This window comes from Vidua chalybeata, chromosome 29 (assembly GCF_026979565.1).
Source record: "Vidua chalybeata isolate OUT-0048 chromosome 29, bVidCha1 merged haplotype, whole genome shotgun sequence".
Classification (NCBI taxonomy): domain Eukaryota; kingdom Metazoa; phylum Chordata; class Aves; order Passeriformes; family Viduidae; genus Vidua; species Vidua chalybeata.
Genome location: NC_071558.1, coordinates 2,251,189 through 2,462,783, shown reverse-complemented (window position 1 = coordinate 2,462,783; position 211,595 = coordinate 2,251,189). Strand labels below are relative to the sequence as shown.

Sequence of the window (211,595 nt, the reverse complement as noted above, 5' to 3'; positions counted from 1 at the left end):
TTTTCAGGATCTTGGTCATCAGCGTGGAGACTCTACATGGCTGTCTTGCCTTGTTTTCCCATTGTTGTTCTTTTCACCTTCTCATCACCCTCCAGCTTTAGGAAGATAAGAATGGAAGTGCCCAAAGAAGTGGGTCTAATTCATGCAGGGAATCTAGGAACACAAAAGGATTTGTCACTTTCTTCTTTGTACAGATCCTGCAACTGAAAAGTGACGTCCTGACACCTGGGAGCATCACAGACCTGGAATGACTGGGGAGAAGCTGCTTTGGTTGGCCATCCCTGATCTTGCGTGTCCTTTAAAAGGTGTGTGTGCTGCTGGAGCGGTGCTCATCTGCTTCTGAAAGCATGGGAGCTTTGCTTTTCCACAGAGCAGTCTGGGCTGTGGTGAGAGCTGCTGCTGGAGCTCAGAAAACAGCCACAGTGACATCAGAAGGTGTCACCATCAGGCACATGGTAGGGCCCTGCCTCTGGAGGTTGCAGTCCCTCTGCTTGGCCAGCACGATGCTGAGCAAGGGCTTGCTGTGTGCTCGAGGAGAGTCAGCCAAGGTTGAGGTGATGTGGGCGGTTGTAGCGAGTGGGGCTTTGTCCTCTACCCAAGGGGGTCTCTCATTTCAGGTGCCAGCACTTGCAGTCTGGTTGGTCAAGGCTGGAAGGCTGGGCCTGGATCTGCTCTGCACCTTTGAGGGAGATCTGGACCTCTCCTGCCTGACCCCAGGGAGCCATGGAGGACAAACGGAACATCCCCATCATTGAGTGGGAGCACCTGGACAAAAGGAAATTCTACGTGTTTGGGATTTGCATGACTATGATGATCCGGGTGAGCGTTTACCCCTTCACGCTGATCCGGACGCGGCTGCAGGTCCAGAAGGGCAAGAGCCTGTACAACGGGACTTTCGACGCCTTTGTGAAAATCCTGCGGACAGAAGGGACGGCTGGGCTCTACCGTGGCTTCTTGGTCAACACCTTCACCCTGATCTCAGGACAGTGCTACGTGACGACATACGAGCTCACCCGGAAGTACGTGTCACGGTACAACAACAACAACGCTGTGAAGTCCCTGGTGGCCGGTGGCTCGGCCTCCCTGGTGGCCCAGAGCATCACGGTACCCATCGATGTCATCTCCCAGCACCTCATGATGCAGAGGAAGGGGGAAAGCATGGGCAGGTTCAAGGTGCAGACCCAAGATGGCAAGCGTCTGCTGGTCTTTGGCCAAACCAAGGACATCATTGTACAGATTTTCAAGGCTGACGGTTTTAGAGGCTTCTACAGGGGTTATGTGGCCTCGCTGCTCACTTATATTCCCAACAGTGCGGTCTGGTGGCCCTTCTACCACTTCTATGCTGGTAAGTGAAAGGAGGCTTGAAATTTATCTTATCCCAGGAGAGCCAGAAGCCCCTCGGATGGACCCTTGACACTGTGGATTCAGCGTGATTTGCTTTCTCTCTGGGGGTGGGAGCAGAATCTGTCCTGAACTAAGGAGCTACATCTGGATGTGTGGGAATTCTGCAGATACTGGGTGGAAGTTTAACAGAGCAGCAGTGTTTCAGTGCAGAACAAGAGGTCTGAGTGCTATAGGACTTCAAACTGGATGGCTCCAGGCAAGTGGGGCTTCAAGCACCTGCTTTAACTTTCTCTTCCACTAATCCCAAATAGTGCCTTCTCCACGGGAGTGAGGAAGGCAGAGTTTTGGAGCCACCATGTAAGTATAGTTCATCTTTCAGTTCATGTGAACTCAGGCATCTCATATATGGCAAAGGGACTTTTAGAGCCAGAAATCTCATGGCAAAACCAAACAGCAGGCAGAGACAAGGGCCAAATCTTCCCTGGATTTCTGTCAGGTGTTGCTTTTGGCAACTTTAAAATTGGCACTGAGTCTTGTGATGGAAAACTGCACTCAGTAGAAAGTTCTTTCTCCCTAGCTCAGTTCTCATACTCCTTAGGGTGTTTCCAAAGGCTAAAAGTGTTGGCCAGCTAAGGTTTACTTCCACCTCTGATGATCCTTTAGATTTCTGCCGTGCAGCTTTGCACATGGTTCTTAGGCATCTATTTACCTAATGTCTGCCAAAAGGTGGTGGTAATGAGCAGTTTGGGGTTTGCTGTACTGGGCCTAAAGTACATCTTGGAGGTCAAGATGCAACCTGTTCTTCAAAACCCAGATGTCTCAAAGGTCCTGTGTACTTTACAGAGTTCTGGTAGCTAGAGGAAGCATTGGTGCTGCATTTAAATGGCAGTGGCAGCTTGGCACGTTGGGCTGTACTTTGTGGGACTGCTCCCATCAAGTCTCCATGTCAACAGTTTGTAAGACCAAGACCCAGTGTACAAACTGTAAGATTTTCATGCCAAAAGGGCTCAAAGGAGGGCATGTAAGAAAAGGCAGTTGATATGGATCTCTCAGCTTCCAGGTGTTTGCTCTTTCCCTGTCTTCTCAGTGGACATCGAGATGATGGGAAACATAAGCCCCAGCTGTCAATGAAATCTGCTTTGGCTGCATTTCCCAGTCCTCTGTTCCTGGAGCAGCAGCAGGGGTCACTGAACCCTCATCAGGTGCAAAGGACACTGCTGGCCCTGATTCCAGTGTTCAAGGTCTCAAACAGAGCTGCTTCCTTCCCTCCTGCCAGACAGGCTTCCTCATCGTACAAAACACGGGGATTTGAGCACTCTTCTGTCCAACTTTAACCAATAAAAGTGTGGGAGATTCAAATCTTATTGGCCAGGCAGCAGGAGCAGAGGGAGGAAATCTGGGATGAGCACTACATGGTGCTTTTCTCCTTAGGGATCCACAGTGGGGTGCCAGGGTATCTCCTGGACTGTGCCCAGTAGTGACAGCTTTCTGTACAAATCTCTGCAGACACCTTCCAATGGAGCCTTGTCTTAAGGCTTCCTCCACCTTCTAAAGAGGGTGGTTATTTTCATGCCCTGTTTTGGGGACGTGGAAGCTTATTCTGTCCAGTTTGCCCCACAGGCCTGGGGAGCCAGAGAGGCAGCTGATGAGAGGCTGTGGGACAAAGCATGGGGAGTGTCCTGGAGCCACCAGTGTGATGAGTCCTGCTCCCTGTGCTGTGCCAGCTTTCTGGGGTGCTGTAGGAAGCACCACTTCGAGATTCTGTGGGAGGAGCTGGCAGGCTGTACACCAAGGATTCTGCCCACTACAAATCAGCTGGAGTTAGAGGGTGGAGTTGAGGAGATGATAAGCACCCACTGAAAGTCTGAAAGTTTCCTCTCTCTCCTGTTCCCAGAACAGCTTTCGAGTTTGACTCCTAAGGACTGTCCCCACCTCCTTCTGCAAGCGATATCAGGGCCACTTGCAGCTGCCACAGCTTCCACCCTCACCAACCCCATGGATGTGGTGAGGGCTCGGGTCCAGGTAAGAGCTCAGCGTGCTTGGCACAGTGCAGGGTGGGGTTCAGCCTGGGCTCTCATCTCTGTGGTTTCAGGTGAGCTGCTTCCCTGTTCTCCCTGGGCCTTTCATCCTGGGTAGTGGGTGTTTAATTGGCCCTCAGCATTAGCAAGAGGAGCCCAGGCTGGCAGTGCCAGCCTGGCCTGCTCAGACAGGCTTTCTCTTCAGAAAGGGAGAGGTGCTGCTTCCTGCTGCCTCCTTAGGACTTTGTGCTTTTTGTGCTCCCCTCCTCAGGGAGTTCTGGAGAGCAGATCAAGGCTGTTGGACTGGCTGATCTGTTGTCTCCAGAGCGTTCGGTTGCAGCAGAGCCCCAGAGCAGCTCACTGTGGAGTCTGGCAGCTCTGTCAATGTTTGTTCTGGCATTGCAGGTGGAAGGCAAGAGCTCCATCATTCTCACCTTCAAGCAGCTCATTGCAGAGGAAGGTCCCTGGGGGCTGACTAAAGGCCTCTCTGCCCGCATCATTTCGGCCACTCCTTCCACCATCGTCATCGTGGTGGGGTATGAAACGCTGAAGAAGCTGAGCCTGCGCCCAGAGCTGGTGGACTCAAGGCACTGGTAGAGGCAGCTGGTGGAGGAGAACCTTCCTGTGAACTCTCTGAGTCTGGTCTGTGGCAGGGGAGAGCCTGGGATGCGACGCAGCTGCTGTGCCTTTGTCTCTGGCTGGTTTCACAGCACAAGGCAGATGCAAAAGCAACTGCACTTCACCTCTTTAGATTTGAGTGTCATGCAATGGTCTGCTGCTGGTTTTGCTTAAACTGTGACCTTTGGCAGTGCTCTTTGCCTGGAACAGTCCATTCTAGGTGTGTGAATGCATCCTGGCGAGTTATTAATTCCTTTTTTTTTAATTAAAGACTTACTGGCTTAAGCAAAAAGCCAGTTTATTCTCTTTAAATTATTTTCATCTTTGCCAAACTTCCAAGGAGTCTCACAGCCTGCAGCAGGACCCTCTGCTGGGATGTCTCTAGTGGCAGTTGTACTGTGGGAAGCTGGAAGCAGAAAATAGACAAGTGACATTCTCCAATCACCTGCTTTTATTTCTAGAAGATGTGAGACAAGAGTAACCTGGAACTACTTCAGACCTGATTTCCTGCGTTTTGAATAGATCTACATACTTGTTTTGTATATTCTTGGAAAATGTTCCCTGTCTCTCATCCTCCAAACAGCAAGCTGGCTGATAGCAAGTTGGGAGCTGAGCTGGCTGTTTGGAATTAGCTGATGGCAGTTTTGACACCTAACCTGTGTTTTTAATCTGTTGTAATTTAATTTTTTTTTTATTTTAGGGAAGCTTATTCTGATTTCTGGAGAAGTGAATGGTTGTCCCGTGGCCTCGTTCAGTGTGTCAATCCTGCATGTTCAGAGTGGCTGTGGCCACTTCCCACCTTAGCTAGTTTAAGGCCAGAAATGCAGTTTGGAAGTGTTTGATCATGGTGCTGCCAGCAGCTGGATGAGAACTGAATGGGCTTTGGGCTATAATTAGATGGGACGTGGGGAAGGAAAAACCTTGTGCTGGCTTTTGATCCGGTTCAAACCTGACAGGCATGTTTATATTGAATAAGAAGTGTTGGTTCACTTCATGAGTTTAAATTCTGCCCATCCAGTTTGGGAAGGGCAGGGATAATGTTTTGCACAATTGCTGGATCAGAAGCCTGAGCTATGGTCTGTGTATTTTACCAGGTGAAAACTTCAGGGGGACGAAACCAGAGGCTGCTTTTTGGGGAGGGGAGGGGAGGGAGGGGATTGCTTGACTGCACTCTGCTGCTCTTGGTGGTTGAGATTTGCCTTTCATGCTGCCAGCCCACACGTGGTGCTCATCTGGGTCAGCCACGTCCAGGGGGGTTCGGGGTGCACCTCCACACAACAGAGTGCACCACCTCCATTCCCCTTCTGCCATAACCAGGAATTTTGGTTGAGGTGTTGATCCTGCTGACCTGTGGCTGCTGCTGGGCTCCACTTGGCTGTCTCTTCCTGAGGGGACTCACCAAGCGTGGCTCTGCCCTTCGTCCCAGTTGTCCCTGCCCAGCAGGCACTGGACATGCCACCGTGCCTGCTGGAGATGGAGAGTGCTGAAGCTGCTGCTGAGATGGGAGAGGCTTCTCTGCTAAGGGCAGAGCTTGATTCTAAGGTGCAGTGCTCTGGTGGGGCTGTGGGTGAGTCGTCAGAGCCCTCTTCATCCCATTTTTGTTTCTTGCAGTGCTCAGAAAGGCACTGGATGCTGGAGCCGCTGGTGTTGTTGGAGCAGCACCTTCTGCACCTGCTCTGGTCACGTGTTTGTCGTTTAAAAGTTGACACCAGTCGGCTCTTGCTCTAATAATAGATTGTGCTCTGAAAAGCAGAACAACAGCACCCCAAATCACAAGGCAGCAGGATGTTAACCCTAATATTAACAGGAACAATAACGATCAACCTCTGCCAGGTGCAGCAGGGCCAGTCCCAGTGTGCAGAACAGAGGGGCGGCAGCACCAGTGTGGGGAGACACTGTCAAACTTAATGTTCCTCTCGTAACCAGCAACGTCCTTGACAACTAATAAACGTGAGAGACCTTCAGTTTGGTGCCTGCGTTTAAAAGCACATGACTCTCCACACCAGGGGAGGCTGCTGCTTTTTGTCTTGTCACAGAAAGGGCTTCACCCTTTGGACTAGGGCTGGGAGAGAGAGGGACGTGAGCTGCCTGAGAACTCAGTGGCTGCTCAGTGGCTGCTCAGTGGCTGAGCGAGGCAGGGAGAGCCGGCTGGAGCACGTGGAATGCCTGCAAGCAGCTGTGACCCAGAGCCGCCCCCAGGGCGCGGGCTGGCTCCTGGTTGGCGGTTACATGGGAAATGTCGCTTTTTTTTTTTTTTATTCTCTAACCGAGCTGAACTTCGCTGCTTCTTTTCTCCTTGAATTCTCCAGGCTCGATGGTTTTATTTCTCTAAAAGTCGCTGGGGGGGGGGGGGGCAGGGCGGGCATTTCCAGGAGCACTGGGGAGAGAAGGACGCTTTGTCGCGCTGCTTCCCTTCGGGGCCGGGCGCGGCCCCGCGCCGCCAGGGCGGCAGTTTCTCACCGCGGCGGGTTTGGCCGCGGTTCGGTTCGGACCGGCAGCGCCGGGCGGGGCGGTCCCGCCGAGCGGCACAAAACCCCGCGCGTTCTTCCCGCGCATTCTTCCCGCGCGTTCCCTTCACGCGCGTTCTTCCCGCGCGTTCCCTTCCCGCGCGTTCCCTTCACGCGCGTTCTTCCCGCGCGTTCTTCCCGCGCGTTCCCTTCCCGCGCGCTCCCTTCCCGCGCGTTCTTCCCGCGGGGGCGGGGCCCCGGCCAACGGGCGGCGATGGCGGCGGCGGCGGGCGGCGATGGCGGGGACGGCCCGGCCCCGGCGGCGGCCCCGGGGCGAGCCCAGGTGTTCAGCACCGTGGTGGACACGTTCCTGGAGAAACTGGTGACCGCCGGGAGGTGAGGCGGGAGCGGGGAGGGAGCCCTGAGCCCACCGGATCCGCGGGAACAGCCCCGCAGCCGGCTCCGGGCCTGGCCCGGCCCCACCGTGAGCCCGGTCCCGATCCTGCCCTCCTTGCAGCTACCAGAGGTTTGCCAACTGCTACCGCTGCTTCTACAAGCTGCAGCCCCAGCTGACCAGGAGCATCTACGATCAGTTCATCTCCCAGCTACAGGCGTCCATAAAGGTGAACGGGGGGAGCGACCTGGGGGGGGCTGCGGGGGGGGTTTGGAGTGTCCAAAAGGGGGTTCAAAGCCACGGGGGAAAGCGCTGGACAGGTTGATATTAAAGGCAGAAAATACATTTCCTAAATGGCAAAAGCAGAAAGCTGAGGTTGCTCTCCAGAGTTCTGTCTTCACCAGGAAAAAGCTGGAGGGTCATTCAGGTTGGAAAACACCGCTGGGACTATCGAGTCCAAGCATTTCTGCAGCACTGCCAAGGCCACCACTGAACCATGTCCCTAAGTGCCACATCCACACATGTGTTAAATACCACATGTTAAATCCACATGTGTTAAATACCCCCAGGAATGGGGATTCCCAGGGTGTGGGCTCTTCATCCATGACAAAGCTGGAAGGAATTTGGATAAGGGATGGAGTGACAAAGAGGAATGGCTTCCACTGCCAGAGGGCAGGGTTAGATGGGATATTGGGAAGGAATTCTTACCTGTGAGGGTGCTGAGGCCCTGACACAGGTGCCCAGAGAAGCTGTGGCTGCCCCTGGATCCCTGAAATAATTTAAATCCAGGTTGGACAGGGCTTGGAGCAACATGGTCTAATGGAAGGTGGAACGAGATGTGCTTTAAGGTTCCTTTGAACCCAAACAATTCCCTGATTCCACGACCAGCGAGGGCTCACAAGCAGAGTGGTGCCTGTGTTTGTTCACCTTGTGTCCTTCCCTCACAGGAGGAGATCGAGGAGGTGAAAAATGAAGGGAATCTGGAGGAACTCTTCAATTCACTGGATAAGATCGTGGAGGAGGCAAAGGACCGGGAAGAGCCAGCGTGGTATGGCTGGCCAGGGGTGGGGGTCATGTTCCTACAAGGGCAACAGGCAGTTCCTGGGTGATGTCTGGGTGTCCTGTTGGCCTCATGCTGCAAGGGAGGGTCTGAAAGCTGCTGTATCTTTACAGCAACGTCAATGGGCCTAAAACACACAAAAAAATCAGTTTAATCTGTGCTTCTCCGGGCCCAGGATCCATTTCCATTCACTTCCTTAGTGCAGGGAGGTCAGCGCCACTGAGATGGGGGGGCAAATCCAGAGGGCTGATTTTGGGCACAGCAGAGTCCCCCTGCGTGCTCTTTTGTGTCCTCGGGGCCTCAGCAGACACCGCAGGTTGAGCCACCTGGCAGACAGACTGGGGACTGTGACCAGAAAACACAAGATTTGGTGTTCCTTGTGCTGAGGGGGGCGAGTGACATCCTGCCTGTTCCAAGCACCCACGTAGGGCCGGGCTCGGGGAGGAGCTCCCCGTTCCCTCCAGCGGGGCTGTGCTCAGCTCCCCGTGCCGGAGCAAAGCGTGGGAGGCGCGGGGCCGATCCCAGCTGGGTGGGAGCAGTGCCGGGTGGGATCTCGGCTCTCCGTGGGTGCTGAGGAGCCGCCGCGTGCGCAGGCGGCCCAGCGGGATCCCGGAGCAGGACGTGCGCAGCGCCCTGGTGCCGTACCTGCGGAAGCACCGCGCCCACCTGCGCAGGGCGCTGCGCCACAAGGAGGAGCGCAACGGCCGCGTGGCCGAGTCCGTGCTGATGGGGAGGGACAGCATTGCAGAGCTGCAGCAGCTGATCCAGGCTCGCCAACAGGCCTGGCAGGTAAAAACAGACCAGAGCAACCCAAACCAGCCCGACCCTAACCAAACCAAACCAAACCAAACCAGCCCAAACCAAACCAACCCAAACTAAATCAAACCAGCCCAACCCAAACCAGCCCAACCCTAACCAAACCAAACCAACCCAAACCAAACCAAACCAACCCAAACCAAACCAACCCAGCCCAAATCAGCCCAACCCAAACCAAATCAAACCAACCCAAACCAAACCAGCCCAAACCAAACCAAACCAACCCAGTCCAAATCAGCCCAACCCTATCCAAACCAACCCAAACTAAATCAAACCAACCCAAACCAAACCAAACCAGCCCAAACCAAACCAACCCAAACCAAATCAAACCAACCCAAACCAAACCAGCCCAAACCAAATCAAACCAACCCAAACCAAACCAAACCAACCCAAACCAAACCAAACCAGCCCAACCCAAACCAGCCCAGTCCAAATCAAACCAACCCAAACCAACCCAGCACAAATCAACCCAACCCAAACCAACCCAGCACAAATCAACCCAACCAAACCAACCCAAACCAAACCAACCCAAACCAAACCAGCCCAACCCAAACCAGCCCAGTCCAAATCAAACCAACCCAACCCAAATCAAACCAGCCCAAACCAACCCAAACCCACCCAGTCCAAATCAGCCCAACCCAAATTCTTCCAACCCAACCCAGCCCAACCCAAACTAATCCAACCCAAACCAAACCAGCCCAACCAAACCAACCCAAACTAATCCAACCCAAACCAAACCAGCCCAACCCAAACCAACCCAACCAAATCAAACCAACCCAAACCAAAACCAACCTCCTTCTCACAGCACCTGCTGGAGCAGGGCTCAGTGGGGCCTGGAATGATTTCCAAACCCCTCCACTTGTCCAGGACCTCCTCAGCAGCCAAGTCCTGCTGAAACTTTAGGTGTGGACGTTGTGTCTGGAGGTCTCAGGTGCTTTTCCCTGTGCAGTGGGTGGGATGTGGAATGGTCCCAGGGGACAGCAGTGTGTGACATGCTCGGCTCACATTCAGCCCTGAGTGTGGCAGGGTGGGAGAAGCATCTTGCTGAGGTCTGTGGGTTGTGTTCCTTCCAGGCAATCAGTAAGGAGCAACGAGAACTCATCATGACATTCCAGGAGCCCCAGTGAGGCCACAGGATGAGGATGTCCCAAAGCACTCATGGGACAAGGTGTGTGCAGAACCCAGACTGAGAATTACCCCATCAGGCCACTGGAGACTGCAGAGGGGCTGAAACAGCTGCTGGACTGGCACGGTTTGATCAGATTTGGTACAGAAACAACAACAAAAAAACATTGAGATCTTGGAAATGGATGGCAATTCCATATTTCCTACTCAGCTAGACAGAGGAGTGTCACAAACTGTGGCTGTGCTCTCCTCTGCTCCACTCAGTGCTGTGACAGGCCTGATTCCAGCTTCCAAAGCCACATTTGGGGTTTTGTAGCTGTTTTAGCTGTGCATTAGACAAAATTCAGTGCCTTAAGCCCCAAGCCAGGCTGTGCTGAGGTCTGAGGAGCCCACAAGCAGGAGCACGAGTGGGTCACAGCCAACACTCCTGCCTGTGCTTGCAGGTTCATTCAGTCTCCCTGTGTTCAGACCCTGCCCGTTGCAGATGTGGCAGCAGCTGCTGCACCAAGTTCCTCGTTCCCATTCATTCTGTTCTCCAAGTTATTTTCTACCCCTGGTCCCCTCCCAGCAGCCTGAGGTATCTGGGGATCTGTGCAGAGGTTGGAACGGCCCTGCCTCCACTCTGTGGGTTTGTAGCACAGGGTTTTGATGTTTTTCTGTGGAACCTTCTAGAGCCAGACTGGTTTTCCCCACCCAGAGCTGTCTGTTGCTGCCTCCTCTGCTTGCGGGCTGGGGAAGCGAAGGCTCCCAGGATCTCCCTGGCAGAGCCCCGCAGTGACGTGTGCCTGCAGCATGGACAGGCTGTTCCCTGGGGCTGGGCAGGGAGTGAGGAGAGTCCCCCTGCACCTGCAGAGGACTGAGGGAGCTTCTGAGTCCAGCAAGCTCCCTGCTCTCTACCCAAGGAGAGGCCCTGCCCTGTGACAAGCTGGGGAGGGGCAGTGGCCCCTCGCACCACGCCCCAACCTCTGTAAGCAATTAGAGTTGCAGAGTGGCTGCAGCAATTTCCCCTCTGCCTCCCCTCGCTGTGCTGGAATCTCAATAAATTGGGGCTGTTGTTCCCAGCTTGGCTCCTGCTGTGTTCTTGGCCCACGTACTCTGTACTTTACGGGTTTGTCTGACAAAGGCTCTGGTTCAGCAGTTCCGTCCGCCCTCTGCCCCAAAGCCTCCAGTTCCGCTTTTCAAGACAGGGCTGGGATTTACAGGATCAAAAAGCGGTCAGGATCTGAAAGAGGAATGTTATTCAGGGGCTCCAAGTGCCCTGGCCACGCAGCGTGTGCCCGTGGCATGTGGCAGGGAGGAGCTGTGTGGGGACCAAGGCACAGGCACCTGCTCACCCTCCCTCCCCCGGGGACACAGAGTGACGATGCCCAAAAGAAGCACATGCTGGTCCCCCAGAAGTGGCCAGCAAGTTCCCTCTGGCCCTGCACATGGAGGAAAACCCCACAGGTTTTGGCAGGAAAGTCTCCCTGTGTCGCAGAAGCTGATTCTGGGATCCAGCAGTGGGAGCTGGGTCGAGCAGTGGGGAGCACAGCGAGGAGCCCCCAGTGCCCCAAAACCCATTCCAGTGGGGACTGGGCACTGCCAGGCTGGCAGGGCTGGGCCCACCAACAAATCCCCCCTGGCCTGGGGCCACTTTCCCCTCCCTTTGTGGGCTCTGGCTGGGCACAGGGGGACCAAGTTCATCCCAAACCACAATTGCCACCTCTGCCAGCAGCTCCGGCCATGGCGGATGTGCTGGAAATAACCCTGGTGAGGCCATGCCCCCCCTTGCCAAGGCCACAGGACCCTATAAAGACACCCAGGGAGCCAGGGCTGCACTCAGCCCAGCACAGGAAGGCACCATGAAGTCCCTCGTGCTGCTGACCCTCTTGGCCCTGCTCACCCTTGGTCTCTGCCGCAGAGGTACGGGAGAATCCAGGGCTGACGGGGACACTGGGGGTGATTCCGTGCCCTGGGAAGGGCTCTGCAGGGAGCAAAGGGACTGGGAAAACTTTGCTGAGCTTTGGGGTTGGGGGCACGGGGCTGCAACAAGGAGATAGGCACCGGGACATCCTTCAGCAGACTGGGGGGTGTCAGTGAGGGATGTGAGCTCCAAAAGGAGTGGGGGTGAGAGCAGAGCCCACATGGGGCCGTTCTGAGCCCACCCTCCCCTCCGTGTCACTCGCAGCTGCCGATGGCTCTGCCAGCACCCAGGACTCGCCCAGCTCCGAAGGTGAGTGACCGTGGCTGCCCGGCCCCACTGCCCTGGGGACAGGGGACATGAGCCCCTGACCCACCGCCCTGTCCCTGCAGCCTTTGTCTCCAGACGCGCCAGCGCCGAGGTGGTGCAGAGACAGAAGCGCAACTACGGCTACGGCAGGTGAGGGATCTGCTGGGTGAGGATCACGGCCCCACATGGGGGAAGCCAGAAGCCCCCCAGCTCCCATGGGACCCCCCCCCCGAGACCCCTGGGTGCCCCGTTTGTCCCCCAGCAGCGTCTCTGGAGCCCCACGGGACCCCTTGGAGGCCAAGCGCGAGGTGTGCGAGCTCAACCCCGACTGTGACGAGCTGGCCGACCAGATCGGGTTCCAGGAAGCCTATCGGCGCTACTACGGCCTCGTGTAGCCCCAGCCCTGCTGTGGGGCAGGGGCTGAGCTCCCCTAAACCCTCACCCCGTCCACTTTCACCCTCTCACCCTTTCTGTTAGCCCTGGAAAGAAATAAATGCAAATAGTTGAGCCAGTTCCTTCCCAAGCTTGGGCCGTGGGTGGGTGGGAGGCTTCAGGGGATGTGCCCCATGTCACCCCACCCCACACAGCTGAGGACTCCTGGTTTCCTCCGAGGAGGAGGAGAGGTGCTACCACCCCCAGATCCTGCTCCCAGCAATGAGGAGCCCAGAGCTGCACCATCATTAATCCAGTTTAATTTAAAGCTCTTTGTCTCAAGCGTGGTGTTACTGGGGAGCAGCAGAGCTGCTCCAGGCACCCCGGGCCCCTGTGGCCTGCCTGGGAATTTCGTTACAAGCGGCCTTAATTACTCATTAACCTTGACACACACATGCACGCTTCCAGTGCCGGGTCCCCACACAGGATGGCACATTATCCCTGCCCCAGATTCATGGAATCACTGCTGGCTTGCCCTGGAAGAACTGAGGCAGAGGGAGTTGGGAGAGGGACACTGCAAGACACCCGACAGCACCACCCATTCTCATCTCCATCCCTGTCCCCATCCCCACCTGGTCAGCAGGAAGTGTGTCCAGGATTGTCTCATTCATCATCTGGAAGGAGCTGAGGACACAGCCAAGGGCTGAGCTCTTGGGGTCCCAGTACCCCAACACGATCCCATCCTCCCAGAAGGTCTGTGGGGACAGCAGGGCTGGCTCAGGGGACACCCCAGGGGGAGCAGGGCAGCCCAAGAGCTGCTTTGGGATTGTGGTGGGTGGGGAAACTGAGGCAGGGTGGGCTGGGAGTATCTCCCAGCTGAAACAAGGTTTCATGGGGAGTCCAGGTGATTTCCTACCTCAGATGAGGGAATTGGGAGAAGAAACCTGGGGCAGGTTTCCCCCTAGCCCAGCCAGAGGTACCCGAAGGAAAACCCACAATGATCCAAAAGTATTTGGACAAAGTTCCTGCTGCTCTGCACTGAGCAGGAGGCAGAGCAGTGCTGGTGAGAAGCACCGGTGGTGTGGTGGCCATGTGGGCCACCTGCAGCTGCCCTGCAGAGCCCCCTCCTCACCACTGCCTTGGGCTGGGGGTCTTGGTCCTGCCCTTGCCCTGGCTCCATTCTGACCATCCCACCGCTGGCAGCCTCCAAAGAACCCAAGAGGGAGAGAGAATTATGGCAGTGCCCAGCTCGGTGCTCCCACCAGGGGAAGCAGATCAGGGAGCTTGGACAGCAATGAATTCAGGGCAGGAATATTGATCTATTTTCTCTCCCTGCCCTCCCAGCTACCCGTGGCACCAGGGCACGGTGGGACCCTCACACAGCCCAATCTCCAGCCTGAAGCCCCCAGCCCACCCTCTCCCAGCGCCTTAAAGGGACACTGGAAAATCACACATTTTAAAATTTACACTTTCCCTGTCTCCTGCTTCTCCACCCCCTTTCCCCCATTAAAAGTGAGCTGCAAAGGCCCCGATGAGCTAGGCCAGGTCCTCGTGCAGGGTCAGGGGTGCTCCTGTGGCAGCAGAGTCCTACCAAGAGGATGAAGTCATCCCAAATCACAGAGGCAGCAAGGGAAATGCTACTCCCATCACAGAGCTAAGGAAGGACCCACCTGCACTTCTTTGCTGGAAAGTCTGGTCAGCAAAGCATATGAGGGTGGATTTACAGATGGAAAATGCACTCAGCCCCCGGGCTGTGCAGGAAAGGTGGGATGGGCTGGGAACGACCACAGGACACAAAGTACAAACATCTGGTATTTTATTAAGCCAGTTGCTGTGCTCAGACCATGGTCAGACATATGCTGGGAGCCCCAGCCCCTCCTCACCCAGCTGGGCCCCATGTCCCCTCGATCCTCCCTGGCTCTGCAAGCCCGTGTGCCACACGAGGGCTGAGGAGAGGTGATTGTCCCTCGCCTCCAACCTACAGTCCCCTCACTGTGAGTGGCAAGGCCAGCAACACAGCCCCTGTGCCAGCCCACCTCATCCCCACCCTGGCCAGTGCTGGCCAGCCTGGCCAGTGCTGCTGCACACCAAGAAGGAAAAGAGCCCGAAATTGAAGATGCGAGACAAAATCCAAGGCGTTGCGGGTGGCCTCAAGCCAAGCAAGGATGGGAGCAGAGGAGCTGCTTGGAACAGCCCATGAAACCATGGAGCAGAAGCCCAGCAAGCACCAGTGACTGTGTCCACCATGGTTTGGGGACAGCCCAGCCAGCCTCAGCCACCACAGACCTGTGTCCTCCCAGCATGGGGTCACCCCAAAAACCCCGAACCACTCAACAGGGTGGTAACGAAGAGAAAAACCAAACCCAAGAAACACACCAGAACACATGAAAACTCTTGTTTTCAGCCCACAAGATGGTTTTGCTTGTTTGCTCTCCTTCCCAGCACAGCAGGCACAACTGGACTGGCTCACAGCTGCTCCGGGGCAAGCCTGGAGTTGGTGCAGGAGCAGCACTGCAGGAAGAGCCACAGCCAGAGCCTGCAGGCTCCATCCTGCCTGATGCTCTCCTGGATGAGGCAGCTCACAGTTCTGGCTTGGAGCAGGATGCACAGGGTGGGGGGCTGTCAGGGAGCCCCCACTGCAGCACCACAGCAGCCACAGGCTGCACAGAGCCTTCCCTTTGCTTCCACCCCAAGACCCATTTCATATCAGCAAACCACCATGCCAGGGGAGAAATGCAGTGGCCCTTGGACAGAGCAGAGCTGTTCAAGGAGGAAACTGCAGCTCATCCTGAGTGCTGGGATGGGGGCAGAGAAGTGACTTCCTTTCCCCCAGTCCAGGGGATGTTATGCTGAGCCCCCTCAGAGGACACTACATGCCATGTCCCCAAGGCTGCCCTGCAGCCACGCTGCTCCCACACTGTGGAGCCTCCCAGTTTTTCAGCTCTGGGTATCTCTGACTGGGGATGCAAATCCAAAAACCATTCACCAGGTCCTCAAGCACAGTGCTCTGGACAGGAAGAGGGCAGCATAGGGACCCTTCAGGTGTCCTTTTTAAAGGTCACAATCCCTCCCCATCCAGCCTGGAGTGGAAGGTGCCATGGGGGCAGTCAGGATTCCCCATTGCATGGTGAGGGCTTCTTTCTCACATATGCAAAATTTTGGAATATTAAACCAACCCCTCAGGGGACCAGAGCAGTGACTAAGGGATAGCTGTGAGCAGCCCCTGCTGTCGCCATGTGGCCCCACATGGGCTCACAGCAGCTCCACTGCCCCTGGTTACAGAAAATGAATTCATTTACTTTTGCTCTTAAACTGGATCCTGTGCCCACACAAGGCTTCGGTGACTCAGAACACAGCTCCTCCTCAGCCTGCCCAGCTGTGCAGCACTTGGCTCCCAGCTGCCACCCCACACAGCTGTGGGAGCTGCAAGAACTGAAAACACTTGCCATCAACTGAAACACTTGCCACCAGCGAGACAGGAACTCCCTGTGGGCTGCTGCTTTACCTGCGCTGCTCTTCTCCCCCCTCAAGATCCAGCCAGGACCTAGGGAATGCTCAACCCGGGGTGAAGCTGAAGACTGCCCCCAGCTCCTCACTGCTTTGACCACAGCCCAGCAATGCTTCTCTTCAGCAACCCCAAGTGCAGCCACAAGGGTGACGCTGAGGCTCTCAGGGCAAACACACCGAGCTCAGCCCCACTGACCTCCAGACTCCTCTGCTTGCTCTGCAGCCAGGATCAGGGGGGGTTTCTTCAGCAGCAGGAAAAAGCAGAGCACATCAACTCTCTGTGCCCCCCACCAGAAAAGGAGGGTTTCACCTCAAGAACAGTCCCACGAGGAGATTCCCTTCTCTTTTCCCACCCCATCAAACAGAAATAATGAGCTACACAAACAAATGACTTCAAATAAAACCACTGGAGGAAAGAGTGACTGGGAGTTTCACAACCCATCTCAGATCTCCAAGAATCCCCAAGGTGTGCCAGAGTCTCTGACCTGCTGTCCTGCATGTGACCTTCTCTTGGCTTAGCCAAGCAAAGTACTGTGAGTTTCAGGAGAAGCTGTAAAAGGGATGATCCTGCAGGGAAAAACCCCTGTCCCTCACAGCCAGCCTGTCAGCCTCCAGGGATGGACCAGCTGTACCATGGAGGTTGGCATTTCCCTCTGCTGTGCTGTAAAGGAGCTGGAACTGGAATAGAAATGAATCCTCTGGTACTTGTGCTGGTATTTTTAGTTTTTACCTGAAAACAAAGAACATCCTGCCCCTGCAGTACAACACACCATGCTCAGAGCCTGCACAGAGTGGAGTATGTGACTCAGCTTCTCATGTTATGCTCTCTGGCTGTAGCAGTTTCTGGCTGGCCCATGTGAGAACACAGATAGAAGACTCCAGTGGTTTGTACTTGCATAGCTGCTGGTTCATGTGGATGGAGACATCTGTTCCGTGGGCACTCAGAGGCAAAAGAGGGAGCATGAAGAGACTGCCCAGCCCCTCTCCTGCTGCCCTGCGAGCAACCTGCAGCTTCATATGCGAGCACCGGCCGAGTGACAGCGTGTCAGACACAGGTTGCATGAGATGCTGCCAGGATGGAGGTCTGCAGGATCCCTCCCAGCTCACCTGGGCAACCAGCTCTTCCAGCACCCGTCCAGGTTAGCATCAGCCCTCCTGTTTTGGGATGCCAAAAGCACAGAACAGTCTGTGAGCTCGGTGCTCCTGGACAGCCTCTGCCAGCTCAGGGACACAAACGCTCCAGCTCTGTCGCCATCTCTAGCACAGCATTGCAGCAGTGGTGCACTGAACAACCAGCAGAAGATAATGGCTTTGAGATTCTCCTTCCTCCTCCACACCCTATTGAAAGATTCAGTGGGGAAAAACCAGGAAAAAAAGGAAAGATGAAAAAGAGGCTTTGGGTCCTTTGGAGACATCTGCTCCATCCCAGTGTTGCAGTGCTCAAGCCAAGCATTTGAGCCTTAATGGCGTAGAAATCCCACCCGGCTCTTCTCTCTCATTCAGCAGTTCTGCCAGATTCCTCCTTTTCTCCAAGGTATAATGCATAGTGGGAAAACTGGGGATGGAGGCAGAGTCCTGTGGCCTCCCTGGAGCAGCGTGGTGGAGCTCGTGTTGCTCATGGAGCGTGCAGCTCCCAGGGAGAGTGGAGTGCAACACGGGGCTGCTCCCTCCTCACAGGCCAACATCCCTTTGCACTGAGCCCGCTCCATGGGGGCCTGGGAAAGGAAATAAATATGCTTGTTCTAAGACAAAAAAAAAAAAATTATATTAAGAGCTTTCCCCTCCTTTTAAATAGAGTGTTTCCTTTTCTTTCTGATGTTAGAAGAGTATCCAAAACCCCAAAGGAACTCCTTTTTTTTTTTTTTAGTATTATTTATATATATATATAAAAACTAAAAATTAAAAGGAAAAAAACCCTTGAAAAATAATTAATTCAAAAGGGGAGGGGGGCCGGGGGGGAGAAATACTATCTGCTTTCCTGTCCCCAGATTGCCAAAAAAGAGCAAAACACTCTTTGGATCTTCTTTCCCAAGCCGGAGGGTTCCGTTTCTGCTGCACTGGTTTGGTTTTGCTGAAGTGAAGTCCATGCTTTGAACCACCAGCCTGCTTCTGCTGGCCAAGCAAGCTTTGGGAGGAAGGAGGGGGATGAAGGACTGCCTGTCTCTCGCCCATCTCTGCCGACTGGGAGAAGGGCAGAGCTCTGCCCCGGCCATACCGAGGGGCCTCTCTCAGAGCAGTTGGCGCCATCAGAGCTGTACAGCCGTCTGGTCAGGATGCAGGTGGAGGGTGTCAAGTGTGCGTGCCCACTTTGAATTTTTTTTTTTTTTTTTTTTAATTCGTTTGGGTAGGTATTTTTGTTGCTGTTGCTGCTGCTGCTGCTTCTTCGTGTCTTAAGTGTCGCCCAGATTGTTGTTTCCTTCGTTCAGACGCTGCACGTTTGCGAGAGGGGGAGAGAAAGGTTCACCAACCCGATGCCTTTCTGACCATCAGCCCATCTCTTTCCACTGCTTGTAGAACTCCAGAACATTTTTTATCTCTATGCTGGCGTTGGCGGCTGCCTGGATGGCAGACTGCAAGCAAACACAGACAAAACAGGTGGTTAATTTTTAACTTGCCCTGTCAAGACAGCTGCCATTCTCAGCCTGGGGACTCTCCAGCAGCCTGGCACAGCTGGAAGGCCAAATCCTCCCAATTCTCATTGCTCTGGTACAAGAGGCCTGCACAGACATGAAATTAAATTCTCTCACCTGCCCCAGAATACTGTGTATCACAAAATCAAGAAGCCTTGAGGGAATAAGGAATCTCAACAAATAAAGTAACTTTGGGGAAACCAGGCCAGTTATTAGCCAAAGCAAAAAAAAACATTTAAAAAAAATCTCTTGCCAGTTGATCATGTTATATCCTTGCTAGGAAGCAGAATGGCTCAGCTCAGCCAGACAAGGGCTACTGACCTGCATGGGCACTGAGAAGGAGCTCGGGTCCTCCAGCTGGAAGCCCGTGATGATGGTGACCATTCCCGTGGTGTCGTCCTCTCCGCTGCCCTGGGACACTGTCAGTTGTTTGCAGCTGTCCAGTATTTTATAGAGATTCCTGACAGAAAAGAGAAACAGAGGGGAAGGTCAGCAGGAAGACCACATCTGCTCAGGACAATAAATGGGAAGCTGGGCTGCTTTCCTGTTCCCATTAAGGACTTTTCTGAGACCTTTCCGAGCACAGAGTGCTTTGTGTAAAATGCACAGGTGTCCTTATCTCCAAGGAATTTAATCATTGCTCACATAGAACAAGCTCTGCAATGGGTCCCCAGTGCTAGCACCTCTCCCCAAACCACCTGTCTGCTGTGAACCAGACACCTTCAGATGCTGAAATCTTACCAGGCATCTAAATCTTGTCTCTTCAATTTATGCCTCTCAAAGCTCTTCCCAACATCCTTCTGGCAACGGATGTACCTAAGGAGAAAGCAGAGTCTCTGAGCTCATATGGAGACCATCACACAGGCTGAAGTCAGTGCTCCACAGCAGCTCCTCTGGGTGCTGCAGGGCTTCCACCAACCCAAATCTAACACCCAAAGGTCCATGCAAGGAATCCTCTGTGAATCCCTTCGATCACCCTCCCTGCCTCACCACCATTCCCACATGGTGCTCTCAGACATGGTCTCAAGCCCACCAGCCCTGACATTGTCCCCAGAGATGGAGTTTGTCCTTTCAGCTGTGTTTCTGCAGAGCACCTGGGCACAACCCAGCTCTTCCAGCAATCTCAGTGCAGTGGAAAAGGTCACTGCTCCAGTTTATACAGCAACAGAGATGCAACTCCACCATTGCTCAGAAGCAGCTGCACTTCACAGCTGAGCAGCAACTACCAGCACATCTGGAGAACCAGCTGCTGAAGGCAGGCTCCTTCGCTGCCTTCCCCTTCCTGAAATCTGGCTTTTCCTTGGCCCACTCCTCATTCTGCTCCAAGAGATCCACAGCCTGCTCCCACCCAAAGCCCACCCATTCCAAAAACAAGGGAAAATCCCACCCCTCTCCTGCTCTCACCTGTTTCCCTTTTTAAATTCTGCCTCCAGATACCGAATGCTGTCCCTAGCGCCGGCGTTCTCCTTTTTCAGGAAGTCTAGGCCATCGATAACTAACAGAAAAAAACAAACAAACAAAAAACCAAAAACATCTTGTTTACAGTTTTACTTCTGCAAACTAATCCAGAGGCGTCAAGTACTCCCCATTCCACAGAACACTGTCCAATGCACAGCTGCCACAGGAGAGGCACGAAGGGAACAGGACCTCTCTCCTCTCAGCTCTTCTGACACACTCTGTCAAAATCCCAAGCACGGGCCACACACAGAACAGGCCCCAAAAGCAACACATCAAAAGGGTGTTGCAACTGTTCCAGATGAAGTGAAGGATAAGAGCAGGAGGAGGGAAAGCCACCACCCAGGCCCCTGACAGAAGGGACAGGGGCAGGCAGCCACTGCCAGTTACCTGCTGTGGAGTGCCCATACCTGTTCGAGGGATGATGATTATGAACCTCCCACTAGTGGCCAGCTGCTTGACAAGAGCCAGGTGCTGGCAGAGGGCCTGGGTGTCCGGAACAAGGTAAGGAGACATGGCTGACTGTGCCTTGGGCTGCTGGAGACTTCCCTCCAGCTGAGACACCTCCAGCTGAAAACACACATGCAAAGACACTCGCTTCACATTTATGCTGAAACAGACATCAAACAGGGCAAGACTTGCCCTGCAAAGCTCCACCAGGTCCTTCCAACCTCCAAGCATACAAAACAGAGGGCTGGATGCAGCAGACAGTCAGCAAGAGAGGAGGATATCACTCTGCACTGCCCAGTGCAGCCCCACCTCGAGTACTGTGAAAATTTTGGGGCACCTTGATGTAAGAGGGGCATTGAAATATCAGACAGTGTCCAGAGTAGGATGACCAGGATGGTGAAAGGCCTCAAGTGGCTGAGGTCAGTCAGTTTGCTCAGCTTGGGGCAGAGAAGGCTGAGGGTGATTGCCCCATCACAGCCTACACCTTCCTCGAGGGGGTCAGCAAGCAGGAGGTGCTGATTTCCTCTCTCCAGTGACTAGCAATGGGACATGAGGAAATGGTACATTTCATTTCTAGCTTCATTGCTGCATCAGGGCAAGTTCAGGCTGAACATCAGGAAAAGGTTCTTCCCTCAGAAGGGGAAGAAGCTCCCCAGGGAAGTGGCTGTTGCACCAAGCCTGCCAGAGCTCAAAGGAGTGCCTGAACAACACTCTTGGGCATTCAGTTTAAAGTAGCCCTGTGAGGAGCAGGGACTTGGACTCCGTGATCCTTACGGGATCCCTTCCAACCTGAGATACTCTACAGTTCTATCTCTGCAGAATGGACTTACTGCCTCTGTGTGGGACAGGAGCAGAGTTCCCCCTTCCCTTCCCAGGTTCTGACATTCCAGCCACTACCCTGCTGGTTTTCAGGCTGGAACTGGTGTCTCCTACCTGCAGCCGAAGCTGAGCCATGTCTCTCATGAGCCTGTTCCGACGAGCTTCCTCTGCAGCCTAGTTGCAAAACCAAACTTCCATATCAGTTAGCAGGAAACACACCAGCTGACATAGCATACACTTCCAGAAACACCTCCAGAGTGAAAAGGGGACACTGGAATAGCTTTAAGGAGCAGAACTTTCATCTCCTCCCAGAGATCTGTGATTATAGTTACAACCTAATAGTAAGCTACAGGAAACAGAGAATACAGAGACTTCATTAACCTCTACGAACTCACCATGTGAAACTGAGCCTGGGCCTGGTGCAACAAGTTGTCTTGCTCTGACTGTGCTATGCTGATGAAGATCCCAAGCTCTGAGTTGAACTGCAGGATGCTGCCTTGCAAGTGGGTAATGAAGTGGCCGAAGCTCCGAATGCAGCAGATCCGCACGACAGACTGCAAGGAAGCAGCAGCAGTCACCAGCCACCACAGCCATGGCGTGGCCTGAGGCAGCGCCCACGTGCAGCTCACACTTTTGGAAAAGGCAGGAACTGATATTAAATGCCCAATTCTGATGGATGTTTCTGATCTCTTCTCAAGTTAGAGACTGCAGGAGGGGGCTGTGGGAAAGGCTACAGCTGGCCAGAAGGTTCAGGGGTGCCAGCAGTCTGGGGCTTCCTCAACCCAAAAAAATCTTAGGAAACATCAACAGCACCCTGCCCCACCTGCTCCAGAAACCTCTGCTCAGGCCTTCAGTGCTAGGAAAAGGAACCACATAACACAACAATCCAGGTCTGATTTTCTTCAGCATTTACCCCAACTCACCTCCTCAACTGCTGAGAAAATGGGCCGATCCTGCTCGAAGTTAAACCTCTTGTGTGCATTTTTCAGAGGGGGGAGATTGCGCAGGGCCACATCTTCAGGGAGCAGCAGGTTGGCCTTCAGGTCTGGGAGCTCAGCATCACTCAGGATGTCTTTGACTTCATCACACAGGGCCAGCCCTGGAGAGGAGGGACAAGGAGAGCAAAACTGAGGAGGGGGCTAAGAGGAGAACTGCTTTAAGGCACATGGTCTGTAATGGTCACAGGCAGAGGTGTTAATGAAACATGTCCTGTGAGCACCAGCTTAAGGAGGAACCACAAGAACACTCATAATATAAAGAGCAACACTCCCAAACAATCTGTCAGGGGACTCTGGGAAATCCCCTGTTTGGAGGGACAGCTTTCCCACCTATTCCAACTAATGAGCAACCCTGTTTAAACTCCCCTTCTCATAAACCATTGGGAACTTCAGGCTCAGCCCTGAAGAGGCACAGAGCTCCAAAACTATTTTCCAGAATTACCATGGCAAAATCACAGCCTTACTCCTGCTATTGGCAGTGAATTTCACTCCTGTTGGCCACACATGGATTCTCACATGTTGGTGCCAGTGTTTCAGTATGCTGCCAGCCACATTAATGCATTAATACAGCATTTTTGGGTATGATTTTTGGGGTTGTCCTGTCAGGACCAGGAGTTGAACTCAATCCTGGAGCAAGGTGAGGGGTCTCTTCCAACTCAGGATGTTCTATGATTACATGATTCTAAAGACTGTGGGACAGTATTTAACTGGAATGGTGTTTAAACAAAAGAACAACACATGCATGTTTTACTTCCTATCGTGCTTATAAAAACTGCTACTAGGAAATCTCCCTCCCTGGGCTCTCACACACCCTTTGGAATTACTGATGACTAGGCTTGGTGAAACATGACATTTCCACTTCTTTCTCCAGTACCTGATTCCTGCAGGTCTGCAGCAGAAGGCAGAAGGTTCAGGAGCACAGATAGCCTGTTCCACAGGCTCTGAGAGCTCTGCAGGAACAGAACACAAAAGGCCAGAGAAAATGTCATGACAGATGTATACAACAACTAGGCAGCTTAGGCCTTCCAGCATCTCACAACCCTCAGAAGAACTTCACCATCCTTCTTAGGCTCAGATTAGCTTAATTCAGCTGGTGGGGGACATAACATCACTCTCTGCTCAGGACTGGGGCTATGGCTGCAACCAGCCCAGGGAAGCTGACACAACCTTGTAGAGAGCCCTGACACCATCCCCACCTGAGCACACATAATGATGAGGTCTGTGTTTGTCCTCAGCCAGTCCAGGAACACCTTGACAGTAAGCAGCAGCCCTTCATTGGTCACAATCTCCAACTTCTCCTGAAGGGATCGCTCATTTCTGCAGGATTTGTTACTTGAAATGCTTTCTTCTGAGTCAGACACATCATCTGGAAAACAAAGGCAAGCACAAGATGGCAGCTGTTAAACTCCCTGAGATGCCAAGCCCTGCTGGTGTCAGAGCAGAACTAGGCTGGTAATAGTTGAGCTGAAATACTTGGTGCCTCCACACAGCCTCACAAAGGCAGTCCCTGTCCCCTGTGCTGTCACTAGAGTGCATCACCCCTGCATTTCCTTCCTCCTTGAGATAAGAGGGTTAAAACCTCCCTGTGAAGGTTTGACCAATGCCTAACCTCTGCAGCAGCCTCCATGCTGACAGAGTGGGGCAGCACATGCCAGCACAAGGACCAGAGCAGTTCCTGCAGGGAACTGAGGCCAACATGCTCCCAGCTTCGAGCCAGGCAAGAGCAGGAAATGGCAGGGCAGTCCTGTGAGTCAGAGAATTTTAAATATTGAACATATTCTTTGCACTCTTCTAACTCTCCAGAGCTGAGGATCTCAAAGCCATTGCCAGTGGAATCACGTGTGACACAAGTGACCTGAGGTCAGGGTGGGTTTTACAGACCCTCATTTCAAGTGCTACCATTGCTTCCTATCAGCACAGCTATGGGCATTCCCACAGCTTGGAATCACATGAAAGGAGGTGATTTATTCAGAACCCACCACTGACAGTGTTACACCATGAAAAAGCAGTTTGGATACAGCACACAGGAGGAAAGCCCAAAGCTAAGAAGTACACAGTGAACTCATTCCATCTCTCATTTTCTACACCTGTAAAGGTATTGTGGCCACACATCCCTGGAGCTGCAACAGCGAGATAACCACTGAGGGAAAGGGTTAAACAGACCAAAGCCCATTTGTTTCTTCCTTTAACTCCCATCTCTTTCATGTGGCCATGGAGCAGTGCCACGAGCCAGTCAACACTAACATGATCTAATACTGGGCCTTCAGATGCTGGCCCAAGCAAAGCCTGAATTTTGCCAGTGCTGTAGGCCAGCTGGATTTGGCAGAAGGATGTAGAATGTTTCCTTGCTCCAGGGAAGCTGGGAGGAATGAAAAACAAGACTGAACAGGCCCAAGTAGTTTTATGTGAAACACAAACAATTCCCTGTAGTTTATAGATCTCCCTTTCCAGCTGTTTTTGCCCAGAATATCACTCAGTTGTGTAAGTTAGGTGGTAATGGAGACATGGCAGCTCCACCTGCTGTGCATCTCCCAGGAGTTCAGCATGCAACAGTCAGTGAGGCACATCTGGGGGGTCACAGAGAGGCCCTCAACACCTCTCACATGCACCCGGGTCACATCATCCACACAAACTTCTACATGAGCATTGGGCTGATAATCTGTCATCTCATGGAAAACTTCCTGTCCCTCATCTGCCCTGTCACCAGAAGCAATAGTAAGTGTCTGATTAGGTATTTCACAAAGGGAAAAGGGAAGATGCAACTTTTAATACCTGCTGAAATCATCCTCTGGAGTCAAAATGGCTTCACTATAGCAAATCATGCCTGAAAAATTCATTGGCCTTCTACGATGGGTTTACAGCAGTGGAGGATGAGGGAAGAGCAACTGACCTCATCCACCTGGGTTTGTGCAGAGCACTTGACACTGTCCTGCACAACATCCCTGTTTCTTAACTGGACAGACACGGATTTGATGGATAGACCACTTAGTGGATGACAACTTGGCTGGATAGTCATGGTTAAAGAGCTACAGCCAAGAGCTCAATGTCCAGGTGGAGATCAGTGACAAGGGGCATCCTCAGAGGTTGGGACCAGCACTTTTCAACATCTTTGCTGGCGTCACGGGCAGTGAGATCAAGTGCACCCTCAGCCAGCTTGCTGACAACACTGAGTTGTGTGCTGGGGTCACACATTGGAGGGAAGGGATGGCACCAGAGGAACCTGGACAGGCTGAAAAGCTGGGTCTGTGCCAACCCCAGAAGGAACAGCAAAGGCAAGGAGAAATGTTGCACCTGTATTGGGGCAACCCCAAGCACAAACACAGGCTGGGAGAGAATGGATGGAGAGCAGCCCTGAGAAGGATCTGGGGGATGGGGTGACAACAAGCTCAGCATGCCTGGGCAACGTGCACCGGGGGCCCAGCAAGCCAACACTGTCCTGGGCTCATCCCCAACAGCGTGGGCAGCGTGTGAAGGGGAAATTCTGCCCCTCTGCTCTGCTGAGAGCCTTCCTGCAGAGCTGCCTCCAGCTCTGGGGCCCCAGCACAGGGAGGACAAGGAGCTGCTGGAGTGAGTCCAGGGGAGGCCACGGAGATGATTTGAGGGTTCTGGAGCCCCTCTGCTCTGGAGACAGGCTGGGAGAGCTGGAGGTGTTCAGCTTAGAGAAGTAAAGGCTCCAGGGAGACCTCAGAGCTCCTTCCACTGCCTAAAGGGGCTCCAGGAGAGCTGGTGAGGGACTTTGATAAGGTCCTGGATGGAACAAGGGGGAATGGCTTTAAACTGAAGGAAGGTAAATTTAGATGTGGTATCAGGGAGAAATTGCTCCCTGTGAGGGTGGTGAAGCCCTGGCACAAGTTGCCAAGAGAAACTGTGGCTGCCCCATCCCCTAAGTGTTTAAGGTCAGGTTGGACGTAGTTTGGAGCAACCTAGTGCAAGAGTGCATGAAATTACATGGGCTTTAAAGCTCCTTCCAAACAAACTGTGAGCCTGTGATTTTCACAGCTGCTCAGCATTTAGTCTGCAGAACAGCAGTTGTTCTGTTAACCCTGGTTGGCCACAGGTGTTTCCTTTGCTCAGTGCACATATTTCTGCATGCTGGGCAGTAAAAGTAAAGCTCCTTCATCAGGAAATGTCCAACCCAAGGCTTACCCACTACTTGGGCAACCTGCTCCTCCAAATCCAATCAAAGGAGAGCTTGCACCATGGGAAATGGTGAATTTAGCAAACAGACTGCTATAGTTTGCAGTTTTCTACACTTAATTGCAATAACAAGGCCCTTACCTTGCTCTGCCAAGCTGGGCTTCTCCAGATCTCCATTGACACATGGCTTGCTCTCTATCCCACCCTTCAAGGCAGGTGGTTCACTGTTGGGTTTCAGGAGGATGTTGCTGAACGTGGGAGCCAAGCGAAAGCAGCGTTTGGTCTGGAACAGCTGGGTGGACATGGCCTGGAGATTACTGGCTATGCTTGCATCATTAGTGCTCAGGGAAGCTGGCCCATTGACTGCTGGATCCACAGCTTCAGTTTTAGAGATGCTTGGGCTCTTGGAGTCCCCCAGCCCACTGCTATCCACACAGTTTTTTAGGGCCTCTTTGGGCCCACTTTTGCCTTGGCTGCTTCCTTCCTCACCCGGTTCATCCTCCATGTCCTCCAAGTCAGACCGAGATTCTTGGCTGTTCATGTCGGAGTCTGTCTCCACATCAAAAGCAGCTTCTGCTTCCTCATCACTCTTCTCTGAAGCACTCTCTGAGCCATCACTGCCTTTGATGGAGCTCTGGCTGGAGTCAGAGTCAAAGCCCTCACTCAGGTCGCTCTCATCCACCTTCTGGGGGTGGCGGCGGCGGCGCAGACAGGACAGACGAGAGTACTTTTTGCTTTTCTTGCAGTCGTTCTTCCGCTGTTCCTCGCTGGGCTGATGATTGGCCAACTCAGCTTCAGCTTCCTTCTCAATTGAGTTCACAGGCTCCCGTGGCTCCTGGTCATCTGCATTTACAGGGAGAATGTAACTTAAAGTCACAGTGTGTTCCACAGGCTGCTGCTGGCCAGCCCTGGGTCCAGGGAACCAGGGCTGCAAACTTCAGCCATCACTTCTATCAGTGTCTTCCACTGCAGAATAAGCAGCCCCAGAAGAAAGATCCACTTTCTAAAAGCACCTGGGAAGCTGAGTTTCCTACTGCCCGAGCTGGGCTACTCTGCTACCAGGCAGCCTCACTGCTCAAGGCTGCCAAACCAGAAGAGAACACAGCTGAATTCTAACTCTCCTCCCCAGCTTTCTACAGTCAGAGCTGAGTGACCCACTGAGCAGGGCAGGGACATGTGCTCTGGAACTACACCGACCTGACCCCATCCCTTTCCTGACCAACATGCACGGACCCTTTCTAGCAGCCCTGGATCACTGTGACAGCTCCAAAATCTGCAGAGGAGGGGTCGTTCATTGCTGCTTTTACCAGAAACTCCCTCAACCCTGCATTCACTGAGGTATTGCCAATGGACTGTTTGCAGGGGAAAGGTTTAGCAGTTTTAGTTGCTGCACAATAAAATCCCCCAGCAATTCAAGAGCTAACCTTGCCTGAGCAGAACTGAGGTATGCTGAGAGGGCCTGTCTCCTTCAACCCCACTCAGTCCTCTTCTACCTCCCTCAGCCCAGGTGTTTTACCTGAGATCATCTCCTCAGTGGAGGAGGAAAACAGCCAGTAAACAACAGCAAACAGAGACAGAGAATAAAATCTCAGATTGGGATAAACAGATGATGAATGAGCTGCCAAGAGATACAGAAAGGAATCTCCTTATAAAGAAAGTAACATGTCCATCCTGCAGTGATTCAGATACTCAGAAAGAGCACCCAAGTGGAGACAACTCAGCACATCAACCATCTTTGGGGATTCCAGACCAGAAGTAAAAGATCAATACACTTCTGCACTACAAAACCCATGCCCAGGGGAGAAAGGGGAGAAAGGGGAAGGACAGCCCTGTAGGCAGGCGACCTGGGGGACCCAGGTGCTGCCATCTCTGTTCTCTTACCTGTGCCATCACTCTGAAAGGCTGGGACAGGATTTTCCCCTTCTTCTAGCTCAGCCTGGAGGCGAATATTGACGTGATTTATCAGGTGAGAGAAGAGAGCCAGCGTGAAGGCAATGGCTGCACTGTACTGCTTGGAACCTGCAAGCAGACAGCACAGTGAGGTGGAGGAGGTGAGCACTACACCAGTTCAGACAGCATCTCCAGCCTAACTGTGCTCACCACGGAATTTCCAAACAAAGCACTGGTTACCTGCCCTCTTGAGGCTGTGAACGCTCATAAGGCAGATGATCACCATGCGAAAGATCAGGAGATCAGGCAGGAAGGAGTAGCCACTCTCATACTCTTCTTCATCTTCACTGGTTGAGCTCAGGTTAGGAGGGGAGGGCAGGTAGAACAAGCACAGGTTGAAATCCTCCAGCACAGACTGGCAGAGAGATGTCAGCTCAGAATCCAAAGAGCTTAAAAAGAGTGAAAAACTATTAAGAATTATTAACTCAAGACTTATGCTCCTGGCATGTCTGCCCAGAAACTGAAACAAAACTGGCAGTTAGGCTGTCCTTTAGCACTAGGCAGGATGAAGCACCAGGGAATATACTGCAGGCAACAACAGCTACGGGAAGTAAGTGACATTAATCAGATTATGTTTTCCTCTTTAAAGCTGCTTAACTAAAGACAAACAATACTTAGAGATGGGTCACCAAAAACCAGATTAATTTTCCCCTGGGAGCTCAGCAGTGGCCATTAAGATACACAAGGCACTTAAATGCTGAAGGGAGCAAAAGTTCTAGATGCACTGCTCAGTGAAAAGTATTACACTGCCACACACATGGGACTCAGTTTTTCCTCCTCCTATGTCTCTCCTGCAGCCCAGAATATTCCAAAATCCTCCACAGCTGTTCAGTCCTTCAAAGGAAGCCATGAGATCAATCCAATGGGCTGTGGGAGCCTCCTAGTTACAAAACAGACATATTTGTGAAATTTCCAGCAAAGCCTTTTCAGGGAAAAGAGTGCTTGGGAAATTAAAGTAATTCCCAAATTTCTTATGTTCTAAAGACATGTTGAGTGGATATCAGAGGAGCCTTGTAGTTCCACCTCAGTGTAAGGCAGTATTGGAAAGCCAATCCCATACTGGGCTTAGTCCAGCAGAGGAACAGAGAACATGATGTATGAGAAGAGGCAAAGAGACTCGAGTTTGTTCAGCCTGAAAGACAGAAGGCATGCGGGGTGTCTTCTGTTTCCAGATGCCAAACAGGTGATTACAGAGGACTGAATAAGACTCTCCTTAGTGGTGCACAGCAAAAAGAAGAGAAATTATGGGTACACGCTACAGAAAAGAAAAATGAGATTAGATGCAAGGAGAAAAAAATTCTATGGTGAAGGTGGTCAAACACTGGAAAGGGGACCAGAAAGGTGTGGGATTTCTGTCCTTGGATCCAGTCAAAACTCAGTGTGATGAGACTGAGCAAGCTCATCCAACTTCACACCTGCATCTACTTTCACAGTGAACACTACTTTGGGGAAGTACCAGACCCCAAAAGGTCCCTTCCAACCTAAACTATTCCACAATGAATTTAACTGCAGCTTGTATCTAAGCCCTTTAAAACACCTGTTCTGTTTCAAGCAGTAAGAGATTTATTTAAAATCACCTGAAAACCTCCCAGCACAGACAGAGAAAATCCAATTAAAAAATCTAAAAGCCCAAAATCACACAGCTATACAAAGCTTGCCATTTATTCCAACACAACCAGGTTTTGGTGTTTTGTTGAACAAGGTGTCTGGTTACAGACTTCTAAATGCAGTGAACAGCCCCACACATGTGTGGGACAGCAACTCTTTGCTGTCCCATCAGCCTGAGAACAGGGCTTGCCAGGAAAAAGCATCTGCTGACTGCATGGGGTAAGCAAACACCAAAGGCACAGCACAGAGACAGCTGCAAGGCCCAGGAGCTCAGCACGCACTCAGGCTGGCCTGATTTAGACAAGTCACCAAGTATTTAACCCTTTGGTATTTCAGCCTCCCCTGCAAACACAGTCTTCATGCTCCATGCATGGATAGTCCAAAGTCTTGGGCCTTTTGGCAGAAAGCCTCAGCACAGGCACTGTTATCTTACAGGAAACCATCCCTTCCAAGTCTGAGTGCCTGCTACTGTCAGTTGTCAACAGAAGATACAATCTACCATAACCTTACCTGCTCTTTGGCTGCAAAAGACTCTGCAGGTACATGAAGCTCACCAGTAGCCTCTTAATGTCTTTTCCTCTAAAAAGATGGAGGAGAAAACACTGTAAAGCAGGTGCCCTATCACAGATATGGGCTGGGCTGACAGAGCTCTATTAACAGGTAAATCAGGTCTCAACTGAAAAGTCCATTCTGATGAAACTGAAGAGAAAGAAGACAGTTTATACACTGCCAACTTTCACCAATATGCCCCAACCCACGTGAATAGTCCCCAACTCCAGGGAAGAGTGAGAAAATCTCTCAATGCAAACTCTACACCTGGGCAGCATTTAGCTTTTCTCCTGAAATTATGACCTAAGACAGCAAGATTGGGATCTAGAGTGGGGCTCTCAAAATTTGGGAACAGTCACCGTGCTGAAATGGCCCACCTACCAGCTCCACTTCCCACAAAGATATTACTCTCAACCCAGAGGATACACTAGTGGCACTGCAAACTCTCAGCCTGCACCTCTCTTTTTCTTTCCCTTCTTACCGTTTCTTGCTTGGAGACAGCTTCCTGGTTTCACATTTCTTCAGCTGATGATACATCTTGGCTGCTTTGTCATACAGCCGCTTCAGGTTCCCATAGGCACCTTCGAAGGACACTTCAGACTGGATGCTAAAGCACCAAAACAGGACACAGCCAAAGTTACTTCTCCACAAGGCTGCTCACACTTCAGGGTTTTAACTCACTAGCAAGTTATTCAGGCTTCGAGGCACGAGGACAGGCACCCAGTGCTGCTGTCTGAACATGCTGGGCACTAAACTCCCACCAGTGGCTGCGAATTGCACTTCAGTTGCCTCACAGCTTCCACCCGCCCTGCTTACACATCCTCTCAAATCAGTGCCTTCAAGCCAGGAATTCCACTCTGCTCACACCACAGGGTGCCTCCCTCAGCACCTCCAACCCACTTCCAGCCTGGCTCTCCAGCTCACACAAGGAGATTGGGCAAAGCCCTCCAGGTGCAGCCCTGCACAGGTGATTAGTGACCAGAACAAGGGTTTGGTTTGACCGAGGCTCGCTCTCATTACTACCAGTCCTACTCAAGGGCAAACCAAACTCATCTCTTTCCCTTCTCCTAAAATTAATTTGCCAAAAACAGCTCAAAGCAAAGAGGAGACGATCTGACCCCACAGCAGCAGTGCATGGCTTCCCTGCTCAGGACATGCAGATCTGCAGGAACTCACCAGCGTAAGTAGCAGTAGGTTGCTTCCACATTGTAGTACTTGCTCCCTGCCAATGTCCCCAGTTGGTTGAAGGGCATTCCTGTCAGGAAGGAGAGGGGCAATGGAATTTACTTGGAATTCTCCAATGGCTCTGGCTAGAAAGGAGATCCTTTCCCTTTCACTACATTTCCACACAGGAAGGAAGCCAGGAGACACAAAAAGTAGTAAAGCTGTAGTACAAAGGTCTGGACTACTCAATTCTTCCACCATCCAGGGTCTGTTTTCCATTTTACAGAGCTTTTAGATCCTCCCCACCTTGTGCCAGTTATCTATGTAAGAGAGAAGAGCAAACAACGCCTCTTCCTTTGTATTAAGAGTGGTGTGGCCTTGACTCCCTATTCCCTGACAGAGACATCATCTTATCAGCATCTGAGAGCTCTATTGCAGCTCCTGTGGTGCAGAAACTCTTGCCACTTTTATTTGGGAACAGCCTTTCAAACAGTTCAGTGAGAACTCTGCAAAGACAGCATGTAGAGAACATTTGGCTGGAATCACACACTTCAAGGTATGAAGCCCTCTACTCCAGCAATGATGTGCTCCCAGAAGGAGGCACTTCTGAAGGAGGAAGCAGCACATGAGATTTTTTTTTTTTTTCATTGGTAAAAGGGGAAGGTGACTGATAATGCTCTGCTCCTGGCAATGGAGAGCTGGATCTGTGCTTAGCCCAGAGGTACAGCATCACCACAGTCAGGGAAGTCTGAGCTTCTCACAGGTTCTCAGGTGAGTACGGTGAGGTCACTGGCAAAGAGCACCCTGGCTTTAACTCCTCTGTTTGGTTTGCCAGCAAAAGAAAAATCACCTGAAAACCTCCCAGCAGAGACAGAGAAAATCCAATAAAAAAATCTAAAAGCCCAGCAAAAGAAGTTCTCAAAGGAAGCAACTTTAACCAGAGGATAAAACCCGTCCTCTCTCAGCTGCAGGATATAAACCTAACCAGTGTAGCACTACATTGTTTTTATGTTGCAGCAACATGATTTTAACAACTGTAAATTCATGGTAAGTCACTCACCAACTTGTGGTGCAACAGAAAGGGCTTGATAGTAAAATCGCTCAGCCAGCAGCTCCGTGTCCACACCTGCCAGCTCATTCTGATAGCGAGCTGAAAGGAAACCACACACCATGCATCACAAACCCAAAGGCAGCACCTGCTGCAGAGCAGCACAGTTTCCCTATTAAAAATACCACAAAACTTGAAATACTGGCCAAGCCAACAAATCCACCAAAGAACTGCTCTTGGCAAACACTGCAACACACAGGATTTGACAGGCTTGTCTGAAACACTTTTCTTTCACCTGCTCACACCACACACCACAACTCCTGCCCTTTCCAGCCAAGGGCAGAGCCTGCCACACTTGCAGCATCACATGAACAAAAGGAGAATGTTCTTCTGCTCCATGTCTTAAGTGCTGATTCATCTATTCTTGAAGTAACTCAGAGTTGTGTTCCATTTTCCTGTACCTCAGACTATATTCTAGTACAGCAGGCTGTGAAATCAAGGCAGCTGACTGAATAAAATACTTGTGGCTAGACTGAACTTTATTCATTTATTTCCTCTGTCTTTTTTTTTTTTTTTTTTTTTTGACAAATGCAGGCATTTTGGAAACCTTAGGTGACAGCACTGTGAAAAGGTGAGCACATTTCTCTCCCACCACTCAGGTAAGTCATTCCTACTACTCCCCCAAGACATTTATTTGCAATGTCATTCTTAGGCTGATTCATATGCAACACTAATGCCAAACAGCTTTCACCAGCTTGGAGGCTGCAGCGTCAGACATTGTACCTGCACCACACTTCCAAGAGCTGCTTTCCACACAGCTGTTTTCTCCCTGCCTTTAATCCCACATGTTCACAATCAAGAAGCTGACACACTTACCACACACTTCAGGAGGTCGTGACTGTGGGACAATCATGCCTGCTATAAAAAGGATGCCACGCAGCCAAGCACAATGACACTGGGGCTTTGCAGTGGCAAAACTCTGGACTGATGCAATATTGCCTAAATCTGATTTTCAGTCCCACTGGTGCTGATGGAAGTGGCTTTGTAAGTCACAGCTAAGAAGTCTGAACTGAACTCTCTTTGATCCCTCGTACTGTCAGAACAAAGTAAATAAAAGCAAATGCTTCCACTCTCACAGCCATGGCTACAGCTGCTTAGCAGCAGCAAACTCCTCATCTACCTGACCAAATACAAAGCACTTGCAGCAGTTCAGCCATGAGGATTTCAGCTTATCCCAGTCTGTGACAAAGGTGTCAGAGGGAAACTGAATCTGCAATAACCTTGGCTGGTGCCTAACCAGTGACAGCCTCACATGGTGGACACAGGCAGCATCTTTTTGCCATTTTAAAGGCTGCCCTGAGAGGCAATGCTGTCCTTACCTAGATCTCCTAGATAAACCAGACATCGGTGACAGGCCATCTGTGCCCACTCCATCTCCTTCTCTGAGGCAGACACGGGTTTCTTGCAGCCTACAAGCAAACACAGAATCACTCAGAGCATTGCTGGGAAGACACCCAAGCCACCCATGCCTCTGCCCAAGACACCCAAATCAAATCCCCCATGGTCATGCCTCACTGCCGGCTTTTGCCTATCCAGAAAAGATGGATATGAAAGGATCTCATAAAAACCACAGTGCCACGGAAAAGAAAGCAGGACAGTCTGTTCTAAACAGAGACCTTGCTAATCAGGGAAAAAAAAAAATTATCTTGAATGCTGTGTTCTAAACAGAGACCTTGCTAATCAGGGAAAAAAAAAAAATTATCTTGAATGCTGTGAAGGGGAAGTCACCTGTGGGGGATTCAGCCTTGCCCATGAACCAAACACCCTGAGCACAAACCTATGAGAGGGTCTGTCACGTGTGTCCAGTCGATGCAGCACTGCAACTCCAGCTGGTAATGGGACTGGATGTAGAGCAGGAGGTGCTGGTAGAACCCTATGCCAGCCACCAGGTGAGTCCGGTACGCGCACTCCAGGGTGCTGCGGCTGTGGATGTGCTGGGAGAAGGAAAAGGAGCACGTTAATGCAGCCCGGGGCACAGTTTAGGCTTAGCTCTACTGAGTGTGAAGCTAGACAGAGGTAGCTCAGCACTGATTGGTTTTGCACAGCTCTGTACCTCCTCCTGCTCAACAGTGTTCCCCCTAGTAGTATTTACTAAGGGTCAAACATCAAGGAGAAATACTTGTAAAAACAAATAAATAAAATCAAAGTATCTGTTTAGAGCACCTTAAATGCACCCAGACCCCTGGAAAGCCAGGAGAGCATCAAAGAGCACTGAGGAGCTTCCAGTGATCAATCTTGTAAAAACAATCAGCACTGATAAAGACTCTTAAAACAATCACTCTGCCTGGAGAGATCTGTCTTATGAAAAGGGGAACACAAAAAATAAGCAAATTCTGTTGAAATGCCCTCTGCAATGGCAGGTCTCTCAACAGCATGTTAGTGCTTAACTGCTCACTGCCAGACAAAGGCACAGGGCAGCTCCATAGGAATTTGAGAGTGCCCAGCTCCCCACTCTGGGCTCAGACCACACCTTCTCCAAGCAAATGAAGCTTTAAACTTTGCCTCATCCACTGCACAGCTAGAGATCTTCTCGTGCCACAGCCATAGATACCTGCCTTTTTATTTGTTTTAATGAGCTGGATAACTTCATAGTAAACCTTTCTCCAGAGCAGTTCTTCTGCTTTTCTTCCATAATCCACTGGATGCAGGAACATCAGCTTCACGCACAGCTCCCGCAGCCTGGGACAGAGAGCAGAGCATTCTCAGTGAGCTCCTGCAGCCTCAGCTGCCACTACAGAAGCACAGAAGAGTGCTGAATCCATTACAATGGTTGAGCCAGGCCATCTGGTGATGGTACAGCCTGGGTCACTGCCACACCAGAGCACCACGAAAAACCACATACTTTAACCAGTGCCCTCTGGGCTCAGCTGGCCATCGGTAGTAAGAATAATCCTCCTTGCTCTACCACTTGCTAATCAGGGGAAGCAACCCCTACACCTGATAAAAGACTTTACACACATGTAAGAAATTTCTGCCCCACAGTTTTTATTACTAGGAAACAATTGGCCAACACAAAGACAATTTATTTCTATCAATGACATCCAGGAAAGCCATGGACTGCACTGCTCAAATCTCTGAATCAGGTCTGAATCAGGTCTGAAATCCAGTTTCTGCTTCCAAAACCTGGAAGGATCCCAGGTTAACAGGTACACTACAAACCAAATAAACATTAAAACTGCAGATTCAATAGCTCCACATGTTGCTTCACACAGATTTTCCTCAGGCAAACACAAAACACAAGCATGCTGCCCAACTTACTTGTTCCTCAAGCTGATGTTCTCTGGCTTGAACACATCCTGATAAGCTGCCTTATTGCCAAGGATGAGATCCAGCCGGTGCACGGCCTCGACCACTGCCCTGCATGAGAACACAGAGCCAAGAGTTTCAGGAGAGAAGGGATCACTGCAGATCAGAGGTGTCTGCAAAGAACCACACTGGCCTATTTAGTTCCACTGTCAGCACACTGCCCTGTACCACACCACAGTCACTGATCTCCTTTTTGCACTCCAGAAAGTTATGGAGAGCAGAAAAAAGCAGAGTTACACACATTTATAGGCATTTTGCTGCAGAACAGTGGTTTAATCACCACTTACTGCTGCCTGTCTGATAAAATATGTCAATTATTTCTACAGTTGCAAAATCAGAAATGTCTCTGGACACGTTGGCAACCTCAGCAATTAAACCTGCTATATCTACACTCAGATTAATTTAAATGTCTTCAACTCTGTGATTAAAAAAATGGATTGAATTCTAAAAACTACTGTTTTGATGGGTTAAGTTTTAGTGGTGTAAGAATCAAACCTCCACCAATTCCTGTTTTCTTTCCAATCTGCCTGTGAAAGAAGGCAACATAAGTCTCTCATTTGCCAAAACTTCCCCATCTTTGTTAAGGATTCACTGGTTGAACCCCTAAAGTTTCCTCAGTGACAGGTAACAGATATTCAAACCCAGCCTAAAAGAGGAAATTTCTTCCAAGGTTTTCTCCCCCAAAAGGCAGCCAAAAGACAGAGTGAGCAACCTCCAAACCTCTGAGCCATGCAAGAAAGTACTCTGGTGAATCATTGCCCAAGACCCTCCTCCTGGAGGAAGAATCCCACACTGTGTGTAAATCTCAAGCACTCAGAAGTTTGTAGATGTGAACAAATCACACCACAATTCCGAATGCTGAAGTAAAACAAATCCAGGGACTTTCAGCACCATTAGTGGTGAACCTCATCAATAGCTCAGGAACAGCTCGATACAGCACAATAACTGTCAACCCTTCCTGCACAAGAGGTCACCTCCAGCCTCTGCCTTTGCTCTGCCTGTATCTGAGGTCACCAAACCCACTCCTCCTGAAGTTAACTTTCCCCAGCTCTTCTGTAAGCAGTACACCTCCCAAGCCATCAGCTACCAAACCCCAGTGGTCCTTGTTCTCCCCCTCAGCTTCGTATCTACCCCACCTCATCACTCCTCGTTTGCTCCAATTCCTGTCCCACCAAGAGCTGTCGGAGCAAGGAGCTGAAGACAATCGCAATGTGCTGTGGACACAAAAGAAAGCAGGAGCAGAGCAAATTCCTGCCAAACAGAGCAGAGAGGTGCTGCAGCCAGTCTGCTCCCCCTCCCGAAATCCCCATCACCTGCAGGTTGGGAACTCCCCCATCACATTCACAGCACCACGCAGTGACAGCCTGCTCCTGCACTGATGCTGGACAGGGCACCCCCAAACCAAAGCCTGCAGGCTCATGTTCTGGGAGGCTGAAACCACCGCCACTTCCTTGAAAACTAAAGATGTTACTGCAAAGTAACCGACAGTTTCCTACGCCAGCACCTTCCCAGCAAGGCAAATCTCTCTTCACAAACTCGCTACACCCAAAGGAACCTCCCTGAAAAAAGCCCCAGGACACTCCAGAGCTCACAGAGAAAATGTCCCATCTCCTGGGACAGAAAGCCTCTCGCTCAAGGTAAAGAAATCTCACTTGTTTCCAGTAACCACAGAAACTGACAGGAAAAGGGAAGCACGGGGAACAGAAGCATCTCATGCAATGCCTTGGGAAAGAGGAACTCCATGGACTTGAACCAGCTTCTTACTGAATAATCATGAAGAAAACCAAGGAGATAGTAAGAATCACACAAAAAATCCTGTTACGTCCTTGACATCCAGCCCCTCCTGCTCACTGCCCTCTTTCTCATATGGCCTGAAAGGTGTTTGCAAACTCTGACAGCTTCGTACCTTCATAGCAAGGAAAGAAGCAAGTAAAATACATTTTGGTTTACAGGTAACAGGCACTGAGCGTGCAGCATCCAGGCAAGCTCATATTGGGGTTGGGAAAATCCGAAAAGCCCCCCAGTTTAGCTTCCCCACAACAGAATCCCACACAGCACAGGCAATGCACCTCTCCTTACTGCAGCCTGGGACTGCTGTCCTAGTTGTGGCTCTCAAAGTCCCTTCCAGCACACCAGGAGCTGACTGGTTTCCTCTGCAAAGGGTGACCAGAGGAAAGAGGAACTGCTGGTTCATTTGATTCCCAGAGAGAACTAGAGGAAAACTACAATCGTTGATTCCTGATGTAGGCAGTAAAGTGGCTGTAAAATAACATTCTGTGAGCAACAAATCTCAGCTGTGTGCGTCTGAAACAAATGCACGTGTCCATGGCAGCCAGTGTGGAAAATTATCCCAGTGGCCTGCCAAATGAGAAGTACAGAAAAGTTTTCCTTCTGGGGACAGAAGGACATCACCTTCCCCTCAAGGTGGCCCGGAGGACATCTGCCATACAACCTAATTTTCTACAACAGCCCATGGATGGGCACACACACACACTTGGTATTTCTGCTGTTCTTTGAGTGTTTGTAAAGAAACAGAGTTCATGACCGGAGAGCAGCAAGGCTGAACCACTGGGATGTGGTTCATCAGCCCTAAGGGAGGCCCCAGCTGAAACACTGCCTTGTCCACATCCACACAGGCCCTGTGGTGCTGCTGGAAGAGAAGGAGGCAGGAGTAAAGCAGAATCTGACAGCTGGCGATTCCCAGCCAGGATCCCACATCTGTGGTGCTGAGGAAAGAGGACTCAGTGAGGACAAAAGGGACAGGAGCCAGCCCTCACACCAGAAATGCTGGGAAACACCAACACAGCTGCTATGGGCCATGCACTGCTGGAAATGCACTTTAGCATCTGTGCCCTCACTGGCCCAAGGCCACGGGTTGAACTTTCCCTAGCAGTTAAGAGCACAAATCCTGTCCCAGGACCCATTTTTCTACCTGCTGTGTTTAAACATTGCTTTCAGACAGCATATCAGAGCCACAAAAGAGGCACATCAGATGCCAGTCTATTAAAAGAAAGAAATACAGCACATGGTGCCAAGCAGGGTGGAAACAGGCCAATGCCAAGTCTTCTTGAGCCATACAGACACTGATCTGTCCCTCTTCCTCCGTGCAATTAACGGTCTGGGACAGAGCAGGGAGAATTATTTGTCCCCTCTGTTTCTTTATTTAGGACATCACTAAGAGCCACAGTATCTGAGGAGTAAGACATTATTAAGAGAAAAGACCTGCAAGTCATTTAGCTCTGCTCTGGCATGTGTCAGCACACTGTCTGGAACAGGCTCCACACAAGAACAGCAACACTGAGTCCACGAGCTAATGGTTACCCAGAAACCTGTAAAATAAACCTGGTCACCTCACGCTACAACAAGCATTGTAAAAGCTCACCTGTGATAATGCAGTTACCACATTTCAAGGTGAAACCTGGGAACTATCAATCTAGGAAGACTTGGAAAAGATCAAAGGGTACCCTATGAGCAGCAATGGGCACCCTCATCTCTGAAAGGACACTCTGCCAGCCAACATGCTGCCAAGGACCTTGGAGACCTGAGCTGAGCTCCCACAAGCTGACAACACGCTGATCCCATGGGATGGCAGTTTAGAGCTGGGACTGTGGCATTCACGCATCTGTGACTCAAAGGCGCCACTTAGTGTGACAGTCATGAGCTCTCAGACCACAGTCACCACACAACAGGCTGCTTGGAGGGCAGGAAACTCCCACTTCGGGCTGAAACAGAGGAGAACTGACAGGAGACTGTTAAGGTGGGAACCTGCTCAGAGAACTGTCAGCTACAGAGATGGAAATTTGTGGCCACTGCAGGTACTATAAATCCTGCGCTAAAATCACAGTGCTTCCTCCCCGCTAAAGAAGAGCTGTCCCTGCAGGAGGAGGGTGGTTCTTTTCCTGCTGTAAAAACTCTCTAGAGCGACCACACGCCTTATTCTGCTACAAAAATTCAAACAGAAAACAACCCCTCCCTTGCAGGGATGACAATTCCTCATCTGGCCACAGGCCGTTCTCTCGCTGGCTGCAGCAGAACGTGAGGTTCCACTTGACAGATGAGCTGAGCAGCACCAGGAAAACAAAGCAGAACGGGTCTTCAACCACGACAAGGATGGTTTCAACAAAGGCAGAAGCACACACATCCTGCACATCCTCTCCAGCCCTGTCCTACACTCCTTGGGCAGGCACTCTGCTGCTCCAGCTCAGCCTCCAGCTGATGTGGTGGAGATGACTGCAGGGCTCCACAGCCCGGGGTGCTCTGGGCAGGACTGTGCAGCCCATACCTCCATCACACCAGGTCCCACTTCTGACCTCGCGGCAAGAAAAGCAACCCACTGAACCTCCAAAGTGCAGGAACGTGCTTGCACTGAGCACACTGTGGAAACAGAGAGATAACCACCACCCAAACCTGCAGTTACTGGTGGGGATTCCTGGGCACACATCCTGCCAGTGCCCCAGCAGGAGGCAAAACCCTGCCCTGCTGTAGAGGTGGGCAATGAGGTGCAAGGACACAGCCAATGTCACCAAGACAAAAAGAAATGGACTCTCATGTAAAATTCATCTCTTGTCTCCATCACTTTGCTCATCTTTGAGACCCAGAGTTGCTGCTGGAACTCCTGTGGATCTGTTGTACTGACAGGGAACCTGAGCCAGAAGGGAACAATTTCTGGGCTGCCCTCACAAGGCAGGTCAGGAGCAGAGCAGAGGGGGCCTGAGCTCACCAAGGCCAGCAGGAGTGCCCCAGTCCTGTTCTCCGATGCCATTTCCAATGCATGGTGTAGAAATGTGGGACCAGAGTCCCAGGGAGTGCCTAACTGGAAAGATCTGCAGCTGGAGCTGTCCTGCCCTCCACACGATAGCAAAGCGCCCCAGCTCACACTCCTGCTCATCACACCCTCTTCTCCAGCACTTCTCATGTAATCCCTGTGTACTGCCAAAGCCAGGGACACCCTCTCCAACCCCTCTCTCCCTGGATGACCCCACATCTCCCCCTTATCCCACTGTGTCCCAACAACTCCTTTCCACTCAGCCCCCATCATTCTCCCTGAATCCCACAGAATCCCTTTTTCCACCTCCCATGTCCTTACTCATCATCCTGGCTCCCCTTAGCCCTGACCCCCTTCCTGCTCTCCCACCTATCTCCTTCCCCCATCTCTCCATTCTCCCATCTTGCCTGGATCTCCCACAGCTCCTTCCCCCCCACAGTCCCTTGGCCTGACTCATCTGCCCTGGAGCCACCAGACTCCTTTTCCCCAGTGGAACCCCTCCATGTGTTGCTTATCCCCTCTGGATCTCATACAACTCTCTTTCCCCACATTCCCTTTCCCTGGTCTTCCCTAAACCTCCTCCTTCTCCTCTCCCTTTGCACTGCATCCTTTCCCTGGGTTTTCCCACAAGTTCACTTCAATCTTCCCTAAATTCCATCATCTCCTTTCCCCATCTTCTCTGAATATCCCTTCGCCCTCGTTCTCGCAGTCTCCCCTGGATTCCTCTGGATTCAGGAGGCCTCCCCCGTCCCGTTAGTCCCTGCTGTTACCTCGATTCCACCATCTCCTTCCCCCCGAATCCTTCCCTGAAAACTCCCCCATCTCCTTTCCTTCCATCTCCCCTATATCCCGCCACCTCCTTCACCCTGGTCCTCCCCAGGCTCGCCCAACCTCCCCCGCCCCAATCCCCTTCCCTCCCGTCACCCCCAGTCCCCGCCGGACGCTGCCCAGCCCCATTCTCCCTCTGCTCCCCTCGGGCACCCCCTGCTACCCTCCGTCCCCAGCTCCTTCCCCGTCCCCCTGAGTAACCCCCCGATCCCCTCCACGCCGGCTCTCCCCCCAGCCTCACCTGGAGCCGCCCCGGCCCCTTCCCGACACCGGCTCCCTCCGGTGTCCCCCAGCCCCCTCCCCTTCTCGGCCACTCCATCCCCTCTGCTCACCGGTACAGCCGCTTGGTGTGCAGCACCTTGGCCTCCGGCTCGCCGCTCTCGCCGGCGGCCCCGCCGCCCTGGCTCATGGCGCCCGCGGCGGGCCCGGCCCGGCCCCGCGGCCCCTCAGCACCGCCCGCGCCGCCGCCGCCGCCGCCCCCGGGCCCGCTCGGCCGCCATGGCTGCCCCCTGTCCCTCGCTACTCTCGCGAGGTTTCCCGCGGCTGCGCCGCGCCGGGCGGGCAGGGCGGCGGGGGCGACCTCGCCTCGCGAGAGCCGGCCCGCGCGAGAGGCCCGCCCTTAGTGCCGCCAACATGGCGGCGGCCGCCTCAGCCGCCCGGGCCGAGCGCCAGGGCGGGCCCGGCGGGCCGGGGGTCCCCCTGCCCGGGTCGAGGGCTAGATTAGAGACCCCCCCCCCCTCCTGTGGCTGTTGTGCCCGGAGCAGGGGGAACGGCGCAGGAATCCCTCCGCGCTCTGGGATGCCGCTGTGGCCGGGGGTCCCGAGGGACCGGCCAGGCATCCGGGCGCGTCCTGTGGGGCCGCGGCTCCCCCAGCGGTGCCTTCCAGCTGAACCTTCTCACCTTTTGTGAACATAGCTATGGCGTCACGTAACTTCTGTGAGAAAAGTTGCTGAGTAAAATAAAAAAAGAGACTTTGTATTTCAAGCATCGTGTTAGGTTATATTATAAATATTCTTCAGCTGGGCGGGGATGTGTATTAGACGGGTTAATGTAAATTTTACTGTATAAAAGATGTTACAAACTTCGTGTTACCCTTGGTGCGCTTGACTTGTGGAAAACTCCACCTCGCACCCTCGCAGGATAAACAAGGGCTGACTTGTCTGTCTCCTTTTCAAACTTTGTGTTTAGAGAGCTCTTTAACTCAGCACACCCAGCACGGCCCGGACAGGGATCCGGGGGTCCCCTGCCTGCCACGGGGGACAGCGCCGGGGCTCGCCCCGTCCCCTCCGCCGAGCCCCGCGGGGCCACGGCCGGGCCGAGCGCCCGCCCCTCCGCCCGCCCCAGCTGAGCCGGTTCGGCAGGTTTGAGGTGCAGAGGCGGCCGGGAGAGCGCTGGAATCCCGCAGGGTCCCGCGGAGCTGCCCCCATGGCCCCCCGCCTGTGCCCGAGTGAGTGCTGCGGCAAAGGGAGGTGCTGTCACGGGGGAAGCGGGGCTGGGGGCTGCGAGAGGGGCTGGGGTCCGGGATCGGGCGCTGGAGGGGCGGGAAGCCTAGGAAGCTGTTTCAGCCCTACTTCTGTGTGTGGGTCGCGGAGGAAGCCCCAAGGGGCTCCGTGCCTCAGTTTCCCCACACCTGTGGCCAGGCCAAGGCTCCTGTGAGGGTGCAGGGATCAGTGTGCTGAGAGGAGTGAAGGAGAAATGTTCATTGCAGGAGACAGGCCAAGAGACAAGGTTCCCCTAAAGGGTAACAACATGGGAGCCGTGCCTGTACCTCCTGCACCCATGGAAGGGCACCCAGCAGCCCCTTTTGCCCACCCCACATCAGTCTCAGCTACAAGAGCCAGTTGTATCTTATCTACCGGGCTGTGCCCAGCCAGAGCCCCCAGGATGTTTGTTCAGCGGGGGAAGCAATTCCTAGGCTGCCCCGCTCTGCAGCCAGACCTGCACCTCCAGGGTTCACTCCTCCCAGGGCAGTACCTGACCCTGCTGCCAGAGCACAGGGACACCAGGCACTGCTTTCCCCTCCTAGTGCAAGGACAGGTGGGTGGTGAGGGCTCCAGGGGTGCCAGTTTGCTCCCACTTTGTAACCCCAAACCTCTCATTTCTGATGCAAATTTATCTGTCTCTCCTGGTCCAGGGTGAAAGCAGAAAGGACAGGAACTTCGTCCCCTCTGAACACCACAAGTGCAGGCAGCAGTGTTACCAGCCCCCGTCCCTGGCAGTGTGGAACTGGACACTCTCATGGCTGCTGCAGACCCTGTCCAGCCCCCTGAGGAGGTGGCTCTGCTGGAGCTGGGGAAGGTGGCCCTGGCCAAGGTGCCACCAACCCCAGGTGAGCACCAGGGGGACCCTGATGCCACCCTGCCATGGGACCAGAGTCAGCACAACGCCTGGGGCCAGCCGGAGCTCGCGGAGACGAAGAGGCGCTCGAGTCCTGAGGGGGGCCATGAAGACCCAGAGGAAGCTGTTCCCACCTGCCCCACGGCCGAGGCCGAAGATGAGGAAGTGCCCCGGCTGCCCGTGGTGGCGGCCCACGTCTTTGTGCCCATCGACCCGCAGTGCATTGAGCGGAGCCCCGTCAAGCAGAAGCAGCACCCGACCCCATGGCCCCGCGAGGAGAGCAGGGGGGATGTTCCCCCCAGCGTCCCCACCTGTGACAGACCCAGCAGCCTCCACCACAAGCAGGTCTTCCTCCCCCTCGGCCCCTCGCGCTGCCGGAACCCACTGGGCTTCGAGGGGCACGTGGCCAAGCCCCCGGCTGAGGGGTCACAGTGCCCGTGTGCCAGGGACTGTGGCACTGATAATCTCAAGGCTGTGGCATCAGTGGCGGGGGCCCTTCTCCTCTGCCCTTGCCTCATCTATGGGGCCTACATCTTCTTGCCCTTCGACGCCCCGCTGCTGCCCACCGTCAGCGCCCGCCTGGTCTACACATTGCGCTGCGCCGCCTTTGCCACCTTCCCCATCGTGCTGGGTGAGCCATGGGCTTGGGTATGAGCGCTTTGCTCCTGCTCTGGGCTGCCTGAGCCCTAGGGCTGCAGGAGCAGAGCTGGGGCTGTGCTCTTTGTGGCTCTATTGCTCCCACCAGGAGCAGCAGACGGAGTTTTTTCTCCCCTCCTGGTGCTCCCCAAACCCCGCCGTGGCTCCTCTGGGCACCCACTGATCTGATCCCCTCTCTGTGTCCTCAGGAATGATCGTCAGCGGCATCTCCCGCCTCTGCTCCTCCGCCCTGGAGCCCTTTGGAGAGCTCCACCGGGAGGTGGAGATCCACCGCACTTACGTCTCCCAGTCCGTCCACCTCTTCATCCTCTACTTCTTCAACATGGCCGTGCTGGCCACCTACCTCCCACAGGAGCTCCTCAAGCTCATCCCACTGCTCACGGGGCTCTTCGCCATCTCCCGGTAAGTGGCTCCTTCACCCCAGGCTGCTGTTGGGCTCTGTCGGTGCCAGCCAGCACCAGCCCACTGTGGCAGCACCTCACCCAGCTCACCAGAGCCAGGAAGGGTTCCTCTTCCTACAGCAGCCAAGCCTGGGAAATCCTCACTGCTCAGAACCAGCCCCGTACCATCACCTTGGCTGAGCCCGCACCCTCTGCCTTCTCCAGGTTGATTTTCTGGATGTCCTACGCCATCGGCCGCTCCTTCCGTGCCTTCGGCTTCAGCATGACCTTCCTGCCACTCCTGGCCATGCTGCTCTGGAACCTGTATGGCATGTTCATCCTGGAGCCCGAGAACCTCCTCTCCGTGGCAGCGCCGACGCCCGAGGGCCACTCCAAGGAGAGCAGAGCGAAACTCCGGCACTGGGGCTGAGGGAGGCTAGGAGATGGGGCGCCTGCACCCTACGAGTTCCAGCCCTCCTTCATGCCCTGCCTCAAGAGTCCTGACAGCACAGGGGTGCTGGCACATCCAGCTGTGCCCCTGCTCCCTGCCTGGACACAACGAGGTTTTGCTGAGCCCACAGAACCAGGCTGCAAACCCTCTGCACCACGAGACTCCTGCTGCAAGTGAAGAAAGCCCAGAGCAGGACACTGTGAGCCCTCTTCCCTGGGAATGGGGTGGGATTTGCTTCCCCTCCTGCTGGAGCCAACTTTGCCCAATAAAGCCCTTACCAAGCAGCTCTGTGTCTGGTTTGCAGAGGGTGAGTTAAATTCCCCACAGAATGACTCAGAGCTTCGCCTACAGGGTGCAATCATCCAGCCTCAAAATTATGTTTCCAAGAGGGAAAGAAAATGTTTCCCCCAGACTGTCCCTCTCCCAACCCTGCATCCCACTCCTGGGTCCCTGCACAGCCAGTCTCACCTGGTTTATCCCTCCTCTTCCTCCTGGTGGAGGTTCAGCACCCAGTTCACAAAGCAGTTGGACAGGAGGGAGGAAGCTCTCCCCAGGGAGGGCTGCAGGGAGAAGCCGGGTTGGGTGACACGGCACCAGGTTTGCCAGGGCTAGGGATGGCCAGTCCTCCCCAGGATGGGTGCAGAACGAGCCCCTCGCTCTGCAGACAGGAATGGACCCCTGGGAGTCACATGTCTGACGGCCTCAGTTCTTTGTCATAACCCAAAGTGGTTAAAAATCCACCCAAATGAGGAAAAGCCACTCCAGCTCCAGACCTGCCCAGTGTCTGCCTTGTCCAACCTGCCATCCTGCAATGCTGATTCACAGGAACAGCCCACCCAAACCAGAGGATGGGAATCAAGGAGCTGAGGGACTGCAGTGAAGCTGTTCCAGGGGAGGTGTCTTGCTTTGAAAGCCAGGTGTCCACCAAGGAAGGCAGGAACCTCCCCTGCAATGGAAAATGTGACCCTCTTCCCTCCAAATTATTTTAACTCTGAAATCAAAGGGCTTTCAGGCAAAGATATGGGAAGAGTGATACATATACACTTATTTGCTACTATGTGTATGTATAACCAGGCAAACAAACAACAATGTGAAAAACACGTTCACTCTCCTGTGAAAAACACGTTCACTCTCCTGTGAAAATTTTAAAAGTTGAATAAAGGGCAATAGGAGACAAGGACCACAGAGCAAAGGTTGTTACAACTGGGTGTATCTTGGCACTCAGCCAAAGGCTCTTATCTTTGGGGACATCCCTTAAATACCTTTTCCCTTACATCAGCCCGTTGCATATTCATAGACCCTTATGCAGAGTAAACTTTTTCCCCAAACTGCTTTACATGTTCCAAGGACTGTTTAGCATGGCTCCTCCTTGGATCTGCCTTTTTCGAACATGGGTATTCCTTGGCTGTGGCTTTAATCCTTTTTTATCATCATCTTCAGTTTTGGTCCCCAGCCCACACTGCCTTCAGGGGGTGAGTGCTGAGATAGTTGGCAGATCTGTAGCAGGTGAATTCTTCATATGATCATTGGATGTTATCCCATCCAAGCAGGCATTTCAACACAAACATACTTATATCAGCTATTTCACTACTATGTCTAAGCTTAATTAACAACAGAAATAAAAACTATATCTTTACAGCAAAGTTATTTTGACACCACACATATAAAATCCATTTTAACATTTGCAAAAAGCCAATATTATGTATTGAAACATAAACTTTAAGGGATTTAGAGATTTTAGAGGAGCTAAGATTTTAGTTAGAGATAAGCCTTACTAGAGTTAATTAAAATAAATGAGTAGGCCTTGATGAAGTTAAGAGTTAGTAGTTAACTAATAATTGATTGCTTGTCAACACAATGTTTAGTTAGCTGGGTTTATAATGAAGAATATAGAAACTGACAAACAGCTTTTAGGAACATAAGACAATTGTGGGCCTCCTCTGTTCTGAAACCAATTGAAGACAAGGAATGGGAGTTCTACCAAGGTTCATTTGTCATATTTGCATTGAAAAGGTAGAAAGGTCAGAATGAGGAAGACTTCATTTACTTCCTCATTTTGGGACCCCTCCCCATGAAAGGGACCACCGACCCATTTCAAGGAACAAACTCTGCATGCTTAAGAGCTTTTGGAATGATTAGCATACGAGCGAGGAATGGAATGGACCAAAATGATGAATATGTATTTGTATTTTGGGTATTCAATTCCTGTGTGGATAAAAGGACTCTGTAATAATTTGAAAGGCACGGTGTGTATTTGGGAGCTGTCCCGCACGCTGCCCGGCGCCGCAATGAACATACACGTTCTAACTTTAAACTGTTAGAGAGTTTTTGTCCGTCACAGTTGGGTATCGGTACTAGACCAATATCCATATTTCTTTAATAAATCAATATCTATAACAAAAGACATCGGCAGTGTGAAAAATGCATCTTTTATGATTGGCTTTTCGCAAATATTAAATTGAATACTATATGTATTATGTTATATTGATTAGAAGTGCTGTATTAACATTTCAATAGTATGGTAAATGTAGTTTTGTAGTTAAAATAGAAACTATGTATGTGGGGTTTTTTTAAAAGAATGAGATACTCCCTTTCAGAGAACAATCCCAAAACACCTAAATCTTCCAGAGAAGAGGAATTTATGGTTCTATTATCAGAAGAAGCTAATTTCTTCAGGCCTTGCTCAGACTTGAAGACGCCGTGGGGATTAGAAGAAGAAATTGACATATTCCAGACAGAGTTTCTTATTTTAAATAGAATGTATGCATAACCATGAAGTATGTATGAATATGCAACAGTGTATGGTTTTTAAGGGTTATTCCTTCGTTCACAAAACATGCTTATGGGGCTTAAGTGCCCGAGAGCATCCGGACGTCCGTAATTCTTTGCTTTTCATTGTCTTGTAATTGACAATTGCCTTGTGTGTCCTAACTCTAAATTTTTATTACTCTAATTGTATTCCTATTTTAATAACTATTATTTTATTATTATTATTAAGCTTTTAAAATTTAAAAAAAAACCAAGTGGCTGGCGTTTTTCACAGCCAGCAGCACCAAACAAAACCAGAAAATCCCCAATGAAGTCTCGTCCTCTCTTTGCGCCATTTCCCCTTCGGCGCAGTTCCGGGCACCGCCAGCAGGGGCGCGGGTGGCTCAGGGCGGCTGCGCTGATTCCTCCGCGGCTGCAGGGGGCGCTGTGGCGCGGGAGGCTCCTGCCATAACGGGTTGCCGTTGCCGGGCAACCGCGCTGAGGGGACACAGGCCGGCCCCGCCGCCACAGGGCCGGGAAACAAAGAAAGAACGAAGCGGAGTTGCAGGGCGGGGAAAAACCGGAGTAGACGGAACACCGGAGTGGCCGCGGCAACGCGCTGCCGGCAGAGGGTGCGGCGGGAGGCGGTCCCGGCGCCACACGCGCCGGTTCTGAGCGCCCAGCGGTCAGGCCTGTCAGGATAATTAATCCACAAACGCCGGAGGTTTATGTCCGAAAAGGAGACGGAGGAGCCCTGTAACTTTAGCCGGATAAAGGGAGAGGTCGTGGGCATTTTCCGTGGGGTCTCTCAAATTGCTGCAGAACGCAGCGTCCTTTTTATTCTAATTTCTCGGCCGCATTTCCTTCTCTCTTTCCTCCTTGCCTGAGGTACTTGAGAGGTACAGACCTCCTGAAACGCCCGATACCTAAGACCCCCTTCTAATGTAAACCCCCCCCGCCTCTTTGTCTTTTCCTTGTATCAATCAGGGAATTCCTATGGAATTTACAGTTCTTCGTATTGTTTATTTAATCTCTCAGTATCCAGTTTTATCTACCAGCAGACCCCACAGTTTGTTTGTAAGGACAAATGCCTCATTCCTTTCAGGCTGCAGGGAAACAGGCAAACAGCTCCTTACAAACCCAAAAACCCAGTGAAACCCAGCCAAACCTCCTACACCTTTTTTTCTGGACCATTTCAATGGAATTGTGAAAAATGCATATTATATGGCTCTATGCAGATATTTACTATATGTATTATGCTGAAAGTTATGCTGTCTTAACATTTTAATAATATAGTAAATGTAGTTTTGTAATCAAAATTAAGCATTAGTAGTTAAAATAGAAACTATGTGTGTGAGATATTTTTTAAGAAAAGGAGAAGATAATCAAGGAATTCTTCACACAGAGATAACAATTACAGAAACCCCTAAATTTTCCAGAGAAGAGGAATTTATGGTTTTCCTTATCAACAGAAACGAAGTTCTTCAAGCCTGACTTAGACTCAAAGGCGCCTGGAGATTAACAGAAACTTTTTGACAAGTACCACATGAATTTCTTGTTTTAAATAAAATATATGCATAATCATGAAGTGTTTTGTATATGCAACAGGCTGTTGCTTTTAAGGTTATTCCTTTGTTCACCAGGCATGCTTGTCGTGGCTTAAGTGCCCGAGAGCATCTGGACATCCATAATTCTTTGCTTTTTATTGTCTTGTAATTGTCCTAACTCTAAATTTTTATTACTCTAATTGTATTACTATTTTTATAACCATCTTATTATTATTAAACTTTAAAAATTTTAAAAACCAAGCGATTGACGTTTTTCACACACATCCAATCCTCCCTCTGGGGAACATCTTCTGTTGCTGGGCCAGCTGAGTGCCACTGCATGGCTGATAAAATTACATCATCGCTGAAACGAGCAGGGCTGTGAAAAACACTCTGGTCTCTTGGAAGGTGTCCCTGCCCATGGCAAAGGGGTGGAATGGGTTGATCTTTAAGCCCAAAGCAGCCTGTGAGTGCTGGAACTCTATGGAATATGGCATAACCTGAAGCACAGAGCAGTTTGTTTCACACTGATGTGAACAAGAGTGTTATTATATGACCTGAGGGACTAGAGAAAAAGACAGAAGAAAATTACTACCACCTTTGCCTCTTACCTGCAGAACAGAAAACAATTCTGTTTTACAGTGGTGAGTTATTCTCAGGTTCTGTGAATTGGCAGAATCAGTGGACAGTGTGTTCCCTTCCAAGGAAAACCAAGTGCATTTTCCAAAAATACTCCCAGAATTTTGCATTTCTGTAGTGATTTGTCACACAGAGGATTTTTGGTGAATATATGGGAATAGAATTGTGTGTGAGGGAGAGACTGAGATAACATCACAGCGAGGGTTAAGTTCCTTCCTACTCTCTTATTTCCTTATTAGTGCTAAAATCTGTAGCACAATTACCCACAGCACTCCATTTGGCAGCTGCTCGTTGTTAAGTAAACACATATTCCCATCAGATAAATACACTTTGGTGTCATAAACTTACATAGCCACCACATACAGCTTCACTTCCAGCGTCCTCCTGTCTCCTGTGCAGATGGTGAAACCTGAAATAAAACACGAGGTTTGCTCCCAAGAGCCATCAACAACAACTCGGTAACGTGGTTTTCATTAAGAAATGCAACTCTATTTTTAAAAATTATTAATCTGGGGATTAATAGTAGAAGCAGTCCTAAATTGGTTTGGAAAGCTGAAAGTTGTATTAGGCTTTGTCCCAGAGCAATGAGAGTGGCAGCAGTGCTGATTTCTGTAGCAGACACATCTTCCTGTTGCCAGAGCCCAGATTTCAGTGAGGGACAGGCACAGGGCAGTGGCAGCAATGGTCACTGTGAAACTCTTCAGGGCAGGAAGCAGGGACTGAAGCAGAAGCGTTCTCATTCTTCATCCTCTAAGTATCCAAATCATTTGACAACTAATTCCTGAATCCAAACACTCCACGGTGAAAAAAACCAGCAAGCAGCAGGGAAGTCTCACAAAGGCAATCCTGACAGAGGCTTTCCTGGCTCTGGGGCCTACTGCTGTTAGTCTGCAGTTGAGTTAATTACTGTGATTTAGAGAGGAGCCCATCAAGGGGAGAAACACCAACTTCAGTTTTCAAATCACTGCATTTGCAAGCTGCTTCTTCCTGAAGACTGAGCTGTCCACTGCCAGTGGGCTGGATGCTGTTACAAAGAAAGAGTATATTCCCGAAGAAAAAGGAAACATAAGGCATTTATAATTGTGCTAATAATTTACTTACTTTGCCTAAGAATCCAGCTTCTACAACACAGTGCAATTAGGAAGAGCAAATGGGCTACCATGTGAACATCCTTGTTGGTGTGCAATCATTTTATTTTAATTTTATTGAAACAGAATACAGATATCCTCAGAGCACCCAAGTAACTCCTCAGGGAAGGTGAAGCATTTGGAGAAACTTGGAATCAGGCTCCAAAATATCCTATTTGCTTTTACAGTCTCTTTTATTATAAACCAGATTGGACATAGCTAGGAAAGAGGATGGAGACACACCGGGAGATCAGATCCAGCTGGAGCTCTGTGTTGAAGGGGACTCTGATGAGCAAAGAGAGGAGTGTGCTGTGCCAGGCACACAGCTTGCACAGTGCCCATCCTCACCACGCAGCTGCTGGAGGAACACGAGACCCTCGAGGTGCTGTAATACAGGACAGCGATGCTCAAAGTCATCACGTTTAAGGGCAAGTTCTAATTCTGTAAAATAACCTTTTTAAAATTCTGACTGTCCCTCAGCTGATGGTCCCTCTATTCCAGGTTTTGGTGTTGACACCAGTCAACAGCAGGAGCTCAGAAAACAGCCCTGCTGCTCTGACTGCTCAACGCTGTGTCCCCCATCCAGGCTGGACAAATCCTCTCAGCCCCACTCCTGTTAGATTGGCAGCAGCTCTCTGACTGCCAGGCCACTAAACCAGGTGAGATCTTCCTGCCTCACAGCCATGCCCATTCCCCCGTGGGAAGACCCTGAGCTCAAGATTTGGGGTTTTTTTCAAGATAGTCCCTTCTGCTCTCCACACCTTCCCTAGCTCAGGAAAATGCAGCTTTCCAGTGCCTGAAGGGGTTCCAACAAAGCTGGAGAGGAGCTTTGGACAAGGGCCTGGAGTGCCAGGGTGAGGGGGAATGGCTTCACACTGCCAGAGGGCAGGGCTAGATGGGATTGTCATGATTTGACACTGGCCCAACATCAGGCACCCAGGAGAAATTACTGGTTCACCCTCTCCTGCCACAGCTGGGTAGAGGAGAGAAAAAAAAATTAACGTAGGGTTTCATTAATTGAGATAAGGACTGGAGAAAACACTTCAAGGGCAAAACAGGCTCAGCTTAAGGTTGCAAAATGAATTTATTACTGACAGAATTAGAGGAGTGTCGTTGTTGAGGCGGTCACGACACAAAGCAGAGACATTAAGCAGTCTTCTGATGGCAACCCTTTATTACAGAAATGGCTGACCTTTTATGCACTTTCAAATTCTTTATGCTTCTTCTACCCTAACTATTGGCCACAATAATTCAACGTAACACCATTGGTGAAAAGTAACAGTGACTTCAGCTAACTTTCTTGTCCAGCTGCAAAGTTCCCTCCCTATCTTTCTTCAGTTCCTCTCTTCTCTTGGTCTCCTTGGTAACAGCCTTGAAGAGAGCTCCTTATCAGCTTCTTCTTGCTTCTCAGCTTCTTCTCACCGCTGTTAGCCCCTTCCACAGAGGAGGATAATGAGAGGTAAAATAAGCCCTTAAAACACCTTCTGCCCCCCCAGCCCCTCCTTCCTTCCCATTGGCAGTGCAGGGAAACAGAGCATGGGGGTTTTTGGGTCAGTTCATCACCCAAGTTCTTCTGCTGCTGCTCAGGGAGAGGAGTCCTCCTGTGAGACCACGGGGTCCCTCCCACGGAAACAGTTCTCCGAGAACATCTGTGGCACGAGCCCGCTCTCACGAGCAGCAGCCCTGCTGCACCTGCTGCCAGGTGAATTTCCCCCACGGGCACACAGCCCCTCCCCAAAATGCTGTGATGTGGATCTGTCTTCCCACGGGGTGCACTCCTCCAAGGCCTTGCTGACTGTCACACCACTGGAACCAGGCTTTACAGATCCCTCTTTCAGAGCTCTCCAGCAGATTAACACTTGCACCCAACTCAGTGTTGTCTCCAAACTGACTGAGGAACTCATCACCACAGTCCTGCTTTTGCACTCCCGCCCTGGGAAGTGCTACTTACCCCATGCCTGGTCCCACTCCCAAGGGATGGGCACGTACCCCAGTCTTCATCCCCACCCTCATCCCCCACAAGCCCGCACAGTAAAGCTCTGCAGCCAGCAGCCATGTGGAGGGATCAGTTTTTATTTCAAAAGACAGTAACACAATTTTTCAATTTAGTATCAAAACACTGGATATGGTTTTTGTCTCCAGATTGGCCCCAAAAACTGCTACAACCAGGCAGCATGCTCAAACCACAAAGCTACACGCTGCGAGCGTGACATTGCCACACTCACACCTCACAACCACAACACATCAGCAATGCACAGCAACATGGCTTGTACTCAATTAAGACAATAAGAGCAGTCCTGGGCAGGAGGGAAGGCTTGGCTCCCTCCCTCCAGGTAGGCAAAAACACTTCTCCAAGGACACAAGGCTGTTGTACTTAAGTTGTTAAGTGTAACCCAGTGATGAGCAGTGAAGTTTGGTGCATCAGCACTTAGTGAAGGCAAAGTCAGCTCCAGGGTAGCAATGGGTTACAGGGACAGTGGCTTCTCTAAGCCCTTCAGGTGTGGAGGGGAAGGGACACAATCCCTGTGAAGGTTCAATTGTTCAGATGACTGACTTGGCTTAAAAAAAACAAAAAACAACCCCCCCAAAAAAGACACCTTTCACCCAAGTTGTTCCTTCCCAACACAGAGCTACCTTAAAGCTGAAAAACTGAACTGTGCTTTTGGCAAACAGCTCCTGGAAAAGGAAGTTTTCTCAACAGGCTGTCAGCCTAGCCTGGCTACTCTGACTCACAGCCAGAACCATCATATCCATTTCCTGCCCTGCCAAAGCAGGGTGGCCCAGAGCCGATTAACAGAAGGTTAATACCAAATTTTAAAGCCAAGAGCTCTGAAGTGTAGCTCACCAGCCTCACACGTTATTTGGAATGTTTATAATGGTTGCTACAAAAAAAGGTAGTTACAAAATGTGTACATCTCAAACATGCTCTCCAAACATTATTGCATTGTTTACTTCCCTTAATGATGCTGTTTGAAGCTCTGCCCAACCTGGTGGCCTTTAACCCTGGAACAAAGGAGATTTGTGTTTGGTCAAGTTGGCAACAGAAAGTAAACTCTGGCCCCAGGGTTAGAGGGCAGCAGCAGCTGGGCTGGCATGGCGTGGCAGAGGCAGTGGCAGGGATCCATTACATCTCATTCAGGTCTAGCAGGGTCTGGTCCAGCATTCTTTGCGTGCAGAGATGCTCCTCTTTGGTGGATTTCAGTTTATCTGGCAGGAACAAGAGTCGAGAGTTACGAATCAGCATCAAACAACGGGGAGTCCTTTGCCAAAGAAAGCTTGTGCCAGCCCCTTCCCCACACGCAGCTGCAGCGATCCTTGGGCCGGAGTGCCTGGCTGGGTGCAGCTGGAAGCTTTGAGGTTACCTGGCTTGTGTGTAGCCCTCGCCTCTCACACTGCTGCTGCTCCCACTCAGTATGGCCACGGTGCACCTTTAGCCAGAGCTCTGGTCAGTGTTTCACATGCAGGCGTCTCTGACTGCAGCCAGCTCTTCCCAGGGCTTCCACACCTCCACAGCTGACACACGTGGCCCAGCAAGGCACCCAAGAGCAACACACCCCTGGAACTACAGCTGGTGGTGCCCCCCTTCCCCTCAGCACAGGGCAGGGATGCCAAGCCCAGCAGCAGGGAGCAGACCACCAGCCCCAAGGGCAGCGGGGCAGGAGCTGGGGCAGTGACAGGCAGAGTGAGGAGTGAGGGAGCTGCACCCTGCCCGACACTACAGGCAGCTGTGCAGTCAATTCTCACATGTTCCTTAAGCCAGGAGGAGAGCAGATCAGCAGCTAGTGCTCTAAGTAGGCTTTACTCCAAAGGTGAGCCCACCCATATCACTGGAGACATCCACACGCTGGGACACTGGACAGACAGGCTGTGGAAAAATGTCCTTTAGGTACAGGCAGGTTCCCAAAGCCACTCCCAACCTCCCCAGGGCCAGAAACTGCACAGAGAGAGAACAGCCTTCCTCGAGCATGAGCAACAGCAGCATTTCAGTACTCCCTGCAGGCACCCAGGACACAGCTTCAGGCTGTGCATTTTGGCACTTGCTGTCAAGATGTCTGTGAGCTTTCCCAACCCATTTCAGGGCTCTGTAGCTGCACTGGGGTCAGGCCTGGGAAATTACTGCTGTCCCCAAACCTTCTCAGTTAGGACTCCCCTAAACAGGAATGTACTACAGGTGTGCAGTGTCTCACAGACCACAAGGCCAGTCATTTATTGGTAGAAGCCATCAATCCATGCACCAGGAAATCCTACAGTCATTCAGCTAATAGTAAATTAAGTTGTAGCACTTGACAGGCAGCTTCAAGCAGACATAAGTCTAACTTCAGCCCACCCCACATTTGGGGGGGTGCAGCTATTCTGGTTCCATGGAGGAGCCAGGCAAGACCCCCTGGACAAGCAAACAAGACTGGTAAAAACGCAGCCAAGTCTGGGGGTGACTTCACCAAGAATAGAGGTTACCTTTATATATTAAAAAAAAAAAAAAAAAAAAAGCTTAAATAAATTACAGGATAAATCCAAGTGCCTCATTAAAAAGCAGCAATTGCATAAAATTCGCAAGTCTGCCAGTCTTAATGATCAGATTTCACTGTGGTCCACAGCACTGGTGGTCGCAATAAGCTGTTTAATGGGATTAGTGGGCCCCTTCTCAGTCACACAGATCATGCAGCATTAACTTCAGCTCATTAGAGAGCAGGCGGTTTTTCTCAAGCTGGCTGTACAGGCGCTCTGCAGCAGCGACGGGATAAGGGAAACAAGAGGAAGAGAGAAAAAGAGAGAAAGGGAAGGTTAGTAGATGAGCACATCAAACAAGCTGTCTCCATAATGTGTGCTTCTGAGGACAGCCTGGGCTATTCCCAAAGGTTTGTCTTTCTCTAACTTGTGCTTCAGCTCAGGAAGATCACAGAGGAAGCCAAGTGTGGGCAGAAGTGAAAGTGCTGCCAAAGATGTGCAAAGGCAAAGAAAGGAAGAAGAGACACCAGAAGAGGAGCCTGCAGGCAGGGCTGGGCTGGACCCCAGCAAGGACAGAGATCTGGGATGTGCTTTAAGCCTGTGGAGCACATTGCAGAAACGGGTCCTGCCACAGCAGGACCAGAAATAGCTTCCAGAGGGAGCCACACCACACTGCAGTGGGATTGACAGGGTTTGAACAGCAGGACAGGCACACCAGAAGAACTGAGAATGAGAACATCTCATCCCTGGCCTGGAGGACCCTCCTCTGAGAACATGCCTGGTGCCACACTAACGACCCAGTTAGGACTGGAGGCAGCAATCGCTTCAGGTACAGGACAGAGGGACTTTTGGAGCACAGAGCCCTCTTTTACATCTGCCTCAGAACAACTCCATGAGCAGGGCACAAGCTGCCACTGCCTTTGCAGCCATGGCTTCTGTCCTTAGAGCCCCACGGAGGTCCAGCAGCCACAGGCATCCTCGAGCACTCATGTCATCAGCACGTTTGGTCCCTTTCCAGGATCTGTCACTTCTCAGGGCTGGGTGGCCAGTGTCCTGCCACACAGCCTGTCAGCCACAACCAGCCACTACAGAGAACACATTCAGCATCTCTCCTGCTCATTTCCATGAGCAGAGTCCTCCCAGCCTGAGAGCTCCAATTCCTGCACTTAGGGGAATTCCAGGCAGTGAAAAAATCTTACACAGCATCTTCCAGCCTGGCAGAAGTGACCAGCACCACGTGCAGTGACACAGTGTGATGCCTCTGCTGGAGGACTGAGCCTAGAGCACAGCCTTGGCCTTCCCCTCTAATCTTTGTACTGTGAGGTCCTAAGACTCTCAGGCACCCTCTGAAGGGGAGCTACACCATTCCTCATTGCTTTCAATCTCGGAATATTTTGCTCTTGAACAAGACCTAGCTGGGTAAAATTGCAGAAAGTGGAGTGGTTTACATGGAGCAGCCAAAGCATGTCACCCTCCCCAGAGTCTCAGCTCAGTCCCTCCAGTGTAACATCTGCACACAGAGGGGGAAGCTCAACTTCAGCTTCTCTCAGTCTTCAGGACCTGCTCTAATTGCACCTCACTCTGCAGGAGAGGGCAGTAATTTGATTGATTGTCCCTTCTCTTTAAAGGCACCAAGGGACCAAGGCACAGGCAGAGAAGCCAATGATTTTTGACCTACCACAACTGAGAAGTTGTGGGTACATGGCATCCTGGCCCATGCCTTGCACAACAGCTGCTGTTGCTGTGAGGGATTCTGGCTCCATGCTGGCTCTGAGCAGTCCCAATGCCAGTGCCCAGACCCGAGTGATCCAGGCTGCTCCTGGGTCTCCTCAGTGGCAGAGGATGAGAGTGAACTGTGCTCAGCAGGACTTGGTGCAACAGCTCACAGCTTTCAAGCAAAGATTCCTGCTTGTGTACAGGGACCTGATGATTCACCCACACAAGGTAGCAGACTGGAGTGTTTAGCATGACTAAATTTCCCAGACTTCAGGAACAGCCTCTCCACATAGAAAACCTGTCCAGGTCTGCAGCAGCTATGCCATGTTTGGCCTGCTCCCTTCTCTGCCCAACCCCAGGGCAGCCTCACCAGCTATCCCTGCCACTCAGGGAGCCCCAGGACGTGGGGAGCCCCAGGAGCTGGCCCTCCTGGTCAGTTAACCTGTGTTTGCAGCGCTCCCACATCACAGCACAGCTCACAGTAACCAGCCTGCACAGGCCCAGCAATCCAGTCAGACCAGATGTCTCCAAAACCTCCCAGGGTAACCATTGCATCACCCACCCACATACCCATCCACCACCCAGAGTGGATTCCTTCCGGATGAGTGGGGAAAGGGCCTGCCACAGCCCAGCCTTAGATAACATTCCTGGGAACACCACTGAGCAGAGCAAAGCCACCAGCTCCCCACAGCAAGAGTCAGGATGCAACCAGACCTCCCTGTGAGGAGAGGCACTTCCCAAGGGCAGGCTGCCACCTCCCACCCACTAACAATCACAGAAGGCGTGAGGTTGAAAGGGAGCACTGTGGGTTATGTGGTCCAACCTCCCTGCTCAAGCAGGGTCACCCCAGAGCACTTTGCAAAGGACTGTGGCTGGATCATTCTGGAATATCTCGAGTGAGGGAGACTTCACATTGTATCTGGGCAATCTGCTCAGTGCTCAGTTACCAACAACACAGGGAAGAAATTCTTCCTCATGTTCAGGTGGAACTTCCTGGGCATCAGTTTCCATGTGCTGCCTGTCCTACTGCTGGGCACCACTGAGCAGAACCTGGTCCATTCTCTAACACCCTCCCTTCAGATACTGACAGACAATGATGATGCCATCCCTGTTGTCTTAAGAGCTGACAATGGAACACTGGACTGGAAGCCTTCACTTTTACAGAAGCCCTGCCCTTCCCACAGGATCCAGATCCTCAACTCAGCTGCAGTTGGATTACTGAAGAGTTCTGGGTTCTTGCTTTGTTTTTACAGGGCACAGCCACTGCCCCACAGCCTAGGAGAGTCAGCCCACACTTGGAAATTCCTTGAGTGCTCCCCCCCTTCCCCACCTGTCACCAAATACAGAGTGGGACAGGCTGGGGCAGGTGAGTGTGCCTAGATTATCCTGACTGCCAGTGCTATCACGTGGAGACCAGAAGGGCACAAACCTGAGAAAGCCACGGGAAGTGTCCCATGTCATCAGAACTCTGCTCACGAAGGGCTCTTCGGGCACTGTGGCAGATGAACGGATCCAGAAAGGAAAAAGTATTTGACCAACCACCATGAGGCAGCACACAGCGTTTTGAGAGGCTGACCAGTGTTTATCATACCACATCAACTAGCAACAGCACCAGCAGTGACACACGCCAGGCATTCACAGCCCAGTGGCAGTGCTCAGTGGGAAGCTCCATGCCACACTCCTAGAAGGATCCTGCAGCCCCCAGCCCCTGCGTGAGGAGGGGAGGGCTCTGCAGAAGATTCCCTGGCTCAGATGCTCACAGCCCTGCTGCAGTGCCTTCTCATTCCTGAAGCAAGAGGCCACACATCCTTCCCCCTGGCACAGGCAGCACCTCACACCCAACCAGTTCTGCCCCAGTGGAGACCAGCCAGAGCTCACACAGTATTTATTGGCTAACGACTACCAGGTGTGTGACCTCCCACTGCAAGCCAGTGTTTGGCAACCAGTGCTGGTGAACACTCCAGAGCAGGCAGGAATGAGGAGTGTCTTCAGTCAGGCACAGCTCCAGGGCCTCCTGCTGCAACCCCCAGCCTCCAGTTTGACCCCATAGGCCCTGTCTGCAAAGCTGCCATCACATCTGGGAGCCAGTGACACACCTCAAAGGAAAATCCAGCGGGCTAGTGAGGTCTGTGCTCCACCGAGGGTGACACCAGTTTGAAGGCAATGCTGAGACAGTTACTCTAAAGCAGCAAGTGGTCACTAGAAACCCATTTCTCAAAAGCAACAGCCATTTATACAGGAACTGTTTTCCTTAAAAAAGGTGACATCATGCTCGAGCAAGAGGCAAGAGAAATACAAAAAGAGCTTTATGGCTCCACACAAGATATGCAGATGAGAACAACATCCTCCCCGCTCCCCCAACACAGAAAGGGCAGCCCCTCAGAGCAGGCTGTGTCTGGCACATCAGGTCACACAGAGGGAGCTTTGTTTGGGAGCAAGTGCAGCACAACTGGGGGGCTGCTGCTGCTGCTTCCGTGTCTTTACAGCACCCATTCCCAGGGATGCCCTGTGCACAGTAACTGGAAAAAGGTACTGGAATTCAGAGTGAGATGAAGAGAGCGTGAATGCCGGGTGCAGATGCAGAACAAGCCACCAAGCAGAGAGACAAATCCAAAGTGGAGTTTGGAACCACAAGACTTATCTGTGTGAGACAGAAGGAGACACTAATTTTAAGAAACGCCTCAGTGTTTGTGCACAGCAAACTCTGCTTAGGGAACTTTGGGACACTCGTGTTAAGGCTCTTCTCTGTGGGGTGAGGACCTGGCCTCTCCTGGGTTAGTGCAAGGACCGGACGGAGCAGTTGTTAGCAGCACCCACTGCAGATCTGAACACAAAGCTGAGGAGCGAAGTTGCAGAAACACACAAGTTCAGCTACTTCCACAGATCAGTTCATGATCTGGCCCATCTCAAGCCTGTTGTGGCAATTCCTAAGGAATCCACCTGAGCGCTATCCACAGCCTCTTCCAGAAGGAATCCTGAGACCATGGCCCAGTGGCTCCAGCAGAAGACAAAGCCACATTTCCTGAGAAAGCCTTTCCCAGTGGGAGTGGGAATTGCACTCAAATTTAAGTCAGAACCCTTTCAGGCCAGCACAGCACTTGGTTACACATGCAGACCACAAGGACCTAGAGTTAGAGGACGGCATGCTGGGGCTCCTTGGGCAGATCTGTAGAAGTAACCTGGACGGCACAGCGCCGTCGATTCTCCAACTACAGAAACCACAGCAAACCAAGCAAGCACTGGCGGTCCAGCCTGCTGAAGCGAGAGGCGAACGCCAGCCAGCTCATATTTACATGGAAGTCATGTCATTCAGGGCGTGGTCCAGTTCCTCACTAATTGCTTTGTACTTCAGTTTCTGGGCATAGAGCTCATCTAGAAGAGGTTTAGGAGGAGAACAAAAGGAAAATAATGAGGGAAGGCAAAGAGTTCTTCCAACACTCTGGGGCGGGAAAAGCAGGATGGTACACACGAACAGAAGAAAATGAAGTTAGATGTGGAGCCATCACGACTCTGTGTTCATCCCCAACAATGAACAGGAGGGTTCCAGCAGCTTCAGGACCAACTGACTGGCAAGTGCCTTCCAGGATTACAATCCAGCTCCAAGGGCAGCAGAGCCAAGCACTCAACCACATCACCTTGTAAAAACAAGCTGTCCAGCTAGGTCAGCAGGAACCAGTGTCAGGAGGAGCAGCAGGGAAAGGCAACTCCATCCACTTAGGGAGAAGCTTGTTACACCTAAGGAGAGCACTGCTAATTGAGGTGCTTTGTTCTCACCTGTGTCTCAATGCAAAGACTGGCTTGGCAGAAGTCAGTCATGTACTAGAGCTGGGCATCAGAGGAAATTCCAATCCTGCAGGATGCAGTGAGGTGGGGGAGCAGACTGGCCACACCAGTGTTCTCCATCAGATAATGGAGTAGACAGGCAGCTCTCTGCCTCCAGGGAGGGGTGGGCCTGGAACTGTGCTGACACATCCCTGAGCCCTGCAGAGCTGGCACAGACAGCTCCAGCCCTGGCTGCCTGGGCTATAGTACAGCTGGGCATGCTGTTAACAGCCTTGCAGAGCCTGGGGAACTTTGTCAGTTGTCATAAACTAGGTCACTTCAGCAGCAAGGCTGTAGACCAGAGCCAACTCTCAATCAACAGGTTTCAAGGGGAGCATGCAGGGATTTGGAGGACTTTTTGCAGTTCCAAATAAAAGCTTGTCCTGGACCATGAGGTGGCTCAGATTGCTGCTTGGCTGCAGTTCTGGAACAGCTCAGGTGACACCGTTGCTATTTCTAGATAATAAACCTCCAGAGTGACTCCAGACAGTAGGATAGTGCTTTGTATCTCCAAGACCTGGCACTAAAAGACCACAAAGGCACACCTGTGGTCAAGGTAGGAGACCTGTAAGGGTTTTGGTTTACCAGCACCACCACTCCAGCCACAGCAATCCAAAAAGAATCTGGCCACAGTCCCAGATTTAAGGGAGGCAGCTGAAACCTTCTCCTTCTGTGGCTTGGGGCAAGGTTCTGCAATGGCTGGCCTCAGGAGTGTTCCTGAAGAACTGTGTGAAGGAATGGGAGGAGGAAAGGAACCCACCCTTGGCACAGGCTGACTACCCCGTGGACTGAACTGCTGGGGATTTAACCTTGATTCAGGACTCACACTGGGGAGTCTGAATCTTCATGGGGGCTGTTTCAAGACTCACTGTCTCCTGTGGTTGACTTGCAAGACCCCATTTGCAGTAGCCAGCACATGCATGATGTTCTGCACACAAGTATGTTACTGTGACCAATTCTTACAGGTGTTTCTTTCCTATGCCACTCGTAGATGAACTGGATGAAGCTGGAGCACAGGGATCTAGTTACGTTCCTGAGGACATCACTACCAAAATAGAGAAGCTATCTAGATAAGGCCAAGTGTCTGGATCAAGAGCTTGAGACCTGCTGCAGCACAGCTGGGGAACTGTTTTCAGAGCAGAGGCACAGGGCAGGACTCTTGCCAAGCCTCACCTTGGAGGCCAAGTGGGGTTATGCTCCAAGTAATGAGGAGCACAGCAGCCTGTCCACTCTCCAGCTGCCTGAGAGATAGCCCTCCTTAGCTTCTCACTCAACACACAATCCTTGGTTTCCTATCCCCAGAATGTACCTTCCAGGTCATCAATGGTCTTCTCCAGCTTGGCTACAGAGCGTTCAGCAAATTCAGCACGGGTCTCTGCCTGCCAGACAGAAATAAGCCAGTTAGGGCACCAGTCCAAGGACATGGAGCCTCCCACCCTTCACATCTCTTCCCAGTCAAGCTGAGGCCAGCTCACCCAGCTGGGCCATCCTGACAGGGTCACTCACCTCTTTGAGTTTATCAGTCAGAATCTTGATCTCTTCTTCATATTTATCCTCTTTTTGCGAGTACTGTGGAAAAGGAGTCAGCAGTCAGCAGCCCCAGATACCTCCCTCTCCAGAGAGCCCACAGCTACAGAGGGCAGCATAAACTCCTCACTGCAGCACACATGCCAACAGAACCTTCCACCTGGGACTTGTTCACATCCTCACCCAAGTCCAACAGGACTGGGTCAGGTGGCAAGTCTCACATCATGCATGGAACACAAACCTGGACGCAGAAAAATTCTCATCTTAACATTTTAACAGCTTAAACATCCTGGCTGATTGAGTCTGCCCCAAGGCAGGGAAGGGCAGCCAGGCTTCCTGCACCCCAGCTTCCATGAACCTCCATGAACCTCAGCCCTCCCAGCAGAGCAAGCACAGCACTCCTGGCTTGCTTAAGACTGCAGTTGAATAATTTCCACCTCAGTGGGTGCTCTGCTGTTTACCCTCCTAGCACAACAGCAAAGTTTCTGGCCCTGGGACAGGCAGCCCTACCTTCTCAGCCTGAGCCTCAAGAGACTTGAGATTGTTGGTGACATTCTTCAGCTCCTCCTCCAGCTCGGAACATTTACTGTGGGGTTTTGTAAGAAAAGGGGGGAAAAAAAAAAGGAAAAGAAGAAGTGGGAGGGAAAGACAGGATACAAGAAGTGAATCCACGTGCAGGGAAGATCAGGAAGTTCTTTAGGAGACTGTCTGAGATCAGATGGGATAGGACCCTGCTTTGAGGCACCTGTGCAGAAAGCAAGTTCCCTTTTTGCCTCTGAGCTCATGTTTGAAATATTCTGCCAGCACATGCACGGGGCACAGAGCTGAGCAGTGAGATGTGGACACAGGTTTCTGCCAGACTTGGAGTCTCCAAGGAGAAGCTTCACGTTTAGTGTGCTGTTTGGAGGGAAGCTGTTCTGATGGACACAAGGACAGCCACCACCACGCAGAAAGGGATATTTATGGGCAGAGAAGACAGAATGTTCCAGGAGAGAGCAAGAGAGAGACGCAGTTAAGCTGAGGGGAGGAGCATAGTGAGGAGACCACATGAGTTTTGGTTTAATGGTTCAAGAAGGGAAAGGTTAGTACCTTTTCTTCGGCAACAGACAGACACTTCAAGTTCTGGTCCATCACTCTGATCTGCTCCTGCAGCTCCCGGCAATGACTGTTAGTGACGGTCACACAAGGGCACAAGCCAGGTGGGGACAAGGTCAAAAGGAGCACCAGAACCACACCACCACAGAGCAAAAAAGGGTGTGGGGGGGAAACACAAAAAAGTCATGGTCACAACATGCACATCTGGGCGGGAAGCACAGCGCTGCTGCTGCTGCATACACACCAACTGTGTTAGACAAGGCCCAGAGCACAGAAAGGCCCTGACCAGCTCCTCAAGGATCAGCTGAAGCATCTGGATACATGAAAGGAGCCCAAACACCAGGATTTGTGTCTCTGCCCTGAGCAGAGGAAGCCCAGATTTCTGCTGAGCAGTGCAGAAGCCTGTAGTGGTTACTGCAAATACTTGGGGAGGCCCAGAGACCAGCCTCAGCCACAGCTCTGCCCTCGGCCACCCCATATGCCACTCCAGTCCCTGGCCCAGGAGGCCTCTGCCACTCCAGTACAGGCACTGTGCTCTGTAGCAACGTGAACGATCTTGTGAGTGCACGCACAAAGCAGTGCTGGTGAGCTGAGGAGAGGAAGGCTCTCCAGCCTCCATGACTAGGGAGTGAGCCCATGCAAAGGGGCAGAGTGTCTCCACCCAAGAAAAATCACATCACAAACTCCGTGTCCTAGGTGGAGCTAATCCTGTTTCAAGGAGGGAAGTGCTTTCATTCCTTTCCTTCGCAGACCTAAACCCACCCTTGTGCTTCAGGCCTTGTGTAACAAGGTTAGCAATGCAGTGTTAGTTCCCATGCAGAGGCAGACCTGCCAGGTACATGCAAGCACACTACTCACGACTCTGCGAGCTCAGCTCTCTCTTCAGTACGCTCCAGATCCCCTTCAATGATCACCAGTTTCCGAGCAACCTGGAAAGGACAAGCAGAGTCAAGAGGAAGGAGGAGAGTTTTGCACTTGCAGGCTCTGCAGAAGGAATGCCTGCAGGAGCCACTCGAGCTGTCAGAAGCTTCTGGCCAAGCAGAGCACTGATGTGGCTCTGCTGAGAGCCAGGCTCTGCCCCTAGGTTTGCTGTCAGCAGGAAGAGGACTCAAGTCTCCTGGCCCAGGTCAGTCGTACTAGAGCACCCAAGGGTCTCACCTCCTCATACTTCCTGTCTGCCTCCTCTGCAATGTGCTTGGCTTCCTTGAGCTGGATCTCCTGCAGTTCCATCTTCTCCTCATCCTTCAGAGCTCTGTTTTCAATGACTTTCATGCCTCTGCCCAAAAGCAAGCACAGGGAGGAGGGGAGATGTGTGAAACAATCTTGGACAAGCCAGCAGTGCAATGAGTTCCAGAGCATTACCAGCAGTGCCCTGGAAGCACAGTGCTTCTTGAAAAGCCACAATTCCTCTGAATGCAGAAGGTGGCACAGGAAGGCTGAGGCCACAGGGCTGATGTGAATGCAGCCACCTCAATTGCTTGGAATTAACTGTCCTTTGGAACATTCCTCCAGCAGATCACTGGGTTCCCAGGCCAAGGGGAGTGCAGTGCTGCTGAGAACAAGCCCAGCTGTCTTAAGGACTCAGCACAGCCCAGTCAGGCACTTCCGCATCTGGAATGAAGGAAGAGCCAAATCTGTCTCTATGGCAGGCCACCAGCTGGCTCAGGCTGCTCACGGTGTGTGCAGGAGGAAGCACATCAGACAGCTGGAAGTGGACCACTCCCCTCTGAATCACAGGCCAGGTCAGGGGACATCTGCCTTAGGGAGCATGCTGGCAGAGGCAGATGGAAGAGAGGCCGCCCCACCAGCAGCCACATTTACAAGGCAATGGTGTCCCTGAACCCATGTATTTCTCCTCCTTTGCAGGCAGGGATGCATTTCCTTGGCACTTCCTCGCTCCCTAGCCTCAGGTCCCAGGACCATCAAGGCCATCAGCAGCCTCAGGTTCATCAGCACTATTTTAGGTGCTCTGCATAAGCAGGCACTGACTCCCACATCCAGCCTTGATGTGGGATCTCCTCCCCCACTCTGGGAAGCCCCAAAAGTTGATAGCACCGGACCCTCAGTGTTTGACAGAGTGCAAGCAGGAGTCCTTGCTCACCTTTCGCTCTCATCTGCTGCCTTCTCTGCCTCTTCCAGCTTCTGCAGAGCTGTGGCAAGGCGCTCCTGAGCTCGGTCCAACTCCTCCTCTACCAGCTGGATACGGCGATTCAAAGATGCCACTTCTGCCTCAGCCTGGAGGGAGCAGAGGAGGGTACTCAGCCTGGGCAGGTTTAGCAGCTCGGTTAGGGCACCTGAGATCTGCCATGGGGTCAGCAGCAGCACATGGGAGCCCAAAGCAAACCCAGGGTGCTTTAGCCACTCTCCCAGAGGCAAGCAGCACACTTAGCTCTGCAGGCTTCTCACTGTCAGCCTGCACTGCTCTGAGTTTAAGCCATAAACACCAAGGAGATGACTTGCACCAAGGGCTGCCTCTGCAGCTGCCAGGATCCTGCCAGGCCATTCATCAGGCCCTGTTTATCCACCAGGCCAGAGCGTGGTGACAGCTGCCACTTAGCAGAGAGTCAGTTTACTGCTGTGATCTGGACATGAGCGTTGCTTGAGGCAAACCCTCTCACCCAGCAAGGTGAGAAGGATTAACATGTTCAGGGATGTGCCAAGCTGTACTGGGTGCTGGCAAGCTGGGCTGGTCACAGGTGCTGCCCAGCCCCAGGGCTTGTTGCTGCAGAGCCCACAGCCCCAGCAGAGAGCCTGCAGTGCTTGAGGCTTCCTTCCTCCCAGCAACTCACTAACAATCAGAGAAGGATCAAAAGCCTTCTCCAGTCTTGAGACAGGTCGAGGAGGCTGTTCCCCAGCAATAGCTGCCTTGGTTCAGTCACACACATTGGGAGCTGGTGAAACTGCTGACAGCCTGCAGACATTTGCCAGAAATGTGACTGAGGCTTTAAAGAAGTGGCACAGATCAGAGGCCATCCCACCCCCCAACCACTGCAATCCACGTCTTAGTCAGCCTTCAAAGAGGCCACAAGGTACAAGCCAGCCCCCATGGCGCTCTGCTGGCAACAGAGATGGTGGGGAACACACACCATGCAGCTTTGTGCTCAGTTCATCACTCGTGTGGCAGAGCCACTTGTGCTATCACCCTGTGGCTTGCTCCAGCACTGAGTCCGGACACAGCCAGGGCAGATACAGAGGACAGGAACTGCCCTTCAGTGCTGCTGAAAACAAAGCACCTCAAGGCCAAGGATGAAAATCCCTTCGGTGGCACTCCTCTTCTGGATGAGACCCAGATTAAACAGTCAACTCGAGATTCGCTGCAATCTTTTTGGGACCCTGGGGGCATGACCTGATTGGCTGTGAGGCCCCTGCTTACAGCCACATCCACTCCAGCCAAAGCCCAGGGGAGCCCAGATGCTTTAGGGACTCTGGCATCCCACTGGAGCCCCCGGGGGAGTCCAGAATCCTGCTCCCCAACAGCATTACAAAGGCAGGCAGGAGTGCAGCCATTCCAGGGCAGCGCTGTGATCTTCTGCAGAGACCTGGGCACAGGCACATGCCACACGAACACGAAATACCCCAGCTGCACATAACAAAGCACCCTTCCCTGCCACACCGTGCCCGAGGAAGGAGGAGCACAGTGATGAAAGGCACCAGTGTTAGAGTGGGGTCCAACACCGGTTGCATCCAGCTCCCAGAGGGGCTGTCCCAGCTCTTCTCCCCACTGGCACTGAGGCTCCCCTGGCAGCTTCCAAGACCAGGCTGGGAGAGCACAAGAGGAGCTCCCACCCGGCTCTGGAGAAGCTCACACCCCTTCGGTGTGGCCCCAGAGCCAACACCCACCCTGCTGAAAGGAGAAGTGGTCTGCCTGAAGAGAGGAACACAGCAATACCTTAAACAGAACCAGGAAGGAGAGTGCCTGACTTTTCCCTATTAAAGGGGCTACCAGCTGTTGAGGTGGAGGACCTCCTCCTTCCTTCTCCCAGGCAATGGAGACACACCAGAACAGTGGGCTTCTGCTTCTTGACCCTCTGAACTGCATCGCTCAGCCCTGACTTCCTGCAGGCAGTGTTCAACCCACCCAAAAACCACCCTTAATTTTGAGGAAGTGCCTCTCCCCTGCTGCAGAAGAGCCCTTACACCTCCTGTTCTGCTGCTTCTCTCTAGATAGAGATGAAACTGTCACGCTTCCCCAGAGCATGGGGTGACACTTCCAGGTGACTCCTCCAGACACTCCTGCCACAAGTGGCACATTCCTGTTACTCCATGCTTCCTTCACAAAGGCAGCCCTGAACCAGGGAGCACCTGGAGCCCAGCAAATCAAGTGAGAAGCTCATCCAGGCCTTTGGGATTCATCATTGGTGTCCCAAGAGAGTCAAGAGGACTCCCCAGGAGCTGGGGCCAGGCAAGCCCTGGGCACCATACTGGGAGCACTGGTTCTCTCCGATGAAGGAAGTTCAGGGAGCTGGGAAAAATACGCCTGTACCCGTGACAATGCTGCTATTGCAAGGAGAATTCCTTATGTGGCTGCAAAGAAAGAGCCAGCTGAGGCCTGGGAGTGGCAGGAGCTCCTGCCATGGATCTGGGCAGCAGAGCCCGATCCATCCCTGGCAGTGCCACAGCGCTGTCACGGACACAGGCTCGAGCACTCGGGCTCCAAACGCAGCAAAAGTCACTGCAAATCCAAGGAGAGCCACGCTTGGATTCGAGCAAGGACCTGCCCCGTGTCACCCCAAAACGCCACCAGCCTTGCCTGTGTCCCAGGCCCACGGGAGGTCCTGCCCGTGTCACCCCATCCCTGTCCCCGGCCTTTCCGGTGCTCCCAGCCCGGCGGTGAGCGAGAGCGCTGCCAGCTCAGATCCTGCTGCCGCTGGATCCTCCCTTTCAGGCACTCCCACCCCAGCGGCTGCCGGTGCCAGGGGCAGCGGAGAGCCCCGCGGGCCGGGGTCCGGGCAGGATGCGGCGCTCGGGAGAGCTCCAGAGGGCTCCTGCGCTGCCCGCATCCCGAGGGAGCCCGCTCGTTCCTTCCATCTTACCCGCGCAGCTCCGGGCTCGGGGCCGCACAAGATGGCCGGGGCCTCCCCCTCCCCCCGGCCGGGTCCTCCCCCGCCGCTGTCCGTGCCGGGACACCGGTAACAGCGAAAACAACGCCAGGCCGATCCCCCCGGCCCCGCCGTCTGCTCAGCACCACGGGCGGGTCCCAGAGGGAGCCACGGACACAGAGCGAGAGCCCCGCTCCCAGCGGATACCGGCCCGGGTCGGCATCTCGCCGGCACCCCCGCGGCTCGGAACGACCCCCGGCCCCGGGCGCGCCGCCCGAACGGGCTCTGCCCCCGCTCGGCGGCGCCGGCGGTACCTGCTCGCGGTTGCGGCGCTCGGCTTCCACCTCCCGCTGCAGCCGCTCCGCCCGCTCCTCCGCATCGTCCGCCTGCTGCTGCAGCACCTGGATCTTGCGCTTCACCGCCTCGATCGTGGTGGCCCCGGCCATGCTCGGTCCCTCCGCTCCAGCCCCGCCACCCCCAGACACCGGGACCGCGCCCGGAACGGCCGGACGGAAGTGACGTCACTTCCGCCCCGCCCCGCGTTACCGGGGAGATGAGGCGAGGCCGCCGCGCCCGGGGAGTGGCGGGGGCACCGAGACCGGCACCGGCGGGAACGGCGGCACCGGCACCGCGCGGGGGACGCACACCCGCACCCGGCGGGAACGGGGCACCGGCACCGGGCCGGGGGGAAACACCGGGACCTGCCCCACGGGCACCTGGGTCCACCGGGACCCGCCCCATATGGGCGTGGGGGCACCGGGACTGGCCTCGTGTGTCGCGGGGACCAGGCACAGCCTCGCAGGGCCCGGAGGAGCCAGCCCTGCCCCGCGCAAGCCCCCTCACACCCGCCCGCTCCGTGGCCGGGCTCCGCTCAGCCCCGGGGGCAGCGTTTGGGGTTGGGGCACTGCCACCCCTGGGGAGCCCCCAGACTCTGCCGGGGCCAGGAGCCCACAGAGCTGATCCTGCTCCTTCCTTCCACCCGGGCGCTGGGCTGTGGCCGCCAGGCTCCCGCTCCACTTCCACGTGTGAAATGCCGCCGGTGCAACGGCGTGAGCCGAGGAGAGAACCCTCCCGTGTCGGGGCAGATAATGCTGCGGAGATCAGCGTTCCTCACAGCTGGGAGCGGTGCTCCGCAGTGTCGTGGAGCCCCCCGAGAGCTCGACAAACACATCGCTGAGCCCTGTTACTGCTCTCATTCCCCACGGAGCCTATTCTCAATGCTCGAAGTGTGTGGATAGCAGGGAAAGGCTCCGGCTGTCTGCCTGAAGCCCTCGGCAGCCAGGCGGGTTCATGCTGCAGGAGCATTTGCCTGGCATGGCACGTTTGGCATGGCATGCTTCCAGGGCTGAGCTGGGAATTGAAAGGGCTCCGTTGGGCTGGAAGCACCCGGGAGGCAGCTCTGCCCTTTCAATGCTTCACGGTGCAAAATCCCTCCGCTTCCCAGAGCCAGGGGGAAACTGGGAGACCCCCATGGGCCACCCTGGGGGGCAGCAGCCAGGAAAAGGGGCTCCAGGTGCACAGAGAGGGATCCACGAGGAAGCAAGTGAGGATGTGCTGACAGCAGGGAAAATGCCAACAAGGAACAAAGGGGGGCAAGAAGGGTGCGAGGGCGGGAAAGGGCTACCAAGAGCTCTGCAATGCTGCACTCGACACAAGCCAATTCCAGTGCAGGGCTGGCCACAGGGACCTGCAAGCAAAGCTGCAGGGTGACAGATGTCCCAGGGCTCTGGAGCTCCCAGTGAGAGCAGCCCAGGTGCTGTGCTGGGGCTCGGGCACTTTCCCCACGAGCACATGGGAGAGAGAGGACGGCTCCTGCCTTCTCTGCATCAGAGCTGGGCTGCACCGCCCTGACGCTGGACCCTGAGACATCCCGGACTGCCAGGTCCTGACAGGTGACGAGCGGGGGCCTCATGCCTCTTGGTGGCAGGAGAGCGGCCGCTGGGTGAAACCCTGCACCGCTCGCACCATTGTTTTCCTGGAAACAGTGGACAACAATAGCCGGGCTGTGCAATGCTCACGCTGCCCATGAGCCCCCGCCCACGGCGGGATGAGGGCTCTCCCCTCCTCCTTCTCCTTCTCGGAGCTCGCCTCCACCACCCCCAGCCGTGACTCAGAGCTTCGTGGACCCCATATCCCGCACTTGATGGGCTGCTCGCTGCCCGGCTCTGCCCTCTGGATTTGTCCTTCACAGGGCCATTCTCTGCTGGACACCTACACAGTTTTACTGGGAGCACACTGAGCCGGACAGGGACTTTCCTGTGTCCCCAAGGCACAGGGGAGGGCTGCAGTCCCACCAGGAAGGGGGGCAAGGCAGCACTCAGCTTCCACCCTGCACCCCATACATACGTCCGCCGCCTTCTTCTCTGCCAGCTCCAGCTTCTCCTGGGCGTCTTTCAGGGCCTCAGAGTATTTGTCCAGTTCATCCTCTGTCCCCTTCAGCTTCTTCTGCATGGCAGCTAGCTCATCCTCCAGCTGGAAGGACAGCGGTGTCACCACAGCTGGACACCACTCGGAACCCCTGCACCCCAAGAGAGCCCCGCCTGCCCCATCCCAGGCTCAGCTCTGCCCCATGGCATCCGTCCTGCCCCTTCCTTGGGACCAGCTCTGCCCCACAGTGTCCACCCCATTCCCACATCCCACCAGCTGGCAGGGACGGAGCCCTGGACAGCCCTCAGAGTGCCCTTGAGCCGTGGGATAGCGGCTGCTGTCGCACTCTCATACCCCAGGCAGAATCTCTGTTGGGTCTGGGCTCAGCAGAGGCACAGCACCAGGCAGAAGAACCCAGCACGGGCAGAAGCAACACCCCTGGGCCGGGGGCTGTGGCTGTCTGCCCTACCTGCTTGCTCCGCTCCTCCGCCTGCTTCTGCTCAGCCTCCGCCTGCTCTGCCCGGTCCAGGGCATTCTCCTTGTCCAGCTTCAGCATCTGCATCTTCTTCTTGATGGCCTCCATCCTTGGTGGGACACAGGCAGCGGGATGCAGACAGACAATGGGTGGCTAGGGCAGCTGTGTTGCCTGTGCCCCACTGACCGTTTATCAGCTCTGCCCAGCACAGTGGCTTTGCCTTTCTTGGGCTGACCCGCCTCCCCACCGTCCCAAAAAGTCTGTGCTCGGGACCCATTGTGTGTCCTGGGGGCTCCGGGTGGTCACAGCCTTATTTGGGCTCCCGAGGACAGCTGGGGCGTTATAAAAAGCAGCAGCAGGTCTGCGAGAGGGGGTCCTGCATTGTTCCAGGTGCCCCCTCCCCCCGTGCAACGGGACACCCTGGCTGGTGCCCCGAGTGCTTCCTCAGGATGTTGAACTGAGTCCGTGCAGCGCTGGCATGAAGTCCTCGCCCCCCATTTGCCTTCCTGAGGGGGCTTAGGATGTTTTGGTGGCCCTGGGCTGACATTTACCTCTGCCTGGGGGTGGCATAGAAAAGGGCAAGATCATCCTGGCGCTATTTTGGGAGCAGGGGCTTGGCTGAGAGTGTTTGGCTCTGCAGGGAGCAGCAGGGGAAACTGCACCCAGCACCGGGGGCAGAGCCCCCCAGGAGCCTGCTGAGCCCCAAGTCCAGGTCCAGCTGTGGTGATGATGGTGCTGAGGTGGAGGATGCTGTTGGCAGCTGGAGGAGCAGATTCCCCACGCGCAGGGAGGAATTCTCAGGGCAAGTGGTGGCACTTTGTCCGCAGCCGAGGGATTTGCAGCCTCCTCCTGCTGGCCCAGAGGTCCCACTGGCCCCATAAATCAGGTTAGGATCTCCCACGGGAGAGACCCACTGCTCCCACCCAGGGACAGATGTTGAGGGCTCAAGGGGTCAGCACCCAGGGACCTGGAGGACAGAGCTGGCAGCTCCAGATACCCTGGGCAGGGCACTGGGGGAGACAGTGCCCACCAAGGGCCCTGAGCAGTGCCTGCACCTCCATAAATAACCCCCCTCCATGCCAGGGCAGTGGAGGCAGTGCTGGGCACAGGGCCACGGGCCTTTGTATTGCCATCATCCCTGGCGTGAGCGGGGGGACAGGTGGCAAGCGTTGACCCCACTGCCATCCCAAACCTCCACCAACCCCCAGGACGGCTCTGGGCTGCCCCTCTCAGTCCTGTGGAGATGGACAGACAGATTTTATTGGGGCAGTGAGGACTACCAGAGGGTGCAGGACAGGGTGCAGAGGGTCCCCCTGCCTGAGACACGGCACAGGCAGCATCTGGCCAAGTCGGTGCTGGGCATCCCTGGCGCTGTAAGAATATGTTTGATATTTAGTTGGTTTTCCAATAAAACAACCTAATATCAAACATATCAGACAGAGACAGGGGCAGACGGAGGTGGGAGGACCCGGAGCTCAGCTGCCTGTAAGAGAAAAAGAAGAATACGCTGAGAGCTGGGGCGGGAGTGGTATCCAGGTATAACCCCCAAGGCACTGCAGAGGCAGCACCCAGCCTCACCTCAGTGCCTGGAGCCTGCTGGGCAACTGTGCTGGTACTGGTCTGCTCGGGATGCAGTGCTGGAGCAGGAGGCGTCCTGTGGCTGGGATGAAGCTGGAGCAGGGCAGTGCAGGCTCGGTGTCCTGGCATGGCATGTCAGGGCACACCATGCCATGGCAGGCAGCGCTGGGGCCAAAGGGACCCCACATCCATCACCATCTTACCTGGGCTGGCTTGGGGGACTCTGCTGTGCTCTGGCTCGGGGGTCGCCTGGCCGCCGTTTATAACCGCGCTCGGCTGCACCGAGCAGAGGGACGTGGCCAGCGACAGCCCTGGCCCTGCACACGTGGCCTCGTTCCCATTAATTACCACCCATTGACGTCCCCCTGCCCCCTCCACGGACCCCCGCGCCCTTGCCGCCCAGCACTGCCGGTCGATGCGGTCGATGGCCCCGCGCCGCCTGCTCCTGCCCCTGGTGACACTCCCTGTCATTAGCAGGGCTGTCAATACTGGGGGGCCAGCCCTGGCCTGTGGGCCCTGTGCCACCGAGGGGCTGCACATGACCCTGCCCAAGGACGAGCCCCATTGACACAGGGGAGTTGTGCCTCACATCCCCTTGCTTTGGGGGAGCTCCTGGAAACTCACAGGAGGATCTCTTCCAAGGAGCAGCTGGAGGGGCTGCCTGTCACCCTGCTGCATCCATGTTGAGGATGTGGCCTCACCTATGCCGGGTGACAGAGGCAGGACCTCGACCCACACTGAAGTAGCTGCTGGGACCAGGGTAGTGGTGTCCAACGACAAGGGCACACAGGATATCATGGAGCGCTGGAAGCACAGCCTTCCCACACCACAGCAGTGCTCTGCTGCAGTGGGACACATCAGCCTTGGGAATGGCACTGGGGGCTTTGTGGGGGCTCAGGCTTTGGGGGACCAGTGGGACAGGACATGGAGCTGCCAGAATCCTGAGCGCCATGGGAAAGACAGGGACACAGCCTGGCCTTGGGGGTCAGGGGCTTCAGCCCCCTGAGGTGGCAACACGATGAGGTGGCAGTGGGGACAGCAGGGACACACGTGGCAGCAGCAGCAGTGCCAGAGCCGGGGGCGTGCGTGTGGCAGTGGGTGATGTGATGCAGCCCGACAGCCGAGCTAATGAAGGGCTGGGGCGGGGGGTGCCGGGCCAGCAGCCGCCAGCCCTGTCAATAAGCAGAGCCAGAGCAGGCACTGATGGGCCCTGGGGCTGGGAGACACCAAGGTCAGGCACAGGCAGAAGGGATGAGAGGTGGGGGATAGGGCCCTCCCAGCTGGGGAGCAGCCAGGGATCCTGGGGTGCCTGGATGGGACAGGGAGCATTGCACCCAGCCCAGCCAGGTTCCTCTCCCTGCTGCTGCAGGGCTGTGCCACACGGCCAGGAGCACCGTGGCACACGGCACGGCGCAGCAGGACCCGTGCTGGGACAGAGACCCAGCGTGGAGCACCCGGCCTGGTGAGGCATGCTGGCCGTGCTGCCATCTCCTGGCACAGCCATGGGCAAGATGAAGTGTGTAGGATCCAGGGCACCCAGGGTTGCAGGCGACATGTCTGGATCCCAGCCACAGGAATTGTGCTGGGCTGTGTCTTCCCCCCACTGCTGCCCTGGGCTGTCCCATGCCTCACATGCAGCAGACACAGCCTGTCTTGCTCAACGTGTTTTATTCTCAGTCAGGAGCTGGGCGATGCCAGGCCAGTGCCACACGCTGGGCTGAGCACTCAGAGCCGCTCCACATAGAAGGCTTTCCCCTGCTGGCACAGCTCCTGCTGGTGCTGTAGGTGCTCATCCAGGACGAGCTGGCACAGGGCGTCTCGGCGGACCTGCCAGGTACAGGGGCTGTGCTGAACCCCCACATCCCCCTGGCTCATCAGAGCTGGGAGACATTGTTCCCCAGATGTAGTGGAGCAGGACAAAGGGGGCACCCTCCCTGGCAGCTGTACCCAACCAATGCCCAGCCTCACCGCTGCCTGCTCCCTGCCTGCAAGGTGCAGCTCCAGCTCCACATGCTTCTTCAGCCGTGACTCCATGATCCTCTGCAGCACCCCAAGGGATGATGCCCAACACTTTGGGTGCTCCCTGGCCCCCTGCCAGCTATTGAGACACAGGGTGGGCACGTCAGGGATGCAGAGATGTTCCCCCCAACCTGCCCTGTGCTAGGGCTCCTCATCACCCACAGATCCCCAGCAGAACAGGGGATTCAGCCCCCAGGGTGCTCTGCCAGCTCTACCTCCTCAGGAGCCTTGCTCCAGCATTCCAGTTCGCCTGGACCTGCAAACAAAGAGCAACATCCACGTGGCCCAGGGTTTAGCCTGCACCAGGGCACAGTGCAGCCCACTGTCTGCACCTGCTCCCAGGACAGCTTCCATCTTCCCAGCCCTGCCCCGTCTGACCTCCTCCCGCTGCAGTGAGGAGCTCTGGCTGTTCGGTACTGCCATGGCCAGTGCCACAGGGACCCTGCAACGGCCCCCTGCAACGGCCAGGGTGTTAATGGAACACCTGGGCAGCAACGGCATCCTGGTAACAACAACAGCCTCCTAGTTACTGCAGTGGTGCCATCCTGGTTACCCTCACTGTATGCCAGCTACTGTCATGGCATCAGTCACCACAGCAGCAATGGCAGCATCCTGGCTACCATTAATGGCATCCTGGTCACTTCAGTGCAGCCTGGGATTGCGTAGGGACAGGGCCCTGCACTCAGAGGCCACTGGCACACATCCTACTTGAGCTAAACTGTCATTTTATTAAAGAGTAATTAAAAAGTGCCGAGGTCTGTACCCTCCACTCTGTGTTGCCCACGCCACAGTGACGGGTGAGCTGCCGGCGCTGCCCTCAGCCTGACGGAACGCAGACTCAAGGTGGGGCCAGGAGCTTTCAGCCCCAGGAGCTCGGCAGACGCTGGCATGCGAGGCGCTGGTGAGAGGGGGAGCAAACACCCCCTTGGCAGAACAGATGGGACATTTAACACCGCTTTGTCCACTTGAGACGTCCCCAGAAATGCCCGGCTGCAGGAGAATGAGTAGAAACCTCAGGCCCAAAGCTGTAGCTTAGCCACGGTGCTAAGAACAGGCACCAAACTATTTCTACCCCAATCCAGGCGCACAGGCAGGCTGGGCACAAAGGGCTGACAGCAGGAACAATGACATCATGGGGAAAAGTGTTCACCCTTCGGAAAAAAACAGACAAGTGGCTCCAGTGCCCAAGACCCTCACGGACAGGACGGACAAACATCAGTTCCCGCCAGCTGCCGCAGGGAAGGACGGGCGGAGGGGAGCGCTGGCTGGGATCCATGTCTTTATAAATAAGCTCAAGCTCATGAGTTTATTCACAGGGTCCAAGACAATGCAGGACTCAAAGGCTGGAGTTTGATAAGCCTGTGGCAGAGAAGGCCGTGGGGCTGATCCCCCATGGGCTCAGCAGCTCCAGAACGGGCTCCTGGTGAGGGCCAAACTCCAGCAGTTGGAATGGAGCCCCCGCCGAGTGATGACTTCCACAGTGGGGTGAGGGGGAGATCTGAGAGTGCAGCTGGTTCCTCTCGGTGCTGCCTGCGCTGCAGCCCAGACCAGCCCAGCATACCCACTGCACCAGGCCCCTGCACGCTCACAGGGTGCTCTCCAGTGTGTTGTAGTTGTCCTTGAAACTCTTCAGCTCCAGGAAGTGTTTGGCACGTTTGCTCTTCTGGCTGGAAGGAAGGTAGGTGACCTGGATGGTGGTGGGGCTGGAGACTTCAGGGGACAGCGTGAGGTCTTTCACTGCTGACTGGTGCTGCCGCTGGCTGCTGCCGCCCCGGGCCTTGGTGCTGCGGGCAGAGAAGAGGCACCATCAGTGCTGCTGCTGCCCCAGAGGAGCTGCTCAGCCTGTGTATCTGTCTGCCCAACATGAAGCAAATCTGCTTTCGTGATGACAGCACTCACTGAGGTCTTGGCATCTAAAGCTACTGGTTCTGTGCAAGTCCCTGACTCAAAGCGGTCGGGGACAAGCAGGAATGTCGACTGTGACCACGGAACAAACCCAAAACTGCAGTAACAGATGGGCTGCAAGGAAGGAGTGAACCCTGAGGGACAGATGGACACAGACAACCCCTGTCTCAGATGACACCTGTGCCCTAAACCCACCTCTGTTCACACCTTCCCACAGGCTGCTGGGGCCCAGGAACCCACCACTGCATCTGGGCAGCAGCACTTACATGTTTGCCAGTTCATTCAGAGCTTCCTCATACTTCAGATATTCCGTTTTCCCAAAGACCTGGATACAAACGGAAAAGACCATGGGACATCCAGCTGAAGTTATGGTGTGACCTCAGTCCCAGCAGCAGGGCCGGGCACAGGAATGCCCCAGCAGCACTCACCCCAGTGCCATAGCGGGCGCTCTCGTAGCCATCCAGCAAGGTGTCAATCAAGGCTTTGCGGATGCCTTTGAAGGACGTGCTGGAATTCCGTAGTTCCAGCAAGTAGGCACAGAAGTTCTTCCCTATTAAAGACTTTGGGTACCGGCCCTCTGCTTGGAACGGGATTTCTGGAAAAAGGCACGACAGCTGAAGTGCAGGTAAAAAAATGCTTGTGCTCATCCCCTATGGTCAGGAACCACTGGCTGGATAAATCTCCATCCATGCCCACCGCCCCAGCACATGGAACGAGCCAACTCTCAGGCCACCAGTGGGAGAAGTGACTGCTACTCCACAGTGAGCAGCTCCTCAGGGGGCTCTTGGCACCCTCATTCAGGGTCTCTCTGCACCCTTCTGCTCCCACTCTTGCCCTGGGCTCCCTTACCTGATGTCCTGATTGCATCCAGTGCCTTCATCCTGTACAGGTAGTTATAGCAGCCTGGTAGAGGGAAAGCACAAACTGAGATCCCTGCAAACCTCGGAGGGAAGTGGGGACAGGGAAAACAGGAGAAGAGACAGCATCTCATGTGACAGGACACCAACAGGAGCAGTCAGAGGTGTGACTTGGCCCCGGGGAACAGTGCAGGAGGGTACCTCTGGCTCAGTACCTGGTGTCTCCAGCTGCAGGAGCCGGCCGTCGTCCTCTGCCAGCAGCCGTGGCTCGTACTTGATGTCCTGCACCCTCGACAGCCGAATGTCAATCTCTTCCTTTAAATCCTGTACAGCAAGAAAAAAAAAAAAAAACCAAACATCTACAGAGCGCTCGCTTTGTTTGTGGGCTCAAAAGGATAAGAACAGGTCTAGATAAACCCTCCCCACCGCCTATCAGCACTCTGAGGCAGCAGCTCTGGCACTAGCAGGGCTCCTGCATGGCCCCTCAGGCATGGATGGGCCCCTGGGTGTAGGGAATGGAGAATACCCACCTTGGGCGCGTGCTGTCCCACAGGCACGTGGGGGCCACGGCGGGACTTCATGGCAAAGCGCATGATCTGGCGTTTCACGAAGATGAACAGCAGCACGAACACCTGCGGGGCCACAGCGGGCTGGGGGTCAGGCATGTGCCGGGGCTGGGGGGGGGGTCTCACAGCCAAACTGCGCCCAGCCCCTCCGACCCCGGCTGTTCAGCCCCCTAGGAGCCCCACGGACACCGAGGCCAGCCCCACACCCTCCCGATCTCTACACACGCTGCCCCTCACGTCCTCTCCCCGCCCCACCGACCCCAGGAGCCCACGGGCGCTCCAGCCCCCGTGAGGGCCCCGAGCTCGACTCCGAAGGGTTCCCCACACACAGTCCGGGACGTGTCTCACGGGAGCCTCATCGACTCCTCGGGCCCGGGCCCACGGGAGCTCCACGGACGCGACAGGATCGGCCTCGCGGGGGCTCCACGGACTCGCGTGGTCCGGCTCCGCGGACACTCCAGGCCGCACAGACACTCCAGCCCGTCCCGCCCTGTCCCGCCGGCCCTCACCAGGCTGCCGTAGGCCATGACCAGCACCACGTTGACCCCCGAGAGCCAATTGCTGCCGGCCCCCGCCATGCCCGGCCCGGCCCGGGGCCGCACAACATGGCGGCCACAAAGCCGCCCTGCGCCCCCACCACGTGACCGGAGGAGCCCCCGCGTCACGTGATCCGTACGGGCCCCGCTGCGTGCTCGGCGTGGGCAGCCCCGCCCCGCGCGGTCACGTGCCGGGGGCGGGGTCGGGGGAGTTGTCAGTGCGGGCGGACCCAGGTAAAGTTGCGGCGGCGGCGGCGGCGGCTCCGGTACCGCGCGGCCCCCGAACCCGCCCCCGCCGGCTCCCGCCGCCGCCCCCCCTACCTGCCCGGCCTCGCCGCCTCCCGCCCGCCCGGCCCAGCTGCGTCCGGTGCCCCCCGGGGGCGGCTCTAAGCCGCGCCGCCGCCGCCGCTGGGCCCCGCGCGGCCTAGTGGGCCGGGCTGTAGCCGGGGGCTGGCGTAGCGCGCGGCCGCCGCAGGTGAGGCGGGCGGGCCGGGTGCGGGTGGGGGGGGGCGGGGGGTGAAATGGCGGCCGCGGCCATGAGGGCGGAAGCGGCCCGAACTCGCCCGCCTCTCCGTTGCGGGCCCGGCCTGGCGCCGCCGTGGGGGCTCCCGCCCGGCCCCGCCGGCGCGGCGCCCTCCAGTTCGGTCCGGTTCGTCGCCTCATTGTGTGCCGCGGACCGGGCCGCGGGGTCGGGCGGCTCCGACCTTGCCGCGCTCTCGGGGCCCGCCCGTCCCCGCCGCTGCCGGCGCTAACAATGGGAGCCGTGCTCCCGCCCTGCCGGGCTCCTTGCGGGCCGCCAGGCCCGCTGCTGCCGCCGCTCCTCGGTGGCGCCCCGTGGGCCTTGGCAGGGGTGGTTCCGCTGCCCACGTGAAATTCCCGGGCAACAGCGGTTCGGGGGTCCTGGAGGGAGCCCCGGCCCGCGAGTGCCGCCCTGCTCCACGTCCCTCCATCCCGGTCTGGGGGCTCTGCTTGCGCCCTCCGGCCCGGAAGTCTCCCGAGCAAAGCGCAGCCGGTCGATACCAAGTCGGGGTCTCTGATGGCATATCCGGGAGCATCTCCCTAAAAGCTCGTGCTTTTCGTACATGGAATGATTCCCTTTGCAGCCACCGTGTCTGCTCTGGGGAAAACTTCTGGTATTGATAACCCTCTTTTGGGTCCTCATTCTGCCCCATGTTGCAGGAAAAGCTTTGCTTTCTCTGGCCCTTTCCTTTCGGGCTTTGGAGCTTTTCTGCACATGTTAATTAAGCTTTGTCAGAATGGGCTGAAAATACCATTTTTCTGTATTAACACATCAGGGAAACTGAAACTGGGATGTGCCAGGGCGAGCAGCAGCCAGCAGGTTTGGCACTGCCATGGGACCAACAGATCCTGGTTCTGAAACTGTAACTTATTTGACGTTTCTAATAAAATGAACAGTTTGTTACATTTTTGTATCCCCTCATTTTCTGGAGACTCCGCACTTTCCTTGTGTAGTTGAGGCTCTCCTCTTTAGGCCTGGTGGGAAGGCAGCTCTGAGAAGGAAAGGGGCTAACAGCAAATGTCTCATCTGTCGCAGTGTCTTTGACCAGAGGTTGTTGTAACCTGTAACTGTGAAACTTTGTTTTCCCTGAGCCCCGTCCGAGTGCGGAGCTGTTGGCCTGAGGTGTGAGCCCTGCTCCCTTTAATGCTAACGCTCCAGTGTGGACTGGCCACCGCTCGCTTTGGCTGGAGCTGCTCTTTCAACTCTCGGTGCACGTGTGCAGGTTTGCTCTTTGAAGAGAAGAGGTGAAATGCTTTTGATGAGAGCAGCTTTGATCTGGGAAGCTTGCGTGGGGGTGACGGCGTTCTGCGGGGTCCCTGCTGATCCCAAGCTCCCCCAGTGAGGAATAAGTTACCAGTAGCCAAATCCTCTTTCCCCAAGGCTGCTGTGGGGACACCTCCTCACCTGACAGCTCAACAGAGTCAGGCTCTGGCTGATGTTTTTATTGTAGATGTTTTTCTTGCGGGTTTTTAGCGTGTTAAATGACAAATGCTTGTGTTGCTGGTGGCAGTGATGCAGCCGGGCAGGGTGGAGCACTGGCAGCTGCTGAGCAATGCCTGGGCTGCACGAGGTTTGGGCTCAGTCTGCTGGACATGCAGCCCAGGCAAGCTGCACGTTGGGTTTCTGTGGATGTGTGGAATCGCTTCCCTCTGGGCCTGTGGTTCTGCTGCCAGGTTGGTTTAATACAACAAACTGCGTGAAACTTAGGACTGGAAAAAAGCAAAAATAAATATAAATATGTACCACGGGAATGGAGCCTGCACAGAGGGGATGGCTGGGTGATAGAAGCCTTTTTCTGCTCTGCCTTGGCAGGAGTGCAGGCTTGGTGCTCTACCCCTGTACCTCTGTGGCTCCTGGTAGCTTGGATTGTTTCCTGATAAGGGACCTTGGCACTGTATAGCTGTAGAACTGTGGTGTTAAGGCATGGGGACTGTGAAGGGGGGAATTTGGAGGTTTTGTGGGGAGCTGCAGGAGCAATTGCACAGGAACTTGCCTGCAGAGAAAGGCCAGGCACTGGTGGGGGCAGGTGTGGGGGGTGTCGAGGCAATGTTAGGGCCTCCCTGCTCTCAGGAGGGATTTCTCACCCAGTTGAGTACTTGCAAACTTCAACAGGAGGTTCCCCACCTTTTCCTGCACTATTTGCTAATGCTGCTTCTGAGCTCCCTCCTTGGCACACCGTGTTTTTTCTGTGCTCATGGACAGCAGTGTTTCAGATCAGATCCTGCACTGATTGTCTTACTAAGCTCCCTGCTTCTACACTCTTCTCTGTGGCTCCTTCCCATGTCCCTCGTGTCTGCCTGGGGCACAGCAGCAGCTCCTGCTGCTTTTGGGGGAAGGCTTTGCAGTCTTAGTAATGAAATACAAAAATAAAAAAATTCTGTGGTTATTGAAATTTCGGGGGCTCAGAAGCTGTGAATCCTGACAAGTGCTGTGGGATGTCTCTCACATCCTTTTTGCCTGAAAGGCACTAGAGAGGGTAAAACCTCAGTGCTAATCCCTTTCCAGCACCCCCTGCCCTGAGGCCCAGTGTGGGGTTAGAAAACTCTGCTTGCTTTGGACACTCAAACTTTTCTTGGGATTTTTTGCCTCAAGCAGTGTTACCTAACAGCTTTACTGGCTATTATTCCTTGCAGACATCTTATTCACATTTTTAATATGTTTGTGATCAAGAATACTAGGAAAAACATTGTTTTTCCAGTTCAAGGGAATAATTTAAATAAGCAAAAATAGGCACTTCTGCAGGGGCAGGTTTTCCTTAAAACAAAAATTCCACAGACCTGTAGCACCACTTATTGCTGGAGCATTTTTTGCTTCCCCTGTCCTGCTTTAAAGGCAAGAAAGGAGCAGGGGAAGTAGCTGATGTGTCTGAGGCTTGGAGATGCTCTGTCCTTCAAGTGTTGTTTTTTTGAAGCTTCTTCCAAGCTTTCCTGCTCCATTTGATGGCCACAGCCTCAGCTTGGGTGCATGGCAGATCTGTGCCCACTCACATGTGTTCCAACAAGAAGTTGTTAAACTCTTTGCCTCAAGTCCAGGGAATGGCTTCAAACTGAAGGAGGCTCAGTCTAGATTACCTGAGAAAAAGGTTTATTACAATGAGGGTGGTGAGGCCCTGGCACAGCTTGCCCAGAGAATCTGCCCCACCTCTGGAAGTGTTCAAGGCCTGGGTGGACGGGGCTTGGAGCAACCTGGGCTGTTGGAAGGTGTCCCTGCCCATGGCAGGGGTTTGGAACTGGATGAGCTTCAAGATCCCTTCCAACCCAAAGCAGTCTGTGAGTCTATGATTTTCCTTTGGCTCCTGGTACCTGATTGCTCCCACCTGGATGCAGGTGATATTCCATCTGGAGCACTCTGCCATGGTATCCAGAGAGAAACCTCAGGAAGTACAAGTGGCTGTTTTGTGTTGGGAGCACGTGGTGCTGGCAGCCTGGCCCACTGTGGTTTTGGGGAGGGTGGGGATCTCCAGCAGCCATTCTGGCTGTGTTACCCTTGTGTTTGTTCAGTCTTGGTGCTGCTGCCTTTTGTTTTTTGGTATCTAACAGTCCGTTCTTCTCTTCTCCCCTGCCCCACCACAGAGTTCCACCTTGTAAATACTGTTATTTGTATATACTGTAAATGATGACATCGGTGGGCACTAACCGAGCCCGGGGGAGCTGGGAGCAGACACAGACACAGAGCCAGACGCAGCACAAGCAGCGGCCACAGGTAAGGGCAGTGGCCATGGGGACCAGGTGGCTTCCAGCTGGAGACCTGGCTGGTCCAGTGCTAATGGCTGGGCTGGCCTAACGAGCTCCCCGTGTGTCACAAGGTGCTGCTGCCAGAGTCAGGTTAATTGGGCAGCTGCTGACACTGGGGTTTGCATGTCTGTCTCCGAGTGGGAGCTGCTGCTGAGATTTGGTTTTATTTCCCTTTGTCCATTCCTCACACATTTTAATGAATGTAAGTGGCTGAGAAGCACTCGCAGTGGGTTTTGGTGGTCTGGTGGTGGTAAGGTCTGCCCCAAAACAGATGTGGTTTGGGTGGCTGCTGCTCATCTGGTGCCATGAGGCCATTCAACAGTATATCCCTTTCTTCCAGACTCCTCTTCTTGCTCCTTTTTCATCTCACTTGCTCCCTGGAGTTTTCCTTCTCTGACCCTTGTTTGTGCCTTCTCTTTACATACCGATTCCTTTCCAGGGTTTCCAGAGAACTTGGGGTAGCAGAATGGCCTTTGGAGGATGGTTTGGAAATGCACCACTCTGACAATGTGCTCTGTCTCTGCCTGATTTCTTTAGGCTACTGCAGAACAGATTCGACTTGCACAGATGATTTCGGACCACAACGATGCTGACTTTGAGGAGAAGGTGAAACAAGTGAGTGTGGAAAATGAAGGTGAACTCTGACAGGAAGGCGAGATCAGTATTGGGAGTACTGTGAATGCTGGGGAGGGTGGGAGGGACACACCTGGCTGCTCCCTGAATTTCCTTGGACTGGCTTCATAAAGTTGTATCATAGCATGGTTTGGGTCAGTAGGGATGTTAAAGGGTCTCCAGTTTCCACCCCTGTGCTATGGTGATATCTTCCACTATCCCAAGTTGTTCCAACAATGCCAGGGCCTCGCCACCCTCACAGGGAAGAATTTCTTCTCAATAGCCTGTATAACTCTGCTGTCTGGCAATGGAAAGCCATTTCCCTGTCCTGTCACTCCAGGCCCTTGTCCAAAATCCCTTTCCATCTCTCTTGAAGCCCCTTTAGGCCCTGGAAGGGGCTCTGAGGTCTCCCTGGAGCCTTTACTTCTCTAAGCTGAACACCCCCAGCTCTCCCAGCCTGTCTCCAGAGCAGAGGGGCTGCAGCCCCTGGATCATCTCCGTGGCCTCCCCTGGACTCAGCTCCTTGTCCTCCCTGTGCTGGGGGCCCCAGAGCTGGAGGCAGCTCTGCAGGGAGGGGTCTCAGCAGAGCAGAGGGGCAGAATCCCCTGCCGTGGATGAGCCTAGGACAGCATTGGCTTCCTGGGTTCCCAGTGTACATGGCCAGGTGATGTTAACTCAAACCCCCAAGTCCTTCTCCTCAGGGCTGCTCTGCATCCATTCTCCCCCAGCCTGTGTTTGTGTTTGGCATTGCCTTGATGCAGGTGCAGCAACTTCTGTCCTGCTGAACTTTTAGTTTGTTTCTGCAGGTAACAGTGTTATCCTGAGAAAAGGAGGTTGTAGTGAAAGGAGGGTCATGGTGAAACAATGGTAACTCAAAAAATCACACCCTCAGTCAATTCTTGTTGAGGAACACAGTTAAGCTGAGAAGACTGGGAGATTTCCTAGCCCTTCAATTTTTTTGTTGAAAGGTTTCTGGTTTGAGATTCAACTCGCTTGCCTCCTGAGAGACCCATAGAGATTTTGGTGCCATCTTGGTTTGGAGCATGCTGACCATGGTGTTATCTTCTCTACAGCTGATTGACATCACAGGCAAGAACCAGGACGAGTGTGTGATTGCTCTGCATGACTGCAATGGGGATGTCAACAGAGCCATCAACGTGCTGCTGGAGGGCAATCCAGACACGGTAGGATTAGGTCCTGTAAATCTGGTGAGGCCTAGTTCAGTGTAACTGCCTATTTGCAGGTGAGGCATCCAGTAATGTCAAGATAAGGAGAGCCACTATGACTGAGTAGTTCCAGAGGAGCATGCACAGTGTGACTGTGACCTGGCTGCTGAATGCTGCTCTCTGGGGGCTTGCACAGGCTGTGAGAATGACCCTAGGTTTGAAGGAATAGAGGAGAAAATGCCAGAAGTAATCTCCTTCCTACTGCTTTTGAATCAAAGCAGTTCAACAGTAGTATGGTGTCTGTATGTGCTTTCACACCAGTGAGTATGAAGGAGCTTGCCTTTCCTCATCAGGGCTGAGTAACCTGCATTGAAAGGCAGCTGTGTCAGCTGGGGTTCCTTTCTGTCAGAGCAATGTGGGTTTTGTATCTCTGGCCTCTAAAGAATCATTTCTCAGTGATGCACTGACTGCCTTCTGTGCTACTGCCTATGCCATGGTTTTGAGGGCCTTTTTTCTGCTTTTTGTTGTGGAGTTGGGCTTGGCTGCTGTTTCTCATGCAGGTGCTTGTCTCAGGCAAGCTGAGGTCAGCCCCAAGAACAAGAATGCCTGCTTAGGAGGAACCTTCCTGCATGCAGGGTGTCATTCCTTTTGTGACAAAGACAGCAGAGATGCAAGTACTGTTACAGCTCAGGAAAAAGCTTAGGAATGTGAGAGCCATCCTTCCAAACCACTGCTGATATCACATATCCTCCTGGCACCCTGGTTTGGTTGGAGCCAACTCAACTCTGAGTTGAAAGTCTAAATATAATTTTAGAATATTGTGCTTTAGCTCTTTTTTTTTTGCCTGTGATGAGCCCTGGGGGTATGTGGATGAGCAGGAGACCTCAGACTATATTTTGTGTATTGCGAAAATATTTACTTGGAATACTGTAATTTTAAAGTTTATTTCTGAGCCAGATACCTATGGAGAAAGACTTTGGAAGACTTTTGGGTTTGATGGCAGTTTGTGCCACTATGTTGTTGGCTTTCTTGTCACTGTCCCTGCATGCTGCCATTGAAACCCAGCTGTCTGCCATGTGTGTTTTCAGGTGATTGTCAATGACTTAAGACTATTTTTAATTGTTCTAACAGTGTGCAGCATCAGTTTAAGAATACTGTCAGAAGATACATGGGTGCAGGCCCATGGCAATGAACTGGAGGCAGACTTAACATTTTGCAGTTGAACTTGCCTGTTGGTTAAATTCTGTGGTGCTTCTCTCCATCTAAGATGATATTTAAGGGAGAGGTTTTGTTAATAACTTTGCATTTGCTGAAAGAACTTACCCCAGATGTTGACTGCAGATCACTATGAAACATTTACCTGGGTTATTCTGAGAGCTCCTGGTGACCTGTGTGAAATGGCAGGCTTTTTTACCCCCTAAGCAAGGTAAATGTATCCATGCTTTGAATTCTAGAAGTATCATGCCATCTTTATTGAAGAATTTCAGTAGATCTTTGCAGAAATAGAGTAACTCATCTCCTGTTACCACGAATTGCATGCCAGTGAAGTGTAAGAAAGCCTGGCTCAAAGGAAGATGATGTGCTGTATATAGACTGATAGACTCCTTAAAAAATGGATCTGGAAACCATTCCTGAGGAGAACCCTGTTACATTCTCTGTAGCATGTTTAAATCTTCGTGTATTTGCACCTTCCATTGATCTAACTGTAATTAATTTCTTTCCCCTCTTCAAACCTTCAGCATTCCTGGGAAATGGTTGGGAAGAAGAAAGGTGTCTCAGGACAGAAGGAGAGTGGACCGACAGAACCCAGTGAAGAAAGCAAAGAAAGCCGGGATCGGGAGCGGGATTTCAGCAGGCGACGTGGCGGGCTGCCCAGGCGAGGGCGAGGTGCCACCCGTGGAAGAGAGTGTATGGACCTGTCCTAAATTTAATAACCCCCACAACCCTCACGCTGAAGCACTGTGCTGTGTAACAGCTGTCAGTAGAGCTTTTTGGGCAGACACATCTGTTCAGTGCTCCCCTGTCTGAGATGATTCTTTGCTTGATGCCCTCGCTTACCATCAGCTGAAATCAGAAGTTCAGGGAGCATGTGGTGATCTGCTCCCCCACACAGCCACTGCATTTTGGGGTTTGAGATCTGGCCTGGTATCTCCACTAAAGCAGGATGAGTGTTGAAATTGTCTTTGCATTGTTCTGTTTCAGTTCGGGGCCAGGAGAATGGACTGGATGGTGCTAAGAGTGGAGGATCTTCTGGAAGAGGCACGGAAAGAGGGAGGCGGGGACGTGGCCGAGGCCGAGGTACACACGGGATGTGAGGTCCCCAGGGGGTGGGAGGAGGAGAATTGCATCAGTGTATCTATCTCCCATGAGGTTCCAAAGCCTCTTTCATGGGAGGAGTTGCCAAACTGAAAATATACACTTGATTTTTCTGTTCTTGTGCTTACTTTTAGTGCCTACATGTTGCTTTCCCATGTTAAAGATGCTAGAAATAGCACCTAGTTCTTGCATCACATCCATGGAGTTAGAAAAAAAAAATAAAAGTGCTTTATTACAGAGGTGGGAAGTTAAAAAACTCAAGGTTGACTATTTTAGCAGGTGGCCAATGGCTTGTTAGCAACAGAACCTGCATCCTCATCATTCTTGCACGTGTATCTGAGCACCACCACTGGCTTGGACTTTAAATACTCGGGGCAGAAATTAGTTTTACCCCAAAATCTGCTGCTTAGGAATTGTTGTTGGGGTCACATACTGCAGAAATCAGAATCTAGGGTCCAGTGCTCTGGTTTGTGCCAGCTGGAAACTTCATGTGAGCCTAGATTGATGCATTGCTAATCATGCTGCCAGCCAGCTGAGGTCACTCCCATACATCAAAAGATGTTGCTGGCAATCCCATCAACCCAGGAAGATCCTCTCCACTTTCATATTCTGGTCATCAGAACTCTGTGTGTTGTTCAAGTGTTTGTTTTCCCAGTGATGTAGAGCCCAGGGACAGCAGTGCATGTGTGTGTGTTTACAGGTGGCTCTGGACGGCGAGGGGGAAGATTTTCTGCCCAAGGCATGGGGTAAGTTTCACTGACACAAACCACAGCAAAAAGAAAAGTCTGTGCATTAATGGTACTGTTTGTGTCGGTCATTTCTGTTCCCATTTTCTTTTTGGTTTTTTTTTGGGGTTTTTTTTTTGTTAATAAGGCCCAAGCTGCATCATGGTAACTTAAATTTGGGATGGCTGGTGTAGCTGAAGCATCTCTCTGCTGAGAGAACTGCTTTTTGATATGTGTTATGGTCTGAATAAAACCAATTGCTTTCAAAATGCTTTGGCAGAGTGACCATTTCCATCTTTGTATTTCTTACAGAACTTTCAACCCTGCTGACTATGCCGAGCCGGCCAGCACGGATGAGAACTACGGGAATAGCAACAACACGTGGAACAACACTGGGAGCTTTGAGCCGGACGATGGCACAAGTAAGAGTCTTCACATGCTTGTGTTGAGGGTGTGAGTGGGTTTTGCATCCATCCAGCTGCAGTGAGGACATTCTAGGCAGGTCTTAGGCTCAGGGATGGAAGAACAGGTGTTGGTTCAGAGATGGATTCGATGACCCTGATACTTTGCACCCTTTGCACGTTAGAAACGGGAGCTGGATTGCTCTGGGGTGAGTTTGTGGGTGCTGTTGCCTGGCAGAGGCACAGGAACACTTGCCTCTATTTGTTTTCCTGTAGAAACCATGCTACTGCTTGGAAAGTTGGTTTTTATAAACTGTAGTGTGATAAGCAGATCCGAGATCTCCAAGTGTTTGGTGCATCCTCCCGAGAATTACTTGGAGTCAGATGTATTGCTCTTCATTTTGATACTGAGAGCATTCTTTCTTTCATGGTCATCTTGCTCAAACCGTGGTGAGAATAGGATTTTGTTACAGAAATGAGCTGAAAGCAATTCTGTTTCCTTCCCTGTTTGAAGCAAACATGTTTGCTGGGTGATTCTGAGCACCCAGCTGCCTCTGCACATTCTCCTGCTTTAGAAAACTGGTGCTCTGGGTTTTGTTTCATGTATTCACAATATTGAGACAGTTGAACTCAGATTTTGCAGTGTGAGAATGGGACAGTCACAGTCCTTGACTGTAAATAGCCTTTTTTGAGGGGGGGAGGAGGGCAGGGCTCATTGGTGGTTTTTTTGTCTTTTTTATGGAGCAATCTGGCACCATTGCAAAGTTAAACTATTTTTCCACAATCACTGAGTATTTAGGTAAATACCATGTCTTGGGTATAAGAAGCATCCACACCTGTGTTAATGGTGCTTTAGACCCCTTCCATACTTGTTGGTTTTGCTGAAAAACTGATAGGTTTGGAAAGAGAGAATTAAAATTAAAATCTGGGATACCTCTTACTGCATATTGTTGGTGTCAGGGAGAGGGGTGGGGGTGGTTCATTTGTATTTTCATGGGTTTTGTTTGGGTTTTGTTCATTTTTTTTTCTTCAGAAAACAGCTATTGTGGAAGGAGGGTGTTTTTGTGAAACACCAGCAGACAGAGCTATCATCTTCTTGGCAGCTGAGAAGGGGTTTTAAATACCAGAGGGATGGACACAGCTCTGTGTGCTGGAAGTTTAACTGTCTAGTGGGAACAGGCTTCTCTTTGAATGGTTTTCATTTTTCCTGTGTTGGTGTTTTGTGGAATTGTGGAATGAAATGGGTTAGAGTGTGGTTAGGGGGAGAACTGAAGATTTTTCTGATGAACAACTCAGATTTCCTCTAGTACTACAACACAGCTGTAAAGTTTATTGTGCAACACCACCGGTCACCTGTGTTGTGTGTGATTGTTTTGTTTCCAATTTAGTAGCCACAGGCATCTCTTTAAATTAATAATATCCACAGGTACAATGTGACTGGTGTACATGGGGGCAATGAAACTCACCTACACTTTTAAAAGTCAAAATTTCACTGGTTGTCTTTCTTTTCTTTTTTTTTTGTTTCAGGACTTGATTTCATTGGGGGTGAGGGGTCAAATTATCCCCGAAAATTTGACACTGCTCCTGGTACGATACATCCAGGTGCACTAACTGCCCCGGATACCTTTACTTTATAGCTTTTTTAAAAAATCTGAAATATCTGTGGATATGTCATTCTTCTCTCTCTTAATTTGTTCATTTTAATTAATATTTGACATTCGTTATGACCGTGCTTTTACTAACCTTGACACTTTGAATGTAAATTGGGAGAAGCTAACACCAATTCCTATGGATTATGCAAATTTTAACTTCAGCCATTGCTTCTGGATGTCCAGAGCAGCTCTGTGTCCACAGAGCTGGTGACAGAGTATCCCAGCTGAGGGCAGGAAGCGTGAGGCAGCTCAGTCATACTCCCTGTGTCTCACATCTCCAAAGCTGTCACTTGCTCTCGTCCCTGTGCCATTCCTCCCTGCTGTTCCTGCTCAGGGTCACACCACTGCTGCCAGGGCAGCTGGTCTGGCTGAGCTCTCTCTGTGCTTTGCCTCTGCTTTTGGCTGCTGCTGGGTGAGCAGTGCCCCATGGCTGCTCTGGCATGCTCAGCCTGCCTGGCTGCTCCTCTTCACCTCCCTGCAGTTGAAGATGATGGTGGGTTTTGAGATGACAGGGATGCTTGATGGCAGAGCTGCTCTGTGCCTGGCCACTTTATTTCCTGCTCATACACCATTATCCTTACGAGGCCAAGAGATGCCCATGAGGGGATGCAGTTTGCCTTACATCTACAGAATTCCATTGTGTCCACAATAAGGCCAACATCTTGTTTGTCTCCTCCATCTAACCTGAGGTTTTGAAGTTGAGGCTAAGGGACCTTCTGGAAGAACTTGCCACTTGGCTCCTGAAGGTCAGGGCAGGAGGAGAAGTGTTGAGGCTGAGGAGTCTCTCGTGCAGGGGCCTGGAAGCAGACAGACATGCATGGAGTGCTTCTGCTGTGCTGGAGCATTTTGGGTTAATCTTTAACTCCCACAGGCAGCACAAGGCCATCTGCTCCAGCGCTGCCATTGTGATTTTGCTGCCCTTTGGCTTTGTTTGGATTAACGTTCCTTGGAGGTGCAGAGTGGGGGCCTTTGGGTGTGTTGCCTTCCTAGTGCAGGGTGACAAGGCTGGATGCAGTCCTTGAGTGGCAGCACACTGCCTGCTGTGGGAGGAGCAAGCTGGGTGGTTATCTCCCAGTTTAAAACGAAGAGAGTGTGTTTGGAGAGGGATTTGAAAAACTTGGAGACACAATAGGATTTTTTTTTCCTTTGCCACATTCATATTTGCACATGTTGTTGGCTTAATTTTATTTTTTCCTCTTTTTCTTGGTTTGAGGAGCTTAAAGACCAGCAGCTTTTTGAAGGGCTTTCTGAAAGCAGAGAGGAAAGCTTGCTGTTCAGAAGAACACCTTTCTGAAATGGTGTTAGGAAGCTCAGGGTATTGCTTGTGTTGCAGCTCTCCCCTTCAGAAGAGCTTGATGGAGAAGGATACAGTTGGTTTCTTTAAAAAAGCTTCCCATGCTGTGCTAGTTGGGAGCTTTCTGGAGTGTTCCTGGTGAATATATCTCAGGTCTTTGATTCTCCATCTGCCCCTTTGTGTGTGGGGAGCTCGAGCCATGCTGAGTCAGTGGCTGATATTTGAGGGGTAGACTTGCTGGGAAAGCCCTGTCAATGGCTGTTCTTCATCTGCAGGGTTTCCTTCTGCTTTTAGTGCTGCTTTTCTTTTTTCTTTTCTTATTTTCCCCGAACAAACAAGACTTAAGAGCCCCATTCTATGTTCCTGCATGCACAAGCTCTTGGGGCAGCTCTCCTGTCTTCCTGCTCTCTGGGCCAGCTGCAGGTACATCCAGCTCCCACTTCACCTCTTGGGTCAGGCTCAGGCTAGGGTGATCTTTCTGATCCATGAAAATTTGGAAAGCAGCCTTCCCACTACTGCTGTGAGGGCACCAAAAATCTAAGGATTGTGGGAATGTAGGTTTCTAAACTGCAGATGTGTTTTGCATTGAATGTGTTGATGTTCTGGCTGTGGAGGAAGGGGTAGTGTGCCTTAAGACTTCTGGCACTCTAGCAAGTATTGTTGTATTAATAACAGTATTTCAAACTCGAATATATAAAAAAATAAATCCTGGGAGACTTCTTGAATTGGCTCAACTCATCAAGGAAGACAAAAAAGCAATGAAAAAAAGAATAATTCACCGATACTTAATTTCATGCACTAGATCCTCCAAGTCTAGACAAGTGGCTGTTTAAACACACAAGTGAAGTCTGTATGGGGAGATCTGTGTCCTGCAGAAGAGCTCAGAATGTTCTCCTTCCCCACACACTTTGTTTTATGATGTAAAAGGGCTGATACCAGCTTGTTCCATCCAGTAAGTGTCTTCAGGATTAACTCTGGTTGGTGCTCTCAGATTTTCTTGATCTGGTTTGTGTGGACTGGAAATAAGCTGCACAAAATGAGACTGGCTTTATGCCCTGAGGTTTATGGGGATGTGAAAGCTCCTGCTCTCTTCCCAAACCAAATTTTAGTTGTTAAATGGAGTCTGAAACTGGCACATAATATTCAAAGTACAGAGATTAAACTGTGATGGAAGCAAGGATTGGAACAAGTTGAAAATGCAGCCAGGCAGAACTCTTACTTTCTGGTAAATTTTTGCTCACCTAAATTCCTAAATTGTGCTGTGTTGGATTGCAGCTGAGGTTTCCTGCTTTTCTCCCTGGTACTTCAAGCTGCACACTTTGAGCATATCTCTGAAACTGGTCACAGAAAATGCAGGAATCCAATAAATTTTCTTTTCTGAATGCTATTTGCCTGAGCACAGGAGGTTCTGGAGCACTGAGGTTTCAAAACTTTTTTTTTTTTTTTGGTGGGGTGGAAGATGAACCATGGGAATGGCTCAGTTATCCTTAAGTTTCTATAAAACTTGAGGTTTACCTGGATGGTGAGATCCTGTGCCAGAGCTGGCAGGAAGCCCACGAGGGAGGAGCTGCTTGCAGGTGCACAAACCTCCAGCTGCTGCAGTACAAGGGGAAGCCAGGAAAATGGCAAAAGGAGGCTGGGGGGACAATGCTGGGGCTTCCTTGCAGAGCTCAGCTTCCCTTTTGGGTGTTGGGAAGATGTACTGCCAGCCCAGCAGTTCCTCTTTTTCATCCCAGCCTGCACCAGCAAGGCAGAGGCAATCCCATCACGGTACCTTGACCGTAAAGCCTGGGTTGAAGTTGACTACTTTAACTTGTCTGATTGGCAAATAGAAATCCTCCTGGCTGCCTGCAAAGCTCCCCAGTGCTCCTCTAGCTGTTGGATGTAGAGCTTTGATGCATGCATAACTTCTGTACCTGTTGTTGTCCTTCTAGGTGCATGGAGGGCAGCGACAGAAGAATGGGGCACGGAGGACTGGAATGAAGATGTAGGTATTTTCTGAGCCCATCTCCTCTGTGCATCTTCCAGCAGGCTGCTGTCTTGTCTGGACACACAGAGCTGCCAGGGGAGCTCAAAGCCCATCCTCCCCAAACCATGGACAGAACCCCAGGCAGGCTCCCAGCCTGCTATGATGAATAAGAAATTGTTACATCTTCTACAGGATATGTGTTATAGAGCTTGTCATAGGAGCCCAAGACAGGAAGAAATCTCCTGGGGCATTGAGGCTGGTCCTCTCATTTCCTGTAACTGCAAGATGGAATTCTTCCCAAAACTGGCCTGACTCCACACAGGACTCTTGCTCCACTCCTCTGGTGGTGTGGCAGTTGGGGAAGGTTTGCCTTTGATCACACCAGCAGCAGTTTCATGGTTTCATGCACATCACGTGCCTCTGCTGGTCCTTGTGATCTGAATGGAAAAGAAGCTCTTGGCTTTACTTTCTGACACACTCTTTGGTGTGTCTCACCACCTTGTGTTCTCGCCCTCGTCTCCTTCAGTGGACATTGTTAGCACCTTCTGTTAATGCCTATCTATAACTTTCTTCTGAAATGGGCTTCAGTCCCTCTCTGAATCAAGGATGGACTTGTGTTCTTGCAGATGGGAGCAGAGTTGGACATTTTAGTATCATTGTTAGTTTTGTGTGCCCATTTTGGCTCAGCCCACAGAATGGGCAAGCATGGCAAGCATTTGTTTGCCAGGCACTGCCTGGGGGAAGCACTGCTGCTGTGTTCAGAGATATAAGCAGCTTTCCTTTGTTCAGTCAGGTCTCTGCTAGAAGGGAGCTTCTGAGAGCCTTTCTTACCCTCAGTGTGTGTGAGATGCTCCCAGGAGTTCTGGATTTACTTCTTTTTAACTCTGGCAGTTCAGTTTGTAGCAGCTCCTCGGTCTGCAATAGAACTGTTTGTGTTCAGATATGTTTCAGGCCATGTTTCACAGGTCATCACTAACATCCACCAGATTTTGAGCAGTATTATTTTCCCTTCCATAGCTGATCTGTTGGTCAGATCATCCAAGTGAGCCCAGACCATTGGGAGCTTAGCTGTGGATCTGAAGTTTCTCTTTGACTTTGCTACCAGTGCTTGCACCTTCTGTGCAGGGGCTTTTGCAGGTCTGTGCTACGTGCCATTGACTCAGAGCAGCACCCCGAAGTCCTAGGGCAGCCCTAGGGGATTTATGGACTATGGGAAATTTGTAGAAGCATTTGAGAGGGTTTTTTCCCCACTGGCAGATGACTTATGTGCTTGCCTGAGAAGAAACAAATGAAATAGGAGCTGATTCTGATGAAAGCCAAATGCTGGAGAAGTTTCAGTCTAAGCACTTGAATTTTTTGAGTTATTATGTGGTTGTTTGTCTCAAACATTCGTGTGCTTTGTGTCATAGGGACTGTTATAAGGTGCTGCTCTCACTTTTGGATTCTTTTTTTCCTTTTTCAGCTGTCAGAGACAAAGATCTTCACAGCCTCCAATGTCTCTTCAGTGCCTCTGCCTGCCGAGAATGTGACAATCACAGCTGGACAAAGGTGAGAACCCATGGTGATGCTGTTTACCTGGAAAAGTGGCACATGAGTCTCGGAGCAATTTGCCATCTTCAACTAAACCTTACTAGCTAGCTAAAATGCAGCAGCTCTGAATGAGATGGGGTGGATTTAAATGGAAGAGTTGACTTAGGAGTTATTGGGTCCTAATCCTGGATTAGAATTTTCTTAAGCTCTGTTGCTGGTTCTTCAGGTTTGGGGGCATTTTGCTGTGTTAAATTAATGTAAAGTGTGACTTAAAATCAAAGGCCATGCAGGGTCTTGCTTGGTCAGTCTGTCTTTTTGAGGCTGCTACTGGCAGTTGTGAGTTAGCATTCTGCAGGTTCCTTCAATTTGTAAAGTAAAAGCTGTGAGGCTCGAGGGGGAATACTGTTCTCATGGAAGTGGGAGCTTCTGGTAACCTCAGTGGGTCTTTGTCTACCCAGAATTGATCTTGCAGTCCTGCTAGGAAAGACACCCTCTTCTATGGAGAATGAGTCAACAAACCTGGAGTCATCCCAGACTCCTTCCCTGGCGCAGCCACTGGTGTTCAGCAACTCTAAACAGAGTGCTCTATCCCAGCCTGCCTCTGGAAACTCCTTCTCTCACCACAGCATGGTAAGGAAATGCTGGTCTCTGCCAGTGGGTGTTTGGCTGAGGTTGCTTTTATCCCCTGTTGTTGTATCTGTTTGGGTAATATAGGAAGTACAGTCCTGATGCTCGCTGCTTGGGGCTGGTAGAGTGAAATAATTTGCTAGTCTGCTTTAAAAGCAGTGGCCTGAAGTTCATTGCTCAGTTTGAAATAATTGTGATAATTCTTCCCCTGCTGCCTTTGTCAGATTTGCAAGAAATGCTTCATTCCTGCTTAAAGGAAAGGAAAATTCTTTTGTTCCAGGGCTTGTAATTCAACAGTTTGAGAAACAGAACTGGTTGGGAGCTAGTGTGGAGTGGAATGCTGGCACCCTCTGACAGGAGAAGGAAGGAGACATTGAGTCAGAGTCAGGGATGTGCATAGACTTGGGCAGACGCTGCTTTGTGTAACTTCAACAAAAAGAAATAAAATTTGTTTACTTAATGGTGAGATAGTTGAGGAAAGATTTTCAAAACCACATTAACTATAAAGCCAAGGTCTCCTGGTGTTTTTCTTTTAGTGGAACTGAATGCATGAAAATAATTTAGTATGTTTTTTTAAGATCCTGTCTGTTAACTCCCTTTGTAACCCCCTGTGACACTGTACCATGGCATGGGTTGGGCAAGAGATGAGCATACCTGTGCTCACACACGATGGAGGCTGGGAAACAAACACGAGCCCTTCCTGCCAGCAGTGTTGGAGCTCAAGAGTGTTGAGCTGAGGCACCCAGTGAGAAGCAGCAGGGTACAGTGCGCTTGGGCTGATGTTCAGAGATGTCCTCTGAGCCAAGTTCCAAGCCGTGGGAGACACTGACTTTATCTCCTTGCTGAAATTGCAGGTGAGCATGTTGGGGAAAGGGTTTGGAGATGTCGGGGAGGCCAAAGGCAGCAGTACCACAGGGTCGCAGTTCCTGGAGCAGTTCAAGACAGCCCAGGCACTGGCTCAGCTGGCAGCTCAGCACACCCAGCCTGCTGGGAGCACCACTGCTGCTTCCTGGGACATGGCATCCACCACACAGACCTCGTCTCTGGTGCAGTACGGTAAGAGAAGCAGCGTGGCTCCCCAGAGGGGAGGGAATGTGTTCCCCCAGAGCTGCAGGGGCCCGGTGGGAGGCATTCAGCAGAGGATCTGTTCACAACTTCACAGCCAGTTTAGCTGAGCTGGAAAAATTAAAGAGAGCTGTGAGTGAGACTAAAATGTAATAGTGTGTGTGACTCTCTCCCTTTTATACTTGGAACAGTTGAATCTGTCATTCCAGACAGTTTCAGGGCCAGGGATCTGGTGTTCCTGAGCCTCTCAGTGTACAGAACTACTTCCCGGTGTAAAGCTGTGCCAGAAAAAGTTCTGAAAGGGCACCTCTGGAGAATAGTTCCCAAATACGAGCTCTTGTCAGCCTCTTCTCCCTGCTGAACTCTTACTATCTTTTAAGGGAATTTTAAGGGGATTTGCTCTTAAATGCCAAGAAGTAACTATCGCTGGGCTGGCATGAGGGAATAAACAGGGATTGAGAGGCTCTTTTCACATGAGAAGCTGAGTTTTGGTGTGGTTGAGTGCTGGTGTCATTTCCTTCAGCTTGTGCTTTTTATAGGGAAATGGCTCTGGTTCAAATCTAAGCTGAAGAAAAATTGAGCCCTGTCCTAGTGGCAGTCAGTGTTGGCAGCATCTGATCTTCTCAGACAAGAAGCCTCAGAGGAGTGTCACAGAGAATAGGAGTTGATTTTGAATAAACTGTGGAAAGGCTTAGTCAGATGAGGAAGGTGGTGCAAAGACTTGAGGGCAGGCAGCCCCAAGCAGTGATGTTGCTTGGAGATACCTAGTCCCTGCAGGAGAAGGGTGAGGCAATGGAATGCAGGACTGATAACAGAGATGGGAAGGAAGTGGCCTGCAGGACTCTGACACGCAGTGTCTCCACACGAGGGACTCTGGAGCACAGCTTTCCTTGCAGAATGGAGGACTTCTGCCATGCAAGCTGGCTTTGTCCTGTAGGGATGGTGGAAGCAACTGAGGGAAGAACTGGCATTGGTGGTAGTGAGAGCGTGAGGCTGGGAGCAGAGATGCTTAAGTTCTCTGCTCTCTAACAAGCTTCAGGATGAAACATAGAGGAAAAGGGTTTATTTTTCTTGATAAGCATCAGAATTTGATTTATTTTTAAGGAAACAAACCCTGCTGTCTTGTCCCATAGATCTCAAGAACCCAACAGACTCTTCTGTGCATAGTCCCTTCACCAAGCGTCAGGGCTTCACATCAACTTCAACCATGATAGAAGTGTTCATGCAGGAGAAGCAGCCTGTGGTGACTGCCTCCACAACCACGCCGGCACCTCCATCCTCACCACTGCCCAGCAAAACCAATCCGGTTCCCCAGATGTCTCCAGGGTCTTCGGACAACCAGTCCTCAAGTCCCCAGCCAGCACAGCAGAAGCTCAAGCAGCAAAAGAAAAAAGCATCATTAACATCAAAGGTGCAGACCAGTGGTGGGGAAAGAGACATCGAGTTGTGTTAGAGCTGCAAAAACGGCCATTTGGGCTGCTGAGGGAAGGTCTGGGCTTGGCCTCCCTGTTGTTAGCACTGAGTGTTTGTGAGGATGATGGAGTTGTGTGCCTGCCTGGGTTGAACAGTGTAATTCAGGGGCTGCAAGCCTTTAAGTGCCATTGTGTGCAGGGAAACGAGGGTAATAAAGTCATTCTCTGGGCTAATCACTGGGAATGATTGACCCGCTGTGTTGTTCCTCCCTTGCAGATTCCTGCACTTGCGGTGGAAATGCCTGGCTCCTCAGATATCTCAGGGCTAAACCTGCAGTTTGGGGCCTTACAGTTTGGTTCAGAGCCTGTTCTTGCTGAGTATGAATCGACGCCCACAACCAGCGCCGCCGTTAGCCAGTCTCAGAGCAGCCTCTACACCAGCTCGGCCAGGTGGGCACCAGCAACCTGTTCATCCAAGCAGGCAGCTTTGGAAGTTGGCTGATCCTGTGGACTTGAGTTGTCGTGCATACTAGTAGACCCTTTCTGACTGTGCTTTGGTCACAAAGGGGGGACAATGTATGCAACAGCAAAGCACGAGTTGCCAGCAGACTCATTGGGCAGCTCTGTGGCTCTTTGGCCTGCGGTACTTGCACAGAAAACAGTTTTTCTGCTACTGTGTGGTTGAAAACACAGACTGGGAATCCCCAGCACAACTGCTCCGTGTCTTTGAACAGATTTGAGTGCTTTGTCCTTCTTTTTGCCTGGCAAACTGGGACACAGTGGGGTAGGAGTATCTTTGGTGGTGGTGTGTTTGTCTTCTGTTGGGCTGACCCTTAGTAACTGGCCAGTCCCTTGAGCACTGGGGCCTGAGTGGTGGCAGCTCATGAAGGGTTGACTAAGGCACAGCAGTGTGTGAGGCAAGGCTGCAGCTGGATGTCCATGGCTGGGCTAGCCCTGCTCTCTGGGCACGTTTCTTGGCTTGGCTGCTTCATGTGGTGCCTTTATACTGATGCTTGGGGCTTTTTATCTTGAGTATTTGAAGTGAAGGGCCCAGTCTGGGCCAGCAGCTTACAGCAGGGCTGTTTTTAGAGGAAAATGGAGGAACACTTTTTTTTTTTCCCCCTTTTGTAGTGAATCTTCATCCACAATTTCGTCCAATCAAAGCCAGGAGTCTGGTTACCAGAGTGGCACAATACAGACAGCAACATTTACCTCCCAGAACAGTGCTCAGGGACCACTGTACGAACAGAGATCCACCCAGACGAGGCGATACCCAAATTCTATCTCCTCTTCACCCCAGAAAGATCTGACCCAGGCTAAGGTAAGAGAGCAGCTTTGCTCACCCATTGTGCTGAGTGAGCCTCATGTGTGAAGTGTCTTGGGGAAAGCTGAATGGCTTATCAAATAGTTCTGTGATCCTTCAGCCTCACTGTATGGCTCGTGGGCTCTAATGAGAGCTCTCTTCTGTTTTGTGCCTGGGCCTGGACCACTGGGGTTAACAGCAGTTGATTGCAGGGCATGTGTTGTGTCATGAAGAGTTACCCTGCTAGAGAGGGGCATGCACACAAAGAATTTTGTTTTGTGTTAGGGGTTTGGTTCTTGTGTGCTGCACACCAGTTCAGTAACGTTAGGTTTGGCTAATGAACTTGGATGGAGAATGGTGAGGCAGCAGCAGAGAAACTTCTTGCACTGATTTCTCTAATATACACTTGGGGACCATGCAGACCTTGGGACTGACCCACACACAGTCTGCTGACACATGCTGGTAGCAGGACCTTTCCATAACTGTGCAAGAGAGTGAGAGAGGGAGGTGACACTAGCTCTGCTTCTGGAAATGTGCAGCTATAATGCCCAGCACTCCTTTTTTCTTTTCTTCCTCAGAATGGTTTCAGTTCTGTACAACCCACGCCATTACAAACCACACAGGCTGTCGAAGGTAAGAGTCTTGTGAGTACAGTGGGTGTCCTGTATCTCTTGTGCTCATGTTCTCTGCTTTGAATGAGAAGCTTTATGTGTGCTGATAGCAAGTTTTTTCTTTGCTGGACTAGTTGCTGCCATTCAGATTATTTGTTTGCCTCAAAACATTCAGCTTTCTGCTGATCCTTGAGATCCTTGAAGGGTCACCTATGACAATAATTTCTCTGGGTGTGGAAGGCACTTCATCTGTAGGTCTTGAAGCTCTTTGCAGAGCCACTGGTAGCGTTGGGGTGAAGTGAGATGTAGAACACAATCATAAGTGTATATTTGTTTGGCAGCACTGAGGGAAGCTCCTCTAGCTGAGCACTTGCTGATCCTTGTCCTCGTGTTACCCTCTGGAAGTTGCCAGTAGCTGCCCTTAACCCAAAGCTTTGTTCTCAGGTGCTACGGGCCCTGCAGTGAAATCCGACTCCCCCTCTGCTCCCAGTATTGCACCTCTCAACGATGGGGTGTCTGCATCGTCCTTGCTGACAACAGCCAGCCAACACTCAACAGCTCTGAGCAGCCTGAGCCACAGCGAGGAGCTCCCCAGTACAACCACTGCCCAGCTCAGCAGGTGAGCGAGTGGAAGGGGTGGATTTCTGAAGAAGCAGAACTAGAAGCAGGAATCTATAGCAGGCATCAGAGTCTGTCTCATGCAATGAGGAAGACTAAGATGACTCATCCCATTCAAGCAGATGGGGAATGGGATGGTGCTACTGATGTTGACTCTCTCACCTTGGTCTGACGTTTTATTTCTCTTCCTGTCAGTGCATTACCCACCCAGCAGAACAGTCTGTCCTCATCCACATCCTCTGGGCGAACATCGACTTCAACCCTTCTGGTGAGTCTGGGTATGATCTCCCACTGTGTACCCCGTTTCTGCTCTGCTTGGCAGGGTCTGCTGGGGGGCCTGACCTTGGGGCTGGGGTTGTGGCAGGAGCTGCCAGGCTGCTGCCTGTCCTGCTGGAGTTTGGATGCTGTGTGGAGAGAGATGACGGGGGGTAATGTCAGAACACTGTCTGTGCACTGCTGGCTCAAGGCTGTTGACACCCTGCCTGTTTCTGACTGAGCAGTGCCTGCTTTTGAGCCTGTAGTAGCCCTTGAAGGTGCTGCAGAGTCACAGCCACATGTCAGAGCAAACTGGTAGCTGATGAAGTGGAACCAAATATCTCTACTGCTGGAGCTCTTGCAGTACAGTTCCTGGGTATTGGCTTTTGCAGCAGAATAAATCACCCTGCTGCAAATGTGGTGTCAAGCCCTGTTCCACTCATTGGACAGATGTGTTGGGATGTAACCATGAGAGAGATCTGTAAGCATTAGGGATTGGCTGCTGTCAGGACTTTGGACTTAAGCCAGGCTCACTGCAGAAATATCCAGATGCAGACAGAGGTGCCTAACGTTCTGTGTAGCAAATGTCCTGTGGTACCTGTGCACTTGGTTCCATCTGCCTGATCCCCTGACTCTACTTCCTTCCTTCTGTAGCACACAAGTGTGGAGAGTGAAGCAAGCCTCCATTCTTCTGCTAGTACTTTCTCCACCTCCTCCAGCACGGTGTCAGCTGCCCCACCAGTTGTCAGCGTTTCATCCAGCCTCAGCAGTGTCAGCAGCCTGGGCCTCAGCCTCAGCAGCAACTCCACAGTGACTGCCTCGACTCGCAGCTCTGTTGCAACCACATCAGGTACTTTCCTGGCTACTGCTGTACCAGAGAAGGGTGTGAGGGCTGAGCGAGCGAGCTTCTGCTGTTTGCTTCACTGTGGAATTTTCCTTTCTCCTCCTTTCTCAGGAAAAGCCCCTCCCAATCTCCCTCCTGGAGTCCCACCGTTGTTGCCTAATCCATACATCATGGCTCCGGGGTTGCTACATGCCTATCCGGTGAGTGGAACTTTGCAGTGTGTGTGTCATGCCACCAGGTCCCTCCCAGCCCCCTCTGCAGCATGGAGGGATGTAACATGGTGGGGAAACTAAAAACTGTGCCATAGCCCAGCCAGGACTGCCTTGGACAGGCAGAGTTTGGACCTGCTGTTTTTTCCATGATTTCCATGTGCCCGTGGGGGTAAATGTGTGTTGTGCTCACCCCAGGGCAGAGTCTACGTGCCTGTTCTCTGCAGCCTCCCCAGCCTTTTAAGAGCCCTTGGGCAGAGCACAGTGTGTGGAAGCGCAGAGCTGTGTTAGAAATATGGTGTGACAAAGGGCAGTCAGGGCAAGGGTAGCAACAGCCACAAAGTCTAGGGGTGTGTGTCACACCCTCTCCTAAAGGTGAGGACAGATTTCAGTTTTGAGATGATTCCCAGAGAAAAACTGTTGAATGGCTTTATGGTCTGGAGCACTTTCCTTTGAGCAACTCACAGAAACTTCTGGTAGCATCAACCTATCTCGAGGTTCTGGCTGCCTGCACCTGGTGGCTTGTGTGGCTGCTGACTGGCTTTCTCTCGTGTTTATCTAAATGTTTAATCTAAAATTGGGTGTCCTCACGTCGTCCATGTCCCCAGTGTCATCTCTGGCTCTTTTTCTAGCCACAGGTGTATGGATATGATGACTTGCAAATGCTCCAGACAAGATTCCCGTTGGTGAGTACTGCAGAATGACAAGGACACGCCACTTCCACTGGTGCTGCTTGGGTAGAGACAAGTCAGCTCAAGAGCTGGCAATGTGGGGTGCTGTGGGGATACACCTCTCCACAGCAGCAGTGAGGAGTTATCAGTTGCTCCTTGGCACGTGGGGAGTTGCCAGCATGCGTTACTCATCCAGCAGTATTCATTGTGGAGCCAAGGAGCACGTGTTACAACAGCAGGGCTATTATAGAGATTCACCTCTGATCCGTGACAGAGCCAGTGACTAAATACCTGATGAAAATGGGCTTTATTTAGTAACAGGACATGTCCATTTTATTGTGAAGAGGGGGGGAAAGTCCAGCCAGTTTAAGAGGTGCATACCAGTAGACCTTATCTGGTTCTTCTAATAGCCAGATGAGGGGGATGGTACATGCTACAAAAACCTGGGGCTGCTGTAGGTCGTGATCAGCCTGGATGTGGCTGGTTGGACTGCAATACTCAGACATATCTTGCAGCTACAGTACAGAAATTCCTCTCTCCCAAATATACTGCTTTGCACTTTGGACAGAGCTGATAAAATGTCTTTTGTTTTTATTCATCAGGATTACTACAGCATCCCATTCCCTACACCCACCACACCACTGACTGGAAGAGATGGCAGCCTGAGCAGCAATCCATACTCTGGTAGGGAAAAAGAGTGCTCTGATTCCCATCCTATCAGGGTTTGTGCTGCTTCTACTAGTGTCCAGTGTCTCTGTCCACTGGAGCTACCTCTGCACCTGCACTGTGCCTCCTGCACTGCTTTTGGTTTGGAGCATGCTTCTCACAGCTAAATTCTCACCTTCCCTTTGAGCATCTGGTTGTGTCAAGGTCTGATACTGGGAAGAGGTGGGCAAGTAGGATTCAATGGGGCAGTTAGAAAGGGAGTGAGGAAAGGCTGAAAGATTCTTCAAGGCCTACAGCTGAGGGACTGCTTTCCAGGTGGTTGTGAGGCAGGTGGTAAGCAGTGCTTCTCAAGCACTGAGAGTAAAAATAGAAAGAAACACAAAATACAGAGAAATGAATTTTTTTTTATATGGGACAGTCTCATGGAGAAAGCAAGTGAGGAAATTTGAGACCTGTCAAACTCAACCCAAGCACCCAGTGAGTGCATGACCTCACACTGACCTTGGTAAGTGCATTAACGCACTGCCAATCCACAGTGGGCAGTGACTGTGCTGAGCTTTCACGTGCTTTAGGAATTGTTGCACTTGGAGGTTCACTCTTTTTTTCCAGCACCACTTTTCCTCAGCTTTGGCAGGAGCTGGTTTGTGTGGAAGTGCTTTTGCCTAGCTGAGGCTGAAAGCTCAGAGCCCTATGAGCTTTGAGCTGTGTGAGCTCTGAATTGGAGAGTGTTTTCATGGAAGAGCCAAGCGAACACTCCTCGAGATCAGAACAGGGAGCTTCCCCCAGCCCTGCAGCCAAGCCCTGCACAGCCCAGGCAAGGATCTGGGTTGTGTTCAGTCCTGCTGGTGGTGCATAGAGATGGACGAGGGACAGCTCTAGCATCAGGCTCTGCTAGCAGGTTTATCCAGTGCCAGACTGGGGGCTTAGCTACTGTGGCTTCCCTTTGCCTCTGCAGTCCTGTTAGGGCCAAGGAGCAATTAACAGCTTCACCTTATCAGTGTGCAAAAGTCTGAGGACCACAGTCCTTGGCACTGACAGGAGGTGGGGGGGAGGGGAAGTGATTGAAGTCACTGTTTATCAAAAGACTAGATCACCTTTGGGCTGAGTTGAAATGGGCCAGGATCTAGCATCTGTTCCTCACTCTCACCTCCTCTGTTTCAGGGGACTTAACAAAATTTGGCCGTGGTGATGCCTCTTCCCCTGCTCCTGCAACGACTCTGGCGCAGCCACAGCAGAGCCAGACCCAGACTCACCACACCACACAGCAGACGTTCCTGAACCCGGCGCTGCCTCCTGGCTACAGTTACACCAGTCTGCCATACTACACAGGGGTACCAGGGCTCCCCAGCACCTTCCAGTATGGGCCCGCCGTGTTCCCTGTGAGTTTCCCAGAGGCAGGGTCTGCGATTTGGACAGAAGGGTGGCACAGCAAAGCCTCTTCTCACTCTGCTCCTCTCTGTTCTGTAGGTTGCTCCTACCTCTTCCAAGCAGCATGGTGTGAATGTCAGCGTCAATGCATCAGCAACCCCTTTCCAGCAGCCCAGTGGCTATGGCTCTCATGGGTACAGCACTGGTAAGAGACCCACAAGAGCACTTTCCACAGCAGCAGGGCTTGCTACCAGTCTTACTGGCTGTGATAGGGACTGCTGTCTTACAGCAGTAATAGAGAAAAATTCCAGAGGTGCCGCTCCCAAGTAGTTTGATTATCCTTAGAAAGGCCCAGGATTGTTCTGCATCCAGGTCTGGAGCAGGTTTGGGGGTTACAGATCACTTCATGCCCTCCTCTGTGCTCCACAATCAGCTGTCTGGGCCCTTGCACTACTATCAGAAGCTTAAGCTGCTGAATGGTTTGGTTTGTTGGTTTTTTATCTGCCTATATGTGATTAACACAACAGCAGTTGTTCTGGATTTGAACTTGTTTCCCACCAGTGTTTGGCAGACACTTTCTAGGGAAGTGTCCTTGAATCAAAGATGCAGGAAGGTCATGAACCTGCTGCCTGTCTTGGTACTTGGTTGGTGTCTGGCTGACTTACCCAGGGCTGCATTTGCCTCCCTCTACCAGTCTTTAAATTCCTTTTGTCACTTTTTTTTCACTGCATTAGTGAATTTAGTATTTTCTTCAACTTAGTATTTTCTCTTTGAGAAGGTATTTCAGCTTTGTACCAGGTCACCTGGTGCTGTGTCCTTTAAACTGCTTTCATTTCAGCACTTCTTCCAGGCATTAAATGATGGCTGAGGTGTCCTCTGGGCCACCCTCTTTTATGGACAGCCAACACCCCACGGGGCTTGCATTGTCAGTCACTGCACCAGCCATCCCAGCCTACAGCTGAGTTGCCTTTACATGCAATTGCCTGTTTTACACCAGAGGAGCTTTTGGGCTGTTCTTGCTGCTGTGCCACATGCTGTGGGTTTGTTTCCCTCTCTGTCCATTGCATTCCCCAGCTCTCCTCACACCTGCTGTTTTCCATGTGTTTCTCTGGGTGGCAGCCAGCCCTTCAGCTGGTTCCTGGAGGCATTTTGAAACAGTGTGTGTCCAGAGCAAAATAACTTACATGGACGCTTTGCATGTGGTCATGCCAGGGCCTGGCTGCCCAGGCCAGTCTGTCTGCAGATCTTCTCTGACTGCTGGAGCTCTCCACCAGGTGCTGCTGGTGTTAGCAGCAAGCAACTCCTGCTGACCCACTGCCTGCTGCCTAACACCCACCTCTCCCTTCTCCCCAGGTGTATCCGTGACATCCAGTAATACAGGCGTGCCAGACATCTCGGGCTCTGTCTACTCCAAAACTCAGGTTAGTGTCTGTGTGCTTCCTGCATTGCTGGGGAGGAGAAGCCAAGCTCTGAGACAGCCTCTCTGGGCAATGAGGTCTCTTCCCCTTGGATCAGACAGCCAGGGAGAAGGGAAATGCTTGACCTTTCCCAGCTTACAGCAATTCCAAGCCCAGAAAGAGCCATAGGAAGAGACTCTATCCGTTCTCTGCACCGCAGGCTGACTCTGGGCCTGTGACGTGTAGAGATGGGGAGGGGCACACTGCCAGCCTGACTCCCCGCCCTTATTCTGCCGTTGGCATCTCCTTCTTAGCAATCCTTCGAGAAGCAGGGATTTCACACTGGAACCCCAGCAGCCTCCTTCAACCTGCCTTCGGCGCTGGGCAGCGGCGGCCCCATCAACCCTGCGACAGCAGCGGCGTACCCCCCCACCCCCTTCATGCACATCCTGACCCCGCATCAGCAGCCTCACTCGCAGATCCTCCACCACCACCTGCAGCAGGATGGGCAGGTAAGCAATGCCCCTCGCACCTCAGCCCCTTGCTGGGGCTCTTGCTCCCCCTTTACTTCCCTGGTCCCTCTCTCCCTGCCTGCCTCCCTCCCTCAGGCTCTGCGGCGGACACATGCAGTGACAGGCACATGCTCACAGCTGCACATACACACAGGGCCCGTAAGAGGATGAGTGAGAAGGAAGGCCTGGGGTGTGCTCTGCCAGGGTGGGTGCTCAGCACAACCCCCCTGCTGCCGGGCTGCACCAGATATGGCCAGGTAGTGCCCCCTCATGCACATCTGGGGCACCCCGACCTCCCCCATCCTCAGAGGGGCAGCTCCACAGGCCAGCACCAAAGGGGTTCCTCGCCATAGCCACGACCCTGCAGGAGCTTTCAGGTCTAACCATGGATTTCTATTGTCATAGTTTGTCCCTTTATTTTACATATCCTGGTACTGCAACAGCTTCCATATTTGCAGATGATACTGTGCTTCCAACGCCAGCAGGAAGATCAGGTAATGAACTCTCTGAAAATGCATTGCACTTGGCGAGGGCTCTGCCCCTGCCCCTAAGGCTCCCCAGGATCACACAGCCCCTTCCTTCTCCCCCATGGCCCTGCGAGGCGAGGAGAGAGGCCCTCAGTCAGTATGTACACACACACACACGCGTGCACACACACCCCACACCGACCCTTCCCCGTCTCCTCTCTCCCCGCTGCCCCCAGTCCTGTGTGCTGCTGGCCTCTGGAGCAAGGCGTGGAGACGAGGGAGGGTGCTGGGGCACAGACAGTGAAGCTGCCCCAGCGCCAGGGAGCTGAGCTGGGCTGAGGTGGAGCGGCGGCTGCCCAGGAGCCGTAGCCCAGAGCCATCTTCTGGGGTCCAGGCATGCCAGTGTTACCCTGCAGGGTAGGCCGGGGGTGCTTCCCCTGCACTCACCACCCTCTTCTCCTTCTGCCCTTTTCCCGCAGAGCGGCTCCGGGCAGCGCAGCCAAGGCAGCTCCATCCCCCAGAAATCCCAGGCCAACAAGTCCGCCTACAACAGCTACAGCTGGGGCGCCAACTGAGGCCGGGCCCCTGGCCACCACTTGCTTCCGGAAGAGAATCCCAGTGCCCCTGATGATGAGGAAGGATCCCAGGGAGGAGAGACCCCTGCGGCGGGGAGCGCCCGGGCCCCCAGCCCCAGCAGGGCCCCGCAGGGCAGGCCGCAGGCACCTCTGCGTTGTCTGTCTTCAGCCACTTTCCTGTTGTATGTAATATAGAATTTGTATTTTTTCTTTTTTTTTTTTTTTTTTTCCCTTTTGTTTTTTTTTTTGGTTTTTTTTGTTTTTTTTCTCTCTCTCCGCATTCACATCTGAACCGTTTGCCGTAGGGGCCTTTTTTGGTTTTTACTCCTTTCTATCCCCTCTCCCATCCAGCTGCCCCAGAATCTCTCAGATCCAAAGGAGTGGAAGCTGCGAGTCGCCTACAGCAAACCCCCTTATTATTAGGATTAAGACCAGTAATTGATATGAGCAGCATTGTAAGATTAATTAGTTGAAGTGTTTTTTTTGTACCGTGTTCTAAATTTAATGGATAAATGTGTCTTGTATATAAAAACAAAAACCCCATGCTGTCCTCTAGTTCTCTCATTTCTCCCCCACCCCGCCGAGGGGTCCCCCCTGGTATTTTATGTTCTCCATCTGCGTCCCTCCATCCTCACGGGCCCAGAGTGCAGGTCCTGCCCTGCTTGCACGCTGTAAGTATCTTCTGCTTTTGGGTTGGGGATTTTTTTATTTCCTTTTTTTTTTCTTTTTTTTTTTTTTCTGTTTTGTGGGGTTTGGTTTGGGTTTTTGTTTGTTTGTTTTTTTTTTTTTCTATGCAGTCCAGATCTTGTATTTTTCAGTTCCACCTGATCCCTTCAGCTGCAGCCCCAAGTGGGGATTTACTGAAGAGAATAAAGATCACAAAGTGATGTGTGTATTTTTTCCACCTTCTCAGCCTCGTTCCCTATTTTTGGTGCAGGGGGTGGGTGGCCCTGGGCGGTGGGGACCGTGTTTCCCCCACCCCTCCCCAGCTTCTTGCTGGTGGTTTTTGTCCCCTTGTTTTGTGGATTTTTTTCCCCGGCTGCAGCACTGGGGCAGCAGGATGCTAGCACAGGGATAAATGCCCTCCCTCCTCTGAGACTCTCACCCTTCATTCCTGCTTCCTACCGTGCTCTGGTGCTGCTGGTGCTCCCTTTGGGGCTTGAGGGGTGCTCTCCGCAGCCCCTCATCCCCGCGAGCTCATCGGGGAGGGTGGGCTGGAAGCGGTGCCTGAGCTGCAAGGTAAGGGGCTGGGGGGGCTTGGGGGGGTCTCTGCCGCGGTGAGGAGGTGAAGCTGGAGCCCTCCTGGGGTTTGGGGGGGGTCCCTGCCGCGGTGGGGAGGCGAAGCTGGAGCCCTCCTGGGGTTTGGGGGGGTCCCTGCCGCGGTGGGGAGGCGAAGCTGGAGCCCTCCGGTGCTCTGTGGGGGCCGCGATGGGCTCAGCTGCGGGCACGGAGAAAGGGCCGTGCGTGCAGCCCCGGCCACCTCGCCAGCCCGCACCCGCCCCCACGGCGGGGCCCGGGGCACTCCGCGGGGCTAGCTCGTGCGAACGGGCACGGACGGAGCCGCGGGCCTGGGGCGGCCACGGCGGGCGGGCTCCGGGCCCTCACGGCTCCCGGGGCCCCGGCGGGGACACGGGACGGCCGCGGCGCCTCGCGACACCCGGCGGCGCTTTACGGCCGCGGCGCTTCGCGGCAGCGCGACCCGGGCGCGGCGGCGGCGGGACCGGGGGAACGGGACCCGGAGGGAGCCGGAGCGCGATGAGCTTCTACGACGTGTTCCGCGGCTTCTTCGGCTTCCCGGGACGGTGCAGGTGACCGGGACTCCGCCCGTCCCCTGGGTGCCCCCGGCCTCGCCCACACAGACCCTGTCCGTCTCTCAACCGCCGGTTGCCCCGCCGGCCCCGGCCCTCCCCCGCTTGCTCTGGGCTCTCCGGGTGTCTCACTGCCGCGGTCCCGCAGGCCCCGGGACCCGCTGTTCGGCGGCGCGGCGTGGGACGAGGAGGAGGAGGATGAGGATGGCGGCCCGTCCACGTCGCAGCCCCCCCAGGACTTCGGCTTCGGATTCAGCCCTGGCTCCTCCCGCGGCGCCTTCGAGGAGCTATTCCGGGACATGGGCGAGCTCCTGGGCGTCTTTGGGGGCTTCTGGGCCGAGCCCCAGCAGCCTTTCGGTGGGTACGGGAAGGGCTGAGCGAGACTCTTGGGGGCCGCTCGGAGCCCCTCGGCCTGACCGACGCCTTTGTGCTGCCCAGAGCCCGCCCTGCCCGTTCCCGGTGAAGGCAGCGCCAGGCGGCCGCTGCGGGACTCGATGCTGAAGGACCCGCAGAGTCCCCCTGCCAGCGCGGCCCCGGGGAGCTCCGGCGATCTGGCCCGGCCATGGAGACCCTTCTTAGGGGTGGGTGAGGGCTCTGGGGTCTGCGCCCCGCAGGCTCAGCGGCCGTAGCCAGCTCTGTGCTGTCGCAGTGCTGCCCCGGTGCCGTTGCTTTGCTTCCCGGCCTCAGCCGCGCGTGGCTTTGTCTTGCAGCTGGAAGATGCTCACCGGGCTCCTCCTGGCCTCAAGGAAGACCGAGGTGGGTGCTGGCAGCAGGGGCTGAGGGGTCTCTGCCCTCCCTGCTCCACCCGCCTGTGCTGCCACAGCCTCTGGGGTGCGTCCCCGTGCTGCAGCCCCCATCTTACATCTCCCCCCAGACCTGGACTCACAGGTCTCCTCCTCTGGGCTGGGAACCATCCTGAGACCCAACGAGCCCGAGTCCCACTCTTACTTCCAGAGCGTCTCTGTCACCAAAGTGACTCTCCCTGACGGGGTGAGTGTCCCTGCAGCTGCAGCAGGGCTGTGGGGGGACCTGGGGACACCGTCCCCCGTGGCTGGGCAGTCTCTCAGGGCTCGGTGCTCTGCACAGAGGGTCGAGGAGCGCCGCACCGTGCAGGACAGCCAGGGCCGCCGGGAGACAACGGTGACGCGCCGGAGGGGCGACCAGGCCTTCATCACCACCACCAAGGAGGATGGGCAGAAGAAGGACTACCGGGAGGAGGTGGTCAACATGGATGACCGTGAGTGGGGGTCTGGGGAGGACGCAAAGAGTGGACGGGTGGGGGGGGGGCCCCACTGAGGGAGCTCTGCCTGCCCTCGCAGGGGAGCTGGCACAGTTCGCTGGCACGTGGCCGCAGCAAGAAGAGCTTCGTGCTGCCAACCCGAGCGACCCCTCATCTGCGCTGGGCAGATTCTTCCGACGCTGGTTCTCGAGCTGGTAGCTGTGTCCAGTCCTGAATTGTGTGGCAGGTGCAGGCTGGGGGGACCCTGGGCTTGCCAGGCCTGTTGGAGCAGGCAGTGGGCAGCAGCCTCTTCTCACCGCCTGTTTTTGTTGTAGATAGGTCAGATCGTGCTGGGAAGTGGTGCCTGGCCTGGAGGCTGTCCACCTTCTGCAGCGCTGCAGAGCCACAGGGAGCCCTGTGGGGGTCAAGTGTATGTGTGTACAGAGCAATAAAGTCTATTTATGCTAAACTGTGACTTTCCATGCTCCTTCAGACTGGAATCTCATGCGTTTGGAGGCAGATTCCCCCTGTCCACCAGGATGACTGGGGGGCTGCCTCAGGGGTGCAGGTGATTGCTGGGCTCCTGTGCCTGCACTGCTGCCTTCTTACCTCCCTCTCCCGTTTCCCTGCCCGATGCTGTGCTAATGCCTCCCCTGGGCCACTCTTGAGGGCCTGGCCCAGCCTGGAGGCCTTTCCAGGACCTCTTTATTAGCGCTGACTGCAGCTGTGGCTCGGGCAGGGATGTGATGAAGGGGGTTCCTGGCCAGGAAATACCTGTGCCTGCTGACCCGAGTGAGGTCTTGGCTCCCCACAGCCACTTGGGGATCAGGGTGTTTCTACCCGGCCTTGCCCTTCTGGGGTGCAGCACTGTCACAGGGTGTCCCCGGCCACACACAGGACTCTGGTCCCTGCCAGGCGTCTCCCGTGGTGCGGCCATGATTGGTTTAAAGTCTGCACATAATCACCCACCTGGCTGTGGGGCTCATAAAACCTGCTGCCAATGAGACATCTACACCACTCTCACCGCTGCCACCGCTGCCACCGCTGCCCCTGCCCGCTCGGTACCATGGGCACCACTTCTTTCTTGACGAGGGTCCAGGGTCTGCTCCGCATCCGGAATCAGCTGGTGCGGGAATGCCTGGCCGAGGTGCTGGCCACCTTCGTGATGATGGTAAGCAGGGCACTCAGGTGGCTTGGGGCCAGGGGGAGGGTGTCATGTGGGTGGGACAGGGCTGTCGGTGTCGTGCTGGCAGGTGCCAGGGGTCCCGGGGCTCTGCTGCTTGCCCCCTGGGGTTGGAAGGGTTTGGGGCTGTGCCACGCTCAAACGTGCAGCTCGGCACTGCCTGTCCTCACATTTGGACCCTGTTCCCACAGCACGGGGGCCGTGGCTCTGGTGCAATTAGGGTGTGGTGCTGGGCAGTGTGTGCCTCGATTCCTCCTGCCTCAGAGCAGGCAAAGGCTGGGGCTCTGGTGCTGTTCTCAGCATTTGGGCTACATCCCACGATGGCAAATGGTGTCCCTGGGGCTATGTTGTGGCACCTTTACCCCAACTCCTCCCCACAGAAAGCAGCTTATTTAATTGCTTATAATTTGGTTACTTTGCCATCAAAACCACAAGTGAGGGCAGTAACCACCTTCCTGCCAGTCCCTGTCTGGTGTCCAAGTATTGGGGAGCAAAACCAGAGGGGCAGCACCAGCATAGCCCTCGCCAGCACAGCTGCCCTGAAGTAGCTGTGGTGGGAGAGCCTCAGCACGAGGCCACCAGGGCTGAGGTGGGGCTACATCCCTCTTCTCCAGACAATCACCCTGAGCAGTGCTGCACAGAAGATTGCCTTCTTTGAGACGAAGGGGAACCTCATCACCAGCTACCTGGGAGGCGCCCTGGGTGTCATGGCAGGCATCTACACGGCAGGGGGAATCTCTGGTGAGACAGAGGAAAGGGTCTCAGCTCTTGCTATCCCCTGGCTCTGAGTCCCCCAGGACCCTCCACTCCCAGCCCTTCTCCTTACTCCATTGCAGGGGCCCACATGAACCCGGCGTTCTCCTTAGCCATGTGCCTGATAGGGCAGTTTCCCTGGTGGAAATTTCCCATCTTTGTGGTTGTGCAGATCTTGGGATCTTTCATATCTGCTGGAGCTGTTTACATCCTCTACTATGGTATGGGGGAGCAGCATCGGACAAGGGAACCCCACGGTGATGCTGGGGTGGCCAGGCTGATGTACATGCTCTGCCTCTGCCCCCAGATGCCATCTGGCACCATAGCAATGGGACCCTTACTGTCTCTGGCCCCCAAGAAACCGCCTCCATCTTCGCCACTTACCCAGCTGACTTTGTGTCCGTTGCCAATGGCTTCTTGGACCAGGTGGGTGCCACTGTCAGCTCCCCCAGCCCCCTCAGTCCCCATGGCGTTGAGCTGCTACGTTGTCCTCGCAGGTGATCGGCACAGGGGTGCTGATAATTGCTGTCATGGGCACCATGGACACCCGCAACAAGCCTGTCCCCAAGGGCCTGGAACCAGTGGTTGTGGCTCTCTTGGTGCTCTCCATTGAGTGCTCCATGGGGGCCAACTGTGGCTGCCCCCTGAACCCTGCGCGGGACATCGGGCCCCGGCTCTTCACCTACCTGGCAGGTTGGGGCCCAGAGGTCTTCAGGTGAGTAGAGGGAAGGGGGCGATGTGGGGATGGCAGGGATGATGATCCCCAGCCTACCTTGTGCCATCCTCCCGTCCTCAGCAGGGGCAATGGGTGGTGGTGGGTGCCGCTGGTAGCACCGCTGCTGGGGGCCGCCGTGGGCACGTACCTGTACCAGCTCTTCGTGGCTTTCCACTACCCGGAGGAGGACAGCGAGGCTGTGGCAGAGCAGGGCTCCATCGTTCTAGTCAACACCGCCATCGACACAGACATTGGGAGGTCGCCCAAGGAAAAGGACGCTGGGGAGTCAGTGCCTGCCGGGTACCCCCCAACACCATGCGCCAGCAGCACAGTCTCCCCCACAGTCGCTGTCACACCATTAAAAGAGTCCTGAGGGCAGGGGTGTCTTGTCTATGGACATGGGGCTGCAGGGATACGGTGGAAGGCCAGCCAGGCCTGGCTGCAGGGGGACCCCAGCCCGGGGGACACCAGTGGCTAACGCGGGGGTCGCCCCACTGGGATCTGGGGACGTCCCCGGGACCCCCGGCACTTCCCCGCTCAGCGGCAACCCGTGGGGCTGTCTCTGGCGCCCCAGGACTCCCACGGCTGCCCTGGAGCCGCCCCGCTGGCCAGGACGCCGCCGGGGCCGCAGCCTCGGCCGCGCTCCGCCGCTTCCCCGCGCCCCCACCTCACTTCCGCCGCCGACCGGCGCCGCCGCGGCCATGGGGAGCTGAGGCGGCGGCAGAGGCAGCGGCCCCGGCCCCGGCCCGGCCGCCCGCCCGCTCCCCATGGGCTGCGGGGCCGCGGGACATGGAGCGGTGCGCGGCCCGCCGAGCCCCGGGTAAGCGGGGCCGCGGTGGGCCCGGGGGAAGCGCGGGTGGGTCCCGGTCGGGCCCCGGGGCGGCCGTTGCCCCAGTAACGCGGTGGGGCGGGAGGGCCGCGCCGGGCCGGGCCGGCAGCTCTGACCGGGGCCGTGCCCCGGGGGATGTCCGAGAGGTGGCAGCGGGTCCGCGACCCCGGCGGGGTGGGTGCGGCGGAGGAGCAGAAATGGGGGCCGGGGGTGCGGGGCTGCAGTTCAGCGCGGACTTTAGAGGGCTGGGGGTGCTGGGCTGGGGATCCAGGAATGCAGCAAAGCAGGGCTGAGGGAGCAGAGGTGTCCTCTGAGGGTGCAGTACCTGGGCGTGCAGGGCTGGAAGGGTCTGGTGACCTCGGGGTGCCGAGCTGGGGGAGCAGGGAGATGCAGAATCTGGGGGCTCTGGCAGTACAGGTAAGTAGAGCTGGGGGTCTCGCAATGCAGGCTTGGGAGAATCTGGAGATGCAGAATTTGGGAGTGGAGATGCAGTTAAGCAAAGTCGGGGTTCAAGGTGTGCAAGAGTACAAGTCCTGGGGAGCACAGGACCGCATGACACGACTGGGGAGACTCGTTGTTCCCTGCCTTCTGGGATTCTGGGCCTAGCTTGGCTCTCAGGATGGAGAGGAGATTGGGGTGTCAGGGTTCAGGCTCTTGGGGCTGTGTGGCTGCAGCTACAGGGCTGTCGGGGCGCATGGGGGTGACAGGGCGCTGTGTTGTAGAGGAAGAGCGTCGAGTGCGAGCCAACGCGCGGGAGTACAACGAGAAGTTCCAGTACGCAGTGAGTGACGGGGGGCTGAACCCCTTCCCGGGGCTCCTCAGGCAGGTCTGTGGGGCTGGGGCCTGAACCACCCACACCTCGGTGGTGGGGCGGGGGTGGGGAGGCGTTATGACTGCAAAACAGACGTTTGTCCCTGAAAAAAATGGTGCTGATGACATTAATGCCAATATAGCTGTGGGGCCGGCCGGGCAGGATTCATCCTTGGCCGAGGCCCAGAACCCTCCGGCTCTGCCCAGATCCCAGCCTGGTCCCACATCCCAGTGTGGATCACAGGGCAGCTTCTGAAGGTGCCAAGAGAGGGCAGTGCTCACCTTGACCTCCCCTGACATTGGAGGTTATCCTTGGCTGCTCCAGAGCTGGCTGCAGAGAGGGGAGAAGGGGGTCTGGGTTGGGGTCACCCTTGTGGGGGCCAGGTGCTGCTGCTGGAGGAGGCTGGTCCCAGGGTACCAGCTGGTGACTGAGCCTGAGGAATTGGCTTCCCAAGGAAGCTGCCAGAGGTAGCACAGGGGCAGGAGCCTGACCTCCACAAAAGAACATGGTGAGCCACAGCCCCTGCCCTCCAGAATGATCTCGTCTTGGGGGGCTATGGGGCCTCGGCAGCCTGTAAACCCCCTTCTTGCCCCATCTGTCCCTAGAGCAACTGCATCAAAACCTCCAAGTACAACATTGTCACCTTCCTGCCTGTCAACCTCTTCGAGCAGTTCCAGGAAGTGGCCAACACCTATTTCCTCTTCCTCCTCATCCTGCAGGTGAGTGCAGTCCTTCCCTGTCTGGAAATACAGGAGGGCTCCAAGTAGTGCCCGTACTTTGGAAGTGGGGAGATTTGGCACCCTTAAGCAGGGGCAGCATGGGCCTGGGCTGGTGGCTGGTTCCCGTGTAATTTCCTGTTCCCTGTCCCCAGCTGATTCCTCAGATCTCTTCGCTCTCCTGGTTTACCACCATCGTGCCTTTGGTTCTTGTCTTAACCATCACAGCTGTCAAAGATGCCACCGATGACTATGTGAGTGGCTCCCCCTGCGCCCCTCTGCCCACTGAGCAGGGGGTTGGGATGCTGTGCAGGGGTGCAGTGTCCGGGGCCATGGCATTTGAGATGGTGGGGGAGCACAGGACCCCATCCCCAGGAGGCTGACACTGCTGTCTCTTCCCCCTGCTCCCAGTTCCGCCATAAAAGCGACAACCAGGTGAACAACCGGCAGTCTCAGGTCCTGATCGGTGGAGTGTGAGTGTCACGGGCACAGAGCAGTGGAGAGGGAGCCAGGGACCCTGCGGGCTGTGGCAGTGAGCAGGGCTCCTGCCTGACTACAGTTTGCTGTCCCCTCTACAGCCTTCGGCAGGAGCAGTGGATGAATGTCCGCGTTGGAGACATCATCAAGTTGGAGAACAACCAGTTTGTGGCGGTGAGTGCAGCCCTGAGACAAGTGTGGTTCCAGCAGGGTGGTTGGCACACAGGCATCATGGAAGGGTGTGGTGCCACTCCCACTTTGCTTTTGTGCTCTTCTGTCACTGCCCAGGGTGGGGACATTAGGGACTTCCAACCTGGAAGTTGTGTTTAGGTTGGAGAGTTGGGGCCATAGTGGAGCCATGTTTTGAACTCTGAGGATGTGGGCACTTGGAGTGATGGTGACTGGGCTCGGGTGCAAAGGACACACGGGGTTAGGGACAGCCTTTGCAGATGCTCCAGGGAGTTCCAAGGACATCTAAGGGCCAGGAGCTTCCCTGGGGAAGGCCCCAATGTTGGCACAACCCTTCACAAGTCTCTCCCAGCAGGCTGACCTCCTCCTCCTCTCCAGCAGTGAACCCCATGGGTTATGCTACATAGAGACTGCAGAGCTGGATGGGTAAGTGTCCCTGCTCGCCTTGGGGGGGCCATGGAAGGCAAGAGGTGGGAGTGAGAGTGGGCTGCAGGCAGGGCAGCACCTGCAAAGGCTCTCCCTGCCAGGCTGTCTCTTACCCACGTGTGGTGCCTTCCTGCCTGCAGAGAGACCAACATGAAGGTGCGTCAGGCCATCCCCGTCACCGCGGAGCTGGGGGACACCAGCCAGCTGGCTCGCTTTGATGGTGAGTGCCTGTCACCAGCCCTCTGCCACGGGGCAGCCCCCCACGTTCCTCCCTCTGTCACCCTTGGTAGACAAGGACCAGCCACGTGGCATTGTCATTCTGCGGCTCGAAGCGGATCTCTGGGGAGCCAGGGATGGTGCTGGGAGCACTGGGATGGAGCTGGCCCTATGGAGAAGGCAAGTCCCAGCTGAGCCATACTGTGCACCCAGGTGAGGTGATCTGTGAGCCCCCCAACAACAAGCTGGACAAGTTTGGTGGGACACTGTACTGGAAGGAGAACAAGTACGCCCTGAGCAACCAGAACATGCTGCTGCGGGGCTGCGTCCTGCGCAACACTGAGTGGTGCTTTGGCCTCGTCATCTTTGCAGGTGGGCTGAGGCAGCAGCTGCTACTGCGCTGCACAGAGGGGAGGGAAAGACACCCCCTGATGCCTTCCTGCTCCCCAGGACCTGACACAAAACTGATGCAGAACAGCGGCCGGACCAAATTTAAGCGGACAAGCATTGACCGCCTGATGAACACGCTGGTGCTCTGGGTATGCAGAAGGGAGATCCTGGGAGCCCTGGCTCTGACCCGGTCAGGGCTCTGATGTACTGTCCTGTCCCCAGATCTTTGGGTTCCTGGTGTGCATGGGAGTGATCCTGGCCATTGGCAATGCCATCTGGGAGCACGAGGTGGGCGTCTGCTTCCAGATCTACTTGCCCTGGGACGAGGGGGTGCACAGTGCCTTCTTCTCTGGCTTCCTCTCCTTCTGGTCCTACATCATCATCCTCAACACTGTGGTGCCCATCTCGCTCTATGTGAGGTAGGGCAGGGGGCAGAGGGGCTGGGCACGGGGGTGTATGAGAAATTAGGGGTGCCCTCTGGGGAGGGGAGACAGGGATGGAGATCCACAGGCAGAACGGTGTGTTCTGTGGGTGGGCGTGGGCTACTCTCTTGGTGACAGGCCATGTCTGCCTTCAGGGACACCCCAAGACCTGAGGACCCCACAGGTCCCTCAGGGCCGCCCCTGGCTGTGTCTGTCTGGCTGCTGTCTCTCCCTGCCCTGGCTGCACGCTGGCTATTTTGCTCTGCCCTCCTGCAGCTCCCAAGCTCCTGCACTATCCCTTTCTCTCTCTCTTTTAATTTCTCTCTCTTTTCGTTCCCCAGCATGGGTTCTGTCACCCTTAGCCCCGAGGTAAGAATGTGTCACCTCCACCCCTCCCACTCATTGCTGTCTGCCCTGTGGGCTTGGGAGGGGCTCAGGGTTCGTAGGTGTGTGAGCTGCCTGGGGAGCCCCATGGGCTGCCCCCTGGGTGCCTTGCCTCGGTCCCCAGCCCTGGCTTAGCGGTGGCTGTCAGCAGGAATGGGTTGCAGGCCAGCCCCCGGGAAGGGTGTGGGAGCTAGCAAGCCACGGGGGGCACCCTGGGGTGCTGGAGTGCCCAGGGCACTGAGGGTCTGGGGTGGGCATGTGTGTGCCTGTCGCTGGCTCAGCAGAGTGTGCTGCCCTGCCCCGGTGACACCCAGGCATCCTCCCTGCAGCGTTGAGGTGATCCGGCTCGGGCACAGCTACTTCATCAACTGGGACAAGAAGATGTACTGTGCCAAGCGCCGGACGCCAGCTGAAGCCCGCACCACCACCCTCAACGAGGAGCTGGGGCAGGTGGAGTACATCTTCTCTGACAAGACTGGCACCCTTACCCAGAATATCATGGTCTTCAGCAAGTGCTCTGTGAACGGGCACAGCTACGGTGAGCGCCAGATGCCAGAGCCAGGCTAGGGCTCCCCACCTCTGTTTGGGGCAGTCAGGGGACAAAGGGGGCTTAGTGAGAGTGTTGTGCTGCAGCAGCAGCTGCCACAGTGTTGGGTCTCTCGTAGTTAACTCCATACCCTGTTTTGCAGGTGATGTGCAGGACGTGCTAGGTCACAAGGCAGAGCTGGGAGAGGTAAGGCTGCTGTCAGTTCAGTGCCTGTCCACACCAAGTGCCACAGGGGGGTAACCCCAACTTTGCCCCTGCAGAGGCCAGAGCCAGTAGACTTCTCCTTCAACCCACTGGCAGACCCACGGTTCCAGTTCTGGGACCCCAGCCTACTGGAAGCCGTCAAGCTGGGAGACTTCCACGTGCACGAGTTCTTCCGCCTGCTTTCGCTCTGTCACACCGTCATGTCCGAGGAGAAGAGCGAAGGTAGGCGTGGGGCAGGATCTATCCCTGTGGGTCACCAGACACTGTCACTGACCCCCATGCTGTCCGCAGGGGAGCTGTTGTACAAGGCACAGTCCCCAGATGAGGGAGCGCTGGTCACAGCTGCCAGAAACTTTGGCTTTGTGTTCCGGTCCCGCACGCCCAAGACCATCACAGTGCATGAGCTGGGTCAAGCCATCACCTACCAGCTGCTGGCCATCCTGGACTTCAACAACATCCGCAAGCGCATGTCCGTCATCGGTGAGGTCCTGGGCACGGCACAGGGGCTGGGAAGGCCACGTGGGGCTGCAGCGTGGGGCTCATTGTGGTGTGTTGGGGGACCAGTCCAACACTGATGGGGATGTGACTGTGGAGGCATCAGCAGGTTGATGGCTGGGGGTCAGAGCAGGACCTGCTCCTGCACCCCTGAGCCGGGCATGTTGTCCCCTCCTCCCTGCAGTCCGCAGCCCTGAGGGCAAGATCCGGCTGTACTGCAAAGGCGCTGACACCATCCTGCTGGAGCGGCTGCACCCCGTCAACCAGGACCTGAGCAGCATCACCACCGACCACCTCAACGTGCGTAGGGCAGGGTCCTGCAGGCGGGGTGGGGAGGAAAGAATCTGCTGCCCAGGAGCCTGAGCTGGGCTTGTGCCCTGTCCTAGGAGCACCACTGGGGTCTGGGGACACCATCGGGGTCTGCCAGCACACCAGCTCTGACCGCTTGCAGGAGTACGCTGGTGAGGGGCTGCGGACACTGGTGCTGGCTTACAAAGACCTGGAGGAGAGCTACTACAAGGACTGGTCCGAGCGGCTGCATCGAGCTGGCAGCGCCCCTGAGGCCCGTGAGGATCACCTGGCTCGGCTCTACGATGAGGTGGAGCACGATATGATGGTAGGTGGGCTGGAGGCTGAGGCTGGTGGTGGCTGGGGGCGGCCCCTGCTGATCTCCCGCCTCTTTGGGTCCCCAAGCTGCTTGGAGCCACGGCCATTGAGGACAAACTGCAGCAGGGGGTCCCCGAAACCATTGCCATCCTGACGCTGGCCAACATCAAGATCTGGGTGCTGACAGGGGACAAGCAGGGTGAGGCGTGGCTGAGGTGCTGGCTGGAGATGAGGATGTTTGTGGGCTGGATTCCACTGCTCTCTCCTGAATGGACTCTGGCTCAGCCCCTGGTTTCCTGTCCTCAGAAACAGCTGTGAACATCGGCTACTCCTGCAAGATGCTGACAGATGACATGACAGAGGTGTTTGTGGTCACAGGCCACACTGTGCTGGAGGTGCGAGAGGAGCTAAGGTGAGGGTTGGAGGGCAGAGGACACAGAACAGTGCCAGTGTGGGGCACAGCTGCAGCCGGGGGAGCTAGAGCTATGGAAGGACTCTGAGATGGAACCCTGTGCCCCCTCTGTCCTCAGGAAAGCCCGGGAGAAGATGATGGATGCGTCGCGTTCTGTGTGCAATGGCTTCTCCTACCAGGAGAAACTCTCCTCCAAGCTTACCTCCGTGCTGGAAGCCATCGCAGGCGAATACGCCCTGGTCATCAATGGGCACAGCCTGGTAGGGCCCTGGGAGTGCCAGGCAGGACAAAGCCCTGTGCCTGGCTGTGTACCATGATCCCAGCTGGCCCTTGCTCTCCCTGCAGGCCCATGCACTGGAGGCAGACATGGAGGTGGAATTCCTGGAGACAGCGTGTGCCTGCAAGGCCGTTATCTGCTGCCGTGTCACACCCCTGCAGAAAGCCCAGGTGGTGGAGCTGGTGAAGAAGTACAAGAAAGCCGTCACTTTGGCCATTGGGGATGGGGCCAACGATGTCAGCATGATCAAGAGTAAGGCCTGGGTTCTGGGGGAGCACAGGAGAAGACAGGCCACCCCCCTGCACCATCCTGGGAGCTTCTGTGCTCACCTCTCTGTGCCCCACAGGAGTAAAGTGCCTGTGCTGGGGGTGCTGCTCTTGTCCCCTGTGCTCCTGGCAGCCCTCTCTTTACCTATCTCTCCTTCCCTCCACAGCTGCCCACATTGGCGTGGGCATCAGTGGGCAGGAAGGCATCCAGGCCGTGCTGGCCTCCGACTACTCCTTCTCCCAGTTCAAGTTCCTACAGCGTCTGCTCCTGGTGCATGGGCGCTGGTCCTACCTGCGCATGTGCAAGTTTCTTTGCTACTTCTTCTATAAGAACTTCGCCTTCACCATGGTCCACTTCTGGTTTGGCTTCTTCTGCGGCTTCTCAGCACAGGTGGGTTGGTGGCTTTTCTCACCGAGAGCTGGGGAGGGTTTTCCTGCAGGGCTCCTCGGCTCTGAAGCGTGTTCAGGTCCATGGACTCCCTGTGGGGACTCATCCTGAGCCAGGAGGCACAGCCTGGCATCCAGCACGCAGTGTGTGAGGAGCCTGTGGTCAGGGTGGGCAGTGCTGGGGGGCTGGAGACAGCTCTCCTGTCCCTGCAGCTGTGGGCACAGGGACTTGGGGGCTGGTTGGGGCACAGGGTGGGCAAGTCTTGTGCCTTGCTGAGTGCTCTATTCCATACAGACAGTGTACGACCAGTACTTTATCACACTGTACAACATCGTCTACACGTCGCTGCCTGTGCTCGCTATGGGTGTCTTTGACCAGGTATGGTGGGGATTAGTGAGAGGTCCCTGGGTGTGTGAGGAGTCTCCACCCACCCTGTGGGAAGAAGGGCTGCCTGGGTGCCTGAGTCGGGCTGTCCTTCTCATTCCATGGGCTGTGGTGGAGGCTGCTCCTGCCCAGGGCTAAAGGGAGGTGCCCACGCCCCCAGGACGTGCCAGAGCAGCGGAGCATGGAGTACCCTAAACTCTACGAGCCTGGGCAGCTGAACCTGCTCTTCAACAAGCGGGAGTTCTTCATCTGCATTGCCCAGGGCATCTACACGTCCATCCTCATGTTCTTCATCCCCTACGGTGTCTTCGCTGATGCCACTCGTGATGACGGTGCCCAGCTGGCCGACTACCAATCCTTCGCCGTCACTGTCGCCACCTCCCTCGTGATTGTCGTCAGTGTGCAGGTGGGGTTGTGGCTGCTCGGCCCCAGACCCTCGGGGTACCTCAGGCATCCCCTGAGCCCTGTCTCTTCCTGCATCCCCCCCTCCAGATCGGGTTAGACACAGGATTCTGGACGGCCATCAACCACTTCTTCATCTGGGGCAGCCTGGCCGCCTACTTCGCCATCCTCTTCACCATGCACAGCGACGGCCTCTTCCGGATGTTCCCCAACCAGTTCCGCTTTGTGGGTGAGTCCCTGCGTGCCCTATGCTCCCCACCCCAGCAGGGCGCTGCCTTGGCCTAGCCCTGGCTGGATTCATTCTTTCCCCCCAGGTAACGCGCAGAACACGCTGGCCCAGCCCACGGTCTGGCTGACCATTGCCCTCACCGCCGTAGTCTGTATCGTGCCCGTTGTGGCCTTTCGCTTCCTTAAGCTGGACCTGAAACCAGAGCTCTCGGATACGGTGAGAGTGCGTGGCTGTGGGAGCGGTCACAGGGCGCCAGCCCTGAGGAGAGCTGGTTCCCCAGAGCCCTGACCCTGGCCCTGTGTCCCCAGGTGCGCTACACGCAGCTGGTACGGAAGAAGCAGAAGACGCAGCACCGGTGCATGCGGCACGCGGGGCGCGCGGGCTCACGCCGCTCTGGCTATGCCTTCTCCCATCAGGAGGGTTTCGGGGAGCTCATCATGTCTGGCAAGAACATGCGGCTTAGCTCCTTGGCACTCTCCAGCTTTGCCCCCCGCCCCAGCACCAGCTGGATTGACACCCTGCGGAAGAAGAAGGGCTGCGAGGGCAGCAGTGCCGGCAGCCCCAGTGGTGCAGCCGACAAGACTCTCAGGGTGTGAGGCTGGAGGGAGCCACATCTCCTCCAGTGCAGCTGGGGGCTCCCCTCCTCTGCCCCTGGCCCTGGGGAGGGCAAAGCCCCTTGTCCAGCAGTGTCAGAGCAGAGGTGATATGTGGGGGTCAGTGCTGAGGTTTGGAGGAGTCTGGACTGTCGCCTTCTAGCCAAAAAATACAGCCTTTCCCTCCCCGGGGAGGGTGGGTGGATGGATGGATGGATGGATGGATGGATGGATGGATGGATGGATGGATGGATATCATCACCATCAGCCCCCCCCCCACCTCCCCTTTCACTCCTCCATCAGTATTCAATTCCACTGAGTGCAAACGCCCCATCACACATGAATGTATCGTACCAGAGGTGCAGGGCTCTGGGAGGACTCTGTGGACTGTGGCCTCTCTGTGCCCTTCACCCACGTGTCTTTTTTTTTATATAAACAAAACAAAACAAAACAAAAAAAAAAGACCCCCCCCCCCCAAAAAATAGTAACCAAAACAAAAAGGTAAGGAAAAACCCTCCGAGTTTACAGAGCGACTCATTTCTTGGCTGGGTACAGGGAGAAGGGGGGAGGAAGGTCACCCTCCTTGTCCCCCTGCCTCAGGGTTCACCAGGACGTGGGTGCTGGCTCGGAAAGGGGAAGTTTTCTGTGCCACAGGGAGGCTGGGTTTTGGCGGCTGCCGTGATTTCACTCCCACGCGTAGTCTTGCGCAACCCTCGGCCTCTGCTTCCTCTCTCATCCTCCTCCTCTCCAGCTCCTGCGGGACTGAGCACTACTGAAGTGTGGGTGGGCACTGGGGGACCCCCGGCGAGTCCCTGGGGCTGTTGGGGTCCCAGGGATGCAATACCAAAGAGGAGCTCGTTTAGACGGCTGTTGGCGAGGGCTGGAGGGGATTTGGGGTGGTTTTGGGGTTGCTTCGGTGGCGAGGCCGCGGATCGAGGTGGATAATTTCTCTCTGGTAGAATAGCATCATTTTATGGTTCTGGAGGGGGGGAAAAAAAAAAAACCAAGACAACCCAAACCAACTCTTTTTTTTTTTTTAATTTAAAGAAAAATAATCTGAGCAGATCCTGCTGTGTCCTGTCTCGGAGGCGATGGGGGGGAAGGGTACGACAGAGGTCCCGGGGGCGGCGTTGGCTCGCCCGGCCCCGGGCGCACGTGCCGCCCCGCCTCTCGCCCGGTTTCACAACCGCGGGCGCCGCCGATGTTTTCCTCCCCGGGACTGGGCGCATGGCGCGGCCGCCGGGGCCGCTTCTCCTCCTCCTCCTCCTCCTCCCTCTCCGCTTCCTCCTCCACCTCGCCGCCGCCGGGCGGCCCTGCGGCCCCGCCGGTGAGTGCGGCCGGCACCGGGCAGGGCGGGAGAGCGGCGGGGGGGGGGGGATAGCCCTGAGCCTCTGCCGGTGCCTGGGCCTCGTGGGTCCGGGCACGGCGAGGGGACACATGCGGTTCCCTGCCTGCCCCGAAGAAGCTCAGCCGGGCCCGGGGAGGCGGGCGGGTGGTGGTACGGGGCAGCGCTGGGGGGTGGGGGCTGAGTCCCGGGGGCTGAGTCCCGGGTGTTGTGTCCCGGGTGTTGTGTCCCGGGTGTTCAATCCCGGGTGCTGTGTCCCGGGTGCTGTGTCCCGGGTGCTGTGTCCCGGGTGCTGTGTCCCGGGTGTTCAATCCCGGGTGCTGTGTCCCGGGGGCTGAGTCCCGGGTGCTGAGTCCCCGGTGCTGAGTCCCCGGTGCTGAGTCCCGGGTGTTGTTTCCCGGGTGTTCAATCCCGAGTGTTGTGTCCCGGGTGCTGAGTCCCCGGTGCTGAGTCCCGGGTGCTGAGTCCCCGGTGCTGAGTCCCGGGTGTTGTTTCCCGGGTGTTCAATCCCGAGTGTTGTGTCCCGGGTGCTGAGTCCCCGGTGCTGAGTCCCGGGTGCTGAGTCCCCGGTGCTGAGTCCCGGGTGTTGTGTCCCGGGTGTTCAATCCCGAATGTTGTGTCCCGGGTGCTGAGTCCTCGGTGCTGAGTCCCGGGTGCTGTGTCCCGGGTGCTGGCTGCCTGCTGGGTGCTTTCCCAGCAGCAGGAGCCGAAGGGAACAGCAGGTTCACGCCGTTGACCTTTGGAGGGAGCCGGGAGCGCTGCCCAGGCCTAACCCGGGCTGCCAGCCAGCGCGGTGGCTTAATCCCGCTGGAACTGGACCCCCACTCAGGGATTCCCGGGACCACCAGTCCCAGTCTGACACCTTCCCTGGGCTGTGCTCCCCGCCACCAGACCCCTCATACCCCACAGTGTGAGGAGCCACTGCCACTCTCCAGCTCAGTGCCCTGACCCAACAGCAGTCACTGGACATGGGGAGCAGATAATTGGGTGCCTTCCATCTCCAGGGACACCCACTGGGCCTGGGGTCTCATCTTCATCGCCTGGTCCCCTCGTGTTCCTCCAGGACTGTCGCGGGACACGGTGTTGGGCCACCTGGGAGCCAACATCACGCTGACCTGCCAGGACGAGGAGCCTGCGAATGCCACGGTGTTGTGGCAGGTGCAGGAGCAGGGGGCAGCAGGGGGCTGGGGACGACAGCTGGCCGAGGGTAATGCGCTGCTCCTGCGGCGGCTGCGCTACGAGGACTCCGGGCACTACAGCTGCTCTGTGGGGAGCCACCTGCTGCGCTCCCTGCGGCTGCTGGTGGCAGGTGGGTCCACGCTGGGGCGGGAATGGCCCTCGCAGCGTTGCCTGTCGTGGCCCCTGTCCCCCAGCACCTCCCTGCCTTGCAGAGCCCCCTGAAACTCCCCAGGTCTCCTGCTACCGGCGGAGCCACGACAAGGATGTCCTGTGTGAGTGGCCGCAGCAGAAGAAGCCGTCCCCAGGGACACGGGCGATGCTCTGGGTGAAGCGGAGGTGAGTGCTGGCACTGCATCCACCATGGGCTGGGACCCCAACAGGACAGGACACGTCCCTCTCCATGGGCCTGGTGCCATCTGGGACCCCCTGGCTCAGGCTGCTTGCCTCCCTGCAGACCCTTTCCCTAGCAGTGACTGGTAGCTGCGAGTCCACAGCACAGGATGTGTTCCTTCCCCATGGCCCCACTGCCCAGTGCTGCCTGGGACCCCATGGCACAGAATGTATCCCTCCCCACAGACCCTTTTTCTAACACTGCTGGGGATCCCCACAGCACAGGACATGTCCCCCACTGCTGCCCTGTGCCTAGAGCATGCTGCAGCCCCCCCTGAGCTGTGACCTCACAGGTTCGTGGCTGAGAATGCCACAGAGCAGCGGTGCCGCTACTTCTCCAAGGCACGGAAGTTCGTTTGCCGGGTGAAGGTGCCACCTGGCACTGATGATACCAAACACCTCGTGGTGTCCACCTGCGTCAGCAACAGTGCTGGTGGCTCGGCTGGCAGAGACAGGATCATCACCCTCAGCGGTGTCCGTGAGTGCCGCCCCTGTTGCTGGGAGCTGGGGTGGCCGAGGGTGCAGTGCGAGGCCCTGAGCCCCCCCACTTCCCCAGCAGTGAAGCCAGACCCCCCGGTCAATGTGACGGTGGAGGCTCTGGAGAAGGCGCCGCAGCGGCTGCAGGTGAACTGGTCCTACCCCCCCTCCTGGGACCCCCGTTTCTACTGGCTCCGCTTCCAGGTCCGCTACCGCCCCGAGCCTGCCCCAACCTTCGTGGAGGTGAGAGCCCCGCTCGCTGGCGTGCTTGCTTGTCCCCGGCCAGACCGTCCCCAGCCCTGTGTCCCCTCCAGGTGGATCAGGTGACGACAACTTGGCTCGACATCCGCGACGCGTGGCGCGGGACGAGGCACGTGGTGCAGGTGAGGGCGAAGGATGAGTTCGGCCACGGCACGTGGAGCGAGTGGAGCCAGGAGGCCGTGGGTACCCCCTGGACAGGTAGGAGGGAAACGTGGGGCCCTGAGACTGGGGGCTCAGCATGGGCTCTCCCAGTCTCATACTCCCCCCCTCGCTGTGCAGACCCTTGGGAGCTCACCTCTGAAATGGAGCCTCTCAGCTCACAGGTAACAACGGTCTCGGCCCTGGGAAGCATCACACGCTCCTGAAGGGGTCTCCTGTCCCCATGTGGGACACGGGGATACCATGGCATGAGGGCTGACCTGTCCCATTGTGCCCCCCCACCTTTTGCAGGTCCCCATGGAAGATGGCACCTATGGGGTGACGCTGCCCCCCGAGCTCTTCGGGGAAGATGATACTAATGGTGCTGGTGGTGAGGAAGGATTCCAGGACTGGGGCTGTGGGGCAGGGACACCCAGGTCCCTTATCCTCACAATGAGCCCACCCATTCTCTCCGTGTCAGGGTCTGTCATGGAATCCAGCACCCATCCTGTGACATCCCCCTATGCCTTCCTGGTCACCGGCGGGAGTCTGCTCCTTGGCATCGCCCTGTTTGTTGGCATTGTGGTGAGGTGAGTGCCAGGGGGGCTGCTCCAGGGGGCTGTGTCTGCCCCCTCCCTGACCTGGAGCCACTCTTCTCCCCTGCAGGTACAGGCAGATGTGGTGGACAAGTGGGCAGGAGACGAGCAAGCCAGAAGGCGAGGGGCAGCACATGCTGGTCCCTCTAGGCTTACCCCCACCCACGCTCAGTGATACCCCTCTGCTCTCACACCCTGCCCCCTCAGCCCCTGGCGTGCTCCACATGACTCACGCAGATTATTCCTCCTCAGGGCAGTAGCCAGGGGCTGAATATGCTGGTAGGTTCTTGGGGGTTGGATGGGGGGGTCCCAGGGCTTTGATGTGGCTCTGTGAGCAGTGCCCCCCCCCCCTCACTATCTGGTGGCTCTGTGGCTGGGACAAGCCTCTGAGGAGGAGAATCAGTGCCATCCCCCATGGAGGAGCAGCTGGGAAAAAAGAAACTGTGTCCTGGGGGGCACCTTCAGCACCATGGCCAAGCTGGGATGGCCGGGAGTGACAGCACTGGAAGCATGGCTGCGCCACAGCATGGGAGCTGGCCCAGGACTGGGTTTGGGGGTCCCACAGGGAAGGACCTGATCCCTACAGTGCCATGGGGGTCGGGGAGGGAGGGCCTGGCTGGATCAGCCCCATACCTCTGCTCCAGCCCCCTCGGGGCTCCTTTTTAAAGCATATGTTGGGGAAACAGGACAATGTGGCTCAAATAAATGCTTTGGATTTTTACTGGAATGGCTGCTGGGAGCGGGGAAACAGAGGGGTCGCTGCAGCCCCCCCATGGCCTGGGAGTGGCTCCAGTGGGGTTGCACCCCCACTTCATTCACCCCCTCCCTTGCTGTACTCGAACTGAGCCCCCCCATCACGTACCCCAGGCTGTGCTCCGTGGTTCACCGGTGCCTCCCAGGCTGCACCCCCTGTGCTGTGCACGCCTTCGTGCCACAAACCCCCTGCCCTGCACCCCCAGCCATGCCTCCTCTGTCTTGCACTGCTCACCCCGTGCTGGGTTGTGCAACACCCTGGGGAGCTGCAGCTGCACCCGGGCAGGAAACCACAGGCTGAGGGGAGAGGGTGCTCAGGCACCCCGGGGACAGTGTTCCTCTTCCCTTCTGCTGGCCCCCCGCTATAAAAAGCCTGGCAGGATGCAGATGTGCTCTTGAGGGATCCCCAGTACCCCTGGCCCCCAAATCTGTGGTGACTCCTGCCAGCACGAGGCCCCCAGGACCACTGCTCCCTCTCAGCCAACAAGTTTATTTAACTCTATCATTACACGTCCCAGTCTCGCTGCATGCCCCCAACTCGGGCACGTGGGCAGCCCCCATGACAAGTCGCTTCTGGCACAGGGTGGTCAGGACTTGTCCCAGCAAAAGGGGGACAGCCCTGCTGGAGTCCAGGAGTGGGGTCCCTTCAGGACTGGAGACATGACAGGGCTTCTCTCACTGGACCCTTGCCGTGGTGCATGCCCGTCGCTGTCTCGTGCCACGGGCTGGGGGTCGCAGAGCACTCGGGGGCGGCATCAGCCGATGCTAATGCAGCTTGCAGTGGACGGGGTGCAGCAGGGCCATGTGCTCAGCCCCCTTGAAGGGCAGCTTCTCAGTGGAGTAGTAGTGCACGACCTCAGGGATGCTGGCGAAGACGCCGCTGGCCTGGCTGAGCGTGTACTTGTTGTCCTTGGTCTGGGCCACGATGATGTGGACGCAGCCCTGGCTGGTCCTGGGCGGCCAGCAGGCATCAGTGCTGCCGCCAGCCCCCCGGCGCCCGCCTGCCCCGCGGCCGTATCCACCCCTGTTTGTTCCCGTCCCGCTCTGATTGTTTCGGCTCCAGGGGCTGCGCTTCCTCAGGAAGGAAACGCCGCTGGCGCTCCCGACAATGTGCCGGGGAGGGGGACACGCCGTAACCCCCCCCCCCCTCCGCCCCAGCTTCACACCAGGATGCCTGGGTCCCCCCGTGGATCGGGGGGTGCCATCCCTCGGGATCTGGGCGCTTCCTCCCCATCGGGGCTTTTGGTGCGAACAGCCGGGGGCAGCTCCTGCCGAAGCACCGCCCCAGCGTGGGGATTCACCCCCGTGTCCCCAGGGTGGGAACCCCCGCGACCCCCCCCCAGTTCTGCGGCCACCCCGACACTCACTTGAGCGCGATGGAGTACTTGCCGCTGCCGGTCTCGCTGGTGCGCACCAGGTAGCCGGCCTCCCGGCACGGCTGCAGCCGGCTCTCCGCCTCCGCCCGCGTGATGGCCCCGTGGTACCAGCTGGGGGGGACACCGCGAGGGGACGCTGAGCCGTGGCACAACACCGGGCACTCCATCCCTCCCTCCTCGTGGATCGCCCTCGCAACTCACGGCTGTTTCTCCAGCGCCAGGGCGGGGTCCACCCGCTCCCCCTCGCTGTGCTCGGTGCCCGCCGGCTTCAGCATCTTGGGGGTCCAGCTCTTCTGGCGGAGATGCTGCCGCAGCGTCTCCTCCTTAGGACGCTCCGAGCCCTCAAACTGGACTGGGAGGGACGAGATGTGAGCCCCCAAAGCCCCCACCTCCACTTTCAATCCCCCATCCCTAGCTCGATCCCTGTCCCCAGCCCCAGCACCTTCCCCTGAACCCACTCCTAAACCCTTCTCCAACCATGTGCCTGTCCCCATCTGGTCCAACACCCCGCCATGAAAAGGGGCATCTTCAGTTACATAAAGTTGTTCAGAGTCCCATCCAACCTGACCTGGCAGGCATCATCTCTCTGGGCAACCCCTGCCAGAAGAAAACTCTTGTATCCAAAGTGCCCCTCATAGTTAAAAACCATTGCACCTTGTCCTCTCTAGAGCCCTGCTATAAATCTGTCCCCATCCCTACCGCCGTCCCCATTCCCATCCCATGCCTGTCCCTTCCTCCCACCCTCATTCCCCATCCTGTGCCTGTCCCCTACCTGACAGTGCTTTGACAATCTGCTCCTTCTTCCACTCCCAGGGCTGCTCATACTCCCCCGCCGGGCGCTCGTCGTTCTCGGGCAGGCGCCCATCACCAGCCCTCGCCCTGCGCTCTGGGGTCCCCCCGGCCACCCCCTCCCCAGGCTCATAGGGGGTGTCATAGAGCTGTGGCCCCTTCCCTGCCACCTCCTTGCCCCCCAGCCGCTTGGCAAGCTCCAGCTTGGCACCCCCCTCCCCAGGCTCTCCAGGACTGTCCAGCAGCAGGATGGCTTTGACCAGGGGATCCTTGGAGCCACGACGACGGATTTCTGCGGGGAAGAGGGATGATGGGTCAGGGATGTGAACCCTGAGACCCCCCCCCCCCCACCCCCAGTCCCACTACCAGCCCTCAGTGAGGGATGTGCTGGGGACTCCACGCCGGCAACGCCCCACTGGGAGCCAGCTCGGGAGGAGCTGGAGCAGGAAGGGGCCCATCCTCATGGCGCCTGGTCTGCTGTCCAGCCCTGAGGCTGCTGGCGCCACAGGCACGGACCCACGCCAGTGGGGCCAGCTGGGCTCCATGGCAGCAGGATGCTACACCCCAAGCTGCAGCTCAGCTGTGCGGGTGGGAGCTGTGCCCTCCCAGCCCCCCTGCTTCTCCCCACGGCGCCAGTCCTTGCCTAACAGCCTGGGCTGCCCCGCACGGAAAAAAAAAAAAAAAAAAAAAAAAAAAAAAAAAAAAAAAAAATCAGCAGCAAATCTTTTATTTCCAGCTTCCGGCCCAGTCAGTTCCTGTTGTTGTGGCCAGCTGGACAGTCGCCACGCCAGCCGGGGTGTCGCTGGCTGGGGGGCACGTCCATTGGGAACTCTTGGGGGGTGGCACCCTGGGGTGACTGGGGGGCATTGAGGGCTTTGCAGTGGCCACGTGTGCCCGTCGGGTGATGGCAGCGGGTCACGGCAACGGCTGAGGGGCCGGCCAGCACGGGTCAGTGTCCGGCCTTGCTCCCACTCCTTATCTGGCCCTGCGCAGCCGCAGGAAGCGGCAAGCGGCTTTCCTGTTCCCGGAGCCTCCTGCACCGGGTGGCTCCGAGGGCAGCCACAGACTCCTGGCTGGGGAGTGGTGCCAGCTGTGCTGCTGTGGCACGGCACATACCTGTGATCATCTGCTGGGCATCGTAGGGCTCCATGTACCCATCGTTCTCCCCCAGGCGCTCAGCATCCCGCTGCCCCTTGGTGCGTTTGGCATCGTAAGGGTCTGCGTAATCCTCCAGGATGATAACCTGAGCAGAGAACAGGCATTCCTGGCTTCAGGGGGCTGTGGGGGTCTCTGCAGGGGTGGCAGAGATGCCACCAGCACAGAGGCAGGTGGGGAACAGGCACGCTGGGGTCCCCAGGGAAGGATGGTGGCTTATCTGGGATAAATGGAGCCGTGCCACAACCCCAGAGGATGCACCCAGTGGCACCTTTGGGTGGGGGCAGTCCAGACCATTCCTATGCCTCTCAGTGATGGTGAGGAGCCTGGGGGGGAGCTCTGGGACCCTTCTGGGTGACAGCAACCCAGTCCTCCCAAGGCTGTGCAGGGGTGAAAGACCAGCTTCCCAGAAAAGCTTTACATCAGCCTTTGTTTAACCAGCAGACGAACTCTGGGGTCAGGCTGGCATGGGACACGCGGGCTCTGATGAGGATGCCCGACGACCCCCCCACCCCCGAATGGGTGATGAAGGGCAGTTGAGATGAAGGCAGCTTTGAAGGAATTTGAAGGCAGCGGAGCTGGGCAGGATAAAAGGATGAAGTCAAGCCAGGCTAATGAGTCGGAGACCAAAGCAGTTAAAGCTGCCAGTGCTTCACGCTCCCCACATCTCCCCCTCTGCCCCCGGCTCCCAGTCCCTGCCTTACCGTCTCTGTCTTGGGGGGCTTCCCCTTGTCCTGCTCGGGGGCAGGCAGGCCGGCAGGCAGGGGTCCAGGGTGCCCCTTCCCGTTCTTCTCAGAAGCCTCCACCTTGATGAGGCGGTTGATGTAGGTTTTGGAGGGTCCCTCCGGTGTGCCTCCCTCCACTCGGGAATTCTTCCGCATCTTCCCGGTAGCAGCCTGGAGCAGACCCTGCAGGTTGTCCCGTGACAGCCGGCTGCCCCCTTCCTTGCCACCCCCAGCCGGCCGGTAGCCCCCCAGCTCAGCAGTTGAATTCTTGCGGCTCTTCCCGAGGCTCCCGCTCCCCGGCCGAGCCCTCTCTGAAACCGTCTTCAGGTTGGATGGGAACTCCTTGAACCACTTGGCCGCCATGGAGCTGGGCAGATGCAGGGGGTCGCAGCCCCCCCGGGGCTCCGCGACACCCCACGGCTGCCCCGCCGGCTCGGAGTCGACTCAGCCGGGGGGCGCTGGGCAGCCCGGCTGCCCCCAGCCCTGGAAACGGGATCCTCTGCGGACTGGGGCCAGCCCGGGAGCGGGGATGCGGGCCGGGGGACCGGGGCCTTCGTGGGGGGCTCCAGGCGTCCTCGGCCCCGGCGGGGACAGCTGGTGGGTCCCCAGGGGTGCCGGCTCCTGCGGCCCGGGGAGGGAACCGCGTGCCCTCGGAGGTGCCTGGCCCCGGGGAAGGGTCTCGGAGGGGGCCGGCGTATCTGCTCCAGCAATGGGCTGAGTCGGGAGGGCTCGCCGGGTGTCGGAGGAGTCCGGCCGGGGCAGTCCCGGGCAGGTTCCAGGGGTCCGCCGCCCCTGGGGACGGGGCCCGGGGGGGTCTCTCCGAACTCCGGAGGGCCCGGCCGGGAACGGGCAGCCGGGGGGTCCCGTCGCGGCTCCTCGGCAGGGCCCGTCTCCGGGGGCTTCGGGGCTTCGGAGAGGGGTCAGGCCGGCCCGGGGGGCCCCATGCGGCTGCGACGGGATGGGCCGGGGCCGGGCCGGGCCGGAGGGGCCGGAGGGGGTGGCAGGGCCGGCGCTCCCCGCCCAGATCCGGAGGGGGCGGCCCGGGGAACGGCGCGGCACCAGCGGGGCGGACGGCCGCGGCCCCGGGGAGCCGTGGGAAGACGTGGAAGCTTCGGTGGGGGTCCCGTCCCGGTGGGGCGGACAGACCCCGTGACGCTGCCTGGCTGATGGGACGACCCCTACACACGGATCCCCCGGAGGGAGCGCACGAGTGGAGCCCGCGCAGAGACTCCAAGGACGGCACAGAGCGGCGTGGGCCCCCTCCACAGACCCTGGGCACGGACCCCGGGGATTGAGCCTGGGCGTGGGCTCTGCTCGCTCTGGATGGAGGCTCCGCACAGCCCCGCTAGCCCCCTGTGCGCAGCCACCTTTACAGGGACCGACGGGGCACAAGCGCTCTGTGCAGCCAGGGCGCTCGCTCTTTTGTGTACCACCCCCCAAAAACAAAACAAAACACACCAGCCGAGTTCTGTCCGGCCGTGCTGTCACCTTGGGGGGAAAAGCGCGGCAGAGCCCAGCGGGAGCCCAGCCTGGCGGGCTGCAGAGCCGGCGGTGCCCTTACCACAGCAACCTCCCCCCCTTTGCAGCTGCACGGGAAGAGGAGAGGGTTTTGTGGCAAAATTGTTCCCCCAGCCGCCAGGATGGGAGTTTGTGGCAGAATAAGGGCTCCTCTTCTGTACAGGGGGGAGGTGCTGGGCGCTGGCAGCGCCATAGGAAGTGATGGCAATTTCCTCGCTAGCGCCGCTGGGCAGGATGTGCCTTGCAGTGGTGCGATGCCACTGGCAGGCTGCTGCCCGAACTGCCAGTGGGATCTCGCCTGGCTTCAGCTTTGCCTTTTGGAGGCCTAGGAAAACTCTACTTCCCCACCAGTAAACTCGGGCGCTGGTTCCTTTTCTTTCCTTCAGAAGGCAGACTTCGGTCCCCCTCAATTTTTATGGGGTCTCAATAGGACAGACATGCAGGCAGCACTGTCCTGGTCGCTTTGTGCCGCAGTGGTGCCACATTTCTCCTTCAGGAAGTCTTCCCTCGTCCTTGTTCTCTGCCGGCTCCCACAGGGGAAGGCTTTGGGAGTGCCTTTGGCAGGTGGCTCTGCACACCTGCTTCCCTGAGAAGATGAGCTTCCCAGAGCCAGCCTGGTGGCAATGAAGGCCAAGCCCAGCTCAGAGTGGGATGGCTCCTCCCTGGGCAGGTGTGAACAGACAGGACTGGCAGGTGGCCTGCTAGACACCTGCTCCTGCTTCACCTTCAGCCTCGATGCTTGCCAGGTCAGCATCCCAGTGAGTGTCCTGCTCAGTTCTGCTCATCCCAGCCTGTAAAGCCACCATGACCTGGGAGTGTGTGCCATGAGCTCTCCCAACCAACCTGGCATACCCAATCCCATCCCATCGCTGGGCTCAGCAGAGCAGCCCTTACTTCCCCAAAGAGAAAGCCCCACAAGTGTTTTAAACCATCATTAAACTGAGTTAACCTGCTACCTAGCAGGTTCTTGAGCTAAAGGTGGGAGCTGAGTGCAACTACTTCTGCCCCCCCCAGCCCCAGGTACCAGGAACAGGGTTGGAAAGGACCCAGAAATAACCCCAAGAGGTGCTGGTCTGGGCTGGAGGACACTGCTCAGCTTCACAAATCCTCTGGTCCTTCAGCAAATCACTTAAAAATAGTCCCCAAGCTGAGGCCAGAGCCACTCCTGCAACTGTAATCCCTCTCCTAACAGCATCTTTTTATTCCAAGGCTCTGAGCAGGACAGGGAAGCAGCTGCTGAAGTAGATAATGGAGTTCTGAGGCTCTTTGATTTTCTAATGACTTTTATTCAAACACAGTGAATTAATACGCATGGCTCCATCTTTGACACTAGTGCGTCAGCTCTGTCCTCCAGACGAGGACGTGGCCCGAGTTAGAGGAGCTCCAACAGCCAAATCTCCTTCCAGCAGACTCAAAACAAGGCCGTGGGGATTCAAGGAAACAGGCCACAACTGCAGCAACCCCATCCTGGGAGGGCTGGAGTACAAAGGCGAGCAGGAACAATAGCTTAAGGAAAGTAAAAGAAAACCCCATAGAACGGGGCGTTCACTGGCCAGGGATGGGAGCCAGGGATGGGAGCAGTGGCAGGACAGCAGTGCCCATGCTCCACTCCCTGCTTGCAGCCACAGCACAGCAGGGATGGGGACAAGGGGCTCAGCCTCCACGCGTGGCTAGTGGGGAGAAACAGGACAAAGCTCAGGCCTCAGCTCATCTTACTGCTTGGCAAGAGGACAGGGAGAAGTGTGGGGTGGGATACACCCACAAAGCCTTCCTCCAGTGCAGGAGAGAGGACAGCCTCGCACATCTCCCCCTCTGTGCTTCCAGCTGAAAGTCTGCAGTTTATAAAGAAAAGCTGGGTTTGCCCAGGGAAGGTGGGACAGAAACCCTGCTCCCTCCATGACAAAAAAGAAAAGGGCTTTTCTTCTCCCAAGTCTTCCTGCAGGGCTTGGGCCCACCACTGCCCCACCTTGGGACCAGGGCAGCAGCAGGGTTTGCAGGGCACAACCCACCCAGCAGGAGCTTGGACAAAAAAATTAGTTAGACCAGCGCTCTCAAATTAACAAACTGTAATTTTTCTTCAAAGATACATTTTCCATACACATCCATCATACACCGTAACAAAAAAAAGCAGTGTACATGAAATAAGAAAATAAATTAAATCCATAGCATAGGTAAGGAGGATGCTCTAGACTGGAGTAGAGTCAAAAGTTTCCAGCAATACAAGAGGCTCAAGAGTTTGTTTTAACAAGAATGCCTGCTAGCATGGGCCCAGCAAGTGTTCTGGGTCAGTCCAACTCCTTAAACAGTTATTTAGAGTTTTGAACAGCCAGTATTGTCCTGCAACAGGCAGAGCTATTACATCCTGGGAGAAAGCCAAGAGGCATCACTAAGATCCACGCAGAGCATCCAGAAGATATTCAGATTGGTCCTGCAGCATCCACTCTAGCCATCCTCCTTGGGTGGTGTATACCAGCCTAAAATGAGGAGAGATCAGTGAGGGAGGAGAAACTGCACCTGGAGAAGCTGGAGAAGCTGTCAAAAGCAGCCCAGTCCCACTTCTAAAGGGCCACATATTCCTGCTTATTGGGAGCCTTTCCCTCTGGCTTACTCCCCCAACACCACATGGGAAAACATGAAATGATTTAGGTTGGAAAAGACCAAGTCCAAGCAATCAGTGAGGTGCTGCCTCTAGTTACAGCCACCAGAGCCCAGCACTGGGCAGCAGAGAGGGCAGCACCACTCTGCAGCCACACTGTGCTGCCACTGCTGCTGGCACCTCTGCACCTGAGGCAGGATAAAACTCGAGTGGCTTGTCTGGGGAGCCCAAACAAGCAAGGGAAAATGCAGGCACTCTCCCTCAGCTCTTACCATTCTTCTCATGGATCTGAACCAGGGACTTGTAGGACTGCTGTGCTCTTGTCAGGCTGTACTGGTTCTGCAAGGGAAGGCAAGGAGACTGTCAGTCCAGCAGGAAACCGTGGGGAAGCCATCCCACACACCTTCCCCTGTGTGGCCAGACCTGGCTGTGCCCCCATCTGCCACCTCACTGCTACCTCCCCATTCTCCTACACTGTCCAGCCCCTACCTTGTTGGCTCCAAATTGGACTCGTGCCTTCCCTTTCACCAGCGTTGCACTGATCTGCATGATCACCGACTCGATGGAGTAGGCACTACTCCAGCCCTTAGGGATGAAACACACAGTGAGGCCAGATGCACCCAACCTGTGCTCCCAGTGCAACCAGAGGGCCTTCCCCAGCTCTGGCAGGCAGTGGTGTGGCAGGAGCTGTCAGGAATACCCAGTGTGGTAGGCAGAACAGCTCCCCCAGTTCCCGCAGGGACCAGCACCCACCTGTTTTGTAAGCAGTTCCATGCAGATGGCACCGCCACCCAAAACATACCTGGGAAGAAATCAGACAAAGTTACCACACAGATAGATGTGATTGTACCCACCCGCTGCTCCAGAGGTGAGACATTTTCTCTGATTAGATTTCTGATGGAAAAAATAGGCTAAAAACTCCACCATCGCCGTCTGCTTCCCAATGGCAAATCCATGTCACAGGATTGCACAGCTCTGGATAAACCCAGTGAAAAATGCTGCAGGAAGCAGCACTGCAGAGCAGAGAGAGACAGATTGTTACTCACCCCCCTGACAGCACCGGGGATACAACCCTTACAAATGGTGGATCAAAAGGAAAGTTATCCTGGAACGAGAGAAGGGAAGCAGAGCCACTGAGTTCGCTGATGCCTCGCTGAGTCAGGCGTCTCTTGGGGAGGGGGAGCCTTACTTTAAAAGAGAAGTTGAGGAGGATGAAATCTGTTCCTTCTTTCTCTTTGAGGATTTGGAGATCGTTGTGCAAAGCGCTGTCCTCGTCAACCCTGTGACAGGAAAAGCCCAGAGGGTCAGGCAAGGCCGTGCACCTCAGGCCAGCCGCGCTCGCTGCCGGCACAGCCCGGAGCTGCCGTACCTGCACAGCCGGGCACTCACACGGGCAGCACGGGCTGCCAGCATTCTGCTTCCATTTTGCAGAGGAGGCCATCACACCCCTTTTTCCATGCTGCCAGCTTAAAAATAAAGGCTGCCCGGCCCAAGCAAAAGGCAGCACTCGTGTCTGGAGGGTGTGAAAGCTCAGGGTTTGCCTGCTGCACCTCTTTCCGGACTCTAGGAACAGCAGAGACTTGCAGAGTCCTCCAATTACCTCACCTCGTCTGGAGATATCATCTCCTTTTTGTTGTGGAGACAGCAAGCCAGCTGCCTGAGAGAGGCTAACTCTAGGTCTGCTTGGTGCTCCCCTGCCATGCTCACGTCCCCTCTGCTCACAGGGACTTTCTGGTCCCATCACCAAAACCCACCAAAAATGCAATGATCCCAAGATGGGCCACCTACTTCAGGAGTTTGACGTTCCAATCGTACAGGCTGTCATTCACTAGTTCAACTGCATAGTATCCTGCAAGGAGAACACAGGGGGGTCATTGTGGGGGGTCACTGAGAGGGGGTTGAGCCATCACCCAGATTTCAAACTCCCTAGGCCCTGCAGCACAATTTCACTTGGGCACTGTCCCTCCATGAAAAGCAGCACCTATCCAGGACAGTCCTGAGGGCAGCAGTTTCTTTCTCTGAGTCCCTGGGCTCAGGAAAGGAGAGGGAACACCATCCCCCTCAAAGCCAGATGATTCTCTGACCCACAGCATGCTCCTCGCTTCCATCCAGCAGTGGCAGGGAGGAGGGTGAGGTGCTTTTGCTCACTCTTGACAGAGCCACAGCCATCAAACACCGGAGATCCTCCCCCTCAGAGGAGCAGCACAGCTCCAAGGCCCACTGGGTACCCCACAGGAGGAGAAGGAATCCTCCTCCCCGGAGCTCCTGGCAGCACTCACCGCCCTTGAAACTTGGTGATCGGTAAATATCCCTGAGCTCCTTCATTAGCCGGTCAGTGGCCTGCACAGACCCAGACACTGCACCCTGCAAGGAACAGGGAGAGGGAAAAGTTGCATTGTTATGCTGCACCCAACCATGGCTACTGCTCTATGAGGTCAACACCTGAGCTACAACTCAGTCCAGCCTCTATGCCAGACTGTATCCTGCCTGTCACCTCTCAGCCTGTCCCTTGCCCCAAATATGTCACCTCAGGCAGCACAGCTGCAGCAGAAACACCTCTGTGTCCTCTCTACTGCCTTAGAATCTCAGCCCAGGGGTACAAAAGCACAGTCCACCTCCACAGCCTCGGGTGCTCGTGGGGGCACTGCTCCTGGGGCAGAAGGGAGCCCCAGATCTTGCTGCAGGAGGACTGCTCCATGAGGCACCAATGCCCCTGGGGCCACCCAGTGCCCTCCCTGAGCTGCAGAGGCAGTTCACAGACTCCTCTGCTTCAGCCCCATCAGCCCTGGAGAACTGGTACTGCTGTACCTTTGGCTGGGGACAGCCCCTCTGATTTAGGGCTGGAGGGCTGGCAAGGGCCTCCATCACTCTTGCCCTTGAGTCCCTCTGCTTCCCCAGCCCACCTGCCCACTGGGCGACACGTACATTTAAGTAATCTTGCCTCTGGTTCTTTTTTATTTTCTCTAAAATGGCCAGGTTTTCCTTCCCAATGCCTTCATCCTCTGTCTTTCTCCCATCTGCCGGCTCTTCCTCTTTCATCTCATAGTGGTCCAAGTCCTCAGTGTCCTGGGAAGGGAAGAGGAAAGCTCCAAGAGATGTGCCTTTGCTCCTCCCTGCTCCCAGTGCTGAGCTGCCCTGACCCAGGAGCGATTCCTAGTGCAGCTCCTTCACCCCAGGAAGTCCCAGCTCCTGATGTGAGGTACAAATAGAGTGGAAGACACAAGGTGTGGGCACTCAGCTGGGCTCATGGGAGCTCTTTGTTTGCTGGATGCTCCCTGCCATGTCTCACGCCTGTTTATAACGATCCATTAATCTCTCATTCCTCAACAAGCCCCAAAGCAACCATGACCCTGCACCTTGGCACACCTGTGGCTTCAGCAGCTGCTGGGTGGCTGGAACAAAGCACAGCCCCTTGGCAAAGTGCTGCCAGGCCACCTGGGCCCCTGGGCTAGCCAAACCCCAACAGGGACACAGGTCACCAGCACCACGAGAAGAACAGACCCCTGCACCCAAATCCAGCTGCACAGGATGTGATTCCCTCAACAAGAGTGGGGATTTCACAGCATGTCTCTCTGCAGATCAGCCCAGCACACCCCAAGTGTAGTACCTGACCCCAGAAGAGCCTTTGGCCCTCACTGTTTCCCAAAATAACACGTGGCAATGCAAGACCCCGATGGGGAAAAAACAATTGCAGCCATCTGGGCCCACTACAGAAATCTCTCCCCATGCACACAGGGTTCAGCTGCCTGGAAATGGCTGTGGGCACGCACAGCTCCAGCACTGGCACTGAACCCTCTGAACAAGTGTTTACTCTGGCCTACCTGGGCTGGTCGTGGCTACTGAGCAGCATTTTTGGAAGGGCTTGGACATTTTTAGACTCACACAGGAAAAGAGATCCTCCTAGAAAATCCCTCGAGTAGATTAACCTGCATAATGAATCTGTGTGCCGGGGCACAGTTCTGCTGCTCCACTCCTCCACACAGCTGAACAAATCCCACTGCTCAGCACAAAAACCTCTGCTCTACATGGGAGCATTCTCCCTCCACAACACCTGGCATTGGCAAAAAGCACAAGGGGCAATGCTCAGCTCCTCGGGGTTTATTTTTCCAGCCCACAGGAGTGGAGGCCTTGCACACACACCAATTTGCCATAAAGCAGCAGATTTGCAGATTCACGAGGTTATGCTGGTTCCAGTTTAACCCTCCCCCTTTTCCCCATGGATGCTGGCAAAGCCCAGCCTTAATTTAGCAAGCAATTCACTTTGCTAAAACCCCCCAGCTGCTGGGGTGCTGCTGCTGCTCAGTGACCTGCCCCCAGGCTCCACGGCACTGCTGACTCAGTGCCCGTGCTGTTCTCGTGTCTGAGGCATTGCTAAACGTCACCATGGAGATTCAAGATTATTCCACCCACTTCCACAGATCTCTAAACTGCAAACCAAACAACCAGAGCCTGTGGGTTGTGCAGCAAGGTGCCCTCAGCTTGCAGTGAAGTGTGGCTGCCTCCACCACTGCTGGCAATTAGCTCACTTGCACACTCAGCCACCTGACCTCATCCTCTCTGTGGGAGTTCTGTGCAACAGCGACTTCCTCGCCAGCAACAGCAACCCAGAAATCCATCTCTCTTTTAGACTTTAGAGAACAGCACATACTGTCCAAGCAGCTCTGCCCACAGCTCATCCACACGCCTTTGGAGGCCATGGCTACATGGCCATGCTCAGCCTCTGTGCTCTCCCAGGGTTTGTGAATATGTGGAGCCCAGCTGTGCCTCAGAATCCTCAGCATCAAAATGCCAAGAACTATCCAGCTTTTGATCCAAACTTGCCTGTCTGGTGGCCACAAGCTTCCCCTAGACAAGACCCCTGTACCCTGGCACCTTTCAGCACCTTTCTCCCCGTGCTCAGCTCTCTGGCACATATCCTCCCACACTAAGGTAGCATTTACCTCTGGCATCTCTTCATCTTCCTCTTCAGAGGACACTTCTTCCTGGGTGCTCTGTGGAGAGAGGACAGGGATGGAGATTGTGTGGTCAGCATCCTGGGAAAACGCTCTCCTGCCTTCCCAGATGCTTCCAAGGTGAGGTCAAACAGGGATGAACAAGCAAAACCAAATTAAAAGCAAAGAGTAGCCGAGAGCCTTTACAGAAAACAGCACCAAGGCCCAGCAGAGCAGGCCAGCATCACCCAGGACAGGAATCCAACTCCTCAGCCACTGTGCTCCTCCTCTGGTAACCCCCAGAAGCCTCCAGAGCAAACATCAGGGAACTTGGAGCTTCTTTTCTGAGCTTTGGGAGCCTTTTCCTGAGCTGCTCACCTGCTCTGCCGGCAGAGGCTGGTCCAGCATTTCAACATCTGGATGTTGGGGGAGGTTGTAGAGTTTGCACAGGTCAGAGATTATTCGCTTCAGGTGCTGCAAAAGCTGTCCAGAGAACAGAGGGTCAGCGAAGTGTGGGGAGCTCTGTGCCCAGCTGAGCCTCAGCCCTGCAGCCAAAGGCCCCAGGGCTGCTCCCTCCTGCTCCCAGCAGCGGCAGACACGGGTGCAAAATCCCACCCCAGCATCAAATGATGTCAGAGAAGTTCACCCCAAATATCTGCAACATTTTTGAGACCAGAAGCAATCCCCCTCTTCAGGCAGCTGGGGATATGTAAGCAGGGAGTTTCCCCCCAAAAGGGGGGGAAGTTCCCTCCCCTCTGACGGGCAGCAGAGCATGTCTCACCAACGTGTTTCCTTTCCTGACTTCCACCAGCCTCTCCAGGATAGCTGCCAGGTTGGGATCGTCTGACTCCACAGACCATATTGGGGGAACAGCTGGATAAGACTCCTGCAGAAGGGGGAGAAGGAAGTGTTGCTGGGATGGAGGCTGTTGTGGTGCAGATCCCTCTGGACCACAGAGATCAGCGTGACTGAGCCACCCTCCAGCATAAACCTGGGGCTGAGGGCAACACACCCCCCTACTCTGGCTCCGTGCTGTGTCCCCCTGGTTGAACACAGAGGGAGGACAGTGGCATTCTGGCCACCCCCTCTGGCCGTGGGGCCACTGGGGATGGAAGGCAGGAGAGGCAGGACACTGAGGGCATCCCATGTTGCCCATGGGCTACGAGCCTCACACCTTTGCACCTGCAGTTACAGAAGGAGCAGCCACGCAGAGCAGAGGCCGAGCAGACACCTTCAAACCAGGACAAAACCTCTGGCAACGCTCCCAACGTGCCCCTCCGGAAAATCCTGGTCATTAGTCCCACTCAGAATCTACACCAGGGACTACCCGAGCTCTGCTGGCCCTCCTCGCCTGGAGACACAAACCAGATGGAACCTGTGATCACAGAGGGCAGCAGCACGGCAGCGCCGAGCCATCCAGCACCGGGATCCTGAAACCCCGGTGCGGATGAGCCAGAGCAGAGAGGAGGAGCTGCCGCTGCTGCCACAGGTGCCTCTTCTCCAGGCACATCATCCCCCCCCGGGAAACCCTCCAAAACAAAACCGGGGGCAAGCAGGGAAAACGGGGGCACGGGGCGGTCTGGGGGGGCTCCACGCCCGGGGACGAGCAGCTGGACAGGACTGGCGGTTCCCAACACCACGGGGAACGGCCGGCTCTCGTACACCGGCACCGGCACCCCGCCGCCGGGCACTGCCCCGTGCCTTTGCTCGGCGTGAGCCGCGGCCCCGAGGAGCTCGCAAGGCGGACGGGGGCAGCCACCCCCCGCGCCCCGGGACGTTGGGGCACGGGCCCGGCTCACCCTGCGCCGCAACGGCGGCAGCCCCGTACCCGCCACGGAGGAGCCGCTCGGTCCCGGGGCCGCCTCGCGGTGCCTGGGCCCGCCGCACCCCTGGGCCTCACCGTGATGTTGCAGTGAATACGGACGGGTCCCGGCGGCGGCCCCCGGGAGGCAGAGGCGCCGGCACGGGCCCCGGCCCCCGGCACGAACTCGCAGCTGATCTCGTCCGGGCAGGCGCTGCCGATGCGGAACCGCTCGTGGCCGCGGTGAAAGATGGACTCGAGCAGCCGCAGCTCCCGCCTCAGGAGCCGCCCGGCGGGGGCCGCCGCCACCTCGGCCCCGCTCCGCCCGGGTCCCCCCGCCGCCGCCTGCGCCCTCGCCGCCTCCTCCGGCCCCGCCCGCTGCATCTTCCCATGGAGGGACCCGCTCCGCCGCCGCCGCCGCCGCAGCCCCGGAGCCCGCCCAAGATGGCGGCGGGACGGCCCCGCTCCCGGAAGTGCCGTCGCCGGAACGGGCGGGGCCGCCCCGCCGGAAGCGTCTCGCGACATAGCGGAAGTGACGCCCGGTAAAGCCCCGGGGAAGCGGGGCGGGGCCCGGCGGCGGAGCCCCGCCCCTGCCCGGGAGGGGTCACGGGGGGTCACGGGGAGGGCGGGGGGGGCGCACCGGGCACGGCCGGAGCCCGGCGGGACGGGGCTGCCCAAGGCCCGGCACTCCCGGCTCCGAGACCCCCCCCCGCCGCTACGGGTGTACGGTGGGGCCGCGGGGGCTCCGGTACCGGGTTCCACCCGCCAGCTCTCCCGCCGCTCCGCCCTCCCGCTCGGATCCCAGCCCGGGGCTCCGCCGGCCCCGTGCAGGGACCCCGGTGGAGCGGCGGGCCGGGGGAGCTCAGACCCCTCCGCCGTGTCCCCGGGCCGCGGCGGGGCGGAGGCGGGGGCGGCCCCGGGGCCGCTGACGGCGGCGGTGACGGCGACGGAGCCGGAGCACGGGACGGCCCCGGCGCAGCGCCCGGCACCGCCTCCCGCCCGGGGCCGCCCCGCCCGGGCCGCCGCCGCCGGCTCCAGCACCTCGGACAGCGCCCGGCCAGAACCGCGGACAGCGCCGGGTACCGGCGGCGGCACCGGGCCGCCCCCATGGCGCTGCTCCGCGTCCTCTGCCTCCTCGCTGCCCTCAGACGTAAGTGCCGGGGGCTCTGCGGGATGGAGGGGACCGGGCAGGAGCGGCCCGGGCCCGGGGGGCTGCGCCTGTTGCACAGGCTCCCGGGTGGAGCCGGTACCGGCAGCTCCGCGGTGCCACCGGCGCTCCCCGAGCGCCGCGGGGCTTTGCGGCCGCCGTGGGCTCCGTCTTTCCGAGGCGGTGCCAGGGGTGGGCAGGGACCGAGCCCGAGCAGGGGAGAGGGGGTGTCACGAACGGGCAGGGGAGGGCAGAGAGGAGCCCCCGTTCTCTCCCCGCTCCGTGCCCTCCGTGACACCCACACCCCATCCCCGTGCACCCCGCCGTTCCTGCTCTCGGGGCTGCCAGGCACCGCGTACCGGCTCTATCCCGGGGTGGGGGGGTCCCCGGACCCTTTTTTTTGGGGGGGCCCTGCCCGCCAGCACGGGGCTGAGGCTCTGCCATGCCCCAGGGAGCCTGGGCACGGACACGGAGGAGCGGCTGGTGGAGTACCTGCTGGACCCCGCTCGCTATAACAAGCTGATCCGGCCGGCCACCAACGGCTCTGAGCTGGTGACCGTGCAGCTGATGGTGTCGCTGGCGCAGCTCATCAGCGTGGTGAGTTGGCCAGGACTCTGCTCCCTCCCCAACCCCCTGGGCAAGCCAGGGGCCCCAAACCCTCCCAGCAGCCTGGGGGTGACGGGCCCTTGTCTCTCTTGCAGCACGAGCGGGAGCAGATCATGACCACGAATGTCTGGCTGACCCAGGTGGGCACCCTGGGCTCTGACGTGGCCCTGAGACCCCTATGTCCACCCTGCCTCGGGACTCCCCAGCCCCTGCCTTGAGACCCATCCCTATATCCCATGCATCCTGTGTGGGACCCTAACTCTGTTACAGCCCCCCATAAAGCCTGAGTGGGACCCCTGTGTCCCCCCTGTCCTGAACCACCCCCTTGCCCCAGGCCCCCGTCCTGTGGCCCCCCCTGATGCCCCCCCTGTCCTCAGGAGTGGGAGGACTATCGCCTCACGTGGAAGCCTGAGGACTTTGACAACATGAAGAAGGTCCGCTTGCCCTCCAAGCACATCTGGCTGCCTGATGTGGTGCTCTACAACAAGTAGGTCATTTTTTGGGGGTGCTGTGTGTTCCCCAGCCCCACCCAGGGCAGGGGGCCGTGTTGCACTGCCGGGCTGACGGGACTGACAGCACCTCTCTTCACCCCAGCGCCGATGGGATGTACGAGGTCTCCTTTTACTCCAACGCAGTGATCTCCTACGATGGCAGCATCTTCTGGCTGCCGCCTGCCATCTACAAGAGCGCGTGCAAGATCGAGGTGAAGCACTTCCCCTTTGACCAGCAGAACTGCACTATGAAGTTCCGTTCCTGGACCTACGACCGCACCGAGATTGACCTGGTGCTGAAGAGCGAGGTGGCCAGCCTGGATGACTTCACACCCAGCGGCGAGTGGGACATCGTGGCGCTGCCGGGGCGGCGCAACGAGAACCCCGATGACTCCACCTACGTGGACATCACGTACGACTTCATCATTCGGCGTAAGCCGCTCTTCTACACCATCAACCTCATCATCCCCTGCATCCTCATTACCTCCCTGGCCATCCTTGTGTTTTACCTCCCGTCTGACTGTGGCGAGAAGATGACACTCTGCATCTCCGTCCTGCTCGCCCTCACCGTCTTCCTCCTGCTCATCTCCAAGATCGTGCCACCCACCTCGCTGGACGTGCCGCTGGTGGGCAAGTATCTCATGTTCACCATGGTGCTGGTGACCTTCTCCATCGTCACCAGCGTCTGTGTCCTCAATGTGCACCACCGCTCGCCCACCACGCACACCATGCCGCCCTGGGTCCGCACCCTCTTCCTGCACAAGCTCCCGGCGCTGCTCTTCATGAAGCAGCCGCGGCAGAGCTGCGCGCGCCAGCGCCTGCGCCAGCGCCGGCACACGCAGGAACGCGCCGCCGCCGCCACTCTCTTGGTGCAGGCCGGCGCCCGCGCCTGCACCTGCTACGCCAACCCTGGTGCTGCCAAGGCCGAGGGGCTCAACGGCTACCGGGAGCGGCGCGGGCAGGCAGCGGGCCCCGCAGCGGGCTGCGGCTGCGGGCTGGAGGAGGCGGTGGACGGCGTGCGCTTCATCGCTGACCACATGCGCAGCGAGGATGACGATCAGAGCGTAAGTCGAGCTGGGCGGTGTGCGTCGGGGAGCGGGCAGTGCTCAGGGGTGGCCAGAGCTGCGGGGTGCACAGTGTGTTCTGGCTCACGGCTGCACCATAGGAAGTGATGTGCACGGGCACCGAGGGGGTCCCTGCCCAGCCCCGTGCCCAGTGAGGTCCATCACTGATCCCTGACCCACCACTGCAGTCCCAGGCTGAAGCAGCTGCTCTGGAAACCCAGGAGGCCTGGCCCTGCACGGCAGTCAGGCTGCAGATTTTGCAGAGTTTCCCCCCCCCCACCCAGCTCTGCTCACTGGGGAAATGTTTCCTGGGCTCAGCAGTGTGGGTGACAGCAGCAGGGGGAGTGAGCCCCATGAGGCCCACGGCAGGCTGGCAGGCAGCCCCAGGAACTGCAGTGCTGAGGGAGCAGATTTGAGCCTCTGAAGATATGCCAAATTCCCAGTCGGGGCAGCGTCAGGCGCTGCTTTAGGCCCCAGCCTGACCCAGCATTTTTCCTGGCCCCATGCAGGTGAGCGAGGACTGGAAGTACGTGGCCATGGTCATCGACCGCCTCTTCCTATGGATCTTCGTCTTCGTCTGTGTCTTTGGCACCATAGGCATGTTCCTGCAGCCCCTCTTCCAGAACTACACCACCAACTCCCTGCTGCAGCTTGGCCAGGGCACCCCCACCTCCAAATAGCATGGGGAGTGGCCAGTCCCAGGGCCAGAGAGCTGGGTACTGGGCTCAGGCAGCCCCTGCAAACCAATAAATACTCCCACAGGACCGGGCTGGTTCCATCTGGTGTCATTTCATCCTACACTGTGCTCTGCAGGCCTGAGAGAGCAGGATGCAGCCAGGGCTGGGGTGACTCTGGCTGCCTGTGACCGAGGTAAGAGGCTAGGAAGGCATCATCTCTGTAAGAGGAAAATCCCAGCTGGCGAGGGAGAGAGCATAGAAGCATGAAACCTGATCCATGGGGACGTGCTCAGCTCTCTCCTCTGCTCCTGGGAGCACCAGTCACTGCATCTCCTCTCAGGCCACGTGGGGCCACAGCCCCAGCTTCAGTGGGCAGCCCCTGGCTCCAGGCTGGTGCTGCCAAGCCCTGTGCCAGCTCCGGGGCTCCCAGGAGATGACAGAGCAGGAGTGGAGGCATGGGGAGAAGGATAGAACTGCTCAGCTCTGGCTCCGAGGTGAACACATGGACCAAGCAGGAAGAGCTACTTTTAGGTCCTACCTGCAGGCAGGGCAAGGGCAGCAAGTGCCAGGGGCTGCTCCAGCTCCATCTTCTGTTCCACTCCAGGCTCAGTGTGCTGGAGCCAGGAGCAGGCACAAAATGGAAAAGGAAAACACAATTCATCAACTCAAGCTGGGAGCTGCTGACCGTGGGTCACTGGGCTGACACCATGGCCAGCAGCACTGCCTGCACTCCCTTGGCCAGCAGGAATTGGCCTCACTGGGGAAAACTGAGATGGAGTGCTTGCTATAAATACCACTAATCCCCAGGGCTGGGGGGAGTGGTGTTGGCAGGGCCTGGCAACACACAGGGCCAGGGGAAGCTGCATGCTAGAAATTAATTTAAATCCCGGCACCTCACCCAGCCAGAGAAATCCCAGCTGCTGCAGCTGCTGCTCCTGGAGCTCAGGGGTGCACCCCAATACCTAAATGTTAAGAGCTTTGCTCCTAAAGCAGCCCCATGCCAGGTGCTTGTCCCAGCTCATCCCACCTCTGCGTCTCCTCTGCTGTTGGTCCAACCTCGGGTGAGTGCAGGATGGGGGGGTCCTGCTGTGCCCCAGTGGGGAGTGGAGTTCTATCAGTATTGGGAAGGTGTGGGGAGCACAGCAGGAGCCCCCATAGCCTCAGGCACAGCTCCCTGAGCAGCTGCAGACAGAGGAGCCCCCCCAGCCCTGCTCTGGGCTGGGTGCCAAGGCAGTTCCTTCCCCTCAGAGCTCTGTGTGGCAGGGGATGCCCAGGGGCAGCTGCAGGCAGGGTGAACTAACAGCCAGACTTTCAGCAATTGTGACCCTGCTTGGCCCCAGCCTGGCTGCCTTCAGCTGTCCTGTGGAGATCCACAGCCAGAGCTGGGCTCTTGCTCTCAGCTCCTCACTTTGGGCTGTACTTCCATGCTAACAGGTCTTTTGGTCTCTGTCTCATATGAGACAGGACAGGCTCTCATCCCAGGCAAAGCCAGCATTTGCCTCATACAGGGAAAGGGGCTGCTTCAACAACACCCAACAAACTGCTGCTGCATGGCAACAGCATTGCTACTGCTCACCTTCCACCAGCATCTCTGGCATGTGGCTCAGCTCAGACACAGACACAGCACAGGGCCTGCAGCCACCCCTGGTGCCCAGAGGCCAGAGACAAGACACCCCACCCTTTCCTAGAGCGAGGGAAGGAGCTGGGAGGGCTCTGCCCCAGCATTTCAGAGCCCAGCCCTGCCCAGTGATCCCTGTGCTTGAGGTAAGAGGCTCAATTCCAAACTCTACCTGGCTCCCTTCATCATTCAGCAAATACTAACTCATCTCAAATGCTCTGTCCCTCTCCAAACCCCACCATGGACCCCTCTTCACCTCAGCAGCATTTAACACACCCATGTCCAACAATGCTGAAACTTTCTTTTTTGTTATTAATGCAGAATGTTATGCTGGTCCTATGGCTGCACATTGCAGAGGTCAGTCCCTTGTCCCAGCTTGGCTGGGCTGCCAGTCATCTTCCAACAGAGACACAGAAAACCAGTCAACAGCCTGATTTTTTTTTTCTTTTTTTTTTAATCTCAAAGGAGAAAATTTGCCTCAAAACCTGCCAGAGGGATTTGCAGAACATGGTCCAAAGGTTTCAAGCTCACAGTCTTGAAAATTCCTCTGGTTTCTTGTACCTTCTTTAAAAAACAATAAAGGAGGGACAAAACTATAAAAAAGCAAATGGGGACTGAGCCTGCCCTTGCTTAAAAAACAGGAGAATAATTTACATGCATATTTTAAAAACGCAGGGTCTGAGTGACAGTGACAAGGCAGCCAGGCCTACGAGGAAACTGCTGCACAGTCCTGATTCCACTCCAAAAACGTGGTGAGAGGAGGATGAGCACAGCCATGCGCAGCCCGTGCACGTTAACACCCCACTCCTTACACATCAAGGACAGAGAAATTTTCTTCCTCTTGGGGTTTGCGGATCCAGCTGCCATAGCCCAGCTCCTCCAGCGTGCTGAAGAAGCACTGCTTGGCTGCCTGGTATGCTGTGGCTGCCTCCTTGGCATCCGAGTACACAGAGAAGCCCTGCAGGTCTTTGCGCTCGTTCTTTGCACAGAGCTGCTGGAACAGGGTGAATATTTTCCTCTTGGACACACGAGACACCTCCAGCTTCACCCTGGGAAGGAAGAAAATGACAGCAGTGAGGGACAGGACACTGAGAAGAGCCAAGAGAAGCAGGGGGCTCAGGGAAAATCCCGTGATGGAGGAGCCCTGGGCTTGGCAGGGCTCAGTGGTAGGGTCCAGGCAGGGCAACATTTTGTTTTCCTTCAGGAGTGCTTGCTTATGTCTGTTTAAAATTCCTCTATCCAACCCTCCCCACGTGTAGGGTGCTGTAACAGTGCAGAGTGTACTCCCCACCTCAGAGCTGCCCCCCTTCCCTCAGACAGTGTCAGGAAAAGGCAGTGTCAGGAAAAGCTCTTCTTACCCATCTACTTTCCCTTTGGTGCCATCCAAGATTTCAACTTCGCTTTCATCAGCAAGACACCAGTTCACTGATGACTCCTTCGTCTTGCCTGTCTGCCTTGCAGAGTCATACACGCTGACTCGCCCAACCTGCACGAGAAGGAAGCTTAACCTGGTCCTGCTGCCTGAGTCTCTTGCCCCTTTCATCCCTCACAGTTTCAGCTCATCCCAAACTTCCCAGAGCCGCAAGGAAAAGGTTCTTACGGAGTTGAAGGCTAGAGAGGCAACTTAATGTCCTTTTTTCCAGACTAAGACATTGCCAGTAACCCCCAAACTGTGGGGTGACAAAAAGAGGGCAGGTTCTTGGAGTTGTCCTGTGTAGGGCCAGGAGCTAGACCTGATGAGACATTGTGGGTCCCTTCCAACTCAGGATATCCCTTGACTGTATGATTCTGTGTTTCTGGTCACTAATTCTTGCTCCTGGTTGGAGGGCTGCTGCACAACGACCCTCCCTGCAGAGTGCCTCAGGGACCCCCAAACCCACAGGCAAAGGAATGGGGGACAAAGATGAAGAAGTGCTGCAGCTGCAGTACCTCAGGATGGTTAATGTGATATGGAGCCTGGAGCTTTTCCTTCAGTGTGCTCCCCTCCCTCTCCATACGGCAGCAGATGGCACGGGTCAAGTGACCCTGACTGTACAAGTAACCTGTGGAGACAGAAGTAAAGGTGTGAGGAAACAGGATGGCACAGGTGATGGATTGGCCAAGCCCCAAAAAGTGCAGCACTGCTCACAGGCTCCCAAAAACTCACAGCATGTGGATCATAGCTACATGTATCCTGCGTGTGTAAGACAATGGCCTACAGACAGCAACATTTATCACTAAAGACACAAACATGCAGTTTTTGTCTCACTCTCCTAGATCACATGTGCTTCCTAAAAATCCAGAACTTTGCAGACACACTGACTCTACCCACAGCCTAAAATCCACAGACTCCTTTTGCATTTTCAACCAGCTCTGCCAAGAAAGACATTTCAGTCTGTTACTCCTACACCCTCCACAAACAAACTTTGCCATCACACTGGGGAGTGAGACGAGCTGTCACTGCAGCCTAGTTTTACCCTGGAAGGACAGAGGGTTTCGCACCGAGTGTAACAGAGTGGAGATAAACTGGCTCCAGGAAATGTGACAGCAATGCCCCTTGCAAGCCAAGAATATTCCAGCGTAAGATTTTGTCACTGCAGGACATGGTTCGTAACCGTTCCCCATGCTGGATCCCGTCCCACGTGGGCACAATGTCACTTGACTCCACAGGAATGGTACCTTCCCCTGCACAAGAGAAGAAAAAAGCTTTTCTGTATAGTGTCAGGTATGCAACAAATCAAAACCCCAGCAGCAACCTCACAAGACACTTCTGGATAGCCAGAGTCTGGCACCAGGTTCATACTCATCAGTATTGGGTACTGATGAGTGTGACACCAGGTTCATACTCATCCTACTCATCAGTATTGGGTACTGATGAGTAATTTTCAACATGGCTGAAGCAGAATAGAACTTGGCTTGAAAGGCAGGACACAAACCTAGATCTGAGCTTCTCATCAAACTTCAGCTGCAAACTTCACAAGTGTGGCAGTGCAAGAGAAAGAGCTGGGAAGGGGAAAGGGACTGGGACTCTCTCTAAAGCCGTCCTGGGAAGGGGAAAGGGACTCTCTAAAGCCTTGTATCTACCTCTTTTGGTTCCTCAATGCTTCAGATCTCACAACAGCACACAGAGAGGGATAGGGAAGCTCTGGAGCACCAGAAAGGCTCCCAGGAGAGGACTGAAGCCACCCCATGGTGCAGGGAGTGATTGCACTCACCGTTCTCCACCTTGGTCCGCAGCTTGCCTTGCTTGGGGTTCTCAAAGAGAGGCTGATGTTGGGGTTGTCCCACCTCGCTCGCCTGATCGCTGCAGGATTTATCAAAGAGTGCTCCATCTCCACACGGTGCTGTGCTAGAGAACAAACCCTCCCTGGTTAGCACTGACTGTACAGGAAACAGCCAGGGCCAGGGGTGTGTCAGTGCTGCTGACACCAGTCATCCAACCCCCCCCCACCAACCTGATGTAGAGGTGGAAGGTAACACTGCTCTTTATTTTGAGTTTCTTCCCTCCCGCTTGCTCAAAAATGCTCTCCTCTGTAGAGGAAGGATTAGACGGGTCATATTTCATCAGCTCGCTGTAAAGAAACCTGAAAAAAACACCATCCTGTCAAAAGGCTGCTCTGCTCCTCAGGCAAGAAGTGCTTCAACTGACGGGCAGGGTCCCACGACACCCATTCCTGCCACATGGAAGAGCAGAGACCAGGAGCTCTGGCTGAGGATGCCTGGGAAGCCAACGAACAATGCTTGATGCAAAAAAAGAGCAAAAAATCCAGCAGATTTTTCTGCCATGCAGAGGACAAGCAGTAGAAAAGCAGCATCCTGTCCAGGAAGCCGAGGGAAGCTCTGGCAGGAGAAAAGAAGGAGCCTGGCTGGGTGCTGCTCACATGAGTCTGATCCCAATGTAAGGAAGACTTCAAGGTTGTTAACAGAACCTTTAGTCAGCAGCAAGTTTGCTTCAAAAGTGAACAACCCTGCAGGCAGCTGAATTCAAGTGGTATTAGAAGGAGCCCATGATCTGTTTACACTGATGGGTCTTTTATGGCTGCTTCTGGCCAGGGAAAACCCTGAGGTCTCCCAACATCATGTCAAGGACTAAAGAAGAACTGCAGCCTCCCAGACAGTCCTTGAGCAGAGCCTGTGCAGGGACTGATTTTGCAAGGAGATGCAGAGTTCACTCTGCTGTGCCAGAGCAGCCACCGCTGTCAAGATTAACAGCTGAAACAGACAGTAAACAAGATGCAATCCTGATTCATCACTTCCCAGAGACCTGTCCTCAACATTTTCCCTTGCTGAGGAATGCAGGGCACAGTGGCAGCACACAAAGGCTTGGAGGAAGCAGCTGATTTTTTTGTTCATAACTGAAGGACAGACGTTAACCAAGCAGTCCAACTTCATCTCACTTTAGTTTTCAAAAACTAAAAACTGCCACAGGGAATGTGGGAGGAGAAGAGGAAGAGAAGAATTGTGTAGTTTAGTTGGGAAAACCCTTTCCAGCCTCTGAAAAACATGTTCATTATCAAAGCAAACATATGCAGTATGTTTTCCTGAATCCTTCTACACCCAGACCCAGAAAGGCCAGGAGAACAAGCCTGCAGTGGCTTGGTGTGGCAGGAGCTGTGCTCAGGCTGGAGAGCACCCTGCATATCAGCCCAGCAGCTTCAGCAGGAGGCTTAATATTAAGTACATCAGATGCAGCCCTTGGGCTCCTGGCAAGTCTCCCATTCAGTACTTATTTGGGCATCATTCAGGTATGGCCCCTTCTTATCAGAAATAACTTCCCTCTATTCAACACGTCAGTAAACGGTGTCTGAGGATCACAGCATCTCTCAGCACAGCAAAAATCGAGGGGTGTGTTTCAGCCACATCCCTCCAGAATGGGAGAGCAGCTCCTGGCAAGCCCCTCTCCTTTTCCTTTTGAGTTTCCCCTTTTCTCACCTCACAAAGCCTCTTCGAGAAATGATTTCTGCATGACAGTCATTTACTGTCTCTCCCTTCAAGCTTAGCTCTTCCCCTTTCACACAGCGATTACCTGAAACAAACAAACATATAAAGAATTAAATAACAGGGCAGGTATCAAAGTCAAGATGGCTTCAGAGACAGAGGGAGGAAGTCTTACTTCTTTGGGCTCTCGAGCAGCAGCACCAGCACCCTGCCTATTAAATCACTATCACAAGCAGTTAAGAAAATAAAGGGACATCCCTTTAGGGACAGACAGACTTAAACTTCCATGAGTTTTGGGGGGCTGTACCTTCCCGAGGGCTTTTCAGCCCATCACTCCAGGTAGGAGCCTGGCAGCAAAGCAGGGGGGGGAGATCAGGTACGTGCAGCTGGGAGAAGCTGGGGGATCGTGTGCTCCGGCACATGAGGAACCCACGCTCTGATGCACAGAGCAGGACACAGCAATGCAAGCAAAGATTTAAGAGCAATATAGCTGCGGGCACATTTGCTATGTTCTCTCTCTCTAACCAGATCACTCATGACACCATGTGAGCCCTGGGAACGTTCTGTGGTACATTCTGTACCCTCTCTGAGGAAGCCTACAGCAACAACCATTTCTGAGCCGTGGCTGACAAGGAAACCTAGCATGGAGAGTTCCGAGCGTGCTGGAAGATGTCACCAGATGACACAAGCAAAAACAACGCACCACAGCCTTGGTCATGATGAAGAGACTAATTTATTTTTTCTGACTCCAATCTTTTATAGTTCTCAAAAGATGCCAGTGGATTGGAGGGTGAACGTGCCACCTCTCCAACGACACTGGACAAACTACCTGTACATCAAATTTCTCCGCCTCTATGAAAGAATGCAAAAAACACAGGTTATTTACAAAAAGTTGTGTGAGAAAGTTCTCTACAAGAATGTAAACTCAGAAGGCTTTAGATAACCAGGGCGACAGGAAGGAGCTGCTCATACCTGTTCCGATGCTGACCACCACTCCCAAGCCCTTATCTCCTCTCCTCATGATGATGGCAGCCAGGATCTTGCGGCCGAGCAGGCTGTGCTGGACGCGAGCCGTGAGGGAGTTGAAGCGCTGGTGGCTCAGCATGGCCAGCTGATCGTGCAGGGTGCTGCCGCTCACAGGGAGCTGCGATGGGGACAACAGCACAGCTCCTGAGCAGGTCCTTCTGCCTTTCCAAGCAGAAGGCAGAAAACTCTGAGCTTTGGGCAGTGCTGTGTCAAGGGGTGGGTGAAGTTCTTTTAGGTATTTCTGGGAAAGCCTCATCCAAGGCTTTGAGCTCTGCTTTAGCCGCATCGGAGACAGCAGCAAGCGACATGGGCTGAGGAATGGCCTCCTGAGAATGCCAGGGAAAACCCTGAGCAAGAAGGAACAAAACTAACCCGCCTATTTCCAGAGACTCAGCCAAGGAAATCTGTTCCTGGCTTTGGAGGAATTCCTCCTCTGGCTGCCTGTGAGGAGAATGCAGTCATTCCAGTGCAGACCAACTCATCTCCTCCAGCACTGCTGACTGACAAATCCTCCCTGATGGCTTTGCTATTTAGAGCCCCAGCTGCACTGCCTGGAATGAGGCTTTTCAGAGATCACAACACTCTAAGTGTGATGTATATCAGCCCAAGTTTGGGACAGCCATCCTGACACAACCAGGGCTTTGCGTTTATCTGATGCATGGATTTTTTGAGCTGACACACAATTTTTAATGCAGCACAAAGAAATTTGGAAGGAATAATAAAAAAAAGTTATAATTAAAAATAAGCATGTTCCTATTCTACCACAGGAACGCTTGTGGAAGAACCTGATAATAATTTAGCCCTAAAGCAGAGGCCTGTAGGACAGAAGGGTATGCCTGTGCCCTGAGAAAACATTTAACCCACTTCAGGAAAACCATATCAGGTTATCAACAGCTGCAGAGAACAAAGGGAATCACTGTTGATTTTGAAAGCATTTTTTGGCTGGACTGAGAGGAGGGGGATAGGCAGGACTACAAACACAACCCCAGCTTTGGCAGAAGATTTACCTCAGTGACACTCATCCCTTCCATGCGCTCAGTCTTCTCTGACTCCCCAATCAGGACTCGGAGTGCTGCATCAGCTGCCTCCTGCTTGCCCTGCTTTTTGTTGTGTGCAGTTACAGCTGGGAACCAGCGGCCTCCAACCTTCGCCTGATACACAAACCTACAAGGAGACCAAGAAACCTGTGGATTTCAGTTTGGTTTTTACATTCTCAGAGTGGAGAGAGGAGGGAATCAGAGGGACAGGATTTGGCAGAGGTAGCAACTAGCCCTGTTGCCATCTCAAAAGGCATCAGCGATTTTGAGCTTTCTGCCCTTTTCCTAGGACAACAGCAGCAGCACAAAATTTCCTTCTGCCAGATGCTGCTACTTACTTGGGGTCATGGGGAGGTCCTGACTGGTCAATGAGTTTGAACTCTGCAGCAAACCCATTGGAACGGGCATATTCCAGCAGGCCACTGACAGGATTGACGTTAAGATATTTGATGAGCTCCCCAACACCCTTCGTTTTCACCACTTTGGATTCCTCTGGAGTGGCAATATTGGGCATGGACTGGTCACTGTGATGCTTCACAACAGGCTAGGGCAGAGTTAAGACAGGAGAAAACTGTTAAACATTGAGCAGCTGCACTGAGTGCAGGCCAAGAGCAGCAGCAAACCTCTGCCCCACATGACCTTGTGGGGTGAAATCCAGCAGAATGGGAAACAAAAGGGGGGAAACACCCAATTCCAAACACTTGGGTCTTATAAAAAAGCTCTTTATACCTGTTCAGGCAAGACATGGGGTACAGACTCTCCAGAAAGAATCTTCACAGCAACTTCTGCTGCCATTTGCTTTGCTCCCTTCTTGCTGTTTCCTACCACAGCAGGGAAAATTTGGTCACCCATTTTCACACAGTAGCTGAACCTGACAGGACATTATAGTACATGAAAAGTGTTAACCACAGGTGTCTCAATCTGGTTATTATCCCCATGCCCCACTTCCAGGTAAATCCTTTTAGGTTATCTCCAATTTATCTTCAATTGAAATCTACTGTGATGGCCCTAAACACTTCCAGTAGAGCACCTCCAGGAAGGGTACAGGACTGGAACCTCCTCCTGCTCTGGCATCCTTTCTCTGAGAAAGGGCATCACTTTGGGTCTCCTTGTGGAACTAGATATCTTGGACAAGCCATGCCCAGAATCCTTGGCTAAGAGGAGCACTCAGCTAGGTCAGTGACAAGTCCAGGAATGTGGACTGCTGAAGGGGAAGGACAGTGAAGAAAGAGTTTCCACCCTCCCTCAAAGCTGACAAGAATATGCCATACCTAGGATCATGAGGTGGGCCTTCCTGAGAGAGCAGCTGGAATTCAATTATGTTCCCTGATTTTTGACCATACTCCATTAATATGCTGATAGGATGCTTCCCAGGAAGCAGGCTGAGGGGAGCAGCTGCTGCAGATGACAGCTCTGGCTCCAGCTGCAAAGGCTACAGCAAGAAGATGGAGGAAATCAGTGCCAGACTCAATACTGTTTGAGCAGCCTCACAAAATAAAGAGAACAGGACTCACCAATTCTGGTTCCGAGCTGTTGGAGGGAAATGGCTCCTCACATTTAATTCCACTGTGCCTTCCATTCTCTACTTCACTCATCAGGACCTTCATGGCATTAGCTGCTGCCTCCTGCTTAGCCAATTTTTTGCTCCCTGCTTCTGCTGGTGGGAATTGGCGCCCGTTGATCACTGCCTGGAACTTGAACCTTTGAGAGAGAGAAAACCAAAGGGGCATATTGAGAAGCAGAAGTGTGGTCTTCTCAGAGCAAGCAAGGCTGCTCGTGGAATTCAAAGGAGAAAAAACAGCCAGCTCCCAGCTGGGAGAGTAAATCCAGGCTGTCATGAGCAGAAGACAAAAATCCCAAGGGTACCCGAGCAGCACTGCATCTGGGCCTTGTTTCATTACATTTCCAGAGCTGTTCACAACAGAGGAGCAGCTCCACGTTTTGTTCTGAAGGAACAGGACAAATTGCCTTGTTCCACCACAGGTGCCAGAAACAGGCAATGACTGTATGCAGGCAGCAGCTCTGTTGTGGTTCCTGGCCAGGAAGAAGAAAGCTCAAAAGCAGCCTGCACTGTTTCAGTTGCACCCCCTCCTTCTGGCATTCTCCGTGGCTATCCAGGGCATCCATCTCAGAAAGGTGCTGCCTCACATAAACCTCTTGCCTTTTGACATTCCTGCCTCCCCCATGCCTGTGACCTCTAACAAACAAGTTGATCTTCCATCCTCCAGCCCTGGAAATCTGCTTCCAAGGAGAGTGGATCAAACCAGATCTGGAGAGGGATTATGGCGCTGAATCCATTCAGATTCTTTCTTTAAAAAAACAAACAAACAAAAAAACCACAAAATAACAAAACCCTGGGACTCCATCTTTAGAAATCAGGCCAATTTTCCCGTCTAGTGGATCTATTGACATGTTCCAGTGTGGCACATATGGAGATTTTCTTGGTCTCACTTATGCTCAGTAACAGCCATGGTTCTGCAAGGGACTCCAGAGACTGACTTAGCCAACTGCAGTGTCATGCCACATGCCCAGCTCAGAGAATTGCCTCTGACCTGCTACAACACAGAAATGTCCAGACTGGGGCCACCTTTTTTAACTTAAAGACACCTGCACCCAAGTACTTTGTTCTGGGCTCCCTTTACACCATTTCCAGGGTGAAAGCATCTTTAGAGGCAGTTTAGAAATACCAATTTCCCCCCCTATGGTCAAATTGAAGGCAAGTAATTAGATGGGACCTAGTGAAGAAATGAATCCCATCTTTGCTGCTCAGAATGAGGAATGCCAAAACCGGGCTGCCTCGGGTTAAATTTTAGCCTTGCTTTATTTTTTAAGCTGATGCAAGGAATCAACTAGGCTAATCCTTCTGAAACGTAAGGAACATTAACAGCAGGCCCCTTCAGGACAGTTGAGTGGGTGAACTCAGTTTAAGTCAAATCATTTTATGGAAAAAGAGCTCAGAAAAGGCAGGACATTTTCTTACCGTGGCTCATGAGAGGGTCCATTCTGCTCCAGCATGATGAAATCACAGTGTTGGTATGTGTACTGGGAATATTCAGTAAGGCCACTCACTGGGTTCTTCTCCTGACAAGCTATCAGTTTCTCTGCAGGTGTACATGGGAAAGCAGTTTCGAACTGGGCAGCATAACTGGGGGAAGACTGAGAATCCATGATGCATTCTGACTTATCAGGCTGCTTGCTGATAGCATTCAGATTATCTGGGATATCATCTGTGGTCCACTTGCTGTTTTCTGAGTTATCATAATTACTCAAACTGGAGAAGTCAGGCTTAGTGTCCTCAGATGCATCTGCTTCCGTGTCACTGACACTGCCCTGACCAGCTTGCCCCAAAGGCTGCTGCTCATTTTGGGCACTTTCTTCTTCTTCTTTCACCGCTGCTGGCGAAGCTGCAGTCACCTCCGGGGGACACGGAGGGACAAAGGAAGAGGGAAGACCTGACTCGGGAGGTGTGGCATCTGCCATCTGCATTATTGTGCTGGCCTTCAGCCTCATCTGCATCCTCTCACGTTTCCTGTTTGTCAGGGACCATCGTGGTGGAGTTGCGTTCTGCTTGTGGACATCTCCCAGCTTTTCCAGAGCGCTAAGAAATGCGTTAACATCCTTAGCCCTCGAAAACCCAATGTTTTTGGCAAGATTGAGAGCTGTTGTTTCCACCACACTGAACAAGTAGTTGCAGATTTTCTCCTTTGTCTCAGCCATCTCTGTGTCTCCCAAGCCAAACGTGCTCCTCTCTCCTCTGCTCTCACAATTTGCTGGATCCGTGCAACTGGCACTGTGGTCAGTAGGGCTTCTTTCTCTGCCTGAACTAGGGCTGGCAATTCTCCACAGTGGTGGTGTCTCTCCCTCTTTGTGCAACTTGCCTTCTCTGAGGAGTTTATACAGAACACGGTTGACCTCTTTCTTTTTAGTTTTAAGCTTACGTGCCAGATCATTAGCCGTGCAAGTCCTCCCCTCCCCAAGCTGCCTGAAAACAGTCAGAATTTCTTGCTCATAGTCTTGCCCAGCAAGAGACAGTCTTTGGAAATTCAGCCTCACAGCATCAGAATCTCTCCTGGAGCTCTCCTGATGGTGCTGCGGAGGGCAATAGCGAGGCAGAGTCTCAACCCGTGGATGCTGGCTGGAGAACCTAGGGCCCGCAGCCCTGCTGGAGCTGGGCTGACCTCTGCCTGCAGGAGCCGGTGCCGCAGCTCGCCCGCCTCTGGAGCGCCACTCCTTGTGTGATCCCCGTCCCTGCAACACAGAGACTTCAGCGTCCTGCCCTGGGAGGAACTGCTGGTGTAAAAAGGTTTCCTGATTAGTTTCTTGCGGGGTACGAGGGTGGTTAAAAAGACCTCGGTTAGTGCTGGGGCAGTTATGCCTTGGCTGGGTGAGATAGGAGCCTCTGCCTCGCCCAGCGCCGCTGATCATAGCGCACTCCTGGGACACGCGTGGGATCCAGGCTGCTGATGAGCCAGGAGAGCAGCTGCCACACACTCCACGCTCTCCTGCCCTGGGGAGAAAAAACACAGGAACTCAGAACGTCTTTTGACGACGCCAGCATTCCAGAAATGCAGCTTAAACAGCTTCCCGGCTACTGAGGCACCTCATCTTCTCACTCGTCCGTTTTTTTCCCCCTACTTTTCTAAGAGTCTAAATTAGCCCTGTAAAAACACAAACGGCAAACTCTGGCTGCCCAGCAGAGAACCAGCAGCCCCGAACTGCAGGTCCCAAAGAAGCAGCTTTGCCACGAGCAGCCCTCTGCTCCTGTAAGGCTTGATTCCAGCACGGGGCTGGGTGGCCTGTTCAGGATGCACTCCTGAAACACAGCAAGCTCCACTAGCCCTGCCTCAAGGGAGAGAAGAATCTCAGACCTACTTTACAACCTGAGAAACGGGGGCATTGAGGAGGTAAAGGAACACAAGGAGGTGAGCTGCAGCAACTTGCAAGGTCACACAGAACAGAGCTGCAACAGGCTTGCAATTATTTTCAGATTCACGGCCACAACAGTCTGAAACACCAAATGTTGTTTCCTCCCTGGACACTATGTGACCTGTAGAGGTAAAACATCACACGACAGGGGAATGAAAGTGATCACACGCAGAGAAATCGGATAGGTGTGCAGCTGGCAACGATTCACGTTTTTCTCCATTACAGCCCAAATCTCACCCTATCACACAAAGTCGTGCTGCCCCCCTGGGGTACAGGGGTAAGACTTAACCATTAATATGCTTTTTAACAGTAAGGAATCCAGCCCAGCATATTCTAATTTTCCGATAAGACTTGCTACAAAACGGAGAGGATAAAGACACGGAACATGATACACACCCCGTTGTGCCTGGCTCCTCCGTGACCTCCTTACAGCACCTATCGTCACAAAGATAGCTTTTCTGATCCGAGTCTCATCTTTATAAAGCTCCCTCAAGCTCAATTTAAATTTCGCTTTCATTAAACAGCACTCGGCTGCCTTCACCGGGACTTATTTTTACAAGAAACATGGGGAGGCTGAGTGCAGAGCGACAGGTCCCGGCTCCGAGGGAGTCCCACTGCTGCCCTGACCCCGTTGTACAAAGTGCTCCCTGAGCCAAGGGCAGGGCAAAAATAGGATGAAATAGGCTTTGGGGGAAAAAAAAAAACAAAAACCCACAACGCTCTTACCTCAGTCTCATCCACACGCCAAATTATTTTATGAGAAAAGACAGGGGAAAAAAGAAACGCCGACCCGCAGGACGCGTCCCGGCTGAGCGGCACCGAGCGGCCGCCGAAGATGGCTGCGAGCTCCCTTCCCTTTCAGTTTCGGTTCCCGCAGCGCAGCGGCCGCTCCGCCCCGCCCAGGGAGCTCGCAGCGGGGGCTGGCCGGCGTTCGGGCTTTCCCAGACAGGCTCCCGGCTTTGGGAGCAATCCTCAGGCTCCTCACCAGCGGCGCAACCTCGCGGGGAAAGCGAACCCAGCAGGGCAGCTCCTTCCCCCGGTCCCCGTGGCGGCGCAGCCCCGTGATTGAGGAGCTGCCGCCGGGACGGGAGGCCGGTCCGCACACGAGGAGCGGCTGCGGGAACACCTGCCGCCTTCAGCGACACCCCAAAGGAGAGCCGGCGTCCCCGGGCCCGCGCATCCAGCGGCAGTGGCGGCACCGCGAGCCCGAGGGGCTCGCCCGGACGAGGCCGCCGAGCCCGGAGGGCACCGGACGGGAGGGCGGGCTGGGAGACAGGGCGGCGAGCACCGAAAGCCGGGAGTCGAGGCTTTTATTCTACGCGTTCTGCCCTGCGGAAGCCCCGTCCCGACAGAGACCTGGCGGAGCCCGGACACGGTCACAGCGCGTTCCGAACGCCCGCGGGGCGCTGCCTGCGCTGGAGGCCGCACCACGGCCCTGGGCCCGCGGGGGTCACCGGGTCCGGCGGCCGCTGCAGGACAGGCAGGGCCGGAGGGACCCACGCAGGCCCGTGGGGGCCTGAACTCGGTGCGCAGCCGCTGCGGGGCCGGAGGGACCCACCGGGACCGGCACCGGCACCGGGCCCGCAGCCGCCCCCTCCTCGCACCCCCGTACCTCGCTGCTGCCGCCGCTGCCGGCGCACGCTGATGACGCACGCGAGCGCCCCCCCGCGCCTGCGCAGGGAGGCGCGCAGCAGCCATCTTTGCCCGGGCCCGGGCGCGGCCATGTTCGGCGCGGGCAGCGTACGGCCCGGCCCGGCTCGGCCCGGCTCGGCCCGGCCCGGCCGCTCCGCTGCGGGAGAGGCAGCACAACCGCTAAAAGGCAGCGCCACTCCCGCCGCGTCCCGGCGGAGCGGACGCCTGAGGCGGTGGCGCGCGTTGCCGCCGCTGCCCGTGCGGTTCGGACGGTGTTTCCCTCGCCCTCGGCCCGCTCCCTCAGCGCCGCCGAATGTCCCTGTCCCCTCCCCGGCCCCGCCGTGCCACCGTGTCCTCAGGACCGGGGGGCTTCTCCCCTCCTCCGTGCGCCCCCAGGGCCCGTGGGACACCCGTTTCCTGTGGGCTCTGTGTGTGGTGCGGCTCCGCTGTGTCCTTTGGGGTCCTTGCCTAAAAAAGAACTCTGCACACTCACTGAAATTGTCGGGAATCTGTCCCCAGGAGGGTCTGGGAGCACAAAGGCTCCTGCCTGGGATGAGGCTCATGGGAGATCATCAGACACGGGGGTCACTGCACATCAGCAGTGTCTCCCATCCACTTCTCTACAGCACACAGAGGACACAGCTACCGACTCCTTGATCTGCTATTTTCTTTTTTTTTTTTTTTTTTTTTTTTTTCCACTCTTTTAATTGCTGGTGATGGCTCCCAAGCTTTGCTCCAGGCTGGGTGGATGTGATTCATCTTGGCTGCTGTGGAGATGGAACGGGGAGGTTCCAGTGCTGCTGTCTGCAACCTTGGCGTGCTCATGAAATCCTGTGCTGCTGGCATTGTTGGGCCGTGCATCCTTTAGAATTGCAACACCCTAAACCTGACAAACAGGCACTTCAGCCACACAAACTCGTTCTCCTTTATGGAAAATTGGCAGACTCCCAAGCTGTTTCCATAGGAACGGGCTGGCAGACCAGGAGACCTCCAGCTGCCGGAGTCCCTGCATTAACACAGCCGTGGCCGTGACAGAAGCTCCTGCAGCCTCTGGAGATTGCAGTCATGGGAAAACGAGTCGATTTGTGGTGGAGATAAGGAGCTGATAACCCGCTTACCTGGGGCTGCAGGGCTGATTTCGGTGGAGGGTGGAGAAAGCTCCATCACTTACTCTTGGATGCTGGCCCTCCTCCTGCTCCCCTGCTTCTTTGGGGGCTGCCCCGGACCTCCTGCTTTCCCCAGGCTGAGCAGAGGCTTCCCCGCAGGATGGCAGCATTCACTAAACCTCCGGCGTCAGCTGGAGATGCCTCAGGTGCCTGCTTTGATTTGCTTCCCTCTTATGAAATGAAAAGAGAGGAAATAAATTGTGGCACAGCTCCCCCGCCCGACTTTCTGCTCGGGTGCCAGTTATCAGCTCAGGCTATTGTTCTGCAGAGTTTCATTTTAAGCTCCTTTATTAGACACTCTAAAATATCACTTCCTTGCTCTTGCAAGCAGCCTGTTCCTACACGGGAGATTTGCACGTCCTAATCAGCTGATGGTGGTTTCTGAGGGAAGGCAGCCCTGGGAGTGGTGGTTTGTCACCTGCTGTGCTGGTGTTTCATCCCCTCTGCCCCAGGGCCAAGCTGTGTTCTCACACTACTGGTAAGAAATGCAATTAGGGCTTGCAGAAGCATCCATCCATCACTCCAGGCTCCTCATACCTCAAGTGAGGACCTGGGCTGAGCTGGTTCCCACGTCCTTCTAAGTGTTGCACTTTCTCCAGTCTGCCTGCAGATGTACAGCTGGGAACTGACATGGCAAATCTTCATAACTCCACAACATCAGTTCCCCTGGAAGGGAAAAAAAAAAATGCTTTATTTTCTTCCAATGGATTTTTATGGTAGTTATAAACATGGAGCAGGTAATGCATGGGAGATGCTGCCCCATTCTGAGCCTGTGGCCTTGGTATGGGCACCAGAGCACGAGCTGCTTCCCAGAAAGGGCCTTCTCCCCCTGCTGTGCTCTCTGTTGCTCCCAACAGACAGGTTCCCAGCTGGGGAAGCAGCAGAGCTATCCAGGGAATTGCACAAGCTCTTGCCTTGCTGCTCAGCCAAGGAGTGAACCTGTGCTTTGGTACAGCCCCAGCAGCTGCCATGTCTGTGGTCTCAAGCCATCACGGGGGGGATTACTCATCCCGAGAGCTCCCAGCGAGGATCAGAGGGGAAGGGGCTCTCCTGACACCTCTGTCTATGTGATACTCATCCACCTCAGGCACCAGCGTGCTCCAGGGAGGGCCGGTGTGCTGCAGTGGAGCCCAGCAGTGAAAGGCAGGTAGGGCTGGCACATCTGCAGCAGGAGGAGGCAGCACGCTGACTCCCACGGAGCTGCAGTGGTGGGAAGCAGCACGGATTTATTCTGTCTGGTACAAAAGGTACCCTTGAAAAAAGGCAGAAGGCAGACTGTGGCTCTGTGGAAGGGGCTAACAGCGGGCCTGTTAGCTAAAGGAGTGAGAAGAAGCTGAGAAGCAAGAAGAAGCTGATAAGGAGCTCTTTCTAAGGTTGTTACTAAGGAGACCAAGAGAAGAGAAGAATTGAAGAAAGATAAGGAGGGAACTTTGCAGCTGGACAAGAAAGTTAGCTGAAGTCACTGTTACTTTTCACCAATGGTGTTATGCTGAATTATTGTGGCCAATAGTTAGGGTAGAAGAAGTATAAACAATTAGAAAGTGTATAAAAGGTCAGCCATTTCCAAAAATAAAGAGTTACTATCTGAGACTGCTTGAAGTCTCTGCTTTGTGTCGTGACCACCTCAACAACGACATGGCTCAGCCACCTGTGTGGCAGGACGTGCCCTCACTCTGAGTTCTTGGGTGATCAGGGGCTCCTTTCATGTGGTTTTAGAGCCACCACAGCATGTGTGGCCAAAGCTCCCCTGGAGTGGGCTCCTTGGGCTCCTCCCTCCCAGTGTCATCATGGCCAGGGGCTCCTTCAGCTTGGCAAGGAGCTGTGGGAAGACAGGCTGCTCAAATCGTGCTTCAGATGTCAGTGTCTCTTTTGGCATGGCTCCAGGCTGGTCAGCCTCTCCCTTACTCAGGTGTTGACTCAGGAGGTCAGATGGGCAGCTTAGAACCTCCCAGCTTGTTCTTGGAGGGGCACTAGTGAGGAGAAGGGAGTTCCTTTCACTGCTCTTAGCACATCTGATGCAGTGGTTTCCAGAGAGTCAATCAGCTGAATTAATGAATCCTTCCTAAACCCAGAATTCAAAGATCTTCTTAGTACATGTCAGTTGACATGGCATTAATACTCCTTTCTGTGACCTTTACATCACCATCCAAGCCCAGGCTCCCCTTTTTGCCCTTTCATATTTAATATTAAATCTGATTTATCTGCAAGGGTGCTTTATCATGTGCTCAGACAAATCAAAGGGATTTCACAATCCATCCCTGAGGCAGAGCCATGGGTGGCAAAAGCATTGCCCTGAGGAGAAAAGCACTGACCTGAGGGTAAAAGCATCACATGCACCCTGGACAGAACCCTCCACCACTACTCCCTTGCCACTCACCACCACTCCAGTGCCTGATTTTTACCTGTGTTGCTTGAGGAACTTGCTGACCCCCCCCTTTTTCTTGAAACTCAATGCTCAACAAACTCCAGAGCTGCCCAAGGCAGCAGCTGCTGCTCTCCACTCCTCTTGATTTATGTGCTGTGTTGAGCACAGAGAGATTCTAAAGGACCATCTCACAGGGAAAAGCCTGGCACAGCTGGGTCTCTGAAGGACTTGCTTGCATGCAGGACTCCTTCGTGCCCCCCATGAGACCCCATTACACCTCTTCCAGTGCTTTTTCTTTAATTGCTGCAGATCATTTTTTTTTTTCATGCAGCACAAACTGACTGCTGATGGAGTCAGTGCCATGTGCTGATGGAGACACAGGAGGCTTGACTGGAGGGACTAATGGATGGCAGAGGAGATGCCAGCTGCAGATCACAGGGACATGTACAGCACTGCAATTGGTTGGTTTGCACAGATTTCCTCCCAAACAGCATTTTTTTAATCTAAAAGAATGCAAGAAACTGGAACATGTCTTGCTTCATTCATGGCTTCCCTGGAGGCAGCAGCAGCATGTTAAGGAAAAAAGAGAAGGAGGAGGAAAAAATAGTCAGAAGCACCAGGTGGCTGAATATCTCGCAGCCTAATTGATTCCTCTTTAATTAGAACAAAACCTGTTGCACTCAACCGGCATTCACTGCCAGCTTTGGAGAAAGCAGCATCTTCCCTGGCCCTGTACCAGCCCAGCTTGGCATGGAGGGAGGAGAGGAACCTCAGGGAGCCATGTGAAGCTGACAGTGCCTCTTCCACACCTGGGAATCGAGGCAAACTCCAGCTCTTACAACTTTCTTCAAGGCAGCAAGAGCAGGATGAAGGAGAGCCAACCATGTCAGAGAGCTGCAGCAAGGGACTTGGCTGGGATTAACTGGAGTAACTGAGACTTTGCAGGGATTTCTGTGCCTGACCTCACTTGGGAGCTGCTCACCGCTTCTCCCACAAATCCAGTTATTTTTAAAATGAGAAAGAGCTCGACTTCATTTGCAGTGAAATTACTTCTCTGCTTTTTGCCTGTTCAGTTTTGAATGGATGTTTTGCCTGTGTTGGGGCTCCCCCCCACCTGCAGGGCTGTGTCTGGCTCTGGGGCCCCAACATAAGGACATGGAGCTGCTGGAGAGATTCCAGAGGAAGCCTCGAAGATACTTCCATGGCTGTAGCACCTCTGCACTGGAGACGGGCTGGGAGTTCAGCCTGGAGAATGGAAGGTTCCAAGGAGACCTTAGAGCCCCCTCCAGTGCCTAAAGGAGCTCCAGGAAAGTTGGAAAGGGACTTTGGTCTAAGGTCTGGAGGTACAGGACAAGGGGGAATGGCTTCCCACTGCCAGGGGGCAGGGTTGGATGGGCTACTGGGAGGGAATTCTTCCCTGTGAGGGTGGTGAGGCCCTGGCAGAGGCTGCCCAGAGAAGCTGTGGCATCCTTGGAAGTGTCCAGGACCAGGTTGGATGGGGCTTGGAGCAACCTGGAATAGTGGAAGGTGCCCCTGCCCATGGCAGGGGGTGGGACAATATGAGTTTTAAGGTCTCTCCCAGCTCAAACCAGTTTGTGATTCCATGAAAACAGGCTCTGCACTGGCTGGTACAGGTTAGGTGGCAATGTCAAACCTCATCCCCTGCAGCACCTGGTCACATCTCAAATGCTTTTGGCAATGCCACCGTATGGTTTTAATGTCCTTGTGACATGTGCAAGGGCTTCCCCTGGTGCAGGGTGGCTGTGGGGGCTCTCCTGTCCCCTCACTTCTCCCCAGCAGACCTAGAAGTTGGACCCCACTCCAACTGGGTTGCTAGTTCTATTGAAATGTCATCGTGGATGAAGTGACAGCTTGTCTGCAGGTCTTGTAGCAAAGCCCCCACCACCAACTGGCTTGTGATGGCTGCTGTTCTTCCAACACAGCGACTGCTCCCCAGCAGAAAACCCCAAAATAAGCATTTAAGAAGCAAAGTGTCATTTTCTAGCCCATCCCTGCTGAAAAACCTTTCTTATGGTGGGAGCACCAGGCCAGAAGCCTCTGGGAAACCGAGATGACTTCTTCCATCTGTTTAATGTGTAAAGGGACACAGATGCTATTAACACGAGCCTGGCCTCTCCTTGGGCAGCTCCATCCTGTGCAGGTGCTCTCAGGAATTACAGGGAGAGAAGAGGAAGCTGATGTGCAAGTGCTGTGGCTGAGCAGGAAGCTCAGAAGGTAAAAAACATTCTCCCAGCCCTTGCATAGAGTCCCAGCCCTGCTCTCCACACTGGGCAGGGGACCTGGCACTGCCACAGGCTCCAGCAGTTAACTAATCCCATTGGAATGGCCTGGAGCAGGAGCTGGAGCATCCCTGCCTGGCTTTATGAGGGCTCAGGAGCTGTTTTCGTGGTGCCCAGCTGTTTGGCTGATGTTGCCCACACTGCTTGGAAGGCGTGATCTGGCCTGCAGACCTCACACCACTGCACTGCTAATTAACAATAATGAATGAGCCCCTCAGTGCCAGGAGTACCAAGGCTGGGCAGGTGAATTAGCAGCAGAGCAGCCTCAATTTTACCTTGGAGCAGCACATCCGAGATGGAAATAGCTACAGGACAGGTCCCCACCTCATTTTACCTCTGCAGCAAGTGCAGAAGAGGGTTTCCTGAACGTTTTTCTTCCTGGGTTCAAGAGCTGGGGACCAGATCTGGGTTGCCCAGCTGGAAGCCACATCTCCTGCTCACTCACCACCCACCCCATCCCCTCGGAAGAAAAAAGCATCTCTGCAGGGAGTGACTGCCAGCATTTAGAGGCCGTGGCTCAGCACCAGAGCACTTCCCTGCCTGCAAAGGCAAAGCCTGATCCAAAGCCCCTCTTCCCTGCCTGCCCCTCCCTCGTCCCCAGGAATTGCCTCCCACGTCCTGCTCCCTCCCAGCAGGCAGATGCTGATTCAAACCTGTGCCCCGTGGAGCCCTTTGCTTGGGATTTTCCTCTGCCCCGCCGAAGGCCAGTAGCTCCTCACTGTTTTTAAAAGTTCTGTGTGTAAGGATCCATTTAGCAAAATGTGAAAAATGCATATTATATGGATCTGCACAGATAGTTACCATAGGTATTATGTTATATTGATTAGTTGTGCTGTATTAACTATTTTATTAACTATTTTATTAACTACCATCCTATTTTAATACCCATTTTAAGTACAAAACTACATTTACCATCCTATTTTAATGTAATTTGATGTTCTTAGAGGACTTTTCCAACCTTAACGATTTTAATAGGATAGTAAATGTAGTTTTGTAGTTAAAATGAAGCTCTAGTTGTTGAAATAGAAACCATGTATGTGTTTTTTTTTAAGGAATGAGATACTCACTTCGAGGTAGCCGTCACAGAACACCTAAATCTTCCAGAGAAGAGGAATTTCTGGTTCTCTTATCAGAAGAAGATAATTTCTTCAGGCCTTGCTCAGACTCGAAGACCCCGTGGGGATTAAAGGGAACAGTTGACATACAACAGAGAGAATTTCTTGTTTTAAATAGAATGTATGCATAACCATGAAGAATATATGAATATGCAACAGTGTATGGTTTTTAAGGGTGATTCCTTTGTTCACCAGGCATGCTTGTGTCCATAATTCTTTGCTTTTCATTGTCTTGTAATTGTCCTAACTCTAAATTTTTATTACTCTAATTGCATTACTATTTTTATAACTATTTTATTATTATTAAACTTTTAAAATTTTAAAACCAAGTGATTGGCGTTTTTCACACAAAACAACAGGGTTTTTTTTTGTGTTTTTTTTGTTTGTTTGGTTGGTTGGTTTTTTGTTTTGTTTTGGTTTTTTTTTGTTTGTTTTTTGTTTGTTTTTTTCCTTTCTTCCCCCCTTTTTTTCCTCTTTCCTTTGGAAGTGCTCTTCCCCTCCTGTCACTGCACATTCCAGCACTGATGCAGGCACATTGCACTGGGCTGGGTAAAGGTGCCCAGACCTTCACACCAACGGCATCCTCCTCTTCCTCCCTCTCACTCCTGGGACTGGGGAAGCAAAGGGCAGACACAGGGAGGTGGAGATCCACACTATGGCCATTATTGCCTTTCTGTTCACAGAAACTTTAATCCTGAGCCATTAATTTAAACAGATTTCATGCTGCACATAAAGATTAACATATTTTGCCTTGCCTTCATGGGCAGTATCAGAACTGCTGCTGCCTTTGTACAGCAGGGCTCTGCTGCTCTAAGCCATTAATCCTGGAAATGAAGCTCCAAGGGTTTAATCACCTATCAGAGAGCCCCCCTGGACTGCTGGAGGTATTTTTAGGATTTAGAGGTATTAGCTCAAAACTAAAAAAGCTGATTTATTGATTCATCACAATTCAGCTGCTGCACATCACCTTCTTCCTTCTCTGCTGGCTCCACGACACCGTGTTTAGCCAGGGGAGCTGTTTCTGTTGGCATCCTCCTAGCCCACGTGTAAGGATGGAATTTGGGGTGCCAGTCCCTCAGCCTGCCATCTTCAGAGTGAGCTGAAGCCAGCAGTGCCCCGTTGCTAGGCTCAGTGGTGCTCATTGGGAAAGGACCCAGCTTCCCCTTACCAAACCAATGCATTCACTTTGGGAAAGTTATTTGTGTGCCCTTTGCACCCCAGACAACTTTTATGCTTGTTTTTTCAGAGGTGAGGGATGAACTGGAGGGAGCAGCCCAGCTCTGATGCTTGAGCAGAGTTGGGTGAGCGTGGGGAGCCTCAGTGCAGAGGCAGAGGAAAAAGCATCTGCCATGCCACCGACCTCCTACACTCCTTTCTTGAGCCACAGCCCAAGAACATGGGAACCAAAAATCCTTTTTGGGACCAGGTGTCTGGAAAACCCCTCATCACTCCCATAGAACAAGGCATCTGGGGGTTCCCCCTGGTTTTACAAAGTGCCCAGCAGCTCCTGGCATGGGGGGAGGCCCAGAGTTGTGACCGCAGCCTCAGCTTCCCTCTGCACAAGGGAACAGGGATGTATCTCCTTCCCTGGGGTCTTCCCAAACTGCACAGATGCACCCTGAGCAGCACCAAGCTGCTTCCCGGGGATGAACAGGACAGCTCAGCACTGCTGAGGGGAATCACTGCCCCCAGCACAACCCTCGTGGCACAAAGTTTCACTTCAGCAAGGCGTCCCTGTGTCAGGAATGCCTCCAGCATCACTCCACTGTTGGCCCCCAGGGGCAGAAAGAAAAGAGCTCTCACAGCTTGTGGAACAGAGGGTCTGAGGCACTGATAGCTGTACGTATAGATCATATATTTGTGTGTGTAACGCTGCACAGAGAGCTGCATCCTTACACACCCGCACAGGTAAATACTTCTAGACAGTGACCTCTTCAGATTAAAGTCCAAGGCACTTTTTACAGTGAACAGGTTAAAGCCATAGTTTAAAACATGCCTGTTTCTGGGTACAGCTCGGGTTTATGGCAATGCTGTGGGGATGGGCTGTTGTCACATGGGCCAGTCCCCACTCCTGTCCTCCAGCTGAGAGACCGGCCCTGAAGGAGGAAGGTAAGCCCGGGACTGGGTCCTGACCACAGAGACATGCAAGCAGCTCCCACTGGAAGGCAGTGCTGAGACCCCAGCGGGGGGAAGAACACTTTGGAAGAAGGAGCAGAGCTGGGTGCACAGAGCACCAGGGCCCCCCAGCCAAGAGCACCCACTGGGCAGGTGGTTCTGGAGCCCTGCCTGGTGCCTCGTGGGGCTCTGAGGTGGCTCATCCCATAGGGAAATAACTAATGCCACAAAGAAGCTTTTTCTCTCTCCTGCAAAATCCCCTCTCTGCAACCTTGAACCCTTTGGATGCCTTTTAGGAGGGAGCTTGGAGTTAGGTGAGAAGAAGCTCAGAGCAGTACAGAGAGCCTGGCAGCAGAATCTTCCCAAACTGCTGAGCAATCACCACCATCGCCCCCCACCAAACATACCTGGTGGCCAAGGCACAGGGCTCTGAGCTGCCTGGGAGATGCTGGGCAGGAGAAGCCCAAGGGAGAGTGGTGCAGAGGACCAGGAACCCCCTGGCAGCCCCAGACCTAGCTGGCAGCAGCAGAGGCTCAGCCCTGGCCTCTCAGAAGAACCAGCCTCTTCCCTCCATCAGAGCTGGTTTCTGCAGGGAGATTTCAGGTCTGGGGTCCAGCAAGGAGCATCCAGATCTCACGGCAGCTCACTGCTGCTAGGGCTCTCCTGGGTTGGACTGGTCTGGAAGGGTGAGACCAGCACAGCTCTGACAGAGGTAACAGTGGCAGCATGGCAGTGACTGCAGCTCTGATCAGGAAAGGTCAGTGTAGGGAATCTCAGGCATTCTCTGGACAAAAGCAGCAGGAATTGGTTCCATGGGTGCTGCTCATTCCCAGACACATCATGACGACTGGCCAGGACAAAGTGTGGCTGCCAAAGAGCAGTTTAAGACTTATGACCTGGTAGGGATCAGGTCCAGCAGCTCAGGGGTTGGAGGTAAGGAAGTGATGCTCTCTGAGACTCAAGGAGTCCACAGAATCACAGAATCATGGAATCACAGAATAGTTTGGGTTGGAAGGGACTTAAAGCTCATCTCATTCCACCCCGTGCCATGGTCTGGGACACCTTCCACTAGACCAGGTTGCTCCAAGCCCCATCTAACCTGGCCTTGAACACTTCCAGAGATGGGGCAGACACAACTCTGGGCAGCCTGTTCCCAGCTGGAAGGCTGAGACAAAACAGTCCCTGCAACCTCATCTCATTTCTCTTGCATGCTCAGGGTTTTGTCCTCCTATGCCATCATATCCTGAGGCTGAGCAAAAGCTGCAGCTCCCCAGGGCAGGGTGAGAAATGTGAACTGGACATGTCCCAGTCTCTTCTCCCACGTAACAAGGGAAAGGATAAGAGAAAATGCCTGAAAGTTGTGCCAGAGGAGGTTTAGGTTGGATATTGGGAAGATTTCTTGTGTGTAAGTGTGCTCAGGCTCTGGCACAGGCTGCCAGGGCAGTAGTGGAGTCCCCATCCCTGGAGGAATTTAGATTTGTGTACGTGGCACTTGGGCACGTGGGTTAGCAGTGGGCTGGGTTAACAGCCAGACTTGATGTTCTTAGAGGACTTTTCCAACCTTAACGATTCCATAATTCTATGAAAATGTGCTCTGCACCACTGCTTTCTCAAGAGCCTCCATCCTGGAGGAAAAGGGGAAGTTTGACTCTTGCAGAGCTTGTGCCCAGGGAGCAGAGTCCCCCCTTCTGCTGGAGGAGACAACCTGGGGGGAATGGCTTTCCAGAACCTATGAAAAAAGGGGAGCCTGACCTTTCTCTAGGGAGAAGCAAAGCTCTGGTGCCATTGGGCTGCACACAGATCCAGACCTGCTAGAGGTCAGCTTCCAAGTACTGGAAACGAGTACAAGGGGGATAAAGGATAACAACTCGGGTTCTGCACCTCTCCCTGTCCCCCATCCTCACTGGCAGTAGTAGCTGTACTCAGAAACAGACATTTTTTGGCAGCAGCCTGGTGTTGCTGCCTGCTAACAACCGTGTTGGGTACAAAACCATAATTGAAAGTTACCATAACCATCATAATATAGCAATATATTTCATAGTTAAAATAAACTATTATGCTTTCCCCTATCATTAAAAAAGAAGCGAGCAGTACAGAGGCAAGATGCAAACCCAGGTCAAAGCTCCTTAAGTCTGGACAGAAACATCCATGAGTTTGCAGAGAGATCGTGGAATTTTTCTGGTATTTCTAGGATAGTTCCTTGCAGGCGGAGCAGGAAGGAGAGTCGTGGAGCAAAAAAAAAAAAGCCCCAAGACTGTGCCAAAAATGGGACTGGCTGGGTTAGGTGGGTCCTGGAGGGGCACTGGGGATTTTGGCCCCGTTGGATATGGGATCAGATGCTTCCCAGCTTGCAGGAGGTCGGCATCTCTGCGATTCTCCTCTTGTGCTCTTCCTCCACCTTGGTTTCTGATCTCAGCTCTTCTCTCTGTTTGTCCCGACGTCCCTTAGGGTGCCCAAAGTGATCATCTCAGGTGTGTGGACAGGACTGGCTGGGGAGCATTTACTGGAGCTGTTCACTGGGGCTGTGCCAGCCAAGGCTGCTGATGACCAAGGGCTGCCTTCAGGGAGCAGCTCTGGGTGGGCACGCCGGGCTGGGCTGCACTGGGGGCTCCTCACCATTCCTGCCCTCACTGTGGCTTCAGGTGGGCTCTGGGGTCCTGGCAGCAGGGCTGGAGGGGGGGTCAGTCTCAGTGCTGGCCTCGGTGGAGTCCGGTGCTGGGAGCAATGGATCGGGGCTACTGGTACCAGTGAAGAACTGGCAGGGGGGTGGGTGCAGGGGTGGGATATGGGCTTTGGGGATTGGGCATGGGCATTCAGGGGTGTGGAATGGGAGGGTGCAAGGGGTGGGATAAGGGTGTGGGGCTGTGTGGGATGCAGGGTGCAAGGTGCAGGGCACAGGGTGCAAAGCCTGGGCTGCCAGGTCCCAGGCAGAAGGGTTGTTGCAGTGCAGGTTGTGCTGAAATGAGGCCAGGGCAGGAAGGTTGTGGGGTGCACAGGGATCCACTGCCCCAGCCCTGTCGAAATCCCACTGCAGCAGCAGCTGCTGTGCCCCAGAACAAAGGTCTCTTGCTCCAGTTGCAATCCCAGCACTCTCACTGTGGTCCTTACCACCTCCAGCCTTGGGGCCTGGAGCTGGCAGCACCTGCTCTTGTCTCACTTGGTTGGATTTCCCAGACTTGGTCATGTGCCTGGCAGGGAAGTTCCTGGGTTCCTGCTGGCAGTATTGAAGAATCAATACTTCCTCTGGCTCTCTGTTGCCCTCGGACATGTCTTCACACCTTGTCCCGTGCACAGCACCATTCCATGGGCAGTTTGCTCCTGTTTGAGGCCCAGAAAGCATTTTTCTCCACCAGCTGCCTGCAGGCTAGGGAAAATGCTGCATTTCAGGCTCTTTCTCAGAATTCCTAACATATTCTCTATTGCTATGCTGGGGACTCCTAACAGAGATCAGCAGGACCTTCTGCTGGGCAAGGTGGAGGGGGGGGGGCACCCACAGGCATACAGGGAGCAGCAGCTGGGCTGAGAATAGATCACAGGGAGCTCCCAAGGCAGCAGTGAATCCCCAGCCATCCATGGGATATCAGTGACACTGATTACAAGAGCTTGGAAGAGCAGCTCCTTCCCAGAAGCCAGGTATCTCCCACTGCCAAGGACCAGCAGCAATGGGCACACGCCAGCCTGAAGGCAACAGGGACGACCGTATTTGTCCCCTGCTGACAACACCTCTGCAGCACAGGGATCTCATTTTGCAGTACTAATTTTGCATCCTTCTTCCTCCTCCTCCTCGGGCCAGCGTGGGGGCAGTGCTCCTCACTAACTGCTGCTTGTTTTCTGTGTAACTCCAGCTGCAGGGCACAAGGAGTGAAAGCACCTCACACCACTGGCAGCAAAGAAATTCTTCGGCATTGGGGGGTGTAGGGGTGGTGGTGCAGGAGGGTGGTGTGTCTCTACCCCTACGTGTGCACAAAATCCAGCATTATTTATGGAAGGGAAAAAGTTACAAAGGAGAGCGTTACAGGCTGAGTATACCTGGAGTAACACAGTGACTGATTACAATTACTGACACTGCTGGGTGAGGTGTAATTAATATTGCAGAGTAATTACATAGTTACTTCATCTGTTTAAAAATATATAAATACTCTCTGCTGAGTTTTCATGGAAAGCAGCAAACACCAACCCCAAAGTCGGAGCCTGGCGTGGCTCCGTGCAAGGATCCACGAAAGCCAGAACATGATGTTGGGAAGAACTGAGGAGGAAAAAAGGGAGAAATGGTGAAAAGCAAAACAGAAAGTGGCTGGTTCCAGAAGCAGCCAGGGGATGCCAAGGGTACCTCAGGAAGCTGAACACCAGCAAAAAAGTATAATGGAGTCTGAGGTGCTGCACTTTGGCAGGCATGGGCAGCAGTGCCATTGCCAAGACGGTGCCAGAGAGTGCTGCTGCCCTCCACCAAACCCAGCAGAAGTGGCATGAAAGCGATGGGCTTTGTTTTAAACAGATGAAGCACCTGCCCCTGCTACCACATCACTTGCCAGTGAGCTCCTGCTTGATCCTGGTGGATTCGACATTGCCAGCTGGGCTCAAGCATGGATGTTCCCAGCGCAAGTGGAGACAGGTGGAGCTGATGGGATGTTCATCCAGCACTTCTGAGACCGCTGCACAGAGCCCACTGGCTTTGCAAAAGGCTGGGAGGCTCCCAGCAGGCAGTGATGTGAGCACCTGGAGACTCCCTCAGTGCCCGAGCTGGCCTGCCAGCCCCATCACTGGCCACCAACACCTTGGCTGGGGGCAGCCCTGCGTGGCCCTGCACGCTGGAGGCACTGCTTTCCTGGCTCTGGCACGTGTCTCCAGGCAGGATATGACACTAAGGACCAGAAAGAAGAAGGGTCCATTGTTCTTCTCTGGGTAGAAAACACTCACAGCTCCAGAGAGCTCCACAGGAAGGTTACAGTCAGACATTGTCACCCAGTGTGAGGGGACTGTCCTGTGGGTCCTGGCAAGGAGATGGAATGGAGCATAGGCAGCGTCAGCCAGAGCCTGCATGACGAACCTCCCCACGCTGGCATCTGCCCGGCGAGGTTTGGCAATCGTGAGAGGGGCAGGGGGCGAGGGGAGTGCCCCAGGGAGAAGAACTCTCCCTCCGGTGTCTCCGTTGCTTCAGTGCTTCTGACTTGGTGTTTTGTTTTGTTTTGTTTTGTTTTGTTTTGTTTTGTTTTGTTTTCAAATGTGAAGACCTGAGATTGAGCGTGGGTTTTCCGTCTGCCACCGGACGCCATGGCACAGGCTGGCCCAAGGCATCACCTTCCGTCCCCTTCCTTCACCACGTGTAGAGGCACCTGAACAGGGATGCAATTCCCGATACCAAGGCGTTGGCAAAGCTCCGAGCGTTGCTCGGCGCTGCTGGCCCCACTGGCTCCAGCTGAAGGGTCCTGCAGCAGTCCAAGGACCAGAAGAAAGTTCACAGAGACCTCATGATCTGTGTGGAAATGCTTCCCCTGTCCACGGTGGGGCTGTGTTTTAGCAGCTGCTTGAGCTCGTGTAAGGGGTGGGGAAGGAGGTGGAGCTGACTCCAATGGGGCTCTCAGACAGAGGTGTTTGGGGGGTGCCCACTGGCACACCAACCCCCCGGGCCTCCAGGACGGCGGTGAGCAGGCGCTGCTGCTGCTGGCGCAGCATGTCAGCCATCAGCAGGGGCAGGGAGTTGAAGCTGGCACTGAGCTGCTCCAGCTTGGATTCCAGGCCACTGATCTGCTTTTCCAGGTCCTCGCTGCGGTCGTTGAGCTCTGTGATGAGGTCGTACATCACGTTCTGCATCTGGGGAGGGGACAGTGGCGGGGTTAGTACCATGGCTGGAGGGGGTTAGTGCCACTGCTGCCAGCAGAACTCACCCCTTTACCCCTTTATGCCCTGAGAGCTGCCCCATCTCAGCCCACCCCGGGTTCTCCAAGGGTTCTGCGACTGCAGTTTGGCTCATCCCTGGCCATCAAAGTGAGGAAACTGTGCTGGCCCCGTGCTGCTGAGCAGTGGTATCCCTTGCAAAAAGGTTTGCAGGGAACTCCTGGCTCATGGATGTGTATCTCCTGCTTTGCAAGGGCAGCCATCCCACAGCAGCTATTCCTTGCTGACATTTACTGAGTCGGAGCATTTTGCGGTCAGCCAAGTCTGCTTTAGTTATTCCGAGTGAAGAGAAACACTCAGTCTGGCCAAGCCACAGGGTTCCTGTGGGACTTGCCTTTGAGAGGTCGACAAGGGTGTTGGCTTGGTCACTCAGCTTCCTCTGCTCCATCTTCACGCTCCGTAACCTGGGGAGAAGGAAAGAGCACTTGGCTGTACTCCCTCCCCTCGTTCAAACTGCATCTGGAGACCTGCCTGCATCTTGGGCAATGGAAAACTGCCCCCACACCCCTGCCAGGGACAGGATCCTGGTTTATCTGGAGCTCAGTCTGCCCCCAGCCCACTGCACAGCCCCTTACTGGTGGATGGCTTGTAGGAATTTCCTCTGGTGCTTTCTGACTTTAGCGTGGTCGATCTTCTTCAGCAGCTTGGTGTGCTTGTAGATGAGCCACGTTTCCCGCAGGACGTTGGCCGCCGCGTTCTTGATCTGAAAAGGAAGAGTGGCTGCAGGTCACCAGCAGTGTGGGATCTCACAGAGACACCGGTGTGGCTCTGCCATGAGCCAGCATTGCACATGACCTGCCTCAGGTGGAGCGAGGCGCTCGGCTTTGCACCCGCACGCTCTCCTGGACCGTCCCGAGGGATGAGGGGCAGGTCAAGCAGGAGTAAGAGAAGGCAGAGCTGTTGGTCCCTGGTGCACCCACATCCCACTCTGCACTTGACTCTTTGCCTACACACAAAGTTGCACTTTAAGCCTCAAAAAAAAAAAAAAAAAAAAAAAAAAAAAAAAAAAATCCCAATTTTTTTCTTGATTCCTGCACCCATCTGCCAATCCTGGCAGGTCCCAGTTGTGCTGCCAGCACTGGGACGTGACTTCTGCAGACTCTCTGGCTGAACTGCAGCTCGGCTGCTCACTCCAGGAGGAATTGGCCCCCGTGTGCCTGGCATGGGGCCTGCAGATCTGTACCAATGGCCAGTGCAGTGGGGCTCACCAGCTGTTTTGCTTTCCCAGCCTGGTCACACCAAGGTCCTGACTTCTCCTGGAGTGTCAGGGCTTTGTCTGGGGCTCTGCTCTCTGGGGTGAAGTGGGTGCCCTGCTTGCATCCCACCACTGGTTGCCTTTCTGAGGGCTGCACTGATGCTCGTTTTGCCACCATCCCCTCTAAAACATATTCTAGTGTGCAGAGCCCATTATATGCCACCCTACTGTTGGTTGTGGCTGATGCTTGGCCATGATGAGGCTGCCAAGACCAGCGACCTCCTGCTGCTCCAGGATGTGCTACCAGGGATGTGACACCAGCCCCTGGTATGACAGCGACCCCATGAACACCCCACTGCAGGCTCTGGCTCCCTCCTCAGGGGAGCTTCACAGTGTGGTTCTTATCTGCGGTGGGCGCTGAATCACCGAAATCCAGCTATCTTCCTGACACCAAGAGGAGTGAGATCATGCTCTGGAAGAGGAGGGAGTATGCTCCCAAAATCACCTAAATCCCTGGAAGAGAGCTGCTGCTCTTTGTCTCAGTGTAACACTTGTGCCTGCAGCACCTGGATAACTTCCTCAGCAGTGCTACCTGCAGGACCCACACCCAAAGGTGCCAACACCTTCCTCTCCTGTTGTAGCTTCACTCAGAGATGCTGGCACCTTCTTCCACTGTGGTACCCACAGGATCCAGAGGTGCTGACACCTCCCTCCTGCCACGGTAGCCCAAATCCCCAGCTCCTGGCACACAGCAATGCCCCCACTCCTGCTGTCCCCCATGGCACCTTACCCGCTTCGTCAGTTGTGTGTCCATCATGAAGTTGTGGACATGCTTCTCAGCTTTGGTGAGCTCCAGCTTCCTGGCCACCACAGCCACCACCAGTGCTGTACATCCAGCACCCTGTGCAGGGACATCAGATGGGGAAACAGTTTGTCTCTGTGCTGCAACACCAGCACTCCCACCCTCACCCTTGCAATCCGCTAATTAACTAAAGCTCCCTGTCCTCCCCATTACCCTAGCAAGAAGATCTTACAGAGCCTGGGTGTCCTCGAGTGGCTGATGATGGGCTCTGTAACTAATGGGAGAGGCCAGGGCTGTTAACAAGGTCAGCAGTGGTCAGTGGTGAGCCTGTGCCACTGCAGGCCAGAGATGTGCCCCGTGCCAGTGCCCTGTGGGATGGGGAACCCTCCACTCCCAAGAGAGGTCTGGGCTGGGAGAGCAGTGGGGAAGCACCAGGCAACACGGGTCAGAGAGAAAGGGCCCCAAATCAGGACCCTTCAAATTGCCACATACCCCAAACTGCACCAGCTGGGAACTCCCTTATCCCAGCAGTTAGGACCACGTGTGTGTGGCAGCCACCATCTCCAGTGCACGTCTGTGCCGAGGTGTGAGGTGCTCTTTCCAGAGCCTCCCTGCTGTGCTCCTGAGCCGTGCCCACTGCTGCTCATACCAGCTGGGTCGCTTCCCCCTGCTGCTCTGGCAGAGTGCTGTCAGCCTGGCAAGCTCTCCTTAGAGACTCCTTCATTAACCTGATACCCTGAATCCTTCCTCAAAGGTCCTGCTGGACGTTCTCGACTGCCACCACCTCTCCCTGGACAAGCGACTACCCCTGGTGCTGACTGGGGAAGCCCAGCAAAGCCTCCAACCCCAGTGGGCGTGGGGGTTTCTCCATTCCCAGGGGTTGGGGGTGTTGTACTGGCTGTGGGGGGACACTTTGACAGATGGTGTCTCACTTCAAAGTCACCACTGCCTGGGGAAGAGTTCCTGCAGCACCGGAATCCCCTCGGCTGAGCCGGCAGCTCCTCCTGTGCTGGCAATGGCTGCATCACCCCCATGCACAGGGATTTTCTCCCTTGCTTGGCTCCCACCAATAACCCACCAGCTCCCACTGCAGCCAACCTCACCCAAGACAGATCAGACTTGCAGATAATATAGGATGAATACCTCGTGTGGAGCCTCCCCAGCTGATGGCACTCACTTGGTGCCAGCTCGGTGTGCCCTGGCTGGGAGAAGGGATGGCTCCATCCCCAGGGCCTGGAGCTGACGTGGGCAGAGCTGGGGTGCTGATGGCTGGGGTGGATCTGTGGAGGAGCTGTGACCATAGGGCCCCCAGCTGCTCCTTCCCTGGCTGGAAAGTCCCACAAGCCAGATCTCGTGGTGGGCTCCTTGGGGCGGGTATGCTGGAGGCACTGGAGAATGGTGACCTTTTGGCCAGAAGGAAAGGAACCCATGGCAGGTGAGCAATGGAAGCCAGATGGTTTGGACCAGCATGGCCAAGGGATGCTCAGGTGCCCTGCTGCTCCCTGACTCCACTGAAGGCCCTCCACCCTTACTGAATGCGGGTCCAAATCCACCCCAAATGAGACAACTCTATCAACTTCCAGGCTATGAGACCTCAGAGCTGGAGTCATGAGGCCTTGCACATTGACAAAACAGCTGAGAAACAGGCCCTGGTAAATTCCAGTGGCCCTGCCTCTGCAATGGAGACAGGCAGAGCCCACAGAATGGAAACCAGCTTGGCATGACCCTTACCATGATGCCAGTGAGGAGGCAGACTCCCTTCCCACAGTAGGTGTGTGGGACCATGTCCCCGTAGCCGATGGAGAGGAAGGTGATGGAGATGAGCCACATAGCACCCAGGAAGTTGCTGGTTACATCCTGCTGGTCATGGTACCTGCCAAGGAGACAGGGACATCAGTGTCACAGCAGGGGACAGGGGTGGATGTGGCAGAAACGGGGGTACCTGGGCACAGTGGCTCCCCCAGCACGGGCTGTGCTGGGGTACAGGATTAACAGCACGGCAGGATGTGCCATAGTAGCAGCGGTTGCACAATTTCCAGCACTGGAAAACCCACACGGACAAAATGAGAGCAAAAACTCAGTGGAAAGGGCTTCTGCTTTCAGTCAGACCTGTCACCACATCCCAGTCCTGTTGTGTGTCCCCGGTGTCATGCGGTGCTGCAGCGAGAATTGGCTGAAGGGAGAAAGAGCTGTGGCTCTGCGAAGGCCCTGACCACAGCAGCTCGTGGTTGGCATCCTCCCCTGCATCCCACTGGTGCTGCAGCCTGGGCTGTGGCACTCCAGAAGGCAGAGCTGCCAGCAGCCACAGCAGAACTGCTGGGGATGGATCCTGTCGAGCCTCTGGCACGCGCTTGGCTTTCAGGAACAGAGGAACAGCTCACACACTCAAGACACAGCACATTTGGAGTGGCCGCAGCTTTGGGAATGCTGCGAATTTTCCAGGTCCCTGCTGGGGATGTGAGGTCAACGACCACTCTTGGCTGTCCCAGGCGTTGGCTGTGGCTCTTCCAGCAAACACGCAACCAGGGGCCCCAGCTGCCTCCAGCTCCCCAGGGCTGGGCAAGCACAGCCATGCCATGCAGGTATGATTCCCCAGGGATGTAGTGCTGACTCCTGGCAGCGGAGCAGGGCCTGGCCCAGTCTGCAGCAGGACTCAGCCCTAAGTTGGCAGGGGCAGGCAGTGCCTTTACCCCACTATGAACAGGATGGTTGCTCTCCTGCCTCCCTGGCAGGCTTCTCCCAGCCTCTTCACAGAATCCGGAGAGGGAAAACAGATGGAGCTTTTGGCAATCCCAACTCCAAGATCATCACTCGCAGAGCAGTTGGGTTTTCTCCTCTTCTGAAATGTTTTTCCCTCAGCTGGAGACTCAAATGAGGTCCTGGTGCAGGAGAAAGCACCCTCAGCCATGGTGAGGCTCACTCTGGGCCGGGTTGGGCAGGGGAGCTAGAGCCCATAACCACAGTGGCACTCCCCAAAATTCCAGCACCAGCAGTGGGGCACACACAATTATCCTGTCCAGTGTCTTCTCCCGAGGAGAGCTGAGCCCACCTCATCCCACAGGGTGGAATGTCCTGAGGGGACAACCCCAAGAGCACCATGCTGGGCAAGGGGGTTTCAGGCCTACTGGACAGAGGGACATTTTCTCTTCTGAGCAGCACTTTGAGCAAGGATTGATAAACCAGAGGGGCTGGCGTGGGCAGAAAGAGGGGCCACCCGCTCGCGCCGAGGGATGCTGCGATCGGTCAGAGACCAGCACCGCTTGCCTGCCTGCTCCCTCTAGGGCCACAACCACCTCGGCTGAGCCAAGCCCAGGGCTCTGGGCAGCCGCAGCCGGTGCCCCGGGCCGGTTGCACGAAGGGCACACGTGCGGGCACACGTGCGCGCCGTCGGGCCGGGCGGGCAGCGCCGGCGGCGGCGCAGGCACCGCGGGCGGGCGGTGCGCGGTGGCCGGGCGAGCGGGCGAGGTTGCTAAGCGACTCGCTGCCTTCGGAGAGGTGCGGCCCTCTCGGGAGGATGCTGCTGCCCCCACACACGCCGAGACCACGCCGAGACGACGTGGCACGTCTTGGAGAGGCGCCACGGCCTCTCAGCTGCCCGGGGTCCAGTGGGTGCCGGTTGGGAACGGTCCTGCGAACCGCAGCGAACTGTTTTGCAGTGCCAGTGTGGACCGGGGGACACATCCCGGGTAGCCCTCGTGGGAGCTGTGTGACCCCCAGGGCTGGTGCATCCACATGGGATATTGCATCCCTCGCAGAAAGAGCGTGTCCCAGGGGTTCTGCGTTCCCCCAGCCCTGCATCCCCCAGGACTGACGCATCTCCAGCCCACCTGGGTTCTCTTCTGCCTCTCTGTACATAGAGGGAGGTGATGGCAACTGCGGTGCCAATGATCTGCAGTGCCTCGTCTGCATGATTTCTGGGGTTTTTTTTTTGTTCCTAATAGTTCTTCATTGCATCTTCCAGCCTAAGCCTTGCCAGGTGTTGGATTACCCTCCTGTGTGTGTCCTGGGTGCCTGTCTGCCTGCTCCCTGTTTGGGAGGCATAAACCACAGTTTCTCAAACACAATCAGGCAGTGCCTGAGCATCCAGCTCATGAGGAGAGCATCATTAAGGGAGGCAGGAAGGCAAATGCAGCCAGTAAAAGCTCATAAAATCTCAGTGTGCCCTCCCACGCCACTGCCACAGCACTTACAGCTGCCCTAATGCCCCTTTGCAGCGTGACCAGAGCAACGGGTCCCACCCCGAGGAAGAGGGGGAGTGGCCTTCCTCTCACTTTGAAAGCAGTCTAGAAGCAATCTGGGTGTCCCAGGTAACCCTGGGGTGCCAGCTGGTGTGATCCCTTCCACCTTAGCTCCAAAGATGACTCAGAGCTGCCACAACAGGACAGCTTGAGGAGGACCTGCCCTCCCTTCCCCAGGTGCTGCTGGCAGCCTGCACTGTGGCTGTGGAGAAAACCTTCTGGCACAGCACTGGGATGCCACCACCACCACCAGAGCCCCCTGGTTCCCTCAGTAGACAAAGAGTGGTGGCAGGTCCCTGAGAGATGGAGGTGCAGTGATACCCACCAGGCTGGTCGCCACAGCAACCCCGGTGCTGAGCACGCTGATGCTGGCATGATGCCATCAAGCTGTGGGTATGTCACCACAGAGTTGTCATGGCAGTCAGTTGCAGCGATGCTAGAGCCTGAGCCAGGCCCTGTCACTTTACCATCAGCACCTCTGGCCCCTCCCCATGCACAGCCCCCAGCTCCCACCATTCTCCTTGTCCCCCACCCATACTCCTGGGGCTTCTGGCACCTCACATGTCCTCTTGCACAGGGACCCTGCCTGGCTTAGGCCCCAGAGCCCTGCACCCCTCCTCCAGGGTGTTGGGACATCGCATCTCCATTGAGAATTCCAAACTGCCACGATTCCCAAACCGCAAGCTGCTGAGCTTCCAGAGCTGCTGCACATCATCAGGCATTCCTGAACTGCTGCACATCCTGAACCGCGGAGCGCTCCAAACCTCCGCACATCCCAAACTGCTGCTCGTCATGCTCGCAATCCTGAACTCCTGAGCATCCCAAACCTCCAGGCATTCCCAAGTGCTGAGCGTCCTGAGCTGCCACAAACCCCGAACCACCGCTCATTCCAAACACTGTGAATCCCAAAGCACCACGCATCCCAAACCCCTCTCACCTCTCACACACACGGACTGTCCATGCAGCGATGATCCAGAGGGAGATGCTGAAGACCAGCAGCACGGTCCCAGGGCAGATAGTCATGAGCGTCTTCATGACGAAGCGGGTGTTGAAGTTAATCTTGTTGAGTGCCCCAATGCTGCGCGAGGAGGCGTCAGTGAAGAGCTTGCTGTGCAGCAGCATCACCCGAGCAATCAGGTAGAGGCGCAGGAACATGGGGATAGACAGGATGATGTCCACATCAGCCTCTGCCCGAGATGGTGTGTAGGAGAAAGCCAGGCGAGCTGTCCAGAAAAATTTGTACTCCCCAGGGATGGGGTGTATGGCACAAACCAGCATCTCCAGGCTGATGTAGAGGATGCGCTCGTACGTCATCGCTATCCGCCAGTCGTCAGCTCCATTGTCGATCACAAAGAGCTGCCAGGATGCAAAACCACGCCGTTACCCGTGGCCCCACACAAGTTTCCCACTGGCATCCCTCCCTCCACAGGCAGTGGGGCTCAGAGCTAAGAGGAGCTGGGTGTGGCTCAGCCAGAAGCGCTGGGGATGGAGGGAGGAGAAGAACACGGGAATGTCACCACCAACCTCTCTGCTGCCCTGCTAGTGTGTGTCAGGGATGGCCATGTTGCAGGGGACACCAAAAGCTTCAAGGTGCCTAGCCTTGAGCACACACCCAGGCACAGCATGGGGACAGCTCACTCAAAATCTGGCTGGAGCCCACCTCCCGCAATGTCCCCCTCATCCAGACCACAGAAACGGGCAAGCCGTGGTGCCACAGAGCATTGACACGAGTCACCCCAGTCCCTCTGCTCCTGGTGTTGCACTGATTTCACTGACAGTCATCACACCCTGAGCGCCAGGGCAATATCTGGGCAGTGAACACCACAGTCAGAGCATCCAGCTGCTGGCGGAGATGGGATTCAGTTGTCATGGCAACTGGTTCATCCTGGGTACAGCAGCTCCTCTCCCATCACCAGTGTTGGAGTTGGGGGTCTCTGCAGGAGCTGGGGAGGTGGCAGCTCAGTCGGCCTCTCTGGGATGCCACCAGAGCCCTGGGAGTCACCCACCCTGTCCTGCCTCGGCAGGGCTGTCCTGAGGCTGCCTCCCTGGTGTGACAGGGACACCAGTATCACCCACAGCACAAGGGACGTGCTCAGGGCCTCTCTGCAAGCAGCACTTGGCAAAGAAACCACCAGGAAGGGATCCAAGGGGGATGTGGCAGCTGGTGCTGCTGTCCGTGTCCTCAATCCTGCAAGCACGAAGCGACGCTGGCTTGCTCACAGACCCAGTGCTGCACACAGCCCGGGCAGTGGATGAGGGGTGGGTGAGGAGCATGGCCCCAGCTGGCCCCGAGCCCAGGAACAGCCCTCCTGCCCTGTCAGAGGCCCTGGTACACCTGTGCCAGCCGCCTTGCTAGCACGGCGTGGCATTTGGGGCTCTCCCTGGGGATGGCAGGAGCCACTGGCACTGACTCACGGAGTGGCTGTCCCAGCCACCTCCCTTTCTGTAGGGAAAACTCTGCTCCTTTTAGCTGCTTTGTTTGAGAAATTGTTTACAGAAATGCTCCAAGCTGTCAAGGGAGATCCTCAGGCATTTAGCAAGCTGACAGCCTATTCCTTCCTGGAAAAGGGTGTTAAAATAAACAAATTAGCAAGCGGAAAAAGGCAGGAGCCTTTTGACTGTATGATGGGGAGTTGCCATAGGCCAGGGAAGGGAAGGAGCAAGATTTGGGCAGGATTCCCCTGAGCCAGCCCCTCTCTGATCTGTACCTGTAAAGCATCGATGTGGGTTTCCATGGAAACCTAGTGTGTTTCAGTGGTACCCAAGGGGGCATTTCCCAACACATCCAGCATCACTGGCTCCAGCAGGGGAAGGAACAAGAGCTTTGGCCACCACATCTCCAGAAAAAGGAAGCCCAAGGAAAGCCACCAAGGCACCTCATGAGGACTAAAGTTTCACCTAAACAGCTCCAGGCACTCCAAGCACAGGGACGAGGGCTCTCTGCTCCTCCAAGACAGCTCGGCAGGAGCTGGCAGCATTGCCAGCACTGCTCTCCTTCACGTGTTGTGATGATAACGTGGTGCTGGCAGAGGGTGGCATGTTCTGCCCTAGGCACCACAGACATCACTGGCGTGCCCAGTGATGCCTCAGCCCCAGAGAAACTGAGGCACGGGAAGACCTTCAAAGGACTAATTAACACAAGTAGTAGGATGATAGAATCACAGACTGGTTTGGGTTGAACAGGACCTTAAAGCTCATCTCCTTCCACCCACTGCCATGGGCAGGGACACCTCCCACTATCCCAGGTTGCTCCAAACTCCATTCAACCTGGCCTTGAACATTTCCAGTGATGAGGCAGCCACAGCTGCTCTGGGCAAGTGAGGAAGAGGGAATCCTGAGGGAAGAGGCTGAAATCAATGTTTCCCAGAGGCTGGGAGGTCTGACAAGTGCCATGGCCAGGTGAGCACAGTCCCCCACCTTGGCCAAGAGGTACAAGAATTTGAGGATTTACAGCTCTGGCAGCCTCATTCAATTTTTATTAGATTATCAGCAATTTCTTGATAACACTTTATAACACACAGGGCAATGAACAACCAGCACAAGTCTGAGTTGTGGAATTAGATGCCAAACACACCTAATTCCCTGTCTTGACAGTGTAACTGGCCTGGCAGAGCAGCTGGGATCACGGTGAGGTTCAGTCCCCACGTGCAGAGGGACAGCAGTGGGACTTTGGCTCTGGTCAGGGCAGGAGGGGTAGGATGACCTGTGTGCTGCCTGGGTGGATGTTGTGTTTGCACAACCCACTGCCAGGAACAACAAGCAGAGGAAACAGCGAGCACCAAGGGCACAGCTCACCCGGCTGACCCCGGCCACCGTCATCCTGGGGTAAATATTATTCCAGCAAGAAGCAGAGCTCTCAAATATTTGCACTGAGCAACTCACCCCCAGGCTTGATCCCCACGAGGGCAGGCTGAGCTGGAGTGGGCACCGAGGCAGGCATGGAGTGGGGTGCTGCTGCCAGCCCCAGCATGGCAAAGCCCCTCTGTCCCCCAGCCCCAGGAGGGACAAGGTGGGATTATGGTGCACTCAGGGGCTTTGACATCCCTTCCCAGGATGCTCCTTCTCCTGACTGGTGATTCATTCCTCCCAGGCCCTAAACAGGCTGGCGTTGTGCCGAAGCTACGTTGCACAGGGACTCACAGCCTTCCTGGAACGAACTGGGAGTCCTTTAACTTCCCAGGGAGGAAGAGAGTGTGCAGCCCTGATTAGGAAAGGATTTCTTGGCTTTCCTTGGCACTTTGACTGGCTTGAGCCCTTCCTGCCTGCAGTCTGCCCAAGCCACCAGCATATCTGCCCGGCACCTGGGGCTCAGAACTGCCCCCCAGGAACCCTCGCTGCCCCTCAAGACCCTGACAAAGAGGAAGGAGGCTCCAGGATGGAGCAGGGTGTGAGCTCAGGTGCTGCGTCCCGCTCAGGTGGCTGGCAAACCCCACAGCCCACCCCAGCAGCCCCTCGCTAGGCTCTGATGATGCCAGGACCTACCTGCACCTCCCGTGTGTGATAGGCGATGATGAGGCCCAGCAGGATGACGGTGGAGAGGCTTATAAGGCATTTCAGGGCCAGGGAGAACATGGAGTCCTGCGGGGTGAAAGCAGGGAAGGCATTAAGGGGCACACAGCTGTGGGAGTCTGCTGGCACTGGACTCCACACCCCAAAGAAAATACTGCCCCCCAACACCTGCTATCCCCATCCTCAAGGGCGCTTTTGCTGCTTCAGCTTCCCCCCTAAGCAGCTTGACTCAGTAGTCAGGGCACCATCAGAACCATCAGCATCACCAGCACCACTGCTACCGCCAGCAAAAAGAATTTAAAACTCTTTTTTAATTCCATTCTGCTGAGTGCAGCTCCCAACCTCCTCTCTGAGATGTGCAATGCCAGTGGCCCGGCCCCATCTAGCCTGAGCCCAGGATTATGGTATCCACACAGCAGATCTCACTAGACCCTCCAGCTAATTAGTCTTATGTAAATTAAACCAACCCCTGATTCGCTGATGGCTGAACTGGCGGGTCCCTGCTGGGAAAAGCAGGATTCACTGCTCCCTTTGCATGCTGGTGAACCCATGTGCGTGCCAGCCACAGTCCAGCCCCGCTGGCGCTTGGCCTTTGGCAGCCCTCGTTGTCCCCAGACCAGCCCACCTCACCACCCGTGCCACAGCTCCGTGCCATCCCCAGCGTGGCGAGGCCTGGCACGCTCCTGGCCTGCTAAGACCCAGCACGCTCGTGGCATCCTATCCTTGGCTCCTCAGCGTGCCGGGCTGGCTTTGGCCTTGCTTGGCTCCCTCTTCCCCGTGCTCCTCATCCCCACAGGGTGTTTGCACGCAGAGAAGGGACTATTTGCTGTGGAGGCGGCACCGCATTGTTAACGACTTGGCTCTGGCTGTGCAATTGTGTGGATATAATGGCTGGTGCTAAGAAAAGTGCTGTGACTAAACACCACTATTAACAGGCAAACTCCGGGCAGCGTTGTGCCAAGGTGGCTCTGGCCAGACCCTTCTCAGGGGCACAAACCCTGCATGGGGCACCCACTGCCCCACCTGGCAAGCGTCGCACAGCGTGTGACAATGGCTCCTGCACGAAGAGTCCCGTCAGGAAGAGCTGTTCCTGGACCCCGTGCTCGCAGCAAACAACGTGGGGTCTGGGCCAAAGCGGGGAAGGGCCTTGGCACCCCTGGCACACGTCCTGCTGCACCACATGGATGGCAGAACGCTCCAGCCTGCTGGCGCTGCGCAGGTGGTGGGAAGCAGCAGGAGAGGCCCTGGGAGCAGGCAAGGCAAACCCTGGCCAGTGCGTCCTTGCTTCCCAGCTCAGCCCTGGCACCCTCGGGCCGGGGCCATGGGGCAGGGCTGGAGCTGCGCTGACGTCCCCATCTGCACGATGGCAGGCAGCCCTGATCGCAGGCACTCCCACACTCATGGGCACGTCCCTGCCGGTGAGTTCTGGTTTCTCACCGGGGGCTGCTGGGCGCGGGGGGGGGGGGGGGGATTTATACACAGCTGCTGCAAATCTGGCCAAGGGCCTTACGGAGGCTGGAGCCAGGGACTCTCCTGCACCCCGTGGCCGTCAGCACAATTGTTTGTGTCACAGTGGGGCAGGGGCGCAGCAGCAGCGTGTCACAGCTGCTGCATGGCAGCAGCGCTGACTCACGGGGTCTCCCCCAGCTGACACAGCAGCTCAGCGTGGTGGGGCCAGCGAGCATTCTGCTGGCAGCACTCTGCTGGCAGCTTGGTGCGGGTGGACAGTCCCCCTGGCGCCGGGCACGCAGGCACAGGGAGCCTGCGAGGGTGGCTGCGACTCAACAGGTAGCAGATGCAGGTGGGGGATGGTGGTTTGGCTTTGCTCCTGCCGAAGGGGAGTGGGAACCACCAGAAAAAGGCTCTGGCATGGAAGCATCTTTCTGTCTCGGCAAGGCACCAAGGCATGCCCCTGCCTCAGACAGAGCAGTGGAACTGCTGCCCGCAGCCCCCACATGCCCACCGACCCTGGCAGCCGTGCAAAGATGGGGCTCAGCAACCCCCCAGCCAGGCACCTCGGTGGGGAGGCAGCAGGGCCCCCCAAATGGCACAGGACCCCCAGCGACATGCCTCCCCTCCTCCACCTCCTCTGCTCACACTGCCCATGCCGGATAATGGCAGGAAGTGGTGAGCAGCCCCTTCCCACCCTGCTCCTTCCTCTCCACGGCGCGGGGACCCCCGCTGGCTGCACCGCAGCCCCCTCAGCAGCGCCGGCCCGCTGACGCCCATGGGTGCTGGTGGGGGTGCCGATGCCTTCCCCTCTCTCTGGATAAGTATAAATAACATGACAGATGTCTATACAAAGAGTTATTCATATCGCTGCCAACCAGCGCAGCCCTGGAGCAGGAGCTGGAAGGGACGTGTGGGGGGGGGGGGGAGAATTATAAATAAAAGGCACTGTCCTGCAAAAAAAAAAAAAAAAAAAAAAAAAAAAAGGCAAAAAAAAGGCAGGAAGGGGTGTGGAGGAGGAGGAGGAGGAGGGAGGGGGTGCTTCGCTGCACGGCCGGGGGCACAGTGCTTTTGAGGAGTGCACTGCCATGCCAGCAACAGGCACCACAAGCCTCAGTGGGTCGGTGCCTGCTGCTGCAGGTGCATGGGGCAGGACTGGACAGAGCACCTGGACACCAGCACAAAGCCCCCGCGCCTCCAGCCAGGTGGTCACCCTGCCCAACACCTGTGGCTGCGGCATCCACTAAATCTCTGGGAACATCCTGTCAGTCACCAGCCAGCCTGTCTGACCCTGTTCCACTCCAGATGGGCCAGACAGCTCCATATTTATCCCGTGGGATAGACGGGGCTAATGGCTCCGCGTTCGCCCCAGCAGGCACCGTCTGGTGCCAGCAGCCCTGCGCCCACCCCCCCTGGCCCCGCCGGTACCTTGGAGTAGAGCCCCCAGGAGAGCTCAGTCTCAATGACCATGACGACAATGCCAAACATGCCGAAGATGAGCGCGTAGTCACTGAGGCGCTTCCTCTTCTCGAACAGTGCCCGGCGGTGCCCAAGCCGGTAGCCAATGTTCTGTGCCTTGCGCTTGGGCCCCTTGGCAAAGGTGGTGGGGGCCGGGCGGGCGGGCGGGCGGGCGGGACGGTGGGTGGTGGGCGCATGGTTGTCCTCGCGTGAGACAACAATTTCGGGGGGTTCACCGGCACCGAAGAGCTGCAGGGGTTGTGCCTCCGGCTCGGCCTCGATGAGGTTCCGTCGGGATGCGCTGAGTCGGCTGAGCGGCTTCATCACCCCCCCGCTGTACTTGCAGGAGCTCATGGCAATCTCGGTGAAGGGGTTGCTGTCCCGCCGATGAACCAAAGGGCTGGGCTGCCGGTGCTTGCTGCTAGCCACCCCAGAGCCCGCTGGGTGGTCGCCGAGGTTGAGCTGGCTGCCGTGGCGGGAGGAAGGGTGGAGGGCGGCGGGGGCGGCGGGAGGAGGAGGAGGGGCCCGTAACGACCCGGGCGAGGAGTGCAACAGGCTGTGCTGAAGCGGCGGCAGCGCGGAGGGCGGCGGCGGTGACCGTTCATCCCCCGGTAACGGGCAGGGACACCGACCATCCTCCTCCAAGTCCCCCACGCCCGAATCGTGGAGATGCCCCGATGTCTCCATGACGGCGGTACCGGCGCCGCTTTACAGGGCACCGGTTCCGCTTTACTTGCCACCGGCCCCGTTCGCTGGATCATGAATGGGCTCCGTGCTCTCGCCGCTATCGCCGCCGCCACCGCCCCCGCCGCTGCCGCTGGCCCGGCCCCGCAGCGCCATTGGCCACGCTGGGGCTCCCCGCAGGCTGACATCATCCCCGCCCGCTCCCCGCTTTGTATCTCCCCCCCCCCCCCCCCCCATCACACCCCCGGCTCCTGCATCTCTGCGGGGTCGTTCGGGACTTGTAGTGCACCGGCTCGCACCGGGCGCCGGTGCCCGCGCGCTCCGATGGACAAGTCCCGACCGACCCCCCTCGTTTGTTTAACCCACTGGGTTCCCCCGCGGGCACCCCCCCCTCCTTTTATATGATCCCCCCCTTAATCCGTTTATAGAGGCTGGAGATTACGAGCAGCAGCTGGAGCAGGTGTTCCCATGCTGGGGTGGGTCACCCCATGGATGGGGGGGGGGGGGCGTGGGGTGACCCACGGTGTCCCCAAGGTTGGGGTCAGGGTAATGGTAGACCCAGAGTATGGGATCTATACATGTAGATGTATACAGGGCCCTAATCCCCCCCTCAAAACCCCCAGCCCACCCAGGCACCACCACCCCCACCCCTGCCGTGCCCAGCTGTTGCAGGAGAGGAGCAGATATGAGTGTATGAGTTTGGGCAGCAGATAATCTGTAGGGAATTGGCCGCTGGAAACCTCATTAAAACCTCACCATGAAGCATCCAGTTGGTGGCCCCCTGCTTGGACAGAACTGCACTTCTGCCTCCCAGAAGCTGGGAAACCCACAGTAGGGTGGGGCAGGATCACCTGTGTGTCCCTTCCCCAGAAACGAGACACAGGCCCAGCGTGGCAGCAGTTCTCAGTGTCAGAGCTTTATTCCAGAACAGGAAGCATCAGCAGGAGGTGGAGGGGGAGATGCTGAGGGGCTGGGGGGGAAGGGGTCCCCAAGCCCCAGTGGAGAGACATGGAGCTAGAGGCTCCTGTGGAGAGACTGCACCAGCATCTCCAGCTGCTCGCCCAGGGCCACCTTATCCCCGTCATTGGTGATCACCCAGTCAAAGGCCACTCCTTGGTCCAGGCCGCACTCAGATTCAGCGTCGTCCACCCCTGGTAGCACAGAGCCCAGGGAGGCCCCAGGGGTGGTCAGGATCTGTCTGTCTGTACCCTCACCACGGCCTCACCCCCCGGAGGTGGGGGCCTTGATCCAAAGCCTCTCGCTCCCACTGCCAAGGAAGGGTAGTGGAGGCAGCAGACCTGTGCCCATTGGGCAACCCCACTTTTGGTGTCACACACCAGGCGAAGCTGCCCCTCGCTTGCTCACCGGTGACAAAGACCCAGTTCCTCCTCTTCCTTGTCTCCTCCGTGGCCACCACCCGCACGGTCTGCACCACATCCCCGTAGGCGGCCCGGAACCACTCCACATCTGAGAGGCGCCGCGTGTCACTCACCACCTGCGCAGGGCTCCATCAGCACCCCTGCCCTGCCCCCGGGGCCCCTGTGCACTCGCCCAAAACTCACCCACACCGGCTGCAGCGCCCCCTGCACCGCTGCCCGGCAGAAGAAGCCGGGGTCGGCGCGGCGCTTCTCCTCGCCCCAGCGGATCATGTCCTGACGGAACCCCTCCTTGTAGGCGCTGGCATCCAGGAGCCGCTGGAAGTCCAGACCGTGCTCCTGTGGGGAAGAGGGTTCAGTAGGCATGGCCTAGGCCAACGAGCATGGCGTGGCACAGCCACGGCTGCTGTCACACAGCGCAGCACGGTGGGACGGGATGGCACAGCGCAGCGCAGCGCAGCACAGCACGCCAACAGCTTGGCACGATGTGGTACAGCACGATCGTGGCGCGGCACAACTTGGCACAGCGCTGACACGGCTCGGTGTGGTGCGGCAGCCCAGCGCCGCGTGGCGCGGTGTAGTACGGCACGAGCACGGGAAGGCAGAGGGACAGCAAAGCACGTGCCCTGGCACAACTCCGTGTGGCACGGCACGGCTCAGTGTGAGCGTGGGGCGGCACAGCACGCGGTGGAACACGGCAGTGTCCTGGCACGGCTCGGGATGGTGTGGCACTGTATGTCACGGTACGAGCGTGGGGCGGCACAGCACAGCACGGCAGTGTCCTGGCACGGCTCGGTACCTTGGCGTACTGCTCCTTGAGGGGCCCGGAGAGGCGCAGAATGGTGCAGACATCAGGGCCCAACCTGCGGGGGAGAGGTACGCGGGGGCGGCTTACTGGCACCGGCTCCACTCGGCCAAATCCCGGCCTCCCTGTCCTCCGGCACCATCGCTGCACCCGGTGCTTTCCCCGCCCACACGCCTGGCCCCAGCCCCGCCCCGCCCGGTACCGGCTCCGCAGCTCCTCGGCCACGAAATCCTTCCCCGATTTCCTCTTCCCGCTCAGCAGCAGCACCGCGCGCGGCGCCGCCATCGGCGCCCCGGCCACGCCCCCCTGACCACGCCCACGTGGACACGCCCCGTGTTGCCCCGCCCCCGGCAGCCCGCCCGGCTCACGGCGCCCCCTGCCGGACAGAGCCCGCACCGCAGCGGGGACATGGGGGGTCCTGCCCCCGCTATCCCGCGCCCCCCGGCCCTTCCCCTGCCCCCCATTTCCTCCTCACACCCCCCATTCTCCTCTGACGCTCCCTTCCCCCAGCACCCTGCATTTCCCCAGCACTCTTCCCCCGACCATCCCTACTCTTTCTCCCAAAATCCATGTCCCCCGGTACCCTCTCTTGTCCCTAAGCACCCTTCCTCCTCAACATCCCTATGGCCCCATCTGCACCCCACGTTTTCACCTGCCCCTCAGTTCCTCCAGCACTCCTCTTTCCTTTTCACTGTTCCTTCTCCAAATCCCCATTTCCCCCCAGCACCCCCTTTGATCTCCCCCAGCAGCCCCCTTCCCCTCCAACACACCATATTCCTCTCTGCCCTGCCTTTTCATCTGCACCCCCTCTCCCCCCGCAGCCCTTCCTCCTCCCTGCACTCCTTCCTTCCCTTTCGCAGCACCTTCTTTGCCCACAGCCCTTCAGTCCGCTCTGCTCTCCCCTTACACCCCCTACTCCTCCTCTGAACCCCCATTTCTCCAGCCCTCTCCCCTCAGCACCCTCCCTTTTCCCCCACACCTACACGGCTCTGCCCAGCGGTGACTTTATTCATGGTGGCAGTGCAGTATCACACGGTGCATTTGGTTCGGGATGCGGCCCTACTTGGCCCTACAGGGTGTGGTGGTCACCCCCAGACCCCCATAAACAGCATATGGGGAGCCCTCGTGTGGGGGTGCTGGCACTCTACTGCCCCTCTGGCTCTACCCACGCGTGCCATGCTGCCTTGGGGCTCTCTGGCTCCACATGTTCCCGGAGGTGCTGCAAGAGAAGGGAAGGGGTGATGGGTGAGCTGCAGCAGGGGGGGGAATCCTCGGGGACCCCTGGCACTGCCCACCCCAGCTCACCCACTGTAGTGCTGCAGCATGTACTCCTCGAAGCCGTCAACCGCCTCCTTGTTGCCCCACTCCTGCCGCGCCACATCCTCAAGCAGATCCTCCACGTCATCCACAAAGTCGACAAACCGCAGGCGGTCGTGGGCAAAGACGCCGTCAGCTCTGAAGGCCCCATCAAGCCGCGGCGCCAGCCTCCCAAATTGCCTCCCCAAGCCCAGCTGCCCCATGTAGCTCTCCAGCAGTTGCAGGAACTGCACCTTCTGCACCGGCTCCAGTGCAGCCCCAAGCACTTCCTGGCCCTCCTTGTGGGCACAGTCAGTCACCCCAGAACAGCCCTGTGGTGCCCGGTACCGCCTGAGCCAGGGCAACTCGTGGGAATCGTGCCGGGGGTGGCTGTGAGACGGCTTCCCCCAGGCTTTGCCTGGCTTGTGTTCACGGGGGGCTCGGGGGTCCTTCTTGTGGCCTTTGCCATGCTCTCTCCTCTCCTGCTTGTGGGGGGACCCCCTGGTGCCATGCTGCTTGTGCCACCTGCTCTCCTTCTCCACCTTGAATGGCTTCTTCCAGGGCGTGGAGAACGGCCCCAAGCCCTCTGCCTCCAGCACCTGGGCCAGGTGCTGCTCCAGGGTGCTCAGCTCCTCCACAAGCCCCTTGAGATCCCCCGAGCCCCGCACACGGTCCAGGGTGTCCGCTAGCTCCTGCCTCAACGAATCCAGGCTGCCGCGCCGCCCTGCCGCGGCCTTGCCGTGCCCCGGCGCCCCTGTGGCACGTGGCTGCTCTGTGGCACGTGGCTGCTCTGTGGCACGTGGCTGCTCTGCCCTTGGCTCCCTGGGGCTGCCTGGGGCCTGCAGGCGCCGCAGCTCAGCCTGGGCCTCCCGCAGCGCCGTCACCTCCCGCTCCAGCGCCGCACGCAGCCGCGCGTTTTCTCTGGCCAGACTCTGCTGCTGCGCCCCGGCCGCGGCCGCCTCACCCTCGCTCTTGTGCAGCAGTGCCTGCAGATCTTCCTTGTGGGCCTGGGGCAGGGGTTGGGGGGGGGGGGGGGGGGCTGTGAAAGGGGTGGCAGCAGGAGAGCAGCACCGGGACACAGCACAGAGGCGCGGTACTGGGCACCAACCTGTAGCTCCGCCTGCATGAGCCGGATCTCCTGGTTCTCTTTGGCCAGCTTGTCCAAGAGTTGGCTCATGGACTGCATGCTCTGCGGGCCCCCAGCATCTGGCAGAGGGGGCTCCTGCTGGGACTCCTGGAGGACAGGAAGGTTGGGAGCCCTGGGGGCATCGGTGACACCCTGTGCCCTCACTCAGCCCTGCTTGAGACCCCTCCTTACATTGCTGTCTATGGACAGCAGTGACTCCTGCTCCCCAGCAGCCAAGTCCCAGCTCCCCACACTCTCCACAGGGCCTGCAGAGGACGACATGGGTCTGAATGTCCAGGCTGCTGCCAGATGTCCCCCTGCCCAGGTGGGCCAGTTGCCTCTACTCACCATCTGCCACGTCGTAGATACCACCTGGGGAGAGGAGGGGACAATGAGGGGGACGTCTGGACCCGACCCTGTCCCTGGGGCCTTGGCCACTGGGATCCCCACTTACCAGTGATGATCAGCAGCCCCACAGCAACCAAGGCCAAGGCACCCAGCAGGTACTTGTTCACACTGAGCCCATCATCACCAGTGTCTGGTGTCCCCCGGTGTGAGGCAGGCGTGACAGTGACGGGCTCAGGACGGGGCTTGTGGCCCTGCCGCCACCGCAGCCCCGCCGTGTCATTGTCACTGCTGGTGCTGGACACGTCCTCTGTTGTTGGCCCTAGGGGAAGACGGGTGGGACCTCCAGGGAGGGTCTACACCTAAACACTGCCAGCACAAATCCCCCCAGGCAAGTCCCCTGTGAGGGGTGGGGGGGGGGGGGGGTGTCCCCTGACCTGCTTGGGGGGTGTCAGGGCATGGTTGTGGCTCAGCCTCAGCATTCAGCTCCTCCTGCTCATCGCCCTCCAGCACGCTGGGCTCTGCTGAGCCATCCAGGGCGGGCACTGCCCCTGCCGTGGAGTCCTCACATTCCTCCGGGTCCTGCAGAACACAGGCACTGCCACATGGGGTATCCCTGTGTGGGGAGCAGTTCCAGCTCACCCCCAGCCCCCCGGTTCTGACTCACCCCCTGCCCGCTGCCCTCAGGGCACAAGGTCTGGCTGGGCGAGGCAGTGGCACCATTGGCGGTCACAGCTGGGGAGAGGCAGAGCAATGGCGTGAGACAGTGGCACAGGAAGGTGACACCAGGCTTGCCCCACACCCATGGTGGCTGCCTGCCTGTGACTGTGTCCTGGGTGTCTTCATCCTCCTCCTGCGGTTCCTCATCGTCAGACCTGCGGGAGGTTGAGTCCTGCTCTGGACCCACCGTGTCAATGGGCAGACCCTAGGGGAAGGGGGTACACAGGGAGACAACTTTAGCCCCCACCTCCATGTGCCTGCAGCCCCGGGTAGGCACTGAGGGGTGTGCCCGGGGGGGGGGGTCTCCAGCTCAGGGGGGGGGGGCTGCCCTAAGGGCCCCAAGGCATGGGGTCCCCGTTCTGGGATGGTGCCCTGGAGATCTCAAGCGGCGAGGGTCTGCTCTGGGGGTGGCGAGCCCTCACCTCGCTGCCCGCCAGCACCCAGCTGCTCTCTGCATCTCGGGGATCCAATTTCTCCTCCATAGGCACAGTCCAGTGCTACCTGCAAGGGGACGGACGCACGGACATCGGGACGTGACCCAGCTCCCAGTACCAGCTGGATGTGACCGGGAGAGCCACGGTACCGGTGCCAGCCAGTCCCTCCAGCCCGTAGCTGGGAGGCTTTCCGGTGCACCGGCTGTGCGGCTGCACCCCCACTGACACCAGCTGCCGCCGTGGGGTATTTTTAGCCGGTGATGCGACCCAGCAGGTGGACGGGAGACTCGGGGCCTGGCGTGGGGGAACCGGGGGGCCCCGGTCGGGATCCCACCGACCCACAGCAAAGCGGCAGCACCGGACGGGAATCTCGAGCAGCTCCCGCCACTCTCTTCTCCCCCCCACCCGCCGTCCGGGACGCAGAACCGGCCTGGGCCGGGGGTGGCGGGGGGTGACAACCGCCTCCTCTCCGCTCCCCACGGCCTCTCCGAGCTGCTCCCGCGCCCCTCAGCCCCGTGCCGGCGGTCCGGCCCGCAGAGGCAGCGCTCCCGCCGGTCCCGGTACCTGCGCCCGCCGCGTCCTGCCGGGAACTTTCCCCGGGGCCGCCCCCGCCGCACCGAGCCGGGGCGCGCACGTGACGCGAGCAGCCAATCGCAGCCCGCGGCGCACATGACGCGAGCAGGGGGCGGGGACACCGGGCGCGGCCCCGCCGGTACCGAACACCCCCCCCACCCCACCCGGTACCAGACACCGACACGCGCGTTTAAGAGTTTTATAACGACGGTACAAAAAAATTTCCATTAACGATCGGCTAAAACGGACGGACCTGGGGTGGGGGAGCGGGTACCGGGACCGTCCCGAGCACCGGAGCAGGCGTGACTGCCCCGTGAATGTGGAAAGGGACACCAGGAAGGCTCAGCCCTCACCAAGCCGGTGCACCGGGGGCCGGAGCCACGCAGCCAAGGCGTGACACCGGCACGGCCGGCACCGTCCCGGCTCCCCCGGTAAGTCCCGGTGCCAGGTGGTGCCCGGCAAGCAGCCACAGCCAGCGCACGGCAGCGGCGCTCCGGCTGGCAGGGGGGGGGCGACAGCTACAAAAAAACGGGTGTTTGGTCCTAAATCGGCGGGGGAAAGCTGTACACGGCGGCCCAACGGTGGCTCAGCCGTCGTTGGCGGTCACCAGCTGTCCCATGCCCTCCCGGATGTAGACCGACTGGATCTCCTTCGTCTTGAGGCAGAAGTCGCAGGCCCAGACGGCAGAGGCCTCCGTGGTGAGCAGCCCGTAGGCGTTCTCGGTCATGCCCGTGCACTCTCGGTGGAACCACTTCTGGCAGGAGGCCTCGCACAGGATGGCGTCCTGGTCGTCGTTCACCTCGTTGCGGCAGGCCCCGCAGGGGTACACGAGCCCCGGCGGCGGCTGGTGCCCTGAGGCGCTGCCGGCCTTGCCGGGGGGCGGCAGGGGGAGGCTGTTGCTCTCGGGGGTGCCGGCGCTGCGGCCGGTGCTGTTGGGGGCGAAGCCGGGCTGCGCCCCGTTGACGGTGGCGGGGGAGCCCGAGTGCTGCTCCTGGGCGAAGGTGCTGGCGGGAGGGTTCTTGCCCCCCTCCTCGCCGCCGCCGGGGAAGCCGGGATCCGCCCCGGCGAAGGGACTGGCTGTGGGCGGCAGGGGCGGCACGTTCTGCCCGGGGCGCTGCATGGGCGATTGTCCAAAGAGGTTGCTGGGCTGGCTGAAGCGCTGAGCCACCGCCGGCCCCCCGGGGGGGTTGAGGGCTGGCCCGGGTCCCATTTCCCCCCGCGGGGGCTGCCCCATAGTGGGGGACATCATGGGCCCGAAGCCCGCGACGGGCCCCTGCATGAGCTGCCCCATAGGGGGGCTGAAGTTCTGTCCGAGGGGCTGGCTGAAGGGCTGCCCGGCGAAGCTCAAGCCCCCCGGCTGCACGTAGTTTGGATTCTGGGGGGGCATGCTAAAGGCCGGGCCCATCTGCCCGGGGGCGAACGGCGGCGGCTGCCTCCGCAGGGGCTGGGGACCCCCGCCGTAACCGGGGGGCACCTGCGGCGACATCCCGCCCTGCATGCGGAAACCGCCGAAGGGGACGGGGCTGCCCAGGAAGGGGGCGGGCGCCGCCCCCACCTTGGGGGCCCCGAAATCATCCTCGAAGGGATTGGAAGCCACCAGGTGGTCCACCATGGGAGTGGGCGGCGGGGCGAACTCCGAGAGGTGCGAGTAGGCAGGGCCCTGCGGGGAGAAGGTGGCGGTCAGGCTTGCTGCGGCGCGTCCCCGGGCCCCGCGCCGCGCCGAGCCCGGCCCTACCTGCGTGTTGGACTTGCGCCGCTTCTTCTCGGGGCTCTTCATCTGCAGCCCTGAGGGGACAAGCGAGGCCGCGTCAGCGGAGCCGCGGCGACCCTCACCCACCCACCCACTCACCCACGGTCGCGGTCCACCAGCGCTCACCTGCCTTCCCCTGCTTGCGGCCGGGCCCGCCGGCGGCAGCGCTGCCCGCGGGGTGCGGGGGCCCCGGCGGGGCCGGCGGGGCCGGGACCGCTCCCTCCAGCTTCTCTGCGTGCGGGGCCGCCATAGCCCTCAGAGCGCGCGCGCCGCCGCCATGGCCCGGCCGGAACCGGAAGCCGGGCGAGGCCAATCACAGCGCGCTGGGGGAAGGGGGCGTGGCGACGCGCGGCGGACGCGTCAATCACCGCAGACTCCCGCCCCACCCCCCGCCGGACCAAACCAAACGCGGCGCGATGGAAGGGGGGAGAGGGGACAGACGGGACAAACCACGTACTGCGGGGGGGGGGAGCAGGGGAGGAACCAACGCCCACAGCTCACAGCAGGCCGGGCCTAGAGAAATAGCAACTTTAATAAAAGCGCCATTCCTTTGGTATAACAGGCCCCTGGAGACAAAGATCAGCCCTTTTCCCTGGGAAAGAAAAGTGGCCAGCCCAGGTTCCTGATGTCAGTTTGTAGGGTTCCCTTGGGACTGTCAGGGCAGAAGAAATTTGAGGTGGGGGCAGCTTGGGTCTGCGACACATCCTCGATCGTTTGGATTTTTGGAGGTGTCCGGCCAGTCAGGGCCACAGGCCCCTGGAGACACAGACTGGTCCTTTTCCCTGGGAAAGAAAAGTGGCCAGCCCAGGTTCCTGATGTCAGTTTGTAGGGTTCCCTTGGGACTGTCAGGGCAGCAGAGGTTTGAGGTGGGGGCAGCTTGGGTCTGCGACACATCCTCGATCGTTTGGATTTTTGGAGGTGTCCGGCCACTCAGGGCCACAGGCCCCTGGAGGCAAAGATCAGCCTTTTTCCTGGGAAAGAAAAGAGGTCAGCCCAGGTTCTTAATGTTAGTTTGTAGGGTTCCCTTGGGACTGTCAGGGCAGCACAGGTTTGAGCTGGGGGCAGCTTGGGTCTGCGACACATCCTCGATCGTTCGGATTTTGGGACGCAGCCGGCCACTGAGGGCCTAACCCTAAACCCTAAACCCAAACCCTAACCCCTAACCCTACAAGATGGTGGCACCCATGTGGTCACATGATGGGGAGTAAAATGGCAGCACCTGTGTGGTCATGTGACAGGGAGCAAGATGGTGGTGCCCATCGGGTCACATGATGGGGAGCAAGATGGCGGTGTCTACATGGTGGGGGTGATGTGGGTAGTGGGTATTGTAATGTGCCAGGTGGAGCACTAATTAGGGGTTGTATAGGTATATATAAAAAAGAAGAAAAACTATATGTCCGGTGCAGCAGTAGAAAGTTTCAGGCTCCCGGGGAGTAAATTTTTTTTTTAATAATTATTTCAAGTTTGTTTTTTATTTTACTCCCAGGGAGCCTGAAATTTTCTACTGCTGTTTTTTGAAAGCTAGAAAGGGAAACAAAGTTAGAAATGAAAAGATGGAAAGAAAGAAAAAGACATACTTAAGAGAGGACTTAAGAGAGGACTTAAGAGACGACTTAAGAGACGAAAAGAAATAGGAAAAGAATGGCAAAGAGTAAAAAAATGAGAAGGGTTACAGTGAAAAAGAAAGAGGGTGAGAGTGAAAAAGAGGACAAAAGAATCGAGAAAAAAAAGAAGAGAAGCTGGAGAGAAAAAGAAATAAAGAGTAAAAGCATCAACTAGAGAGACAAATAAATAGTTAGAAATAGTGAAATAGAGAAACAGAAGAAAAGACATACAGGGAAATAGAGAAGCAGAGAGAGAGAGAGTTAGAAACAGTGAGAAACAGAAACAAAGTTAGGGACGGACAGAAATGACGTGACAGAAAGAAAACTAAGAGAAGAAGCAAAGGAAGAAATACAGTGGGGGAAAAAAAAAGACTAAACCACACCAAAAAAACACAGGAGCCAAAGGGGGAGGGGGAGGGAGTGGGGGGCATCATTATTAGGGTTGATTCAACTTTATTGAATGATTTTTTTATTTACACTCCAGCAAAACACATGGAAACGATGTATATGAATGGGAGCGTAGATACAATCCGTACGCTGACCGGTAGAAATCCCACTTACGTACGGAGCCGTATGTGGAAATGCGGCGGCAAATGCAAACACGGAACGATACGGGGCAATAGAAACCGAACGCATATTAACACAATATAACATTTTTTCTATCTACATTACATTTTGTTTGATTGTTAGAGGAAAGACCAAAACAAAAATAGCACACAGAAAACAACAGTCATCCACCATGACCACCTCCTTCACATTGCACGCAAACTCACCGTCGCTCTCGTTTCAACCGCTCCGTTACGCCCCGGCAATCGTTGTTCCTCGGGAACGTGGTCCCCGGGAGCCTCTGAAAAAATCCTCCTGCCTGACGAAAACCCCGGTCCCGGGACGGTCCGCCTCCAAACTTTGGCGATGAACGTCGCCTCGCGGACCGGCCGGGACCGAGGAAAAAAAACCCAACCGGGGGGAAAAAAAAAAAAAAAACCCCGGCTGGGGATTTTTTATTCTAAATTTAAAAAAGAGCTGAAAAACCTGAAAGGCAAAGGCCATATGCACAAGGTTAGAACCGGTCAACACACACTCACACCTGCAGACACAAGCTCTCACAGACAGACACGGACAATCACGCTCTCTCACACGCTCTTCCGCTTACACGCTGACCGCGACCCTTACTTGAAATGCTACGCTGACGCTTCGACGCGTCTTCTGACCGCGGCTCTTCAATGTCCAGTGGTAGATTCCAGGATAACGTGTAGGGACCCGGGGACCTGCGAGACGACAGAGACGACGGGAGGCGGTCGACGAGTGACTATCTGACGGCTAGGAGCTATTCCTGCTCCGGGTCCATAAATTTTGTACCCAAAACCCCAATAGAAGACAGATGAACTATAAAGTTTTATAACTGCTCTACCTAACCGTGACTACGTGCCTGGGCAGGGCAGCTCCGATCGTAAGTGGCACGACAGAGGCATGTACAACATAAGCCAAGGTAGGTACATACAATATATGCACAATATAAGCCAAGGTAGGTACATACAGTATAAGTACATACAATATAAACCGACATAGGTACATACGACATAAGTACATACAATATAAGCACATACAGTATAAGCCAACATAGGTAGGTACAACCTAAGCACGAACAATATAAGCCGACATAGATACAATATAAGTGAGGACTTGACGTAACTCTCCGGAAGATTAATTGTTGAGCCCTATACCCTTTGAGAAGGCGCAAGCTACGGAACTACTGCGGTCAGGTGATGAGGGTCTAATGTGCTCCCTCTAGAAGTCCGAGAGAATGGCACGGGAAGAGAAGGCGCTACCAAAGGTGAGAAGGAAGATGGATGAGAACGTCTCCTGTACTTCTTGCCGTCTCAAAAAGTAAAAATGTAATGATGCCGGAATAAGCGATATCCAGGAAGGTACACGAGTAAAATATGGCCGATACGGCAGAGAACAATGCCGATAAAGCCTCGAGATGTAACAAAGGCCTATGACGCAGAAATCAATGGACACGGACGACATAACACGGACATGGACGACATAACACGGACACGGACGACATAACACAGACACGAGTGGAAACTGCCTGGCAGTTCCACCTTATGGACCCAAGATTGCTAGTCCAAGATGAGTCATAGGCCGATGATGCCAAAGGAAAGAAAGCCCTAGGGCAATAGCATGTGATGATGAAATTTAACTCCTTTCAAGATGTTAGTGCCAAAGGACTTAAGAGGAAGCCTAAGAAGCTCAGTAGGCCTAGACAAGAAAGCGATGACTATGGCGTGACTGTGGCTAGAGCTCCGGACGTGAAGGCGGGCTCCTCGGGTGAAAAGATCCACGACGACGTCGAGAGTTGAAGAAGGCCGCCGACGCAAATCTCGCGAGGACGCGAAGACGGATCGGAACTGCCCTGCCCGGCGAAGACTCTGGTGAGGCTGAGGAGAAACCCTCTCCCTCTGCTTCCAAGGGGCCCGTCCCACTATGGGCCTCTCCTCTAAGCTAACATCTAATTGTCTCCTGTGATAGTAAAGGTTTTTCCCCTTCTCCCACCTACTGGCCCCGACACTTAGCTTTTGCAAGACGACCGGACAAAATCCATCGTCAGCCGGACGTGGACGGCGACATGTTCTCTACATCCGCTTCGGTGCTGCCGTTTCCAAACTTCAGCTATGCGCCTCCTCACGGTACCTAAGACAAAACAGAAAATGCAACTAGCGCCCTGCAAAAGAGGAATCCCTGGAACTCTGACGCACCGCTGCCCCGGCTCACCTAAAATCTTGATGCGACTCAACAGGCTGCCAGGAGGATACCTACAAAAGGAAAAGGTACAGGCTTAGCGTGCATAACGGTCACCTATGAGTCACCCAGCCTAAATGCCGACTCACCCGCTTGACTCTGTTCCTTCACACGCCTAGGGCAGCAATGACACCTGCAAAGAAACAAAGCAAAAAAAACCACACTGAGATACTGAGAAAAGACCACCACCCTGACCCGACAAGTACGCCCACCTACACCTTAAGCTTGCACCCACCTGGCCTCAGACATCTGGGATCAGAGACATCTCGCAAGAGGACTGCCTAAAATAAAAAAAAAAAAAAAAAAAAAAAAAAAAAGGGGATGCTTAGACTTTCACCAAAAACTGAGACCTGTGCGAGAACAACTGCTCCTGTCCACTGCTCACCTGACACACTTGGCCTTGACTGCAGCTATCTGCCTGGACTTCCTAATAATAGACAAACAACAGTGCTGTACACAGTCACCATTTATGCTTCCCCTGCAAATACAAACAGCGACTGACCTTCTCAGGGAAAACCCCCTGACCCAGGAGGGGCGCTCTGCCACAGACCTTAAACGTCTGCACCTGAAAGAAAGTTAGGAGAAAATTCAAACAACTGTAGGATAACTTAACAGGTCCAAGCATCCTGTGTGAATCTAGGAATACCATCTAGAATACAACTACATCCCCCATTCCAAACTGCAGGTCTCCAGGACTTGTGCAATTACACCAGGCTATGCAGCAGGACAGAGCCGCTCCTGACAGTCCCAAGGGAACCCTACAAACTGACATCAGGAACCTGGGCTGGCCACTTTTCTTTCCCAGGGAAAAGGACCGGTCTCTGTCTCCAGGGGCCTGTGGCCCTGAGTGGCCGGACACCTCCAAAAATCCAAACGATCGAAGGATGTGTCGCAGACCCAAGCTGCCCCCACCTCAAACCTGTGCTGCCCTGACAGTCCCAAGGGAACCCTACAAACTGACATCAGGAACCTGGGCTGGCCACTTTTCTTTCCCAAGGAAAAGGCTGATCTTTGCCTCCAGGAGCCTGTGGCCCTGAGTGGTCGGACACCTCCAAAAATCCAAACGATCGAAGATGTGTCGCAGACCCAAGCTGCCCCCACCTCAAACCTCTGCTGCCCTGACAGTCCCAAGGGAACCCTACAAACTGACATCAGGAACCTGGGCTGGCCACTTTTCTTTCCCAAGGAAAAAGGCTGATCTTTGCCTCCAGGAGCCTGTGGCCCTGAGTGGCCGGACACCTCTAAAAATCCAAACGATCAAAGATGTGTCGCAGACCCAAGCTGCCCCCACCTCAAACCTGTGCTGCCCTGACAGTCCCAAGGGAACCCTACAAACTGACATCAGGAACCTGGGCTGGCCACTTTTCTTTCCCAAGGAAAAGGACCGATCTTTGTCTCCAGGAGCCTGTGGCCCTGAGTGGCCGGACACCTCCAAAAATCCAAACGATCGAAGATGTGTCGCAGACCCAAGCTGCCCCCACCTCAAACCTGTGCTGCCCTGACAGTCCCAAGGGAACCCTACAAACTGACATCAGGAACCTGGGCTGGCCACTTTTCCTTCCCAGGGAAAAAGGCTGATCTTTGTCTCCAGGAGCCTGTGGCCCTGAGTGGCCGGACACCTCCAAAAATCCAAACGATCGAAGATGTGTCGCAGACCCAAGCTGCCCCCACCTCAAACCTGTGCTGCCCTGACAGTCCCAAGGGAACCCTACAAACTGACATCAGGAACCTGGGCTGGCCACTTTTCTTTCCCAAGGAAAAAGGCTGATCTTTGCCTCCAGGAGCCTGTGGCCCTGAGTGGCCGGACACCTCCAAAAATCCAAACGATCGAAGATGTGTCGCAGACCCAAGCTGCCCCCACCTCAAACCTCTGCTGCCCTGACAGTCCCAAGGGAACCCTACAAACTGACATCAGGAACCTGGGCTGGCCACTTTTCTTTCCCAAGGAAAAGGACCAGTCTGTGTCTCCAGGGGCCTGTGGCCCTGAGTGGCCGGACACCTCCAAAAATCCAAACGATCGAAGATGTGTCGCAGACCCAAGCTGCCCCCACCTCAAACCTGTGCTGCCCTGACAGTCCCAAGGGAACCCTACAAACTGACATCAGGAACCTGGGCTGGCCACTTTTCTTTCCCTGGGAAAAAGGCTGATCTTTGCCTCCAGGAGCCTGTGGCCCTGAGTGGCCGGACACCTCCAAAAATCCAAACGATCGAAGATGTGTCGCAGACCCAAGCTGCCCTCACCTCAAACCTGTGCTGCCCTGACAGTCCCAAGGGAACCCTACAAACTGACATCAGGAACCTGGGCTGGCCACTTTTCTTTCCCATGGAAAAAGGCTGATCTTTGCCTCCAGGGGCCTGTGGCCCTGAGTGGCCGGACACCTCCAAAAATCCAAACGATCGAAGATGTGTCGCAGACCCAAGCTGCCCCCACCTCAAACCTGTGCTGCCCTGACAGTCCCAAGGGAACCCTACAAACTGACATCAGGAACCTGGGCTGGCCACTTTTCTTTCCCATGGAAAAAGGACCAGTCTGTGTCTCCAGGGGCCTGTGGCCCTGAGTGGCCGGACACCTCCAAAAATCCAAACGATCGAAGATGTGTCGCAGACCCAAGCTGCCCCCACCTCAAACCTGTGCTGCCTGACAGTCCCAAGGGAACCCTACAAACTGACATCAGGAACCTGGGCTGGCCACTTTTCTTCCCAGGGAAAAAGGCTGATCTTTGCCTCCAGGAGCCTGTGGCCCTGAGTGGCCGGACACCTCCAAAAATCCAAACGATCGAAGATGTGTCGCAGACCCAAGCTGCCCCCACCTCAAACCTGTGCTGCCCTGACAGTCCCAAGGGAACCCTACAAACTGACATCAGGAACCTGGGCTGGCCACTTTTCTTTCCCAAGGAAAAAGGCTGATCTTTGCCTCCAGGGGCCTGTGGCCCTGAGTGGCCGGACACCTCCAAAAATCCAAACGATCGAAGATGTGTCGCAGACCCAAGCTGCCCCCACCTCAAATCTGTGCTGCCCTGACAGTCCCAAGGGAACCCTACAAACTGACATCAGGAACCTGGGCTGGCCACTTTTCTTTCCCAAGGAAAAAGGACTGATCTTTGTCTCCAGGGCCTGTGGCCCTGAGTGGCCGGACACCTCCAAAAATCCAAACGATCGAAGATGTGTCGCAGACCCAAGCTGCCCCCACCTCAAACCTGTGCTGCCCTGACAGTCCCAAGGGAACCCTACAAACTGACATCAGGAACCTGGGCTGGCCACTTTTCTTTCCCAAGGAAAAAGGCTGATCTTTGCCTCCAGGGGCCTGTGGCCCTGAAGTGGCCGGACACCTCCAAAATCCAAACGATCGACGATGTGTCTCAGACCCAAGCTGCCCCCAACTCAAACCTGTGCTGCCCTGACAGTCCCAAGGGAACCCTACAAACTGACATCAGGAACCTGGGCTGGCCACTTTTCTTTCCCAAGGAAAAAGGCTGATCTTGCCTCCAGGGGCCTGTGGCCCTGAGTGGCCGGACACCTCCAAAAATCCAAACGATCGAAGATGTGTCGCAGACCCAAGCTGCCCCCACCTCAAACCTGTGCTGCCCTGACAGTCCCAAGGGAACCCTACAAACTGACATCAGGAACCTGGGCTGGCCACTTTTCTTTCCCAAGGAAAAGGACCAGTCTGTGTCTCCAGGGGCCTGTGGCCCTGAGTGGCCGGACACCTCCAAAAATCCAAACGATCGAAGATGTGTCGCAGACCCAAGCTGCCCCCACCTCAAACCTCTGCTGCCCTGACAGTCCCAAGGGAACCCTACAAACTGACATCAGGAACCTGGGCTGGCCACTTTCTTTCCCAAGGAAAAAGGCTGATCTTTGCCTCCAGGGGCCTGTGGCCCTGAGTGGCCGGACACCTCCAAAAATCCAAACGATCGAAGATGTGTCGCAGACCCAAGCTGCCCCCACCTCAAACCTGTGCTGCCCTGACAGTCCCAAGGGAACCCTACAAACTGACATCAGGAACCTGGGCTGGCCACTTTTCTTTCCAGGGAAAAGGACCAGTCTGTGTCTCCAGGGCCTGTGGCCCTGAGTGGCCGGACACGTCCAAAAATCCAAACGATCGAAGATGTGTCGCAGACCCAAGCTGCCCCCACCTCAAACCTGTGCTGCCCTGACAGTCCCAAGGGAACCCTACAAACTGACATCAGGAACCTGGGCTGGCCACTTTTCTTTCCCAGGGAAAAAGGCTGATCTTTGCCTCCAGGGCCTGTGGCCCTGAGTGGCCGGACACCTCCAAAAATCCAAACGATCGAAGATGTGTCGCAGACCCAAGCTGCCCCCACCTCAAACCTGTGCTGCCCTGACAGTCCCAAGGGAACCCTACAAACTGACATCAGGAACCTGGGCTAGCCACTTTTCTTTCCCAAGGAAAAAGGCTGATCTTTGCCTCCAGGGGCCTGTAGCCCCTGAGTGGCCGGACACCTCCAAAAATCCAAACGATCGAAGATGTGTCGCAGACCCAAGCTGCCCCCACCTCAAACCTCTGCTGCCCTGACAGTCCCAAGGGAACCCTACAAACTGACATCAGGAACCTGGGCTGGCCACTTTTCTTTCCCAGGGAAAAGGACGAGTCTGTGTCTCCATGGGCCTGTGGCCCTGAGTGGCCGGACACCTCCAAAAATCCAAACGATCGAAGATGTGTCGCAGACCCAAGTTGCCCCCACCTCAAACCTGTGCTGCCCTGACAGTCCCAAGGGAACCCTACAAACTGAGATCAGGAACCTGGGCTGGCCACTTTTCTTTCCCAGGGAAAAGGACCGCTCTGTGTCTCCAGGAGCCTGTGGCCCTGAGTGGCCGGACACCTCCAAAAATCCAAACGATCGAAGATGTGTCGCAGACCCAAGCTGCCCCCACCTCAAACATGTGCTGCCCTGACAGTCCCAAGGGAACCCTACAAACTGACATCAGGAACCTGGGCTGGCCACTTTTCTTTCCCAGGGAAAAGGACCGCTCTGTGTCTCCAGGAGCCTATGGCCCTGAGTGGCCGGACACCTCCAAAAATCCAAACTATCAAAGATGTGTCGCAGACCCAAGCTTCCCCCACCTCAAACCTGTGCTGTCCTGACAGGCCCAAGGGAACCCTACAAACTGACATCAGGAACCTGGGCTGGCCACTTTTCTTTCCCAAGGAAAAGGACCGCTCTGTGTCTCCAGGGTCCTGTGGCCCTGAGTGGCCAGACACCTCCAAAAATCCAAACGATCGAGGATGTGTCGCAGACCCAAGCTGCCCCCACCTCAAACCTCTGCTGCCCTGACAGTCCCAAGGGAACCCTACAAACTGACATCAGGAACCTGGGCTGGCCACTTTTCTTTCCCAAGGAAAAAGGCTGATCTTTGCCTCCAGGAGCCTGTGGCCCTGAATGGCCGGACACCTCCAAAAATCCAAACGATCGAGAATGTGTCGCAGACCCAAGCTGCCCCCACCTCAAACCTGTGCTGCCCTGACAGTCCCAAGGGAACCCTACAAACTGACATCAGGAACCTGGGCTGGCCACTTTTCTTTCCCTGGGAAAAAGGCTGATCTTTGCCTCCAGGAGCCTGCGGCCCTGAGTGGCCGGACACCTCCAAAAATGCAAACGATCGAAGATGTGTCGCAGACCCAAGCTGCCCCCACCTCAAACCTGTGCTGCCCTGACAGTCCCAAGGGAACCCTACAAACTGACATCAGGAACCTGGGCTGGCCACTTTTCTTTCCCGGGAAAAAGGCTGATCTTTGCCTCCAGGAACCTGTGGCCCTGAGTGGCCGGACACCTCCAAAATCCAAACGATCGAAGATGTATCGCAGACCCAAGCTGCCCCCACCTCAAACCTGTGCTGCCCTGACAGTCCCAAGGGAACCCTACAAACTGACATCAGGAACCTGGCCTGGCCACTTTTCTTTCCCAGGGAAAAAGGCCGATCTTTGCGTCCAGGGGCCTGTGGCCCTGAGTGGCCGGACACCTCCAAAAATCCAAACAATCGAAGATGTGTCGCAGACCCAAGCTGCCCCCACCTCAAAGCTGTGCTGCCCTGACAGTCCCAAGGGAACCCTACAAACTGACATCAGGAACCTGGGCTGGCCACTTTTCTTTCCCAGGGAAAAGGACCAGTCTGTGTCTCCAAGGGCCTGTGGCCCTGAGTGGCCGGACACCTCCAAAAATGCAAACGATCGAAGATGTGTCGCAGACCCAAGCTGCCCCCACCTCAAACCTGTGCTGCCCTGACAGTCCCAAGGGAACCCTACAAACTGACATCAGGAACCTGGGCTGGCCACTTTTCTTTCCCAAGGAAAAAGGCTGATCTTTGCCTCCAGGGGCCTGTGGCCCTGAGTGGCCGGACACCTCCAAAAATCCAAACGATCGAAGATGTGTCGCAGACCCAAGCTGCCCCCACCTCAAACCTGTGCTGCCCTGACAGTCCCAAGGGAACCCTACAAACTGACATCAGGAACCTGGGCTGGCCACTTTTCTTTCCCAGGGAAAAGGTCCACTCTGTGTCTCCAGGGGCCTAGGGCCCTGAGTGGCCGGACACCTCCAAAAATCCAAACGATCGAGGATGTGTCGCAGACCCAAGCTGCCCCCACCTCAAACCTGTGCTGCCCTGACAGTCCCAAGGGAACCCTACAAAACTGACATCAGGAACCTGGGCTGGCCACTTTTCTTCCCAGGGAAAAGGACCGCTCTGTGTCTCCAGGGGCCTGTGGCCCTGATGGCCGGACACCTCCAAAATCCAAACGATCGAAGATGTGTCGCAGACCCAAGCTGCCCCACCTCAAACCTCTGCTGCCCTGACAGTCCCAAGGGAACCCTACAAACTGACATCAGGAATCTGGGCTGGCCACTTTTCTTTCCCAAGGAAAAGGCTGATCTTTGCCTCCAGGAGCCTGTGGCCCTGAGTGGCCGGACAA

At 55.4% G+C, this 211,595-nt stretch overlaps 22 protein-coding genes across 67 annotated transcripts; 10 read left to right on the top strand and 12 right to left on the bottom strand.

Annotated features, from left to right (window-relative positions):
• The first annotated feature begins 218 nt into the window (after positions 1-218).
• SLC25A44 (solute carrier family 25 member 44) lies at positions 219-5,944 on the top strand. The gene is made up of 4 exons (XM_053967040.1): positions 219-305; positions 618-1,345; positions 3,239-3,366; positions 3,768-5,944. The coding sequence occupies exons 2-4, from the start codon at positions 724-726 to the stop codon at positions 3,957-3,959; spliced, it is 942 nt and encodes a 313-aa protein (XP_053823015.1). The 5' UTR covers positions 219-305; positions 618-723; the 3' UTR covers positions 3,960-5,944.
• A 509-nt stretch (positions 5,945-6,453) lies between these two features.
• On the top strand, positions 6,454-11,040 carry PMF1 (polyamine modulated factor 1). Its single transcript, XM_053967089.1, has 5 exons — positions 6,454-6,823; positions 6,945-7,050; positions 7,769-7,869; positions 8,475-8,670; positions 9,771-11,040. The coding sequence occupies exons 1-5, from the start codon at positions 6,702-6,704 to the stop codon at positions 9,822-9,824; spliced, it is 579 nt and encodes a 192-aa protein (XP_053823064.1). The 5' UTR covers positions 6,454-6,701; the 3' UTR covers positions 9,825-11,040.
• Positions 11,041-11,544: 504 nt separating this feature from the next.
• On the top strand, positions 11,545-12,463 carry BGLAP (bone gamma-carboxyglutamate protein). Its single transcript, XM_053967092.1, is given in 5 exon segments — positions 11,545-11,581; positions 11,584-11,724; positions 11,990-12,034; positions 12,115-12,181; positions 12,294-12,463. Coding segments are annotated over 5 exon segments (423 nt in total). The 3' UTR covers positions 12,427-12,463.
• Positions 12,464-14,202: 1,739 nt separating this feature from the next.
• SMG5 (SMG5 nonsense mediated mRNA decay factor) lies at positions 14,203-42,110 on the bottom strand. Of its 2 annotated transcripts, XM_053966890.1 has the most exons (22): positions 42,010-42,110; positions 36,037-36,135; positions 35,334-35,457; positions 34,556-34,712; positions 34,098-34,187; positions 32,731-32,820; positions 31,683-31,761; positions 30,988-31,113; positions 30,468-30,536; positions 28,530-28,738; positions 28,281-28,418; positions 26,541-27,242; positions 23,459-23,628; positions 23,137-23,212; positions 22,188-22,363; positions 21,660-21,818; positions 21,379-21,438; positions 20,406-20,565; positions 19,945-20,035; positions 19,282-19,356; positions 18,862-19,000; positions 14,203-18,480 (listed from the first exon to the last, which is right to left on the bottom strand). In XM_053966890.1, exons 1-22 carry the CDS (start codon positions 42,084-42,086, stop codon positions 18,397-18,399), a joined length of 3,150 nt encoding a protein of 1,049 aa, XP_053822865.1. In that variant the 5' UTR covers positions 42,087-42,110; the 3' UTR covers positions 14,203-18,396. The 2 variants fall into 2 exon arrangements, with proteins under 2 accessions (XP_053822865.1, XP_053822866.1); XM_053966891.1 differs by lacking the exons at positions 14,203-18,480; positions 18,862-19,000; positions 19,282-19,356; positions 19,945-20,035 and having other exon boundaries at positions 20,477-20,565; positions 21,379-21,455.
• Positions 42,111-42,295: 185 nt separating this feature from the next.
• On the top strand, positions 42,296-45,787 carry TMEM79 (transmembrane protein 79). Of its 2 annotated transcripts, XM_053967021.1 has the most exons (5): positions 42,296-42,613; positions 42,866-43,124; positions 43,812-44,645; positions 44,860-45,073; positions 45,277-45,787. In XM_053967021.1, exons 3-5 carry the CDS (start codon positions 43,916-43,918, stop codon positions 45,479-45,481), a joined length of 1,149 nt encoding a protein of 382 aa, XP_053822996.1. In that variant the 5' UTR covers positions 42,296-42,613; positions 42,866-43,124; positions 43,812-43,915; the 3' UTR covers positions 45,482-45,787. The 2 variants fall into 2 exon arrangements, with proteins under 2 accessions (XP_053822996.1, XP_053822995.1); XM_053967020.1 differs by having other exon boundaries at positions 42,296-43,124.
• A 7,833-nt stretch (positions 45,788-53,620) lies between these two features.
• On the bottom strand, positions 53,621-69,718 carry LOC128801257 (tropomyosin alpha-3 chain). 13 transcript variants are annotated; one of them, XM_053967045.1, is made up of 11 exons: positions 69,523-69,718; positions 66,271-66,404; positions 65,328-65,445; positions 65,028-65,098; positions 64,164-64,239; positions 63,054-63,116; positions 62,857-62,926; positions 61,019-61,097; positions 59,155-59,218; positions 55,308-55,428; positions 54,692-54,770 (listed from the first exon to the last, which is right to left on the bottom strand). In XM_053967045.1, the coding sequence occupies exons 1-10, from the start codon at positions 69,652-69,654 to the stop codon at positions 55,351-55,353; spliced, it is 885 nt and encodes a 294-aa protein (XP_053823020.1). In that variant the 5' UTR covers positions 69,655-69,718; the 3' UTR covers positions 54,692-54,770; positions 55,308-55,350. The 13 variants fall into 13 exon arrangements, 12 of the variants coding, with proteins under 12 accessions (XP_053823023.1, XP_053823022.1, XP_053823024.1 ...); XM_053967044.1 differs by lacking the exon at positions 64,164-64,239 and adding an exon at positions 63,585-63,660; XR_008435157.1 differs by lacking the exons at positions 59,155-59,218; positions 64,164-64,239 and adding an exon at positions 63,585-63,660.
• Positions 69,719-71,312: 1,594 nt separating this feature from the next.
• On the bottom strand, positions 71,313-72,257 carry LOC128801283 (tropomyosin alpha-3 chain-like). Its single transcript, XM_053967097.1, has 2 exons — positions 72,045-72,257; positions 71,313-71,680 (listed from the first exon to the last, which is right to left on the bottom strand). Exons 1-2 carry the CDS (start codon positions 72,156-72,158, stop codon positions 71,420-71,422), a joined length of 375 nt encoding a protein of 124 aa, XP_053823072.1. The 5' UTR covers positions 72,159-72,257; the 3' UTR covers positions 71,313-71,419.
• A 3,022-nt stretch (positions 72,258-75,279) lies between these two features.
• CFAP141 (cilia and flagella associated protein 141) lies at positions 75,280-76,947 on the bottom strand. The gene is made up of 4 exons (XM_053967094.1): positions 76,026-76,947; positions 75,863-75,903; positions 75,597-75,726; positions 75,280-75,455 (listed from the first exon to the last, which is right to left on the bottom strand). Exons 1-4 carry the CDS (start codon positions 76,146-76,148, stop codon positions 75,354-75,356), a joined length of 396 nt encoding a protein of 131 aa, XP_053823069.1. The 5' UTR covers positions 76,149-76,947; the 3' UTR covers positions 75,280-75,353.
• A 195-nt stretch (positions 76,948-77,142) lies between these two features.
• Positions 77,143-79,629, bottom strand: C29H1orf43 (chromosome 29 C1orf43 homolog). Its single transcript, XM_053967064.1, has 7 exons — positions 79,485-79,629; positions 78,940-79,041; positions 78,625-78,733; positions 78,402-78,455; positions 77,981-78,147; positions 77,819-77,877; positions 77,143-77,431 (listed from the first exon to the last, which is right to left on the bottom strand). Exons 1-7 carry the CDS (start codon positions 79,551-79,553, stop codon positions 77,233-77,235), a joined length of 759 nt encoding a protein of 252 aa, XP_053823039.1. The 5' UTR covers positions 79,554-79,629; the 3' UTR covers positions 77,143-77,232.
• Positions 79,630-79,679: 50 nt separating this feature from the next.
• Positions 79,680-108,930, top strand: UBAP2L (ubiquitin associated protein 2 like). 9 transcript variants are annotated; one of them, XM_053966882.1, is made up of 29 exons: positions 79,680-79,745; positions 83,604-83,733; positions 84,303-84,380; positions 85,451-85,561; positions 87,283-87,451; positions 87,746-87,841; positions 88,560-88,605; positions 88,897-89,006; positions 90,513-90,587; positions 93,866-93,918; positions 95,363-95,448; positions 95,889-96,060; positions 96,912-97,113; positions 98,256-98,533; positions 98,812-98,984; positions 99,666-99,855; positions 100,416-100,470; positions 100,893-101,067; positions 101,262-101,334; positions 101,976-102,171; positions 102,277-102,365; positions 103,007-103,060; positions 103,648-103,729; positions 104,873-105,090; positions 105,179-105,284; positions 106,433-106,500; positions 106,791-106,988; positions 107,432-107,482; positions 107,935-108,930. In XM_053966882.1, the coding sequence occupies exons 2-29, from the start codon at positions 83,644-83,646 to the stop codon at positions 108,028-108,030; spliced, it is 3,390 nt and encodes a 1,129-aa protein (XP_053822857.1). In that variant the 5' UTR covers positions 79,680-79,745; positions 83,604-83,643; the 3' UTR covers positions 108,031-108,930. The 9 variants fall into 9 exon arrangements, with proteins under 9 accessions (XP_053822857.1, XP_053822858.1, XP_053822859.1 ...); XM_053966883.1 differs by lacking the exon at positions 79,680-79,745 and adding an exon at positions 79,903-79,986; XM_053966884.1 differs by lacking the exon at positions 79,680-79,745 and having other exon boundaries at positions 82,026-83,733; positions 90,513-90,572.
• Positions 108,931-109,019: 89 nt separating this feature from the next.
• On the top strand, positions 109,020-111,526 carry HAX1 (HCLS1 associated protein X-1). Of its 2 annotated transcripts, none has more exons than XM_053967019.1 (8): positions 109,020-109,838; positions 109,987-110,195; positions 110,277-110,419; positions 110,549-110,594; positions 110,713-110,828; positions 110,925-111,075; positions 111,158-111,304; positions 111,397-111,526. In XM_053967019.1, the coding sequence occupies exons 1-7, from the start codon at positions 109,459-109,461 to the stop codon at positions 111,274-111,276; spliced, it is 1,164 nt and encodes a 387-aa protein (XP_053822994.1). In that variant the 5' UTR covers positions 109,020-109,458; the 3' UTR covers positions 111,277-111,304; positions 111,397-111,526. The 2 variants fall into 2 exon arrangements, with proteins under 2 accessions (XP_053822994.1, XP_053822993.1); XM_053967018.1 differs by having other exon boundaries at positions 111,393-111,526.
• Positions 111,527-112,057: 531 nt separating this feature from the next.
• Positions 112,058-114,345, top strand: AQP10 (aquaporin 10). The gene is made up of 6 exons (XM_053967111.1): positions 112,058-112,228; positions 112,855-112,981; positions 113,077-113,214; positions 113,301-113,419; positions 113,491-113,708; positions 113,790-114,345. The coding sequence occupies exons 1-6, from the start codon at positions 112,058-112,060 to the stop codon at positions 114,079-114,081; spliced, it is 1,065 nt and encodes a 354-aa protein (XP_053823086.1). The 3' UTR covers positions 114,082-114,345.
• Positions 114,346-114,394: 49 nt separating this feature from the next.
• ATP8B2 (ATPase phospholipid transporting 8B2) lies at positions 114,395-123,884 on the top strand. 8 transcript variants are annotated; one of them, XM_053966875.1, is made up of 27 exons: positions 114,395-114,528; positions 115,260-115,318; positions 115,954-116,067; positions 116,220-116,318; positions 116,476-116,537; positions 116,643-116,715; positions 117,086-117,156; positions 117,297-117,376; positions 117,586-117,744; positions 117,823-117,911; positions 117,985-118,181; positions 118,898-119,106; positions 119,258-119,301; positions 119,376-119,541; positions 119,611-119,799; positions 119,999-120,114; positions 120,266-120,430; positions 120,508-120,619; positions 120,727-120,832; positions 120,951-121,092; positions 121,178-121,361; positions 121,543-121,766; positions 122,058-122,141; positions 122,308-122,553; positions 122,640-122,778; positions 122,864-122,994; positions 123,087-123,884. In XM_053966875.1, exons 1-27 carry the CDS (start codon positions 114,498-114,500, stop codon positions 123,372-123,374), a joined length of 3,579 nt encoding a protein of 1,192 aa, XP_053822850.1. In that variant the 5' UTR covers positions 114,395-114,497; the 3' UTR covers positions 123,375-123,884. The 8 variants fall into 8 exon arrangements, with proteins under 8 accessions (XP_053822850.1, XP_053822847.1, XP_053822848.1 ...); XM_053966872.1 differs by having other exon boundaries at positions 118,898-119,130; positions 122,062-122,141; positions 122,265-122,553; XM_053966873.1 differs by having other exon boundaries at positions 117,083-117,156; positions 122,062-122,141; positions 122,265-122,553.
• A 96-nt stretch (positions 123,885-123,980) lies between these two features.
• Positions 123,981-128,478, top strand: IL6R (interleukin 6 receptor). 2 transcript variants are annotated; one of them, XM_053967004.1, is made up of 10 exons: positions 123,981-124,698; positions 125,780-126,025; positions 126,108-126,231; positions 126,579-126,763; positions 126,845-127,005; positions 127,077-127,221; positions 127,303-127,346; positions 127,474-127,552; positions 127,643-127,751; positions 127,828-128,478. In XM_053967004.1, the coding sequence occupies exons 1-10, from the start codon at positions 124,599-124,601 to the stop codon at positions 128,015-128,017; spliced, it is 1,383 nt and encodes a 460-aa protein (XP_053822979.1). In that variant the 5' UTR covers positions 123,981-124,598; the 3' UTR covers positions 128,018-128,478. The 2 variants fall into 2 exon arrangements, with proteins under 2 accessions (XP_053822979.1, XP_053822977.1); XM_053967002.1 differs by having other exon boundaries at positions 126,842-127,005.
• A 506-nt stretch (positions 128,479-128,984) lies between these two features.
• Positions 128,985-132,923, bottom strand: SHE (Src homology 2 domain containing E). The gene is made up of 6 exons (XM_053967010.1): positions 132,535-132,923; positions 131,792-131,918; positions 130,659-130,967; positions 130,088-130,238; positions 129,878-129,997; positions 128,985-129,462 (listed from the first exon to the last, which is right to left on the bottom strand). The coding sequence occupies exons 1-6, from the start codon at positions 132,916-132,918 to the stop codon at positions 129,276-129,278; spliced, it is 1,278 nt and encodes a 425-aa protein (XP_053822985.1). The 5' UTR covers positions 132,919-132,923; the 3' UTR covers positions 128,985-129,275.
• A 3,201-nt stretch (positions 132,924-136,124) lies between these two features.
• UBE2Q1 (ubiquitin conjugating enzyme E2 Q1) lies at positions 136,125-143,950 on the bottom strand. 3 transcript variants are annotated; one of them, XM_053966992.1, is made up of 13 exons: positions 143,429-143,950; positions 142,382-142,486; positions 141,979-142,083; positions 141,610-141,660; positions 139,595-139,735; positions 138,949-139,033; positions 138,458-138,518; positions 137,859-137,949; positions 137,716-137,774; positions 137,423-137,471; positions 137,159-137,254; positions 136,942-137,008; positions 136,125-136,547 (listed from the first exon to the last, which is right to left on the bottom strand). In XM_053966992.1, the coding sequence occupies exons 1-13, from the start codon at positions 143,924-143,926 to the stop codon at positions 136,516-136,518; spliced, it is 1,440 nt and encodes a 479-aa protein (XP_053822967.1). In that variant the 5' UTR covers positions 143,927-143,950; the 3' UTR covers positions 136,125-136,515. The 3 variants fall into 3 exon arrangements, with proteins under 3 accessions (XP_053822967.1, XP_053822968.1, XP_053822970.1); XM_053966993.1 differs by having other exon boundaries at positions 143,501-143,950; XM_053966995.1 differs by lacking the exon at positions 139,595-139,735.
• Positions 143,861-147,473, top strand: CHRNB2 (cholinergic receptor nicotinic beta 2 subunit). Of its 2 annotated transcripts, none has more exons than XM_053966989.1 (6): positions 143,861-143,943; positions 145,000-145,145; positions 145,250-145,294; positions 145,532-145,641; positions 145,749-146,709; positions 147,219-147,473. In XM_053966989.1, the coding sequence occupies exons 2-6, from the start codon at positions 145,116-145,118 to the stop codon at positions 147,387-147,389; spliced, it is 1,317 nt and encodes a 438-aa protein (XP_053822964.1). In that variant the 5' UTR covers positions 143,861-143,943; positions 145,000-145,115; the 3' UTR covers positions 147,390-147,473. The 2 variants fall into 2 exon arrangements, with proteins under 2 accessions (XP_053822964.1, XP_053822963.1); XM_053966988.1 differs by lacking the exon at positions 143,861-143,943 and adding an exon at positions 144,469-144,551.
• A 1,975-nt stretch (positions 147,474-149,448) lies between these two features.
• ADAR (adenosine deaminase RNA specific) lies at positions 149,449-162,504 on the bottom strand. Of its 2 annotated transcripts, none has more exons than XM_053966880.1 (15): positions 162,267-162,504; positions 158,965-160,491; positions 157,499-157,685; positions 157,256-157,416; positions 156,714-156,855; positions 156,323-156,528; positions 155,955-156,111; positions 154,894-155,065; positions 153,916-154,009; positions 152,439-152,567; positions 152,199-152,332; positions 151,486-151,668; positions 150,934-151,046; positions 150,363-150,490; positions 149,449-150,053 (listed from the first exon to the last, which is right to left on the bottom strand). In XM_053966880.1, the coding sequence occupies exons 2-15, from the start codon at positions 160,407-160,409 to the stop codon at positions 149,813-149,815; spliced, it is 3,492 nt and encodes a 1,163-aa protein (XP_053822855.1). In that variant the 5' UTR covers positions 160,410-160,491; positions 162,267-162,504; the 3' UTR covers positions 149,449-149,812. The 2 variants fall into 2 exon arrangements, with proteins under 2 accessions (XP_053822855.1, XP_053822854.1); XM_053966879.1 differs by lacking the exon at positions 162,267-162,504 and adding an exon at positions 161,637-162,235.
• Positions 162,505-171,326: 8,822 nt separating this feature from the next.
• Positions 171,327-191,983, bottom strand: KCNN3 (potassium calcium-activated channel subfamily N member 3). 9 transcript variants are annotated; one of them, XM_053966928.1, is made up of 8 exons: positions 191,120-191,979; positions 188,216-188,311; positions 184,671-185,089; positions 181,227-181,368; positions 179,484-179,594; positions 178,074-178,201; positions 177,833-177,902; positions 171,327-177,414 (listed from the first exon to the last, which is right to left on the bottom strand). In XM_053966928.1, the coding sequence occupies exons 1-8, from the start codon at positions 191,834-191,836 to the stop codon at positions 177,118-177,120; spliced, it is 1,980 nt and encodes a 659-aa protein (XP_053822903.1). In that variant the 5' UTR covers positions 191,837-191,979; the 3' UTR covers positions 171,327-177,117. The 9 variants fall into 9 exon arrangements, with proteins under 9 accessions (XP_053822903.1, XP_053822908.1, XP_053822907.1 ...); XM_053966933.1 differs by lacking the exon at positions 191,120-191,979 and adding an exon at positions 189,266-189,689; XM_053966932.1 differs by lacking the exon at positions 191,120-191,979 and adding an exon at positions 188,710-188,804.
• Positions 191,984-192,729: 746 nt separating this feature from the next.
• On the bottom strand, positions 192,730-195,027 carry PMVK (phosphomevalonate kinase). The gene is made up of 6 exons (XM_053966745.1): positions 194,998-195,027; positions 194,217-194,320; positions 194,009-194,072; positions 193,396-193,548; positions 193,199-193,328; positions 192,730-192,984 (listed from the first exon to the last, which is right to left on the bottom strand). Exons 1-6 carry the CDS (start codon positions 195,025-195,027, stop codon positions 192,848-192,850), a joined length of 618 nt encoding a protein of 205 aa, XP_053822720.1. The 3' UTR covers positions 192,730-192,847.
• PBXIP1 (PBX homeobox interacting protein 1) lies at positions 195,005-203,187 on the bottom strand. Of its 3 annotated transcripts, none has more exons than XM_053966939.1 (11): positions 203,036-203,187; positions 197,924-198,002; positions 197,601-197,706; positions 197,449-197,516; positions 197,219-197,363; positions 196,891-197,103; positions 196,785-196,808; positions 196,629-196,702; positions 196,419-196,544; positions 195,320-196,317; positions 195,005-195,233 (listed from the first exon to the last, which is right to left on the bottom strand). In XM_053966939.1, exons 2-11 carry the CDS (start codon positions 197,981-197,983, stop codon positions 195,176-195,178), a joined length of 1,872 nt encoding a protein of 623 aa, XP_053822914.1. In that variant the 5' UTR covers positions 197,984-198,002; positions 203,036-203,187; the 3' UTR covers positions 195,005-195,175. The 3 variants fall into 3 exon arrangements, with proteins under 3 accessions (XP_053822914.1, XP_053822916.1, XP_053822915.1); XM_053966941.1 differs by lacking the exon at positions 203,036-203,187 and adding an exon at positions 202,636-203,027; XM_053966940.1 differs by lacking the exon at positions 203,036-203,187 and adding an exon at positions 198,500-198,624.
• On the bottom strand, positions 198,694-200,536 carry PYGO2 (pygopus family PHD finger 2). Its single transcript, XM_053967012.1, has 3 exons — positions 200,385-200,536; positions 200,244-200,293; positions 198,694-200,168 (listed from the first exon to the last, which is right to left on the bottom strand). Exons 1-3 carry the CDS (start codon positions 200,506-200,508, stop codon positions 199,095-199,097), a joined length of 1,248 nt encoding a protein of 415 aa, XP_053822987.1. The 5' UTR covers positions 200,509-200,536; the 3' UTR covers positions 198,694-199,094.
• Positions 203,188-211,595: the final 8,408 nt, after the last annotated feature.

Coding starts and splice junctions, on each gene's coding strand:
- SLC25A44 (XM_053967040.1), top strand. CDS start 724: ATGGAGGACAAACGGAACATCCCCATCATTGAGTGGGAGCACCTGGAC. Junction 1,346..3,238: donor CTTCTACCACTTCTATGCTG/GTAAGTGAAAGG, acceptor TCCTGTTCCCAG/AACAGCTTTCGAGTTTGACT. Junction 3,367..3,767: donor TGGTGAGGGCTCGGGTCCAG/GTAAGAGCTCAG, acceptor CTGGCATTGCAG/GTGGAAGGCAAGAGCTCCAT.
- PMF1 (XM_053967089.1), top strand. CDS start 6,702: ATGGCGGCGGCGGCGGGCGGCGATGGCGGGGACGGCCCGGCCCCGGCG. Junction 7,051..7,768: donor AGCTACAGGCGTCCATAAAG/GTGAACGGGGGG, acceptor CTTCCCTCACAG/GAGGAGATCGAGGAGGTGAA. Junction 7,870..8,474: donor GACCGGGAAGAGCCAGCGTG/GTATGGCTGGCC, acceptor CCGCGTGCGCAG/GCGGCCCAGCGGGATCCCGG.
- SMG5 (XM_053966890.1), bottom strand. CDS start 42,086: ATGAGCCAGGGCGGCGGGGCCGCCGGCGAGAGCGGCGAGCCGGAGGCC. Junction 32,821..34,097: donor GGTTTATCTAGGAGATCTAG/GTAAGGACAGCA, acceptor GTTTCCTTTCAG/CTCGCTATCAGAATGAGCTG. Junction 21,819..22,187: donor TTTTCTCAGCAGTTGAGGAG/GTGAGTTGGGGT, acceptor GCTTCCTTGCAG/TCTGTCGTGCGGATCTGCTG.
- TMEM79 (XM_053967021.1), top strand. CDS start 43,916: ATGGCTGCTGCAGACCCTGTCCAGCCCCCTGAGGAGGTGGCTCTGCTG. Junction 44,646..44,859: donor CACCTTCCCCATCGTGCTGG/GTGAGCCATGGG, acceptor CTGTGTCCTCAG/GAATGATCGTCAGCGGCATC. Junction 45,074..45,276: donor GGGCTCTTCGCCATCTCCCG/GTAAGTGGCTCC, acceptor TGCCTTCTCCAG/GTTGATTTTCTGGATGTCCT.
- LOC128801257 (XM_053967045.1), bottom strand. CDS start 69,654: ATGGCCGGGGCCACCACGATCGAGGCGGTGAAGCGCAAGATCCAGGTG. Junction 63,117..64,163: donor TGTCTGTTGCCGAAGAAAAG/GTACTAACCTTT, acceptor CCTTTTCCACAG/TACTCGCAAAAAGAGGATAA. Junction 61,098..62,856: donor GACCATTGATGACCTGGAAG/GTACATTCTGGG, acceptor AACCTCTTCTAG/ATGAGCTCTATGCCCAGAAA.
- LOC128801283 (XM_053967097.1), bottom strand. CDS start 72,158: ATGGAGGCCATCAAGAAGAAGATGCAGATGCTGAAGCTGGACAAGGAG. Junction 71,681..72,044: donor CGGAGGAGCGGAGCAAGCAG/GTAGGGCAGACA, acceptor CTGTCCTTCCAG/CTGGAGGATGAGCTAGCTGC.
- CFAP141 (XM_053967094.1), bottom strand. CDS start 76,148: ATGCCGTTGCTGCCCAGGTGTTCCATTAACACCCTGGCCGTTGCAGGG. Junction 75,904..76,025: donor CCTCACTGCAGCGGGAGGAG/GTCAGACGGGGC, acceptor CTTTGTTTGCAG/GTCCAGGCGAACTGGAATGC. Junction 75,456..75,596: donor CAGGCAGGGAGCAGGCAGCG/GTGAGGCTGGGC, acceptor TGTACCTGGCAG/GTCCGCCGAGACGCCCTGTG.
- C29H1orf43 (XM_053967064.1), bottom strand. CDS start 79,553: ATGGCGGGGGCCGGCAGCAATTGGCTCTCGGGGGTCAACGTGGTGCTG. Junction 78,734..78,939: donor TGGGACAGCACGCGCCCAAG/GTGGGTATTCTC, acceptor CTTGCTGTACAG/GATTTAAAGGAAGAGATTGA. Junction 78,456..78,624: donor CCTGCAGCTGGAGACACCAG/GTACTGAGCCAG, acceptor TCCCTCTACCAG/GCTGCTATAACTACCTGTAC.
- UBAP2L (XM_053966882.1), top strand. CDS start 83,644: ATGATGACATCGGTGGGCACTAACCGAGCCCGGGGGAGCTGGGAGCAG. Junction 95,449..95,888: donor ACAATCACAGCTGGACAAAG/GTGAGAACCCAT, acceptor TTGTCTACCCAG/AATTGATCTTGCAGTCCTGC. Junction 96,061..96,911: donor CCTTCTCTCACCACAGCATG/GTAAGGAAATGC, acceptor CTGAAATTGCAG/GTGAGCATGTTGGGGAAAGG.
- HAX1 (XM_053967019.1), top strand. CDS start 109,459: ATGGGCTCAGCTGCGGGCACGGAGAAAGGGCCGTGCGTGCAGCCCCGG. Junction 109,839..109,986: donor GGCTTCCCGGGACGGTGCAG/GTGACCGGGACT, acceptor GCGGTCCCGCAG/GCCCCGGGACCCGCTGTTCG. Junction 110,829..110,924: donor AAGTGACTCTCCCTGACGGG/GTGAGTGTCCCT, acceptor TGCTCTGCACAG/AGGGTCGAGGAGCGCCGCAC.
- AQP10 (XM_053967111.1), top strand. CDS start 112,058: ATGAGACATCTACACCACTCTCACCGCTGCCACCGCTGCCACCGCTGC. Junction 112,982..113,076: donor CACGGCAGGGGGAATCTCTG/GTGAGACAGAGG, acceptor ACTCCATTGCAG/GGGCCCACATGAACCCGGCG. Junction 113,215..113,300: donor TGTTTACATCCTCTACTATG/GTATGGGGGAGC, acceptor CTCTGCCCCCAG/ATGCCATCTGGCACCATAGC.
- ATP8B2 (XM_053966871.1), top strand. CDS start 114,498: ATGGAGCGGTGCGCGGCCCGCCGAGCCCCGG. Junction 120,833..120,950: donor GAGGTGCGAGAGGAGCTAAG/GTGAGGGTTGGA, acceptor CTCTGTCCTCAG/GAAAGCCCGGGAGAAGATGA. Junction 121,093..121,177: donor TCATCAATGGGCACAGCCTG/GTAGGGCCCTGG, acceptor CTCTCCCTGCAG/GCCCATGCACTGGAGGCAGA.
- IL6R (XM_053967002.1), top strand. CDS start 124,599: ATGGCGCGGCCGCCGGGGCCGCTTCTCCTCCTCCTCCTCCTCCTCCCT. Junction 126,232..126,578: donor ATGCTCTGGGTGAAGCGGAG/GTGAGTGCTGGC, acceptor GTGACCTCACAG/GTTCGTGGCTGAGAATGCCA. Junction 127,222..127,302: donor CGTGGGTACCCCCTGGACAG/GTAGGAGGGAAA, acceptor CTCGCTGTGCAG/ACCCTTGGGAGCTCACCTCT.
- SHE (XM_053967010.1), bottom strand. CDS start 132,918: ATGGCGGCCAAGTGGTTCAAGGAGTTCCCATCCAACCTGAAGACGGTT. Junction 131,919..132,534: donor AGCCCCCCAAGACAGAGACG/GTAAGGCAGGGA, acceptor TTCTCTGCTCAG/GTTATCATCCTGGAGGATTA. Junction 129,998..130,087: donor CTGGCGCTGGAGAAACAGCC/GTGAGTTGCGAG, acceptor TGTCCCCCCCAG/CTGGTACCACGGGGCCATCA.
- UBE2Q1 (XM_053966992.1), bottom strand. CDS start 143,926: ATGTCGCGAGACGCTTCCGGCGGGGCGGCCCCGCCCGTTCCGGCGACG. Junction 142,487..143,428: donor GAGCGGCTCCTCCGTGGCGG/GTACGGGGCTGC, acceptor CCCCTTCTGCAG/GAGTCTTATCCAGCTGTTCC. Junction 139,034..139,594: donor AGAGGCAAGATTACTTAAAT/GTACGTGTCGCC, acceptor TGTTCCTTGCAG/GGTGCAGTGTCTGGGTCTGT.
- CHRNB2 (XM_053966988.1), top strand. CDS start 144,509: ATGGCGCTGCTCCGCGTCCTCTGCCTCCTCGCTGCCCTCAGAC. Junction 145,146..145,249: donor TGGCGCAGCTCATCAGCGTG/GTGAGTTGGCCA, acceptor TCTCTCTTGCAG/CACGAGCGGGAGCAGATCAT. Junction 145,295..145,531: donor CGAATGTCTGGCTGACCCAG/GTGGGCACCCTG, acceptor CCCTGTCCTCAG/GAGTGGGAGGACTATCGCCT.
- ADAR (XM_053966879.1), bottom strand. Junction 155,066..155,954: donor AAGGGATGAGTGTCACTGAG/GTAAATCTTCTG, acceptor TCCCCATCGCAG/CTCCCTGTGAGCGGCAGCAC. Junction 154,010..154,893: donor GGTGGTCAGCATCGGAACAG/GTATGAGCAGCT, acceptor TGTTTGTTTCAG/GTAATCGCTGTGTGAAAGGG.
- KCNN3 (XM_053966928.1), bottom strand. CDS start 191,836: ATGGAGACATCGGGGCATCTCCACGATTCGGGCGTGGGGGACTTGGAG. Junction 181,369..184,670: donor ACAGTCCGTGTGTGTGAGAG/GTGAGAGGGGTT, acceptor TCTCCTTGGCAG/GTACCATGACCAGCAGGATG. Junction 179,595..181,226: donor GCCTCCTCACTGGCATCATG/GTAAGGGTCATG, acceptor GTCCCTGCACAG/GGTGCTGGATGTACAGCACT.
- PMVK (XM_053966745.1), bottom strand. CDS start 195,027: ATGAATAAAGTCACCGCTGGGCAGAGCCGT. Junction 194,073..194,216: donor GCCGAGGAGCTGCGGAGCCG/GTACCGGGCGGG, acceptor TCTCCCCCGCAG/GTTGGGCCCTGATGTCTGCA. Junction 192,985..193,198: donor GAACTGGGTCTTTGTCACCG/GTGAGCAAGCGA, acceptor CTGTGCTACCAG/GGGTGGACGACGCTGAATCT.
- PBXIP1 (XM_053966939.1), bottom strand. CDS start 197,983: ATGGAGGAGAAATTGGATCCCCGAGATGCAGAGAGCAGCTGGGTGCTG. Junction 196,703..196,784: donor TATCTACGACGTGGCAGATG/GTGAGTAGAGGC, acceptor CGTCCTCTGCAG/GCCCTGTGGAGAGTGTGGGG. Junction 196,318..196,418: donor TCATGCAGGCGGAGCTACAG/GTTGGTGCCCAG, acceptor CCCCTGCCCCAG/GCCCACAAGGAAGATCTGCA.
- PYGO2 (XM_053967012.1), bottom strand. CDS start 200,508: ATGGCGGCCCCGCACGCAGAGAAGCTGGAGGGAGCGGTCCCGGCCCCG. Junction 200,294..200,384: donor CCGCAAGCAGGGGAAGGCAG/GTGAGCGCTGGT, acceptor TTGTCCCCTCAG/GGCTGCAGATGAAGAGCCCC. Junction 200,169..200,243: donor GGCGCAAGTCCAACACGCAG/GTAGGGCCGGGC, acceptor TTCTCCCCGCAG/GGCCCTGCCTACTCGCACCT.